This window comes from Microtus oregoni, unplaced genomic scaffold (genome assembly GCF_018167655.1).
Source record: "Microtus oregoni isolate MIOR12 unplaced genomic scaffold, Mior012 000001F_ref0000356, whole genome shotgun sequence".
Lineage (NCBI taxonomy): Eukaryota > Metazoa > Chordata > Mammalia > Rodentia > Cricetidae > Microtus > Microtus oregoni.
In genome coordinates this window covers 13,996,300-14,199,391 of record NW_024543060.1, presented here as the reverse complement: position 1 = coordinate 14,199,391, position 203,092 = coordinate 13,996,300, and the positions used below count along the sequence as shown (strand labels likewise).

Genomic DNA, 203,092 nt, shown 5'->3' with positions numbered 1-203,092 from the left:
CTCGTTCATAGCTACCCTTGGCCTCTCATAGCTATGTGTAGCCTATGGATAGCAGGAGAAGGCCTGGAAAGTTCTGTGGCAGGACGAGGTCTGAAGATTTACAACCATGAAGATTGACGGAGGGACATTTGTTTGAAAAAAAACCTTTGGAACAGGGTCACGCTGGGTTTCCACATCCCCAAATAAAGGAGCATAAATGTAAGTGATGAATACAAACAAGAGCAAATAAATAACAGACACAGTAGAGAGGAGGGGGAACGAGCCCAAGTAACTATCCCTCATTGAAAACAGATGTTTTTCATACATCACTTTCTGATCATGGTTTCCCTCATCTCCTTCCAGATCTTTCCTACCTCCCCATTGTGGTGATTTCTTGTTTGTACCAATAAAGTTTGCCTGAAGATCAGAGGGTAGAGCTAGCTACTAGCTAACCATAAAGGTCTAGAGGTCTGTTAAAAAAAAAAAAAAGACTGAGGTCCTGTCTCCTGCCACCTTATACTTCCTCTCTCTGCCCAGCCATATCATTTCCTGTCTGTCTGGACAGACCTCCAGACCTCTACAGCGAGTTAGTGACTAGCTCCGCCCTCTGATCTTCAGGCAAGCTTTATTTGTACAAACAAGATTATCGCCACACCCCTCCCTTCCAGCTCCATGCTTTCTTCCCCTCTCTCTCTCACTTTAGAAAACAAACAGGCAAACAAACAAATTACCAAAACCAGAATAAAATAAAACAAAGAAAAAGCACAAAAATACACACACACAAAAAAACATAAAAACACAAAACCAGAAACCATGATATATGAGCATAAAACAGTAATGGGGAAAAATGCCCAAATAGCAGGGCAGTGGTAACACACACCTTTAACCCCAGCACTCAGGAGGTAGAGACTGAGGCAGGTGGATCTCTGTGAGGCCAGCCTGGTCTACAAGAGTGAGTTACAGGACAGCCAGGGCTGCACAGAGAAACTCTCTTCAAAAAACAAAAACAAAAATACCATTGAGTTAATTTTGAGTTGGCCATCTACTGCTGGGCATAGGCCTGCCCTTAAGAGTGGTTTGTATACCCAGTGAGACTCTATTGGAGAAAACTAATGTTTCGTTTTTGAGCAGTTATCAATTGGAGATGGGTTTTTGTCTAGGTATGGGAGTTTGTGTCCACTTTGCTGTCCCAGCACTGGGAATCCATCTGGTCCAAGCAATACAGGGCCTGTGCATGCTGCCACAGTCTCTGAAAATACATTTGTGCTGGTTTTTAATGCTTATATATGTATGTGTGTTCGTGTGTGTACACATGAATGTACATGCACATGTGGGCATAAGTTTTTCTTTTTTTAGCCCAAAAGTAACTAGTCAAGAGTTAAGATACTCTGACAAAAATAATAAATTTCATGCTATCTATTTCTTTCTGTGTTTCCTAGAGAAAGTATGAAAATCAATATCTTACTTGTGTTGAAGTATGGACATTTCTTTTAGCAACAAATCTACAGGGTGACATGATCTTTTATGTTTTTTTGTGTCTGACTGTATTAGATAGGGTTCCTACTGCTATAATGAAGCATCATGGCCAAAAGCACCCTGCAGAGGAAAGGGTTGACTTGGCTTATATAGACTAAATCACAGGACATCAAGGAATGCCAAGGTAGGGACTCAAACGGCAGGATCCTGGAGGCAGAAGCTGATGCAGAGGCCATGAAGTACCGCTCCTTGTGGCTTGCCCGGCCTGCTTTCTAAAGAACCACCAGCCCAGGGGTGGCACCACCCACAATGCATACTGGGTCCTCCCCATTGTCTCATGAAGACAATGTTATAAGTTTACCTGTAACCTGATCTCACAGAGGCATCTTCTCAGTTGAGGTTTCCTCCTCTCAGATGACTCTAGTTTGTGTCAAGTTAACATGAAACCATCCGGAACGCTGACCTTAACTCCCTGCTTCCCTTAGTCCCGAACACTAGTCTAGTTGCACATAGCACGCATGACATAGGTTTCCTGTCCCGTGACATTTCTTGCTGCGTTGGGACTCTGCTGACAGGGTCATTGCTGCTCCTGGACAGGCTAGCAGTCCTGAAGGCCATCTTCTTGATGCTTCTCAGGCCTGTCCCTCTGGTCTAGATGTGGTTTTACTTTTTATTATCTTTTGATTTGAGGATTTAGGTGTTTCCTTCTCTAGCCATCCCATCTTTGCTGGTCCTAGGCTGGGGCTTCCACTGGAGTCTGGTACTCTCTCCTTCATGTCCTAGATCTGTCCTTTCACCATTAGAAAATCACGACATTGGTTCCTTTAAGTTTCATCCTGGGTGCGTTTCTCTGTACCACCTTCAGATTCACTATCTTAGCAGTGGTCACACAGTCCCTAGAGAACTATCTCGGCAACTATAAACCCGCATAGGGCGTTTATATGTTTACCCATTTTGTTTTTATAGCAGTATTTTTAAAGTACTATGTTAAGCTACTTTATTGTTCAATCTTTTACAGTAAGATTGCTTAAGGCCCCTCCCTTCCTCCATGCCCCTTTCCCCCCTCTCCTCACCCGCGCCCCCCCTCCTCTCTTCTCTCCTTCTCTTTCTGGCCAGCCAGGCTCGCTTGCAGATCCCAAGAGCACTCAGAATATTTCTTTAAAGTCAGTGTCACACTGCTCTGCCAGGTCAATTACGTTCAGAGCAAATCTGTGCTGATTTTGTTTCTGCCCTCATTAGCTTTGTGTTTTCAGAGACAGAGTCCTAATTTGCAGGCTCATTTTGAGCAGGGTGTCTTTCGCGAAAAAAAGTTTCTGTTTCTCTCTTTCTACGCTCTCTTCTCATTGTTCTGTACTCTCCAATACCAGCCCCAAGTAAGTCCCCCCCCCCCCCCACACACACACAGAGTTTCTCTGTGTACCCCTGGCTGTCCTGGTACTCAGAGATCCACCTGCCTCTGCAAGTAACTCCTTAACGTTTGGCCCAAGTCCTGACTTCTGCCAGATTTTGGATTTCCTATAACAGAATAATGTTAATGGCTTTCAAAATGCAGGCACCCAGCGAGGGCAAAGGGACACCTTTATTGATTGATTTTTCTCTTTTATTGCCTGCAAACCAGCACCTATTTGTAAACCACTCTGGGCAGCAGTGAGCAACCCTCTGAGATTCTTTTGGTTGTGGCGTGCACAGAAAAACGCACAGATCTGTGAAGTTGGGTTCGCCTTACAAGATGCATGTACATACTGGAGTACTGTGCACCCCATCAAGGTACAGCCCTGTCACCCTGTCTGCCCCAGCCAGATTCTCCTACTGCAGCAGCCTCTGGCTATGATCCTATCTCTGCAGTGTGGCTTCCCTGGCTTGAGAACATCAAGTGAGCATACAGGGAGCTGTACTTTGTGTCATGCTTTGTCTGCTGGTGTACGCTAAAGAATCTCCCACGTCATTCGGTGCACTAGAAATTGGTTCTTTCTTGCTGCTGCGTGGCATTTAGATACAACTGTAGCACTGTTTACTCAATTCTTCCAGGAAAGGACATCTGGGGTACGCTATTATTATGCATACAGCTGCTATGCATATTCAGCTACCAGGCTTCTTGCATGAGTGCCATTGTTAGGGAACAAGCATGTGTAGATGTTAAAGTCCTAACCGCTCTGTTTTCTTCTCATTATTTGTTGTGGTCAGTCTTGTCACTGGGAAGCTATTCTAGCAAGTGTGTGGTGCTTCTTGGTGGGGTTTTAATTTATATTTCCACGATGAAATGTTGGGAAACATTTTTCCGTTCCTGCTGACAGTGTATGTGTGTGTGTGTGTGTGTACACACACACACACATATACATGTAATGATAGCATATATCTGATACATTGTATATTTAGTGTGCATATGAATTTATGTAGGCATAGGCAGGGAAAAGTGCTGATTCCAGTCACGTGTCTGATTTTGTTGGGATTTCGTATGGGTAGTACATAGGCTACTGTTCAGATGTGGAGGTCGGTGTGCAAGGACTGCTGTTGTTTCTCTGTTTCCATCATGTTGGTTTTAGGGATCAAATTCAAGTCATCAGGTTTAGCAGCCAGTACCTTGCTTGGTCTGCTGATCCATCTTGCTGGCCCCTAAATCTTATTTTTAATCAGATGTTTGCCTTATTACTAATGAGTAGGAATTATCACTTCTGGAACTCAGTGCTTTGAGACATAGATTATATGCACGCACACACACACACACACACACACACACACACACACACACACATATCTTTTGGTCTCTTAGAAGTGCACCTTCTGAGCCAGGTGGTGGTGGCACACACCTTTAATCCCAGCACTCGGGAGGCAGAAGCAGGTGGATCTCTGTGAGTTCAAGGTCAGCCTGGTCTACAAGAGCTAGTTCCAGGACAGGCTCCAAAGCTACAGAGAAACCCTGTCTTGAAAAACCACAAAAAAGAAGAAGGAAGAGGAGGAGAGGAGGAGGAGGAAGAGGATAAGAAGAACAAGAAGAAAGAAAGAAAGAAAGAAAGAAAGAGAGAGAGAGAAAGAAAGAAAGAAAGAAGTGCATCTTCTGAAGACAGACTTTTAGCACAGCTCATTCATATTAAATTGGTAAGCAGGAAAGTGTGAGGATAGGCCAGTGCATGCTCCACTCAGAACCTCATCACGACCCCAGAACACCTAGTCCTCTTGCTGTGCTATTTTAGGTGGTAAACTACCATGCACAGAAATAGCCTAGCAGATACAGCGAATTGGCTCATGGCCCCTCTGGAGGACCAGTTTCATTCAGAGATTGGCTCTCTAGCTAATTTGGAGTATTAGGTGACAAAAATAGCCTAATAGGGATTTCTAGAAGTCTTACAACCCTCTGTCTTTATTAAGGCAGAAGCTTCAGCAGCGATTGCTGCTTTGGGGTTTCTCCCGGCTTCAAGCAGAATAAGAACCAGGGCCAGGGCCACGGTGGCTCATTTCAGACATGCCCTTCAGTCTCGTTGCTAGGGAAGTGCTGAGAGCCAATTAATTGGATGCCTTTTTTTTTTTAAAAAAAAATATGAATTCAGGTGCAGCTCACTTTCCAAGGTTTCCTTTCAAAATTACCCAGCCATTAAAGCTGCATAATCTTGGGAGGCTTTGAAAAACATAATTGATAGATCTTTCTTACGCTTCACACATTTTCTCTCATGTTTATTCATAGGAAATGAGTCTGTGTGTTATAATTTACACCAAGTTGTAGAGTATTTGGCTTCCTCTGTTTCTAAAGGGGAGGAAAGAAGACACACATTAAAAGACATTTAAAAAGCTGAAAGCAGACAATTGATTCCTGAGTTCCAATATCCTTGCTTTGGTGAGCAAAAGCAAAGAAGTGGAAAAGGAGCCTGAGATCTGGAGGACCAAAAAGGTTGCCTGGCACCCACCCAGCTGAATAGCTGGTTAGAGGCAAGGAAAGAGTAAGGTTTATCATTGGGACATTTCTATGAATTCATACTCACTTTGATGCTCTGCTCGCCAGCTGAGTTGCTCCACCCAGATGCTGCAGCCAGGCCTGCCCTTCGGGTCAGTTCTCCAGATATAAAGCCATCATTCTCAAATGTCCCTGTACATTCAGTCCGTTGGGGATGTTTTCAATATCCATGTTTAAACCAACTGTATCTACATGCTGAGGCAATAGTCATAGTCACAAACTTTCCCAAAGTTTCCTATGGTGATTCCAAGAAGGAGCCGGGGTGCTGGGCAGCTCATCTGAGCCAGCCAAGCCCCCTCCAAGTGTACGGCATGAACCACAAGCTGTAGAATGTCATGGGGCAAATTACTGGCCTCATCAGCCCAGGTGGGAGTGAGTTTCAGAGTAGGATACAGGGCATTTGTAGCGTTGAGCTCCAGCTGGTTCCTACATACTTTAAAGTGTGAAAATCTCTCCTAAGTTTTGCTCTTGTCCACCTGTTTCCCCAGACAGAACAGCTTCCAGTCATAGTCATGCTGGTCATATACCTATATATGTATATACATACATACATACATACATACATACATACATTCACACATACACATATATACAGGTGCTACAGGATATTCCTTTATAAGAGTTGAATGGCCAACAGCTAGACAAGAAGAGGTTAGGTAGGACTTCTCAAGACAGAGAGGGTTTAGGGAAGAAGAAAGCTGGAACAGCCAGCCAGACATAGAGGAAGCAGGACATGCAGAAGAAGTAAAAACCATGAGCCATGTGGCAGCGTGCAGGTTAATAAAAATGGGTTAATTTAAGTTGTGAGAGCTACTTAGAAAGAAGTTTAAGCCAAGGCTGAGCTTTCATAATTAATTATAAGTCTCAGGATCATTTTTTTTTTTTTGTGAGATGGCGACCCAAAGAAAAATCAGTCGACATACAGGTGTGCATATGTGTGTGCGAATACACAAGGAGGTCAGAAGTCAACCTCGTCCAATGTCCTTTCTCTGGTGTCATTCCTCAGGCTGCTTCCCCTTTATTTAATATGATCTCTCATTGGCTCAGGATTCTTCCAAGCAGTCTAGGTTGGCTGGTCAGTGAGCCCCAAGGATCTGCCAGTCTCAGCCTTCCCACTGCTGGGGTGACAATTCCACACCACTACACTGACTTCTGGCTTTTTACATAGGTTCTAGAGATCAAACTTATTGCCCACACTTTACCGAATGAGTTGTCCTCCCAGCACCGTACTGGTCTTTTAGTTCCTCAGAGATATTAAACGCCAAGTAGTCTTGTATCTTTTGTACAAGACTACTTGGTAAACACATCTCCTCCCTCCCTGCTTTCAGTGATTTGGCAGAGGTTAAAACAATGAAGTTATAACTCCCAATGACTTCTTAGTCATTGGAAACTGCACATTTGGGGAAAAGAAGAGTAATTATGGAGGCTTCTGGACAGTTTGTTTACCAAATTACCTAGCTGTTCACTGGGCATTGTAGATAGGCCATCCCAGAGATGGTTGAAGAGAAGCATCCAGGTGTGAGGTGAACTATAGAGAGACAGAGGGAAGATTTGTGGGATTAGGCACAAACTAGGTCAGATCCCTTAATGAGGCAGCCACCAGGAGACGCTAGTACCCGGCTACTGGAAGATAGTAGTGTTTAGCTACCAGGAGAAGGTAGTGCCCAGCCACCAGGAGACGGTAGTGCCCAGCCACCAGGAGACGGTAGTGCCCAGCCACCAGGAGAAGGTAGTGCCCAGCTACTGGAAGACAGTCATGTTTAGCTACTGGGAGAAGGTAGTGCCCAGCCACCAGAAGAAGGTAGTGCCCAGCTACTGGGAGAAGGTAGTGCCCAGCTACTAGGTGAAGGTAGTACCAAAAGACACTCTTGATGAATCCAGGAGGCCAAGAAGACACAGTTCCTTGGACCTGTGCTGAAGAGAGGATGCTGTAAGGGAGGGATTATGGGGAAGGAGAGAGCTGAAAGCCTGCGCAGGGTTGTAGAGGATGTGGAAATGGAGGGAAGAGGTACTCTGGCTGTCTTAAACAGTTCTGATGGTGGGAATGGCACTGGACATTCTACTGATGTGGCTTCTACTGATGTGGATGAAGAAGAAAGGTTGAGGCAGAAGATGCAGTAACTGGAGGGAGGTGGCCCCCAGGACTGTCCCAGGGATAATGGAGGCACATGGACGTGCATGTTACTCACTCCCTAAGCATTAGTGTGGCATAGACTAGTCTAGGTTGCTACAAGTCACAACATTATACAGTAATTGCTCAGTTCATGGTTTTAAACAGTATATATAACTGGAAACATTTGTAACAGGGGATGGAAAAAGAGAAAAATTTAAAAAAAAAAACATGGGCAGATGTATCCCATTGTGAGTAGATTTCTTACCCCTTAGATTTCTAATCCCCTTTTATCTTATTGTGGTGTCTTTAATTGGACCCTAGAAGCTGGACTTTTAGGGACTCCATTACTAGGTGACCATCTATGAAAGAGGCTGATGGTGTGCCCTGGGACAGCCTTGATGAGCATGTGCATGTGGTATATGCATGTCTAAGTGGATACAGCTGATAGGTTGGCTGGGATTTTGCAAGTCACCTAATCTAACCATTGCATCATGTACGCTTCAGAGTCCTAATTTCCAGGCAGACAACAGTACACTCTATGCCAAGACTTTCCAGGTAGGTCCATTTCATAACTTTCCTTGTAATCACGTCTGTCTGTTCAATGTTTCCCAGTCAGTAAACATTGCTTGTAACTAGTATAAATCACATTCAAAATAGTTTCCTCGCTCTTACTAAAGACTGGGGAATGTGTATGGCTTCATAGAGAGCACCTAAACATGTCAGTCACGGATCCTAAACATGTAAGTCATGGATCCTGCTTGCTTCTCATTCATCAGACCTGAATTCCCGCATAAATGTTTGAAGAGTCTTCCTTCAGAATTGAGTTCTGAGTTCCCATAGGACTACACCTTTATTGAAGTCTACACTTCATTTTAGCCTTGCGTACACACGCACGGGTGTGTGTTATCTCTTTGCTGAACTAACATCTTTCTCTAGATATAAAAATGAGAAGTTGGAATTGGTTGTCTCGGGGTTCTATGTAACATAGTTTGAGAAAATGTAAAAGTATCTCTGATGTTCTTCCCCAGCATGTAGTGAATTGGATAGGTCAGAAATTGATAGGTACCTGTTCAGTGAAAATTAAGTCTATGCTCAAGAAGTGGGGATACTATTATTCACTTTGGTCTTATTTGCTAGACTGAGACAATGTCAACATCTATAAACTACAAACCAAACCCAGCTTGGACACTGAACAAGGCAAGGTACCTACTGAAGAGACTGAGCTGGGTCTCTAGGTAAAGATAATGACTCCATCTCCAGGGCAGGGTGTTAAGTGGAAAAGAGTAAGATAAGGAACACGGCATCTTAGGATGTAGGCGTGACAATGTGCATGGATGTTCCTGGGGTGAGAACAAGTGGTGACAGTAGGTAGTAACTGGGCAGGAAGCTGAGGGATTGAGACAGAGGCCATAGATGGTGGGTGCAGTAGCACTTTAAGGATCGCAAGCACTACGGGTAGAACTTGAAAATTCCTATATCATAAATATCCCCTGTGCTGACTTTAAGCCCCCACTGTTTTAATAACAGTTGGACAAAATCCAGTCGCCTCCAGTGAACCAATACACGATCGCTTCAAAGAACGACTCTAGCATGGGGTCAGGAAGGAGTGGCTGCTGTCTACTACAGATATTCATTTGGGTGCAGTTTAGGCAGGGAAGAGAGTGGCTTCTGTCTACTGCACGTTTTGGGGTACACTTTTGCCTTACTTGGTTTCCCCAAGTGAAATCTGACCATAAGAAGCTAAATTTAGAATCTTGTATCCCTTAGGCTACGGAATACTTGTCTGTCATTCCTGGTGGTTCTCCTTTCTTGGTAGAGCTTGTATGTTATCCTGTTCTTGTTCTGTGTGCTTGTGTGTAAGGCCTATAGCTATAGTCTAGTCCCAACCAATAGTACCAGTAGCTTCTTTGTGTGTAATAAACACAGATACTGTGCCCACACAGGAGCCGAAAATACATCCAGTCTAGGAAAGAGCCATTTTTACATTAGCCACCTGCAAGGCTGGGCACACATTTAGATGCAAACAATAGGTTTCCTAGCCGCTGTATAGCAGTGTGACATTTTTGTGGGTCATGGTAGAGCCATGCCACATTGGTGGCAAATTTCTGTTGTCTCAGCAGTATAGCCTAGAAGGAGCTAGCTTCTGCAGACTCTCTTTACATTCCCCGAGGACACACGCTCTGCCACAGTGCCAGAGGGAGAGGAGGCCCCAGATGTGACTGACACAAAGCACATTTTCTCATTTCCCCCTAGATGTCAGTTCCCCAATCTCTAAGCCTGATCTTCGTGACTGGATCCAAAGCGTTTCGAATAATTCTTGTTTCAACTTCCTTCATGTAAATAATGGCAATGCATCCCTCTATCTTCAGCTGAGACACTTTTCCTCATTACACAATTTAAAACACATCCAGAGTTGTGTGTATATGTGTGTGTAGGTGTGTGTATGCATGTGTGTGTGTGCGTGTGTGTAGGTATGTGTGTAGGTATGTGCGTGTGCATGTGCGCGTGCATGTGTGTGTGCATGTGCATGTGTGTGTGCATGCGTGTGTATGTGTGTGCATGTGTGTATGTGTGTGTGCATGTGTGTATGCATGTGTGTGCATGCGTGTGCATGCATGATTGTATGTGTGTGTGCATGTGTGTATGTGTGTGTGCATGTGTGTATGTGTGTGCATGCGTGTGCGTGCATGTGTGTGTGCATGTGTGTATGTGTGTGTGCGCGTGTGTGCATGTGTGTGTGCATGTGTGTATGTGTGTGTGCATGTGTATGTGTGTGCATGTGCGTGTAGGTATGTGTGCATGTGTGTGTGCATGTGTGTATGTGTCTGTTTTTGTCAGTTACTTGAGTGCAATGACTATCTCTTGTATGGATACCTTCCTTAGCCCTTAAACATTTCCCACAGACATTAACAGCGCTCTGGACTTGTGGGGACAAGCAACCTTGAACAGATCCAGACAAAGCCAGAATTGGGAACATTTTATTTGGAAAGACTGCTAACATGATTTGTCTTCATTTTCCATTAAGGCAATAACACCCTTGCTTCATGGAGGCGGACGGGGAGACAGCATCTGAGGCATCGCGGAGTTCAGGCTAAGGTCACAGCCACATACTTTGCACTCAGACGCAGCAGGGATACTGGCAGGGAGCTGGAAAGAGTCATCTCTTGGCTTCCTGAGCCTACTGCCAAAGAAAGAAGTCAAGACCCTGCATTTTCACTGCTTCGGAAGATGCTGAAGTTCCATTACATCCTGCTATCCCCAAGGAAGATACCTTGGGAATAAGTCTTTCACTGACGCAGAGGGAGTTTAGCACTGGTTCACAACGTTCTGTGGCATTTTTAGCTTTTGCTAAGTTTTCGTGGAAATCGCTTATCTAGGGGAGCTATTCAAATTCATACTGTCCTTTTTGGTTTGCTTTGGAAACCCAGGCAGTTCCTAGTAAGCGAGTCTACTCTTGACATCCAGCTACATATGTGTATGTGCCTGCGCAAGCATTTGGGTGAGGCGGGGACATATATTATTGGCACATATTAACCCCCTCAGGAACTTGAGGGCGGGGGGGGGGGAGCTTTTGCAGTACCAACAAAGTGAGAATTGGTAATACAGCCTGGCGGCAATCAAATATTCTGATGTCTCAGAGCAAATGAAACAGAGCAGGATTGTTTCTGAATGTCATCAGACATGATGCCAACACTGCAGTGACCAGATAGCTAACGAGGAGGGATAACTGTGTGGAGATGCAGCAGCCAGCAGAGTAGATGCTCCGTGATTCCCCCCGCAGCTGCCCTTAGTGGTTTCATTCCTTATTACATTTTCCTTGAGCCCCGCTCCCCAATTTTACAGGCTTCCAGAGACTTTTGGGATGCCAAGAGCTTGACTGGCTGGTCAGAGGCACCAGTGGCTCAGAGAGACAAAGATGGCAAGAAAGGAGACCACAGAGCAGATGAGGTTCTGAGGGGCTGGAGCAAACTCAGAAGGTGAGAGAAGGGAATGCAAGGAGAAGCTGCGACCATCCAGGGTTGGCCTCCAGCAACAGGCTTTATTTAAGGCAAGGTAGATGATCTCCTCCAGGTCCTCACACCACACAAGGAAAAAAGCAGCTAGATAAAACTGGTTTGAAAAATCAAGTGACAGAAACACTGTAGTTTTACCCTTGATTACCAGTGAAATCAGGGAAGGCATCTGGAAATAACTTCTCTTTCGCTTTTTTTTTTTTTTCTGGTAGAATTTCAAAGAATAAAAAAAAAATCTATAGGAGAGTGAATCTTCTGAAAAACAAAAACAAACCAAAAGAGAGAAGCATGTATTGCTAAGGACAGTAGAAGCTACTTGGCCAAACAAATACGCACTTTCTGGAATCTCATATAATGTCTCTAAGGTTCAGGACTTTGGAATGGCTTGAACAGTCCTCTGTATCCTGGGAGCACCCTGCGCTGACCTTCAGGGATGACTGGGTCACCTTCTGGCTTGCTCCCCTGAGCCTTACACCCTCTTCATCCCTTTCCCCATGAGGCAGGCAAACACCGTCATGACCATTTTGGGGTTCACTTCAACCAGGTCTTCTGGAAGGGCATACACTCTTGCTCCAATTTTTCGGGCCATGGAGATGGCATACCTGAAAGGGAGAACAAACGCAGATCCTGAGCAGCTGTGGGTGAGGAGGACCCTTGAGGGACAAAGGTGCAGGGTCTTCAGTCAGGGCAGTGGTGGGTCACCCCATCTGCCCACAAGTGCAGACAAACCTTGGCTCAAGAGGTTCCCCCAGAAGCCTCAGTCCTGCTCTCTAGACACACGATGACTATGAAACATACACTGCACCCTTTAAGGCCTTCTCAACTTTTACCTTTTCTATGTATATATGCATTTGTGTTCATGTGTGTGAAGGTCAGAGGTCAATATCGAGTGTCTTTCTCAATCATGCTTGGCTTTATTTTTCGAAGAAGGATCTTTCACTGAGCCCCAGCGAGCTCACTAATTTGGCTGGGCTGGCTGCTCCGCAATCTCCAGGGAGTCACCCGCCTCCACCCCCAGCACCGGCACCATAGCTGTGCAGGACCAGAAATGGATTTCAGCATGCCTGCAGGGCATGCCCACACAGATTCTGTGTTTGGATGACAGACACTTTCCCAAATGAGCCCTCTCTCCAGCTTCCCCCTGCCACTTTTAAGACCCACATGCAGAATATTCTCTTGAGGTACAAAGTGTGGCAGAAAAAGTCCAAGAATGAAGTAAGAATTGCATGGAATGAACACTCTATGGATGGCATTTCAACTACAGCACCATAAGGGGAAAACTGCATGTATAATATATCTTGTCACACATAATACCCAAGTGTATCATTTCCTGTTCTGTGTACAGATGTTTTTATTTATAGTGTGCTGCTATTAGACCAGTCAGTGTTTTGTGCTCTGTTTTCCAATGAAATCATCTCAGCTACGCCAGTACTTCAGTGCGCTGATATATTACATCATCTCTGCTAGCTGTGGCCTATTCTCACGCGCCCACACTGTTGCCTGGCAGCTCTCTTGTCCCCTCAAGTTAGTGCACCCTCTTGCTGGAGCTACTCCTCAGGTTCTCCCCCACCCACTCAGGGCCCCACCACTTCCTCCTGCTCTCCGAAAGAACTTCCTCTTACTTAGTGACTAAATGAATTTGAGAGCAGCACTGTTCTTCCTCCTCGTCCTCCTCTAAGTAACTTCCTCCATGTTAATTATTTAAGAGGCAAAATGAATGTTTTCAACATAAAATACATAGGGAAAGCTGCATGTAAATCTGGGTGTTAAAGAAACAAAGAAACCCAACTCAAACCAAAGCCACTGAAACAATCTTGTCTCAAAAACAACCATTCTTTGCATTTTGTGGACTTTTCCCTTTCATTTCATGGTGTGTGTGTATGTCATATGTGTGTATGCTTGCATATGTATATGAGTGATATGTGTATGAGTGTGTGTGTGTCTATGGGAACAAGAGAAAAACTTTACCTGTTGTTCCTCAGGTTCTGTTCACATTATCTTATATTATTTTATTACTTATTTTAGTTTTTTGAAAAGTGTCTCTCACTGCCCTGGAACTCACCATGTTGACTAGAGGAGCGACTAGCCAAAGAGCTCCACCGATCCGTCTGTCTTTGCCTACCTGGCAGGGCGATTACAGCCCAGGCTACCATGCCCAGATCTGCCAGTAAGGCAGGCAGACACTCTACTCCCCAACTTCGTAAACTCATTTCTATAAAGAGAGGCTAGTTTGTTTTTATTTTGTTTCTCCATGCTAGAGCAACCCAAGGCTTCTTGTATATTCGGGAAGGTTCTACTGCCGTCTCTGTCGCCAGAGCCTGGTCTCTGAAGTCGACTGGGGTGCTCACCTGGGCAGCTTAAAACTGTGTGACCTTAGCAAGTCCCTTGAACTGAACCACAGTGCCCAGGACTGGTTTGTTTCAAGTCTTTGTGGGGTTTTTGTTTGTTTGTTTTGTTTTCTTTCTGTTGTCATGGTGTTTTTCTATCTAGAATTTTTACCTCTTCCCTCTGCTTCCTGCTGCTGGCTTACCTGTCCTTGCAGATGAGCTCAGTCTAGGAGTCATTTACTTTAAAGAGCTGCAGCCCCTTCCTGCCCCCTCCCTGACCTTGTACTTCCATTTGTATACCCATCACACTCTATGGAACCGCAGTTTAACTAACTTCTCTCCAGCAGACTGTACGGAGCATCATCATATGGGAAATGCAGGGCCCATTTCCAAAGCTGACCACAGGGAGAAAAGGGCACTGCTGGGGTTTAAAGCAGGGTACTACGAATTCTAGATCTGTGAGGGACTCAGTTGTGTCCCTTATCCCAGAGAGATATGGTGAATACCTAGAATAATCTCCGGCTGAGACCTTATTTGGAAATACAGCTGCTCTAGGTATCACAAGACAAGGTCATGCTGCAATGAGTCTAATATGGCCTGTGTCCTCATAAGGGAGAAGACACATGAAGTCACACATATAGAGTGAGTGGACATAGAGATGACTATTATGCTTTACGAGCCAATGAATTCAAAGGATTGCTGGCTATTATAGCAGCCAGGAGAGAGCATGGGAGTCTGTCTCAGAGCTCTCGGGATCGGCCAGCTTTGATGTCAGCTTGATTTCTGGTTTCCACGATTATGAAAGGATACATTTCTGTTGCCTGAAACCAGCTAGTTAGTGTGGTGCTTTACCATGGCACTGCTGGGGAGTTAATATGAATTCATCAAAGTACGGTACCTCTGAACAGCAGCAGTTAGTACACCTTTTCTAAGAGGCCACACAGAGCCACATCCTGACTTTTTAGATCAAATGAAGCCCAGACAGCAACTGCTTTAGCTTTTGCAGAATCTGCTGTAACTTCTGAACTGTGCTGTTGGAGCAGAGAAGCTCCTATGTAAATGAATGAACTGTGATCCAATAAATCTTTATTTAAAGATGCATACCACAGGCCAGATTTGGAGACTGTAGTCCCCTGGTGCCCATCACAGAGGGTTCATTTGGTAGGACAGGCAAAGCACAGTGGCTCTGTTGGTGACATTCTCGACACATCTGTGGATATTCGTGAGCGAAGTGCTCATATCTGGACTTTCCACACCAAACTTTAGTTTTGAAATCTATAGGTTAGGATTAAGAGACCAGTTTTATAAAATGGTAGTCTTGCTTATTATTTATGAGAATAGTCTAGATTTTGTTTTGCTCCATTCTAACACAAGCAATCTTAAACTGCTACTGTACCATGCCTAAACTGATGATGAGGCCTCAATAAATCACGAGAAGAAAAATCAGGAATAGTAGGGATAAAGTATGTGCAGAAAGCGTCAACGTCAGATTCCACAACCACCCTGCTGGCAGCTGTGGCCCTCTCTCCCATCCCCAAGTTTATTTACATACTTTGCATTGTTGAGCTTTTCTTCATCGTCCAGGTTTTCTGTCTTTAGAAGGTCATAGTTTATGGAGCCTGGTTGAATGGCATCAATGAGATCCAGAACAGGAAGGCTGCTACTGATTTTGGGGTCCTGAGTAGAGAGAAAGGAAGGGTTATCAACACATCCTAGAGGTACTTCTGTCGGCCTCAAGGGAAGTGGGTAGGTCTTTTTTTTTTTCTTACATATAGAATAGACATAGAAAGAAGAAAACAAAGGTGTCTTAAAAGCCCTTCTTTGTGTAACAGGAGCTCTGCATGTGTGCCTTCTTTAGCCATGTCCTGGGCAAGAGGAGCATGCCCACATCACCGTCTAAGCATGCAGAGTCCAAGCAGCGCATGCTCAGAAGGCATGAGTCAGAATAAATTCCAAGGCTTGTAAGAGATACCAGTCCTCTTGCCCAATTTTCCTCTGCAGGTAAAACAATCCTTTGTCATAACAGAATGTAGTCTATTTTAATATTTCCTCTTGGTTGATAAAAAGAATTGATGCGGCCAAAAACAAGGATGGATTTGCACTCTCGTTTCCTCCATTAGCATCCATGGCTACCTCCACAGGATACTTTGGTGAAAAAGCATCACTGAAGTGAAATGGAGAGATCCAATCCCCACCTCCCTCCCTGCATCCTGCCCTGGGTGTGGCGTTGAAGCAGGTGAGGGATGGTGGGCATCTAGGAAGTGACAAGGGAATGGGCTCGTTTCCAAAGTGGTTAATCAGGAGTGGGCTGCATCCATAGCTTTCGAGTCTCACTGGAAAGGGACTTGGCTACTCTGACCTTTCCTTTTGCATCACCACAGGGCCCTTTCTAATCAGCTGTAACAATTTAGCGAGGAGGCAGAGAAAATTAGACCAGAACGACTCGTGGAATAAGAATCAAGCACTCCTAAGAGTGAGTATCAGCCTGGCTTACCAAACCTCAGCCCCACAAGGACACCCAGGACACCAGTATGGAATTAGTGCCTGGGGCAGCAACTGCTTTCCAAGGAGAAGCACCTGCAACTGGTCAGCTCACAGCTATGCTAAGTGACCCATGGCCACACTCCCCCAGGGGAAGGTATTTTCCTCTCACTTAGAGAACAGTGCCTGCAAACCAAACGTTTCCTAAGCTTTAGTTTCCTTACCTACAGGATGAAGTCAGAGACAAGAGCCCCTGGGACTCAGAAGGCAGCAGTAGCCGCGATGCCTACGACGCTTCCCCACGGCCCTTCCAAACCTCTCTCAGGAATGAATGATCTGCTCACTTCAGTCACTAGCCAGAGCAGAAGGCTTGGAGGGGGCCGGAACTCACCCAGGATGGGCTCACAACAGATAGGGTTCTTGCCACTGCCCTACCCGGCTCTGTCCCGGCAAGAAGAGACTATGATTTCTCTTCTCCTTCCTGCGGGGTGTGAGGGGTCCCTCCCCACAAATCCTGACCTTTAAATTAGAACACTGAAGTTACGATGCACAGACATTATTGCAATATGGATCAAAAGTCCTGGACCTTGAAAAAGACTCTATCTATCAGACAGTCAAGTTAATAAATTGCATAATATATAATGATATTATTAATAAAAATAGGATTGAGATGGAATACACCCCCCCCCAAATAGCTCATGAGAGATTTTTTTTGGCATTTCACACTTCACCATTATAATGTAAAAAACTCTGATTTGGGGAAGTGTGAACATTTTAAGAAACATATTACTGTGTTTTATATCACTTCAAAAAACAGGGCCTAAAATGAGGTGCTTAAAAAAATAGGTTTTTAAAATTAACCATTAAATAAAAAGGGATGAGAAATTTGTCACTGAAATGGCCATGAGCATTAGGACAAAAATGGATCATTTAAGAAAAACTGAAGGGATCATCAAACCTCTAGCGCCGAAGGCCACGTAATGTACACCGAAAACAAAGGGGGAGATCAGGAGACAAAAACCTCACCTTGAAGCTAGTGATGGACGAGCTTTTCTGTGCCTCCTTCAGCGTTTCATTCACCCAGTTGACAATAATGTCATCGTTGACCTTCTGGCCATCCCCGATGTCTTCCAGCATATTCAGTGTGTACCTGAATGAAATCGAGAATGATTTTTATGGAAACGCAGCTAAGATAGTCTTTTCTTTCTAGGCACACCATGGAAGGGAGTCTGAACGCTATTACGTGGGAGAGGAAAGAGAGTATTGAATAACACTGGCCCCTTCTGCTCATCCTGTGTTCATGGCCACTCTGTTCACAGCAGCTGGGAAATGTAAACAGCCTAGAAGCCCATCAGCTGATACATTTATAACACAATGAAATGTCGCTTGGATCCAACGACCTCTTCTGCCCCCACGGATACCTACACTCAGGTCTATACACTCCACACAAGCGCGCACGCGCACACACACACACACACACACACACACACACACACACACACTTTTCTTTAATAAAACCAATTAAAGGTCCGTGCCCACCTAGATTTTCCCCTTAGGAGGTCATTACCCTTTAATAGCACACAAGTGACTGTGTTTTTCGCTGGACCATTGCTGACAAGATCTCAATACTTGCAAAGCACACTGGACTGAAAAGCCTTTTGCCCAAATGAAGCAGCAACATGAGCTCCAGGTCCAGCCAGTGCCTCACTCAACAAGAGGATAGATTGTGTGTGGCGGGGGGCGGATCTGAGAGGCCAGGGAAGATGGAATATCCCTGGCTTGCTCTCTCTCCTGCCTTCCCATGCTCAACGCTCATCTATTCAGCATGTGATAAGAGGGACAAGCGTGGTGTTTTGTTGGGTGAGGACCTGGTCCAACATCACCCTCCACAGCCTGTTTGACTATATTCTGTCTCGCCTGCCTTTGCGTCTGTTCTCCTGCCTTGCTCTGCCATTGCCACCTGCTGGCAGTTTCCTTGTTTTTAGCTTCTGTCTCCTGGTGTATGCCTTATTTGCCAGCTGTCTCCAATCTTAGAATGATCTCCACGCTCCTGAAGGGGGAAAGGGAGGCCGAAGCGTACAACCCTCATTTGTTCTTGGAGGGGAAAAAAAAGTGACATGTCATTTATTGTCCTGATAAATGGCCAAATTAGCGAATCTGTGCAATCCAAGTGAAATAAATTCTCCTTAGAACTGGATGCAAATTGAATAGATCTGTTAACTCTGTGGCAGGCTGAGGAAGGGAAACAAAGCAAAAACAAATCCCTCCTGGTACTGTTTACACAATCACCAGCCATTTTTCCTCCTTCAGCAGTAATGTGTTTCTCTGTCCACTTCTGTGTATGCAGGAGTCTTGGGTAATAAACATTTGTGAGAACTGTCACTGGTCATCTGGGTGAAGTCAGCTGCAGCAGCGGAAAGGCCTGACCTCATCTACAAACCAGCCCCGTAGAAAGGCCACATATGATTGAAACTTCTAAAGCAGGTAAGCATGGGGAATAATTTAGCAACCTGGAGCACCGCTTGGTTTGGGCTATGAACACGGCCCCCTCCTAAGAATGCACTTGGCAGTCTGAGACCCTTACCAGTGCATACCACACACACACACACACACACACACACACACACACACACACACTCACACACACACACATACACACATACACACATGCACACACATACACACACATATACACACACATACACACACACATACACACACATACACACACACATACACACATACACACACACATACACATACACGCACACACACCTCACCCCCCACACACATACACACACACACACACATACACACACACGCACGCACACACACCTCACCCACCCACACACACACATACACACACACACACACGCACACACCTCACCCACACAAGGCAGCTAGCAATCTGTTAGTGATCTAGGACCCCACCTGTACCGGGCTGAGTGCTCATCCATCCCTGAACAATGGATAAGTTTCCCCTTCCTTTGACAGTGAAAAACAGATAAACCCTTTCACTCAAAGGCCATTATGTCTGGGTAAGACAACGTGGTTTAGATTGGGTCTGGGCATAGCTGCAATAAGACACACTGTGTCCTCAAGTCAACATCTAGGGAGGCTCTTCTAGTTGTCTTTTAGGCCTATGCATAACTGGGTACGCATAGGATTAAAATAAGATGCAGATGGGAAGGGGCATAGCACGTGCAGTAAAAAACAAACAAGCACAAACCTTACATAACTTAAATCTGCCAATCAAAATAGAGACCTACTCAAATTAGGCCCCTAGTAACTAAACTCTTACTCCTGTGTCCCCCAAGGAAGACCCAAATAATAATCAGGCCCTTTGAGTGCTCTCAGTCATGTGACCTCTGTAACTCTCAGCATAGAATTCTCATAATTCTTTCTGGTCTATACTATTGTTCATTTTTAAAATAAGTTTTCTTGCTACTATGGCAATCTGTGTGGGCCTTTCTGTCAATTCCGTACGTAAGAAGTCAAGAGCTTGGAAGCATCCAGCCCAGTCCTGACCATAAATAACACTGCCAGGACAAATAGCACAATACAGGGTGGGTTTTTAGATAGTATAAAATTCACAATAGAATAGGGGTCGATTAAGTTTTCTTATCATTAAATTAAAACATATAAATATTATCCTATATTGCAGCCCATGAGAAAATGTAGTTATAACACTAAAAGGGACTTTTGCTTTCAAACCATCAGCACCTCCCCCAAATATATGAAAGACAACGAATGTCATTTAGAAATAGTTCTTGAAACTATATATTAGTGAGACTGGCCCTCGGGAACTTTCAGTCAAGTGTGTCCCACCTATGGCCTTTGGGCCCCATGTGACTGAGGACAGCCAACACAAAATCCACAAACCCACTTCAAACATGCACTCAGGGTTTCTCCAACGGGTTGGAGTGAACACAGAACAAATAATTAAGGAAATTAAAAACTAAAAGTTTGATGCAAAGTTAGACCAGGACCGTCCAAGAATTCAAGGACCTTAAAATATAAGAAACAACTTTGCACAACATACATAATCAAATTATTTCAAACTGGTCAGAAAGAGAAATCTTACAAGAGCCCCATGGAAAAATCTATCATATCACATACAGAGGAGCAAAGATGAGGCTCACAAAAGGTTTTCCGCTTTCAGTGAACGTTAATTTCTAAGTAGTAGAAGAAAAATACACTAATATACAATTCTACATTCAGAGAAAATATATTTCAAGAATAAAAAAAGCAACTAAGGCTGTTTTGGTATATAGAAACTTAATTCATGATCAATAGACCTGTATTATTAGAAAGATTACAGATATAAGAGAAAGCTCTAAGGTGGAGATTGAAGCCTATAGGAAAGGAATTCACTGTTACTGACACAAAATCAGTTGAAGGTAAAAGAACGGGAGAAGATGTGCCAGCCACATCTGTTATTAATATAGTGGTGACTATATTAATAACAGGCAGAAAAAGCTCAATATGACCAAGCACACAGAAGGTCACTCTGTAATAAGATAAAAGTATGATTTATTCAGGTGAAACAATAACCTAAAATACGAATGAACCTAACAATAGGTTTTCATAAGAACGCAAACAAAAAGCAAAATCGGGAAGAAAAAAATGTAGCAGAAAAACAAAAGGCACTTCCTTAGTTACTAAACTTGGGTTATAGCTTTACCGAATTCAATCGCTTCCCTGAAATTTCTATGTTTCCAGATGAAAGCCCATTCACGAAGATCTCACTCATCCCTGTGGATGGTATTACCTTCTCATGAGCTGCCACACCAACGCCAACGTGAGAGTGTGGTTCCCTTCGTTGAGATCTTGTCCTGCGATGCCAACGAGGGAGAACTTAGCCTGATTCTTCCCCAGTTCCACGGCGTAATTACAGTTCTCAAGCTGGTAGTGAGGCAGAGAGAAAACAACTTAACAACTACGGCATCATCTTGGTGATCATAAGCCTCAGGAAAATGGTAAAAAATAAAGATACAAAGTCAATAACATCAAACCTGTGTAATCACAAATATCAACTGGATTCTGCACTACCACTATCTACATTAACTAAAGAGATTTCCGTCCATAAATATAACTCCTCAGTGCCACCAAAAGTACCCAAGTGAGAAACGAGAAGAAATTTACTGTCTTGAGCATTTTCATGAGCATTCACAGCACACAGAGAGCTGTCCTCAGTTATCTGTCTGGGATATTTCTAAAACAGCTGGACTTTTGGAGATAAATGGGGAGGAAAAATGTATACTCTCCGTCTTACGGACACATGGTGGATAGACGTGGAAGACAGATAGATATTCCAGCGGCTACTCGTGGATCGTGAAGGACCACAGACGGCAAGTCGGATGGCTCAGAGGGTAAATGAATTTGCTGGGTTCGATCCTCGGAACCCACATGGTAGGAGGAGAGAACCGATTATCCTAAAAGTTGTCCTCTCGCATCCATGTGCGCGCACGCGTGCTGTAGCACATGTGTGTATGTGTGTGCACCCCACATACAGGCACATGCGCGCGCGCGCACACACACACACACAATAAATAAATACAGAAAGAGTCACAGAGAGGAGGGGTGGTGGGAAGTGACTGTGTCAATCCTATCCTTACAAAACAATGTTCCCACCATGTTGACAGCAGATAAACTGTACCAGCCAAGCTGTGAGCACAAAGCTCCAATTCTTTAGAAAAGTAGAATGAAGATCTTGCAAGGTGGTGGAGAGACCCCGTGGCTTTGCTTTCTCTGACTACCTTAACTGGAGAATGTTCATGATAATACGCAGCGATGTCCAACATGAATCATAAAGAGCAATCAGCTGCAATGGCAGGTTTATTGTGATGGAAGCATTCATAGGACCTCTGGTGGCTGTGCTATTATTTAGTCCCCGCTAAACACTCGAAGAAGCTTGGCCACCTGGTAGAGTGTTCACAAAGGGCTTTTGCAGGCTAACACCTCCCCCCTCCTCCCCCCCCCCCCGCCTGTCTCCTGGCCCAGCGGAAAACTCATTGTTTACCTTTTTCATATTGCCCCCCAGCTTGGGGTACGGAGGCTTGTTTACTCTGTTCCAGTCAACAGGGACTTTGATCTTTTCATAGAGCTGGAAGATGACCAGGGCATCCGATAAGTCACTGAACACAAACAAACACAAAGAATTGTCAGAGACCCAGCATTTTGCTGGGGATTACAATATTTGAGTCACTTAGTTCCGGCAACATTCCCAGGGACCCTGGAAGCGTGGTAGGAGTAGCTCCACCTCTAAAGATGCAGAAACTGCGATTCAGAGACCTAGGTTTACTCTCCCCACGCCCCTTCCATGGACACAAACTGCCTGAGGCCGGAAAAGAAACATGACTTTAGACATGCACAGGGGATACTTAACTGTGAACTTAACACTCTGCTTAGCCTGCTCCTGAGAAGATGATGGGCTTATGACACACATCAAGATAGTTGTTTTGCTGAGGTATAATTTTTGTATTAAATTCAATGAAAACTGATCCGTGGGTGTGAGTTTCTCAGTGGAGGAGGTCACAGCGCCACTCTTGTATCCCATCAAGGTACACATCTGGGAAAAAGCCACACACCACAGTAGTACGGTGTGTGGGATTCTGTACTCCTTCAGGGTCTCTGTGTTACAGGTCAAGGATGAGTCCCCCAGCTCCTCCTACCTGTACAAATGATTGACTCGAGGGTTGACTCCCAATGAGTTCATCCAGTTCCTGAACGTCCGCTCTTCCCTCGTCTCACCTAGGTGAGTGAAGGCTGGTTAATATATATATGCCCTAGGACATAAGCTCTTGCTTATGATCTAAGTTTATCTACAGCGGATAGAATATAGATAGAAGGTACAGAAGAAAACAGACACTACTAGAGGAGGGCTGATACTCTAATTTTCCCCCATTTAATTTCTCCAAGCATTTCTATAGCATCTAACAAGATTGAGCATCACCGAGCAGGGTCCATAGAGTCAGCTGGATGTACAGAGGGAGGAGGAAGATATGTTTGCTATTCTAGGTGAGACAGGGGAAAGGACCACATAGTTCAGATTTGGAAGCATGGAGCTGAAACTTAACTGCCTGGGAATGAGGGGGAGAGGAGAGCGTTTGAAAGACAGGAAGAGGTAAGAGTAAGAAGGGTGTAACCCTGAGCACAGAGGGAGCAATAGGCAAGCTCTCTGCTCAGAACACTGGGAAGTGAAGTGTCAGGGATCTATGCACTGTAGCTACAGAGCTAAGACGGTCTAGAGGCTGCAGCCGGGACTGGGAATCTGTGCAGGCAGAGTAGCAGGCTTACGCTGATATATTATACAGTGCCAGTCATTGTGGGTTCTTCTGTTGGATGGCTGTAATAAATTCTCGGGCAAGGGAGATATAATGAAAGCTATACCAGATGTGTCTGCCAGTGGTGCGCAGGATGACTGAAGGGTGATACGCATTTACATTAGACATGCAGAAGGGATCGCGTTTGGGGTTGGTGTGTGGGGCACATTTAACTGTTTGATGAGTGGAGGAACCGGCCCCTAAGATCGACTAAGATAACTGGTGTGTGAGACAATGAGTCCAGATGAACAGAAAGAGAAAATGTTTCCTAGAAGGCATTTCAAATAAAGAAGTATTGGTAGCTATTTACGTACTAGATTAAGAGGGAAGGGCAGAAAGGTATCTTAGCAAAACTCAAGACCATTAGTTTTGGTGACCAAAATAGAAACAAACAAAAACGGGATTGCTGAACCGAAATGAGAATCTCTAGCGGGGAGTAGATCAGACAGGACGTGGGGAAGGCAATGGAGATGAGAAGCGGTCAGTTCTGCCCTGGATGTGCTTTATTGGGGAACCCCAACCTGTGGAGCCGAAGTGGCAGCCATAAATGCACAGCTAGTCAGTCTGATGCACGGAGTTAAGATCAGGACAAATGCACCAAGCCACGGCTTCTCCAAAGTGGCAGGGTTGGATAGGGACGCTACCGTATCAGTAACGAGACGGAAGCACACTGGAAAGGCCTTAGACAAAAACAGCCTGGATTTCCTTGAGTTAATGACATTCATTCCATACTAATTTTTACAATTCAGAGATTAGCTTATGTTTTTTAAAAGATCAGTAAATATCTCTGGAATCATTGGCTGGTAGACGCTGGGCTAACTGAAACGGCCTGCCATTTTATATCAGGGCTTTCATCTGTAAAATGTGACGGTCAGGATTCTGCTTCAAAAGACTCTTCTGTGTCCTAAGGACCTCATAACAAACAAAGTAGAAGTGAAAACGTAAGGAGCCACATCCTAGTGCAAGTTACATATCACTTCAGATGGCAAGTGGTGGCCATTTCTTGCCTCAGGAATTAACCCAGTCCATGAAGTACATACATTATGGTTCTGGAGCTTACAATTTATCTCATTCAATAACTATATATATTGTCTTCCCTAAAACAGTTAATTCTGATAACGAATGATGCCTGTGTATAATGGCAGTGATAGAATTGTATTTGATTATTGCTGCTTGGCTATAATTGACCTGATTAATTCATCCTCTTTGCTGTACATTGGAGAATTGATGGCCTGCTTGTGTATGTGCTGGGTTCGCCTTTGCTTCAGGGCTGGTTTTGAGTTGCCGTTTAACCAGAACTGTGAGCCTTTTTTTTTTCTTGAACACCTTAAGCAGCTAACATTATAGTTACCTTCCAGAGCCCCCCAGTCGATGTCCTGGTTCTCTGGTTTGTGCAAGGCAGGGTATTTGTTAAAGAGGTTGGCAATGAAAGCCAGGTTCAACTTGGGGTTCCCTCGGACAACATCGGTGGCTGTGACAAACTGCCGGCAGCCCAGCCTTTCCGCCTGCTGCAGCATGCACTCTGCCCTCTGGATGTCATCCTTCTCCTGCAATGAAAAGGATGTCAAGAGGCTGGGTCAAGGATCCATACACATCCGGGCGTGCATAACATGAAGAAGTAGTAGGGTCTCATTAATGCGCCAAGTGCTAACACGGGCAGGTCCCTATTACATATACCACACGCACGCAAGTCACGAAGTCACAGGGTCCATAACTGAGACCAAGGGCCCCTCATCGTTTAACAAGTTCAGATGAACAGCTGGTTGAATTTTAAAGGGAACTGCAGGAAAATCTGACATCCTTTACACGGCCCTAAACTATTCTCAGTTGCTAGGCTTCCTTTTGTTGTAGCTTTTTGCACAGACTTTATGAAAATTTGCGCTGTTGAAAGTTTATTAGGTAATAATTTATGTTCCTGTTTCTACTTCAGAGAAGACATTTGCAGCCATAAATTAAGAACGTCTGATGCATACAATTACTTTTCCCACACTAGGTTGGTTAAAACCCAAAGTAAGGGTCAGCCTCCACACCACCATTGGTAAATAACTTGGCTTTGGCGAGTTCCCAGCTTAGGACTGCAGCCCATGAACAGGTGAGGGAGGACAATTCCCATCATTTGTAATCAGACTCTTAAAACGATGTCTTAAGACATCGTCAACCATCTAGACGATGAGCCACTCTTTGTGAAGTCCATGGCACCGCCTCCTTTCACAGAGCAAAGCCTCACATCAGAATTATTCCCTAGGCTGCTGCTTTAGTAGGTGACAAGTTCAACTCATGACCATCAGTCCTTGTTTGCGGTCACTTCATCTCTCCTTCAGAGATCCAATACTAACTCATTGGCTTTAGTCCCAGTGATGTTAGAGGAGGCATGTTAACAAACAAGGCAATGCACGAGAATCAGAGTTCTAGCTAAAACCAAAGGGCGTGAGCTACGAGTCAGTGGTGGAGAGCTTGCTCATGCGCGTAAAGCCCAGAGCTCTCTCCCAAGCACTGCGAAACACAAACGAAAACAACACAACGAAAACCACTGACAGCAACAAAATCCCTTGAAGAACTGTCTTTTGATTGGATTATCACCCAATGCGTCTGTCCCGATCAGCTTTCTTTCTGTTAGCTTGACTCAAGCTAATGTCACCTGAGAAGAGGAATCTCAACTGAGAAAACGCTGCCATCGGATTACCCTGTAGGCAAGTCTGCAGAGCATTTTCTAGCTTTGATTGACGTGGCACTTCCCCTAGTTGGGTAGCCCAGTCATGACAGAGAGTGCCACCCCTGGGCAGGAGGTTCTGATAGCTTGTCTAAGAAGACAGGCGGAGCAAGGCAGTAAGCAGCGTTCCTCCATGCCTTCTGCTTCAGCTCCTACCCTGACTTTCCTCAGTGATGACTGTGATCGGGAAGTGTGAGCCAAATAAACCCTCCCCCCCCCCAGTTTCTTCTTGTCAGAATGTTCTATCATACCAACAGGAACCTAAGACAGCATATATTGCCATAGCCCATAAATTAATGGTTATTATTCATCGATTGAGAATAAAAATACAAAATAAAAAGAACACCTTACTATTTAGACCCAGGTTGGTGTTGTTGTGCCTTTGGAATGATGGGCATATAAAACGTTCTGTGTGGCACATGTCACTGCATTAGTAACTATTCTTACCCTGGCGATTCATGCCCCGGTTCAGTTTTCCATAATATTATCAAAAATTACTAACAGTGTTCAATAGTTTAACAGGCACTTAAGCAGAGCAGGGGCCAAGGTGACCCACAGGAGCAGTCAACACCGAGAGTATGGTATCCTTTGAAGACAGTGGCACAGCCTTACCCTCAGCCCAGACATGTCAATCACGACAGCGGGGATTCCTTCTTCGTCTCCTTTGGGAGCCACCTGCTCAAGCAGGTGGTAATACGCCTTTGAGTCCTGAGAAAAGGTTAAGAAATTACAATGTAAAAAAATGAAGTTAACTGCACACTTAACACAACAACCATCTCCTAAAAACAAACATTGTATTTCTTATTCCTGTCATTCAGGAATGTAGCAATTAACTGACCTAGAAATATTAACTCTCTAGAATGTCCACGCTGTTTAGTTGCATATTATATTTCTTTCTCTTTAAAGGAGTCTAGCAATAAAGAAAATACAGGGCCAACATAAAAGGCAACACAAAGGTTCTGTTGTCCTCAGGGGGGAGAAACAGTTTATTTACATGAATTAAATTATATACAGGAAAATACGTATATACCTTTATACTGTTGTAGAAGTCAGTCAGCTAAGGGTTAATTAAAAAAAGCGACAGAGAAAAGGAAGCAGAAGTTTAAAGCAGAGTTTAAAATACATTCAAAGGGACAATCAGCAAACAAGAAAATTCAAAGACAGATGATTAACACATTAGCAAGCTGTCTTGTGTTGTTGCTTTTTCAAATTACGATTTATTTACATGTGCATGTGGAGGGACACATGTGTGCTGAGGTCAGAGGACAGCTTCCGGTCTGTTCTCTCCTCCCACCGTGTGGGTCCTGAGGACTCTACTCCAGTTCTCAGCCTTAACAGAATACGTTTATCTGTTGAGCCATTTTGATCGCTTTTTTTATGTTATTTTATGAGACAGAGTTTCATCATGCATTTTGAGCTGGCTGGCCTTGAACTTGTGGTTCTCCTCCTGCAGCTTCCTAAGTGTTGGGGTCACAGGCAATAAATAGTTTCTGAGTAGAAGGAAAGATATCTCCAGGGTAAGAGCATCTCATGTCTTTCTATAAGCTATAAACTACAGGTAATCTGGGTTATAAGGAATTGGGCTGGGCGTGAATTCTTAATATGATTATTGACAAATAAAATTATCAGGGTCATGATCTTAAAAATACAGATTTATGCTCAGTCAATGGAAGCATATAGAATTTCACTCCATCTGTTCAGATAATTTGAAAGCCTTTTGATTTAGCTTAAACACTGAAAACTCAGGAGTTGCACCACTGCTTTTAACTGGGGTACACACCTCAGACACATGTATTATAGCAGCTCCCCTACACGCATACATTTACAAGCCCTGTGTAAATGCCCTATTGACTTTCCCAAAGTCCAAAATGGTTAGTTAAGAACATAGCCTTTCGGTGAGTGTAAATCAGGCCCATTTATGACTGAGATCATAACTTAGGGTACATAGTTCTCCAACATAACAGGGCAGAACTATTGAGCACGGATAGGAAGTGTTGTCTGGCTCCTGTGAGCCCCACTTTGGCTAGTGCTGCCTGAAGATGGTTCACCAGTGTGCCTAGCTGAGTGCCTGGGGGTGGGGGAGGGGCTGCTCCGCTATACGCTTTACTCTGATTGGCCCTGTTTCTGACAAATGCCAAGTTCTGAACACGCCAGGTCAGCCCACGTGGTGCAGTAGTCAGAAGCTGCTGGTACTCAATTATTAGCCTGGCGGGTTCTTGGCGGGTCATGTGACCTTTCCTCTGGCTCTTCACGTTTGAGAGAGTAGACACAGGAATCTTGCCTAACGTTGGTAGCCCATGTCTCGCTGTTGCTCTGGGGACTCTAATCCTCCTTAGCTGTTCCTTAGGTGCTTGTCACCCTAGTCCATCTGTCTCCAGTTACAACTATTTCCTCTCACCTTAATATTACAATTTTTCATAAAGTTGAAGACCACATGTCGGCCTTTCTGGCCGTTCTTTTATGGATCTCTTATTTCTTTGTTTCCATATTTGTGAAATTCTTACCTTAGGGCTTGTGGTAAGGATTCAGTGAGTCAACCACAAAAGCACCTAGCAACGCCTGGCATGCAGCAAACACTGTACTTGCTTACGATTACTTAGTACTATTATTAGTGATCAGAAAAACATCTTCACTTAACTCTGTGAAAGGAACCCCTTTAGGATGGCACCACGTATAAAGCGAGAGACATCAAACTCTTACATACACTTTCTTTTCTATGATTTATTTATTTGCATGTGTTCAGACATGTGCATGCATATGTATCTGCACAAGGGAATGCTCATGTGTGTGCAGGTGTGCAGTCCTCCTGCCTGTTCAAACACCGAGGTCAAAAGTAGGCATTGGCTTTCTTGTAGCTGGAGTTACAAAGGCTTACGGGATATCAGGCTTGTCACGTGAGTGCTCGATCTACACTCTGGTCCTCACGATGAGAGCCATCTCTCCAGTCCCCACACATACCCTCTTCACTTTAAAGTGGTATTGCCCGTGCAGCACCCTGCACTCCTGATGATCTCCTTCCTGACACTGAAATTCACAGTGAGACTCATCTCCCTTTGAAGCTGCACAAGGGCTCAGGGCAGATATGTGTGTGTGACCCGGAACTAGAGCTGCAGATTGGCTCTGGGGGATGGTGAGTGGCTGCAAACAGAACCACACTAACCCAGGCTGCTAAGACACAAGGCCCAGCATCTGTCCTTTCTCTGCGAACTCCACACCTCCCCTCCATTGCAGTAGGCACGTTCAGCAGAGTGCCCCTACCTTGATGTCAGTGCTGAAGTTGGCGATTTTGGTGCAACCTGCGTTTTCCAGGTGGTAGTTAGCCCACCGCAGCAGCAGGTCTTCGGGAGACAGCTTCATCAAGTCCTCTAGGCTCTCTCCTTCTCTCAGAAGGGCGATCAGAGCTGGAGACACACACATAATAATAAAATAAACACAAGGATGTTTGGGGGCATTTGTTGTGCCTGACGTGGAGCCCTCTTGGAAGAGCAAAGGGCAGCATCGTCCTTTGGGTGCAATGTCTTACAGCCCTGCCCATGAAGGAAACAACTCACTTATACTTCCTAAAAGGGGTGCATTAATGCAAGCTAACTTGTTATCCCCATTTTTTAGTTAGGAAAGATAAGGACCAAGGAATCTCAAGCCTTTGCCTATGAGCACGAGTTATAGCACAAAGGTAAGCTAGGTGACGTGCCGGAAGTGCTCTGTTGGGTCTGCTGGACCACACTTCATATCACAATGACACTTCTGCTTTTAAGAGGTCGATTTTGCAATCATGACAATGTTCTCTTTTCTATTCCCATCGGCGTTTTATAGTCCAAATGCTTACCTGTATAATTATAGCAATGCAACAACGCAACCAACTTTCCTCTGCGTTTCCCCAAAAGAATAAATATTTTCTGCCTGGTTGTGTTTAAATTTAGTTGATTCGATTCTGCAAATCAATATTCTTTCTCTTGAGTTCTACGATTCCTATTTGCTATATATATATATTTTTTTGCTTTTTAAATATAATGCTTAGTATTTGGGTTTTAAAGTGATATCTTAACATTTTTACTGCTTGTTATAATTTGATTTAAAATATATGCATAGTTGGGGCTGAAGAGATGGCTCAGCAGTTAAGAACCTGGCTGCTCTTCCACAGGATCCAGGTTCAATTCCCAGCATCCACATGATGACTCACAACCATCTATAACTTCAGTCCCAGGGGACCCAACATCCTCTTCTGTTCTCCAGAGGCACCAGGCATGCATGTAGTATACATACATACAAAATACTGACATGCTTAAAGATAATTAATTAATTAATTTGAAAAATTGAATATATATAACTGAAGATTATAATTTAGCTATAGATTTCAGAATGGTGGGAACAGTACCCGAAATTTTTGAAACATGAGTTTTGTGTAGCACTTATCAAGGTCCACGCCTGAGAACTCAACTGGGCTATCATTGCTTATGTACCTTGTTCAAAATTTCCCCCTTTCCTTTCTTTTTCCCCAGCGCTGGGGGTTGAACCTACAGCCCTGAGCAAATAACCAGGGTCTCATTTAGTCACCCTTAAATTCACTCTAAAAATCTAGGCAGGCGCTAAGCTTGTCATCTTCCTGCCTCTGCCTCCCAAGTAGCTGGGACTGTAGTCAGTGCCATTAGGCCTGGCTTTAGTTCGGAATTTCAAAGCTCTAATGTGGTTTTCTGAAGATGTATTGTGTATATTTAAGGTACATAATATGGTGTTTTCATGTACTGATCACACTAGACGCAGCGATGTGATTACTCTAATCAGGCAAACGAGTCCCCCATCAATTTATATTGCTACTTGGTTCTCTCTGGGCGGCAGTAACAGTATCCAAAGCCTCTTTGGGCAAGTTAGCAACATGTGCTACAGTATGACAGACTTTGCCCTCCTGTTTACCTGAGGGCTCTAGGCTCATCCACCCTGTATAAACACAACCTACAGCTTCCTTGGTAGTCAATAAGAAATAGACCAATCTCACCCAATCTGGTGCATTTGCTAAAGTATTTGAATGTGATTAGTCTTTACAAAATATGTATCAAAACTCAGTCTGTTTACTGTGAAGCCCCGGTAGACCATTCGAGCGGTAAAGCAGCCTCTGGGGTGAGGGTTCCAACCAGGCCAAGCTCTATATTCTAAACAAAGCGCTATTGCCAGTCTGTGGTCTCTAAAAGCCTTTGCACTGACATTATAAAAGCCTGGTTTGCATGGATAGAAGAGTCTGTTACTTTAATTCCGTGGACTCAGTATTACTGAGTGGTTTTCTCAGCTGGAGAATGCCTGATGTCTTCCCCCAATCACCAACACAGGCAATGTTAGAAAGCCATGCCAGAAAATCTTAGCACATGAGACTTTGTCTTACCTTCATTTCTGCTGAGTTCGATGTCAGCAAACAACCCAATCTTAATGACTTGCCACAAAAGTCCCAGGACCAAATAAGGCTTCCCCTCCTTCAGGTCCTCGGCTCCTATATTAACCACATGGCACCCAATGGCTGAAGCAGAGTTCAGAGCCAAGTTCAAGTTTTCCTGAGGAAGAAAAAAATATGTAAGCTTGGTTCCTTCACTTTGACAATGCCCAGAGATTATTGATTATCAACAGCTAGTGCTGTCCTTCCGCAATGTTCTCAGACCCAGAGGCAAGGTCTTCACTAGTCTTAACACAGAGAAAAAGCAGTGGAATAATAATGAGGAAGGACCTAATAGCCCACACACTGAGCTTATACAGGGGCCTACTCAATCAAACCAGTACCCAGTGTGGAGGACCCATTCTGGCAGGAGATTAAGGAGACCTGTGCTGGTCTGTTTTGCACTTTGATGAAGCCTATACATTCAGAGCCTCCATTAACTGGAGAAAGTCATTGTCCTATCATTGCCTATGGCTAAGAAGATAATTGTTGATGTAAATTAGGGTCATAAAAAAGAACAACAGAATGGTCTTTTGACTTGCAAATTTACTGTCATGGAAAGAAAATTATATAAATCAAATTCCTGGAAAAGACTGATGGGTTTGTTCGGTTGTTTGTTTTCTTCAAAAAACAAGCTACTGAGTATCCATGACAACTAGCAAACTTGCATATGCACCTATGTATGCAAGTTCCAGCCTGCTATACCAACCATGCATGCATCTACGGTAACTCATACACAGCTGGGATAGTCGGAGTGTTCCATCTCTCATGTTCTGTTTCTGGACAGTGTCAGAGAGCAGAAAGGCTTTTGCGGTGTGTATGGCAAATTGAGAAACTCCCCCAGAAGTCCTTCCCAACCATTCTGAACAGTGAATAAAGACAGTTCCTACTATAGCCAAGATTATGAATAAATCTAACATTACGTGCATTCTCATATGCTCAACTCTTGTTACTAACTTGGTTAGACATCTTAAAAGTACACAGGACTGCTTACGTCCAGACAGGAGATAACCTGTTTATTCATGATTTAAGGTATCAGACATCGTTCCTGAGCTAGAGAATTACAATAGCACTAAAATATTGGAATACAAGAAAGAAACCCAGCTTATCTTCCGCTGGCGACTAGTTTGGCTAATCAAGAAGCAGAAGGGTGAAAACAAGTTCTATTTATTCCACTCTTGGCTGTGTCCACAGCACAGGGGAGTCCTCCAGAGCATAGCCCGTTTTTCCATCCCTTCCCTGCTCAGAAAGGCTTGTCTTTTCCGCTCATGCGGTCTCTTCAGTATCAATTCAAAGGCTACTTGGTAAGGCAAGCTTGAGTTACAATTACAGCCATCATGAAGCATATTCTTATGTGGCCTAAACAAACCCAGCTGCTAACACACCCCAGCTCCACCCTTGACTGCTCCACCAATAAACACAAGCCAGAAATGCGTCCTTCTACCCACTGGCTGTGAGAACCATCAGCCAAGGCCTAAGTGCAGGGAAGGAAGCCTGAGCGCTTGGGTAAAGCTGACTCAGCAGTGATGGTGGGCGCTCACACAAAGCTGGAACCCCGTGTTTGCATAGCAGTAGAGAGACAAACCTGAATGGTGAAGGGTGTGAGCTTCTTTTTGTTGATTGTTCTCTCATCGATCGTGTCTGGCACTGACAGGTTGATCATTTTACTGCAAGAGAAACAATGGAATTAAAGAAGGCAACCCTCTGAGTAGCCGATGGGATGAGAGTGAAGGTCTATCAGGACCTTAACTGGATATCAGCAACACTCTATTTCCCCACAGCTTGCACGAGCTGCGCCGTAGTGATTGGATCTGGACTCTGCGGGGGACCGGCAGTGTTCATGAACCTATCACAACGCAGTGAGCTAGGAAGCAAAGGCCGGCTTCTTTCACTCACCTAAGCTATCAGAGTGCCCTGGTTCCCATAGAACAGTGGTTTCTCCACCTTCCGGATGCTGCGACCCTTATAGGGTCCTCGTATTGTGCTGACCCCAACCATTAAATTCTTCATAACTGTAATTTTGCTACTGTTATGAACCGTATTGTAAACATCTGATATGCAACCCTCAAAGGAGTTGTGACCCACAGGTTGAGAACCACTGCCTCAGCTCATCATTGAATTCAAGATAGGTAGTTAAAGCAACCCACCTTCCTCCCACCCCTGTGAGTTTCTTAGCCTTGTAAATTGTCCCCACCATGCAAGAGATTGCCGATCTACTTCTGGGTTTACATTATGTAAATATTTCTATCAGATATCTAATCAATACACTTAACTAAACAAGCAATGGCTTGTCCTATCATTCTGTAGTCATTTGATCAATGTGTGATAAATTTTCCTCACTTAAGTATCCAATACATTGATGAAAAATCCAAGCAAGTGACGGTTGTTTATGAAAACCTGATTTTGCTCAAGTTATTGTTTGCTTAATCTTCAACAGGGCGGAGAAAATAAATGACATTAGTGGCTTCTGTTTTATTTAAAGAAAGGAAACGAGAATCCAATCCCCAAACGGAAGCCAGACTTGGTGGTGCAGGCCCGTAATCTCAGTTACTCAGGAGGCTATCTTTTATAGTTACTTTGAAACATGTATGTTCCTAAATTTGTCATATGTGTACACATGCTAATGTATCTCTATGTGCACACTCGGGTATTTAAAATAAACTTCCGCTGCTCTGCTTCCTTCCCCAGTCCATCCGGGGCAGGCCATGCTCAGGTGAAGCAGAGTGGCACACACCCCCAAAAGCCACTGCTCTGGGCCGGCATCACCGTGTCTTGGCTTATGCATAAGTTCATGTTTATACATGGTGTCCCTTCTCTTCATGGAGACAACAGCAGTTTGACAGACTGCACTACAAGTCGTTTCTGAAGTTAGTTAGCTCCCCTGTACCCCTGTCAAATACAGTCCATAAAAGTACATCATATATGCAAGCATCAAAAAAAAATGGCTTACAATAAAAACATTCAGCTGCTGATATGTCAATAAAGGGGGGGGGGGGACACCTTTGGAAATTAAGAAGGAACTTGCATTTACCAAAGAACTATGCCGTCCCCTACAGCGTTGAAGAGATCATTGGTGTTGGGGTTCATGGGGATGACATGCCGGCAGTCGGGGTCATTCTCCAGGGCTTTGTTTATCCAGTTGACGAAGGCATACTTTTCTTCCTCTGCAAATAAAGTGCTGAAGTGACTTACGTGCAATGTGAAAGCCAGAGGAAGGCACTGCACACATGGACCTCACGTTCTTGTGCCCAAGAGTAATACTGCAAGGCTACCAGGCCATCCTCCCACCATCTTGGATTTACTAGTTTTATAAATCAGAACTCCCTTAAGAAACAAGCACTGAATCAGGTAATAAAGATACAATTAAAGATTTAGAACAAAGTTTTAAATGCATGTTATATCTGGATAATTATAAATAATAAAATATTTTGTGTGGGTGTAATTTAAATAATGTGGTTTGATATTTATAGGATAAAACTCAGGATCCTGCTTGTGTAACTCCCCCCACCCCCAATTTAAATGTTGTATGTCATGGTCAATCACTGCAATATCGTTGGCCTTTTCTATGATTATAATGAAACAGGAAATGAAATCACCTGTGATAGACTTCTTCCTTCCTATAAGCAAAGCTACAATGAGTTGATCTTAAGTCTTAGTAAAACCTGGGCTGGAGCAATGGCTCAGCAGTTAAGAACACTGTCTGCTCTTCCAAAGGTCCTGTGTTCAATTCCCAGCAACCAGATGGTGGCTCACAACCATCTGGTGCCCTCTTGAGGAAGAGAAGGAAGAGACCTGGTCCGTCATTCTCATCAGCTTAGGCCATAAAACCCAATATGGACAAGTTCAACAGAACTGCCATATATGGGCTTCCCATGCATGCTTCAGCAATGCCAGGGCATAAATTTCAAAATTTCAAATTTCTTAATAAACCCTGAGTCTCTGCCTTCTCCCCTAGTACCATGTTTCACAATAGCATGTAAATTGTTGAAACTGGTAAAGACGGGAAAGTGAATTGCTATCCTCAGATTCCTGATGCACTTTGACACAGCAAAGTCTTGAAAAAAATCCCTACAAGGCTAGACAAGATTGAGTACATTCAGAACCCTGTAAGCTACAACATAGGCCTGATACGATAGGCCCACTAGTGCAAAGGTGGTACAAATGTTAGAGGAGTAACCAACTACTTTAAAAAATTGCATCTAAGACCCATTTCATGAGATGGAACCCATACCTGACACTGTTAAAGGGGCCAAGCACCTGTGGCTGATTAAGCCACAGGCTCTAGGAGTGAACACATTATTATTCTGCTAAATGGACACAGTATGAAACTGATTCTTATGACATATTGCTACACCCATAGGTTAGAGCTTCGCTCAATCCTCATAAAAGAAGCTTCGGTAGATAACTATTAACAGAGATTCCTAACCAAGCTCTGAGACTGTGGAGTATTCAGCTCTAAATGGGACATACATATCACATCCCTAACCCTCAAGGCTCTGGATCTTCTCAGAAGAGGGGCTGGAGAGACTCCAAGAGTCAGAGGTGGTTGGTGACATCAAGGAAACAGTGTTTACCAGACACAACTGGGCAGTTGCACATATGAACACGCAGTGATTGTGAGAGTTGCACAGATGAACACACAGTGATTGTGACAGCATGCATAAGACCTGAGCAAGCTGCAGCCAGACAAGATCCCAGCATGGGGGGGGGGGGGCATGAAATCCCACCATTGTCCGAGGAGAGGGAGAGTCCACTTTCTATGATGATATGACAACCACACAGCAGGGCAGGGCCCACTCCCAAGACTAACTGGGCAACACAAACTGGACTCAATGGAGAAAGAAACAAGGAAGAAATCTCAATATAAAGTGGGAAAGGGTGGGACAGTAGAGAGGATGGTTATGGGAGGAGTTGGGGAGGGACGTGCATATTCAAAATACATCCTAAACATTCCCAAAGAATTAATAGTATATTTTTACAAAAAAAAAAAGCTAAACCTTTTCTCATCAACTGCAAGCAATGCATATCAATAAACTTATCTTTAACACTGAATCATCTCTTAGAAACTACAGTTTGGGAAATCCTGAGTGACTACACCATTTGGGATCTTAGAAGCTTCCATTAAGGCTGCTTTGTGTCAGCATTTGGGATAAACATAAAACTTCTCTTCCCCATCAATATTTTGTGACCACTCAGCAGGCGTTAAGAATAATCATTATTCTGAAGACAGCGACTCAAATGGCCAATTTTGTCCAGGAGATGTTTAAAGGAATTTTGAGCAGTTTTAAAAGCCCACTTGAAATGCAAATGAGATCACTCAGTACTGGAAGGTCCCTGGGGCTCCAGGGCTCCTGCCACCTGCGCCTGGGCACTGATCCACTTCCACAGGGGGAGACAGGTTTCCACCCGCACAGGTGGGCTTGCTTCTTCACTTTTAACCCTTTGGCTTGTATACCAAATTTTGATCCTGTAACCCCAGAAAGCCTGGGCCCTCTCTCCTCTGTTTATCCTCCTCTAGTCGTCCACTCTGGCAACTCTCGCCTGCCCCTCTGCTCCTCACCCAGCAGCACAGCTTACCCGAGTAGGAGTGCTGGGTGCCAACGCTGGACTGCTCGGAGGTGCCGCCAATCGCACAGATCCCTTCCTTTTTGTTGATAGCTTTCCGGAAGGTCTTGGCAACCTCGGTGCTTTTCAGGCCATGGAAGACCTATAAAAATGCAATATTTTTGCCTCATTTGGTTTTAATTTTTTTAAAAAAAACTGGATCTTGTTATGCAGTTTAGGCTGGCTGGTACTATGTAGCCCAGGCTATCCTTGAACTCAAAGCAAATCCTCCTGCCTTAGGCTCCCAAGTGCAGGGATTACAGAGGTGGGCTACCACACCCAGCTAGATTAAGGCATTTCTAGTGACCCAAACTGCAGTCGAGAAAACCGCAAAGGTAAGACTGTAACAATGAACCAGGGAGGGAAGGATTGCTACTCTGGATATTTGTTGACGCTGCGTTCAAGTTCCAAATGCATCACCTTGAGTTCAGAATCATGCTCACCTTGATAAACTCATCAAAGCTGATCTTTCCATCTTGGTCTAGGTCGCCCGTGGCCATCAGGTTTTCTGTGATCTCTCTCACGCGATACCCAGGCAGAGGCAGGCAGGCGGCCTTGAACAAGTCATTCAGCTCATTGCAACTGATGTATCCATTGCCGTCGGTGTCTGTAATGAGACAGTGGAGCTTCGGGTGACTCCGGCGCAGTCTTTAGAAAGGGCAGAGAATACTAAATGACGCGGGGGGGGGGGGGGGGGGGCGGGGGTTGGAGGGAGATGACCAGTCCTGGGTTTCAGCCTGACCCAGATAGAGGCAAAAATCTGCCAGGTGGCCCATTGCTATTGGATCTGGACCATCACATCACTTCCAAAATCCATGGTAAAAGACTCGTAATTTCAAAGCAGAGGTTTCAGTAACACTATATCTAGGAACGCATGCATGCATGCATACATATACATAAAATAGCATGTGTGCAAGTTCATGTATGTGTGTGAGTGCACACATACGTATGGAGGTCAAAGGACAACCTAAGGTGTTATTCCTCAGGAGCCATCTTTTTTTCAAGACAGAGTTCTCCCACTGAAGGTAGAACTCACCAGTTGGCTAGAGGAGCTGGCCAGTGAGCCCCAGAGAGTCGCCCGGCTCTGCCTTCCCAGAGCTGGGATTACAAGCACCTGCCACTGTGCCCGGCATTTCATGTGGGAGCTGGGGACCCAACTCAGGCCCTCATGCTTGAGTGGCCAACACTTTACTGACTGAGCCATCTCTCTAGCCCCTCCTACGATCCTTAGGATTTCTTAGAGAAACTAAAGAGTAAACCACAAACTTAGGATAAGGAGTAAAGCAATACTAAAAACAAACAAAAATTGGAACCCAAATGAAAGCAGGAAAGATAGAAACCCTGAAGGAAAGGTAAGAGTCCAGGCCCCCCGTTTTAAGTAGGAAAGAAGGCTTTTTCTCGAGCACATCTTTCAGAAATCAACTCTCCTGGGTCGTCAGCCTTCCCAATGCTGCGACCCTTTAATACAGTTCCTCATGCTGTGGTGACCCCCTAACCATAAAATTATTTTCATTGCTACTTCATAATAGTAATTTTTTCTATTGTTATTATTAAGTATAATATTATATTTGCTATTATTATGTATAATAATCCTTTTCCGATGGTCTTGGACCACAGCTGTGAGGTTGAGAACCTCTGCTTTAAGCAGTCCGTGAGGCGGATCAGCAGAGAGCGGCACACAGCGGCTCCAGGCCCACTCACCGACTTTGGCAAAGGCCTCTCTGAGCTCCATCATCTCCTCATCAGACACTGATCCTCTGGCCATTCTGACTGCTTAGGTGACGGACCTAGGGGAAAGAGAACGCAGGGGTGAGCGCTGTGCATCTTCATCCTTACAGCAGCACCTTCAGAACAAATCCCGTTTATCAGAGGAAGACGCGTTCCTCCCCACTCCATGACTTGTAGCCATCATCCAAACTGTCCCAGCTTCCCACGTGGCGTCATCAAAGAGAGCTGTCTACAATCTCTCCCCTCCCCGCACGGAGACGGCTTATTTCCGCCTCTTTTTCTTGGAAGTGTTCATTCTTGGGATACTCATCCTTCGTCGAATCCTCCTGTTCTCATAAGGAAGCCTGTGAAGAAGAGCTATATAATACCAGCCCCTCATGAGCTCCCAGCTCCAGGGTTTCCCCGGCATCCGCCCGAGGGAGCCACTGCGGACCTTCTGGCCCATTTGAACTCTGAGCCAACATTATAGGGAACACAGAAAGAGGTAGTAAGGTTACTATATTTAGGTGTAATTTATCTCATAGAGATATACAATCAAAACATTTAACTTTTACCTAAGTGTCTTTGCAAACATCATCACGTTCTTAATGCTTGACCAAGCCGATAGATACACTTCATAAATTCAAAGAGTTTTATGTATACGTTTGACCATACACAGTCAAGGATGGAGAAAGGAGGTGGCTTTCTAAGAATTCATGTATGAAAATCTGAAGCACATTCTAGGGGTTTTTTCAGAAAAGCTTGCTGAGCAATCGGCTAGCCTTGTGCATCACTACTGCCCTCTAGTGGGCAGAACGAGAAGGCCCTGGCTAACCTAGGAATTACAGACGTCAATTGTGGGGGAGAGTCATGGAAGTCAGCTGGATTTCCTGTTGGGCAGGGTTGTGATGGTGTGAGAAGACAGCAGGTGAGATGTTTCTAACTAATTTCATTTTGACTATCGTAACAAAATTATCTCTTTTAAAATGTCTTAGATGTGTGGGGAGGATAGTTTAAACCAACTTTCTTTTTCTTATTAAATATTTTCACATCACTTTATGGTGCCGTATTTGTTCTCGGTGACAACTGACATCCACGCAAAGAGGCAAATGTTTTAATATTAAAACCTCCAGGTCAAACTATATCACACTCAGCTTTGAAAACTCTGCATCCATAATTTACCAACATGAGTGGAACTTTCCTGCCACGTGCCGTGACCGTGGCTTCAAACCTTCGTTACCCTAGGTAACTTTTTGTTAACAGAATTCTTATATAAACAAATATCCAAGACCATAAGAAGTAAACAAAAACAACAACGCTGAGAATGTCATCTGAGATTAGACTGTGCCCTGCCCCACATGCTCTGATCTCCTTGACACCATAGGCATCTATAGAACATACTGGAGATCTGGCTGCCATCTCCCTTCTGGTCCCTCTCCGTCTCCATCCCTTCTCTCACAATCTTCTTTTTTCAAAACTCATTTGAATGAAGTTACAAAGGTATCTCCAAGTCAAAGGGGAGTAGACACAGACGCAGTAAGAGGACGGAGGGACGACGCACCGACTAGACGCACGACGTGACGCAGGACGCAGCGAGGAGCTTCAGCACTTGGTGGATGCCTAAAACCTGTCTAGCTTTGCTAGAAGTGACTCAAAATCAAACCCTAGTTTGCTAAAAAGCTACCACCAAAAGAACTCGGCTGGTAGCAAAATCCTTATCTGGCATTAAGAAGAGGGCATTTGCGGGGTGCAGTCAATACCATATTTGATTGTCCCTTAATGACTCTCAAGGCATAAATTACCATGAGGATTTCCATTCTATAGAGGACACAAGCTAGTCCCGGCAACATTCCAACTCTCAATTCTCTCCCTCCTCCAGCTGTCTGCTCAGGCTCCACACCCTCACACTCCTGGCAAACACTCATTCTCCCCACCCGCTCATTGCTCAGCAAGCACTCACTAGTGCGGGAGATTTGAACTTCAACCCTGCGGGTCTGCCTGGGAATTGCAGAAGAAGCTTGCGCTTCTTTGTGTTATGCAATCGAGGCTTCTGTTACAGGAACATTGCTGCAACTTTACAAAACGATTGTGACTACGATGGCACCTGCACGTTCATAGCAGGGTCTCCCCGTCACACTGTAGCAATCCCTGGATGTCACAGCCGGTCTGGTTCTACAGCTGGCAGGCCACACTTGTTAGACGTCTTACACTTGGTTCACGGGTGTCCATCGACACACATTTTACAAATGCTTACATGAGTCAGGCCCTGCTCTTTCTTTCAAGTGAAGTGTGGCCCAGTTAGTTACTGGAAGGCATGGCACAAACACTAAGTGTGTGGCGAGCAAACGGGTGGTGGAATCCAAAACTGGCCGTATGTTTGCAAAGAAGAGTATTCGTTTATGGAACACAGTAAGAGACCGTGAGAAGTTTAAGTAAAAACAGGAATGAGATTGCATTGTGTCAAAACAGAACTGAGAGAAATGGAGAGATAGCTTAGCAGTTAAGAGCATGTGCTACTCTTGCAGAGGACCTGGATTCGGGTCCCAGCACCCACATCAGGTAGCTCACCAACACCTGTAACTCCAGCTCCAGGACACCCAATGTCCTCCGGCCTCACCTGCCCAAATGTGGTGCACACCAACTCATGCAGGAACATGCATATGCATAAATAAAAATTTAAGTAATTTTTAAAGAACACCGAAGAATCATAGCATTGGGTTAAAGTGGAAAATCTAAAAAACCTCCAAAGATGATGGTATAGCAGAGTAAAAATATTTTAGCATAAATACCGCATGTCTCCACAGACTGTATCACTCATCCAAACTAAGACCTTAAAAGGAAATATTGGTTATCTTAAAACACGGTATGTTGGTCAGGAACGAACACCTCCTATAACACCTAATAACATTCTCTCAGAAGGCTTAGAAGTGGGAGGATCAACTTGAAGATGCAAGCAGTGAGAACAGCTTCATGTTGAAAAACCCTCAAGGCTTCAGTGGCTCAAGGGCTTCAGAAAGAGAGGAGTGGGTTTATGCAGTGCGAAAAGTGGACTGAGAAGGGAGGGTAAGGCTGACAGCTGAAGTCGCTGGGACCACTATGGGCTGTTGCAGGGCCCGGCTTTGAACAGATTGCCTTGTCTCTTGTACCCTCACACAGAGCAGTAGGACCTAGAAGCACAGCCCCACTTTTGGAGACGGGGGGGGGGCACTTCAGGGGATGATTACAGTGTTCTAAGGTACACACGAGGAAACTGACATATAACCATGCAAAACGCGTTGTCTGTGCAGATCTCAGAGGCCGTGTCTGGCTGGTGCTCCCAGTGCAGGAGAGAGAAGGTGAAGCCATCTCTAAAAGGAACAATAAAGTCCTTGACTTGAACTAACTGAACTGTGTAGGGTGTGCAATAGACACCGCTTCGGCACAGTGGGGTGGGACATGATTAATGGAAGACCCTGCACCAGCCACATCTAAGAAGGTCATGGCTAGTCTAATTTTAGAGGCTTTGCAGAGCTTGTGTGTTTGTCTGAGGGGACTGTGCCCAATTCCATCCATGCACATTTGAAGGTGTGGGCTGCCTTATCACCCATTAGGCAGGTTCCCAGCTGTCATTTTGCAACACTAGCACCCTAAAGACAGCAGTAATGGTCACACTATGGCATCTGGAGCCCAAAAGGGAGACTGAAGAAGCAATGCATGTGTCTTCCAGGCCATGAATGAGTACTTTCAACTCAGTTTTACAGACCCTACCCTGAGCATGGTCCAAATTTCTAATATCTTTTTGCTGCTAGGGCCTAAATATGTCAGTCATGAGCTCTATCACTGAGCTGCCTCCCCGGCCTTCACCCCTGCCCTTCCTTTCAGTAAAACATTTAACTGCATTTTATTTAGCATGGCAAGGTGTACGTGTGTGGGCATAGGTGTGCCACACCGAACATGTTGGAGTCATAGGACGTCTTGAAGAGTCATTGCTCGAAGGATCAGACTCAGGTAGTGAGGCTGAGCCTTTAGTACGTTTACCTACTGGGTATCTTAGTAGCCCACAAATCCCTTTCTAACTGCTGCATCATCTAAAAGTGCCCTGCCAGAAACCATTTTAATCAACAGCCAGTTTGGGGACTGCATTTATGAATCACCACCCAAATCAGATCGAAGAAGACCAATCTCAAGTCGGTTATCTGGGTCACGTCTGGCTGCTAGTTTTCCTGTGAGCCCTTCTGTTCTATAGATCAGTCGCTGCAGAATCCCAAGACTTTTGGCTAAAGAGATCACTAGTAGCTTGTCTTTGGTTTTTTAAACGTTTAAGACTATCCTTTAGCTCAAGTGAACCCCTAAGCTGCAAAAGTCAGAGGCAGTTGCTGCCTTAAAGATGGCACGGTTTGTCTCTGCTTACAGAGAGCACGGTGTTCCCCAGATGGTCATGGCCAGTGATTCTGAGACAGTGATTTCCAAAATACTCAGCTGAAGTTCCCTGGAGGCTGAATATAGAAGTCATTTGTGGGAGTGTACCCCAGAACACAAGGCTGAGGGCCTCACAGAAGAGAACAGTTTCTCTGAGTGAATATGTACTGGCGAGCAGAAATTCCTGTTTCAGAACCGATCATGGAAACAGCAATAAGGGGGGTAAGTGGCCGGTCCTGGTGTCATCCTCACAGGCAGCTCTGGGCTCAGCTGTGTTGGGGTTAGGGACAGGTATCAACCTGCTGGAGTACAAGGGCATCTGTCACCCCATATCACATGACCAAGGAATTCTTCGGACTGTGTCCCACTTTCCCTGCAACTTGACTCTGCAGCTACAGGAAAACTGGAGACTTCTGACTCTTAGTCACGGCAGTGTCCCAGCAACCTCAGGACATCGGCGATGGAAGCTACAAAACACCCAGACACCTCAGCAAACTGCTCCTAGCCAGAAACACGCTGTATACGCAACACAACCAGTACCGGACTTAGTGTTAGCTTCAGATGGCTAAGAAAAGAAAATATCACAAGATTCTGTTGTGAAGTTTAAAATTGAAAACAGTGTTTGTTTCTGCTTGGTCCTGCCCTTTCTGGGCACTTTCAGGAGAGCTAACAAAAAACATACAGCAAGTTCCTCTACGTCCTTGGATGCCAATTCTGTATGCTTACCTTTCTTATAAACAATGACTTTGAAAATACAGTTTTAAAATGACTTTTTAAAAAAAAACAAAAAACTCAAATATAGGGATTGGAGAACTGTCTTAGTGGTTAAGAGCACTGGCTGGTCTTGATTTCCAGCACCCACAACTGTCTGGGGCCCCAGTTCCAGGGGCTGCAGCTCCCTCCTCTGACTTCCACCGGCAGCACACACACAATGTGTGCACAGACATACATGCAGACAAAACACCGAAACAAAATTTTTAAAAAAATAAATTCAATTACAAATGGCCCCAAATAAAAATGGGCACTTATAATCCCTTCTATCAAGTTAAACCTCAAATTTGACGGTTTTTTTGTTGGTTGGTTGGTTGGTTGGTTTGTTTTTCTCTTTGCAAATGCACAGGCTGCTCCAGGGCACAGTATCCTTTCTCTGAAGCCTATGACCTAAAGACCTCAGGGAAGAAGACAAAGGAGGCCTGTGACAGCAAGTCTGGGGCTGTGTAAACACTCCTGGGAAGCCAGCAGATCACAACAGAATCTGCTCCCCATGGTGATGTCTGAAAGCCTTCACAAGCTGGCCATTCAGTTGAGGGGCTTCTGAAGTGGAGGAACAGAATTAGGCACACAGATTCCAGCCCTACCTCTAATTCAAGAGACTGCATTGCCTCTCCTGCCCCTCCCAGAACATCCTTAATACCTCTGCTCTCTACCAAGGTACCCAAACCAAGTTCTGGAAGCAAGGGTGAGATGCCAGGCTGGAGTTTGAGGATACCTTAGTGCCTCAGCACCTGTCTCCTTCCCTAGGCATTGGAGCCTAGGAAAGATACCACCAGCCTCTTGGAAATCCACGCTACTTTTTGTCCTGCATTTTAACGCAGGGACTTTTAAAGGCCATGCTTCCCCCCACTGAAAGTTCAGGACATGCCAAATTCATTTGTTCAAAGAATTGCTATCTATCAATATACTGTTATTACCTGAATATCAAGCACCATTCCCTCACCTAGGTGTTTCCATACAAAGCTCTGCTCTGGTTGCTAGAAGATGCAGGGAGCAGTACAAGAATGGGGACCCAAAGACTAGGGCTTCACGAAGCTCACAGCTCAATGCCAAGTTTTGAATGAAACACATGGACATGGCTAATGGCCTGCAACGGGGCTAACACAATGAGACTTTGCTGGGGCTCGTGAGCAAATGAGTGAAAAGGCTAAACACAGATCACCGAGAAGGAAGAAAGGACTGGATAGAAGCAGTAAACACAGAAGCCTATTGAAAAAGAGCAGGCCAGGAAGCGTGACACAGACCTATAAGCACTTCGGACACCAAGGCAAGAAGATATCCATGAATTTGAGGCCAGCCTTTGTTACATGGTGAGTCCAGGCCAGCCAGGACAACCCCATCTTAAAATACAGAAATACAGAATTAAACAAAGAAATATATCAAGTGTCAAAATCAGCCCATACAATTCACTAAATGAGTAAGTTCACCAAAGTAACGGGCAGGGAGTGAGGGAAAGTTCTCTGTCGCTTCTCATGAGCAGATCCTGCTTTTTACTCCTGGCTGTGTAACATCAGCCTCCAGCTTATTCTCTGGACCTCGGTTTCTTCCTCCATGAATTGAGAGAGGAAGTCCCTTCCATGTTAAAACTCCAAGATCCCACTTAGTGGCTGACCGCTGAATATGTAGATTAGAGGCAAGCTTGCAGAGAATATAACACAGTTGGTACGGGCGCCCTCCGGAACAGGCTGTGCCCCAGATGTGTCTCTTAAGACATGAGCGAGTAAGGGAGGGGCCCTGGCTCCCAGGGGCAGTCATTGTCCCTGCTCTTACCTCATCAGCAAACAGAGCTGTCCCAGAAGCATCTCCTCATGGATCCCAGGCAGATGCCCCGGCTCAGCTGCCCAGTGGAGCAGTTCAGAGCAGAGGAGCTGTCAAAGTGGCTCGTGGGACTTCTTTTCTGGGATGGCATCACACTCGGTTAAAGACAAACTGATCCAGTTCATTCCTAGCTTCTAGGCAAGACAGTGCTCAGACTGTCCCAGAAAGAGAGCCACCTAGTATTTTCTTTAAAAAGACCCAAATAAGGAAACTCTATAACCTCTCTGGTATCTCATGTCCCTGCCTTGTAACCTAAATCCTTTCTGATACCATTACAGCTGCTCCTTTCTTAGGCTAATTTCAGAGGGAACTACAGGAGCTGTGATGTTTTTATTCTTTTTTAGATGTTGGTTTAGGAGTTTGTTTTTCAACCTTTAAATTAATTGGCTTTCCAGTCTCCCGAGTTTGTACTGACTTCCTTAACCAGGGACCATAAGAACACTAAAGCTGTAAAATAGCCATTATAAAGAGCAGGGAGATTGCTGAAGGGGTTAAAAACAGAACGGTCAGGTGGTCCAGCTGCCCCACTATTGGGCATTTACCAAAAGGACATGGACCCATTAGGTTAAGAGATTTGCACCCCTTTGTTACGGCAGCACTGTGCTTGATGGCCAAGAAATGCCAGGCATGGTGGCACACACTGTAATTTCAGCACCTGGGAGGCTGAGGCAGGAGGATGGTAAGTTGAAGGCCAGCCTGGGCTACATAGTAAAGGGCTGCCTTAAAGGAAAAAAAATGGACAAGAAATGGAAACAATCTAAATGTCCGTTAACTGAAGACTGGATAAAGACAATGTTGTATAAATGAGGTAAGTGGTATAAACTCAATGAAAATCTATACCTCTTAAAAAAAATAGGAAGAAATTCTGCCAGTGCCAGAATGAATATAGATGAACCTGCAGGCAGCCAGAGAAAGACACATACCACCTCATCTCAGGAATATGTAGACTAATTCTGAAAAGTTGATCTTATGTGGGTTGAGAGTTAAACGGTGACAACCAGAGGCTGGAGTGGTTGTTGCGGGGCCAACAAGTACACCGTGACAGTTGCATGGGCAGATAAGCTGGGGAGAGTGCCCTGCGGCACGGTGACTGTAGTCGATGACAGCATGCCATCGTCTTGAAAATGCTAAGGAAGTGGACAGAAAGGGTTGACTATACTAAAAAGTAACTATGAGAGAACATACTTACCAATTTCTATATAGTATATTTATTTCAAAACCAGTGTTGCACACGAGAAACACCTACTACTTCATAGGTCAACTAAAAATCAATTTGGAGGGAGGAAAGCATTTAGAAAACAAAAAGCAAAAAAAAAAAAGCACTTAGAAAACAACAGTATATTTATACATATATAATAGTATGTATAAACAAAATATAAAAGAAAGCACATCTATTTAGAGTCATGGAAACTAACTCTAAATGGGCATAGGGGAGTCCTTATATCTTTGCAATGTTTCTTTAACTCTAAAAGTAGCCAAGACAAACAGTTAAATGCAGAAAAATCATAGACTCATAGAAGGTAGTCAAGTAGCTTACTTGAATGTAATTTGCATATCATCAACTGGGCTATCAAACCCGTTCTCTAGCAATTCTACATGTGTCCCACTAAGCAAACTCATAAATCAGTTATCCCTCCCTTCCACTGACATATGCCAACATCTGCTGCCCCCAGGGCCTGGGTGAGATGCTGAGAGAAACAAAAGTAGGACATAGCTTGTCTAGTAAGGAAGGCAGTCACCACTCACTACAGAATCCAGAAGGACTCCTTAGAGTCACAGGAAGACTTTGTCCAGTCCCCCAGAGAGAAATAAAGACGGCCCTAGAGGACAACACCTATGCTGGGTTCAAATGTGCCCTCCAGAGTCCTGTGTTAGAAACTGAGCTGGAACGTAGAGGTGTTAGAGGGCGGGCCAACGACGGTGTTTAGCATGGAGTCTTCATTGGCCATGTAATGTCAATATGGCAGGAGTGTATTTCTGGGAGAAGCAAGTTGACCCCCTCTCACCCTTTCTTGCCTGTGCTTTCTTGTCTTCTGCCTGCTACCATGGGATAATGCAGAGGGACCCAATGTAGCCCTTCCACCTTGGACTTCACAGCCTCTAAAACCAAAAGGAACGGATCTCTCTGCTTTAATATACAGCCCAGCCTCAGGCGTTTGGTCACAGTAGCACAAAATGAACTAAGACGTGTAGACTCAAAGATGAGCAGGACAGTTCTTGAGGGTCAGTCAGTTCTTTTCCTCTCTTACGGGTGCTCTTTAACCCAGAGCCTCTAGAGAGGTCTAGTCATTTAGAGTCAGAGCAAACAGCAGCTAAAGGACAGCAGAGAGATGTGGATGATAACAACACAGCTCCTGCTTGCTGAATGTGTTATCTGCACCGTGATGCAGGTCTCGCCACTGAGCATTAATGAGGGGAATGAGGTTAAATGACTAGCTTAAGGTCAGGGAGCTGTGACCTGGGGAAGGTGCCTCATTTCCCAAGTGCCCTCTGTTCTCTGTCCTTCCTTGGGGTGACCCGGAAAGGAAACTCCCAAAGATCAAAGCTCTAGTATCAAGTTGAAAACACTCAGACAAACTGGGGGCTAGAACTCTCGGGGCAATTCTAGATGTCTCCTCTCTCAAGCTCCTCAACATCTTAAAGGAAGTGGTAAGATGAGCGAGCAAGGCCACCACCAGGGTTGGTCTTTTCTGCTTGTGTCCCAATGGCTCCCGTGGAGAAAGGGTCCTGTATTTGGGAGACCTGCATACTTTGGTTATCCACTATTGTGGAATGAAGCAGATGTCTTGTCTTGGATACTAAAAATAAAAACTGCCTTCAGGGACACAGAGAGCCAAGTGAAGGAAAGTCATCATGTCTGTGAAAGGCTACACTATCTGGAGTAGTGTAAAGATGACATCATCACGGTGCTGCAAGAACACAGAGAAGGAAGCCTGGGATTCTCCCTGGGAAGTGGGAAGAGGGGAGAGGACAGAGGATAGAGGAAGGGGATGGGAGGAGAAAAGATGGTGAGAGGGAAATGAGAGGGAAGAGCCAGGAGGGGCGGGGATAGGGAAGAGAGGCCCAGGAAGGTGGCTTTCCAGGGAAGACAATATCGAACTAAGTCCTAGGGACTCAATACGGAGTTTTCCATATAAAAAAGATGGAAATAGCTTTATAAAACAAAAGGCAAGCAAAGCATACAAACTTCTGATGCTGGTTTGGGGTGGCTGATGTTAGGGGCTCTGGATGCTGAACCCCACAGAAAGGAGCCGTGGGAGTGTGGTTCTCTTCTTTCTTGAAGGGAAACGTCAGTGGCCCAGGCTATACTGCCCTGCTACACACAGCAGGGCAGGCAATAAAATGCAGACAAAATGCTTCCACCTAGAACTGTTTCCTGGGCTTATATGCATTTGCTTCCTCCTCAGAACACAGTCTTTGCTTCCTCCTCAGAACAAGGTCCCTGAGAAACCACCGCAGTGAGAAGAAGGAACCAGAACTGGGGGAAACGAGGCCCTGCAGAGTAGAGAAGTGAGTCAGAAACTAGCCAGAAAGAGAGAAGTAGGATGTCCCAAATCTTAAGTTTGGTCCAGCCAAGTTGTGGGGAAGGACATCAATGAGAAGTTAAGAACCTAAGATTTGGGAAGGTGGGAAATCCCCAAATACTGAGATACACAGTTAATGAAACGGGGGACGAGGGGGAGGAAAGGGTAGATGTTGAAAGAGAACGCAAAGATCAGAACGTTGACAAACTTACCTTAGGGGGTGGAGTTTGTTTCTAATCTATATGTAAGAAGTATTATAGTCAATACCCGGAAGTCACACTGGATTGTTTACCCACCGTGTGTACTGTATGAGTGTAAATCTGCGTTCTACACCATGGTCTATCTCTAAAAGAGCTTAGCGGGCCTTGTTTTGGCTCCTATGCCAGTTCCCTGCTCACAGTCCTAGGAATCCCATGGTACCAGAAGCCGTCAGCACTGATATTAACTAACCTTATTTTAAGGGTTTCTGAGCTCTGACTTGTCCGCGATACTAACAGTGGAAAGTACCTTCTAGCAGTTGAGGAAGTGTAGCCAGACTTGGAAAATACACGGTAATGTTAAGAAAAGTCCGACCACAGCCACCATGACCCGTGAGAAGTGAGAATGCTTTGGGCATCTCAGATCAAGGCCCCTGGTGTTCTTCCCCTGGGATACCAAATGTAGAACAAGTTTTGTTGGCCTGCACTGTAGTTCCCCCCTGCTTGGTTACTCTGTCACTCTCCAGGAGCTTTCTATATCCTAGCTTGAGCTGAAAACCAGTGACCACATTTGTAGATTAACAGTAGCAACGCAAACTTCTAATTATTCTTAATAATTCAACCTCATCTCAATGGGCTCAATGGAGTTTGTTCCTTTAGAATCTCTGATGACAAGGTCAATTACACAGAGAGAGAGACAGAGTGAGACAGAGACAGGGCAGGGGGCATGCTACAGGCAGTTGGCAAGTATTTACTAGTGCCAATTTATGATGGGACATTACTTTCATTAGAATTTTAAGCGCCACAAGAGAGAAATCTCAGTGGCTACACAGTGTAGTCTAATATTTTCAGAACTGTTCGTCTTTATGTCATATCCTTCAAGCGCTTACCGGCTGGCTTCTCAAATATGTTTGTTAAACTAGCAGACCCAGCACAGAGCTGGGATCGCTTACTGACAGAAAACATGGCATGAGGAACAATCCTTAAATACTCGATTCCAGACAGGAACACTTAGGACTTACGATCAGGTGGCACCTAGGCCATGGCAGAGGATACAGGGTTTCAGTGTATAGACTAGTGTGGACTCTTGATTCTCCAACCGCAGGCTCTGGGGGTTGGGATGACAGGCATACACCCACCACTACACCTGACTACGATGTAGTTTATTTAAGATGTATTTGTTTTTATTTAATGTGTATGAGAATTTATGTCTGCATGTAGGTGTATACACCATGTGATGCTTGGTACCCGAGGAGGCCAGAGGAAGTCATCAGAGTTCCCGGAACGGGAGTTACAAAGGATTTTGAGCTGTCTTGTGGGTGCTGAGAACTGAATCCAGGGCCTTAGCAAGAGCAGTAGACACTCTTTTAACTTCTGCTTCATCTTTCCAGTCCTCAACAATGCAGTTTAAATAGACACAATTGGCCCTTTTCAGAAAGTGTGCCCTTAAAATGGAAGAGGCGACTGGAAATCTTGACTCTATCAGCGACTGCTACGACCTGTGGATAAATCACTATGAACCTCTCCCCCACACACACCCTGAAGTCTTATAAAATAAGGAGACAATAATACCAACTATACATAGCTATTTGGGGGAAATAAAATAGCAACTGTATTTCAAATGCTTGGACATTTGAAACGCCTATCAAATGTAGTGGTGCACACGGATCCAAGGACATCTCAGAAAACAGACCGTAGCCACTTCCATCTACAGGTAAGGAATTGGCCTCAGAGAGTTCAGAGATTGCTCAGTGTCTGATGTGGTCAGAGCCGAACAGGAATCCAAATCCATGTCCATTTCCTCCCTTCCTACACACTGGACACACTGGACCTGTCTTTTTCCATGAACAGGGACCACAAGCTCTGCGTTTAAAACCTGTAAAATATTCACAAGCTTCTAAAAAAACAGACATCTGTACAAAAATTGGAGGGAGAATCAAGGCCCTGGAAGCCCAGGCAAAACCAACTGATCATCAACAGGGAGCAGCGATGTCCCAACTGTCACACTCAGTGGTCAGAGGAAAAAAACACAACCACTGATATTTTGATTAAAAAAAAAATCTCTGCCGGAAAGACAGTGAGGCAGGGGAAATCTGAAAAGTTTCCAAGGCGCCCACTACCCTGCATCATTCCAAAGAGGAAATTTTAAAAAATATTTACAAGCTGTTACGGACAGCTCAATTCACAGTTTGAAGATGAAGGAGGGGGGTCCCCAATGGAAAACTACACACGCCTTTCCCTTCACCCCTTCCTTTCTCTTAGTACCCATTACCTCGTATTTCTCCATAGGGAATTTCTATCACCTTGTTCCCTTGGGTAAAAGTAATTGGTAGGATTTGAGTCTGAAACGTTTCCCACAGGCTCCAAGTGTTTGAGCAATTGGTCTCCAGATAACGATGCCGTTTCGGGAGGTGGACAAACTTTGAGTCTCTGGTCTGGCTAGATGAAGTCACTCTCCTGGGGTAACCCTTAAAGGTGATATTTGTCTTCGATGCTGGCTCCCAACCTATATCTAAATGTGAATAGCTCAGTCTGCCAGATGTGAATCAATTAACCTGCACATTCCCACTCCGCTGGTACAGTGGTTCCAGCCACCAAACTGTCCCAGCATAGACGGTGGTAACCCCTGACCTCTCCGCCCCTGAGTTGCTCTTGTCAGTCATTTAATCACAGCTATGACAGAAGCAACAGGAACACAGATTACATATATTTTCACAAACTCCTGGGACCAGGAATGTTCCAGACTTCAGAGTTTTGTAGATCTGAGGCTATTTTCATGGCGGCGCCTACCCAACCCCCTGAAATCTGAATAATTCCAGAATCTGAAACCTCCTGAGAATCCGATCAGCAGCCAGAAAGTTTTGACTTTCAGAGCTTTTGGATTTCAGATGTTTCCATCGGGCAGCTCAGCTGCCGTGAGCTCAGGCTGTCAGGAAGCTAAAAGGACCCAACTTTAACGAGAGGGTTCACCTGCAGTTGGCAGGGCAGTGAGGCATGCTCACCGAAACTCTCTGAGCAATGGTACCCAAGGCGATGAGCAGCTAACACACAAATACTTCCAGGTAGCTCTTCACCTCGGAGACACACCTTGGTGGATTTTAATGGTGACTGCCAGAATAAGGAACCAAAAGGCAGGTGATTAAACACCAGGTAGTCACTTCGTTAGACCACTTCCCTTTGAAAAGGGGAGGCAGAGAAAAAAAACGAAGACAAATTATCTGCGTGACCACAGTACGTGTGTATAACGAACCTGGAGGCTGAAACTGGAGTCTCAGCTTTCTCACGGTGGAGGTCCCACCTCTGGTTTCCATCCATGCTCAGAGACTAACGTGTATGTGTGTGAGAGAGAAAAGTGGGGGGCGGGGCTGTAAGTTGTGCTAAACTAAAATAAGAATCAAGGCTGCAACCACAGAGCCATGGCTTGGCTGGTTCCTCAATTTAGCATCTTAACTTTTCCTTCCTGGGGGTTGGGGCACTGACCATATCTGAGAAACCGCCTTAGTTTGGCTTGTAAGTGGGACTAACATCCTGGCTCTGAAGCTGAGGAAAAGGCCTTTTACCTCACTAAGTGGGTCACTTTCAACTTCAGTTCTTCCGCTCACAGTTGAAGCGATCTTTCATGGGTAGACAGTCTTTAGATCTCTTATATTTGGCAACTACTGTGTAACTCCGGGTTCATGCACTGGGGTGTAGAAATTAAATTAATTTACTCACAACTGTCAGTCACAACACTAGAAAATGTGAATGCCACTTGACTGAAGTTCTTAGCTTCTAAGACTAAGAACTTTCCAAGGACTTTAAAGGGGGAAATCGCGCTGTAGGCCTGGGCCTGGTAAACGCCAATGCCAGTCACACGCATGAGACTGTGCACATGGTGATGAGGCCAGGAGCACAGCTTCTTTAAAGCAGCCACACCACAGCTGCGCTTCTTCGGGGAACTTACAATCGTCTGCACTTGACTTCAGAGCTTCGGCATACATATGCACTATAGTTTGCTGTTTCTTCCTGGGACTGTCTCTGGAATCCAATAGTGGATACAGCACTCATCCAATTGCAGAAAATTAAAACACACAAATGAACAAGCCTGCTGTGTGAAGATGAGACCACGGCTCGCCTCATGGGACTGCGGGATGACTAAGGCTTTCTTATGGTCAAAGCCCTTGGAGAAACACCCAGTTCTCAGTGAGCAGGGTGCCATAGCTGCTCCATCAGGGTGATAATAGAGATTCCTCCTTGCTGCCCTCCCCTCTGGGGCTTGCAATCTCTTACAAGATGGAGCTATTATGCAACTGATGGGAAGGCAGATGCAATGATGGAAATTGGCAAACAGAGACAACAGGAAGAGTCGGTGGTGAAGACAGGAAGTTGAGTCAGAAGGAAGCTGAGGTAAACAACTGGGAGACGCCATCTGGGAACACCACGGCTTCAGCAGCTGGAGCAAGAGCCCCTAGGAGACGGATATCTCGTCAAGTGGCGGCTTCTTAGTGAGTCAGAAAGCCACCAGTTTTAATATCAAAAAGCTTTGTCGCAAAATTAAAACTCGCCGAATCTGCTGACAACTTAGTTATGATGCATTTGATGGGCTCTAACTTCAGGTGTTGTTTTCTTTCTTTCTTTTTTCTTTTTTCTTTTGCATTGTTTGGTACACAAACAGAATAATGTCATCTCATTGCATATCTGTTGCAACCATCCAACCCCCACCCCAAATCCTGGGGAGAAACTTATTCACCCAGACAATGTCATTCTACTGTGATGTCTGCCGTTAGTCATAAAGTCCAACGACTTTATCTTCTGACCTTAACTCTTCTCAAACAGGAGCTAAATGAAGAATTTCTTCATTTTATCTCATAGAGCCTTATTTTGAGATTTGATTGCTATCTCCCCTGTACGTGCCGAGCGGCCTGCCCTCTTTAGGTGAAAAAGGAAAGCTGACTTTGAGAATTTCCTAAGAACAATATGGAATGACTCAGTAAAGTCCCCAGTGTATATGTCCTTGTGTCTGTTGTCACAGACAAGGGCCTACCTCGGGAATATAGTTTGTGTAAGGATAGCAGGTAGTACGTCTGTGACCGTATTTAAAATAAAACGACGTATTGTGGTCGTTTATCTCTAAAGGCTAAGAGGTCACTGCACAATCTCTTGAAGTCAACGTCCACTTGGTACTGTGAGGCTGAAACCAAGAACAGGGCTTTAGAAAAGATGCGGAACAGCAGCCACGATGCGATGCAGTAATCGCTGCTGCATCGTCCTTCACTGCGGTCTCCACAAGGACTCAACGAGCCCTAAACTCAGACATTAAATTAGAAGTTTTCGTGTTATGAAACAGGTTCATAAAAACGCATGTGTGACAAATGCTCATTTCAGTCAGTATCAGTGGCAGCTCTGCCTGCCAGGAGAGGTAGAGAAGGGACTAGAGTCTGTGACTACCGCAGGACTCAAAAGAAAAGGAAAAAAAGATACAATCAATGCTATACTGACCCTAAAGCAAAGACTTAGGCAAACTTCAAGCCCAGCCATGCAGGAAGCAGCAGCCTGGGAAGCCTGTGGAAGACCTGTTTTTTCAGGTGATCCTTAAATACAGTCAGAAGATTTACAGAGATGGTCGTTAATGAAACTGAGTGAGATGGAGGGAACCGGCCTGCGGAACTTCCCGGTGACTTGCGGTCTGGGGCACCCAGAATGTGGGTGGGAGAGATGGCGAGAGGGGACTGCTCGAGTAGGAGGAAGTGGCATGAAATAAGGCTGCGGAAGTGGGCTGAGGCAAATTCGTGAAGGTACAAAAATTCTTGGTAAAACTATTAATGAGTCATCCCACCCCACCGTTACATGAAATCTGCCAACGGGTGTCTTGCCATTTTCTTTCTTTTTTTTTGTCTTGAATTCTTTCTTTCTCTCTCTCTCTCTCTCTCTCTCTCTCTCTCTCTCTCACACACACACACACACACACACACACACACACACACACACGTGTTAAGCTCCCTAATCTGCTGCTTCATGGCCCAGCAGGCTTCATGGCAGGTGGGCAGGCCCGCCACAGTCAACCCAGCTCTTGAAACCCAGACCACCCCCTGCCCCACCCTGACTCTTATGACCTTGGGCCAACAATTTCAATGACTAAAACCGCTCCTTGACAGCTCAAGGCACTTAAGAGGATTCCAAGTGCTCACACAGCTACAGAAACAGGACTTGCTGCACTAGACTCTCCAGATCTATACACTCCATAACCACAAACTCAACCAAGTTCAGACTGAAGCATCTTCTAAAACACTGGGGTTTGCACAGAACGCAGTATGATGTCTTCCTTGTTATCATCCCCTAGTCCGTGCAATACAAGATCTTACACTGTAGTACTTAGGCAGTCCTAAGGTATACAGGACTGGGCGTCTGCAGCTTCAAGACTCTGCAGAGGTCCTCCTTCAGTTCTAATTTAAATACACACATCGGAATGCTACGTTACTCACTGGCCACCCTTCTCCAAAAGGGTGCAAGCTAGAAGCATCAACCAAGTGAAAACACTGGAAGTTTTTCCAACACCACTGACCGTTGCAAGGCATAGCATACAATGGATATAAAATTTCAAATAGTCCTACCAGACACAGATTGCTCCTGAACCGGCTCCCTGAGCAGCCACTGCCAACCGCCTCAACGGTATCTTTGTCAGGGCTGAGACCCGGAAGAGCCCTCCCTCATGCTTCTGGCCTGAGTAAGAAACTGTGCATGGTGGCGTGGCAGGTGGATGCTTCAGCAATCCAAACTCGGTTGGCATTAACTCTGCCATATTCATTTTCACTCTTTCCCAAATGTAAGGGGAAAATATTGACATTCCTTCATGTCTTCATTTATTTCCTTCTCATTACTATCTCTGATGAAAATATTGGAAGTATTTTTTTTTCAGTATTTCTAGTCCCTTCCTCCAGAGATTCCCATTTCTTGTTTGTTTGTTTGTTTCCTATTTTTAAACTAGCCAGGTAAGCTCTACAGGTGAGGACTCATGATCAATGCAACTTCCAGAAATTCATATTTATAGAAAAATGGCGAATCCCATTTAAACTGCCGACACAGACATTGTTTTGTAAAAGTTCCTCTAACAGAAACCAATTCTGACAAATTCTTGGTCCATTTGACACCAAGGTGTGTGTTGTTGAACCATCACAAGCTTTGCTAATGAAGAAACCTGTTTCTACTCTCCTTTTGAAGTTGCCCCGCTGCCCTACTTCTGGGCCATAAGACACACGGAGCTTCAGCAGGCGTGCTGGACAGCTTCTGCAGGTCACCTGTCCTGGGCTCGGCCGGTTGGGAAAAGCAAACAAAAGCATAGACGCCTAGGTCCTTCGTGGCTCTATGCTGCAGCCGTGTGATAGGACTTCCTTTGCACACAGGAGGCCTTCCTCCAGAATTCAACAGAGCGTTCACCCACATGGCCTTTCAGCCTTAGCAAATAATCGAGACAGCACTACAAAAGTAGCACGAGCCACCCACACAGGCAGCTTTGGATTTTAGAGACTGGATGGAAGAGAGGAGACCTCTAATTCTATGTAGTTAGAAAACACAGGCATGAAAACCCCGCTGTCAAAAACCACTCACAGAACCAGCCCCACGTTTGGTAATATGACCTAAGATGTTAAAGGAGCCACTGAGTGGCTATAAGGAAGTTTGCTTTTTTTTTTCTAAAGAAAAACAACCACAGAAGCTAAAATTAAACCACCCCCATTAGTATAACGAGAAGCAAAGTCTAAATGATCAATATGCATTTTCCAGAAAACATTTTCAAGTTGACCAAATCAGAGTAAATAGCCTTCCTCAAATAGAGCAGTCAGCAGGTATCAAAGCATGGTTTGGCTTTCAAGATGGGGAGAAAATAAGTTTCTTTACAGGGTATGCTGATAACCTGATAAGTGCAGAGAACTGGGCAAGAACCAAGCCAGAGAACATCATCCCCATTTCCCGGCCACCCTAGGTGGCTGCAGGTCCTGATTCTTAGAGGGAGGCAGGGCACCCAGGCCTCCGAGGACAGGTGCCCAACCATTTCAAGGTAAACTTCACAGTCCCCAGCAGCAGAACCCCAGCTGTGCCCCCAAACACTCCCAACAAGCCAAGGGACAGGCAGCAACTTTACCTTGTAGAGAAACTGTTCTTGGTAGCGCTGCTGTGTGGTCAGGGACACCAGTCCTTCAGTTCTGCAGAGCAGCCCTGTCAAGCCCAAGCCGGGGTGTGTGGTCACAAGGCAGGAAGTAACTACGGTGACAAATCACCAGCCAGGAAAGAAATAGATTTTGTCTTTATAAGGACATTTTACTCAACTTTTTTTTCTCTCAAGTCTCCTCCCCCCCCAAATCACCTGACAACAGGTCACAGTGAAATCCAGAAGCCACCTTCCACTTCCTCTTCTCTCTGAGCATTTTGCTCTTTCCCTGGGTCTCTCTCAGCAGGCCCTGGGCTACTTAAACCCTTCAGATCTCAGATAGGGGAGCGAAGGTCAGCTCGCTGGCTGGCCCAACTCTTTTGTCTGACTCTAGTTGCTAAAAGCAAAACCCGGAAGCCTACCTACTTTCAGCAGGGATAAACAAATTCTTCATTTCTAATGGAAGCTCCGAGGGAAAGGTTGGTGTGTACCTGAGACACAATGAAAAGGATTCCCTATTCCCCCAACCCATTTAAACCCATTTAAACCCAACCCTTCCCAAATTCTTAATGATGAACTTATTGGTATAAACAAAACAAAAGGATCTCTTTAAGGGCAGGGCCTGGAGAGGAAGGCTTCTTCCTATATTATTTACTCATTCTTTTATTTATAGAAACGCCCATGTGCTACAGATCTCTTTAACCCAATTAGAGAGTTCAATTATTCAGATGTTCCCCGTAAAGAACGGTGGTGGATCATACAGGCAGCGATCGCTAACAGGCTAGCTTCATTCCTTCATACAGACCAAATCCCATCCTAGGATCAGATCTGAGCTCCACTGACTGAAAATTGAGCACACTCAGCTCTGCATTTCCCGGACTCAGTATGTTTCCAACAGTGACAGAGATGTTGTCATTTAGCCTTGGGGGATGTCTGCTGCGGTGAGGCCCCTGGGTAAGATGGCAAAGGTGACTTGTCATGCACCAGGTATCGGCATTTTCGGGGAGCCATGCCTGTTGTCAGGGCATAGCATCATCCCACGGACCGAGCTGCTCTGAAGACTTCCTTGGCTTTTCTGATTTCCTTACAAAATGTTCTTAGTTTTAACTCCCAAAGTTGAGATAAAGTTTGTCAGTTTATCTCCCCCATCAGCCTGGTGAGGCAATCTTGTACCTAAACCCTTAGGGCTCCTATTGGGCAAGAGGGTCTGCTCAGGAATGGGAAAACAGGGAGAAGGCTCAGTTTTCTCTGGATGTTGTCCAAAAGAACATTCTAGAAATGGTTCTGGTATGAACTGACAACTCTCTTTGGGTGTAGCAGGCAAGAGTGAGGTGGTGAGTAGGACCCCAATTAAGTGGCAAAGAGAGGTCAAGGGCACCTGACTTCTCAAAGAAATATGCAGACTTTGTAACATGATTAATAAGAACCCAGAGACAGATCTTCAACCTGAAGATCAGAAAAGCAAAACAGCCAGCCACTGGCTCTTACCTCTACCTCAGCCTGAAATGGCGATCCTGCCTCCAGGAATCTCAGAATGAGACTGTGTGTGAGAGCTGTCTCCTCTCATTTTATAATCCTCTCTAGGAGCTGGGATTAAAGGCGTGCACCACTGGGGTTAGGCGTGCACCACTACCCGGTTTCTATGGCAGCTAGTGTGACTAATGGCATTAGAAGGCATATGTTACCATTATCTGGTCTGTAATGCTGACCAGTGGGGTTGTTTTACTCTCTGATCTTCAGGCAAACTTTATTTATTAAAATACCAATGAAATGCCACTAAAAGACATTGTCCATCTTGGACCGACCACATGACCCAGCAGTAAAAGGCTGGTGGTTTCCACCCCTGGGAACAGTCTTCACTCAGGGTCGTGCAGAAGGGCTCCACAGATGGTCTTAAGGGGGTGTGTACTGACGGTGCATCTGCCTGTATGCATCTACATACTTGTGGTTTCAGAACGGAGTAAAGGCCAATAGCCATGCTTCATGAAAAGGAACCAATCCACATTTTGTTTACCTGGGAGACAGAAAACAGGAACATTCTGTGTGTGCTTTTGCCTGATCCCAGGAGATGGGAGGAATCTAGAAAAGAAAAAGAGGAAAAACATACGTAGGCCTCGGTTCCTCTAGTGTATGAGTGTCTGCCAAGGCTGGTGATTGAGACAGAAAGAAAACAGAGCCATTGCTCTCGGGGAGGAAGAACAAAGCCTTGTGCAGAGGAACGTGTAAGTTGATGCTCAAGAGAGGGCAGAGGAAACCAGCGTATTGTAGTGTGATGTAGAACAGGCCCAGATTTTCAGCCCGAATCTGGTTCTGGTCACAAAGACTTGGAGCCCCACTGGGCCTGCACTGAGCTGAAAGCCGCCTGAGCAGGACATTGCTTATAGCCACCCAATCAACACAGCCCCTTCTCCCTGAGCATTAGCTCACCCTGCTCCTCCTCAGCCACCTGTCACTGCCCCCAGCCACTTCCTGGATTTCACCATTCAAGCCCCTCCCTTGTAATCTTGCCACCTGCCTCTCTCCTGATGAAAATCTACCCAGGGGAAGCCAGTGTAGGGCAAGGCTTTTTTTTTTTCTCTCTCTCTCTCTTCCTGTCAGTGTTTAAAATTGCATATTGCCTTTATTATGTTTAGGGATGCGCCTTGTATATCTAATCTCTCCAAGACCTTTATCATGAAGTTGGCCTTACCCTTTCTGAGGAGTGGATGGGGGTTTGGGTGGGAAAAAGGTGGGGGGGGGGAGTAAGAGGAGGGGAGGGAGGGGAAGCTGTGGTTGATATGTAAAATGAAAAGGAAAAAAACTTTAAGTAAAAATTAAATAAAAATTGCTTGTGGTGGTTACACAGGACAATAACTTTGGGTTTTGTTGTGTTTTTGTTTCTCTGCAGACAGTATTCCCTTCTGCCCTGCACCCGGATACATCTCCCACCTTTGCTCCATCTGCTCTGTGTCTCTGCTGACCCCCTCCTCCGCTGAGCCCCACCTTTCCTTCCCTTGCCTCTCTCTACGCCTCTTGCCCGCCCTGAATCCAACTGACACCAGGTCTACTCTCATCATGACCTCAATCTCCAAGGCCAGATCACCTGCACAGGGGAGTGGCTGAGTAAAAGTTCTGGCTCAGGTAACTGGGGTCAGAGGCCAACTTTACTGATGAACTGGTTGTATGACTTTAGACAGAGGACTGAATTTCACTGGCCTCCAGATCTTCATCCAGAAGATGGGAGAAGAGCAATGTCTGTTCAGTGCATTTGTTGAGAGGATTAAGTGCACGGAGAAGTAGCGATCTGGGAAAACTGCCTGTCACAAAGTAAGTGTTGTGTAAGCGCCAGCTGCTTCTTTAATGTTTCTACCAGGCTGGGGACTAACCCCTTCACATATATCGTCTCATTTATTCCTCACCCATAACACATACATTGAATATTCTTTTCTTCAGCTCAGCAGTATCTTTATTGACATAGAATTCACATGGTCTAACACTCACTCCTTCAGAATAGGTTTATCATATGATCTGATCTGTACACACATTATGCCATACAATTCAAGAGTATTTTTATCAACCCCCCAAAGAAACCCAGTACCAATTAGCAGCTACTCCCCGCTTATCCGCATCTCCCACATCCTCAGCCATCCACCATGCCCTGTTTCTGTCTCTATGGATTTGCCTGTTCTCAACATAACACACAAATGGAACCATGGCTTCTTGTAGCCTTTCGATCTGGTTAAGGCCATGTTTTGCTAGGTGGGCCTTGAACCCTCGACCCTCTTGTCTCAGCCTTCTGAGCGTGACTGAGATTACAGGTTTGTTCCTTGATGACCAAGCATCTCAGGTCTTTTGGGGTGTATTTGGTTGGTTTTCTCACTTAGCACGTTTTCAAGGTCCACTCATGCGGTATCATGTGTCACTACTTCATTTTTAATTACATTCTATTTTATCGACTTTGGGGGTTGCACAAACCATGGCACATAAGTTGGGGGGGGGGGTCAGATGGTAACATTTGGGAGCCAGTTCTCCTCCTTCACCATCTGGGCACCAGGAGCCAAACTCAAGTCAAGATTGGCGCCAAACGCCTTTACCTGCTGGGCATCTCACTAGCCCTTTGTTCCCCTAAAAGAATGATGCCCCATGTTTGAGATTGCACCACATGTTACAGCCCCTTGGTTGGCTAACGGCCATTTGGATGGCTCTATTGCTTTGGCACTGTGAGTCCCGCTGCTATGAATGTTTGTCCACATATTTTGTGTGGCTCTGCTTTTTGATCAAATGAATGTATGCATCACTTTAGAAGCTGCATATCACCCCAAGGCTGATGATAAAGCACCACTCTTGACAACTCTCCTGATTTCTCTTCCCTAGAGACAACCATTTTCAACAGACACCGTCCTTTCCTCCACTATTAGCTCCAAGCTATCTCATGCTGTACTTACGCTATATCTTGACTGCTTGGATTCATGTGCATAGACACGAATATATACACTTATCTCTCCTTCCTATTTGGAAGTGAATTTGTTTCTCACCTACCCATTATCTGAAACAAGTTATAACAATGTTTTCATTAAATCAATATTTTGTTTTTAAAACGACCATCAAGACAGTCATAACTGGGCTGGGGAAATGGTTCAGTGGGTAAAGTACTTGCCGTGCAGTGTGGTGAATTGATTTCAAATCCCCACACCCATGGAAAGCCAGGCAGGATCATATAGGTCTCTAATCCCAGCACTCCATACAGGGAGACCAAAGGTATCGATGGGACAATTCCAGGAATATTGAGGGCCTGGCTTATAGAATGAGAAATAATAAAAAGAGCTTGTCTCAATAAAGGTGGAAAGGAAGAGATGACATTTGAGTTTCTCCTCTGACCACCTGCATGCACCCAGAGGCACACCCGTGTCCACTCACACACATAAATACACACATAACTTACACACACACACACACAACAACAACAACAGACAAAACATATAATGAAAAACACTCCCGAGCAATTGTATGCACTTTGCTAGGTTCTTACATACTTATGAATACCACACAGAACTCACTAACAGAGCTAAAATAAGACAAAACCCAACAAAACCGTACAGAGTCCCCTTGCAGTTGACAGGACAGTGAGGCATGCTCACCGAAACTCTCTCTGTACACAGGGCGGTGAGCAGCTGTCACACAAATGCTCTTCACCTCGCTGATTCGGAGACACACCTTGCATGGATTTTAATGGTGACTGCCAGAATAAGGAACCAAAAGGCAGGTGATTAAACACCAGGTAGTCACTTCGTTAGACCACTTCCCTCTGAAAAGGGTAAGCAGAGAAAAAAATGAAGACAAATTATCTGTGTGACTGCAGTTCATGTGCTTAACTAACCTGGAGGCTGAAACTAGAGTCTCCGCTTTCTCACGGTGGAGGACCCAACCTCCACACATCCTCATCCATCCCTTTCCCGAGCACTTGGAGAGGATCCTCTGAAGTCCTCATCCTCCGTCTGCTCTGTGCCCCACTGCATGAGAAGGTCATCTGTCTTAGCCTCATCCTGGAAGCTCTTTCTTCTGCTGTGGACTGGAAGCCATGTACCTTCCCGTCTCTGAGGCTACTTCCTTGTTTAAGTGAGGGCACATCCTCTACCAGATTCCACAGAACATACGGGGCAAAATTTTCGTGAGACATTCAACAGCTGAAAACACATATGGCCTCCTTGCATTCTCAGGAATTCACTCTGGAAAACTTTTTTTTTTTTCCAAAACTGTGAAGGGCTCTTCAGTATGTTCCAGATTACAGCGTTGCTGTCTTTCTGATTTAATGGTCCCTTCTATATGGTTTCTGATTTTCTTATCCTGAAATGTCAGGATTTCTCCTTTACACTCAGTGTCCTGAAATGTTTGTACAATATTTCTCAGTGTGTGTCTGTGTGCACCTACTGTGTGAGGTTCTCATGATAGTTCTCAGTGTGTGTCTGTGTGCACCTACTGTGTGAGGTTCTCGTGATAGATCTCAGTGTGTCTGTGTGCACCTACTGTGTGAGGTTCTCATGATAGTTCTAGTGTGTGTGCACCCACTGTGTGAGGTTCTCATGATAGTTCTAGTGTGTGTGCACCTACTGTGTGAGGTTCTCATGATAGTTCTCAGTGTATGTCTGTGTGCACCTACTGTGTGAGGTTCTCATGATAGTTCTAGTGTGTGTGCACCTACTGTGTGAGGTTCTCATGATAGTTCTCAGTGTATGTCTGTGTGCACCTACTGTGTGAGGTTCTCATGATAGTTCTAGTGTGTGTCTCTGTGCACCTACTGTGTGAGGTTCTCATGATAGTTCTCAGTGTATGTCTGTGTGCACCTACTGTGTGAGGTTCTCATGATAGTTCTAGTGTGTGTCTCTGTGCACCTACTGTGTGAGGTTCTCATGATAGTTCTAGTGTGTGTCTCTGTGCACCTACTGTGTGAGGTTCTCATGATAGTTCTCAGTGTATGTCTGTGTGCACCTACTGTGTGAGGTTCTCATGATAGTTCTAGTGTGTGTCTGTGTGCACCTACAGTGTGAGGTTCTCATGATAGTTCTAGTGTGTGTGCACCTACTGTGTGAGGTTCTCATGATAGTTCTCAGTGTATGTCTGTGTGCACCTACTGTGTGAGGTTCTCATGATAGTTCTAGTGTGTGTCTCTGTGCACCTACTGTGTGAGGTTCTCATGATAGTTCTAGTGTGTGTCTCTGTGCACCTACTGTGTGAGGTTCTCATGATAGTTCTCAGTGTATGTCTGTGTGCACCTACAGTGTGAGGTTCTCATGATAGTTCTCAGTGTGTGTCTCTGTGCACCTACTGTGTGAGGTTCTCATGATAGTTCTAGTGTGTGTCTCTGTGCACCTACTGTGTGAGGTTCTCATGATAGTTCTCAGTGTATGTCTGTGTGCACCTACTGTGTGAGGTTCTCATGATAGTTCTAGTGTGTGTCTGTGTGAACCCACTGTATAAGGTTCTCCCATTCCCTTCATTCTGGAAATCCGAGTCTCCATTCTGAGACAGTCTCTTTCTCTCACTGTATGCTTTCTTTTCTTCCCCACTTCCCTCCCCTGGTCATCTTTCCAGGTTCCTTTCCCTGGCGTAGCACTTACTGCATGTTGTATGTCTCGGGTTGCTGTCCTAACATACTGCTCCCCCTCCTATTCTCTGCCTCTTGGTCCTCATGCCCTGCTGTCGGAATCCCCCCAGCCCAAATCTTGCATAGTTGCTATTTTTGTTAGTGCTGCTTATATTTATGTCCCGGTCTATTTTGTGAGGTTATCACACAATTCCACAGACTGTACAATTTAGAAGAACAGAAACATTTGCTCCCAGTTTGGAGATCTGGAGTCCAGTCTAAGGCATGGCTTGGCAGGATCTTCTTACTTCTCCATCACATGGTGGAGGGCAAAGGGTAAAAACGGAAGGGAGCTGAACTCCCCTTCTATAACGGCACTAGGCCATTATAAATGGTACCAGGCTTTTGTGGGGACCACCAACCTGCTCCTAACTCATGACACAGAGACTTATTATTAGCGTTGAATGCCCAGCCTACTTTAGGCATGTTTCTGGCTAGCTCTTTAAACTTAAATTATATTTCTCTTCATCTACCTTTTGCCTCAGGACTTATTACCGTTTTCGCTTCTGTATATCTTGCTTTCACTGTCTCTCTGTGCCTGGCTGGCTGCTGTTTCCCTGGCTTCTTGCCCCAGGCATGGCCCTTGTTCTCTCCCTCTTCTCTCCTTCATTCTTCCCTTCTTTTCTCTGAGCCTAGAGTTCTATTTATTCTCTCTGCCTGCCAGTTCAGACTATCCTTTCTCCCACCTAGCTGCAGTCCATTCTGCTCTTTATTAGACCAATCAGGTGCCTTAGGCAAGCAGGATGAAACAAACGCAACACATTTTTACATAATTAAACAAAGACAACAGAAACAAAAGTAGCACAGCTTTACACCGTTAAGGTGATAGTCTGCAGCATAAACAAATGCAGCACATCTTTCCATAATTAAACAAACGCAGCAGAAACAAAAGCAAAATAGTTACTGAAAATAACATTTCACAGTACCCATCCCTAGGGACTTCGTTAACGTCTCCCCTCCTTACACTGTCTCAATGGTAGGTGCACTGTCACAGGAACCTATACAGGAGCAAAGACTCAACCTATAGCAACAGCTAAGAAACTTTTCTTTCCCCCCGGATTCTTTTGTTATAGCAAAGGGGAACACAGGATGGGTGGAGATCGCATCTGCCCCATGTGCAAACTACAAAGCTTCCTGTGTTTAGACGGAGGCTCCATCTTGCCTCGCTGCCTTCAGAAGCATCCTGTAGCCCAGAGTCCCGAGTTCTGCTGAGTACCTATGGTGTGATATGTGTTTTCTCACACCACAGACTTGGAGTTCAGCTAAAGCACACCCCACAGTCTGTGCAGCTCACGGCTTCGAACTTTCTGCCGGACGCTAGCATTTTGTTGTCTCCTTTGCTAACTGGTCTTCAACAAGATACGAAGTTCTAGGAGGCCGATGATCGAGTTGGCTTTGTTAGCTTCTAAACACGGCACCAGGCATTTCGTAGATACCAGTTTAACAAAATTAATCAAGAAGCTGGGTTTGAAGGATGGGATTGAAAGCCCAGGGAACATACATGAGAAAGACTAGTGCTGAGAGAAAGCAAGGTACATAGACCAAAGCTGAGTTGTGTGACCATCAAGAATGCAGAACACTGTGTGTGTGTGTGTGTGTGTGTGTGTGTGTGTGTGTGTGTGTGTGTGTGATGAAAACAGGGGCTTTCAATGCCACAAAGCGAGTGTGAAGAAGACAGGTTGGGGCCTGGACAGAGCTCAGCTCATGGTAGATATTCAATATGGGTTACAGATCTTAAATTTACCCTGAGTCTTGGGGTTTTCCAGAGAGGTAGACTAGTATATATAGGTCTATGCTTATGTATATATAGTGTATTATGTGAATATATATACATACACACACACACATACACACATATCCAAAGAGATTTATAAGACTTTGCATGTGTGATTACAAATGCTGACAAATTTCCAGACCTTCAGGAGAGTACCTGATATAATCTAGTCTGAACTCTAGTAGGCTTGAGATCCAGAGAAAACCAGGGTTTCAATTTAGGTGCAAAGGGAAAAAGAAGTCAGTGTCCCAGTTAAGGCAAGAGCTAAGGGAAGTGTCTCCTCCACAGACAGCATCTCATGTGAGCAATTCACATCAGCTTGGGCAGATGAGAGACCTACCTTTTCCTGCATCCAGACCTTTGGTGGCCACAGAAGCTAAAGATAAAGGCCACCAATATTAGGGAGAACCACCTGCTTTACAATCAAAACTCACCCAAAGGGATTGTCGCCGAACCCTAGAATAGTGTTTGACTGAGTACCTGGGCATGCTACAGGCTGGCCAAGTTGATCACAGCATTCATGATCACCCTCTGTAAGCAATGGAGAGATATTTTAGGGTTTGTATTAGTTTCCCAGGGCCGCGACAACAATGACCACAAACTAAACACTCTAAAGTAACAGAAACATATTATCTCTAAGTTCTAGAAACGACAAGTTTAAAAGTAAAGATGTCGGCAGATCCGCTCCTTCTGAGAGCTGTGTGTCATCTTGCTCCTACTTCCTGTCGTCTGTCCTAGTTCCTGATGGCTTCCAGGCATCCTCTTGTCATCCTTGCTTATAATGACATCACTCTGGTTTCTGCCTGAACCCACACTTCTGTGCCCCCATTTCCCCCTTTCAGAGAAAAACAGTAATATTGGATCACGTTCCATCCTAATGCTCTCATCTTCATCATCCCCCAAACACCATTTCCAAATAAGGCCGCACTTGTAGGCACTTGGGTGCAGGACCTCAACTTCTCCACTGGGACACAATTCACTAGGGAGGCATAAATGAGAAGTGACAAAGTCATGCCTGTGTCTTAGAAAAACCACAAGGGCTAGAGCAGCGGAATATAAAGATGAAACCACCTGGAGCGGAGAGCTGGTCCTCAGGGGGGCCCAAGGTGAAGATGGCGGCCACGGGACAAAGAGCTAGGTGGGCCTTAGGGAGAGACAATGGAGGGGGTCAAGGGTGACCCCTATTTCTGGATTGGGGAGCTGGGTAGTTGATAGCTGCACCATTCAGTGAGGCCAGGAGCACAGGGGGAGCAGAGTGAGGTGATTGTCAGTTTGGTGAAAGTCTGCCTTACTCAACAGTTCCCACAGTCCTCAAGGGACCGTTTTAATCCATCTTCGGAAACTAGACTCCCCTCAAGGGCGCTTGATATTCCAATGCTCCTAACTAGGCCGATCCCTTCCACATGCTCCTCTCAATACCATTACTGATGTTTAAATTCAAACTGTATGATTGCATTCTGAAGCCTCCAAACATCCCAAGTGTCTGACAGAGAACTCGTCACTTCTCTGGGCGCACGGTATTCTTCAAGTCCTCCTTTTGCCCTCATTGCCCACGTGTGGTTAACATAGCTTTCTTTACCATTTCCCATACAGTCTTTCCCAACTCACGACCACATTATGGTCAGCGCCTTGAGTTTGCTACCTCCTGTTTCGCCTATGCTCAGACCCTCTTACCCATCACTACCGTACTGCCATTCAGAAATTCAGAAAGCTATACTCTTCTCCCGCCGCTCTGCTACTGTGTATCTGAAACGGCTCAATACCACCAGGATCATTTCTGAATTCTGCCTTCATTCATTTTCCCAGGCTCATACAAACCGCACGATCCCTCTCATCTTCATTACTTTTCTGCTATACCTGACATATGTTCCGTTGGCCGATGAGACTCCACTCCTTCCTGCCTCTGCCACCTCCCTTCCCACTGTATCCTAGAACATTAAGTTCCTAACTGCCTTCAGATCCTTCATTTCCACCCTGGCTGAAATGCCTCCGTTCATCTTTTTCTTTCTTTTCCTTTTAGGTCCTAAAGCACTTGTCCAAGAGCCGTTGCTGGTGTTTCTAGCACACCTTACCTTTCTTTGTCAACTAATCTTCATCACTGCATGTCTATGTGTGTTTAGACATCTTAAGGAGATGTGGGGAGTGGATGCATGACGCCCTGAGCGAATGTGTATGGTTGACAAGAATGTGGCCACATCAAGGACCCCAATGCCGCAGTCTCACAGGAATGGCAAGAGCTATCCCAGGTTAGGCTATGGGAATGATAAGGCCTTCCCCTGGTCCAAGTATGGATGTTGATGAATGATTGATCTTTACCTAAAGCCAGTATGTGTAGAAACAGCAACCATGTCTTCCTCCTCCTATATATTCCACTGTCTACTTTCATATTTTATATATATGTGTGTGTGTGTGTGTGTGTGTGTGTGTGTGTATGAGAAAGTAAATGTTATTTGTCTTTTAAATTTTGGCTTATTTTACTTAATACGATAATATCCATTTTCGTGCATTTTCCTAAAAACAGCAGAATTTATTTCTTCTAATGATTGCAGCCTGAGACTATTCCCTTACAAAGACCTCCTGCCAAGACAAGCTCACCTGCTTCCTCTTTTGTCCTGTGTTTCTGAGCTGCTACCGCTGTGTCTCCCCACCTGAGTACACAGCCTATCTGACCCCAGCTTTTCTACTGGTGTCTGTCATTTTCCCTTTCTCCACCACCCCAGTCAGGTCAAGTCCAAAACTGTTCAGGTATGGCATTTATTTTGTTATACCCAGATCTGCGAAGTCCCCCAATACCAACAAGGAGATGGAATCCTGTGTGTAAGGCAAAAAGCCTTTATTCTTATACAAGTTTGTGAACTCGGACTCTCCATGTGCCCAACATATTGGTGCAACCAGAGAGCCCTGAGCACAGTTGGGGTGGGGTTTTTATAATAGCAGAGGGATTTCTAAGGATCAGGACCCCTGATTGGCTGACATTTGTCTCGGGGTGTCCTGGTGAGAAGTGATGGGTGTGTGCCTATAGGTGATCCTATCTATAATGGTTGGATCATTAGGAATTTTCTTTGGATGGTCTGTTTCTGGGTGAAGCATGGGTGGTCTGAGTTTGTGGCCTTTGTTGGAGCCCTGTATTATCTTAGGGTAAACTGAGACTCAGGCCTACCTTCCTGTTGGTCTATAGGGTCTGTCTTGGCAGGTGTGTACCGAGCTGCCCTGGGTCCTACAATTCAATCATCGGACTTTCACTTCAAACATACTCTATTCCAGTGACTGCATAAACAGTACTAAAAGATGGATTCCTGAATCCAAAGGCAAACTGGAGGTTGCCACACACACTTGTAGTAATATGAGCGGCGGGGCTGCGTGCCCAGCACCCCGGCCACCTGGCTAGCTTATGCCCCGAAATAATTACACGGACACTGTATTCTTTTAATCACTGCTTGGCCCATTTCTATCTAGCCTCTTCTAGGCTAATTCTCACATATTAATTTAGCCCATTTCTAATCATCTGTGTGTAGCACCCCAAGGTGCGCTTACCGGGAAGATTATAGCCTATGTCCATCCTGAGTCGGAGCTTCATCGTGTGTGTCTGCCCAGGAGCCGGGAGCATGGCGTCTCTGTCTGAGGCGTCTTACCTCACTTCCTCTTCCTCCCAGCATTCTGTTCTGTTTACTCCACCCACCTATGTTCTAAGCTATGAGCCCAAGCAGTTTGTTTATTACTTAACCAATGAAATCAACAGATTGATATATGACACTCCCACATCACACACTGAAGTTCTAATACCTCATGCTAAGCACTGTGGTAGAGATATATGCAGAACACTAAAAGGACATGCGTGGTGGGGACCAAGCGGTATGGCATGTTTGAAGACATGCAACTGAAACTACACCAAGCTGTCATCACACAGCTGTTAGCATGACCATTATAAAAGTATCAAAACATGGTGAGGGCTGGGGAGGACGTGGAGAAAGGGGACCACCTGCACACCACTGGTGGGAATGCAAATTAGTTTGGCCATTATGGGAAACAGTATAGAAATTCCTTTAAAAAGTTAAAAACAGATCTACCATATGACCCAGAATCATCGTTCTGGGTAGATGTCCAAAGGAATCAAAACCAGAGTTTGGGAGTGAAATCTGCACTTCCATGCATACTGAAACACTGTTGATAAGAACGAGGTTGTGTTTTCAACCTAAATGCTCATCAATAGACAAATTACACACACACACACACACACACACACACACACACACACACACACATTGGAATACTATACATCCTGCAAAGGAATGGAAATTTGCCAGTGAAAACAATATGGATAACATGTTAAGTGAAAGAAGTCAGGCATACACGGAAAGACACATACTGCATGGTGCCAGTCGCTCATGTGCAGAATCTTAAAAAGTTGAACTAACAGAAGCAAAGAGCAATCGGGAACTGTGGCTGGGGGGCAATGGCAGTGACGCCAGCCAAATGATATAAAATTTAGATGCAGGAAAAAAAAAAATTTAGATGCAGGAATCAATTCTAGAGGTCTGTGGTACAGCATTGTGGCTATACTTAATGGATCATATACTTGAAACATGCGTTTCAATGTTGTCATTCTAAAGAACGGTAAGTCTGCGAGATGAGGTATATATACCATTTACTTTCCATGTAGGGGGAACTTGTCCCACAGGCCAGACTGGTCAAGCCTCTAGAATCCTAGCTCCATCTACCCAGCTTTGGGGTGACAGGCGTGTATGTACCACCACACCTGGCTTTTTTTATATGTGTACTGGGGATTGAACTTGGGTCTTCATGATTGTGCAGCAAGAAATTTACCCACTCAATCTGCTCCCCAGATGAACATTTTGCCAATTAAGGAAGAAGAAAGGACCAGGGAGATGGTTCGGCGGGTAAAGCACTTGTGAAACACAAGGGCATGAGTTCAGATTCCCTAGCATTCACACGACACCAGGAGATTGCTGCAGACTGCCTAGAACCCCAGTGGTCTTCCTGCAGAGACAAGGGATCATGGGAGCGAGCCAGACAGCTAGACTCGCTGAACCGGTGAGCTCTAAGTTCAAGGGAGACCCCCCTGCCTTGGTGTGCACAGTAGAGCGTGGTTGAGGAAGGTACCTGATGTCAGCCTCTGGCCTCCATGTGTACCCCGACAGGTGCACCCCAACACGTGCAGATGTAGTTGTTGGGTTTTTACTCTTTTCTCTTTGCTCTTTTGGGGGCCCGCCACCGAGCTCCCAAATAAATCACACACAGAGAGGCTTATTATTACTTTTAAATGCCCAGCCTTAGCTAGGCTTGTTTCTAGCCAGCTTTTCTTATCTTAAATTATCCTGTCCACCTTTTGTCTCTGGGCTTTCTCCTTTTCTTACTTCTGTAGATCTTACTTTCACTCTGACTCTGTGACTGGCCAGGTGGCCGGGTGGCCGGGTGGCTGGCCCCTAGTATCCACCTCTCTTTGTTTTCTCTTGCTCCTTCTCCTCCCAGATTATTTATTCTGTCTGCCAGCCCCTTTGAGATGAAGTATATACACAATTTGTCAGGTGTGTGTGTGTGTGTGTGTGTGTGTGTGTGTTTAGAGTAGAAGTTAAATTCAATGCCATCTTCCTTTACTTTCCTACTTATTTGTGTGGAACAAGGCAGGTCACTGAACGTGGAACTTGTCCAATAGGCCAGACTGGCCAAGCCTATAGAATCCTACCTTTCCTACCTCACTATTGACCATTCAGCGCTTTATTAGACCATCAGGTGTTTTAGACAGGCCCAGTATCACAGCTTCACAGAGTTAAACAAATGCAACATAAATGCAACACGTCCTTGCTTCATTAAACAAACGTTCCACAGCATAAACAAATGTTACACATCTAAAATAATATTCTACAACATGCAGGCATGCACATACACATGCATGCACCACCACACACACATTTTTAAAAGAGAACAGAAGCTGGGCATGGTGGTGCACACCTTTAATCCCAGCACTTGGGAGGCAAAGGCAGGTGGATCACTGTGAGTTCAAGGCCAGTTTGGTCTATAGAACCGGGTTCCTGGACAGCCAGAGCTACATGTAGAGAGGCTCTGTCTCAAAAAATAAAGAAATAAAATAAAATAAATTAATTTTAAAAATTAAAAATTAAGAGAACAGACGAGTAGGATGATATGTGACTGTGCTTGTTAAATGTTTAGCTGCTGACCAGAAAAATAAGAGGAGAAAGAGCGGACATCATTCTAGACAGAAGGGGCAGCAGACACAAACACTGCTGCAAACATTTCCCAGGGGAAATTTGGCTTCGGAAGCACACGAACCACACCCCCCACCCCAGCACCTAATGTGTGTTTCATAGAGACAAACCCGTCCCCTATTGTGATTAGCTGAGAAGGCAAACTGATTCTATAAACAACATGACATTCACAAGCTAAACCAAAGAGCTCACATAATTAGATGTTTCAAATATCAATCTAAAATTCTCCCTTGAAGTGTGATAGGCCTCTTGGAGAATTTATATAGGCAGTTACCGCAAAAAGGTTAACTTTACAACCCTCTAATGCTAATTTTACCATCCTTAACTGATAAGGGATGGTAGTAAAAGCAATTACAGGTGTTGTTGTCAAGTAGATCACTAAGGGAAAGGGCTGTTTGCAGCTGCGAACTGAATTTTCATAAAATGTCAAGCCCGTAAAGTCGTTATCTCTGCAGTATTCCTAAGGATTCAGAAATAAAATTCAGCAAATGATGCATGTTGCAGCTGTTTCAAAAGCCTACAGATCGCATACCTGTGACTTAGGACAAGTCCCCCAGACACCCGCTGACATTTTCGGACCCAATGTCACTGACAGAAGCCTGGGAACAGATGCAGCTGAACCGAATGCTGCCACCCTTCTGCAGGTCCCACCCTGGGAATGCAAGACTTCACCTCCTCTTCTGTAAGCAGATCTGGTACCGGGGAGGTGTTTGTGACTTTCCCAGCCACCAACCAAGCATTTAAAGGTTTGAAAATAAACCTACCGAAAATCAAAGTGTGACTCAAACATTTTAGGGGAAGAGTAAACATGTAAAATCATGCTCCCTTTTAACAATATAAACCTAAAACATAAATAAATAGAAATAAAATAACTGATAAAAGTATTTAGAAACGTAGACAAAGATCCGGAATTAGAAGATAGTAAGAGACCAAACTGATTCTACTGTGTACTAGACCTGGGCAAGACAGAGTCCTTTTGTTACTAAGCTTGAATGCATTTTGGAGAGAGGAAAAAACCCCACATCTATTACAGGGTTACTTGTTGGAATACAAACCGGTTACCATGTTTTACACGCAATCCTAATTTCTGTTCAATTTTAGCTACATCTGGGTTTTGTAGATTTACATTACAACTTCAATATTTCGTTCTGTCATGAAGTTCAGCCAGCCTTTTCTTCTTAGGACATAATGAGGGAGCTTTAGAGACAGCTGAGTCAGTCAAGTGCTTGCTTTGCAAACACAAGGATCTGAGCTCAAGCCCCAGAACCCCACAGAAACAAAAGGCACAGTGGCATGTACTTACAAGGCCTGCACTGGGGCAGGGAGACAGGTGGATGAGCTTGCTGGCCAGCCAGACTACTTAGTGAGCTGCAAGTGAGAGAACGTACCTCAATAAATAAAAGGGTGATAGCCCAAGGTTGTCCTCTGGCGTCCACAGGCATGGTCATGTGTGCATGAGGCATGCACACAGACACACACACGCACACAGACTCACACACGCACACAGACACACACACACAGACACACACACACACACCGCATACTCTTGAATCTCAAGTGGGATTTGCTTTGCATCTATTAAATAGATACCTTAACAGATAACATTGAGCAGTCTCAGTATTTTCTCTTGTAAGGTAAGGAAACTGAGTCTCAGATGGGAAAAGCTTATCTTCATTTTCCATGGTTCTCTGTAGCTATGCTTTGAGGACATCTCTGGTCATGTTCTCCATTCTTTAAATAGAGATATGGATCAGCCACGATCCCTCCCCATACTAGGTCAAAGGACATTGGTGCAGTTTCAAGTTGGTTCATATGACCCCGTTTCCTTATTTCAGTCCATATCTTGCTTACTCAGTAAGAAAGTAGTCACTGTGTATAATGAAGTACTTGAAAACCCCACAAAGTGGGGGCTGGAGAGATGGCTCAGAAGTTAAGAACACTGGCTGCTCTTTCAGAGGTCCTGAGTTCAATTCCCAGCAACCACATGGTGGCTCACAACCACCTATCATGAGATCTAGTGCCCTCTTCTTGTCTGCAGTGCAGGCATACATGCAGGCAGAATGCTGTATATATAATAAATAGATCTTCTTTAAAAACCATACAAAGTAAGTAGGTAAGAAAGGCCAGACCACAGGGGTGCTTGGGAGAAGGCTTGGTGATGAAAAGCTCCTGATGCTCTTGCAGGGGACCTGCGTTTGGCTCCCAACACCGTGGCTTACCACTGCCTGCAATTTCAGATCCAGTGGATCCAATACCCTATTCCGACCTCCATGGACACCAAGCACACCTGTGTCAATACATACACGAAGACAAAACACCTATACACATGATGTTCAAGAAATCTAATATAAAATCTGAATGGAAGAAGCACAGGGAGTTTAAATAGAACAAAAAATAAAAAACTGGCCATTTTAGATTAGCCTAATGACACACCAGGAGATGGAGCAGAAGTGGCCAGAAGCAGTAAGGGTGGGAAACTATGCCTGAGGATAAGATGTATGGGGTCAACTGCAAGGCTGGGCTGGGACTATAGCAATGGGCAATAGGAACAAAAAGTAAACAAAAGGGACCCATGAAAACTGTCTTATGTGGATAAAGGAGGAGGGTGAGTCTGGGGTAAGACTGAGGATCACCATCTAAGGAATTCAGGAGATGGCGATCCTCTGGATTGGACTGAGGCATTGGAGCAAGATGAAGACAAAGTCTACTAGACCACAGGAGGTTAACGTGACACTGAAGGGCCATGCCAAGGATCTAACCGTATCACAGAGCCAGGTCGGAGCTGAAAATACACATCTGAGACTCATCTCTAGACAGGGAATTAAAACTTGGAGGCGATAGTATCAACCCTGCAGGAGCACACACTTAGATGCAAATCAGCAGAAGCTCACAGATCAGCACCTGAAACCAAGATGAACTAGGGGCAAGCCAAGATGCCCATGCGGTCAAGCTAGGGATGCGCTGAGACACTGGCGGCATTTCAGTTACAAAGGACTGCAATTTTGCTGTGCCCCTCTGTGCTCAGTGAAGCCAGAATCAAGAAAGACAGAGGCAGACACACTTTCGATTTTGTTCATTCCAAGAATCACTATGTTCAGGAGGAGAAAATTGTGGCTAAACATTAAGTCTCATAAGTCAGGCTGGGATGAAAAATGGGGAAGATGGGGCCATTTTCTTCAGTGGTAAGTGCTCCAGGCAATAAGGGGAATAAGCCCACACCCTTGTTCCTTCAAATAGCCCTAACTAAGCTCAATGGAGCGCTCTCTCTCTCTCTCTCTCTCTCTCTCTCTCTCTCCCTCTTCCTCTACCCCCTCTACACATGCACACACATGCACACACACGTACTATGAACAGAAGAGAGAGGCTTTTGAGAGAGGAAGGAATTCAGGGGAAATGGGAGGTGGACAGAGTAATGGGGGGTTGATGTGATCAAATACATTATGAAATTATCAAAGAACATAACATATTTTTAAATAAGTATGAAATATTAATGGCCCATTTGATAGTGATCCTCTTCCATGGATATCCTGGAAATGCCCAGAGACTGTTACAAGCTTGTTTGTGACTGGAATGGCATCTGAATTCACGGTCTCCCATCCTTGTTCATTTCATCTTCTGCAAGCTGTTCAGTTATTGAGAACACAGCAGCTAATGGGATGGAGTTACTCTCTGTTTTGGAGCCCCCCATTTTTTTTTTCACTTCCAATCCTCTTAAGACTGAAGCTCTGTGCAATTAAATGCATTTCTCTTTCCTGCTGTCTTGGCTACGCAGGTTTTATACAGACCGGTGGAAAGATGCCCTCTTCTAAGAGAATTCTATAGTAACTGTAAAAGGTGGGAGCTTCATGAGCAGGGGTCACAGATTTAACCCCAGTGAGTTACTAGTTCCTGTGATCACGCAGGAGGGTTTCATGTGGAGTCTGCAGAGCCAAGGGCTCAGCCTCAAGATGATTGGTGATCTCTTAGCTCTTTATGAACTCCAGGCAAAGCTATGAGGTCACAGCGAGGATAAACATACTTCTCACCCCATTAATAGCTCATCACTTTTTCTTAACTAACAACGAGAAATGCGGGGGGGGGGGGGGGGTGGAGGATGCCCTACAACCCAGACAGGCCTTAAGTTTGTGAACTTCCTGTCTTACTTTCTCAAGTGTTGGGTCACAGTCATGTGCCACCATAGTACCTCTTCAAACTATGATTTTTTTTAAATTGTAAAGAGCATCAAAGCAATGAAACATGGATTCCCCAAAATTACTCTTGGTGGATTTAGAGAACCCACTGGACTTACAGACTTGCAGGTTTAAATACCCAGAGGAAGAATACGGTTTAGAGTATGCGTGATGATGACTCTGTCTGCTTCAGTCAGTGCCACCAGTATCTTTGCCCTATGTCATGCTCCCTACTTGTGATCTGAGTCAGTCCTAAATATCCACAAATACCAATAACATTGTTAAAGTGAGGGAGATGGGCCCAGTGTGAATGTCAGGGGCTGTCGTAGCCTGGAAAACGTACTTTACCTGAAGGCCGCAGCAGAATGAATGCACACTTGGCAAAGACAACCTGGAGGCTTTTGTAAAAATAATCTGATTTTTTAAATATTGGAAAGAATTTTCAAAACTTTGCAGATGTTCTGGTTAATCCATAAATGGTTGATCCAGAAGCCACTAACCCACCAACACTGGCCTATAGAAACTGTGCTGTGTGTGCAGAAAACTGGAAGTCATTGCAGGTCACAAGCAGTGCCGTCCTTAGCGTGAACACTGGGTGTAAATGATGCAAAGATATCGAAAGAGCATAAAAAAAAGAAGAAGCATAAAGTAATGGAAGTGAAAAGAGAGCGAATTTAAACCCAAAGAGGATAGAAGCCAACATACCAAGCAAGTAGAAGCCAAAACCAAACCAGGATAGTTACTTTTTACCTGCTAAATAGATTTCAAGTCAACATTAGACAAGATAAAGAAGGTGACTACATATTATCATAAGGAATGATCCAGTAAGTAGATATACCAATTCTCTTATCTATCTATCTATCTATCTATCTATCTATCTATCTATCTATTGCAGCTTTCAATGTCACAAAGCAAACATTAATTGATATGAAAGGACAGAGGGCTACTAATATAAGGTGGATGACTTCAGTACCCAGTTCTCATCAGCAAACAGAACTTCCAGACTGAAACCCAACAAAGATGCTTCAGAGTGAAACCACAACATAGATTAAATGGTCTTAACACGCATCTACACAACATTCCACCAAAAGACACAAAGTGCAGATTCTTCTCAGAAGTTCGAAAACTTTGCTATATGATGAAATATACTTTAGGCCAGAAAGCAAGTCTTAACAAATACAGAAGAATCAAAATAATTTCCCATATCTTACCATATTATACAAAAAATAAACAAGAAGGCAAGAGGGAAAAAAAACAAAGAATGTATTCAAATACATAAAGACTGAACAATACACTTTTTAATAAAGAAACTTGTTCTATTTATAATTATACACAGCCATGTGTGTCTGTGTACACGGGTATGGTGCCTACAAAAACCAAAGACATTGGGTCTCCTCAGAGCTCAAATTAAAGGTGGTTGTTGGTGAGGTGGTCAACATGGGTTCTGGGAATCAAGCTCAGGTTCCCTGAAAGAGAAGTACATGTTTTTAACCATGGAGCTGTCTCTTTAGCCCTGAACAGCAACACTCTTTAATCACCAGTGAGCTGTTGAAGAAATCAGGAAGAGAATTACAGTTTCTCAAGCGAAGGCAGTTCTAAAAGGAGCTTGTAGCTATGAGCGTGCACCTTAAGAGTCAGAGTGATCTCAAATAAGTAATTTAATGATGTGCCTCCAGGTCGCAGAAAAACAAGAACAGACAAATGCAAAGCCAGGAAGAGACAAGAAAGATTTGGGCAGATGTCAATTAAATGGAGACCAAAGAGGATCAATAAAACAAAGAGCTTGCTTTTTAACAGAATAAACAAACTCTACAAATTCTTAGGCAAACCAGCCAAAAGAAGCAGAGAGAAAATTCAAAACCAAAGATGAACAAAAGGACCTTCATAAAAGATATCAACAAGCTTCCAAAGATCGTTATAAAAGACTGAAAACATATTCCTAAAACACTGAAAAATCTAGAAGAAATGGTTCAATTCCTACGTACATGCATATAGCTCACAAAAATTAATTTAAGAGAATGGGAATTACTTAAATGGTGCTATAATAAACAATAAGATCGAAAGAGTAATAAGGAGTCTAAGAAAAGGCCAGGATCCTCACGGGGACTCACTGTCGAAGGTCACCAGACTTTTAAAGAAGGGCTTGCCCCAGTGCGCTTTAAACTGTCTTATAAGATAGAAAGGGAAGGATGATTACCAAACTTAGTATATGAAACAAAAGCCAGATAAGAGCACAATAACAAAAAGAACACTATAGCCCAATTTTGTTGGTGAATATGGGACAGTGCTATTATACACACACACACACACACACACACACACACACACACACACACATATATATATTATGCTCAAGGCAAGCCTGGTCTACAAATCAAGTTCCAGGACAGGCTCCAAAGCTGCAGAGAATCCTGTCTTGAAAAACCAAAGGAAAAAAATACATGCAAATTAAATTCAATAACATGTTACAAAGGTCCCTATTGTTTCATAGGGATATTCAAGAAAGATAGGACAGAAAAAACACTATTACCTCAATAGATGTAGAAAAGCGATTTTACAAATTAAATATCCCTTCATAATAAAAACCCTGAAGAAACTAGTAATAAAAAGAACAATATGTCAACACAATAAAGGCTATATATAACAATTCAATCACTGACATTATACGAAGTACAAAAAAACTGAAAGAATTTCTCTTGAAATCAAAAACAAGGCAAGGACATCTACTCTCTATATCGTCATTAAATATAGCACCTGAAGTTCCATCTAGATCAATAAGACAAGATGCATATAACAATTCTGTTCCTCTAGAGAACCCTGACTAATATAGTTATCAAAGGCAGTCTACAGATTGAGTGCAATCCCATCAAAACCCCAAAGGCATTCTTTACAGTGCTAGGAGAAACCCACATGGAAGCACTGAAACCCACATGGAAGCACAAAAGACCCTGAATAGTCAAATCAACCCTAAGCAGAAAGAACAATACTGTTCTCTCACAATACTCGATTTCCAATCATACCATAGGGCATATTAACAAAAACAGCAAAGGTAATGACAGAAAACAAAAACAAAACAGTCCTGGAATAGAATAAAGGAGTCAGAAATAACACACACAGCTACATCCATATAACTGTTGACAACACTGTCAAAACCACACCCTGGAAAACAAACTCTTTAATAAATGGGGTGCTGGGGAAACTGGGTATCCATATTCAAAAGAATGAAACAAGACCCCCTTCTCTCACTGTGTACAAAAATAAGTCAGTTTGAAGGGGATCAGAGACTATAATGTAAAACCCCAAACTCCAAACAACCGGAGGAAAGCATTTCAAAACATGGACCTAGGTAAGAACACTTTGCAAGGACTCCCCTGGCTCAGACAGTAATGGCAACAGTTGGCAAATGGGATTGCCTGAAATTAAAACAAACTTCAGCAGAGCAAAGGAAACTGCCAGCAAAGTGAAGAGACTGCATATAGAACAAAAGGAAAAATTTGTCAACTCTACTTTTGATAGGGGATTAATATTTAAAAAGAACCCAAGAGAATGAAATTCCAGAAAAACAAACCATTCAGCCAATAAATGGGCAAATGAACCGAATAGAATTTCTCAAAAGAAGCACAAATGGCCAATTAAGATATGAAAACAGGTTTGGCCTCCTCGGCCATGGCAGAAATGCAAATGAAAGCTATGCTGACATTTCATCTCAGCCCAGGTGAAATGGCTGCCATCAAGAAAACAGATCACAGTAATACCAGTGAGGATAGAAGAAAAGAGAAGCCTGTATTCCTTATTGCCAAGAATGTAAACAGTGCAGTCACTATGGAAATAAGTGAGGATGTCTCTCAAAAACAACCAGTCATAGCCCTAATATGACTGAGCTATGCCACTCCTGGGTACATACTCAGAGAAATATGCATCACCACGTGACAGAGATATTTGCACACCCATGCTTGGTGCAACACTCTTCACAGCAGCCAAGATAAGAACCAGCTTAAAGGCCCATCAATATATGACCAGGAAAAGAAATACATATAAGATGGAGTTTGATTTAACTGAAAACTGCATCATTTTTAGAAAAATGATATTAGTATATGAAGTATAAAATAAGCTAGATTAAAAAGAAAAATATACCTAATCTGGATCTTTTGGGTAAGAAAACAAGCCTTTAATCTAGATCTGTAATTTAATCCAGATATAATCTGGGTCACACCTTCTCCTGGAAGCCTACATATACAAGAACATGGAAGTGGGAAACTTTCTCTTTGCCTGTTTGTTCTCTTCTTCCTAGCAAGCCCATTCCTTCACTGGCACTGGAGCCTACTTCTTCAGTATTCTAGTTTATCCTGAAGACCAGCTGAGACATCAGCTTCATGGACCAAACAACGTGTGTGTGCGCGTGTGTGTGTTTGAAAAAAAAAAATGGTCCCCAAAGGGAGTGGCACTATTGAGAGGCATGACTTTGTTGGAGGAAGTGTCACTGTGGAGGTGGGATTTGAGGTCTCATATGCTCAAGCTTTGCTCAGTGTGATAGTCAGTCTACTTCCTATTGCCTTCTGATCAAGGTGTAGCTAGTATCACACCTGTCTGTATAGCATTATGCTTCCCACCACAATGATAATGGACTGAATCTCTGAAACTGTAAGCAAGCCACCTCAATGAAATATTTTCTGTTATAAAAGTTAAAATGATCATGGTGTCTCTTCACAGCAATGTATATCTATATCTATATAACATATACATACATATAATCAGAGAGTGAGAAAGAGAAAAATTCATTCTATAAGTTCTTATAAGTTCTATAAGTTCTCTAGAGAACTTTGACTAATATATATTATTATACATTATATATATAATGTGTAAGTAGACATAAAAATATATAGGAGGAGGAAGGGCTATAAAGGGAAATAGTAAGAGGGCAGAACAAGGAAAAGAGAAAGGCAAATAATATGTTCTCTCTCATACATGAAAACTAGTGTGTATGTATGTATATATATATGTATGTGTATATATATATATATATATATATATATATATATACACAGAGAGAGATGCATTATACATTATGAAATCAGGAGACCTATTTGGGGGGGAACCATCAGGAAAAGGGCTGGGGAAAATGGCAGATGCCAGGGTGCTTATAAGAGGAGTACAATCATATACTTGCATAAAAATGTCATAGAGAAACCTGCTGCGTGCTTACTAAAAACAATATTGAAAAGAAACAAAAGAAGAAGAAAACACTTAAGAAGGGGATAAAAATAATGACATTAGTGCTACTTTTGAGAAAGGCAGGTGCCCCGTTACGGTAACACAGAGAGGCCAGTACCAATTCAGGCAAAATGTTACAGTGGGTTACCCTGTGTCAGAAGCATCGCCGTCATCACCTAGGAACTAGGGGAAACCTTCCGCCTAGCAAATTTTGGGTGCTTAATGTTAGTTCAGCATGACGGGACTTTGTGCAATCAAGATGTCACGCTGAATTATTGCTGGAAGTGCACAGGGTATGGACAATTCCCTTGGTTCGAAGTCTGTTTCTCCCAAGTTTGTCTTAGGTTCTGCTGCAGGGTCACGTACCCACTCACTTGCTCACCAGGTATCTACTGGGCACTCAGGTTCAGATCCTGTCAGAGGTCCTAGAGACACAACGGGGTGCGGATGAGAGATAGGTTTCTGACCAGAAGGAATCCCACGTTCTAGCTTGGAGAAAGACATCGCATGTAAGGTAACCGAGTGACAAACCCTATGGAGAAAACAATCAAGCAGGGAAGAGAAACAGGAGCTTGTAAGCACGCTATGTGTATATGAAGTCGAGAGCATGGGGGGGAACCGTGCTGTGAAACTGACGTTCTGAACGGGATTACCAGGAAAGGCCTTTCCGAGAAAGCCACATTTGAGCAGAAACTTGAGGGAGGAAGGGCTGACCAAGTGAGCCACAGGGCTAGCTTGCAGATACCCGGGGTAGGTAAATTCCAGGCAAATGGCAGGATTGCAAACAGCCTGAAGAAAAGGGTGTTGTTCATCGTCAAGGCTGGTGTGGTGTGGTCACAGTGAAGGGCGGAGTCGAAGTGGATAATAGCAAAAGGTTCACAGGGGATGGCTGAAGTCTATTCCACACAGATCTCAAAGAGGGGAAGAAATCAGTCAGCCTCCCGTGAGCTGCTGCCTGGTCACGCAAAGAGAGCAGAGAGCTCACTAGCCACTGGCAGTACGGTCTCAGAGGCTAGCTTTTACAGCCTCACTTTTTCTCTTTAAATTCTAACTTTGAAATCATTTTGAAATTATCCAAAGGGTGTAAAAGTAGCTAAAAGAATTCCTATATACACTTTGCTTGGCTTCACCAAACATTAATCTCTTAGTTCACCAGTATCAAAAAAATCTAGAGGGGGTGTCAGATGGATTGCATATGCCTTCAAATGGAGGAAAGCAGACATTTTGAAGGGTCACAGAACTGACTCAGAACCCTCCTTAGCCGACACACTTCTGAGTGCCCACTTTAGTCACTGAGGGTCAATAAATGGACAGATAGCCTTGGGAACACTCCTGGAGTCAGACCTGTATGAACAAGCAAAACAGAGTTTCAGATTTCCACTCACCCAACAATTACTTATTAGACCACTGTCTGGTCCCCAACCCGAGCACCCGGTGTGTGACAAGTGATACAGAACATAGAAGGGCACCAAATATCTAATGAAGACATCCCAGGGACCCTATAATAAAGTATGGTTTTCACAAATCAAAGCGGAAATGATGAAACATTCTTAACTTTCCCATAAGAGATGTATACACCTAGTTAATTTTTTGAATGAGATTTTTAACATGTTCTTCAGTTGCATACTTCCAAGGAAATGAAAGAGAAGCAAGGCTTGGGCACGACAAGTCAAGACAGCCTCAATCTACACTGGTAAATCGCAGCAGCGTGTTCAGCCAAGGCAAGCTGGTCTAGGAAACGGATGCCCTGGAGAGACAAGGACCTGTGGTCACACCCCATCCCTGAGTTGATTTTTTTCCTTCTAGTGACTTAGGGAAAAGTCCACCCAACCCCCTTTTGCTTTGGGCATGTTTAAAGCTGCTCTCAACTTAGCAACCCTCCTGCATCCGTTTCCAGCATGCTGGAGATCTAGGCATCATCTGCCATTGCGGCTGCATGGGCTTCTTAAGGCTTCTCAGGCCCAGTTTCCTTATCAACAAAAGAGGAAGCGTGAGTAGAGCGAGAGTCACAGCGCAGCTGCAGAGGTCAATGCGGAACCACAGGAATGTCCTTAGTGCAATGACTGTTCTACAGCAGGTGGTCCAAAAGTGCTGGTAACCCTCCCTCAGACTATCCGAACACCTCCATCAGCACTGTTCTTGGAAGATCTTGGAGGCGGGGTTCAAGATACTGAGGTGGACCTTTAAGGGTAAGGAGCTCACTAGAGGAATCACTGACATTATAGACAGACAGACAGGGACAGAGAGCATGGTGGGGGCTCTGAAGAGAGATGGGGCCCATGTGACAGAAGAGGGTCTCCTCTTACTCCTTTCTCAGCATGTGGTGGTTTCTCAGCAGAGTCTGCACCCAGACTCTGATTCCTGGGCAGGAGGCAGGGAGTAGGGAGCCGGGCCTATGGCTGCCAGTACCCCTTTGATGTAAGCTCACTTCCTTGGGTGAAAACCCCTGATCCCTGGTCACCTAGTAGCTGGAGAGTCACTGTCTCAGTAGGGGGCCTGTGGGTATGATATAAGATAGCTTCTGAGGCCAGTAGCTGAAATTTCTCTGGTTGGCTGGTACACACCTCTGATGTTCCCACCACTGTATCTGGAAAATGTCTTGACTTATGGCTTTGTTCTGTTACTATAAAAACCTCATGAACTGACTTCCACATAGGAAGAGCTGTGTTCCTGGGTCATGATTACACTTATTTGGCTCCGGAATGAGCCATCCCTAGGCCCTTTGAGTTGAGCATTGTGTTTTCTCATCAACGGTTATAGTCTCCAATGTGGGGCTCTTCAGAATAATTCATTTGCCACAGGAGGAGTCACCTGGACGGAAGTGAGATACTGTCATAGAGCCACTGAGTCCAAGCCATCTGCCATTACGTGCTCAGCTGGACAGTGACGACTTCCTTCAGGGCTCTATCAGCTGTCCTTTGGTTTGGTCAAGGGACCCTTGGTTTATTCTGAGTTAGCTATTTAAGGATCCTATTTGGTAGATACGTCTCTGTTTTGTTTTGTCTCAAAGCATTTGGTTTAAGGTATCTATTGTGTTTGCTTCGGAAGCATTTTGGCCTGGACCTCTGTTTTGGCTTTTTGTTTGTTTGCCTTCAGATCTCCAGAGGCTTCTGACTCTTGTTTTCAGCTTTTGTTCCCCTTTGAAGGCATTCTGATTTCTGCTTTCCCTTGTCTTGGTTTTCTTTGCTTTGGAGCATTTTGTCTTCTTTTCATTCGTTTGTGTCCCAACACTCCTCAGACACCAAATTCTCCATTTTTCTATGTATTCTCTTGCTCGCAACTTTTTGCTAAGTCTTTGGCTTAGGAATTTTATGAGTGCCTGATCATAAAGTCCCTGACAATAAATGGCACTTATGCCCCACAACCCAACACTGTGGAGCTGTGTGCAAGCACCCAACAGACATACTCCACTCCTAAATTAGAAATAACTCGATCGGTTCATCTGGAAAGACACATATAAGGGTTGGATCTCCCAATATTTTGAGTATACTCGCGCTTCTCTGGACATGGAGGATCATGCTGAGACCCAGAGGGAGGGGCCGGTATCTGAGTGACTCTGAGAAAGCCCATTGCAGAACAGCGCAAAAACCTGATTCAAACTGGGATCCCTAGTAGACATACGGATGCTTAGAAATTTTCAGGAGAAAGGAAAGAGAGAGAGAGAGAGAGAGAGAGAAACAAGGTTTCAAAACAGTAGGAAGTTTTTGGAGATAAACCCTCATCCATTGGTGCTCCAGATGTTTTTGTGATAATTATAGACTAGCAATTTGCAAGTATGGGAAAAATGGGGAAATCGAACCAAAGATAATGCTGCCTTATCTTCCCTCAACAGGGAACGTAGATGTCCCAAAACTGGTATTTTGTGCTCAAAAACTAAAAGTCTTAGGCAATAAAACAAAAGACAATGAATGGGCAGTCTGCTTTAAAAAGAATGTAAAAATAATATTTAAAGATGAGGTTGATTATAAAATTGGTAATTTACAAAAGTTAATAAGAGCTCTAAAAACCATGGTTTAAATTATTATTATTATTTATTATTATTTTGGTTTTTTGAGACAGAACTTTTCTGTAGCTTTGGAGCCTATCCTGGAACTAGCTCTTGTAGACCAGGTTGGCCTCGAGCTCACAGAGATCCACCTACCTCTGCCTCCCGAATGCTAGGATTAAAGGTGTGTGCCACCACCGCCGAGCCAAAAATATTAAGTTTTAAAAATATTTTCAATATTAGAATGAAATATTGAAAATAAATAATTTTTTAAAAATTTAGAGGTTATATCAGAGCTAGAGATGAATTCTGAGAATAACCCCTACGAGCGACTTTTTTTGACCCTGTCACTGAAGTCTTTATCTCCCAGCAGGACAAAACTCTATCAAAGGAAAAGATTATGACCTGTTTTAAGATAAAAAATGAGAGGGGGAGGGAGGGAGGAAGGTAGGGAGAGAAGGCGAGAGAGAGAAGAAATCCCATGCTACATTAAATAATTCCCACTTGCAAAGGCCGCTTCCCCTCGGGGAGCTGCACTTACACTTGGAGCTGTCATGTTTTTCCCTGAAGTGCTTCCATTCTTTCACATGACAATATCTTTATTATATTGTCCTGAAATTCCTTTCAACACTGAAGCCACAATTAGACCACAGGTAGACCTGACTTGAGGGCCCTAAAGCTTGAAAGAATTCCTCAGGCTGCTAAGCATGATGGGAAGCTGTCTCCAATCCCTAAGCCAATAGCTCCCCACCTTCCTAATGCAGCAACCCTTGGATACAGTTCCTCATGCTGTGGTGACCCCAACCCTGAAATCATTCTCCCCACTTCCTCTCCCTGCGATATGCTGAAGATTGGCCTGACCTCTAAAACTTTTAAGGTCAAAATAGATAAATTTAGCTCTGTATGTTCTCTTTTTTGTGAGAGGTTTACAAAAGGTGGCCACCTGAGCATTAGTCATGACCAAAATGTTGGGGGAACAGCTATATGGAGCAGGACTGGATGGCCCAATCCAAGAGGCAGGCAGGCCAGCACCATCAGCTCTAGGAAGGGAACTATGCTACACACTGACACTGGGCCAGAAGGGAATGCCTGCTCAAAATACAACACAACAACAATAACACACAAAGCAAAGTACACTTCTTCTTTTCCCTTTTCCTTCATGCATACAGGGGAAACGTGATTTAGTTTCAATATAAATCAGAGGAGTGGAGAAAAAAGAGAGAGAGAAAGAAAGAAAGAAAGAAAGAAAGAAGGAAGGAGAAGGAAGGAAGGAAGGAAGGAAAGAAGGAAGGAAGGAAGGAAAGAAAGAAAGAAAGAAAGAAAGAAAGAAAGAAAACCACCACTTTTGGCCTAAAATAATGTTGAGGAAACCATTTTCATCAGTACAGGTCTCCCCTCCTCAGCTGTTTAGCTCTTAAAAGAGGTAAATTGCCACAAGTCCACATGACAAACTCTGCCTTTTGATCTTTTCTGCTTCTCGGGCTTTCTCACATCTTAAAGAGACAGGGCTACAAATTTTCTACTTAAAAAAGCAAAAACAAAATAACATCAACAACGAAACAAACAAAAAAAAAATCAAAAAACCTGGATGCACCTAGATTTCATGCAATTGTGTCATACAAATCGATGGTAATTGCTTTTATATGTTGTTTATATAAAAATTTATACAACTGTGGCCACTTCGGTTTCTTATTCATTTTTACTGTGTGCTAGAGTTATTATTTAAAATATTTTGGGGATGCCTCATTATAGAGTACACATGCAGATTTACAAATGTAAATATTTCGTCATTTATTAAAAGACCTAACAAAGGGCTGGGGAGATGGCTCAGAAGTTAAGAGCACTGGCTGATCTTCCAGAGGTCCTGAGTTCAATTCCCAGCAACCACATGGTGGCTCAAAACCATCTATAATGAGATCTGGTGCCCTCTTCTGGCCTGCAGGCATACAAGGAGGCTGAACACTGTATACACAATAAATAAATAAATCTTAAAAAAAAAAAAAAGACCTAACAAAGCCAGGCAAGCACGCCTTTAATCCCAGCACTGGGGAGGCAGAGGCAGGCAGATCTCTGTGAGTTTGAGACCAGCCTGGTCTACAGAGTGAGTTCCAGGACAGCCAGGGTTCTGTTACACAGAGAAACCCTGTCTCAAAAAACCCAAAATGACCTAATAAATACGACTGTGTCCCTGGGTACTCTGAACATCTTAAAACCGATTAAAATGATACCTTTGGATCTATTGTTTCATAAAATCTTAAAGCACTGACCATTTATATAAAATATTCGTTAGATCATAAAATAAAGGCTTCATTCAGCTATACAATTTAACGTTCTATACATAGCTTTTGATAAGAATTTCCTCCCAAAACAGGTTCTAAACAAACATAAATTCATTACAAATTCATTTCATTTGTATAATGGTCATAAGAAACAAAAATCGAGTAACTTCTTTTTCAAAACATCAACAAAAAACCTATTCAATGTTTTTGCTAAGGCTGGATTACACGAGAAATAATGGATACATACGTTTACTAAAGGTCTTTGTGTCAGGGTTTCTTTCTACAGTAAGGATCACAGGAGACATAATCCTAATACACAATAATATCCAAAATCTTGCTTTTTGAAAGCCTATCTTCTGTGTTACTATAGATAACTACATGAGCTTCACTTTCCATGTCTCTCCTTACCAAACTGGTTCATCAGTGTTCGTGTGGACTGAAGCTGTTAAGCTAGCTCAGCTTCCTTTTGGCTCACAGCAAAACCAAGATTTTAAAGGTAAACATGCCAACAATCAGGGGTTGACCACATTCCCAACCCACAAACAAAAGGGACAAAATAATAGCAAAAGACCGAGAGAGTGTATTTAATCAGCACGGCCACTTAAAAGAAATCAGGAGAGATGAATAGTGACCTTAGATCTTTTCTTTCTTTAAGGCAATTTACATGTGTTTTAAATTTTTTTTAAGGTCTTGTTTTTAAACAGCAAGATAAACATAAGTATACAGTTTGGGCCAAGATGGTATCTCCTTGATATTTATCTTAGTTCTGGTTTGACAGCATGTCCCCTACTGCTTGAGGATGAAATCGATTCTAAGAGACAATTCCTCCAGCGTCAGGTGCAGTTTTTCCTATCAGATCACTGCTGGACTGCCAAACTCTGCATTTCGAAGATTAAAAGGATGAGGTATTCTCTGCATTTAGATATGCTTTGTATGGATGTGTATATGTATATAAATACAAGTAAAAAAATCACACTACATCAAAGATTCTGTGCTGACTGGGAAAGACTGTATCCGGGTGCTTCTAACCCTGGCCTGTAGACAGTGAGCCTCACCTCAGACATGCCAGCTGCATCTGGAGCACACTCCGGTGGATTTCACAAATGCCAGGCGATACTCATCTGTGACGCCATTGATCAGTGAGAGCCACAAGTAACCGAATGTTTCCCTCATTCTTTTATGTGTGTTTCTTAAATCCTTTTATAACTAGATGTTTTAAAATTTGCTTATGATATTTAATATTTTACTTGATATATCCTTAAATGATAAAATAATGATAATCTTGGTTTTGATGAAGTTATAAAATTAGGATATTATTTTATTTCATTAATTATGGTTTATTATGAGTGCTTGTGACCCAGAACCCTCACTTTACTCAAAACTAGTTCTCAAGTTTGAAAGTTTCAAGTATTTTCACTGTCTTATAAAAAGATTTTTGACTCATTACTTAATTTGGATTAATAAAGCTAGCTTTTAAATTGAGAAAAACTTATTTTAAGTCTTCCAAATGAAACCCCATTTTGGGTTATCTGTATTTTAAATCCAAATTCTTACAGCTAAAACAAATAAATTTCCCATATATACATTTGTATGGAATCATACATATTTTTATTGTGTTAAAAATGTTAGAACAAAGCAATCTCGGTCCTGTCAAGCATTCTATAACACACACACATCCTTACTAAAGCATCTTTACCGCCACCTGCTTTAGCTAGACAGAAGAAAATACAGAAGGCATCGGTCTCTGATTAAACAACATTCATGGTGTTTATACCTTAAATACTAATGTTTATTGATTCATATTAAGGTGCCATAGAGTACAGTTTGCCAGGATTTTAAAATTGATTAAATATTAATTGTATTTAACTAATATGAAGGAAACAGATAATACCATGCATCTTAGGATTTTTTGTGGCTTTGATAAAACATCGATACCAAAATCATCTGGGGAGGAAGGGGTTAATTCCAGCTTACAACACTCAAGTCACAGGGCATAGCTGAGAGAAATCCAAACAGGAGCTCACCCAGGGCAGTAACCTGGAGGCAGGAGCTGATGCAGAGCCATGAAGGAGTTTCGCATAAAGGCTTGTTCCCCATGGCTTCCTCAACCACATTTCTTATACCATCCAGGGCCACCAGTCCAGGGGTGGCCCTGCCTACAGTGGTCTGGACCCCCCACACACACATCAATCATCAATCAAGAACACGTCCTAAACACTTAAAGAAATGTTTAACATCCTTAGCGATCAAGGAAACGCAAATCAAAACTACTTTGATATTCCATCTTATAGTTGTCAGAATGGCTAAGATCAGTAACACAAGCGACAGCTTATGCTGGCGAGCATGTGAGGTAAGGGGAACACTCATCTACTGTGGGTAGGAGTGCAAACTTGTAGAGCCACTATGGTAATCAATATGGGGGTTCCTCAGAAAGATGGGAATTGCTCTACCACAAGATACAGCAATCTCACTCTTGGGCATTGCTCAACCGTGTTCATTGCTGCTCTCTTCATAATAGCCAGAACCTGGAAACAACCTAGATGTCTCTCAACAGAAGAATGGATAAAGAAAGTGTGCACACTGACACAATGGAGTATTATTAAGCTGTTTTTTTTTTATTTTATCGATGTTTATTGAGCTCTAAATTTTTCTCTGCTCCTCTCCCTGCCTCTCCCCTTCCCTTCAACCCTCTCCCAAGGTCCCCATGCTCCCAATTTACTCAGGAGATCTTGTCCTTTTCTACTTCCCATGTAGAGAAGATCTATGTATGTCTCTCTTAGGGTCCTCATTGTTGTCTAGGTTCTCTGGGATTGTGGTTTGTAGGCTGGTTTTCTTTGCTTTACGTTTAAAATCCACTAATGAGTGAGTACATGTGATAATTGTCTTTCTGGGTCTGGGTTACCTCACTCAAAATGATGTTTTCTAGCTCCATCCATTTGCCTGCAAAATTCAAGTGGTCGTTATTTTTTTCTGCTTGCTATTTATTTATTTATTTATTTATTTATTTATTTATTTATTATGTATACAATATTCTGTGTGTATGCCTGATGGCCAGAAGAGGGCACCAGACCCCATCACAGATGGTTGTGAGCCACCACGTGGTTGCTGGGAATTGAACTCAGGACCTTTGGAAGAGCAGGCAATGCTCTTAACCTCTGAGCCATCTCTCCAGCCCTTTTTTCTGCTTTTTTTAAAAAAAAATAACATCATGAAATGTGAAGGCAAATGGCTGGAACTAGAATAAAATTGTCCTGAGTGATGTAATCCAGACTCAGAAAGATAAATATGATATATATTTTCTTATAGGTGGATATCAGACATTAAATAAATGATACTCAAGCTACAATCCAAAGACCCAGAGAGGTTACACATAGAGAAAGGGGGTGAGGGAGGCACACAGATCTCCCCGGGAGGGAGAAATAGAACAGATTTTATGGGTAGGCTGTGAGTGGGAGGATGTGAATGGCAGGATCAGGGGTAATGGGGAAGGGAGATAGTGTTGAAGGAGGGAATGCAGGGAGAAACAGCTAGAATTGAGGACATGTGAGAGGCGGTATGGAAAGGCGGTGCAGAGGAAACTTCCTAAAATACACAAAGGCTATCTTAACGGAATCTCAAAATAATGGAGAAGACGGAGTCCCAGTTAGCCATCTCTTGTCACCAAGCGAAGCTTCTCTTACCAGGACTTGGTTACATCCAAATTGAGTCATTGGCCAAAGGGACCCCGTGGAAATCCCCAAACAATCCAGGCTGCTGCCAAAAGAATAAGTTGCTCTCCACACACTGACAGCAAGGCCCCATTGCTGGAGACAACACCCCCAAAGATCACTGGTCACAGAGTCGTCAAGATGGTGCCTATATACAACCTTCACCCCTGTGTTCCAGTGTCTTCAGTACAGGAAGGCACTTTGCAGGCTACCAAAAGAGAAATGTAAACACCAACCAACCACAAAACCTTAGACCTACAATCTGTCCTACCTGCAAAATATACGAGGGCAATGGTGGCACAAAGCTTGTGGGAGCAACCAACCAATGTCTGATTTGACTTAAAGCCCACTCCACAAGATATTCTGGACCTCATACCCAACACTACCTGGGTAACCAAACACCAGAGACTAAAGTGAAACCAAATACTACTGGTCTAGAAAAAAAAAAAAGGAACAATAAAATGACCCCTGATGACCTTCTGCTATACCCATAGATCAGCACCTTAATCAGCAATCATCAGAGAAGCCTCTTTCTGCAGCAGATGGGAACAAATACAGAGACCCACAGCCAGACAGTGTGCAGAGAGACCTTGGAAAGCACAGCTCTAAATGGGATGTCTCTATCAAGGCCCACCTCTCAGAGCTCAGGGAACCCGAGGAAGAGGAGGCAGGAAGACTGTAAGAGCCAGAGGAGATGGAGGACACCAGGAGAACCAATTCCAAAGGTCATGTGAACGCACAGAGACTAAAGCAGCAAGCACAGAGACTAAAGCAGCAAGCACAGAGCCAGCACTGTCTGTACCAGGTCCTCTCATACATGTTATAGCTTTCAGTTTAATATTTTTATGGGACTCCTGAGTGGGCGAACAAGTTGGTCTCTGATTCTAGTGCCTTCTCTTGGGCTCTTTTCCTTTTGTTGATCTGCCTTGTCTAACTTTGACATGAGGGGTCCTTAGTTTCTTATATTTTATTTTTTTATGTTTGGTTGCTACCTCTTAGAAGCCTATTTCTTTTTTCTAATGAGAGACAGAAAGGGAGTGGACCCAGATGGGAGGGGAAGTACTCTGAGCAACTGAGCACAGTAGAAGGAGGGGAAACTGGAATCAGGATATACTCTATGAGAAAAGAATCTATTTTTAATAAAAGGGGAAAAGGTCCTATAGACTTGCCCACAGACTAATCCAGTGAGGCACTTTCTCAGCTGAGGATCCTCCTTCCAAAATGACCCTAGCTTGAGTCAAGTTGACATAGAACTAACCAGCACACTTTATAGGCCGCAAGTAAAAGTTACGCCAGACACAGAGGACAAAAGAAAAGAAAAAAAATCAGATCTGGATCATGATGGCTAAGAGTTTGTACCAGCTATTTCTCCCCCTCTCCCCCCGAAGACTTCTGTCCTGCTTACTGCTTGCTCAGCCTCATGTACATCAGGTACTAGGAATGAGCCTTCCTAGCTGTGCCGGCCATGATATAATAATTAGCAAGTAGTGCATGACTGGTCTACACATGCACGGAATGTGAACCTTGTTTAACAGGGGGGACTATGAGTGAGAATTCTGGAAGAAAGCAGCTGTGTCTGCAAAGGCTGGTGGACTGATAAGAACTTCAGTGACATGGAGAGGCTGGTATGCTGTGGGCCCAGAGCTTACCTGCAGGTTAGCTCTGACTGTCTTTAGACCCCGAAGTAGCCGTTCCTTACCTGCTTCTGTGGTGGACCTAACATCCTGTGATTGACAGATAAAATCGTACCTAACATCCTGTGGGGAGCAGATAAAACCCCTTTTGGAATGTATTAACTTCATGAAATTCTAGATTCCACACATCAAAGGGCTAAGAATACTATCAGATAACATCAGGGGCCCATGGCTGAGATTTCTCTGCTTGGCTGTAACCCACCTCTGATGTTTCCACCAAATGTATCTGAAAAGTGTCTTGATTCACTGCCTTCTTTGTTCTGCTGCTATAAAACTTCAAGACATCGTTTGCACACTGGAAAATATAATTTGGGGAAACTTAAATCAGAGCTCCTGGTGGGCTGTGGTCAGACATTTTGGATACAAAATAAACTTTCTCGTATCCCTCTTGAGAGTCGAGCTTTTGCATGGACACAGCTCACAGAGCCTCCCTGCTTGCTACTCAGGACACAGATGGTCAAGTTCCTTCCACATTTTCACTTCCGGCTTCCTCTCCCCAGACTCTTCCCCAGGAAATCTGGGTACTTGGTGAGTGTCCTTTGCCATTCGCAGAGATTAACTCTGCGGCCAAGTACTTCTCCAGCTTGGTAAATATTTCATGTTTATTGAAGAGGATGTGTGGTCACTATTTAGTGGACACAAGTATAAACATATACCTCTTAAATCAAGCTCATTAGCTGAGTTATTAAAAATCGCATTGCCCCAGTAATTGCATGGTCCTTTGATCTTTTGTTTTCTGAGACACGTTTAACAGCAGCAGCAACAACAGTCCTCCTTTAGAGATGAACTTAGCAATGTTTCTTGTGATTTTGTCAGGTTTTGCTGTATTTGGAAGTCATGCCGTTAGCTGCTGATGGTCTCATGTGGGCATCTCACCCATGGGAGTCTACCTTGTTTGCACAGCTTTGTGGGAAGCTTTCTTTGAAACTATTTGATCAATGCTGAGCATCGTCTTGTCCCCGTTTTAGAATAAGGGGCTTCAATTTGAAGACCCTCAGCTTCCTGTGGGCGTTTCTTTTTCAGTTCTCTGACTGTGGCAGACCACGGAGTTCATCTCCACTGTCTATGGAGATAGGACAATGTTAGTCCCACCTCCTGAGAGTCCACATCCAAGTCAGACTCCCTGTGGACTGCCATGATTTCACCTCCAGTTAACGTGCCAATTTGAGGTGATGTAGCAACTAGGTCATCTGTTTGTAATAATCATCACGACAAATGCGGCACTTCCTTTTAAATATCTGAGGGGAAAAAAAGAATTGACATTTACTGAGTATTTTCATTCTTATTTCATCTTAGGTTTTTTTTACTGTGCATGCACACCTCATGTGGGGTGTGTGTGTGTGTGTGTGTGTGTGTGTTAGGCTTATGTGGTTAGTTGCACACGGAGCTGCCCATGCATGGGTATTCAGAGGCAAGAGGTTGACTTCTGCTGTCTTCCTCTGTCAATCTGATCTTAGTTTTTGAGACAGGATGTTTCACTGCACTGGGAGCTTCCTGAGTTAGTTATGTTAGTGGTCCAGCAAGCCCCCAGGGTCTGCTAGTCTTGACCCTCCAAACACTGAAGCAGTAGATACACACCCCAACACCCCCACAGCAAGGTGCTCCTCACTTCCGGCACAGTAGGCACTCTATGCCCTGAGCCAGCTCTTCAGCCCCTGATGAGCGTTTTCAATGCTCAGACACTGCAGCAATTTGTTCTGTTAAAAATCTCACTGACTTTTCCCAGCTTCCTAGAGAAAAACTCCACTGTATCACAGTTTTATGGACGTGAAAGATAAGGTTTACAGTGCTGAATAACTTAAACCAAGTAATAGACAGTGGTGTCAGCTCTCCAGACTTCGGGACCCCCAGAGCTCATCTTAAACCACACAGGAATTTTGTTAAGGAGGAAAACTAGGAATTTCAGGTGTCCATAATGTGTAATATCTCTGACAATCTCTAGGGAATATAATATATATCACACTGTACGAGTGGGCTGTGTAATATCTCTGACAATCTCTAGGGAATACAATACATATCACAGTGTACGCGTGGGCAAGGCACTAGGATAAGCCATTCTTACAAAACACACTCAGTAATGGGCACAACAAAGGAAGTTCAGGTCCGTTATCAATAGAGTACCATGTTAACTAAAATAAGGTGCTGCTGACAGTCTACCCCAAGCCAACGCTCACACAAGCTTCTTGCCACACAGTAAACACAGTGTTAATAAGCACTAAGAAAAGTGTGCTTACGAAACACAGCATGTTGATGCTGGGTATGAGATGGGCCTCACACTAAGATCGCTCCTGGGGTTGAAGAAGAGAGAACATTCTCAGGCTTCTCAGTTTCTCCCTATTCAAGGCGTCAGTAAGCTTCTTACAAACGGTGAACACTGTTACTATGCATTCTGTGTGCTTGTGAAGCAGAGTGTGGGTGCTGGGCAGGTATCACACACAAAAGCTGTGTCACACAGTGGTTTTCTCATGGTGTGAAAGAAGAAAATGTATCCTCTGCTCCCATTTGCACCTTGATTTTTCCAAAGGCTCAAATAAGTGAATCCAGAACTGAGAAGCACTAACAGATGTATGTTGCAAAATATTTAGGATGTGCTACATTTGTTTGTGCTGTGGAGTTAAATGATGCAAAGATGTGTTGCATTCTTTTATGTTGTTTATGTTTAACTCTGTAAGGCCATGTTACCTTGCCTGCCTAAAACACCTGCTTGGTCTAATAAAGAGCTGAACAGCCAATAGCTAGGCAGGAGTGTGATAGGCAGGGCTGAAGACAGAGTAAATGGAAGAAAAAGAAAAGAAGGGAGGAGCGAGGGAAGGAGGAGGAGAAGATGATGCCAGGGGTCAGCCACCCAGTCACAAAGCCAGCTACAGAGGAAGAAGAAAAAAAAAGATGTATAGAATAGAGAAAGGTAAAAAGCCTAGCAACCAAAGGAAGATGGGATAATTTAAGAAAAGCTGGCTAGAAATAAGCTAAGCTAAGGCCTGCCATTCATAAGTAAGAATAAGTCTCTGTATTTATTTGGGAGCTGGGTGATTGTAGTGACACTTCATTTGTATTTTAATAAATAAAGCTTGCCTGAAGTTCAGAGAGTAAAACAGCCCTGCTGATAAGCCTTATAGACCAGGCAGTGATGACACACACCTTAAATCCTAGCAGCCACACTAGTTTGCCATAGAAACCAGGCAGTAGAGGTGCAGGCCTTTTAATCCCAGCTATAGGGAGGAATATAAGACAGAAGGAGACAGCTCCCACATGTAGTCTCACTTTGAGATTCCTAGAGAGAGGATCGCCATTTTTGAACAGAGGTAGAGGTAAGAGCCAGTGGCTGGTTGTTTTGCTTTTCAGACCTTCAGGTTGAACCTCAATTTCTGTCTCTGGGATTTTATTAATTGTGCTACAGGTGGTGGACCCCAAAAAGTTTTTTTAAAAAAACCCTACAGATGCATGCTCATAGAACAGAACGTACGGCTGAGTGGAGTGCTGCCCATGGCTAAGTCCTCTCTCGGAAGATGGAGGCTCATTCTTAGGCGTCTGACATTCTCTGTTACATCAGAGTACTGAAAATCAAATTTTGGTTAAGCCCCAGCATTGGTTAGAATAAAGGAAAATCAGCGCTTACTCCTACTCACAGCCAATAAGAACTTAAACAGAAACTTTGGGGAAACACAAATGTGGGATATTTTATCAAGAAGGTTTTAAAATATTTATGCTACTTGGAAGAACACAGGCAATAAGACAAAATGGCAGCCTACAGAATGGGAAGAGATCTTCACCAACCCCACATCGAACAGAGGGCTGATCTCCAAAACATACAAAGTACTCAAGAAACTAGACATCATAATATCAAATAATTCAATTAAAAATGGAGTAAAGATCTAAACAGAAAATTCTTAACATAAGAATCTCAAATGGCCAAAAGACACTTAAGGAAATGTTCAACATTCTTAGACATCAGGGAAATGCATATGACTCTGAGATACCATTTTACACCTGTCAGAACGGCTAATATGAAAACCACTGATAACACTTATGTTGGAGAGAATGTGGAGTAAGGGGAACACTCCTTCACTGCTGGTAGAGTGTAAGCTTATACAGCCACTTTGGAAATCAGTATGGCAGCTTCTCAGAAAACTGGGAATCAATCTACCTAAAGACCCAGCAATATCACTCCTGGGCATATACCCAAAGAATGCACACTCATACCACAAGGACACTTGCTCAACTGTGTTCAAAGTAGCATTATTTGTAATAGCCAAAACCTGGAAACAACCTAGATGCCTCTCAACAGAAGAATGGATAAAGAAGATGTGGTACATTTACACACTAGAATACTACTCAGCGGTAAAAATCAATGACATCTTGAAATTTGCAGGCAAATGGATGAAACTAGAAAAAAAAAATGCCCTGAGTGAGGTAACTCAGATCCAGAAAGTCAAACACAATATGTACTTACTTATAAGTAGATATTAGATATAAAGCAAAGGATAACCAGAGAGGAAGAGCAATGAAAAAGTCATCTTGATAGAGGTAGCCCTTAAGGGGTTAGGGAGAAAACAGGAGCTGGGGAAACTCCCAGGAATCCATAAGGATGACCTAGCAATAGTGGAGAGGATGTTTGAACTGGCCTTTTCCTATCATCAAATTAGTGACTACCCTAATTATCATCATAGAACCTACATCCGGTAACTGATGGAAGAGATGCAGTGATCCACAGCCAAGCACTGGGCTGAGATCCTGGAGCTTAAAGAGAGGGAGGAGGGATCATATGAGCAAGCGGGGCGTCAAGATCATGATTGGGAAAATCAAAGACAGCTGACCCAAGCTTGTGGGAACTCAAGGACTCTGGAGTAACAGCTGAGGATCCTGCATGGGACCCAACTAAGCCCTCTGAATATGGGTGACAGTTATGTGGCTTGATCTGTTGGGGGCTGGCAGTGGAACCAAGACTTATCCTGGGTTCATGAACTGACTTTTTGGAGCCCATTCCCTATGGTCGGATACCTTGTTCAGCTCAGGAGGGAGGGACTTGGTCCTGCCTCAATTTGGTATAGCAGACTTTGTTGACTCCCCAAGGGAGGCCTTATCCCCTCTGAAGAGTGGATGGGGAGGTGGGATATGGGAAAGTGGGGGACAGGAGAAGGGGAGGTAGGGAGTTAGTACTAGTTTGTACAACTTAAAAAAATTTAAATAAAAATAAACAAAAAGATTTAAAAAAATACTAAGAATATGAAAGATAGTCTTATAGTAAAAAAGTGCTGAAAGACACAAATTACTAAATTATAATACTTACCGTAAAATTATAATATTGAGATAATATTAAAATAAACAAACTAATGGAAATTAATAAAATTAATAAAATTGTTACTTGGGAAAAAATCCTAATTTTTGGAGGAATTACAGGTTATAGAATTATAACAGTATATTAAAATGAAAATAGATGTGTACACATACTTAATATGAAATGCCTTTTTACATTGGATTTTTGTAATTGCCTTTTATTATAAATATATATTATTTGTGTGCATGTGTGTATATATTACTTGAAAATATCCACAGCTAGTTCTATATGAAAGGGTTATTTGAAGACATGATTTTTCTACAATAAACATGTATAAATTTCATAATCTTTAGTTCAGTGTTTCATTAATAATTCCTGGCCAGACTGAGAATCAAGGTTAGAGGCTCTCAAGCTTCCTAACTCTGCAACCTTATAATACGGTTCCTCATATCGTGGTGACCCCCACGTTTCTACTTCATAACTGTAATTTTGCTACAGTTATGAATCATAATGTAAAAATTGATAGGCAGGATGTCTACCATGAGACCCCTATTGGTGGGTTGAGACCAACAGGTTGAGATCTGCTGATCAAGGTGCTAAGCCTATAAAATCAAAGCTGTTATTGAGAGTTTAAGATGATTTGTACTTTACAATGCCTGAGAAAACATCAAGAGAAAACCTGGAACTGACAAAATAGTGATCTTAGCACATCAATTATATGATATAGATACACACATACATATATGTACACCTACATATACATGTGTCTCCTGGAATGTTCATACCAAATGTTGGGGATTGGGAAGAAGAACGAGGAGGAAGAGGAGGAGGAGAAGAAGGCAACTTTTACTTTTTTCACATTCAAGTTCTTTTTTCCCAACAAGCAAACTTAATTAGTAATTAAAAATCAAAAAAGCTGGAGAAGGGAGCTTATCAAAACCTACAAAATAAAACCCTGGCTTTACCACTAAAACATGTCAATGTCCAGTGTGAACGATTCCATCCACCAAAACTTGACAGATACTATTTAATACATAATATCACCCAGTATAACCCTTGAAAATTGAACGGAGATAAAGACATTTGTACTCCAACATCAGGAAATGTGAAAAATTTCAACAAATCCAACCATTACCATCTATACTGGGAGTAACTGATTAGGGATTGTTTGGGTAGAAATTCCTGATAGGATGATAGAAGGTGCATAGAGAAAAACCTCTTAGAGGCAAGGAAACAGGGTCAGGGAGGTTAAGCAACTGTAGCTGCTTGGAGCTTTCTTTCCCACACCTTTCTATGGAGACAGAAGGGAGCCCTATTCTGTCACTGATTTAGGAATACATCTCATGTAAATTTCAGGAGTGCACAAGTGAGAAACACACCCTCTGTTGAGAGGAAACCACAAACCCACTCCATTTTCCCCATTTCAGGAGGCCAGATCTTGGGCTTGTACCGGACTAAGTGGTCTCCCCAGAGACAGCCAACTTCCCTTGCTTCATCCGGTCCTCAACAAAAACGACCCTCCCCCAGTACCTCCTACATCAGAGACATAAACAAGATACCTGGAATCAAAGGGTCTGTCGATGTCTGCACCTTGGTTCCTGCACGGTGGGGGTCATTTGAGAGAATCTAGCATTTACACAGGATCCGGGCTCTGCAGTCCATTTCCTCTGGAGCCTTTGCAAGTTTCCTTATTCCTTTAGCCACAGCCTCATTTACAAACCCCAGCCTCCACAACAGGAAGCTCAGGAGGCTTTCAAAGCCCCATCAGGCTAATTCCTCTATGCATTACCCAAGACACCTCTCCTGAATAACTCTTCCCTATGGAAATAGGTATAAATAAGGGAAATGCTCTTTCCGAGAAGCACCCTGGGCCAAATCCTGTCCTTAGGAATGGCTTTAAGATCACAAGGGCTCACAGTACAAGATTAGCAAAACCGGTCCTTCTTGTCTCTAACTAAATAATTTCTACTAAGCTGGATATTAACCCCCTGGTTCTACTCTCCATTGCTGCAGTACATGGCTCTTGGTCCTTTCTAAATGCCCGGGTCATCAATGGCCCCGATAACGCTATATTTTTTTCTTCTTTATACATTTTAGTCTTCACCGAGCACATCAAGTGCCTCACAAGTCCACAGTGCAAACACCCGTACTGAGCAGGTGTGGAGGACAGGCCTTTCTTCTTGCCAGGAAGACCTGTGCAAAGCGATATGCCCCAGGACAAATGCCCTGGACGTGATCTCTGTAATAAGCCTAATCCAGATACAGAGTTGGAGCTCAGTAGAAAGAGACCTCTCCGTCCGTCTTTCTGCACTGGTCGAGGGCAGTAGTACCTCACAGCTATTCTGTTAGGATCTGATTCTGGGTGGGCTAAGAAGAAATGGTGGGGGTAGAGCTCTGGAACGAACAAGGAGGATGGACCCCTTCAGCAATGGCCAGGCAAGGTTTCCATGACGCCAGTGTAAACTAGGGGCAGAGACAATGCCGTCTGACGGGTTGTAAGGAAATCTCTACAGCCATAGTCTCCTCTTCAGGACAGAGCCTAATGTGTTAAACTCAGAAGAGTAAAGCTGCTTAGCTTGGAAGAGCAGGGAAGGGCTCCTGGATACCACATATCCCTAGATGTCCACTCAACCTCTGCCTGTTCCCACCATCGTCTCACCCTTTACATAACCTGCAGTCTTAATACACTTACAAATAAAGCATATGTCCAATCCAGACAGTGAAAATAGAGCAGAATGATGGATTCGAGAAGCCAAGAGGGCGAGCTGCTATTGACACTATAATGAAGTCATTACAACGTGTTTCCAAATGCCATAGGTACTTGCTCAGCAGAAGCAATGAAGTTCATGCACCTTACAGACATATGGATGTTTCGATTCTCAGACGCCCCCAGTTTTGCAGGTGAATAAATTGCAGGGGCTTGGAGACTCTGGACAATGGACCTGAAAACCAAGCTAACAAATGGTAGCAGGAGGAATCAAACCCAATAGAGCAGAACTACACTGCACTGCCTTCTATCGAATATGATGTATGTACTAGAATTCTCAATCAGGAGACATTTGCAGAGAAATAGAAAACATCAAACCGGCACAGCAGGGCCTTCCATGCAGTGAGCAACGAGTCTGGCTCACACTTAAAGACTCAGAACGTTCAGGAGAGGAACCTCAGTCAACACAAAAAAAAGAAAGAAGTTTTATTTCAATTTTTTTTTGGTGCAAAACATCTTCTGATATCATCTAGTTGCAGACTACGATGAAGAATGACCAATGCATCCAGGAAACACAAAATCTTCCTGAGTTTTGGGAAAGTCTCAGTAGCACTACCCTGTCCAAGCAACATACCACAAAACCAGAGGAAAAGAGAAAGAAAGACTGGTTCAAGTAGTTACATACAATGCTTTGGGAATAATCTAAAATTTCATTTATACGGTTGAAATTATAAAGCCTCAAAGTAATAATGAATTGATGAAGTTAAGGTTTAGTGCCTAGCAAGGTGACATGTGCCTCTGAGACATCTGAAGGATCACTGCAGAGCAAATGGCTAGATTCACAAGCACAATGTTAAGGACAGATAGGCATTGTCTTTCCATGCTCTTGAACTGTTTCTTAACTCTACGATGTAGATCCCATGACATTTCCTTATTGGCAATGTCTTTCTTTTGGTTTGAGTCCCAGGATCTATAACTCAAACAAAGGAAAGGAAGTCCCATCCATCTCGAGACAGAAAAGGAAACAACTGGTCCCCAAGAAGGAAAAGCAGAGGTGAAGCTCTGCTCTTTGAACTGAGATGAGCAGTAAGGAGAGCAACTGCTCCTTCTGAAGGGCTTTATCTGCATTTGAGAAAACATCTGCAATTTTTTCTAGCACAGCACGAGGACTTCTGACATAAATATAAGTCTTCAAAGCTACAGAGCGGTGACCAGCGGGAAGCAGCAGCCTTCTTGTTCAGCAAGGAAGACTATCACATGGAATATGCACAATGAATACCAACGGTGGCAAACTCAGGCCAAGAAAGGCATCTCTTTCTCAGAAGCATTTCAAGACTCAATAGTGAATCAATAAGCATTCAAAAATAACTATTCTTTCTCTAAAGGAACCTTTCAAAGTAACCCAAACAAAGGAACACAAGTCTCTCCAGTTGTTTCTAAGATGTTAGCTTAGATCTATACTGGCCAAACTGTTTAGCCAATGCCTGTCCTGTTTGAAAGGAAAATCAATCAATCCGTCACAAAAAGGTCTATGCAAAATAATGAAGATCCCTAGAACACATTTTATTCTGCACCATCCAACAGTGGCATCCTTTCACCAACGGCAAGCCCGAGGTTCTGTGTGCATGCTTTATCCTCAGAACAATCAATAGCATTATCTGTGGGGCGCTCAAGTCTCTGCCTTTGTGCAAGGCTTTTTAATCTCATCTTAGCAACATTTAAAACACGGTGCAGGGTGCTATAACCTCGGTGCTCGCCATGAATTTAGCCACCTTCACACAATCCACTTGCTGAGCAGAGGCACTGCAGTTTGTTCTGACAAGTAGAGGTTCTGCCAAATGGCAAAGCTAAAGGGACAAGTAAACTGGCCGACAGAACTGCACATCAGATGAAGTAGAGCCCTAAAACCAAAGAGGGAGCAGCCTCATTTCCAAGAGATAAAACAGTATTTTTTTTTTTTTAAAAAGTGAATAGGCAGGCGGATCTCTGTGAGTTCGAGACCAGCCTGGTTTACAGAGCTAGTTCCAGGACAGGCTCTAAAAACCACAGAGAAACCCTGTCTCGAAAAACCAAAAAAAAAAAAAAAAAAAAAAAAAAAAAAAAAAAAAAAAGTGAATAGGAAGAGTTAGGTAGCTGTACTTTCAAAAAACAACAGAAATACAAGAAGTGTTAAAGTAATCCAAACTGAATGAAATGTGGGCTTTCAGAAAATGTATCCTGTTATATATACCATTCCTGTGGAAAACCATGGAAGATGCGGTAGAGTAGCTGACATGGGCATAGAAGACGTATCAAACCAGGGATTTAAGCTTCATTCCCCTAAGTGATTGGAGCCCAGTGGCAGCAATAGCTACAGAACACAAAATCTTTATAACTGCGGAGGGTACGCATTAAACTGCCCATTAAACTGTTGTGGCTTGGCAGCCACCAGAAGAAACCTGCAAGGAATGACAGAGCATTATTTTTTATTAATTAACGAATGCACTTGCCTTGATTTGTGACAATGTGAAGCTAAGCATACATCTCAGAAGCGGGGCGTCAGCCAGTGAACCTGGATCCCAGCTGGTCTCAGCTTTTAAGAATACAGAACCAGCTTTGGAGATTAGCCCACACATCTTTGTCCTTAAGAACAGAAACCTTTCTGACGTTTACAAAATACGCACGATGTACGTGATTTGCGACAAACCTGGCCACCAGTTTTGCTTTTCTGTCTGCATCTTGTCCTTCTGGGGAACTAATCAATCTGATGCAGACACAGGCAAAAGTGGAATACATCCGTGGTTTGGGGAGGGCGCCTAATTTAGAGCAAAGTAATCTACGTGACAAAACCACATGCTAACACAGGACAACAACTTGTACAGTATTACCCAGACTCTTTTCTGGTTATTATCTGTTTCCATTGTTTCTAAGGAGAAATAGGAACACTCGGCTAGTAAACAGTAGTCTCTAATTTCTCAACGTGCCATTAAAATTCCCACACCTTACTTAAGAGGAAAGCATAGAAGTGAGACGCCTGGGAAGAAGTGCCCCTTACTTTAATTCTCATTAGAGTTCACCATCTCTGTCATAGGCTTTTTCTAGTTTTCGTTCTCGAGTCTCCAGAGATGCATGCACATACAGGCAAAGACGCACACTACCACTAAACACGCAGAATCACGGACACCACGACAAAGGCACAGAACAGACACAGTAGTCACAGCCAACCACTGTGACAGTGAGACCTGGTTTTCCTTTAAAGCCTAAAGCTCCCATTCCCACACAGTTCCAGTTCCACCAGGAACTTTAAAGGCTCAGAAAGACAGAACAGGTTGCACCCAAGAGACAAGAAGGAAAACAGAATGTGCGCTTGGGAGATGAGGGCTTTACGGTAAAATAAGCAGCGGTGGCCAGTTGCCCAGTAATGTAGCGTTATTAGAAAATGCCAGTCCAGATTCCAGACGCACGTCATGTCATGGAGAAAAGTAAGTAAATAATAGTGGTCACTGTTTTTAGGAATAAGAATAGTAATAACAATTGTCACCACAGCCTTCCGTACAGCAGCTTGCACGTGGAGCCGCTCCTCCTGCTCCACCGCCTCAGCCTCCAGGCATCCTGCCTTGCCCGCCTCAGAAATAGGGGGCACCGGCGGAACCTGCGGACTCAGTGGGTGGATCCGGTGGGTGTGACAGATGGGAGTGGCCACGTGGGCCCCGCCCCTCGTTCCTATCGCGCCCAGCCCTCGTGCGCCTGCGCTTCCCACTCGCCTATCGCAGGCTCTCGGTTGGTGGCGGCGCTATGCCCCTTGGACCGGGCTTTGGTGGCGCTTGGGCTGCTATTAACGGAGCAGCATCCTGCAGAAACCTGGAAACCTAACTAGAGACGTCGCTAGACGGTCACTGACAGCCAGGACTCGGGGCAAAGGAGATGGATGTGGGAAAGCTGGTGTGTCTGCTAGGAGGCAGGGTCGCGTAGGAGCCCGCCTCTTCGGGGCGGGGGCGGAGGGTCGCCTCACAAGCTACGGAAACTTGGGGCGAGCACGCGCTGCCAACCCGCAGACCTGGAGCGAGCGCTGGCCTGCAGTTACTTTTCGCGGGTAAACCGCTCCAGGTTTCCCGTGCCAGGCGGGCCGCGGGGTAGTCGGTGCCAGGCACTTTTTGAGGTTCCCCTGCAAACAAAGCCGCGTTGAGGGGTGTGAGGAGGTGTATCTTGTTTTGTTATTTTTAGTGTTAACTGGGATTCCCCCGCCTTTAAGGAACATCTCATTGTATTAAAGCCTATTTTATTTTTGACTTGCATAATTATGGGCAAATTATGTCGGCTGAAAGTTAAAACAAGTCATTGTCACACAAGAAAAGAGTTTGTGAGTGGTTAGATGTTGTGGGACTTCGGAGGCGTTTCCAGTAGAATCTTTCGCATCCTCTTTTGACCTTCTAAATCTCTACCGATGATATTTGGGAAGTAGCGAATGAATTACCATGTCTACATTTGGGGAGGAGGCTCTCCATTTACTGACCAAAAATTGCTTTGGCTGACTGAATTTTGTACTCACACGGGAAATGTTAGGGTGGTCCAGCTTAATATTAGTTTATGTTTTATCTATAAGAAACCCGTCTTCCCATATAGCCCAGGCTGTTCCTTCTCTGTCTTTCAAGTGTTGAGCTTACAAGTGTATTCCCCAACTTCTTGCTCATTTACCTGAAATTTTAAATAAGTTTGAGAGCAGGGAGTTTTGACTCAGTGGTAGAGACCTTGCCCAGCATGGCTGAGACCACAGCTTCAATATCCAGTACAGAAAAAAAGCATTGAACTTCCTGAGCGTGCCCCCGTCGCCTCTCTTAAGCCTCAGGGTTAAGCCTGTATTAAAATATATGTAATATTTTAAAAAAATCAACAATGCTTCAAAATATAAGTTTTGAATGATCATTTTCTTCCTCTCTTTTTCTTACTTGAACTCAGTATAGTGCCAGGCCAGGATGGTTTCTGTCAGGATATTTTCTGAGTGACAGACACCTGCCTTTCGTTCACAGCTCATCCTCAGACACCTCAGTTCTCACTTAACCGGCAGTCATGAACAGGACTGACTATCATTCTTTAGCAACACAGCTGCACCCCGTACTTCTCCGAAGACCCTTGCCTCCAAAGCTCCCTACGTTGCCTTTAATTAAGAAAAGAGTTCTCACAGGTATGTAGAAATGTGTGTATTAACTAACCTCGGTGTGTTTTTGCATAGACATCCCTTGCTTTCTATGATTCACAGTAAAGACAGTTATTCCTAACCATAATTTTAAATGTTTATGGTGAGGTGACAACAGCCAATGATCCGTTCTATAGGTGTGCTCATCGATGCATCCACATTTGTGGATTTGTTAAGTGTGAATTTGCTTCTTACTAAAATTTCTTTGAAATCTTCCAGTCAATAGCTGTTTTATGGATATTCGTGAGAACGTGCATGTAGGTAAATAAAAATACAAGTTCTCCAACGCGCATGCACCCAGCCAGAGGGAACACTGCCTCTGCCTTGTTTCAACTCCCGTAATATAAAAAAGTGCTCCTTTCCCAATCTGTTTGTTCCATGTTTCTTGAATTTTTGCGCTCCCACCCTGTTCCCATGATTTCTGTAAGTGTAGTGCTGAAGCTCCGTCTAAGCCGAAGAAGGTTGCAATGCGCTTAGCAGGGAACACGTGTCAGATGAACTTCCTGAATGTGTGAGTGTTCTTGGCTGTGAAGTCCATGCCATTATATAAGTGGAACATAAACAATGTGTCCCTAAAAGCAGAACATATAACCACAAGATTGTGTGTTGATTGGTTGATGAACATGCTGAGGGCAGAGGCTTGCAGGACCCTAGCCCGCGTTTTCCCTAGGATCTCAGTGCAGGGTAACTGAGCATGTGCTAAGAATTCACAACTAGTGAAGATTAAATATTGAGCATGGTGCTAGAAACTGGTGGTGGAACAGTTAGCAAAACCAGACCCAGCTCATCTCCTCCTGTCAGCTTCTATCAGGTAGGAGGGAGATAGAAGTCGTGAGCAAATGTCAGTTCAGCCTGTGATAAGTGACATAAAGATGAGCCAGTCTGGGGGCTTGAGAGTTGGTTTCGTGGCTCTTCCTAGAAGACCCTGGTTCTATTCCCAGCACCAGATGGTGGCTCACAGTTCCAGTGTGCTCTTCTGGCCTCTTCAGGCACTAGACATGCCCATCATGTAGGCAAAATCCTCATACGTTTTCAAAGACTTAAAGATAAGCCACTTTTATAATGTGACTTTATGTAATCCTATTACTCATGTATTTCTGTATATTTCTCTATTAAGTATTGTATTTTTATAGGCAATAATATTTCTTCGCCTTCCCCTCCTGAATCTCCCCTCTACCACTTGACTTTATTGGTTGTATTATTTTGATGCCAACGTTTATATTGTGAGATCTATTTATAATGTCACATTTATTATATTTTTGATCTATGTCAATGAAAGATGTGAAAAGCAGCAAATCCCACACAAGCATTGTTGTGTCGATCCTACGTCATCCTTTCTGTGTCTCTGTAATGTCTTGTGTTTCTTTCTTATTTACAACCTGTTCTATAAGTCGCACCCATGGTCACACAGATTGACAGCTCATTACCAGTTCCTGTGTTGGAATTTCTCTATTTGATTTCTCTATTAATCCTTTGGCTTAACACCATCGTCTAGTGTAGGGTTTCTCAACCGTGGCACTCCAAAGGTTTGCTTTTGGCGTCTTGGAGAGTCTATGACCTTGACTAATCTGAATCCAGAGTACTTTGTTTGTAATGGATAGTTGAGGTATTTGTTCAATGAATGAACAAGCACAGCGGCTCAAGTCTAGTTGATAAGCATACTGGTCATCATACAGAATTAATGACCTTGTTTCTGGTTTTCATCACCTTTCAATTAGCCACCAGTAATGAGCTTCCCTGCAAATGAAAAGGTGAAGCGGCCGGTCAAAGCAGCATTGGATGTGCTGTGTGTCTGGGGACAGACCGATGTAGTTAGCAGATGAGAAGGTCCTGGGGTAGGAGCCAGGCTGGAACCAGACCTGGACTTAAAGTGGTATAAAAGAGGAGACTATGTGGTTTTGGAGAGCAGAGGAAAGTACTGGGAAAGAAGGAACTTGATACTTTAGACAAACTGAGATCATAGTGAAATGGCCCAGTTAAGGATGCTGGTACATTTTTGTTCTCTATCAGCAGAGGAGGTTCTTATATGTTAGGGAGATCAGTTTCCCCTTCAGCAGACAGTTCTGGGAGTTCTCCACAAGCCCACAAGTCTCCCCGGTTAGTTTGAAATGGGAAATTTCATGCCCCTCTCCAGCCACCAAAAGGAGAGGGAGATTAAGGGAACAAGATTGCTTGCAATAGCACTAGCCACAGCCCCGTCTCTGAACCCAGATATGTTCACATAGAGAGTTGAGATATAGTAGTTGAGCCGCCAGATAGAGAACTTATGTACCTTCCTACTGAAGTTCTGCCATAACAAATCTCTTCCCTCCCCACTGGAATGTCATTTTCCTACCATTTATTGCATCAGTTAAGACGGCAGGAAAACGACACCTGACATTCGGTCCCGTAGGTATATATGATGGCGTGAGATACCCAAGAGTGCAGGATCCGTGGATTTCTGGACCTAAGAGAAAGCGTTCTTCATGGAGAGATGAACATGTGGCCTCCTCAGTCGATGTCAGCTTGTCCCTGTGTCTGAAAGACTGCTTTTCTATTTTCATTTGACATTAAAAAGAAATGCTGAGCCGGGCGGTGGTGGCGCACGCCTTTAATCCCAGCACTCGGGAGGCAGAGGCAGGCGGATCTCTGGGAGTTCGAGACCAGCCTGGTCTACAAGAGCTAGTTCCAGGACAGGCTCCAAAAACCACGGAGAAACCCTGTCTCAAAAAACCAAAAAAAAAAAAAAAAAAAAAAAAAAAAGAAATGCTGATCTGTATTTTAAAAAAGTACAGATGGGACAAGCTAATGATGAAAGAGCCATTTCGTCAAAAATCACTGTTCACTTTCCCCACTCATAGTACCAGAGTTTTAGTCACAACTGCCCCAGATCTCTATGTCTTGTACCTTTCTCCACGCCTTGGGTTCTTCCAAGAGCTGTTCTCCATCCTTTGTAAGTCATTTTTGCTGTTTTAGCTCACAGTGGTTTGTTCAAAATGTATCTCCCCAAATGTATCCCCATCAGCTTGACTGAAGTCTCCACAGCGAAACAGGGGTAGCTTTTCTTTCGTTTTTTAAGGTGAGTGAGCAGTTAAATGAGAAAATAAATGCTCGACCTTTAGCATCTTTGTTTGGACAGCTTGATACAGACAGACTAATTATATCCCTGTCCCCTCTTTCTCTTGTTCAGCCCCTCCTGATGGATCTGAGAAGACCCATGTAAAATTGCCCCACGATGAAAGCGCATCGGTAAAAAGCGACCATGGTGCTTCTCAGTCACAGAGACCTATCAGTATTCAAAGTATCTCTCTTGACCATGACCGTAAGGCCTGTGAGAGAGTGGTTAACATTTTACCACGTAAACGCGGCTCTCGCCCCTTCATACACTGGAAGATCCCACATAGTGCTGCTGGTTCCATATTTGTTCCAAGCTGTCTGTCGGCATCCTCTCGAGTTTTTAGGAAAAAACTACGCCAAATAAGGAGAGCCAGAAAGGCCAAGAAAAAGGAAGAAAAAAGAGATGCGATTTTCCCGGATAAGCCATTTAGAAACACTTTAATTCTCACCAATCAGTTTTCCAAGCCTTTACCCCCTTCTTACTCTAGGCATATAATCTCTAAACTTAAGGTACCACGTGCTGAGCCTCACCCTGTACCAAAGTTACCAAAGTCTCCAGACTATACTCAAGAAGTTACTCTTCCGAGATCTGAAAGCCAAACACTGCTCAGCCCTATACCCAGCTCCTCATCTTTAGTACCAGAACCACGGTGGTCCGAACGACCGCCACGCCCCTTCGCAAAAGTAAGTCAACTGGTACTGAACATCGCTACCCTTCCCGCAGCCCATACTCTGCCAACGCCTGTGTTACCGAGAAGACCTCCGAGACAGATGGTAATAGGTAAATAAAATTGAAACATGGTCGGCTGTAGTGGGGTTGATCAGAACAAAGGGAAGAGGAGAAATTCAAGATGGATGGCTCCCTTCCTTCTGGGTTTTCAGGGTGGAAAGAAGGACCCACCTTTTCAATTGGACAGTAATGCCCCAGCTTGGGAGCAGCAACAGACATCCTGACCTTATAGAGGTGCCGGTGCCAACCTGGCTACCGCATCCAGATAGTATTGATGAGAGCTGATCAGGAAGCTCAGAAAACGTAGAAAGGGGTGGGCAAGAAGGGGCCCGTGATGCATTAGGTGGGGCCTGGTGTCTAGTGAGAATAAGCAGCAATTTAGAGGGCGGCCTAGATGATCCTGAGTTCCTTAGGAAGACGGGACGTGTTGGTAGGTGCGTGCCAGTCCATTAACTGGTGAATAATTATAATGGAACCACCCTCAAAGGGGTCTAAAAGTTGTCCTTTGTTTTTCTTTCTATCTAGAAACTGTGGCAGACAGCGGAAAGGTAGAAGCCCCTAGACAGCCTGATGGTAAATGCCGGGTTCATACCATTCTTTTAGAAACTGTAAGATTCCTTTCTCTCGATATTTGTGTTTGTGTGTGCAAGGCACACACATCTGTCCTACCTCATTTCCGGTTCCTTGGGCCATTTGTTGCACCAGCAGTTACTTCTTACATCTCGATGATGTATCCCTGATGTACTGATGTTGCGAATGTGGAAGCTAAAGTGTTCTTAATTGAGACAGGGCTGATAGACATGGCGTTATGAGAGTCAACTCGTACCATATACCAGGCTCCATTCGAAGTGCCCAGACCTCGGTCTTCTAAGCAGAAACAAATGAAGCCCGTGTTAAGGAAAGATTACATTATTCTGCTGCCAGGGCTGGTGGCAGACGCCTGTCATCTCATCACTTACTTAGGTGGAGGCGGGAAGATTGGAGAGTTCCATGCCAGGCTAGGTAATAAGATACTATCTAAAATATTAATGCTATTTTGGACCTCATATTTATGTCTACCTACAATCTGATGGACATAGTATGTGACAAAATAATTTATCCTTGTGAAGCACGCGAAAACACAATTAATGAAGAGCAGCAGAAACAGTATTAGGGTTACCCGGCAGATGGCAGATGATTTGAAATAAGGAGTTTTGGTCCTGCCCATCATTACTGAGTAACCACTACAGTTCAATCCACCAAAAGGTGCGTAAAACAGCTGCCAGAGTCAATGGAGAGTAAGCGTGCAGGCAGGACGTAGACGGCCCCAATCCCCAAACCTAGAGAAGCTGCGGGTTAGCAGGGAGCAAGCCGCAGCCCCAGGGAGCAAGCAGCAGCCCTGTGCCTGAACTCTCTCTGTCCCTTCTCCAGTGACCAGGTTCCACCGCCTCCCGTTGCACACGTTTCTCGAGTTTTTGATTGGGTTTACCTTTGCTGGATTCAGAGCAAGCGCAGTCTGTTTTAAAAATTTGAAACTGAACATATGGGGTTGTGGTCCTTCTGAGAGGCTTCGTTCCTTCCTGAAGCAATTATAGACAACGAGTCTTATGTTTTGATTTGCTTCCTGTAGTGCTAATTAGAATCGCGAGAAGAGTGGACCCCGAGGCCCACGTGTTACAAGGGGAAGGCTTTAAGACTATCACGGCAACCCGCTACGAGACAGTAATGGCGATGAGCAGCCTGGCCATAATAAATTGCCAATTATATGGAAGAAATGCACTTAATCTTAAGGTATGCTAGGTCCCCTAACAGTGACGTCCTCTTGTGTTATCCGTTGTTTTCACCGTCAGTTTCCCCATATACATTGTTTCCATTCAGTTGAGGGAGCCTTGCCCATCACAGCAGAGATTTCCCAGCAACGCATGGCAATGCTGTCTCTAAACTGACCTGTCCAACTTTGTCTTCGGTTCACCAGTAAAGTTTGAAAGGACACTGAGGCTCAAAGAAAGTACTCCGTTTTTTTTTTTATTTTCTTCACCATTTAGCCTGATAAGTAGAATTGAAATTGTTCCCGTTTTTAAATTGCCAGGAACTTTATATCTTGAGTCAAGTCTAGCGTGAGGCTGGTTGGCACTCAACACTGGCGCTGCCCAGCAAATGAACCACAGGTTCATTTAGGTACTGTTCGGTCATTTATTAAGCGCACACTATGTTCTAAGCCGGGGCTTCTCCTGCAACTCCCATTCTGCAAAGTGGGCATTAGTGATAATCTCATTCCACAGATGCAAACATGGAGGTGGCAGGAAAACTTGCCCAAGACCTCACAGTAAGTCAACGGAGCTGTTTGCTTGTCTGACACACACACACACACACACACACACACACACACACACACACACACAAAATATCTATCACACATACACGCAAAGAACAATTTGATTTGAATTATGTAGAGTTGTAATTTTTCTCTTAAAAGATCAGAAAAGTTTTGGCAGTACATCCTGTAGTGTTACCAGTTAGAAAACTGAACTGTTCAACATAGAATTTACTGTTAATAATTAATATCTTATTTTGCGTTACTCCCCTAGGGATTCTTTCTTCTGCACTGTCCAGACTTAACACCGATTGCTTTTCAATTGGTATACCTTAATTTATCATTTAATGACCTCAGCAAGTTTCCTATGGAAGTGAGTACACCCTTTTCCTACCTATATTGCTATAATTTACTATTGTAAATAAAAGTAGACATCTTTATTGTTGTGATCCAGCTGCCCTCACTCCCCCTGACTGACAGCCGAACTTCCTTGTGGTCTGTAATTGACAAGGATGTTCGTGTTCTTTCTGGCTGGTGGGTCTCCACAGAAGGAGTAGAGGTATAAAAGGTTGCTGGGCAAAATAAAGGTTGCTGTTCTTCCACCTGAAAAGAAGCCTCCGTGTGTCAATCCCGGCACCCCCACCCCCACCAGTGTCTTCTCTCCAGGCTGCGCTGGCTGCAGCATTTATGATATCCTGAAGATATTATGAAACACATGCGTGTTGGGCTGCATCCTTCTTTATTAGAAGTGAAGAAAGCACAGCACGTTTTTCTTTGGAAAATCAGTGATGCAAACCTCAAACGCTCTATTGCACCAAGCTCTCAAATATGTTCTCATGGTTTATCTAGCGCATAAAAAAGAATTCATTCTTCTTTTAGTAACAATTAAAATGAATTTGTACGTGTGCCAGTCAGGAATTAAAAGACCAGGTTAGCCTGGGCGGACTGGGGTGAAACAATTTGGTCTGCCCGGAACAGGATCCTCTCGCTCAGGAACTCTCAGCCGCTGTAGTTGCCTGCCCAAGAGAGCTGGAGATCAAGCCAGGCAGTGGTCTGGTGTGAGTGGAGGAGGGGCTCCTAAGCCCCCACTCCTGTCTGACAGTTGATGACTGCTGGAGGGAGGGGCAAGTCTGTTTTCCTAAGTGTCTGGCCCCTGGCAGGTCAACCCATTCCACTGAATGGCCTTATAACCGTGACCGTATGGGAAGCACAAATTAGACTCAATAGTAGACTATTTAAAACTCACAAGAGAGTGTGATGTTGGGGGAAGGGATTTGGGATTTGGAGTTAGGAGGAGAAATGGGAGTGAACATGGTTAAGATACGTTTTCTATATTATTAAATTCTCCAAGAGTTAATAAAAATATTTTTAAAATGTTAGTGACCAGACCATATAAACACTGTAACAAGTTTTAGCTGTCAGCAGCTAAGATAGGGAAACCAGGCATAGGGTGACTTAATTTGATACCCCTTTTTTTAAAATAAATGAGGCTTTACAAGTTGTTTGGATAGGCTCTGTTTATACTGCCTTATCCAGCATTTTGCTGACCACTGGATAATAGATTGTTTTATGAAATGACTTTCAGTCTATTGGCTTTTTCTTAGTGAACGATTTTCAGCAAATGGACTTCTCTATTTCGCTCAGTGTTGAGAGCATGGTTTCCGACAGCTCAGCAACAGGCCTATTTCATGAATCTTATTCTCTTGGTGAGTGAGAGCATGCGCACACACGTGCACACCCTTGTGCATGCTACAGTCCATGCTGATGAAGACGTGTGCATGTGGACAGGACAGGTGCTGTGATGTGTCTTATTTCACGGGAGAGGACCACTTTTCTCTCTAGCACACGGCACTGGGTTTGTTAGGTTAGTGAAGCCATGCTAAGAAGCGTTTCTAACTACAGGAATCTCGGTTCTTCATGTTTATCTTTCTCCTGAGCAGACACAGATAAGGAGTGCTTGCCAAAAACAAAACCCCCCCAAAAAACAAAAACAAAACCTGTCCATCTGCTGGAAGACGGAGCGTACAAATACAAGGCTATAATTGTCACATAAGAATATGGTGCTAAATGCAAAGGTGTGATTGCCTTATTTCTGATTCTAGTGGAACTGCATTGAGTTTGTCTCAATTTAGGTTGATGTTGGCTGTGGCTTCTGGTGAAGGAATATTTTCTTGACTGTTTGTGTTTTTACGCTGGGGTCTAGGCATCTGGAGTTGTACTTGAGGTGTGTATTGGCTTGATATCTGGTCTTGTCTTTGTTGGGTGGGTGTTCAGTTCTTGGGTTATTGTTCCTATCTGTGGGTCGTAGGCAAGTGTGGTGGTTGTGGGTTCCCTGGTAGGGTAGAATATTCTTTTGTGGATCAGTGTGTCAGAAAAGAATAGTGATGGACTAAGAAGTAAGGCTGAGAAGAGCTGTAGGAAAGAGCTAGGGCGACCTTAACTTCTCACCAAGAAGCAGAGCCCCCCAGGGAATGGAGATGAAGGGAGGAGGGGTTCCCAGCAAGGCACCACAAGACTTACAGGAAGGCTGAATGTATCATAATGGAGGACAGACAGAGAGGGTAGCAAAAATTGCATTCCTGATTCCTAGTCCAGTTTGACCTTTGGGGGTCACTATTAGAAAGAGTTTCTGGGGATGGGCAATTAACACAAGGAATGACTATGGGTTAGAAGGGAAGGCTGACAGGGTCGGCTGGAAAGAGTTAAGTTGGGTTGCTGCCATGAGTCCCCAGAGAATCAAAGCAACTAATTCTTAATCAAGGAGTCAAGGAAGAATCGAAATAGAAATTAGAGAATTTTGAAGATGAATGGTAGTGAAAACAGGTGTCAATATTTATTTGGTGCATCTGAAACTGCTCAGGGGAAAATAGACAGCTGTAAATACCTATTTTAAGAAAGAAGTATCTTGCCTGGTGGTGGTGGTGGCACACACCTCTAATCCCAGCACTGGAGAGGCAGAGGCAGGCATGTTTCTGTGAGTTTGAGGCCAGCCTAGTCTACAGAGTGAGTTCCAGGACAGCTAGGATTGCACAGAGAAACCCTGTCTCAAACAAGAAACGAACAACAAAAAACTAAACAAACAAAAATAAAGAAGTATCTCATAGCAATAAAATAACCTTCCAACTTAAGGCATCAGAAAAAAAGTGAACTAAACCTTAAAGAGACTAGAAAAGGAATAATAAAAGTTAGTATAGGGATTTGAGAACAGGAAATCAATAGAGATAAGGCAAAAATGCAAGAGTTATTAATGTGGGATTCCCCTTTGTATGTTCTGAATGTTTTATTACCGTTAGTTAATAAAGAAGCTGCTTTGGCCTGTAGCAGGGCAGAACATAGCCAGGTGGGAAATCCGGACAGAGATATATAGAGAGAGTAGGTGGAGTCAGAGAGATGACTTGTAGCTACTGAAGAAGAAAGATGCTGGAACCTTACCAGTAGTAGGCCGCAGCCTCATGGTAATACACAGATTAATAGAAATGGGTTAATTTAAGATGTAAGAGCTAGCTAGAAATATGCCTGAGCCATTGGCCAAACACTGTTGTAATTAGCATAGTTTCTGTGTGATTATTCGGGTCTGAGCAGTCAGGAAATGAACATACAGTCTCTGCTTACAAGTTACTACTTTGAAAAGATCAACAAAATTGACAAGGATTACATAGAAAGACCAAGAAAAAAAATACAGAAGATTCAAGTTCCCAAAATCAAGGATGAAAGGTCACTGTTGACCTTACAGAAATACCAAGAAAGAGCTTAGACTTTTAAGTAACTATTCCAACCAATTTAATAACTTAGATGAAATGAATATATTTCTATAAACACTATAAGAGCAGACTAAAATATGAGTGATTTATTACAATAGCTTCAACAATAATTTTAAAACATTCCACAAAGAAATGTTTCAGTATAGATGATTTCATGAGTGAATACTTTCAAATTATCTAGGAAGAATTAAAACAATCTTTCACAAACTCAACAAAGAGAAGATGAAAGAACATTTTTCCATTTCAAACCATCAAGCCAATAATAGCAAACATCAGCCATAACAAGAAAAGTAAGTACAGAGTATCATCATGCCTGTATATGTCATGTCCTCAGCCATGTTTCATGTCCTCATGACATGTTTCCAGTCCAACATACAAAAGCAACTTCACGCCACAACCAAGTGAGATTTATCTCAGGAATACACAGATGGCTTAACATAGAAAGGCTGATATAAGATTAAAACATGAAAGGGGAAACACAATTATCCCAATAGATATCCTAGAACACAGCTGAGACTGTCAGCACCTTTTCAATACCCCGTCCACTCAACACGTAGGGATAGAGGAGACAACCCTTGCAAACCCTCACAGCTAGTGCACTTGATGACGGAAGACTGGAAGTTTGCCTCCTCAGGTCAGGAACAAGATGGAGATGGACATTCTGACTTCTTCTGTTCAACCTTGCACTGGACTATCTAACCAAAGCAATTGGCCAAGTGCTGATATCTATCCAGATCAGAAAGAAAAAATATGATGGACTATATCTACAGCTTGACAACCAATTATCCCATCAAGATGCATGAACATTTTATCTCAACTATATGAAACAGTTTTGAAGAAGAGAAGATATGAAAGCCGTGATCTGATATGCAGGTGATATGACCCTTCATACAGCTATAGTAAATCCAGTAAAATCCAGTTATAGTGTGTACTTCCTGAAAGGTTGCAGAGCATAAGGTTAATGCAGAAAAAAGTCAACTGTGTTTTAGTATGTCATCAGTATGCAGTCTTGATAAGAAAATTCCTAAAACAATTTCATTTAAAATCACATGAAAAAGAATAAAATATTTAGGAATAGGGTCAACCAAAGCTCCATACCTACCCTGTGAAATTTCAGTCGGAAAAAAAATTATATGAGACATGTATAAGTGAACAAACATCTCAGGTTCATTGGTCCAGAGGTTTGATATTTTTCTGATGATAATGATTCCAAATTTATTTACAGCTTAATTCAGTTTTACATTTCCATATGAAAAAATTGATGGGCATGAAAGAGTGTATCACCTGGCTATGGTGAATCCTGCTGGGGGGTATTTCCCTCATCTTTATCTGATGGTCTTATATGAAAATATGAGTCAATAAAAATTTAGGACTTTTCCCAGATTGAAATACTCTAACCTGCAGGGAAGCCCTTAAAACAGAAAAAAAAAAAAGACAAACAACCAAACAAACCCAACCAAACAACCAAACAAAGCAAACTCAAAATAGCTTCAGGAAGTCCCTGAAACTAACTAGATTCACTACCTCACTACCTGCCTCCCAAGGAATAAGTGGTAAAGACTGCTGAGAGTCACCATGGGAGGAACAAAGCTGAAAAGAAGATCCTGAGCTAGCATAAGTGCCGGGAAGAAACAGGCTGGCCAAGCTGCCAGAAGTGGTTTAGACCAGCTGAGTGTCTTGGAAGGGATACTCTCCAATCTGCTGAACTGCCTGCAGGTGGTGCAGTGTGTTTCAGGTTCCCATGAGCTGTCACCCGTGCTGGGGCGGGCTTTGGTGATGCACCTGTCATTTCCGCGCCTGTATGTAACCCCTCACTCATATTCCTGTAAGTGACCCCCGATAAAACTCATTGGACTTGGTCCGTATCCAGACTCGTCGTCTCCGTTGTGGACCCCCTCTCTGGGATGTGTATGTTGTGTCTGTTATACCCGTGTCACGGGACCCCCCCCCAAACGAGACCACCACAGAACCAGTATCTGATGCAAACACGCTGGGATTATTGATTCCAAGTTAGCTAACTCAGACTGTAATCCAACACACCGCCACGGTGGGTGGGGGAGAACGGCCCCGAGGCTTTAGGGTAGGAGGTTTTAAAGGGGAAAGCAGCAAGCAGGATGGCACAAGCCTTGGCATTTCGGGACTGGGTAAAAGAATACCACTCTTGAATCTGTTGGTGGAGGTATAGGGGAATTTCAAACCAGTGGTTAATCAGATACCTCAAGGACGTTTGAAGCAAGCAGATGTAAACAGGTGTTGCTTGGGTACCCTGGTGGGTCGCTTTGACCAGGGCAGGTACAGTTTCTTGGTAATGTTTTTGACTTTGCTGGGCTGCATTCATTCCCCTAGTTAGGTCCTGTCTAAAATAGAGTTCTTTCTCAAAATGGAGTTTGTTCTACTCCTTCAGTATCTTTCCAGGAAAAGTCTTGTCACACAATTGTGTGTGTGTGTGTGTGTGTGTGTGTGTGTATCTGACTGTGTCTGTGCGTGCATGTGCACATGCATGTGGGTATCCATGTAGGCCAGGAGAGGACTTTGGACCCCCTGCAGTTACAGGCAGTTGCCAGCTTGGGTAGAAGGTTGAGACCTCCAGTCCTCTTCAATGGTAGTGAGTGTCCTTACCCTCTGAGGCGTCACTCCAGCGCTCCGAGGATAATTCTTGAGTCAGGGACACATAAGCAAAGTAAGTTTTTCTGTCTCAACATATCATCATATTAACCCCAACCTTTGATTTTGAGGACTTTCTTCTCTTAATTCATTTTATTCCAATTAGTTCATAAATTAAAACACCACATAGCCTCTCACCCTGTGCATCGCAGTGAACGTCTGTCCAGTTACAAGGGCCATTCTGAAGCCAAGGAGCCCCCACTCAGGGGTCACTTTGACCACCGATTCCATTTTCATCAGCTTCTCCACCACACATCCACACGCTTCCGAAAGGAAAACCAGGCCCTATCGGCCATCCTGCCTACCAGGACAACATGGAATCTGAGCCAGGACTCTAGCTCTTGTCAGAGAAGTTTTCTTCTTGCAAAATACGTGGCCATTGACACAGAGACTGTCAACTGGTCAGGTGCCGAGGGTGAGAGACTCTGGGGTGCTCAGCCTGAAATGAGAGGCGCATATTGCAACCCCTGCTATACAGCTCGGGGTCTGTGTAGAAGTGGGCACTGGAAAGGTCGTAAGACCTGGAGGTGGTGGATGACTTCATGGGAACTGTTTTCCAGCAGGGCAGATGCACGGGTGAACTCACGGAAATTACCACAGCATGCACGAGGCCGGTGCAAACCCAAGCCAAACCCGCTTCCAGCATGGAGAGGGAGGTGGGCACAGCGTCCCACCCCTAGCTGAGGCCATCAGCATTTGATAATTGCTTGGTGAGGGAAAGGCAATTTTCACTAATGCTGTGTCCCACCAGTAGGTCAACCACACTCCACAGAGTCTTCAGTGGGTGGAGGTTGGTGGGGAGGGACAAGGCATGCTGATGAAGTTGCATGGGTCCGGAGGAGGGAGTGGGGTGGATCTGAGAGGAATGGGAGAAGAAGGGTGAATACGATCAAAACTCATTATATGGAAATCTCAAAGAATTAATAAAGTCATTATTTAAAAGGAAAAAAGTATGGCTGATGAAATTAGAGCTTTATAGCCTCCTTTGTGACTCAGACGTCCCCCCCTCCTCTTACTCATCACTCAGTGCTACCCTGCTTTGGTCTTTTTTTCTCAAAGTGTTTATTGAGCCACACGATATGAGTCATCATGGTTTTCTACACCAATCTTACTGTATTGGTTTAAAACATTTATAAAAGGCACACATGAGTTTGTAGACTTCTCATTCAATTAACATTTGTTTTTCTTTTCTATTCCCCAGATCCTTCAGCTTAAAAATCTACAAGTACTGAAACTGAGAAATAACCCTATCAGAGAAATTCCTTTTGAAATCCAGCAATTGAAGTACCTTAGGAATTTCTCCATTGCCTTTAATTTTATTAAAGAGCTTCCTTTTGGGTAATGTAAATTATTTGTATCTATTTTACTTAGTTGTAAATTATTTAGTAAAGTCTCCGTTTCCCTTTTGAAAGTGGCTAGAAGCATTTTGCCTACTTACAAATTCTCATTCTGGTACCATTAGCAGATTCGCTTCTTACTGTGCGAATAAAACCAACCCAGCCACACAGGGCAGTTAGGATGGCTCTGGTGAATACAGAGCCCTGTGCCTCCCGCTGACAATGCTTTTGCATATGGGAAACACCGCACTGGGCATTAGGAGCTTGCAATGTGTGCTTTATTACTGAGGATGACGGCCTGAGGTTCTGTAGAAGGCAGTCTGTGTGTTCTGGCCCTTGATTTTCCAGTCTGTAACAAGAAGACGGATCTATATGATGGTTGAGAACCTTTGCGTTCTAATAAGAATGCTGACCTTGAGTGTAGGAAGGTGGCGTTCTCTCTTAACGCTTGAGGGAAATTTTAAACTGAATCTTTAGCCAAATCACCAAAACCAGGTAGCTCTTTCAATTAAGAGTTTAACAAGCTGAATATAGTAAGTTAAGGGTGTGTGTGTGTATGTGTGTGTGCGTATGTCCATGCACATGTGTTTGTGCGTGTTATGTAGATGTAAATACACATAGCTATATCTGTATTATATATACATAACTATACATATTCATAGGCAATACAGCACCTAAATATGAATTCATAACATATAATCTGTAGTCATAATCACATACTTTAAATAGTCCTGTCACTGAAAATGTGACAGTCCCTATGGTAACTAAAATTTGGTTGTAATTCAAGAGTCAACCTTTGTCATTGTTACACACTGGCCAAATTGCATAAACTGTTGGTTACAATAAAATGTTTCAGGTACTTTAAACATATTAGTATTTCTAAAGCAAAGTGCTATTTTTACTAACTATAATTAGATGTGCATGTCTATCAAAGACAGATTGGCAGCATACTAAACTCAAAATGGAAAACAGTAGTACAGTCTTACCGATTGCAAAGAAAACACAGAGCAACCTCTGACATGACGGGAAATGCTTGTTCAGTGAAAACTCACCTAGAGGGATGACACCACAAAAGATGCCATTGCACCCCTATTTAAAACTGTCAGCCCTCTCGCTTGCTCAGCCAGGGAGACCTGATGGCACTGTGGCAGGATTTAGGAAGCATCACCTGAAACCAGGGAAACGCAGTGAACCGAGCAGGTCTAGCATCCTCGAGTCGGTTATGCCTCCAGACACATTTCACACTCTGGTCGTTACTGTCTGAAGTAGTCACATAGATGTGCAGTGGACATCCCACTTTAATTCTTGGGCTTCAGCACATGTTCTTATACACCTGCTATGCGCTGCCGGGGCTCCTGGTCCGTCGGGAAGACAGACAAGTCAATATAATTAACAACATAAAATTATGGAGCTGTGCCCTGTAAGCTCTGTGGACAGGAAAGGGTAACATGGAAGCCATGCTGTGGGTTCAGAGTCATTCCCTGAAAGAGAGGATGCCTAACCAAATGCAGCTTCTGAGTTGGCTCCATCTCAGGGGTCGAGCAAAGGATGGTCATTCCATGAATGGGATAGATGTTTCTTGAATGAACAGAGTTCCAAAGCATCATATATAATGTAGGTTAGAAAATAGCAACTTTTTGCTAAATTTTGCAACCTACAGGGCAGAGCCAACTGGAGTGATAAATGGGTCTTTGTGAGGTAAGGGGAGGAAGTATACTTTACAGAATGACTGGCCATCATGGGGCTTTCTATAGGGCAGTGGTGGAGCCAAATTCTCCTTTGGTGACACTTGTAGCAGTGTGAAGAATGGCTCTGTGAGAACAAACCAGAGTTCACAGTGACCACTGGGGACCATCAGAGTGGTTGAGGCAAGAGAGGAAGAGAAGGTGGACTCGGGCCATGGAGTGAGCACTGCAATATCTAATACTGGTTAAGACGTAGCAAGGAAAAGGAAAAGAAGCATCTGGGTTTAAAGGTCAGAGTAGGGGCTGGGGAAATGACACAGTTCTTATGAGCACACACGGCTCTTCCAGCGCCAAGCCCTGCTCCCAGCACCCATATTGCGTCGCTCACAACTGCCTGGAGCTCCAGCTCCAGGGGATCACATGCCCACTTCTGGCCTCTCCTGGTATCCACACGCATGTGCACAGACACACAAATAACATATCCAAAATAGTCATATTGTGCACTGATAGATAAGAGGTAGTTACAGAGACCAGGGTGAAGGGAACGCCCGGGCTATACAAAGGCAGCCTGATGCATCATGGAAGACGTGAGCGGATCCCTTCCTAGGAGGAGGATGGGAAGAGTTAAATAAAACAGAGAAGCCCAGTCAGACGAAAGCCAAATGGTCAGCGCAGAAGCCACAAAGGGAGTTTGTGGACAGCCTGAGCTACCCTGCCTCAAAAAACGAAGGAGATTGCCTTTTCCTATTATTACTTGCTTACATTTTTTACTTAGGATTTTTATGTACTGAAGCTGTTTTTCCTTTTCTCTGTCACTTGGGTGACTAAGTTTCTCTAAAAGTATGGTCTTTCTAGTCATATGACATCTGTGTGCCACAGGAGAGAGAGCCCTGCTCCCCAAGGCCAGCTCAGTACCGTAGATGCTGAACCTTGTGGGGAGCCACTCATGGCCTTGACGTCATTTTCTATTGGCAAGGCTAGGCTAAGTGCACTTCATCTCAAGAACACTACAAAAGTCAAGGGGAAATAGCTTTGTAAATTGTTTTGTAAATTCCTCCAGTTATTTCTAAATCCTTTTCTTTTCTCCTGAACCTACATTTCTACAATGAAATAAGACATCTAGATCATTGAAAGTTTCTTCCCCTTTTATGTAAAATAGATTTTTTTTCTCATGTAATATATTCTAATTATGGTTTCCCATCCCTCTGCTCCTCCCAGTCCCTCATCACCTCACCTCCCATCTGAATCCACTCCCTTTCTGTCTCTCATTTAGAAAACAAGCTTCTAAAGGATAATAATAAGATAAATAATAAGATAAAACAAGAGAAAGGAACACATTGGAATTAGACAAGACAAACAAAGAGAAGGAAAAGAGCCCAGAAGAAGGCACAAGGAACTTTGGGACCCACTCATTCACACACTCAGGAATCTCACAAAAACATTACATTGGAAGGAAGCCATAATAGATGCAAAAGACACACCTGTGCAGGAGACCGTGAGGTTTGCCCACGTTGATTAGAAGGCCTTGTTTCACTCACGTTCTCTAGTCCCTGTGGCGCTTATGTACTTCCTCCTTTCCTGCTGGGTTCCCTGAGCCCTGAGGGGAGGGATGTAATAAAGACTTCCTGTTTAGGGCTGAGTGTCCCAAGGTCTCTCACTGTGGGTCTCTGTATTTGTTCCCATCACTGGAGGAAGCTTCTGTGATGGAGGCCGAGCAAGACACTGATCTATGAGTCTAGCAGAGGTCATTGGGAGTCATTTTATTGCTGTGTTCTTTTAGTAGGATAGTAGTGTTTGTCTTTACCCTACATCCCTGGGCCATCTAGTCTCAGGTTCTTGGTACCCAAGTCGTGTTGGGTGTGGGTCCCATCTCCTGGAGTGGTCCTTAAGTCAAACCAGATTTCGGTTGGCTCCTCCTACAAGCTCTGTGCCTCCGTTGCACTAACATATCTTGCCGGCAGATATCATTGGGGCGTTGAGAGCAGTGATGTTGAGAGACATCAGTGAGCAGCGTTTGTTGATTGTTGAGTATGATTGACTCTTTGGGTTGGAGTTTTCCTTCTAGCCTCCCATGGGACATTATTTGTAGACAGATACTGCTTAAATTTGGTTTTATCATAAAATGTCTTATTTTCTCCATCTGTTGTGATTTGTGATTGACAGTTTTGCTGGGTATGGTAGTCTAGGTTGGCATCTGTGGTCTATTAGAGTCTGTAGCACATCTGTCCAAGCCCTTCTGGCCTTTAGAGTCTTCATTGAGAAGTCAGGTGTTATTTTAATAGGTCTGCTTTTACATATTACTTGGTCTTTTTCTCATTGTACCTTTTAATATTCTCTCTTTGTTCTATATAGTCAAATGTTTTGATTGTTAAGTGTCAAGGGGACTTTCTTTTCTGGTTCAGTATATTTAGTATCCTGTATGGTTCATATACTTTGATAGGCATCTTCTTTAGGTTAGGAAATTTTTCTTCTATGATTTTTTAAATATATTTTCTGGGTCTTTGCTCTAGGTTTCTTCTTCAGTTATTCTTAGATTTGGTCTTTTCATAATGTCCCAGATTTCCTGGATGTTTTGTGCCAGGAGTTCTTTTTTTTTCTTCCTTTTTATTTTTTAGATTTAACACTTTCTTTAACCTGTGTATTCATTTCATCTGTTATGTTTTCAATGCCTGGGAATCTATCTTCCATCTCTTCTATTCTGTTGGTGAGGCTTGCCTCTGAGTTCCTACGTTTTTCTTTTCCACATTCCCCTCAGTTTAGGTTTTCTTTATTGATTCTGTTTTTACATTCCCAGGATCTTGACCGATTTTTCCTCGTTTCCTTCCCCTGTTTGTGTTTTCGTAGATTCCTCGGAGATACTTGTTCATTCTCCTTTAAAGACCTCTATCATATTCATAAAGTCTATTTTAAGGTCTCTTTCTCATGCTTCAGTTGCAGTGCTCAGGCCCCGCTGTGGTAGGGTTGCTGAGCCTGGTGGGGACAGATTGTTGCTGATCGTGTTTTTACTCTGACATCTAGACGTTTGGGTTTGGAAAGATTGTAATTCTAGGTGCTGATACCTGATATTGTCTTTCCCCCCCCCCCTTGGTTTCTATTGACCTCTCTAGTTCTTAGGAGAGTGTGTTGGCCGTATGTTGTCCAGTAGGAAATTCTGCTGGGATCCTGACAGATGTGGCCACTGGGGTTTCCAGATAAATCTGTTTCTAGGAATAGGAATGGACTGGGGAGGTCCATAGAGGGGAGAAAAGTAGGATGAGCCACTGGGATCTGCTTAGTTCCCGGGAATGGAGCAGAGAGTGAGGAAAGGCCACAACAGGCGATCTTCTACAGAGCTGGGAATGAGACTGGGCAATTGGATTTGGAGGAGCAGAGGGAGAGTGAGGATCTGCTGTGGGTCTACCCTCCTCCCTGACTGGTCTAGCCTGTGGTTCCCAGAGAGTGCCTCCTCCCGGAGTTAGAGGCTGGGATGATGGGATAACCTAGGGGAAGGAAGTTGGAAGGGCAAGATCTCTGTGATGTGCTGAGGCAAAACAAACAAATAAACCATGATCTCGAGTTGAAAGCACAGAGTAGATAGTTCAGCATTTTCTTAACAGAGATGAAAAAGAAATTGGGGGTGACCACTGGACCACAAAGGGTTATCTTACACTTCCTAGTCAGTACCACCAGTTTCTCAGAGAAAAGGACTTTAGATCAGCTGGGCTTCATACATTTCTGATTTACTCGGCATGACACTGGATAGATAGAAGTAGAAGATGGAATTCCTGGTCTCTAGGACCTCATAGTTGTACGATGGCACAGGGGCCCAGAGAGGTGAACTCTCACACGGAAGTGTCGGCTCTTCTAGTTGAAAAGATCTGGAGAGGGTTCTGTGTAAAGAGGCAACATCTGGGTTAAGATTTCAAACACGAGAAGACAATGACCAGAGTTAAGTTTGGGGAGACGCTGCTTGAGGTTTGGAGATAAGTAGGAGCTGTTTGTTCAGATACCTGGAGCACATAAACGGTGGCTCACAGGAAGTATGGGATGGAGAGCCACAGGCAAGCTATGAAGTCATCAGGGCGGGATCCTGACGCTCTCCATCTGCCATGCTGAAACAGTAGGAAGCTGGTTAAATCCTGTACTCACACTGCCTTAGTAATGTTTCAGGTCATTTGTGCAGGAAGAGGCGGCCTTTGAGAACAGGCTACACAGTGTGGGGGTGGGTGGGCGTTACCAGGGATTGTGATCTATATCACACTTTGCTGTTCAATTCCAGTCTTCCAGAAACGATTTGTTTGCATCCCCCCAGGAGATAGACCCATGGTGCTGCTGTGGCCACTGGATCTAGGACTCACCCTTATTCAGAATGACCCCATCTAATTTGAAAATAATCATTACATATTATAATTACAAATATGGTCACATTCTGTGGTTTAAGCGGGCCCAAAGTAAGAGCTAAAGGATGCCATGGCTCCACACCACACAACTACAGCATCATGAGTCTGCCCAAATTCTGGGTAGCCAGAAACAGAAGCACCACAGCCTCCTTGGAAGAAGACCCTGTGAAGGCAGAGACAAACGCAGCTGCAAGCCAGGGAAGGCAAGGATTGCAGGCAACCCTGGGCAACTAGGAGAGATGTCGCCCCCAAGAAGGACATTGTTCTTCCCACAGCTGGATTCTGGAGCTCTGGTTCCTGAACCACATGTGGGAAGCTGCCGTGCTGCTGCTTCTGGCTACCCAGAATTTGGGCAGGAAACAAACATAGAAACCAAGAAAAAGCTTTGGCTGATAAAAGATTCTTAGCTGTCTTTTGCTAAGTAAGGCTTTTCCCATTCCGATTTCTTCAAGCAATCATCACGGACAGAAGAATCATTTTGGGAGGTATTTGTGGAATGTGAAAAGTAACTCTCAGTGTCTTAGGAAAATGTTTAATTTCTAGATGTTTTCATTCCCAGTGACAAGGACTAGTCATTACTAAAACTAACTGTTCTTTCTATTTAAGGTTATTTAACCTGGCTTATCTTGAGGAACTTGACGTTTCCTACAATGAAATTTATAATATTCCGAATGAAATCCAGAGACTCAGGTACCCGCAAAGCAGTAGTTACACAGAAAATGACCTGCCCCCCCCCCCCAAGGATGTTTTGGTAATGAGAGTGATGAAGGACTTAGTCTTTTCATTTGTTTCAGTCACAGAATTTAATACGTGAATCATGGACTTTATTTTAAAGTGTAATTTGAATATCTAGTGTATAGTGTCTGCAAGATGTATTTTCAATGATTTTTATAAAAGTAAAATGTGGTAGCCGGGCGGTGGTGACGCACGCCTTTAATCCCAGCACTCGGGAGGCAGAGGCAGGCGGATCTCTGTGAGTTCGAGGCCAACCTGGTCTACAAGAGCTAGTTCCAGGACAGGAACCAAAAGCTACGGAGAAACCCTGTCTTGAAAATCCAAAAAAAAAAAAAAAAAAGTAAAATGTGGTGACCTTTTAATACAATAACAAACTATTTTTGTCAAGTTTTTGGCATGAGTATATATAGCTCTTATACATTTCAATATATATAATATTCAAGTATGTATATTATATAATATATACAAATCACACATATTATATATCATGTACATATAATAAAATTCTTTTACGAATTAATAAAAGTCCTGAACTTAACTGTGTCCTATTTTTTTGTTTTTTGAGACAAGGACTCACTATGCAGCTCTGTCTGATCTGGAACTCACTATGTAGACCAGCCTGGCCTCCAGTTCATAGAGATCCACCTGCCTCTGTATCCCAAGTTCTGGGATTCACGGTGTGGGCCACCATGCCTGGCTCTGTGTCTTATTTTTATTATGAATTTACAATAATGACTAATATGGAAGATATTTTTCAGTAGTTATTTCACTAATTTGAAAGATTATTTGGGAGCTGGAGAGATGGCTCAGTGGTTAAGAGCACTGCCTACTCTTCCAAAGGTTCTGAGTTCAATTCCCAGCAACCACATGGTGGCTCACAACCATCTGGAATGAGGTCTGGTGCCCTCTTCTGGCCTGCAGACATACACACGGGCAGAATATTGTATACATAATAAATAAATATTAAAAATAAATAAATAAAAGAAAGAAAGATTATTTGTCATAATCCTTAAGCTTATGTTATGGAATTGCCTGTCCCTCCTTCAGCATCTACAAGCACAGACTTAACACATCAATTGCAGTTGTCTTGAGTTACAGAGAATTTTTGTTGGAAGTGTTTACTCTCTATTTTTAAACAAGTGGTAGGTGCTAGAGGTATGGCACAGTGGTTAAGAGCACTTGCTGTTCTCCCAAGTTCAGGTCAAGACACCAAAACTGGGTGGTTCACAACCCCTTCAAACTCCATCCAGAATTGGATGCCTTCTTCTGTCCTCCAAGGGCACTGGCCTCACACGTCACACACACACACACACACACACACACACCCCACATGCACTCACACACATAAACACACACATCACACACACATGTAAATATAAATGCTAAATCTAAATCTAAAACACTATGTACTCAATTTTTCAAACTTGTAAAATATTTTATTTTAAATTACATATCTGTGTGTGTGAGGTTGTGTCCGTGTGAGCACAGGTGCCTGGAGTGGCCAGAGGCACTGGATTCCCTGGAGCTGGAGTTACAGGCAGTTGTAAGCCATCTGCTGTGGGTGCTGGGAATGAAACTCGGTCCTTGGCCAGCGTAGATGCTCTTAGCCATGGAACTGTCTTTCAGCCTCTCAAATCTTACTTTATGTCCTTCATAAGAATGTGTGCCTCATTTCATAACTTTCATAATAACTGTCTCCAAGTATTTCAAAATGTGTTTCTATATATAATATTTCTCTTATTTTTAATATTAGCTGATTAAGGTAAATACAGAATAGAAAAGAGGTACTGTTTTAGCCTAAATTTTAACAAATCAAGCTGTGTAACCAAATTTCATTATTAGTTCTCACTGCCTGATTGGTTTTCTAGGAACACAGTTATATTTTCAGCAAAATAAGAAAATTCTTCCCCAGGTTTTCCAATGTTCCTGTCAATTTTTTTGTGTAGTAATCTTTATATTTTACCAGGAGAATGCAGCCTATTCGATGTTGTTATAATAGGTACAGCTATTTTTCTATGTACTTACTTGTCTTTGTCATGGTCTCTGTTGCTGTGAACAGACACCAGGACACAGCAACTCTTATAAAGGAAGACCTCTAACGGGGGCTGACTTACAGTTTTAGAGGTTTAATCCATTACCATCATGGTGGGAATCAAGGCAGCATTCAGGCAGACATGGTACTAGAGATGGAGCTGTGTGTTCTTACATCCTGAGTAACAGGCAGCAGGAAGTGGTCATTCTTTACAGAGCATGATTTGAGCATATATGAGACCACAAAGCCCACCTCCACAGTGACACTCTTCCTCCAACAAAACCTCACCTCCTAACAGTGCCACTCCCCTTGGGGGCCATTTCGTTTCAAACAATATTACTTTACCCTGTACCTTTCTTGCTGGTGATGTGTTTGGATACTGTTTTTTCCCCTCCCCCTGCTTTATTTTGGAGCTTACCAGACTTGCCTGATAGGCTATGGGCCACCTTGCCTTTTCCTGATGCCCCAGCTCTTAGAGGATGCCTTGGGCCATGGCTGTGTCTGGCATTGCAGCTTCCAGGCAGCCCAGACGTCAGGGTTCCTCAGCATGGAGGCAGCAACAGGGTTCCAACAGCCCTGGTCTGGGGTCTGAGACTTCTCTCTGGAATACTCTGGTGACCAGAGTCTGCAGTTTCTCTTCTGTGGTTCTTACAGCTCTTCTCTGGGCTCATCTCAGATCCCCACGCCCTCTTGCCCTCTCTCTCCACCCACTGGCCTCCTTCTTGCTCAGAGTTGCTATACTGCTGCTCCCACACTGCTGAAAATAGGAAAGATTCCCTCAAGGGAAACTTTATATTGTTAGGGAGTTTGTGACTTCTGGGAAAAGACCATAGACTCAATCCAATTATAACGAAGAGATTTATTATCTGCTTTCAGGATGAACAATCTCTGAACCAAATTTGAGATTGCACTGAAGGAGAGGTGTGGGGAAAGGTTTCTAAAGGGGAAGACTGTAGGAAGCCAAAAACTAGTCTGTTCTGCCAAGTTCAATGGTTAAAACAACTCAGAACAATCTTTGGGTGTCTACGTAAGCAAGTTACAGAAACAAAAGTTAGTCCTATCATAGTAAGTGAGTCACGGACAGCTGTACTGTTTGGGGTGGTGGTCACTGAGCCAGGGTTGTTGTGAGCTTCTCTTCCAGGAACTGGAGTCAGAGACACACTGCTAGCCGGTACCAAGGTGGATACCTAGCATAAGATGTGGTTTCTTTAGCCATCACAGTATCACACCTAATGGCCAAACATCACAGGAGGAAACACAGGTGGGTTTCTGTGGAGCGGACTCACTGAGCAAGCCCAGGCACCCTGTTTATACAGCCCAAGAAGGGACAGTAGGGAAAATCACACCTTTGCCTCTTGGCACCAGGCACAAGCAGCTGCTTTCTTTCCCTCTCTGGCATCAACATCACCGAGGCTTGAGATTAGTAAAATATCTAGCCCACACTGTTTGAAACAGTCCTGGCTGAGTCTGCACCAAAACTGTAGCCATCGCCTGAGATCATCATGTAGTTTCTCAGAGTGTGTAGAATGTCCAGCTGGCTGGTCGTGGCACAGGGGTGCATGGGTTACCTATTTGACTCCAGCCTTTTTGGTCCAGGCAGCCAGGACAGTAAGTGAGGGTTCAGCAGCTGCTAAGCAGTCGATCTTCCCCATTCCCAACCTCTTTCCTTAAAGGAACACCAAGATAGGAAGTGCTCACAATATACTCCTGAAGTGATGTCATTAACACTAGTACTGACTTTCAGTGTCTTAAGCTTGCTTAGTTTTTGCCCATGGCCCTAACGGTAGGCAGAGTACCCTTTCAACTGTCTCATTCTCACCTCACAGGCTGGAAGGGGAGAAGGGGTCCTTCCTTGACTTTGTTTATAAGGGTGTTTAACCCATTTGTGAGAACCTAGTCACTTCCTTGAGGCTCTGCTTCCAGGCATCTTGAGAGGAAGACATTCATTGTAAGACTGTAGAGGCATTCTTCGTGTGGTCGTGAGCTCTCTTCCCATCCCACCTCCATTCCCTGGTGCAGACACAGGGCTCTAACTGGCTCTTTCATTATGGTCTCTACAGACTTATTCTTAGTCCTGCTTCATCCTGCCTGCAGGAGCCCCACCTCCACTACCTCCATTCCCTGGGGACTCTGCATCTTGGAGCAGACCCAGGGTATCCTTGGCTCTCTCCTGCTTCCCCTCTCAACCTTTCCTCCTGACCCATCTCTATTCCTCGATGTCACACATTGACCCACAAAGATAGGCTCTACCAAGGACCCCGCAGCCACCACACTTGCTAAGGCTGCAGAGAGGGCAACAGGAACCGAGCAACAGAACATGACCAACAAAACATGACAGGATAGTTACACCAAGAAACACTTCAACTATCATAACTCTAAATGCCTGGATCCTGATGCAAAAACACAAAGATGGACATCTAAGTCAGTGGACCTCCTCCAGAAGCCAGCAACCCCACGCAGTATTCCCTGCAAAAAGAAATTCAGATGAAACACAAAACATGGACTTCAAAATAGCAATTATGACTATGTTAAAGGACCTTAAGGACCACATGAGTAAGTACCTTAATGAAGACCGTGGGAACAGAAAGAATAAGTTGAATGAAATAGCGAAAACAATTCAAGCCATTAAAGTAGAATTGGACAAAGAAGTAGAATCACTAGAGAGAGTCCAAATTAAAATAAACCTAGAAATGAAAAACTTAGATGTCAAACAAAAGCCTTAGAGGTAAAGCCGCACTGACACCAAAAGATTACAAGACATGGAAGAGAAAATGTCATGTGTTGAAAACATGGTAGAAGTGAATAGCTCAGTCAAAGAAAGTGTTAAATCTTTTTTTTAATATTTATTTATTATGTATACAATATTCTGTCTGTATGCCTGAAGGCCAGATGAGGGCGCCAGACATCTTTACAGATGGTTGTGAGCCACCATGTGGTTGCTGGGAATTGAACTCAGGACCTTTGGAAGAGCAGGCAATGCTCTTAACCACTGAGCCATCTCTCCAGCCCCGAAAGAGTTAAATCTTAAAAAAAAATTGAGGCATAAAATACCCTGGAAATATGGGAAACTATGAAAAGACCAAATCTATGAGTAATTGGTGTAGAGGAAGAAGAAGAAACCAGGTCAGAGGCACAGAAAATATTTTTAAGCAAATCATAGAAGAAAATTCCCAAAAAGCACACCTCACCTTGAAGAATAGATATCGCCTCAGGGTAAATGGATGAAAACGGGTATTCCAAGCAAATGGTACCAAAGAAGCCAGCAGGTGTAGCTATTTTAATACCTGACAAAATAGACACAAGATGAACTAATCAGAAGATATAGGGAAGGACACTACATAATCAATATAGGGAAAATCCACCAGAAGGAACAAAGAACCAGTAATACACACTGGAGAAAAGACAGCATCTTCAACAAATGTTGCTTGTTAAACTGGATGGCTGCATATTAAAGAATGAAAATAGATCCATATTTATTTTCTTGCCACAAAGCTCAACTCCAAATGGATCAAAGACTGCAACATAGGAACATGTAACCTGTGTTGGATAGTTTCATGTCAACTTGATGTAAGCTAGTATTATCTGAAAGAAGGGAGCCACAATTGATAAAATGCCTTCATAAGATCCAGCTCTAAGGCATTTTCTCAATTATTGAATGATGGAGGCAGGCCCAGGCCATTGTGAGTGGTGCCATCCCTGGATTGGTGGTCCTGGGTTCTATAAAAAAGCAGAGTGAGCAAGCCATGGGGACCAAGCCAGAAAGCAGTACCCTTCCATGGCCTCTGCATCAGCTCCTGACTCCAGGTTCCTGCCCTGTTTGAAGCTCTTGCCCTGACTTTCTTCAGGCAATTGAGTATTTTCTTCTTAAATTCTAAGAACAACATATTGGTGAACAGCAAAATGGAAGTGTAAGTGTTAGCCAAACAAACCCTTTCCTCCCCACCTTGATTTTTGGTTATGGTGTTGAATCAAAGCAACAGAAACTCTGACTAGGACCTAACCTGAACTTGACAGAGGAGAAAGGGGGGAATAGACTTGAACTCATCAGCACTGGAATGGGATTTCTGAACAACACACTGAGAGTACAGGCACCAAGACCAAATATTAATTAATTAAAACTTTATGAAGTCAAGTAACTTCTGTATGGAAAAGCATACCATCATTTGGACAAAGCAACAGCCTACAGAAGAGGAAAATGTCTTTACCAAGTATACATCTGATAGAGGGTTAGTGTCTAGAATATATGAAGTATTAATCAAAAAACCTGAACACCAAGAAAACAAACTAATTACAAAATGTGGTGTTTTTTTTTTAATAAACTAAACAGACTTTCCGAAAGATGAAACACAAATGATTGAGAAACTCTTAAATAATGTTCAACATCCTTAGCCATCAAGGAAATGCAAATTAAGACTACTTTGAGATTCCATCTTGCACCAGTCAGAAAGGCCAAGATCAATAACACAAATGATTGTGCCTGCTGGTGGGGAAAGTGAAATAGTTATTCTCAACTGGTGGGAGCGCAAACTGGTATACCCAGACCTCCTTTTCTACCAACTAAAATGTCTGGTGCCAAGAATGGATTACATCTTGTTGAGTTATTGGCAAAGGGTCACATGGAACCTCCCCAAATGTCATTGGTTATTGCCATGGTTGTTAGTTGCTTTCCACCACCTTATGGTAAGGGCCTATTGCTGAAGGCAATGCTTATTTATTTCATGGATCATGGGGAAATCAAGCTAGTGCCTAACTGGAAGTTTCATCCCTACTGACTGGGATTCATGGTGCTGGAAGGTACCCTGCAGGCTACCAGAGGACAAAGGTAGCCATCAGCCCAGCTACAGACACTGTGACCTACAACAGTGACCTGTCTGCATGATAATAGTTGCAGAAATGTCACGGGGGTAACCAATCACTCTCTGATTTGGATTTAAGGTTGCTCTATGATATGAAAGCCATACCAGATGCTGCTAAACTGACCAAGAAACAGATTAGAAAAGATATGGACCTAGGAAAAAACAAATACCACTATTCTGCTGAAGGAACATCACAATGAAATGACTCCTGATGACATTGTTGTCGTCATAGATAGGCCAATGCCTGGCTCAGCCATCAGCAGAGAAACATCTTGCGATAGATGAGAGCTAACACAGAAATTCAAAACTACACAGTGTGCAGTGGGAGACTTTGGAGCACCAAGGCCTAAATGGGATGTCTTCATGAAACCTTGCCCCTCAAAGCTCAGGGATCTGTGCAGAAGAGGAGGTGGGAAGATTGTAAGACCTGGAGATGCTTCATGACTCCAAGGATACAGTATCTTCAGACACAGCAGAACTGATGCACATATGAACTCACAGAAACTGGCTGCATGCAGAAGATCTGCACAGATAGGGTCCAGCACAAAGAGGGGGGATGTGGATGTGATGTAGGGTCTCATTCCTTACCAATAATTATTTGCAACCATTGCATGCTATCAAAGGGAAAATCAAGTTTTTACCAATGGGAAATCATTGCATATAGTAATCACACCCCAGGGCAGGCTCCGTGCTGGTCATTAGTTAGCCATCATCGGATGAACTCCATGGTTTGTTGTTGTTTTCTGATCTTTGTTTTGTGGTTGTAGTGGTGAACTTTTTGTTTTGGCATTTTTGCCTTATTTTGGCTTTTGGCTTTGTGATTTTTGTTTGTGTGTGTGTGTGTGTGTGTGTGTGTGTGTGCTTGTGTGTGTGTGTGTGTTTTAAAGAGAAAGAGATAAACAAAGATGAGTGGGTAGGCAAGTGGCAGGATCTGGAAAGAGTTATGGTAGGGGAAGGAACATGATCAAAACATATTTTATGATGATTTTAATAAACAGTGTATAAGAAGTGTGCAAATGTTCAAATCCTAACAGTACTCTGCTACTGACCCTTAGGTTTGTGTTGCCTGTAGAGGGACGTGATTGTGTCCATTCTGTCCTTTTGGACAAAATAAAAGCCTGGGGTTTGCCTCACATAGAGCTGCCCTCAGTATGTGGTTAAGAACGGTAGTCAAGCTGTATTTGAAGAGCCTCTTTGTTTGAAACTTTGATCATGTTTTACTTTGTCAGCAAGAGTTTCCATCAGAGAACCCAGTTTGGAACAAAGGGATATGAGACTAGATTGTCACGGAGCGTTCAGAAGCTCCCACCCGCTCAACCACCTGGAGGCCTGTTTACCTGTAGAGCATTTTGACAGTGATTTGATGTTTGTATGTCCCTTGTTTACAGAAACTTTTCTGTCCACCTTCAGCACTCCTTAGAAAAGAGACTTCAGGAAATACCACTGAGGCAGTGAGGAAAATCAGTCCCGTTCAGTCTCTTTGAATAAAGGGAAAGGATTGCTAGAAACGGTTGGCCCAGCGAAAAGCAAAGGACCAATTTGCTGAGGAGCCAGAGCATAACATAACAGTATATTTTGATGTCATATACTTCACTGTTTTTATTAGGCATTAATGAAAACATTTATTGGCGTTCCATTTGTCTTTGAAAATACTTTTTTTTTTCTGTATGTCACCACACTGTGTTTATGTGGTGTAACACTTTTTAGTCCTCTGCTTTTTCCGTGGCTATTTCTTTGTCCAGAGTGATGATGTTTGCAGAGACTCACCCAAGGGCATCATCCATCAGCTGTCCTGTTCACACAAATGTGCTTCTTTGCATAATGATATATTGGTTCAGTTTTTCTATAAGGAAATTCTCTTGAGTCCACGAAAATATTAAGATAGATGTTTTATTCCCACCTGTGTGGGTGCCAGGTTTCAAGAACACCAGTGCAGAAATTCACATGAGTACTATAAATTGCATGACTATCTTCTAAAATATGATGTCTCTTCTGTACAGATCACTTGAGAAGCTGATTGTCGATGGGAATTACATGACTTCTTTTCCACCTGGGATTTTAAGGCTGAACTTGACCAAACTCCAATTCAATAATACGTTCACTAGTTGCCATTTTTGGTCAGAGTATTGCTGTAACAACCCCCCACGACTAACTCATATTTGTGCTTTCTTCATTGTCAAAAATGATCTACATAAAGTTTATGATTTCATCCCAAAGAGAGCTCAAAGGTGTTTAAGAATGTAAGTACTTTCAAGCATGCTTTTTATCAAGACACACTTCTGAGTATTTCACTAGCCCACACACAAACAGTTCTTCCTTTACTCATTCTTGCTTTGCAGGTATACTAGTTTACTCTAAATCAGTCCCATTTTATAACATTCTCCAGTTATTTCTAAAGTTCGGTGATGGTGGGCAGTATCTATGCATCTATTAGTTAAACCTTGTCTGTGAATTACTAAGTACACAGAAGTGATTCCTTTCCAAGACTGTTAAGTCCCGAGGGACATGCTTTACTCGGTTCTGCCCTAAGCGATACCAGGAGTGGATCAGGCAATACAGATGCACGCGCACACACACACATCAAGAATCAATGAGCAATTGACACTTTGTTACCTAATCCCAAGACTAGGGTTCTTAGGGGGTCCACTGAAATGTTATAGAACCATTTTGACTATGTAAGTAAAGGAAATTACCATCATTATCACTGGGACTATGAATTGTACAAATAGTATGCCTAAGCAAAATGGTTTCCCAGGAATATTTTAAAAAGCAATATTGACTCAGTAAAGACATATGTAGCATAGCTTTGATCTTGATTGTCCCTCAAAGAACCATGTGCCAATGTCTTTATCCCCAAGGTGCTGCTCCTGGGAGATTAACAACCAGGAAGAGGTGGGACCTAGTGAAAGATTCCCAGGTTCAGGGAGAGCATATCCTTTAAGGCAGCTATGAGGTCTCAGTTCCTTTAGTTTTTTGGCCATAGATGTGTTAGTGGCTTTGTTCTGCTACTAACTTCCACCATGATATGAGAATATGGCTCCATAAGAGTGTGTGTGTGTGTGTGTGTGTGTGTGTGTGTGTGCGCGCGCGCGCGAGCGTGTGCATGTGTGTGTGTCTGGCATTGAGAAAGACTTGGATTTAATCCCCAGAACCCCAAAAGAAGCCCAGTCCCATCTCTCCAGGGACTAGAGAGATGGCTCCATGGTTAAGAACTCTGCCTGCTCTTCCTAAAGGTCCTGAGTTCAATTCCTAGCCACCACATGGTGGCTCACAACCATCTGTGATGAGGTCTGGCGCCCTCTTGAGGAAGAAACATGGTCAGTTGTCCTCTTCTACTTAGACCAGGAAACCCAATACGGGCAAGTTCAACAGAACCACCATATACGGGCTGCCCACGCATGCTTCAGTACTGCCAGAGCATAAATTTCATTTTCATTCACCTCAAAAGAAGAGGAGGCTCCCCACATTCACTTTCCAATTACAATGCACTGTGCACATATACGCTTACTTTAAAAAGCAGGTTCCTTGCACACATATTTAATCTGCTGTTCCCTGTATTAGGATTTAATTTTTGACTTAATAGTAGATGCCTTGTCTAGATGTCAAATCGATAAAAACCAAGCAGTAATTTTTACTTTAGCGGAAACTCAAAATATCCTCTTGATGTCTCTCTTCCTTTCAGCACATCCAGGTGTGACTGGTGTCATGGTCCCAAGTATGGTGAAGGTTTTCGCATCATCCGATCCTGTAATATGTTTGGATCAATCCAGATTCCTATCATGTTCTTTGTCTGCTCTTCTCCCTGCTATCTGGAGATCAGGGAGACCAGTTTTGTTTTAGAAGGTTTTCCTTGTAGAAGAATAGCTCTAAATATGGACTGGGTGAAAGAAGGGAGAGCTAGTGATGTATAATTTTATTTGTAAAGTCCACAAAGACTTATGTATGAGGAAGTCATCTCTTAGCACCTAGGTTCTGTGTGGAGACCTACAGGTCTTCTCCGCTGAGTTCTCTCTGTCTGATTGTTAGGGATCATTGTGGAACTGTGCCGCGGGAACTAGACGTGGCCTTTGGGGTTCAGTTAGGCTCTTGAGAATTTTCTGGAGCACATGCTTACAGTAAGAAAAAAAGATGTTCAAAAACATTTGCAGAAAGCGCTGCATCTTCCATCTTGTCTTTTCATGAACCCATATTCAGTGACGAGCCAGCCGCTTGAAACCATCACAGAGAACTCTGCCATCAAGGCCGCAAAGTTGTATGTCCAGGTATCCAATGTTAGTTTGTGTGTTTCTGTGAAAACCTGTCCATCGCTGACCATCTCAGTTGGTTTTCTTTTGAGAATAAAAGATTAAATTCCAACTCGATTTTTTTTTTTTGAATTGGTTTCCCTGCCTCTTAGAAAACTAATACAATCATAAAACCAATACAATCAGTGGTTACCTTGTCCTTTAGTCCACAAAGTTGAGACTAACTCTACGGGTCGGCACTGAATTTACTGTAGACTTTGATGAGAGCCAAACCAGAAAGCAGAATTCAGTGACACTACAAAGCAGTACCCACCTAAAATGGAACTTGGGTTTATTTCGAAAGCTGGAAAGATGGCTCAGCAATTAAGAGCATTTGTTGCCCTTGCAGAGGACCCTCGTTCCCAGTACCCGCATGGTGGCCCAGCGACACCCATAACTCCAATTCCAAGGGATCAGGTACCTTCTTCTGACCTCTGAGGGCACCAGGATGCATGCATGCAGGCAAAACATTCATACACATAAAATTAATTTTTAAAACACTGTCTAAGTGTTTATTTTGTTTAAAAGAAGGTATGGGGGTTTAAACAAGGATGGCCCCATAAAGTCGTATATTTGGATACTTGGTCCCCTGTTGGTGAACTGTTTGGGAAGGATTAGGAGGTGTGGTCTTATTGAAGAAGCTATGTCCCCGGGGGCTGGCTTTGAGGTTCCAAAAGCTATGTGCTGTGCCCAATAAGCTTTCTACCTCCTGCTTGGCATTGGAGATGTGAACTCTCAGCTGTTCCTTCAGCTGTGCGCTCACTCTATTATGGACTCTAACCCTCTGGAGCCATTAGCCCAATTAAACATTTTTTTATCAGTTGCCTTGGCTGTGCTGTTTTATCACAGCAATAGAAAAGTAACTGAAGCACCATCTTCCTTATTCTCTTCATCTGGCTTCTGAGACCCATTCTGTGGTCTCTCCATAGTCCAGCAAAGCTGGTTTTTTTTTGTTGTTGTTGTTTGTTTGTTTTTATCCAGGGGTTTTCCTGAGCAAAAGGTGAACACACATTTTGGTAAAACAATTTCAAATGGCACATGACTATTTCATGTATGGCATGTGATTTTTTTGTGTGCTGTTAATTTGATCTAAAATAGTGATAATTTAATGAAATAAACTGATTTATACTTCAGCTTTCAATCTTTGCTGTCATATAATTAGAGATTGTCATAATGCATAAACTATGTCAGATCTTTGTGTATCATTTTAAGAATATTTAAAGATAAAATAACAACACAAGAATATTGTAAGAGGTTTATTTGTAATTGTGTGTATTGTGTTATGGGGAATCTTTACTTACGGGTGTAGATGCTCACCAGATTAGACACATGGAATTTCCTTAGAAATGGGGTTACAGGTGGTTGTGAGCTATGCAACATGGGTTCTGGGAGGCAGCATGGGTTGCCTACAGGAGCAGCCCATGCTTTGAACAGCCTTCTAAAGAATAATAGTCCTCCTAAATAACTTTTCTGATTATGAAATTCAATAAACAGAGATATCAGAGTTTGCTGAGTTGTCTATACTGTGTTTTCTAGGAAAACAAACTATTTATTATAAGAGAAATAACTGCCTTCTCACACATAGAATCCAGAAAGGGATATTGACAACATGGTAACAATTTAGTCAGCATATGATATACCTATAATCAGAAAATAAGGTAAAAATAACAAGATTACGTCTTATTGGTGTATAATACTCATGATCATGGTTGCCCTGAAATATGTCCCTAGGGAAGAAGTGTGAGTTACTTGTTTTTAGAACTAAAAATTGACCCTAAGGCTTTGCCCATGCTAAGCAAGCTCTCTCTCCACAAGGTAAGTCCCTAGCCCTCTATTTACTTTGAATTTGAGACTGGGTCTTACTTAGTCACCCATGCTGGCCTTGAACTCACTCTGTTGCCCAGGCAACCTTGAGCCTGCTATCTTTCTGCTTAGCTTTTGGAGTGGCTGGGATTATAGGACTATGTGACAATAGTGACTATGCAGCTTTATCTTGAGGAGCTGGGTAGAAACTGAGATAGGCAGTAATGTTTTGAGGGAAACAGAAGAATTACAGAGACATTTTATAGAAGCACATACACCTAGACATGGGAACAATGGGAAATGTTCTTTGAGTTGTGCCTTATGTTCAGTGTGAACTGCCTTGCAAAGACCTTGCATAGAGCTGCAAGTCAAATCATAGTGTGTCAGGCATATTTATTATATAAATTTTAAAACATACGATTAAGCCTGAGAAGTAAACCTACCCTGTAGTGCCACATCCTTTGAGAGCCAAAGATAACCAACACGTGTATGTGCTTATGCACATTTATATAATAAATATATTGCATTACTGTGCTTGCAAATGGAATTACTTCCATCTTCAGATGCCTCACACCACACCACAATTCACACTCCAATTGTAGGCCTAACGTTCTAAAACTTCAGGAATAAAAGAAAGACACATGGACTTTAAGAACTTAGTTCAGTAACAGTATTTGCCGATCACACACGAGGCATCGTGCCCCGTCCCAAGGACATCAAAGAAAAAAAAATCTGTGAAGGTAAAACCACTCATCCTATACAAGGTTACAGGGCAAGCAACGCACGGGGAGTGTAACTCCTCTAGGCCTCTAGGAATCTTCACTGGAAATGACGGAAACACATTAGAAGCAACAAAGGGAAATCTATCGTTTCGTGCACGCATCCACCAGCAAGATGTTTCCGTAGCTCAAACTGTGTTACTCAGGTGCTATGTATTTACCTGTCTGCCCGCCATCTGTCTCTTCACACCACTTTTTAATTTGCCTTCTGCCCAAATGGTCTCCTCCCATTCCTGTTTCTGGGTAAATCTCTGACTCCAGCAGGCTGTGAGGCACGCAGCAATTAGGATGCCCACATGAGATCTCTCTTTCAAATATTCTTGGTTTATTCACACAAACATTCCTTATTCTACCATGCTAATATAAAAGTTAAATAAATAGACATCTCACCAAGTTAGGGGCGGGGGGGGGGGGGGAACAGTGTGTTGATCAGAATCCGCTGATGCGTGGCTCCATGGGAAATCTTCTCTGGTTAGAATACTCCAGGAGCTTCAGACTCAACCCACACCAGGAGGACGACGCTGGTAGAGGTCCAGAAGGTCCTTGAGCACATTGGCCAGTGGTTATCATTGGCAGGTGCATTAGCAGGTGCACATGTGTGAGCTCAGCACCAGTGCCATAGGTTAGAACATCTCCAAAGCCAGTCTCAAAGTCCTCTTGCCACTGGGTATCAGTAAAGTCGATAGCTGAACAGCCCTGCAATCCTAGGGGCCACCTTCAAAGTTCCTAGGTTTTCATTGCATTATCAGGGCTCTCAGCTTAGGGATGGTTCACTGACAAATCCGTGCTATCGTGGGGTTAGTTCATTAGCGTATCAAGGCCCATCTCGGGCTTGCCTGTATCTGAACCACCTGATCCGCAGGCTCTCATCTTACAGGCACTGCATTATTCCAGTTTACATAAAACGAGTTTCAAGTAACACAACGTGGTTTGCTCATTTTCCTAACACTGACCTAAAGTGATGTGGGGAGGAAGGGGTTTATTTGGCTTACATTTTCAAGTCCTAGTCCAACTTTGGGGTAGTTCAGGAAGTCTAGGTAAGAAGCAGAAGGCAGGCTTGCTTGCTGTTGATAGCGTATATTACCTCTAACCAGGGAACTCACAGCCAAGAAAGGACAGAACAAACCGTAGAGGAGTGTTGCTCGATGGCACACTCACTCAGGCCCCTGCTTAGCTAGCTTTCTTAGCAAGACAGGACTGCCCGTCCAGGGAATGGTGCCAGCCACAGTAAACTGGGCATCCTCTATCAATTAACAGGACAATCCCCCATACATGCCAATCCGATCTAAACAATTTCTCAGTTGAGGCTTTACTCTCAGATGGCTGTAGGCTTTACCCAAGGTGACTATTAGAACTAACTGGAACATTCGGAAAGCAATGATGGCTAATGACAATTCTAAGTTAATATACAAGAGCCCTAGGAACTCTAGAGAGACATCTGCCATTTATCCCAGCTGTGATACTGTGACACACATCGGGGGTGAGCTCCATTGATTCAGCTCGAGTCACCTGTCCACACGTGTCTTAGATAGGGTTACTACTGCCGTGGTGAAACACTGTGGGAGGAAAGTTCACTCACGGTTCCACATAACAGTTTATTGTCAAAAGTAGTGAGGGCAGCAACTCACGCCAAGTGGGAACCTGGAGGGCAGGAGCTGGCACAGAGGCCATGGAGGAGAGCTGCTTTCTGGCTTTCTCCCCTTGGCTGGCTCAACCTGCTTTCTCAAAGAACCACCAACCCAGGAATAGCCTCACCCACAATGGACTAGGCCCATTGATCACTAATTGAGAAAATGCCCACAGGCTTGCCTACAGCCTAATCTTAGGGCGGCATTTTCTCAACTGAGGCTCCCTCCTCGCTGATCACTCTTGCTGGTGTCAAGTTGACATAAAACTAGCCACTGCAACATATCACTCTCTGGATGCAGCCCTACAATTGGCTACACATGAGTCACAGGCCCATTTCTAGAATTGAGAAAGGCGGAATAAACCTCTTCCAAAGCACAGGAACTAAATTCTCCACAAGAGAATTGTTCTAGAACTGAAAACTAGAGGAGGGAAATTATTTTGGGGGAATAAAATCTCGAACTGTGGAAGGCCTTTGAACTTACTAATAGCCAATAAGATTTTACACGTGACAAGAAAGCAAAAAGAGGCACTAAATTTGTAAATAGCTCCTGCAGTCAAAATTACATTTAGTTTGATCATAATTATAAGAATTTTCTGGTTGAAATATTTGTACTCGTGTACAAACAAGCTACTTGTACTCTTCCAGGAGAGTTTATGCATATTAAGCTAATATATAGCTATATTTCTTCCTTATTATATAATATTAGCATTCCTTTCTACAGCTCTCCACTCTGCACTGTTACTGAGTTAGCTCCTCACAGTCCATGAGCCCGTACAGTGCCTCACCATCCCACTGGGAAACATATATGGTTTCTTTCACCAGACGATAGCTGTGGTGGTTTAATGACAATGGCCCCCATAGGCTCATCTGTTTGAATACTTGGTCTGAAGTTGTGGAACTGTTTGAGAAGGCTAAGGAAGTGATTGTTGGAAGAGGTATGTCGCAGGGAGAGGGGTCATCTCTGAGGATTCAAAAACCCAGGCCATCCTGGTTCACTTTCTCTTTCTGTCTCCTGCTCATGAATCAGATGTAAGCCCTCAGCTACTGCTCCAGGGCCATACCCGCCTGCGTGTTGTCATGCTCCCTGCCGCCAACCTGTGAGTGGCAATATCACACCTGTGTGCATGTTTTGTCACACTGGTCATTGATGCGGTTAGCAGATGTTACAGCTGGTCAGCACTGTGTAATTGCTTCCCTCCATTGGCTACTTATATCGTATTTTCTGGCACCATCGAAGCTAGACCACAGGAAAGGGGTTTTCAGGTCAGATCCATCTCAAGTCATCCAAGTCCTGTGTCCTAAGTGTGTGGTGTCTTCCACAATATGGGCCTCAATACCTGAGAGGAACTACAATGATAATCTCTATTGTTGGGGAAGTCCCTGGGACTACCCTGAACAACCTTTCGGAGAGATGTTCCCCTGCCTGCTACTGGGGCTTTTGTTAGTCTGTGGTTCTTGAGAGGGCATTGGCAGCCCGAGAGACTTAACACCCTTTAAGACACACACACACACATGCATGCACACACATACAGAGAGAGGGGGGAGTGTAATTTTACGTAAATATAAGATAGCATGAGTCACTTAGGCTTTATCCAACAGCCTTGGTCCTCCTCCTTCTCTATTGCTCTTTCTGTCTCCTCCCCAGTTGGAAGCCCCTCCCCACTATTGTGTTTCCCACTTCATATTACCTGTCTCATGCTATTTCCCTCCGAGATGTGCCTCCACGGCACCTTTATACCCTCCTGGTTTCTGTGGATAATCCATGTTGTATGCTCACCCTGAAGATCTGGAGCTGGGATCTTCCAATGAGAGAGAACATTCAGAGTTTGTCCTTCTGGGTCTGGGTCACCTCACTCAATCTACTCTTTCCTAGATCCATTCATTCACCTTTGAATTTCATAATTTCATTTTTTCTTTCCAGTTGACTGGCATTCCCTAGTGTACACGCGCCACACTGTCATTATCCATTCACCTGTGGAAGAATGTTTAGGTGTTTCCATCCCCTGGCTATTGTGAGGAGAGCAGCAATAAACACGGGTGAGCAAGCGTCTATGGAGCAGAATGGTTTTACACATATACATATGCCAAGGAGTGGGCTAGATCAGTCATATGGAAGACATAAATCTTCACCTAAATCCACACTCGTCTTTCTTTGATTTCAGGAGATGATTTTGACATTAAGATCTTCAGACATTGTACAAAACAAAAAATCGCTTTGTTTCCATATTAACTAATAATTATTGTAGCATTTAAAAATCTTTTTTCCTTGGTATTTTTTCTATTGCCATATTTATTGGTCTTAACACGGTGTGCATAGCATACACATGTACAAACATATACATGTGACACACACGTGGGACACATGTGGCAGAAGAGAGCCCAGCCTTCTGCCAAACACAGCAAACACGTGACTGATGGAAGTGGATCATATATCAATCTGTTGATTTCATTGGTTAAGCAATAAAGAAACTGGTTGGCCCTCATAGGTTAAAACATAGATAGGTGGAATAAACAGAACGGAATGCTGGGAGAAAGAAGCTGAGAGAGTGAGTCGCCATGATTCTCCTACTGGACACAGACGCAAGTTAAGATCTTCCCTGGTAAGACACCTCGTGGTGTTACAGGGATATTAGAAATGGGTTAGATCGATATGTAAGAGCTAGCCAATAAGAGGCCAGGCAGTGTTTAAAAGAATACAGTTTCCGTGTAATTATTTTGGGGCATAAAATAGCCATGCGGGCGGCCGGGTGCTGGGGATGGCAGCCCACCGCTCCTATTACAACACGTGTCCTTAGCTTGCAGCCTACTTTTTATTTGACTTGATATAAAGATTTTAAATGTTACGTTCTGAAATCTATCAAGCTGTTCCTTTTATGTCCTTTATTGATTAGTTTAGCAAGTCCTCCCTCGTTCCTTCAATTATTGACCTGCCATTTATTTCCTCTCCACTTGAATCAATGAGTCTCTCAGAATCTTAGCTTTGGGGAACCTAAGAAGTTGTGCCTCCAGTTGTCGTCTCCTTGATCTTCACCCCGGCTCGAAATCCACCTCCGTGGTCTGCAGCGGTCTTGCACGGCCAGCCATTTTGTTTCATTTCCTGTTCTGATCCTCTGACTTTTCCATTTAATGTCAGTGTTACACCGTTTTCAGTATTTCAACAGAAACCACATCTCGGTACATCTACATTACAAGTTCTAATTTCATTGCTGTTTTTACACAAAACTTTCCAGTCCCCATGCCCTGCACTGTTGGAGAGCATACCCTGGGCCTGAGCACACCAATTCACAACTCTACCGCTGAGCTACAGCCAGCCCCTGCTCGCATGCCTTTTTTTCCATAGTGATCACTGTCATCTTTGGAATTGTTTTATCTTGTTTTCTGCAGTAAGTATACCATTTTGGATTTTTGTTAGAAGTGCTCTAATTTGAAAAGAACCAACACTCACACACGATATAGCATCTCTCCATCCAGGTACACTGTGTTGGTTCATTTATGTGACCATGATGGCTTGGATTTAGTTAGCAGGATTCACATATGTTTCATCTATGCAACAGTAAGAATAGTATGTCTGTAGTCTGAGGTCTGAGTCTTCTCCGGACATTGTAACTATGAATGTTATTTCATATGCACTAACTTGAAAAGTATAATTTCCAAGCTCAGAGTTTTGCTCTGCATAGCTCAGTGGCATATTTTTAATGTTTAGTTCTGTAAATCTGTAAACTGAGTCTGTTTATGCTCTGTTTTTTAATTGAATATCATTTTTTCACGCAATATATTCTGATTACAGTGTCCCCTCCCCCAACTCCTCTCAGATCCTCCCTTCCTCCCCACCCACCCAAATCTATACCCTTTCTTTTTTTCTCTCTCTCTCTCTCATTAGAAAATAAACATCGGTATGGAAAATGGGCAGGAATTAATTCTGTCTCCTTTTAGAGACTAGACTTGGGTCCTTGTTGCAGATATAAAAAAAAGTTAAAGTGGAGTGATTTGCCCAAAGCTCTCAACTTGTTACTGAGCTGCCAAAAGACTTGGTGCTGGACTTGGAGACCAAGACTTAGGAAGGGTAGCTCTTCATTTTAGAAATAGAACTCCAACTCCTCCAGCCCAGCCCTAGCCTCCCTTTTGCACTATGACCACTGCCTTTATGCAAGCTACTGTTTGCTTGCTTGCTTGCTTGTTTAAAATAGATTGATAAGTCTATATTTCTTCAGTTTCTGCTACTTATAAAACACAGTGACCTTCCAAGTGATCGAATGTCCATGGCGTTCCTCTTGAGCTTTTCATTTGTTGTTTTCATTACATTTGGGGGTTGGGAGAGAAAGCAGAGAGTAATATAAAATTGATTCTTCCTTCTGATTTCTCTGAGTTGTGCTTAGTTGAGCACATCTAATATTTAAATAGGATTCCCTTGACTGCTGAGAAATGCTAATGTTCTGGGTGCAATTAATCTCAGAAATCCATGCATGCACAGAGCAAATATGCCAACTCATTCTGATTACCTCACTCTTTCCTGGCCGGGTAGGAGGCCCTGTGTCTCACAGTAAGTGCTGCAGCGTGTAGTTGTTGAGGGGGTGGAGAGATGGGTCAGCAGTTAAGAGCAATGGCTGCTTTTTCAGAGGACCCAGGTTCAATACTCAGCACCCATATATGGCAGGTCACAAGTGTCTGTAACTCCCGTCCCCTCTTCTGGCTTCTAGTTTCTGTGGGTATCAGACACACATGTGGTATACAAATATGCATACAGGCAAAATACCCATGCACATTAAATAAAAATAATACATAATTAAAATAGCTTAAAATGATTGCTTGGGGACATTTGTAGAGTGTAGTGAAGGATTTGTAGAGTGTAGTGAAGAATTTGCATTTTAACTAAATTGTCTCTTTCTTTGCTTTTTAAATGGAGGGTATAAGATTTTTCATCCTGGTGGTTCCTAGCACTACATTTTGTACATAGCAAATAAGTCATATATTTATTCAACTGAATAAATCCTCAAACCTATAGTGACCCCAATAATATGGTGTGAAGGACTTCACACATTCAATCACTTTGAATCTCTCCTTTAACTTAAGTGAGATGCATTTTCTCTGTGTTTTCATCTGTGGGTGCTAGAAACAAAACCCAGGTCCTCTGCAGGAGCAATAAGTGCTTTCAATTTCTGAGTCATCTTTCCAGTCCCAAGTCACACAGTTCTCATAACACAGAGAGGCAGAAAAGGTTTTGTTGTCACAGGGCCAAGGGAAACATCATCTCTGACTTCTCAAGGTTTGCTGGAATAAGCTGAGAGATCTAACAGATAGAAAACAAAAGCGCGAATGTGCAAAAGGACAAAAGTGACATGGGGGAAATCAAAGGAGTGTGACTATTCACTAGCCAAGAAGAACTTAGAAGCGTGTGTTCTCCCTCTTCTACAGAGAACAGGAGGATTGGAAATGCAGATTCACTTGTGGTGCATGAGAACAAGGGTATTTCTTTTCAACATCAATATCATAGAAAGAATTGCTTAATGGGGACTTTCCGATTTCATTCTCTTTGTTTGGTAATATGCCAAGAGAGAAACCCAGCATGACCCCTGGTCATTATGTATCATAACCAGCTTTTGGCAGGCCTCGGAGAAACCTTAAACATGCCTATATTTAGATTCTACCTGAATTATTGGTAGCTAATGGCTCTGGGGACAGTCTCTTTGGAATGTGAATCACCCCAACCCAGACAAACATTGTCCATGATGGACGTCTGTCCAGAGGTAGCTACAATTCCTCGGTACTTGAGGGCCAGGGGGTATGAAAGTTCTTGTTTCCCTTGGTTATCTGGCCTTGGTTCGTTAGGCAATCGAAGAGAGCCTTTCTTCTTACATCAAATTTCCATGTGCCATAAAACATTTCATGGGGGGGGGTCTTAGTTACCTGAGCCTCAGTTGGATCTTTTTGTGCACTGTGAAGATGTCTCACTCTGGTTAGCTTAGTAAAGAACTGAACAACCTATAGCTAGGCAGGATTTGCAGGCAGAGAAGATACTGGGAAGAAAAAGAAGGGGGAGAGTCTCCAGCCGGCATACAGAGAGAACAGACATGCAGGAGGAGAGGTAAAAGCAGCGAGTCACGTGTCAGCATGTAAATTAATAGAAATGGATTAATTTAAGTTATTAGAGCTAGTTAGAAACAAGTCTAAGCTATCGGCTGAGCTTTCATAATTAGTAAGAAGACTCCATGTTGTTTATTTGGGAGCTGGCTGGCGCGACAGAGAAAAGTGCAACTACAAGAGATTTCATTAAAAGACAGGGGGAGGAAACAGATAAAAACAAACATTCTTGGAAAAGGCATCAAAGGTAATGAGAGAAAGAACTTTATGCTGTCCCTCCCTAACTGCTATCATCCCTAATTGGACCAACCTGTTCAGAAAAGCAGCCATTGAAATAACTTGGCGAGACTGAGAAGGAAACACAGAACGTGCAACCACCGCGTAGGAGTGTGCATCCAGCTTTTAAAGGCTGCCTAGCGCATGCGCACAGGGGGATGGTGTGGTTACTTTATACGCAAATGACGGAGTTCACGCATGCGTGCAAGGACTCATGCAGCTGCGTCATACGTAGATGATGCAATCATACTGCACATGGGTCACACGGGGTCATTTAAGATTCCCAGGGCCATCAGGCACTTCTGCCTGAGGGCTTGTCTGCACACACATAGCCCTGGAACCCGGAAGTGTCAGCCATGTTGTGTGGCTGAATCATTACAGTCATGGCTTCTTCCATCTGTAGCTGCTTATGAACGTGGCCAGTGTGTGAGGCTGAGAGGGTCAAATGCCCTGTTCTGTTAGAGAGCTGCTTTCGTGAGGCCTGGAACACGAGGAGAGTCAGGATCAGCCCCACTGTTCAACGTGACACGGGGATCTCAGGATCTGACCGGCCTAAACGTTTCAGAAGCAAGCTGCTTGTCTGTTTGCCCTTGGGAAAATGAGAACCCGCTCAATATTGGCTATGTTTCAACAAGGAAAGTCGAGGCTAAAAACCAGAGTGGTCTCCAGAATAAATATGTGTATGGCCACATTCCTCTCCAGCTGATACAGTCACGAGTCACTTAGCCTGTTCCTGGGAGCTCGGACCAGCTGTGGGCCCTATTTTTGAAAGTTTAGTGAGAAGCATAAACTGTGTCAGATCGTAAAAATCATCCTCCCGTTTTCTTTTCTTTAGTCTCATCCCAATTTTACATACTGTGCACCACATCCCTTCTTTCTACTCAGGAAAGACGCAAGCTTGCTGACCTTTTCAACCCCGGATCCCTCCTGATTTTGTCACACACTTTTAATTTGAGGAGTGAGATATAAAACTGGCAGTGTTACCCAAGTCTTTTATAGTAATGCAAAATTTGGCTCCACCAGCAGATCAATAGTCCCCATCAGACAGATCCACTTAGGAAGAGCCATTATCTAATTGGAAAGATATGCCAAGACCCCAGATTCTCAACGACCTTAACAGAGCATTTCTCATCCCAGAAATCATGTTAATGGCCCCTTCGGACAAGGGTATTTCTCTCACAGAAATAATTGCCTAATGGGGGTTTTCCAATTTCATTTTCTCTTTCTGTTTGGCAATCTACCAAGGGAGGGACCCAATATGACCCCTGGTCACTGTGAGCCCTTATACATCCTTACATTACATGCCACCTGAATTCATGTGGATCTTGTGATAGAGGTGCCTGTTTTCATACCATGAGGTCTATTTATCTCTTCCCTAGTTTCCGGGGGGGGGGGGGCAAATGGAATCACAAAAAAATTGTAATAGTCAGTTGATGCAAGTCAACAGTATAATAAGTTAAAACAAGTTAAAAGTTTACTTCTTTTTAAAATTTAATTATTGATTTTATTTTTGTGTAAAAATGAGGATTTTGCCTGCATATACATCTGTACACCACATGCATGCCTGTGCCTTCGGAGGGTAGAAGAGATGGTCAGATCCCCTGGGATTGGCATCACAGACAACTGCAAGCAACCACGTGGGTGCTGAGAATCTAATCCAGGTCCTCTGGGAGAGCAGCCAATGCTCCTAACCACGAGCCCCATCTCCAGCCCCAGCAGTCTATCCTTGGGCTAAGATAAATATGTGTAAAAGAAGCAGAGAGAGAATATTACTTTAAAAGGCAATAGGATGCTAATTAAGCTATGTCTCGGCTTGATGATATACATTTTCTTCAGTCTGTCGAGACCCTGCCCCAACACCAGACCCTGAGATCCTCTGAGAACACTGAAGCTCCCCACTGAAGAATTCTCTGGGGGACTTTGTAAGAAATTGTCAGTTTGGGGTCTAGAGAAGTAAGCACCACGGCCCTTCTGAGACACACCTGGGCTGGTCACTCAGCTGCTGAGGTCAGGGGCAGGTGGGGACCACTAAGAAAAGGGGATTCCAGATTTCCATTCTCTGAAAAGCTGGTGGCTGGAGCTGAACACACTACTCAAGGAGGCTCCTGAGTACAGAAACTTAAGCGAGGTCTCCCCACTAGGCCCCAAGTTGGCGCTACACTGACGGTCATTCTGCGCTGAGACAATTACTTCCAGTCTCATCGCCAAACCACAGCTGTGTGCCCTTCCTCTCTGTTCTCTGTGGGTTCTTAGCACCAACATTTACAGCCTTTCCCATAGTCCCATAGTTGTGGCTTCCCTCATGCGGCAGAATGGATGGTCCATCGGTGGCAATCCATTTTGGCTCTCAACTTGAGACTGGACTGAGAAGGGCCTAGGAGAAGAGGAAAGCGCACCATACGAGATCAGATCATGGAGTGTTCTGACAAGGAATGAATGTATCGAACTCTTGATGGATTCACGACAAAATGGTGCCATTGGGAGTTGGCAAACAGCAGGAGGTGAGGCAGAGCTGAAGCCAGTGGAGCACAGTGGCCTTGGGGGTCGTGAACTTGCCCCAGGCATCTTCCTGCTCCTCTGCGTTGTTGCTTGCTTGGCTGCCTTGAATTGAACAGTTTTGCCCCCCACACCCTCCCACCGTGAGGGCTAAAATCCTGAGGAAGTGTGACTAAAACAAAGAACTCCTCCTTTGTGGCGGTTGTCTGAGGTTTTTAGGTCACAGCAGCACAGCGTCCGACTGGCACACTGTCTAAACCACAGCCTTCTCCTGACCAGCCGCAAGCAATCAGACGCCCTTTCATGGAGAAGTAGCAAGACCCATCTCCAAAGCCCTTTGCAAACCGAATGGACCCAGATCCTAGGCTCACCACCGTGCTCACAGGGGGGTTGATGAGCGCACACTGACACACAGTTCCAGGTACCTGAGCATTCTCTAGAGCGGTCCTGAAACACACTTCACATCTATAACCCCCAAATTGCATGTGTCATGCTCTTATCCAAAGAGGTTCTTAACTTTTTATGACAGTGTCTCCAAATTAAACCTTGACCTCTAATTTAAATAATTTTCAGACATCTCAAGAGATCTATTCAGTAATTGAATGGGAAGTGAGTGGGCGGAAGGCTCCGAGGTACAGTCCAAGCTCCCTGGCTATAATGGCTTTCAGGATCACTGCCAGACAGGGCCCCGGGCTTCTGAGCTAAGGCACTGTGACGATTCCAGCTAGAAAGACCTTTGATACGTTTTCATCAAAACTTATACCTAACAATTGGTGAGCGTAGGCTGAATGCTAGCTGTCCATCACCAGTTTCTCACGTCACTCGGTGAAGCGCTTCGAGTTAACATCTCTGTTTTACAGGTAACTGAAACGAAGAAAGGAACAGCAGGTCCTGAACAATAAGATAGCAAGGCAATGAATGTGAGCGTGTCTGAGCCTCTGCCTCTGCTATAGGAAGTTAGCTTGCTTTCTGCCAACTTCTTGACCCCTCTCAGCCATACCCTAGAAGGTGACACCACCCCCTTTCCACGCTACTGTAATCTCCAAACTGAGACTTCTCTTGAAAATATTGACTGACTCATTAGATAGGAAATAGTGTCTCACTGTGGCCATTTTAATTTTTCTTTCTTTTTTTCTTTTTCTTTTCTTTTTTCTTTCTTTTTTTTTTTTTTATTGAGACAGAGTTTCCCAGTAGCTTTGGAACCTGACCTGGAACTCACTCTGTAGACCAGGCTGACCTCAAACTCAGAGATCCACCTGCCTCTGCCTCCCGAGTGCTGGAATTATAGGCGTGCACCACCGTCTGACTCTTAATTTTTCTTATTTTCAATTCCATTTTCTGGTAGCTTACCTTTATAAGCTTTTTAAATTTTATGGGCCATACACCATAATTGCTACTACATTAAATCTTCTATTTGGGGCTGGCCTAACCTAAGTGTTTTGTTTTTTAAAACAGGAAAGAAGGAAAAAAGGAAAGAAAGAGGGAAAGGAAAAGAAGGATGGAGGGAGGGAAAGAGAGAGAGAAAGGAGAAAGAAAAGAAAGGAAGAAAAGAAGGAACGTTGGAAGCCTAGGCATACCAACCCTCCCCCTCCTGTGGCTTGTTGCAGAAAGGGGAACAGTTTCCAGGCTCTGAGAAACTGGACAGAGTGAGTGTGTCCTTACTGAGGAGCTGACCAGAACAGACACAGGTGACGGGAAGCATGTGGCTTTGCATGTGTCAAAACTAGCTTGAGCCTTGCAGGCTTGTGTGGTATGTTTTTGTGCTAGCCATGGTATTATGTCCCTGCCATGATGAGAATTGCACCTCCGTGAATACAGCACCGAAACCCAAGGCCCAAGCTCATTCCACAGGAAGTAGGTCCACGCTCAGGGCTAGAGCATTTGACGGCAGAAAGCTCTGTGGAGAGCCAAAGGCTCCCACGGCCCTTTCACACCGTTTCAGAGAGTTGCATAAAGCAAAGTGACTGCTAGGCGTTGCAAGCAGGGAGACCACAGTCTGCCAGCCACCACGGCCCCTCCCTGTGGCCTTCCCTCAACCCTTTCCTGGCAAATAATATCTACTATTTTGGGCACCACAAAAGAGCAAGGCTTTCTGGGAAATTGTGTCTCTAAAACCGGTGATCGGGCAAGAGAAGAAAAATCAAATTACCGGCTATTTTAGAGTACATTTGGATTGTGAGTGCAAGGATCCTCAAATGCAAGCTATCATCTTTTGCTCCACCCATAAACAAAACAGCTTGAAGGAAGAAACGGCAGGCAAGAACGACACCATCGAAGCAGCCTTCCTGCTTGGGTTAGCTTGTTTTCCAGAACCTTCCGCCAATGAATACCATGACAGGATGTGCTCTCCGGGATCTGAGTCTTAAAAGGGCAATGAAGCCCCTGCTCGGCGAAGGAAGTCGAACGTTCAAACAGCAGGTGGATCTGTTCCCACTGTTACTTTCAGCCACAAACCAGTGGCTTCAAATCACAGGGCTTTAGCAGCTCACAATTCTGGGGGGCCCGAACTTTGAAATGAGTGTCTTTGGGCTAAAGCTGATGGTAACTTCCTTATTGCATGGTCAGCTGATCAGCAACGTGAATTCAACCAGGAAACCCAGGTTCCTCACTGCAGGTGACAAGACCTCAGCACCAGCTCCAGGGATTTGGATGCAGGTGTGGGGTGAATTGTATGGGAGCCCTTTCTGCCTGCCAGAGGGAATCTGAGACACTTCAGCCTTAGCCCTCATTCTCCGCGTTCCACTCTAACCCCCCTTTAGCCACACCTTCCACACCCACACCCCGTCACCATTTACACCATTCTCACCCTCCACACCCCTTCACCCCCTCTATACCACCCTCACCCCACTCCCACTCTCCGCTCCACCCCCATCCTCTCCCACACTCTCTTCCTCCACACCACACTTCCCTTCCAGGGCAACCTGGCTCTTTTGGCTGCACCTTCACCGCAGAGAGAGCCTGTCGGTGACCTAGTGGGGCCCTCTGCTGAAATATGTCTTCTTCCAGGCATTTCAGGGATCGTGATGGGGATGACTGAGGGCACTTGACCTCTGCTCCATGAAGCATCATAGCCACTACTAATGATTCTTGTTTTTGTTTTTGTTTTTTTTTTTTTTTGGGGGGGGGTGTCCCTCAGCATGAGGAGCTATCAGTAACTCAAACTTCTGTGTCACCATATTGGATTTTGTTGTTGTTGTTGTTCTATGGAAATTATTGTTAATAGCTCTCCAGGCAGTTTGCCAAATGTTTCAAGTTTCTAGGGTTTTTAATCTGAGAAAGACAGATTTGGGTCCACATGACACCTGCAGTCAGCGACACAATTCTCAAATTGAGTGGGTGTATGAACGAAGCCACTGCGCACAGTGATGCCTCTCGAAGTCGGCTATGTTTGCCACCAGCAGTTGTCCCAGTGACACCTGCCCTGGCAGGAGGGGATCAGACAAATGGCCACCAAACTGGACCAGTGAGCACACCGCCCAGCACGGTGTCATTGTCTATTATAGCAAGACTCTCGCGACAAAGGAAGCAGTGTGCAGACTTCCTCCCAGACACAATCCTTAGCAGCAAGCAAACCTAACAAAGAGTTCCTGTGTCAGATTCTGAGTAGTGCTGGCGATAAAAAGAATAAATAAAAGAGCTCCCTAGTTCAGAGGGTTAGCAACAGAACAATTTTAGACAGTGACGGCTTTTGCAAAAAAAAAAAAATATTACGTATTTATATATTTTGATTTATAAAACTTATATATAATTATTTGTATGTGTATATTACATATCAATGCAAGAAATTACACTCAACAATTTGCAAGAATACAATAGCTTTTTGGCTATGTGGTAGCTTATAATAGTTCTTCCAGATTGCTTATATTTTCCTGGTAAAAGGCTTATTGCACCCACACCCATTGCCACGTGACTTACCACGCCCTCCTGCAGTTGTTTCTTCTGGTCATTAGCATAGGGTTGGCCCAGAACTCGCCTTTTTATGATTTGGAATGTAAGCAGATGGTGTCTGCTTTCTTATCTAATGCCCTCGGGGCTGTTGTTGTTGCATGGTTCAACTGTGGCTTTCTTTCTTTCTCTTATAAAAATATAGGACCTAAATGGTAAGAAATAAGCTTTCCTTGTGGTAAGACCCTGGGTCACCCATTGCTGCTGCAGCCTAGCCAAACCAAGAGCTAAGAAGAACGGCTTAGATAAGAAGTAAAGATCTTGTGGCATCTTGAGGACTAGAAAGGAATAACCCCGAGGTTTGGGCTCCCCCCCCCCCACCCAACATGCTTGGTAAAAGTGGAAAAGTATAGGGTGGATTGCTTCTGTGTTATTAGGACAAACTCTTTCCATGTAGCTCAAGCTGGCCTGGAATTCAGTATGTAACTATGGCTGGCCTCAAACTTGCAGAAATCCTTCTACTTTAGCCTCCCTAGTGATAGAATTCCAGGTATAAGCCACCATGCCCAGCATTTTTAAAATCACTTACTTTTCTTCTTCCCTCCTTCGTTCTTTCCTTCCTTCCTTCTTTTCAAGAATTAAATCATCAGTAGTAACATTTATAGAGGCTTTATGTAAGGAAAATACTAATTTTAGAAGATATTTTAAACAGAGTTGGAAGTTCTGTTCTGTGATACATATTTCTGTACAAAATACCTTTACTTCCATTCCCTCTAAAATAGAAATTCAGCTGAGAATTGAATTTTAGGCTGGTGGCCTTTCCATGTTAGCCCTTGGACATGGAGGCTTCGGAACTGTTTTAAATGGCATGCCCGCCCTCTGTATAGCAAATGTCCCTCTGTTGGCAACCTGTGTGTCTTCTCATTGCATCTCATGTCTCTCTGTCTTTGATGTTACAAGATACGTCTAGCGTGAACTTGGTTTTACTATGCTTGGGAATTTAGTATAAATCCTCAAATTGGAGCTCCAGACTGTTCCTTTCTAGGAAGTTCTCAGCCATTGGCTCTTGGTTTTCTGCTGTCATCTGTGGTCTCTCTCATCTTCCATTTCCTTCCCATCTTCATCTGTTTGTTTTGGTGTTCAGCACTTGTAAGCATTGCCGCTGGCCTGCTCCTTTATTTCTTCCCTCACACTAGATCTGGCTTCCAGCTCCCACCTTGCAACAAGCTTATGGATCCAACAATGGCAACTTAAAAGACAGGACATTTACACAGCGCGTTGTGGGGAAGACCAGGCAGAAACAAACTGGGCTTGGAGTGGAGGAAAAGAGAAAGCTTAAAAGTAGGGAAAGGGGAATCACTTTCCATTTCCCCTATCTCTTTCAGGATTTATAAAGGTCCTGAATAGTATTGGGATCTAAGGTGCTGCTACATGGCCATTTGGATCACTCCACACAGTCCCACTCCTGCCAAGGAGGAGAATCTGCTGTAGTTGAACTGGAGATGAGGGATAGGGCTCCACAATGGGGAGCACAGGCACCAGGAGAACCTATCCAAGTCACAGCACTAAATGCAAGCATTGCAGCTGGCTTACTCCTTTGCTTTTGCTGAACCAAATGTAAGCCTTGCATTTCAGGGAGTAAGCATGGCAGTCAGAGAGTCAAGAAATGCTACAAAGTCACTGCAAGTCTAGCTGCTTACAACCCTGCTCGGGGCAAAGGTTTCCTCAATTTAGCAGCTGTGTTGTAGCTGGGGATGCTTTCCCTAGCTCTGCTCAAGTTCCCCCAGAGTGTAACAACTCTGCTCCACTAGGGCAAGGTTTGTTTCCCTAGCAAAGGTGTTACAGTTCTGCTCTGCTCCCCTCCAACTCCCCTTCAGCTCCAGCAAAAAGCTGTTACAGCTGGGCTTCACTGCAGCGAAAATGTCACACCACACAACAAACCTCACTTGAGAGATTTACTGGGAGGGAAGAATCCAGGAGAGCGGCTGGCTCTGCCAGGGTGGAAAAAGGCAACTCCAACTGAACTGGTACAGAGCTTTTTAGGGGCAGAGCTTTTCCAGGGTGAAGATTTTCAGGTTGAGAATTGGTTGGATTTCAGTCCCTGAGCTTGGAAAAGCTCAGAGGTTGGCTAGATTTTGTGCTCAGGAATCTGTTGATTTCACACTCAGGGACTGGTTGTTTTTTTCTGCTCAGGGGTTGGTTGGTTTCTGTACTGAGTTGGTCAGGGGCAGAGTGTGTTTCTTTGGCCCTGGTTACAAGGTGTGCTTCCTTCACCGGCCCTTTTAGACCTTTTGGCTCTGGCTTCAGGGCCAGGGTGAGTTTCTTTCACTATCTCTGGCTTTAGGGCCCTGGTAAATTTCTTTCATTGGCCCTTTTAAACCTTTTGGCTCTGGTTTCAGGGCCAGGGTGTGTTTCTTTCATTGACCCTGTTTAACCTTTTGGCTCTGGTTTCAGGGCCAAAGTGTGTTTCTTTCACTAGCTCTGGTTTCAGGGCCAGGGTGTGTTTCTTTGGCTAACACTTTTACTCTTTAGCTCGCTAAAGGATTTCTCATGTTTATCTTCCTATTTTCCAGCTGATTCTAAAATGTCATTTATTTCATACGATCAATTTTATAGTGGCCCTTTTGATTCTGTTTGATTCTTGTTGACTTTGTTTCTCCACAGTGTCCATTCTTGTGTTATGATTTATAACCCTATTAAATTAGTCACTATAAATGTGCTCGTTGCAGAGCCTCTGTCATCTTGTTTTTCACATTCTCCTCATGCTAATCTTGTTTGTTGACTCCTTCTTGGGGTTGACTTCCTCTTTGTACTAGCACTTTTTTAAAGTTGTAGTTATTTTTGATAGACATTACTTTTTCCCAAGGTAATCAATCACAGGAGCCCTGGGTTCTGCAAACCTCCCATTTGCTCTGGAGTGAGAGCTGTATTGTTTTCAGTGGCTCTGGGTAAGGCCTTTGGTTTTAGTTCTTGGCTTGAGTTTCTCAATCTTTGTAAATAAGATACATTCAGACACCATGTACAAGGTCTGTGCTTGCATGGGTGATTTTTCCCATGTGTTGATAAATATGGTAATGTCTCTTACAACTTCCTCAAGCAAATGGACATTTTTAAAAATATGTGTCAAAACTCCCCTCCCTCAGAGTTTCTATCTCAATGTAAAATTCAGATAAAGCTCTGTGGTGCAAAATGCTGTTATTCCATGAGCTTCATCACCACCCTCCAGGCAATCCCATTTATTCTTCTAGAGTTTGATTAGAGCCAAAGACTTAAACTATAATTCCTCAACTTTAGGGCCTCAGAAATATCATGAGGCACAAGCTACTCCAATTAAATTCAGTCTGCCACCCACCAAAAGAAGACGTGGAAGTTGGACAAGGACTAGTATTCCTGAGGAGATTTTGAGTCAACATGGCTAACCTGGATCGAATTTTCGCCACTAGTTCTAGTCAGAATTAGTCTATAGGAGATGTTTACATGAAGACTGTTGGAGGTCAGACCCAGGTCAGACACTGTTATAGCTCGTGAATACTCTGGTGGATCTGCTGACCCACTTTGGTGAGTGAGCGGCCTCCAGCCCCACAGCCCCACCATCTTCTGTGGAACCTCTTTGCTTTGTCCTCCCACCTTCTACACTCAGTGCAGTCCACAGCAGGAGCACCCACAAGCCATCCTCAACAATTAGATTGCAAACTTGGAGGTAGAGACGTCGCCAGCACAGATGTTCTGTGTTTACAAAGGCGTGGGCTGGGTGAGGCTGAACTCGCCTGTGCTGAATTGGTAGCGTCCTCACCCTTCCATCTCCTGAAGAGATGAGGAAGATGCGGGGTTTCAGAACCAAGAAGGACAGAGTGGTAGGCAGAGCCGATGCTGTAACACACACTATGACCTTTGCCCAGCCTCCCAGGAAGATACAACAGACACCCACAACAATGACTCCTCTGTCCTTCCTCGCTCAAGTCTGTTTGGGAGGCTTCAATTGTCCAGACTCACTTGGAAGCCATAAGACCGGGGCGTTATTAACCTAGAGCATGGCAATTGTCATGGGGTGAACAATAGGAGGGGGGGGGGCGCACTGAACGGATCTGGAGGAACAAACAGAAGATAACCCACACGGACTCTAACCTCCACCACCTTCTCCAATCCTCAGCTCTGTGAATTCAGTCTCCATCCGAAAAGTCACCTCATAGAGCAGAATTTGGACGTAAGTCGATGAAAATAGGACCGTTTATTCCTAGGTTTCTAAGAGAATTTCAGTCACAGGCTGTCACAGCTTTCAGTTAAAGTGGTCTCTAAAGAGAAGGCCTTCTCCCAAGTGTGGGTGAACTGTAATGACGGCTGTGGATTCCTGAAGGAGGTGTTGTGGGGCAAGAGGGCTAAAGCCATCTCTTCAACGTGCGGAGTTCACCCAGTTCTCGTGTCCACCTTACATCCATCTCTCAAACTCTGCTTGACTGTGATCCTCCTGGTTTTTTTTAAGCTGATAGACTTCTAGAAAAACACACGTCCCCACCTTTAGCCCAGGACGCCTCACACTGTGTCTGGCCTTCCTGTAGGACCGGGGAGCAGCAGAGGCTTCTTCCCATGCAGCCCCTCAGACACCCGCCAGCATTCCCAGACTTCCATCAGGTGAGACTGTTGAATGAGTCTCACTTGATGCTCTTTTCTATACAATTTGCTTTGCTCTCTTAGGTTTCTGTATATACTTAGCCTCAGTAAGTTTCCAGGAAGAGTGGGAGAGCGGAGCGCGCAGTGTGTGAGCATCCACCCTTAAACTAAACGTGGACTCATCGTGAAGGTGGAGCTGCTGCTTTGCTGGAATTTTAGACACAGAGGCAACGCATTTGTGAAGACTCATCACACAGCACAACAGATCATAACCATGCCTGCGGCTGTGGCAACACGATTCCTTCCCACTTTTGTTTTGCAAACTTTTCGTCTTACACACACACACATCCATGCCCATTCGCAGCCGTGGAATATCAGCGTCGTGAAGGCTGATGGGGAGCCAGGAAAGGCTAAGCTGGAGCAGGCTCCAGACCTGGTGTCCTTTTGCTTTGATAAAGATAATCTCTAAGGAAAAGTAAGAACAAATGGAGTCTTACTTTTATTTTGTTTTTTAATTTTTCTTTTTCTTTTTTTCTTTCTTTCTTTCTTTCTTTCTTTTTTTTTTTTTTTTTGAGATGGGATCTCATTATGTAGCCCCATCCTGGGACACTCATCAATCCTTCTGCCTCCACATCCGGGGTTCTGAGATTACAGGCATGAGCTGTCACATTCAGTCTAAGGCTCTTTATTGAAGGAAATCAGGAAGGAATTGCTGAAGGTCACTTATGGTGAATGACTAGGACAACAGCCTGCTCCATAAGCACATGGTATAGTATTCTCTAAGCCTGATCTATCCTTTATAAATACAAGCTTGGTTAAGTAAAAGGTTCACCATTCATCAGTAACTATTAGTGATTATTAATTTATCAGTTTATTATTGATTTGTCGCTTTAAATCGCTTCACACACACACACACACACACACAGAGAGAGAGAGAGAGAGAGAGAGAGAGAGAGAACATTCCTGGCAGAGAAGATATAAAGGACAGAGGCAGAAACAAAAGGAACTAGATTCTTCCTGGGTGGGATGGGCAGGAAGCCAGTGTACTTAGCCCAGTGAGCTGGGGCAGAGGAAGAGGTTGGAGGTAGAGAATGTGGGGGACCGATGATGAAGAAGCATTGGAGCGTGGGCAGCAGAGCAAGTGGTCTGGAGGATGGGAGAGGAGGCCTCGGAGAGGATGCAATTAGGGGGATGATATCACAGGGATGGTTTAGAAGCGGCGTGAAGAGAAAGTACGGTCAGGAAACATAACAGCAGAGCGAGAGGGCAGAGAAAATGGAAAGTGGGGGTAGTGTTCCAGATGCAGGGCGTGGACAAGCGAGCTGCTTACCCGGCAGCCATATTGTCCAAGCACAGAGTTCCCGTCCACGGCTCCCCCACACCTCTGACCCCTGAGATCCAGCTCTGACCCCCGAGATCCAACTCTGACCCCCGAGATCCAACTCTGACCCCCGAGATCCAACTCTGACCCCCGAGATCCAACTCTGACCCCCGAGATCCAGCTCTGACCCCCGAGATCCAGCTCTGACCCCCGAGATCCAACTCTGACCCCCGAGATCCAACTCTGACCCCCGAGATCCAACTCTGACCCCCGAGATCCAGCTCTGACGCCCACTGTGGAGTTTAAAAACAAGGTAGGAACTGAGATAGAAGAGTCAGCCTAAGTAGCAACAAACAGAGTTTTGAGAGGCCACACTAGGCCAGGCCGCCGGCAGACTGGCCCCAGTATATGATATCTCCCATAGGTCCCCAAATCGGAGCTTCCTAAATTCAAAACTGGTGGCTCATCCCTATAATCCCAGTACTCAGGAAGCTGAACCAAAGAATCATAAAAATGAGGTCAGTCTGGGCTATGAGGGCAAGACCTGGTTTCCAAAAACCAAAGCAAGCAAACCAAAACAACTAACCAACCACCAGCAACCATGCAATCAACAAGCGCGAATGTTTCCAATGGTATAAGAGATGAACTTTATGCCTGTACTTTGGTATGAGGTTGAATCATGATGACACACGCAAGCTAGGAAACTTAGCAGTAGGAACCAGGGCCAGAAACTCTTAGAATTCATGAGAACCACTTGCCAAGTTATAGGCCTTGGAAATGAGAAACCTGTCTGCACAAACCAGGCCCAGGATGGACAGAAAGCTTCCAACAAATTGCCATACCCTGGCGTGCAGGGGCCCACAACCCCGGTATTTGGAGACTGAACCAGGAGGGTTGCATGCTGAAGGCCAGACTGAGCTTCACAATGAGACCACTGTCATAAAACACAAAACAAAACCAGACTCAGCCAGGTGTTGGGACACAGGCCTTTAACCCCAGTGCTTGGGAGGCAAAGTCAGGCAGATCTCTGTGAGCTCAAGGCCAGCCTGTTCTGCGTAGTGAGTTTCAGGGCCTCCAGAGCTAAATAGTGAAATCCTGCCTTGGAAAACAATAGCAACAACAAAATCAAAACAAGCCAAGCAAACGACCACACAGAACTTTCTTCTTTGGCAGTTTAATTGCTGGATGTTTGACATCCCACCCAGCCAGTTGCTCTATCCTGGGAAGTGAGTGTGGGCTGCCTCCCTAGCTTTTTCCTGGAGTAGGTGACTTTTGGTTATTGGCCTTCTTGCTTCTTGAGTGGGCTGATTCCTCTGCGGCCTGCTGAGCCGGTTTTTATGGGGCCACAAGTATCACCAACACGGTCCCTTCATTTCAGCTGTGGGCTGATATTAATACATTTGCTGGCTCTTTTCTCAGGAAGATGGCATTGCCATCCTATCCTCCCATCCCAAATGCTGCTTGTAGGGCTGTTTTTCCTGCAGCTGTGTTGTTCTAGGAACCACTTAGATCAGGTCCGTATCTGACCTCTCAAATGGACCACTCAAGATCCAGCTGAGGCATCATTATCAGAGTCTCTTCCCGCTCTAAAATTCTAGGATTTCAGCCGCTTACTGCAAAAGGCCACTTGCTAAGCCTTGCAAAGGACATTTAGGAACCGTCTAAATGACAAGGCTGTGTCACTAGTGCCCTCTGCTGGAGATAACTGGAGTTTACAGCAGGCACAAAGGGGAAATGACAGAGAAACCATACTTGGATGCGGACTAAAGTTCAATGGAGGATTATTCTAGGGGTGACTGGTGATCTCCAGACTTCAGACATTTGACCCTCAGAAGACCCCTTTGTGTAGATGGTGTTACTGCCACCAGCAAAACTCAGGCTACCGAGGGAACAGAGGTCTAAGTGACTTGCCCACCGTCACAGGTCTGAGGTCACCAAGTGAGCCTGAACTTGACCATGGAGTTTTAGAACATAGAACCAGTCTGCTGCTTTATCAAGGGAAATACTTTTTAAAAGATGCTTACAGTGAAATACGGTTTTAGTAAAACTGTATCACCCAAGATCACTGGCTGAGGGCGTCTCATGGACCCTGCTGTCTAGCACACTGATATTTCCAGCCAGGTCATTTGTTGTGGGAACATTTAACAGCATCCTTCTCCTCCTCTCTCCAGATGCCAGCAGCAGCGTCCACAGCTGACACCCCTTTTACACCATGGAACTCTGCTCTTCGTGAGCCAGATGACAGACAGATGTGTGTCGGGGGGACTGACAGCTGCAGATTGGCTGTGCCCTCCTCCTCTAGGTGAGGAAATCGCCCCACGAAAGGACTGTCCTGAGTGGTGCAAGCCATGTTTTCCAAATCAACTCTGGCCTTTTGACCTTTGCCTTTTGGCCCTGCCCTAACTTCTTTTGCAATGCTGAGGCTGGAGGGTGGATTCTTTATGCTCTTCTTTAGTCAGTGATGTTCTTCACAAATAGATGTCTTCTTGACACTTGGACACTCACGAAAGACACTGGCACACACGTGGAGCTCAGAGTACAGCCTGTGGGAGCTGACTCTCTCCTAGCACGTGGGCCTAGAGGTCCTACCGAGGTTGTCGGGATTGGTGCACTCTCTCTTTGGCCGTCAGGAGAGATGCAGACTGAGGCCAGGAGGAGGGGTCACCAAGGCAGGTGAGAAGGCAACTACTGTAGAGATGCTCTTCCTCAAGTGCTTACGCATCTAGGACACAACAGGCAACTTTTAAGACATGCTATTTCTCTCGGGTCTCCCTGTCAGTTAACTCTCCATCCCTGTAAGAAATTATCTCAGCTACGTCCATTTAAAAGAGAAAGGTTGCTTTGGATTCATAGCTTGAAACTGTAGTCCATAATTCCCTAGTCATTGGGGGGCTCGGAGAAAAGCACTACATCTAGTGACAGAAGCAGGGGGAAGAGAGAAGGGGGAAGGGAGAGAGAGGGAGGGAGGGAGGGAGGGAGGGAGATGGAGGGAGAGAGAGAGAGAGAAGGGGAGGGAGAAAGAGAGAGGGAGGGAAAGAGAGGGGGGAGAGAGAGACAGAGACAGAGAGAGAGGGAGAGACAGAGACACAGAGAGAGAGAGAGAGGTTGACTGCTTTCAAGGGAGGGCTCCTGATATAATTCCCTTTTACAGAGGCCTCCTGCCTAGCGACTCTACTACCTCTCAACAGCGCCATAGGCTGGCACCCAGCCTTCAGCACACAAGCTTTGGGGGACATTTAAGATCCAAATCCATGACACTCTCCGGAGGGCTTAGAATTGCCTTCAGGGAGGGCAGCTGATTACACAAAGACCACAATTAAACAATATTTGTACAATGTCAACTTTCTGTTGATAATGACCTTTCTTGGTGGGCCTTCAAATTTTAGAAAATAGAGGTTAAAGGTCATATTTGGGTGCTTTTCTCTGTACCTCGGATCTTTATAACATGCAGAGACTGATGACTCTGTGGTAGGAAAAAAGGGGAAGTTTCTGGCCCCGTTCTCCACACTGAAATACAATATCAAACATTTAACCCATGCAGAACGGGCCCCAACAAAGAAGAAAAGATGGCGCTAGCCACTGTTGCTAGGGTGTCAGAGGGGGGTAGGAGCTATTCACAGGCTGTATGGAAGTAACTCAGTGTGGTTACTGCCTGTTCTGTGCACAGAGACCAGCCTGAAAGGAACTTACCACTCAGAAAAGGTAGGTATCTGAGCCCCCACAACCATCCCATCCTTCCTCTCCGAGTCTGCTTGCTTCTCTCTTCAAAACTTAATCAGCTCTGGGGCAATCAGGAGTCTAGACTCAGCAAGTTCAAAATTTTCATATGCCTTTCTCAGCATTGTACTAAAAAAAATAAAATAAAATGCCAATGTTACTATTAGAGGCTCCCCGGCTCCATTGGCAGGAAATGGTGTTTTCTTCTGAGTAACCCATTGTCAATTTTGACGCAGTGGTAAAGTGCCTGCTGCATTAGCGTGAGGACCCGACTACAGACCCCAGCACACACATAGGAGGTGTGCACACGGGTGTGCACCTGCAATCCCGGCACTCGATTGGCCGGCCAGTCTACCTAATTAGCAAGCTCCAGGCTCCATGGCAGAGCCTGTCTCAAAACACAGGATAGAGTATAGGAAGATACCTGATGTCAACCTCTGGTCTGTACATGCAAACACATATGTACACACACACACACACACACACACACACACAATTGCCTACACAGGCATACATTACAAAGAGAGTTACACACAGGCATAAAGTACACACACACACACACACACACACACACACACACACACACACAAACTAATCTGTGAATTTGTATCCAGTAAGAGGAGACATGCGAGAAAGAGTGCAGTCCTACTGTGTGTCCTAGTATGACCAATGTCTGAGGCAGGAACCAGGGAACAACAGTAAGAGTTCAGCTCCAGTCACAGGCAGCTAGTGTCAAGCCCTTCCCCACGGGCGTCTCTAGGCGCCTAGCAATAGTGCTTGCTCCATAAACTTCATTCGTTTCTTCTTAACGTTAAAACGTACTTCAGGTGAATGGAACTGGGGACCAGAAAACGACAGCAGGGACAGGGTGGCAAAAGGGATGCTTTCCCTAATGAACAACTGGGAACTTCTCCGAGGTTTTGTCTAGGAATAGGGCAGGGAAGTTCCGTGGCGGAAGACAGTATTGTAGGGTCGGTGATTTAATGCATCATTTTTTTTTTAGCATCTCTGGGTCTCAGCTTCCTGTTCTGACTGAAGAGAACATTGTAGACTAGACATATCCACAGGCGTTTAGGATGTTAGTCCCTGCCCTTAGGTCTAAGCCTGTGTGTCTGCTTAACATCAACCAGCCAGACGCTGCCCATGAACTGCTTATCACCAGCCTTATTGAGGCCATTGCCAGAAGGGAGAAGGCAGAGAATCGCAGTTTCATTGTCAAACAAACATTTGAGGACCTGTGTTAAGAAGTAATTTCTCGACTGGTTTGAGAGGGGAACTCACGGTTCCCTTTTTCTGTTCCACCAGCAACTAACATGGTTCTTTTCTGAATGATGCTGTGGCAAGCAGACACAAACAGAAATTGGGAACTCAGCGTGCAGAGGAGACAGTGGTCCAGCATCCTCAAGTGTGTGTGTTGGGAGAGGCTGCTTGTTCGTTTCCTGGCCACTCAGACTCCTGAAGTAATCACACAGAAACTATATTATTTAAAATATTGCTTGGCCAATAGCTTAAGCATATTTCTAGCTAGCTCTTATATCCTAAACTAGCCCATCTCCATTAATCTGTGTAGCCACGTGGCTATAGCTTACCAGCAAGATTTTAGCACATCTGTCTCCTGTGAATGGCTACATGGCATCTCCCTGCCACCTAGCTGCAGCAGGGATACATCATAAAGCTTAAGTCATGATGCACCGGTCCCTACACTTTTTCAGGCCTCTGTATGTGCCTTTAGTCTCTCATCCCTAGGTGTTCTCATCCTACCTCATCTTACAGGTTTCCTGCTGCTATGGCCTGTCTGTCTGTCCTTGCTAGTCAGTGATCAGGCTTTTCCTGAGATCCAGGAAACTGAGGCCTTTGCTATGGCCTTTCTCCTGCTCACAGGAAAGAGACAAAGGCTATGAGGCCTTACTCACCCACAGCTCCATTCCTCTTTAGAATGGGGCTATGGGTACTGGGGAACCCAGAATTCCCTGGAACGTGGTTCCGAGTCTCCTTCTAAAGCTGCTCAGGACCTTGCCCTGGTTTAGTCTCCTGAAGGTAAGCTGTGCTGCCTCCACAGTCCCAAGGGGGGCTGTGAAATAGTCAGTGTGCAAGGAAAAGGGAGCTAGTGTCAGCGCAGGGCAAGCTGTGCCTGGGCCATGGTTCCCAAGCAAAGCAGGAGAGCCTGAGACTCAACGCTGCTCTCGCGGGTGCCGATGAAGTTATGCTCATCAAGTAGGAGAATACTTCAATTTTAGACATACAGTCTGTGGACATATGATTGTACTTCAAAAAAAAGATTTATGGCCGGGCGGTGGTGGCGCACACCTTTAATCCCAGCACTCGGGAGGCAGAGACAGGCGGATCTCTGTGAGTTCGAGGCCAGCCTGGTCTACAAGAGCTAGTTCCAGGACAGGAACCAAAAAGCAACGGAGAAACCCTGTCTCGAAAAAATAAAAAAAAAAAAAGATTTATATTTATGGGAGCTGGGTAGACGGCTCAGCACGTAAGAACACTGGCTGCTCTTGAAGAGCCTGGGTTCCCATCACCCACATGGTGCCTCACAACCATCCTTTAACTTCAGTTCCAGAGGATCTGAAGCATTGAACATGCACATGGTGCATACACATAGCTATGCAGGCAGGACAGCCTGCCTCCCCCTCCCCACTGGTAATGTTGTAAGGGCATATAAACAATTGAGCTCCCTCCCCAACCCCTAACAGCACTTTAAAAACACTATTGAACTGTGTTTTTAAACACTATTTTTAAAAACTGTGTTTTTAAAAAAAAACTATCGAAAACTTGTCTTTGTGCTGAGCTTTGGGGAGTGCCTTCAAATCTACACCAAGATGAGTGTAGAGTGTAGATGATCATTTACCTGGCCCTGGCTCTTCCTGCCTCTCCAAGGGTCCCCTCCTCTTCCTTTCTTGGCCCTGGTATATGTAGGCTTTTTTTTTTTTTTTTTTTAATCAGAGAGCCTCCATTCTGTCCTCAATCCACTCAATACCCAACCCCTTTTCTGTCTTCCTGGAGCAAAGGCTAAGCTGTGTCCCTCAGAGCCGTTCATACCATTGTGCTGTGCAGAGCACAGACCCCTCTCAGTCAGTGCACCACCTGCATGGACTCTTCTTCATGCCCCATTCCCCCCCTCCCACTAAACCTTTCCACTTTTCCCCTTCTTGGCAAAGGAAACTACTGTCCCCACCTCAATGCTGGGCTGTTGGTCCTCTTGTGGGGTCTCCTCTCTCCACACCTCTCCAATATGGTGTCTGATTAGTCCTCTAGCTACAAGTGGAAGCCCTCACTCCGGCAGCATTCTGATGGCACGTATGTGCTAGAGTGTTTGCAAACCTCTTGCCCCTATTTTCCTTCTGTCAGCTCACCAGGAAACCCCAAGTGCCCTATAGCAGAGCTGTGCTTTATTGTCATCCAGGGCTGAACTGCAGTGTTGTGCCCGCCCCAGCCTCTCCTGCCTCCAGCCCCACTAGCACCCCATAAACTTCAGGTTCACCCCACAGTCTCTGCCTCAATCTGTCCTCACAGAAAATTCTCTCTCTCCCTCCGTTTTCTGGATGTCCCAGTGATGCCTCAGTGCTGTGGGACAATGGCTTTATACCCTGCAAAGGTTTGTCAGTTATACTGGTTAATAAAATGCTGATTGGCCAGTAGCCAGGCAGGAAGTAGAGGTGGGGCAACAAGAACAGGAGAATTCTGGGAAGAGGAAAGAGCAGTTTGCAGTCGTCACCCAGATGCAGAGGAAGCAAGATGAGACTGCCTCACGGATAAAATGTGCCGAGGCTAACACAGACAAGAATTATGGACTAATTTAGAATGTAAGAGTTAATAAGAAGCCTGAGCTAATAGGCCAATCAGTTTATAATTAATGTAGGCTTCTTTGGGACTGAACGGCTGCCGGATGGGGTGGTACAAAAACCTCTGTCAACACCTCAGACTTGACTGAAAACAGAATTAACTTCTGGATTGGTTTATTTCCCAGGGCCACACAGAACAAACTCCTCATCTGAATCTCTGTCCTGCACCTGCAGACTGACCTGCTCAGTATTGCTGACAATGATGCCCAAGCATGGTATTCTGTGTGCTCTGTCTCTCTCTGTCTCTCTCTCTGTCTCTCTCTGTCTCCCTCTCACTCTGTCTCTGTCTCTCTGTCTCTCTGTCTCTCTGTCTCTCTCTCTCTCTCTGGTTTTTCAAGACAGGGTTTCTCTGTGTAGCTTCAAAACCTGTCCTGGAACTTGCTCTGTAGACCAGGCTGGCCTCAAACTCACAGAGGATCTGCCTGTCTGCCTCTATCTCCCAAAGAGTGCTGGGATTCTACCTTCTCTTCTGTTCCATCCCCTACCTTCCTTGTGAGGCTAGGGGGGGAAGTGTGGTTAGAGCTCTGGCCAGTCTCACAGACTGCACTGCAGAGTTCACTCTAAGGCAGCCTGGGGAAGTCCTGGGCTCCCAGTGTCCTCTCCAGAGCGCATGTGGAACTTTAGCTGCCATGTGCACGGTGCCGGGAGGAGGGAGCTCACAGAGGTATCTCTGTCACAAGGGCGCTACTTCATGAAGGGCCGTATGCTACTGAAGAACCAGCAGCTACACAGACTTCCTGTAGGCAGACAGGGAGAGGCCATGGCTAGGTGATAAAGGTGGCAAATTTCCAAGACAGCCAGCTCCACATACCAACTTTTGTCTCCTTTTGTCCAACTTTTGGCAGCTTTTGTCTCCCATCAGCAGCCTCCCCCCATGGCCTGGCTCAACAAGTTCAAGGCCTGATCAGGACGTGTCAATCACAGCTGTGGACCACCCAACCATCCTATCTATTTTCAAACCAACTAACCCTAAAGGAGGGGAGGAAGACCCTTCAGAGGCTTCAGAGCCCCTGGGCCTTGAGAGAAGACTGGGTTCTCTGCTTGAAGTTCCCTAGAGAGGTATTTATCCGTGTGTCTCTGTGTGTGTGTTTTCTTACCCCAACAAACGCCTTCCCATAATTGTTGATTCTGCTGGCTGCGCTTGAGATTTCTCTGCTGCTACCTGCGGCGTCTCAGGTTTCTCCTGCCTTTGCATTCTTCAACTGGCAGAGAAAAGGAACCCAAGCAAGACCCTTAGATTATATCATCTGTAGACAGTATCACGATTGTCACAGGAGTGGATTGCTTATCACACAGGTGCATTCCTAATAAAAGTTTAAATCTGACCTCGCTTCCCTGCCCACCGACATGCGTCCACTTGTCCTTCCAACATACTTGATGCTGCAGAAGTGTCTCGTCAGATGCTGCCCTTGGACTTCTGGTCTCAAGAACCACAAGCCAACTAAAGGTAATTTGTGTATAAAGTACCTAGCCACTGGTAGTCTCTCACAGTCGCAGAGAGCAAACAGGAAGAGGTGGCCTCACGGTCACACACCAGTCTGGCCTCAGCCCTGTGTAGACCACAAGAGACTTGCTTGAATGTTAGATTCAATTTCTCTTCCTTCTGAAAATGAATATGGACCCATAGATCTTCCATGTAAGGCAACACAGTTTCACCATGCTTCCAAACTCACGGCTGGCCCTGGCAGCTGGGGGGCAAGCGGCTGTCCTCGATGCTTAAGGACAGAGTAAGCGAAGTAGCGTCCACTCACTGCTCTGTGACCTGGGTCCTGTCTGTGGCTCGTGTGTGTCTTTGGCCATCTTCCAGAGTTGATTGCTGTGTCTTGACTGCTGCGTGTCCGGGGTACACCACCAGATAAGGCTTCTCACGTGCCTCAAACAGTGCCTATTTTTCCACAGGAGCTATTTGCTCATCCTTGAACCCTCATGACCACCTCAAACAGCAAAGGCCAGTGTTGCTGTGGCACATAACCACAAACTCGGTAGTTTAAACAGCAGGATGTTTTTCTCTCATAGCTCTGGATTCCGTAATTTGCAAAGTAGAGGCTTCATCCCATGTCTCGTTCAGCTTCTGGTTACTGTTCACAACCCTTGGCTTGCAGGCACATCATTCCAACCCCGGCTCTGCCCTGGTCTTTTGTGGCTACAGTTTTGTCCATGTTTCTTTCCTCTTCTAAGGATATCAGCCATTGGGTCAAAGTTCATCCTGACCCTGCTCTAACTTGATGGATTACATTCTCAAAGACCCAAGTTCTGAATCCGTCACCAGTGCCTAGAGTCTGGATTACTTCATGTTTGGGGGACACAAATCAACCCACAACTGTAGGTATCGCTCCAACCCTTCTCCTGTAAATTGTAAACTGAGATTCAGGGTAACTTAGCCAGAGATTATTAAAATACATGGTACCCAAGTATCTGCTTACACCTAATAATCACTTATTGTACCTTGACTGTGGTAGGTGCCCTGCTGGGTTCCTACCTAGGTCATTCAGCCAGAAGAAGCAGGTGTGGGATTCGATGTAAAGTCCTGGCCAGGTCAATTTAGCAGAATGTCTCTGGGAAGGCCTACTCTCCCTCATCACCCAACATCTGTTGCCTCAAGGTGGCACCATTCTCTGCCTGAATGTGAGGGCCATGACTGTAAATGACTGGGATTGTCCACATGCACACAACTGGATGCCTCGCTGTGTGTGGGTGATGGTCTGATAGGAGAGTGTTTTTCTTCCGCCAGCAAGTAAAACTGAGGAAGAACCACCCAGTGAGTAAACTCCATTAAACACCAATGTCACAATTCACGACCTCCCTGTAGGGGGCGCCAGGGGGCTAGGATCACTTCTCTATCCTAATTGCTGCCTCACTGGGAAGGACCCTCAGCAAGCAGGCTGGGGAGGAACCAAGAGCCTGGAATGGCTACAGGAGTGAAATGATCTCATTCTTAAAATGATCTCATTCTGCCTCAATGTGAAAATGAAAAAACAGTGTTTCCTGGTAGCAATTGGTCATCGGCAATCCCAACTGTGATAACGCAGCCCAGGGCAAAGGCTCAGACAGTAAGTCTCCTCTTGCGGCTCTTCCTGGACACCAACCAAGATAACACAGCAGGAGGGGCGGGGGAGTGGCTCAGACGGTAAGTCACTCCCCTTGCCAGCACAGGGGCCCTGAAGTCCATCCCCACAGGAAAACACCAGATTAGTTGTAAACAATTGTAATTCCAGCGCTGGGGAGGCAATGAAGAGAAGATCCCTGGGGCTCGCTTCCCAGCCAATGAGAAACCCCGTCTCCAATGAGGCAGCCAGCACTTGTGGGATTACAAAGGATAATCCATTATAATGGATAAATCTCTCTGGCTTCCACGCGCACTGTCCCATGCAGGCACACACATCTGCATGAACGCATGCATACCTACACTCAAACACAGACAAGCTAAAAACAAAACAACAACCAAACCAAACACCTTAAGGTTCTTGGTGACAATTCTGAGGACCTGAGGTTGATCCCCGGGATCCATTCGGTAGGAGGAGAGAATTGACTCCTGCAGGCTAGCCACAAACACACCCTTGTGCTCACATACACATGAACACACATGTAAATAAATGTCATTTAAAATTTTAAAGCTTACCTCACTCAGGATAGCGTTTTCTATTTCCGTCCATTTGCATGCAAAATTCAAGAAGTCCTTGTTTTTTACTGCTGAGTAGTACTCTAATATGTATATATTCCATACTTTCTTCATCCATTCTTCCATTGAAGGGCATCTAGATTGTTTCCAGGTTCTGGCTATTACAAACAATGCTGCTATGAACATAGTTGAGCATATACTTTTGTTGTATGATAGGGCATCTCTTGGGTATATTCCCAAGAGTGGTATTGCTGGGTCCAGGGGTAGGTTGATCCCGAATTTCCTGACAGGCAGGGAACCCTGATTGCTCTTTGGGCTGACGAGGGAGGGGGGACTTGATTGGGGGAGGGGAGGGAAATGGGAGGCGGTGGCGGGGAAGAGACAGAAATCTTTAATAAATAAATAATAATTAATTTAAAAAAGAAAAGATATTTAAAAAAATAAAATAAAATTTTAAAGCTACATAAATACACACACATTCCAGTCTTATGAACATAGTGGCTCTGACCCAGAACCTTCATGCAATAACTGAGGCCCAGTAGGTCCCTCAGCTCAACAAGGGGAGGGGGTAATAATGAAAAAAGCAATTATTTATCCCGTGCCACAAATGACACCCACTCCCTGTGAGAATCCAGGCAAGCTATTTCTCTTCTAGGAGCCTCAGTTTCCTTCCCTGTAAAATGGGGGTGCCAGCATTCACCCTAGAATACTGTTGAGTGAGGAACCACACATGCTCTCTCATCCTTGCTTCTGAGGAGAGACTGTGAGGGACAGACAAGAGGGAAGCAGTGTCTGAGGTTTAATCTTATGTCCCCTATGCACCCATATTTCTACTTAAGACCTTGCCTAAATACAAGCATGGGAGAGCCCTCGGCAGAATGTCCAGACAAGGGACGACACTGCATACTTCAGTCTGCTCGGTATTATCTCGCTGAAACTCATTCTCCTTCCCCTCACTCAGCAGCACGGTGGTGACACTGGTAGGCGGGGCTGGGGACACCTGCAGCCCTTCGCTGCCTGCCTTTGCAGTTTGAGAAGTTCAGCCTGGGGCACATAGTGCTAGGCGATTTGATGCTGTGATGAGTACTGTTGAGAGCCAGTCAGCCTGAGGCTATTCTAGGAAGGGACTTGGTCCTAAGTCCCCTCAAGCAGGACAAGGTATGCAGGAGAAAGGAGGGAAAAAGCAGGCTTACCCATTCCAGGAAAGTGTAACTAAGAGGAGCGGTAGGAAAAGAATTTCACCAGTTTCGCGATCCTCAGAACTTGGTCCTTAGTATTTACATGCAAAGCGTCCTCACCCTCAGCCCAGGTTCCTGTGGCGTTTGAACAGTTAGTTGGTCCTCACCTCAGAGGTTTGGAGCCCTTGGGGCCATTGTGGTTGGCAGAAGTGTGTCACTGGGGTGGGCCGCAGAGGTCTGGCCTAGCTTTGGTTCGAGGCTAGCTCTCTGCTTCCTGCCTGCTTTCTGTGACGGAGTCTGTACCCTGTGTTCCTCTGCGATGTCTGTTTCTTCCCTGCTCTCACATACCTACGCCACGAGGTTATAATGGTTCCCACAAGTGTGAGAAACATCACTCCTATGCATCGTAATGGAAGTCACGATTCTAAGGTTATGATTGAGAGCGCATGTTTGTCAAGAATTTAAGAGTACTTTGGTTGTTAGTGACATATACCTCTAGTCCCAGTACTCAGGACAAGACAGGAGGGAGACGGGACAAGACTCAAGGAGATGGGAGGCAAGTTGGTCTGCCAGGGCTTCATAGGAAGAACTTGTCTTTTACGCCTTTACTCCCGGCACTCAGAAGGCAGGAGGATCTTTGTGAGTGCAAGGCCAGCTTGGACAGGCTCCAAAGCTACAGAGAAACCCTGTCTCGAAAAACAAACAAACAAACAAACAAAAAAAAAAAGAAGAAGAAGAACTGTCGCACAAAACAAAAACCAAACAAATGAAAAGGAATATTTTATCCAAATTTATTTGTTTTTAAAATTCAATTCTCTTTAAGATTTTATTTTATTAAAAAAAAAGATACAGGTTTTATATGACCTGGGCTGGCCTTGGATTTTCTGTTAATCTAGAACGTCCTAATCTCTGCCTCTGTTTTCCCCACCTCTACTTCCTGAATGCTGGGATTACAGGCACAGGCCTTCATGCTCCACTTTCAGAGTCTCTGTGTTCCGTTCTTTTTATACCCATGAAGTTTCACCATGAAGAGGTAGAATGGACTTCTCCCTCTGGCTCCCTTGGCTTAGCACAGACCATCAAGGCTAGCATGGGACAGAGCCGGCAAAGGGGTTGAATGTATTGCACTTGAAACAGCGCCACCTATAGGCACCTGCGCCAAATGACATCTCACCGGGACCTGGGTGGGTGGCTGAAACAGTCATCTAAAAAGGAACCTAAGAGCAGAGTTGCCTTGTATTCCTTGAACATCTTGGGATAAATAAAACAGGAGACTGACACAGTCACGAGATAACATTCAATAGGAGTCTTTTTCTTGAAGAAACAAAAGCTTGGCCAAACAAGAATCCTTGTTGTCCTGTGTTCCCTTACAGGGCCAATCCATTTCACAAGCAACTTTGAAGGAAGCGGAACCAAGTATTTCACCTTGTCAGTTATAGTTCATAAAAAAAAATATGTTCTGTATTTAGCTTAAAACAGCTATCCCTCTACAACTTAAGTACAAAAAGAATTTTTTTACAAACAGCCAATAGCAGCAAAAAAAAGTCAAACATTTGTAAACAAAACCTTAGCCACAACCTTACGCCTAGTAACAAAACTTCCACAGTCCTTGAAAGCATTAAATATCTACAAGAGGAGAATTATTTTCATCTTTCCCTTACTATAAAGTACTTAGTATCTGAAACAATGTTACCAGAAACAGACACAATTTGGTATGGTCATAAATCGCTTTGAACAAACACTTCAGGGCCGTCATGTGCCCGCCACAGAGGACAAGCTCTCCAGATGCTGTCTCCGAGCCGTGATCCTGGCACAGCGGGGGCATCTCGAAGACTGGAAACACTGTTTGTGAAAGCAAGCCCTGCACCCTGCAAGCAAGGGGGCCAGTGGTCAGAAATGTGCTCCTTAATTTCCCACATACAGATGGATACTTGTTCCCATGGAGGTGTGGGGTGGGTATGGGTCTGGGACCCTGAGTCCAGAACACAGGGTCTTATAGGAAAAATATCAACCCCGCCAAAACTCTCAGGGCTATCAATGACTCAACTGTTCTTGACTATGAACAGGGCTCAGGAGCCGGGTGGATGTGGTTGATGCCACCTACTTCCAGATCAGCCCAAGCACTAGGGACAGTTCCCCTTGTCTTAACTTGGTGGCTAATGGTTCTTGCTAGGAGGCATCCATGCTCCTGAAATGTCTCTAAACGGACAGAGCTGCCTCGTCTGAAGTCATGTTCTTTTCTCAGCACTAGCCTGAATCCAGTGACTAGTTGCTGTAAAATTTGAAGATCCAGCTATCTCTGTAAGCTGGGTCAATGCTGAAATGCTACCCCCACTACCACCCAGAGCTCTGTAAGATGGCCCCGGGCTTCTTGTAGCCTACCACTATTCAATAGTGCCCCCTGTCCAGGTCTGCTATTTTCACATCCCCACGGGACTGGAAATCCCAGGCTGAAGTCTCTTTTCTGGGGAACTTGTCTGCAAGACTAGAATATCCTGAGAAGAGGCCGTGTTGACATAAAATATGAAGAAAGGGTTCCCCATGAAAATCCCTCCCACGCACACAACAGAATTTAGAGAGCATGGGATTCCCACAACAGCCCCATCTGTAAAGAGACAAATAATTAGGACTAGGAGATAGCTCAGTTGGTAAACTACTTGCCACGTAAATATGAGGACCTGGGTTCAATCGCCCAGAGCCCACATACAAAGTTGGGTGTGGCGGCACATGTCTGTAACTCAGTGTTGAGAGGACAGAGACAGGAGGATTGCAGGGACTATGGACCAACCTAGCATATTCTAGGTAAGTTCTAGGCCAGTGGGAGACCCTATCTCAAAAACAAAGATGGATTGTGCCTGAGAGACGACACCCAAGGGTGGCTTCTGGCCTCCACACACATGGACACGCACTGGCCCACACATATGAATATATGCACACACATGCATATAAGAGCCAGTATCAAATGTTTGAGACTTTGAGAGCCATTTTGTTTCTGTGATGGTTTGAATAAGTATGGACCCCCCCATAAACTCATGTGTTTGAATGCTTGGACCACAGGGAGTGGCATTATTAGGAGATACGGCCTGGTTGGAGGACGTGCGTCACTGTGGGAGTGGGCTTTGAGGTCTTCTATGCTCAAACTACACCCAGTGTGGAAGACAGTCTTCTCCTGCCTGTAGATCAAATTATAGAACTCTAAGCTCCTTCTCCAGCACCAAGCTTGTGCTTGTACACTGCCCTGCTTCCTACCATAATGACAATAGACTAAACCTCTGAACCGGTAAGCCAACCGTAGTTAAATGTCTTCCTTTGTAAGAGTTGCTGTGGTCACTGTGTCTCTTCACAGCAATAGAAACCCTAACTAAGATAGTCTCTGTAACCACAGGTTCACTCCACCACTACGCTTTAAAAACAGAGATGACCCTTCAGAGTTGGGTGGAACTGTAATCTAGTGAAAACTGGTGGTGGCAATGGGTCAAACTGGGACTATCCTCTCCATCCAACACCCCAAGAAATATCATTCTTTATCCCTCTCTGCAAAATACGCCTTGCTGTGGGCCCCAAAATTTACTGCCTCCAATCCACCCTTGAGCGCACATTGCCCGGAGCCCTGTACGGAGATAAGGGGCTGAGGCATCATTCCATTGAAGTTAGTATTGGGATTTAGCTACTTGGCAATTAAGTGATTATGAAGCTGATGTTATTAAATTATTAAAGTACCTGGGCATCTTATGCAAGTCATGGTCTGGAACGGGAAGATGACGGTCGTACTCTGACAAAACTCACAGATGAAGCCCTTCCCCTGGCACAGCTGCAAAAGAAGGCACCTAAGGTCACATGTTGACACGGCTGCTTGTGCTGGCCAAACTGAGCTACCATTTACACAGAACCATAGAAGCACTGACTTGTTAATGTCTATAAGTTTAGCCTTTAGGAGAATAGATCAGAATAACAACAACAACAAGAGGAAAAACCACATTCCATAATGCTGCTCAGGGCAGAGTGGTCTCTAACAGAGTGTGGGCATTCAAACTAAGAAACTACAGGGTCCTATCTTGCATCCCAGCAGAGAGCCTTTGGTTAGCTAATACAAGATTCTGTTTGATTCAATGCTCTCCCTGCTCAGGGTGGGGAAAGTTAGATGTGATCAAAAGTCAAATGAGAAGCATCTCCCTCCCTAGATCCTGGCACTAGGAAAGGAACCTGTCCCAGGTCATCCCTCACCTCACAGCTGGCCACGTGGGCAAGAGAAGACTTCAGGATGTCCTTAAGCAAGGGTGCCAGCAGTCCTTTCTTGGTCCTGAGGAGGTCCTCCATGGAGAACAGATGGCACTCATCAGTCAGATGACTGGGAACCTGCTCAAACTCCTTCAGCACACTGCCAGAGAGGAGACAGTTCCCTGAGTCACCTACACTTTTTTCCTAATTAAAAAGCTCTCTTGGGGCTTGGGCAATGGCTCAGTCACTATAATGCTTGCTTTGTAAGCATAATAAGGGGGAGATCTGTTGATAAGACACCCACCATTAACCTTTGGCCTTCACCTGCACATAAACACACATAAAATCTCTATCCATAAATTCATGTCTCAACCTTTACTAACTTTTTGCTTTTGAAAATGTGTCTGTGATGTAAATTTAACTATCCTCCTCTTACTGAACACCTAGTAGGTTTCTATGTTATTTCTTATTTTAAATGTATATTTTAACTAGATTTCTTCCCATCTCTGTAAGGATAGCCCTAGGGTAAGCACTGAGAAGTAGTTTCGGGAAGCCATGATCTCACTCAGTGAGACACGCATCCTGCCTCTACGTGAGGGGCATTTAGTTGGCCCTGGAAACCCTCACACCGCTACTCACAAGAGACAGACAGCAGCTTATCCCTTAGTGAGCGGGTTTAAAAAAATCTATATGCACACATAGCCGAAGGCTACTCGGTCTTCAAAAGGGCTGGAGTCCTCACACACGGGGCTATGTGGATGGACCTTGAAGACACGGAGGTGAAATAATCCAGTGATAAGAGGACTTTTATTCTATGATCCACATCCGTAAAGTACTTAGAAAGGTCAAATTCATCGAGAAAGAATGTGGGTTGCAGGGGCCGGGATGCAAGAGAGAAGGGGACGGTGGAATGGCTACAGAGCTGGGGTTTTGCAAGAGGCAGGGATTCTGCAGATGGACCGTGGTGGCGGTGACACAATTGGAAACACCCTCAATGCCCATGAACTGTGCACTGAAAGTGGGAGGGACAATACAGCTCCGTTGCAGGGGTCCAGCGCCATCTATTGCATATATTCATATTCTATGTATACTCCAGCCACAAGGTATTTACTTTTACCCTTTTCCTGTCCTTTTTTTTTTTTTTGTATTAAAATGACTCATTTTTGTTTGTTTCCTTCAGTGCTGGGGGTCAAGAATAAAAGGTCCCAGGGAGTCGGAGGAACCGTGGCAGCCAGGCAAGGAAGCACACCTGAGGTGGGAGTGGGGAGAGCGTTCCTGCTGGGAATCCTACCTGTCAGCGAACCTGCAAGTCCTCAACAGCTTCTTGACATGAAACAGTTGCTCCCGGATGTCCTAAGGCAAGAAGTCAACCCCTGAGAATGAGATGAGTGGCCACTGGCAAGGTACATGACAAACCTTATTAAAACTTATTAACTTATTAAAAAGTTATTTGAAATACTATGGGGGCAAGAAAAATCAACTTTCAAGGAAACATAACTGAATCCTGGGATCCAGCATCCTGAATGGACACAGGTTCTGTGGAGCCTTGGAAAAGGCCCACACAGGTGAGAGACCATTCACTCTACAGCCTATCTGCCTTGTGTGAGACCATTCACTCTACAGCCTATCTGCCTTGTTGAGGGGCGGAGACTCTCTGAAACCAGAGTGACAGGCATCTCCTCCTATGAGGGGAACCCTCTTCCTATCCTTGCTTCCTCCTCCATGGAGACGTCCACTGACCTTCACCCTATCCAGTTCCTTGGCTTTTGTGTAGAGGCTGTGGTGCCCGCCTTGCAGGTTGAAGACAGGCTGGTGCCATATGCCGTCCAGTAGCCATTTCGAGAAATTGCTGACTGGGTACTTCCTGAAGTCCCACATGGTCAGGATCCTCGCAGGGATCCAGGACTCTGCAGATGAGTGGCAGCTGTCACAGAAGTACTTGCCCAGATACTCACAGTACCGGAGCCTCTTCACAAACTCTGTAGAGAGCAGGAGGGTGAGACCCTGTTCATGATGCTAAGAATCTGCCCTTCGCCACCTCCCCACTCCTACGTCAGACTCAGACCACTGCACACAGTGGCGAGGCCAGGTTCAACTGCCAGACAGCACAGCTGGGACACGGGCATGGGGATTTCCCTACGGCCACTCGTTACTTTGCTGGGATAAGACAGAGGCCAGAGAAATGGACTTGGAAAACGGGCTCTGTGAACTGCAATGCAGTGAGAACCTTTTTGCATGGGGTCTGGGAATCTGGTGGAGTGTGCAGGCGCCACCTGCTACTGACAGGAACTCCAAAGACAGCTCAGAATCTCTTAGGCTAATAAACTGAGATCCAGAGACTTCGGGGAGAGCCCACATATGAAGATCACAGTCTAAAGCGGGGTACTCATGGTGTTAGGATATATATATTGCAGGACTGGCAAGAGAGTACCTAAACTATATAAATCAGGGAGGAGGGCACAGAGAGAGTACCTAGACCTTCCCCCAGAAAGCTAACGATGCGCATCTCTATCCCATGGGGAAAACTACTTATGTCTTGCACTTTTGAATCTGTTAAAACAAACACATGGTGCTTCTGAAATCTCTAATAAAATGTTTTGATGCACAAAAGATGTAGGGATGGCGGTGACAATATGGTGCCCTCACAACCTGGGCTCAGAAGGAGAACAACGCAGCCGAACTCTCCGGTGCAGCCGTCCCTCAGCATTAACACCTGACATGAGCCAACTCTTGGCGTTTGCCATTCCTGCTTTGATGTGTGCCTCTCTGTGGTCGAGATAACACAAGGTGTAATTCTAGTTCTTATGTCTGTTAGCTCCGTGGTGAGAAAGAACAACATATTGGATGGGAAGGCAGTGACTAACGCCCTAGCACACTGTATAGCACTGTAGACACCGATGACCATGTCCCTAATAATGCCTCCAAGAATGGCAGGAACGAGTCTCCTCTGGGCACTTAACCTGTTCCCCAAGCTGGTTATAGGTTAATATATGTCACTCTATGCTTATAATTCCGTGACTTAGGAGCTTATGTTCTCTCTTTAGGGAAAACACAGGACGGCGAAGACAAGTGTCACCGAAGGGACACACAGGCAGTGAACAGGAAGCTCAGTTGACATCCAGTGTATAGCCAGGGTGTCCTGCTCCTCCCTGGGTTCAGGTGCTGAAGGAGAAGAGGAAGAGCTGATGTCTCTGCACTTACTGAATTATCCTTTGGGGAGAGGTTTGCTAAACAGTGAAATCTTCAGCAAAACCAATTACAAAAGCACAGTACACCGCATGCCACCTGAAGGACAGGTGTAGTGTGCTATACCATACAAACGTACAGCACTCTGCATACCACCTGAAGGCAGACTCTGCCCTGGTAACCTGCATCCCTGAGCAGACTTGGAATGATGGGAAGAGACAGAAGGATACAAGGGACTAGTAAGTTCCTCCTGATATAACCCGGCTCTCCCCAACAGAGGTATGAAGGTGAAATGGCCTGTATGCAAGATTGGAGGGGACTCAGGAAGAATGTCAAAAGAACGTGGAATTTTGGACTGAACTCTGAAATGGATAAAGACTATGGCCACCGTCTTCTGAAATCTGGTAAAGTCTGAAGTTAACCTGAGGGGATTGAGCCAACCTTAACATCTCAGATGTGATGATTGCCCTGTGATTGGCATTGACAGAAGCCAGGGAAGATGGCCTGGGAGCCCTTCGCACTGTTTCTGAAATTCTTCTGTAAGTCTAAATGATCTCAGAACTCAAGGTGGAAACAACCAGAATCAGACAAAGTTTTCAGGAGAAGCGCTAGATCACTTCGGGAGATGACATCACCAACTTACGCTGCACCTCCTCTGCTGGGTTTCCCTCCCCTCAGTCAGCTTCCCAATGGCCACAGGCCCTTTGCATGTGCTGAGTACCCCACGTCCTGGAGATAATCACCTGCTTATGAAACCTCTCATTCCCCTCTCCACCTCCACCTCAGATTAAGTTTGTCCACTGTGAATTCCACAGCAGTCTTGCCTTCCCCTTTCCTTATCTTGCCCTCCAAACTGGGAAGCAGATGCTGTGAGGGCGGGGTCTGCAGGATTCCCCACTGTACTGACAGGATTTCAGTGAATTTAGGAAGGTATTAAACGATCGATGGAGTCGGTTGCGTTTACGTAGTTTTTGAGTCATGTATTTGACATTTTGTATGGCGTTAGGATGTACAGATTAACTAATAGACCTGCTTCTTGGTAGACTAGCTAGAAAACTGAGTCATTTGAGGAAGACTCTCTGTGACTGTGGTACATTCATGAGCTAGAAGAAGCCAGGGTGGTTCTGCTTTCAGTTCTAATCTCTTGAAATAGACCAAGCAATGTCCCGTCTCAGCTAAAAATCTTGCACGGGGAAGATGAGTTTGCAGAATTTTGACCAGCCCAGGAATGAGTCACCATGTCCTCTCTTAGAGAAGTCTTGCCAAGAGCCATTTGTTTACTCTGTGGGTGTGTCTGGGGGGAATCATCTATGAGCCAGCATGGCCCTGAGGCTGGAGATGAACAATGAACAAAACCAACAATGTCTCTGCCTTCTTGGAGCTTAGTGGTGATGGAGACAGATAAGAATCTGTACATGAAGCTAAGAGTATTCTAGGGATGGATGCCATGTTGGGAGTAAACAGTCTGGAGGCTGATTGAATGAAGTACACAAACTACTGAATGTGGCCAGGTAGGCACGTCCCATGGGGTAGCCAGGGAAAACTCGGAGTAAAGAGGAGGAGGAGGAAGTGAAGAAGAGGGGGAGAGGAAGAAGAGGAGCTAGTGGGATGAAAAAGAGGGTAAAGGTGTGATGGAAGCCAAGAGCCATAGCAGAGTCTCCAGGGAGGGCATTCTGCAGAGAGGAAGCAATAGGTTCAAACGCCTAAATCAGGAGTGGGTTGGGTTCTCCAAGTGCCTAGCGGAGAAAGCAGCCAGGATGCTGGTCCTCCTGGCTCCTGTCTAGTCACGCAGCTTAGTGGATCATGGTGGCCTTCTAGTAAAAGACAGCATCACTTCCACAAATCCACCACAACATTCTCACACTGAAAAGGCTCCTGTCCCACACCAAAGCAACGCACAGTCCAGCTCTGCCTTTCGGCACTGTTACCATGCAACAGGCAAGCGGCACAGAACCCACACTTACTGGGCTGTATCGGAGTCCCGCATCCGGCACAGAAGAAATTCTGGGCCACCACCGCTATGTCCCTCCTGAGGACAGAAAGTGGCAGCTGTTAACATTCCAGAGCTGATCAGGGCAGCATTTTTTTCATTGATAACAAAGCAGTCAGCGTCATGGTGTGCTCCTTGGCATAGGGTGCTTAATTTTGTCATTTTTTTTTTCATTTTGAGAGAATTTTATACTGATCCAATATGGTTGTCTAGTTAAACATGGGACTCTTTAATTTAAAAGTCAAATTAAAAGTCGTCAAATTAGAAGTCAGTATCACAAAGAACTCTTCTATTGTAGAGTCCTTGGGGCTTCCCATTGCCCGTGAACAGAAGCCAGAGGTACACTAAAGACAGCCGAGGATACACAACACAATCTGACGTGCTCAGAAAGGTCACACATGAATAAATGCAATATACATTAGAAGAAGAGAGGACGCAAGGCCAGGTTATCAAATGCTCCTTCCTGCGAAGAGTGTTCTGGGAACAGCGGTGCCCTAATTTCAATGGTGACCTAGAATTATGGGCACAGTGGTAAACTTAAACTTTTGTTGCAGTCCAAGGTCAACAAAAATTGCCAAGGTTAAAAAGAATGCATTAAATCTCCATCCGTACGTCTTATAGAGGATTCTGGGAAATTTGAGAGAAAAGCTATCCTGTGCAAAGAAAGTGAACTGTCCCAGTGCCCCGAGGGCAAGCTCTGTCCAGGCACAGTGGTCTTCCTGGGTTCCACCAAGTCTGAGAGCAAAGGCAGTAGGCAAAGATAAGGCACATGAACCACCTCCCTGGAGCTCAGGAAATGTTGCTCCATAGCCCTGAAGTTCACATGAGGGAACACGAGAACAGAAAAATTGCACGTGGCTCAAATATGTTGCCTGTCACCTTTGTCTGCAATCTATTACCTATTCTCAGGACAAATCACAATTGAACTACTATGTACACACAATGCGTCCGGCCACATATGCACACACAATATAAGTTTACTCCCTTCTTGTTCAATTTTAGCTGTCTCAGAGCCTGTGATGTTATGGAATAAAGATTTTACTCATGTCCCGCTACATTTCTCAATTATGGACAATCTCCTCGAGATTAAATTCTTCTCTCAAAACTCGCATGCATTCATTGTTGTTTTCATTGCATGCTAGCTAGTCTGGGAAAGAGAATGGTCTCATCATTTGAAACCGTTGCTTTTGGTTTTGGTTTCAGTATCAGCCACTTAAAATCCTCTTTGGGTCGATTTGATCTAGAGGTGCTAGGAAACGTTCAGAACTGGGGAGGGGAGTCACACTTTTAACGTATGGGACCGCCTCTGTGCCTCCATCGACCCCCAAAGCTCACAACAGAGAGCCAAAGGCAGAAACATCTCCTTTGTCTCTCAGTACATTGGTTTCGCTTCATCTGCTTCCATAGGAATCAGGTGGGCCCCATCACGTGTTCCAAGTAGAACCCGGATTCCGGGCAGCATCCACACTTACTTGACTGGTGTGTGAACAGTAAGTATGATTTGAAATCGAGGGGGGACCCAGTCTTCAGCCCCTGGGACCCTAGACTTAGGCATGAGTTCCTGTGTTGTGTCCACACTGGAGTCCAAGTCTTGCCCAGTACGCTCTTCATTCTCCACCTGCATGACACGTGAGAGGATTCAGGGGTGACCTCAGAAAGCATTTCAGGAGCTTAACTAAAAAGAACTCTTCAGTGTGTTTCCCATAACAATTTACCACCAGAACTTGGAACTGGTTTTAGCTGATCTAAAGGATTTGACACTGGTTCTTTAATTTCCAGCTGAGTGCCCCCCCCCCTTTTTTTTAATGATTCTGTGTGTTTGTGTACATGGTGCCTGTACAGGCCAGAAGAGGGTGTCAGAACCCCTGGGACTGGAGAGTTCCTCCTCCTTGTGAGCCGCCCTGGGAGCTCACAGGGCAAGAACAACCGCGCTCTTATAGCTCATTTGTTCCCAGACTTCCCATGTGGTGAGGAGGGCTCTGTGACCAGGGCCACTCCATGACAGAAGCGGCCTCTAGTGACAAAAGCAGCAGCCAATCAGAGAGTTTTGCCACGGCCTTGCTGCAGAAAACCCTGGCTTACAAAGCTCAACAGCTTACTGTAAAATCATACATTTTCCGGTTGTCGTTTAGAATCCAGACTCCTCCAAATCAGAAACCTCCGCAATTTGGCCATTCTCATTCAAACCTGTTCCCGTGGATCCCAGCCCCCCACCCCGACACACTCACACACGTACACTCTCCACCACACCTGAGTCTGCTCATGGGACTTCAGACCTCTCCATGTGTGTTCCAAGGGCCCTTGTTAAGAATACTCACCCACTAGCCAGGGTCTAGCTGCCCCGGCTCCACCTGGCTAACACCTGGGTCACCATCTAAGCTCTCCAGAGGCTTAATTCCTCTGATAGAATTAGATGCCTGCCCACCCTGGCCCTTCCAGGGAGGTGGTTTTTGTTTGTTTGTTTGTTTCTTGTTTTTTCAACACTTCTTTTAGCATTTACTACCACCAGGGCGCTTCATGTTCTTGAGGTATATCCTGCACGTAAAGTTGTGCATATTTTCACGTCTGTCAGCTAGCAATGACACCTGCTTCACCACTGACCCTCCTGCCCACAGCTCTGCTCAGGTCTGCCCAGCACTTTAAAATAAGAGTAATAAGCCGGGCGGTGGTGGCGCACGCCTTTAATCCCAGCACTCGGGAGGCAGAGGCAGGCGGATCTCTGTGAGTTCGAGACCAGCCTGGTCTACAGAGCTAGTTCCAGGACAGGCTCCAAAACCACAGAGAAACCCTGTCTCGAAAAACCAAAAAAAAAAAAAAAAGAGTAATAAGAGGGGGGAAAATGAGAGCAACACCTCAGCATACTTGGGGAGGGTCACAACATCTTAGCAGGCCTGTAATCCCAGCACTAGGGAGTCTGGAGTAAAAGGATTCTGTAATTCGAGACTGGCCTGGGCTACACAGTAAGACCGTTTTTTTTCTCAAAAACAATAACACCTTAGTGCGAAGTGTTAAGTACATTCCCTGATGTTTAATGGGTGCTCACAATCATTTTGAGACCTTTGGGATGCCTACCAACCATCCTAGGAAACAGAAACCTTTGAGTCAAGCAGGCCAAGTGAGAAACTAAAAACGTTTCATTCCACCATCAACTGGCTTCCATACTTACTCCTGAGCTGGCCGCTGTCAGGGAGCCTGGCAGCCGAGAATTGACTTCCGACAGCACCTGGCACTTCCAGAACCCTCGGAACAACTCTCTGGCTAACAGCCCAGCAGAACTGAAGTCTGACTCACAAGTTGCACTGAAACACAAGAGAGAGAAAAGCTGGACGACTGCATATAGGGTATATAGCTGGGATCTTTGGGAGTTCAACCGTGGGTTGAGAAAACCATCGTGCGAGATAGTTATTAGCTGAGCATCTAAAGCAACACAGTTCATCCACAATCAGCAGAGTCTCTCATTTGTTAAGACCACTGAGACCTGGGGTAGAGTGAAAAGAGCACTGGATTTCTGATACCTTTCTTCTCCTTTACGAGATGTGAGATAAAGACACAGTGTCCACCCCAAAATCCTCCTAATTCTCGGTTGAGAACACAAGTAGACACAGATTCTGATTGCCAGTTGCTGTCAAATTTATATTAGAAAAGTGACAGATGTAAAAATGTTACCAGGGAACTCGGTGGTTGGTACAAGAAGAAAAAGTCACAGTTATTTTCACCCACATCACTTTGTAACTAGAGGGTTTGTGCATCAGTGGTAGGTCTGATATTTGTTGTTTCTTTTTCCTTTTCACAGTAAATTTGTAGTGGTCAGATGCTACACTAGCAAGAATTTCCACATTTTTCTAATTCAAAAGGTTTTCTTATATTACTGGGGAAAGTATTTATTTTAATATATAAAATCACTCTTGAAAATCACTTTTGTAAAAAAAATGGTGTGCATGTAAATTTTTTTATCAAGGAAAAAATAAAAACAGGTGAGTGTGGGTCATGTTTTTATTTCTCTCAAAAAAAAAAAAAGAGCACTGGATTTAAAGTCAGAAAACCAGAAAAACCCCTCACTGTCAATGACACTATTTTGTCTTTGAGTTTACAAAGACAAACAACCTTTTCTCTCTGTAAGTTAGTTGTCTCGGGTATTTTATCATTGCAAACAATACTTCTGTTATGGAGGTGACTGACTAACTTCTAGACGATCGTCTTGGATTAGTTTCTTCTCCTGGTGCTGTGATAAAAGGGCAAAACACCTATGCATATAAAAATAAAATACATATGCCTAAGAAAATACTAATTTAAAGGAGAAAGGATTTATTTTACTTTTTACAATTTTAAATCTTTTTCTTTGTTGTTGTTTTTTGTTTGTTTGTTTTTTGTTTTTGTTTTTTGAGACAGGGTTTCTCTGTGTAGCCTTGGCTGTTCTGGAACTCACTCTGTGGGCTATGCTGGCTTCAAACTCAGAGAGCCGCCTGCCTCTGCCTCCCTAATTCTGGAATTAAAGGCATGCACCACCATAGCCTGGCTAAAATTTCTGATAGTATAATTATAACTTCTCCCTTCCCTTCCCTCTCTCCACTACTAACTTGCTAAACCCCATAATCTGGTTTAGCAATCTATAGACCTTTGTTGTTAAAAGTGTAGTCATGGCCTCTCCTCAGGAAAACTCTTTGCAACAGAGACTACAGAAAGCTACAACCAATCAGAATGCAGAGTCGTGGAGTCCAATCTCAATAAACACATCTTCAGACACTCCTACACCTAAGGCTCGGGGGAACACTGCAGAAGAGGAGGTTGAAAATTTTTAGAGCCAGGGGCGTGGAGTGTTTGCTGTCAGGCTGTCTCCAGGAATGTCAGAAAGGATTTATTTTAGCTTGTCCTTCAAGGGGCAGTCCACTATGGTAGAGAAGTCAAGGCATTGGGAAGCGGCTCACCACACTGCACAGCAGTCAAAAGAGAACAGGGAATGCATGCAAGCTCGCACTCAGCACTTTCTCCACCCGTAGAGTGCAGCTCACCTTGTCCGGAGGATAGTCCACCATTAACATGGGTCTTCCCACATCAGATAATATAGTCAAGATGATCCCTACTCTTGGGTGATTCTGGACTCTGTCAACCTGACAATTAACGCTAGCCATCTGCGAACCCTGTTTGTGGCTAACCTCGTCACAATATCCAGTATGGGTGACATAGTGGACATGGTGGCTCCAAAGAATCCCCTGGGGGGGGGGGGAGGTTGGAGAGATGGCTCAGCGGTTAAGAGCACTGACTGCTCTTCCAGAGGTCCTGAGTTCAATTCCCAGCGGCCAGATGGTGGCTTACAACCACCTATATTGAGCTCTGGTGCCCTCTTCTGGCCTGCAGGCAGGATACTGTATAAATAAATAAATCTTTAAAAAAAGAAAAAAGAAAAGAAAAAAAAAGAAACCCCCAGCGGTCCATGTGTGTAAGCACAAGAAGACATGTACCTTTTTAAAGAATTGCAGGGGCGTCTGCCGCCTTCTGTGATGTCATTACATTCCCCAAGTTCTGCAAGAAAATGAAAGAAAGGGTAACAGGGTCTTTTAGCCTGTCTCACTTGGTTAATTTTATAAGAATACAAAAATAGGAGCCTGCATCCAGGAAACCTGTTGTGGCTAACCACCTACAGAGGACAGGGTGAGACTCCAGGTAACCACCAGAGATGGGATTTTTATATAAACTTCATCAAAACCACACAGCAGATCTAATGAATATCGGCATTTTTTTGTTTGTTTGTTTAGCTCTTACAAGTAAGATGAACAATTATCAAGATGCCAGACACAAGGAAACAGCTTCTTCTTCGCCGCATCCTGGGACATCCCTAACATGGCCTCGTATGTGATGTTGGCTGGTAGTTGTGCGGTATGTGAGGGAGTTGGAAGCAAGGAGATTCTAAACCTCACCTAACATAACGAACTCATCCGAGTCATGTCTGCGGGCCTCTCTCACCACAGGAGAGGCAGAAAGTGTCTCAGTCACTGGGCTGACCTGGAGCACTGCACAACCTGGAAAGAAGAAAGAGGGACGATGTCATCAGGAAGTGAGACTGGAGCTGGAGAGATGGGTCAGTCGGTGAAGCGTTCGCTGTGCGAGGACCCAAGTGCAACTCCCAGAAGTGACAGAAAAGCTGACCATGGTAACTTGAGCTTGTAATTCCAACCCTGGGAAGTGTGGGGGCGGGAGCAGGTAGATCTTGGGAGCTCGCTAGAGTCAGTGAGCAAATCACAGAGTTCTAGGCCAATCAATGGTAGAGCTTGTCTTAAAAAAAATAAAATAAAAAAGACAGAGACCTGCATCAGAGCAATGGACTGAGCTCCCAAAGTTCAGTTTAAGAGTGGGAGGAATGAGAATATGAGTAAAGAGGTCAAGACCATGATGGATACACCCATTGCATTCACTGAAACAGTCAACTTGAGCTAATGGGAGCTCACCAACTCCAGCTGGACAGGGAAGGAACAAGCATGGACCAAACTAGTCCCTCTGAATGTGGGTGACAGTTGCATGGCTGGGGCAGACTGAGGGGCCACTGGGCAGTGGCATCAAGATTTATCCCTACTGCATGTACTGGCTTTTGGGGAACCTATTCTCTTTGGATGGATACCTTGATCAGACTAGATATAGTAGGGAGGGTCTCGGACCTTCCCCCAAGCAATGTACCTTACCCTCTCTGAGGATTGGATGGGGATGAAGTAGGAGAGTATGTGGAGGGAATAGGAGGAGGGGAGGAAATGGGAACTTGGATTGGTATGTATAATTAAAAAAAAGATAGTTTGTTTTCTTTTTAAAAAATATATAAAAAGAAAGGAAAGAAGAAAGAGTACAAAGGAAGGAGAGAAAGGAAGGGAGGGAGGGAGGGAGGGAGGGAGGAAGGAAGGAAGGAAAGAGACAGCTCCTGATACCAAAATTTTCCTCTGACCTGCACACACACACACACGCACACACACACACACACACACACACACACAGTACCATCATCATCAACATCATCACACACATGTTTAAACACATATGCATGAATGCCATAATAAGCAAACAACTCAATAGTAGAACACCTGCAGTATGGTGGTGATGCATGCCTTTAATCCCAGGCAGAGGCAGGTGAAGTTCTGAGTTTAAGGCCAACCTGTTCTACAGAGGGAGTTCCAGGATTCCCAGGGAGATGCAAAGAAACGTTATCTTGAGAGGTAAAGGCTGGAGAATTGCACATTCAAACCAGTCTGGTATACAGTAAGACATTTTTGAAAGAAGAAGAGGAGGAAGGTGAGGAAGAGGAAGGAGGAGAGAAGAAGGAAGAGGAAGAAGAGGAGGAAGGGAGAAAGAACAGCGTAGCTCCCAACTGACAGAACTTAGATCGGTAGCAGGGATAAAGCTGCAGAGCTTCAAGGATTAAAAGCAGCAGGAAGCTAGTTTAGGATCTCTTATTCACTATAATTGGGTGAAACAGGCTGTTACAATCTGTCTGCTTTTCGATATGTTTGAAAATTTCCCAGTATAACACAAAGTTTAAAATAAAACTAACAGAGGCAAAATAAAAATAAAAAAAGCCAAACTGGCCATGAAATACATAGCGCAGGGCACGTACTTATGCTGGGTTGAATTATGGCCGTCCGAAGTTCGTGTCCACCTAGAACGCGTGAATGTGATCCTATTTGGCAACACAATCTACACAGACAGAAGAGAGAGTCAAGACATAGCCTCCCACCCCCCAGAAAAGGGTTTTAGATGAATAGTGTAGCCATGTTAAATTAGAGCTTACCTCTGCCCACCTTGAAGCTAGACATATGATTGTACTAAGGGAAACAGAGAACGTGGAAAATGTCCTGTCACCACTGAATACCATCACCAAGTACATGGCAGGTTCATTGTTGGCTAAAAAACATGGAAGGAAAGGTAGGGGGATGCTATGTGATGGAAAACAAAGGAAGACAGGAGACAACAGCCACCATGGAAAGGCAGAATGAAATCCAAGGAAAAACAAAACAAGTAATGCAGTATTGGCCAAAAGATGGATCATGAGCACCAATCACAAGGCAAGACAGCAGCCTAGGAGATCATCCACATGTGCAAAGTGGCATTATCAGCAACAAAGTACATACACCACCAAAGGCCCTCAAAATTGAGTCACTGAAAATAACATATCACACACACACACACACACACACACACACACACACACCTCAAAATGTTCTAAGTTAGTTTCAGATTTTGAATTGCCACATCCATGGCTAACCTAGGATGTATGTTCCCAACGGGCCATGGGTTGGCCACATTTTCAAAGGACTGAAATATGTCTCTCCTTCTGGACTGGACAGAGGACAGACAGTGTGTGCAGAGATCACAACCCTCAGATTCAAGCGTTTGCCCAACTTGCCTTCATAGCCACTGTCTGAGGAAGTGGAGGACCCTGGCTCCGGCCTTGCAGGGGTGTAAAAGGCCACTTCAGCCTCGGTCTGATTGTCCCCATGAGACCCGCTGGCCTCCTCTGTGCCCCAGATCTCCGGCAGCTGTTGACTCATGAGGTGGCATTTCATAGTCTCCAATGCGGAGATAATCATGTCTGCCGCATAGAAGTGGACATTTTCCTACAGGAAAAAACCATAGTCAGTTCAAACAGGAGCACGATCAACTTTGCTTCTGAGTATGGATCAGATTTCAAAATTGGAGAAGTGTCACTTAAGTGACCTGAGTGCAGATACATATAGCTGTTGATTTAACTAAATTCTGACATAACCCACATTCAGAGACACAGATATACCAAATTGAATTAATTCCTTTTCAGGACTGGAGATTGAACTTAACATCACATATGCTAGGCAAGCACTCTCCTACTGAGCCCCAACCCCAGCCACCAAGTTGACTTTCTTATGATAGGACACTCTCAGGAAGTGGGGCGCAGCACCTGGCATAGTGCATCAGTCACGGACAACTGAGCACACGGTGCCTGGAAACTTCTCCTGGCAGCCTCCATCAAACACTGAGCAGAGCCATTTGGCTGTGCCTCTCCAGGGTGGTTTCCACACTCACATCTGAGAGACGCTACCAAAGAACTCAGGCTCTCAGTGGTTGAGAAGATCCACTCACCTTGTCCACATCAGTGGGCAGCACAAATGTCTCCAGCGGGAAGAAATTCCAAGAATGGCTTCTTCTGCTGCTCCGAGCAGCACCTGCCAATACATCTAGGCATTAAAAGGGTGTGCATCATCCTGAATGGGCATACAAAAGGCACAGCCAAAAGGCACCGCTGGTGTAGCTCAGCCGTTAAGAGCACTGGCTGCTCTTCCAGAGGTCCTGAGTTCAATTCCCAGCAACCACATGGTGGTTCACAACCATCTGTAATGAGATCTGGTGCCCTCTTCCAGCCTGCAGGTGTACATGCAGACAGAACACTGTATACATAATAAATAAATAAATCTTTAAAAAGAACTATAAAAAATAATAATAAAATGGAGAAAGGGGGCCTGGGGACATGGCTTGGTCAAGAAAGTGCTTGCTATACAAGCTCTAGGACCTGAGTTTAGGACCCAAGTTCAGTCTCCTGTTGTATCTCAGTGCTGGAGAAGCGGGGACAGAAGTCTCCTTGGGCTTAGTAGTTTAGACAAATTAGTGAGCTGCCGGCTCAGTGAGAGACTCTGTCTCCAAAAGAAGGGTGGATGGAGAATGATAGCAGTCACCTGACATTGACCTCTGGCCTCCATGTGTGCATGCATGCAGGTGAACACACAACACAAAAGAAAACACACACATATACACACGCACGCACACACGCATGCATGCATACAGAGACAGAGAAAAAATGGGGAGAACAAATTCAAAGATTATCTAAACAAACAAAACCAATTGTAGGTGCAAGTCTTCAGCACCATCAAGGGGTAGGGGAAAGGTACAGTTCTAGAAAGATGTGGGGGACGGAAGAGGAAAGAGACTTCTGATGACAAGGCCTGTAGACACAGCCTTGCTGTCAATCATTTCTAATGGAGTGACTGAGAGGTATCATGGGAAACCACCAGAACAGAGGGAACAGTGGAGCAAAGATGGTGGGAAGATGAGCAGGTCACGGGAAATACCCACAAGAGATGGGAAGGTGGCCTTAAGAATTACAGGATCTCTTCCCCAGCTCGTGGAAATTGGCCCCAGACTTCCTGTTACATACACAAGTCATCTGAAAACAAAGAGTCCCCCAGTCAAGCCCAATGCCTATGACACTGTGTCATCCATTCTTGCTCCTCCCCCCCACTCCTTCCTGGCAATGGTCACCGTGGAGAGGGCTTCCTATCACAGAGCTGCTAACTGCAGCCTTGGAAGGAAGTGAAATTTCATGACAGCCGGAGAAGCTGAGGTTTCCTGACCTGCTAAATTAAAATAAGATCCTGCCAACGTTCTGGGGGCTGTGGGTTCTCTACTGCCAGGCAAATGCTGCCAGTATCACCCTGATGCCTCATGTTGACTAAAGTGGGTTGGACATGGAAGACGAAGGATTTCTTGGCTGTGGTTGGTAAACATTTTGGGGGTAGGATGTGAAGGCCATTCACCATCTCTGCCACTGTAACCAGAATACCACTATTGATGAAAGAAACTAAATTGCTGGTTTGCCTTTTTTTTTTTAAACAAAAACAGGAAGCTGACAGGTTTGAGCCCCTTCGTCATAGGCGCAAACCTGAGAGTAGAGGAGAAAACAAGATCCTGCAGAATGGTGCCCAGCCCTGTTATACCTCAGTCATAGATTCTCTCATGTCTTGAGCTGGGATTATTACCAGTTACACATAAGGAGATAGAGAAGGCAAAGGTATTTTGTAAACAATGTAGATCCTGTTTAACCAATAGTATGCAGGAGGATTGCTTCTACAGCCTCAGGAAATGCTCCCCTCAGCTGCCGTTAGAGGCGTGGGGGGCCAAGGAAAGCCTGTGTCTTGATGGACAATGTTCCTTCTTTGTGCTGCTCCATACTAAAGGAAGAGAAAACCCAGTCACTTCTGGGCTTCTGTTTCTTAATGGCACAGAAGGAATCTCTTCGCCAAGCTCAAGACAGTCTTGTCAGACATGATGACTCATGCCTGTCATCTTAGCCCTCAGGAAGCAGAAGTGAGAGGACTGCTATGAGTCTAAGACTAGCCTGGACTACAGAGGGAGAGCTCATCTCTGAAACAAAACAAATAGAACACCTCAAAATACTGAATCGGTACTGATAGGATTGCTGGGAAACCCTGCCTTTGGACAACAGGGGCCGCAGTACTTGTCTTTGCTTTGGGGTTCATTTTGTCCCATTGTTTTATCCAGGAGAAAGACAAAGACACAAAAGTAGTGCTAAGTTGAAGAATGACTTGTACAAGGCTATAACAAGTGGGTTTGGGCCTCAGAGGCCATCGTCAGTCAGTGGCTGCTTTAACTTGTCACCATGATGGTTTATGTGGGGAAAGACTTCCTCCAGGAGGCAATCTAACAGCAAAGTCGTCTCTCACTTAGCAACCTCTAAATCCGCAAGCAAACTGCTCTTTATCCTGAGAAGTAACCACCTGGGTGGATGAAAGAAAGAAAGAGAGAAAGAGAAAGAAAGAAAGAAAGAAAGAAAGAAAAAGAGACCTGTTTTGAGAGACATTTCGCTCAAATGTGGTTGCCTCAGCATTAGCCTCTGAAAGACAGTAAGATAAATACACACACAGGCTGAGAACAGGCAGGTGACAGCTTTGAAAATGATTTGCAACAAACAACAACGACAACAGAATGCGTCCCACACTATTTGAAGCAGGGCTCTAAACTCACAGTGTGAATATAAAGTAATGAATCCTTCGACATAAAATAAAGACAACTAGTTGGACCTTGCCTGGGGCTTTGGTTGGACCAATTCATTCAGCTTTCTATTTTGAGAATCTGTGCACTGCTTCACATCAAGGGAGCCCTTGTTTTCACACCAAAAGGCTTTAGGTGGCCTTTCCGGGGAGTATTGTGGCTACTGTTTTCAAACCTGCTATTTTCGCAGCTGTCTGTGCTGGAACTAGCGCAGGTGAGGCACATCCGTCATCCGCCTTCCCCACCCACAGCGGGTTGAGTGTTTCTAATGTTCTCCCTGCAAACAAAGCCTTGAGTGTTTTCACATCTGCCAGCTAGGAATGATAACCTCTTCACCGCTGACCCTCCCTTCTAAGGTCCCGGCCCAGCACTTGAACTATACTGAGCTAAAACGATGACCTTTCTCTCAGTGGAAGGAGGAGATGATATCTGATCCACCTGTTGTGACCATCACAGAATATGGGCTGTGGTGACATTAAAGGAGCTCACGCATTGGCTTCTGGTCAAAGTAGAAGGCCATGAACGTCATTTCTCACGGCAAGACAACAGGCAGACTTTTGAGCCAAGCCCAGACAAACACGTGGCTGGAGAAGAATAAAGGAAGTCACCAGGTAGAGTTACCGTCATCTGTAGAAGCTGTCAAAGGAGGAGACTCAAAACGGGCACTGTCTTCCTTAGGGCATGAGGAAGTGGCCACAGTCTTAGGGTTTCTGAGCAGAGATTTGTGCTGCGGATGAACCTCTTGCTCTTCTGTAGGCAGGGAAAAGTCACCATTCTTTCCCCCAGGGCCATTGACAGTATTCTCAGACAGGGATGTCTCAGCTAGGGAGTCCCGGTGGGACAACAGTGGAAGGCCCACAGGAGAGGGAGTGCCCACCCCCAAGTGTTTCCCACTGCTCTGCACTGTTGCTCTCTGGGTGAATAAGTCTTGCAGCGGCTGCTCCACACATGGCTGGTTGATCCAGCAGGCTTTATGCCGCAGGAGCCTCACATCTAACTGGCAAAGAGGGTAGTCAGTGTCCAGGAGCGGGGGTGAACTGTCAGCATCCTCACAGGCACCACTGATCCCTTCCCAGGGGTCCACAGGACAATCTTGCCGGTCTGTGGACTGGGACACCATCCTTCCTGGTGTGGAGGGAGCGTGCTCGAAACATAGCTCTCCAGTGGTTGCTGTACCACCAGGCATGGTCCTTGAATTCATCACATGGCCAGCTGGAGGTCTGAAGAATTTATCTGCAATGAGCAAGAATCATCCTAGATAAATAAAAGTCCAGTCATATTTTTGTTATATATTATTGTTCTATATTATATGTTATTATATATTATATTATATATATTATTGTTAATAAGCAAAAAAACAAACAAGCAAACAAAAGCAAATAATTCCTTTATACCTCACATTAACTTCTTGTATTTTCAAGTCAAAGATAAATGACTAAATCAGAGAAACAAAACAAACAAACAAACAAAAATAGCAGTAAATCTTGAGATTTTGATATAGAGATAAGAAACATTTTTGCCAGTGTGAGCTTAACTGAAGAAGCCACAAAGCTCAACTAATAATGCAAAACAACAACATACCAAAGGTATTATGATAAAAAATTCCCTGTCAAATCAAAAATGGGAGTGCCGTGTAAAAGTCAAGACACTTTTCTAGCAAATTCTTTGGAGTTCATTCTAGCCTTAGAGCAAAGTCAGGAAGACAACCACTAAGACCCTGGTGCCAAGTGGTTTGCATCAGCTTGAATATTCGCCACATCTATAGGAATTCAATATGAGTTTCTAATATTTTTAAATGACGCTGTGGCTCTAGAATCCATCTTTAAAATGGTTCTGTCTGCTTTGGCCGTAGGGAGGGTGATGATGGCTAAAACGTTGATCTGCACAGTGAGAAGAAACACTCCGGCGATTTCAGCAAACATTTCTTTTTCCTGTCCGTCTTTGGGAGCAAGGTGGTCCAACCAAACCAGCCTTCACAAGACCCAGTCCATCTGAGCAAGTTCAGTCCAAATGAAGAATGCCACCACACATGAGATTGGCTTTATGTCTTTGTGTCCAAACACCAGAGAGAAAAGCATCTTAAGGACTGATTGGGCCTCATGTTTTTATTGGGTTCAGTCCTTGGTCACATAACCTTTGTTACTGGGTGTAGTGACCCAGTGTGTCACGGCTGTGAGAGTGTGTGGCAAAGTCAGAAGCAAGAAGGGGCCTGAATAAGACATGCCCTTCTCAGCACGCCTTCGATGTCTTGCTTCTTCCAACCAGCCCACCTTCCCATAGCCTATTCAAATTTTTAATCCCTCGGTGGGTTAGTCCACAGATTAGGTCAGAACCCTTATGGTTGAATCCTCTCTGAAGACTATCACAGACAGGCCGGAGGTTTATTCTACTCGATCCAGTCAACAGGCAAGAGTATCACATCTAAGTATAATTGAATATAAAGATTTAGAGTCGACTCCAGAGTGTTGTCATCACACTGTGTGAAGCTGATTTGCACGTGCGCATTTCTATCTGACTTCCCCTCCGCTCCAGGCAAGTTATCATATTAACTTGACCTTTTCCCACTGACCCTCAACTTAATACACCTAAATCAGACTCTAAAGCCCCCTCTTCCAAACCTGCTCCTCTCCTTTCCCCATCCCAGGAAGTAAATTTCTCAGTCCCCTGAGTCTACGATTTAGGAGCCATGTGTGACCCCATGCATTCCCAGCTCTCCATATTTAACCCCTGAACAAGTTTAGAGCTGGCATGTCCATCTAAGCCACTGTCTTCTCCCACTTGGACACCCACCTAGAACTTCACAGTGGAAAGCAGCTTCCCTCCTTCTGCCCTTCCCCAACCACAACCTCAGGCATTCAGAGAAACCCTTTATAAACCCAAACTTCATCTCATTCTCCCAATCAAACCCCAAAGGATTCCCATCAAATCACGAATGAAATCCACAGTTCTTACCTTGTCTTTAAGGCTTGTCATGACCCTGAAGACCTCTCATTTATCTTTCTCATCCTTTGCCAGCCCCAACAACACAACAAGCTCTCAGGCCCTCAATTCTCACCACCCCAAGGGTACAGTTCACTTTCTGCTTGAAGTGCTCTTCCCTCAAGTGAGCACAGCCTGGTCCTCCCTTGTCATGCATGCCTTAGTTTTGAATTACTTCCTCAAGGAAATATTTCCTAATTAAAGGTAGTTCCCTGGTCACCTCCTACTCTGTCACTCTGTTCAAATGTCGTCACAGAAACATAATTTCCTGATTCTTTTCCCGCTCCTTCCCTCTGAGTCTTCCTCTGCCCCCAACTGTAAGCTCCATGACAACAAGGGTTTTATCTGTTCTCTGCCACATCATATCCCCCATGTCTTCAGTTGCATGTAAGAGCTTAATAAATGCTTATGGAATAGATGAACATAACCAACAATTTGGAAATAAAGTCAAGAGATAAATGCCTTCTTAGGTAGATGTGGTTGTTCAATTATTGGGATGTAATCATTTTTAGCAAGAATAGAAATGAACACAAGCCTCCTAAAGATATAGAATTTTTCTCACTCCACGTGGACATTGACATGATAAAACTTCAAACACACCAAAAGAAACTACATATAAAAATTGTTCTTAAAAGTCTTTAGATTTCCTTGATTTGAAGGCCCTGTATTCTAGGTTACATGTTTTGGAGTAATGCAGATGAAGGATATACTCTTTGTGTATGTGTGTATGATGTGTTGCAAAGGGCGTGGAAGGGATGGAATAGTTACTTTGGATTTTATTTACAAAAAAAAAAAAATAGGTTTCTATAAAGGCCCCAAACACAGAGCCCTAGAACAAGAAGTGAAGAGTTCCTGTCACTCAACGCTCCAAAAACCCTTCTTCAGTCCCACAGATAACTACTGGCTATTCCATCCCTCCCACGCTCTTTGCAAGGAATGATCCACCTACGTCAGACCCAAAGATTTGTTTTGTCTTCTTGTTCAAGCACACTCATCGGATCTTCTTAGTTACTGTTCCATTGCTGTGAAGAGACACCATGACCAAGGCAACTCTTATCAAAGAGAGCATTTAACTGGGGTCTTTTTTATAGTTCCAGAGAGTTAGTTCATGGTCACCATGGCAGGAAGCAGGCAGACATGGTGCTGGAGCCATAGCTGAGGGCTCTACATCCTGATTCGAAAGACAGTAGCAGGGGGTGGGGGCTGATATTGGGCCTAGTGTGGGGGGTTTTAAAACTCAAAGTCCACGCCCAGTGATACATATCCTCCAATAAGGCCACACCTTCTAGTCTTTCCCAAACAGTTCACCAACTGGGGACCAAGCATTCAAAGGTATGAGCCTATGGGGGAAGTTCTCATTTAAAGCTTCACAGTTTCACAGTGGACACGTTCTGTAATTTATATTATTCTTTTCAACAATGCAACATAAAGGTTATTCACACACTTTTTAACTTCTTTTTTTAATTTTGTATCTTTATTTTTTATCATATGAATGCTTTGTCTCCATGTATATATGTTCACTATGTGTGTGCCTGGTCCCTATGGAGGTCAGGAGAGGGCATCAGATTCCCTGGAACAGGATTACAAGCAGCTGAGATCCACTATATGAGAGCTGGGACTGATTCCCTGCCTTCTGCTGGAGCAGCTATCTCTCCAGCCCCTGTCTTAACTTCCTACCACTTTCCCTGGTGTACATGTGCTACGGTTTACATAGCCAGACCCGACATTCATATTTATTTCCAGCTTCTCATTACTATGAAATATACATCAGTGAGCAACTTTGTTCATAGTATTTTTGCTGGCCCCCTCTGCTTGTCTGTTTTTCTTACTAGCTCCAATCTTACTTTGAGTCACACTTCAAAATGGCCCCATGATTCCCTAGGGCTCTAGCCCCCAGTTTGTTTTCTACCTCTGTGACAAACGTCATGAATAAAAGCAACTTGGGGGGTGTAATGGCTAACCTTGGTTGTCAACTTGACAACATCGGGAATTGACTAAACCCAAGTATACCCGTGATGGATTTTCCTGATTGGATCATTTAAGATAGGTTGACTAGCATTCTGTTGTGCGTATACACTGCATTTTAAAAAAAATTTAAATTTATTCATCTGCTGATGGACATTTAAGTTGCTTACATTGCATATGTTGGCTATAGTGAACAGTCATGGTGAACACAGGATGGCGGATATCTCTGGCATGATGAGTTCACTTCTTTTAGACATTTATCCAGAAGTGAAACTCTTACACCATTTGGTAGTTCCATTTACAGCATTGGTTGGCCCTCCGTAGCGTTCCCATAATGGCAATGCTGTTACCACCAATAGCACACCAGGCCCCCTTTCTCCACATCCCCACAAAGAAATTCATTACAACACATTTCCTGGTGTGTTACTAAAAACACCCAGTAGTAAGCAAATGTGGCCAAAAATGAGTAATTCTTCAACCATAGCATGTGATCAAATTCATGAATATTTCCCTATACCCTCTTCAGTCTCTCTCCAGGCCTACTTCCCTTCAGACACTGACTTCAAACAAAGATTCACATCCCCAAGTAAGCTCAGACTCTGAATCTATCATGTCAAACTGAAAACATTAATATGCCCAGCAACACAGCTCCAAGCTTCTAGACAGCAACTAGCATCAGAGCAAACAAAGATTTTTTTTTAAAGGTCAAAGCTTTACTGTAACTGGTGAACATTATCTTATAGCAAGGTCAGCAGGAAGGACACAGTATCTTATTGCAGTGGCTGCTGGGTGACATCACAGACACTGCTTCCTCTCCGGTCCTCTCGTTAGTAAAAAGAGATTTGCCAGTAGCTCTATAGGCTTGCTGTCAGAGGCACAAGGAAGAAGGACAGAGAGCCATTAAAAGTAATATGTGTGGTGGCACGGATGAGGGGGCAGCCCTAAGGCAAGGATGGGAGAACACCGGATGTTCACCTGAAGAAACACAGAGTTGCCTCAGATTCACAAGTGACCAACTTCCTACGGCCGTTGCGTGGTTCCCACTTCCCACTCTTAGCTTTCTCGGTGAACACTCACATGAGCTCAGGTGCTAATGTATCAGTTTGAGAAATGAGATGGAACCATGAGGGGACTTGCCCCAAGCTTTACTTTGGCAGTCAGCAGAAGTAGAACAAAATGGAAGAGTGATGCCTAAGCCAGAAGTCCTTTCGTGAGGAGTCATATGGCACCCACCAGCTAACATCAGCAAGAAACCACCAGTTTCCTTGGCAATGTGATCTTGAAGACATTCCTATCAGATTTATTTTCAAGGGCAGAATTAAGAAGCTGGGAGTGGGGGCTCGTGCCTAGGATTTCAGCACTTGGGAGGCTAAGGCACGAGGATCTTGAATTACAGGATCAGCTGAGCTACTAAAGAAGTTCAAGGCCAGTGTGGCCTCCACAGTGAGATGCTGTCTCAAACAGCAGCAAGAAAAGGAAGATTAAGAACTGGAGGACTAGGTGGTAGATGCTTTTAATCCCAGCTACTCAAGAGGCTGGTGATTCTAAACTGATGGACAGATTGGGCAACGTGTCAAGATTCTGTCTCAAAATAAAAGTTAAAGGGTCTGTGGGTATGGCTCGGTGGGTATAGCACTTGCCTAGCAAACATACCAGGACATGGTTCTTTTTACTTCTTCCCCTGAAAAAGAAGAGAGTTTCATTTATATGTCCCATACATTCTCTACTTTAATATTCTGTATAATTATAAAGCACATGTAAAAACAACATTATTTTTGTTTTCCAATGAACCTTCTTGTACCCTAAAAATACCCCGCACTTGAGAGATCATTGCTCGAGTAATAGTCCATTTGTAATGTTACAGATGGAAAACAATAGTAAACCACCTGTAAATCCAACATTCAAGAGGCAGAGGCAGGAGGAGCAAGATTCTGTCTCAAAAAACAAAGCAAGCAAGCAAACAAACCAAAAAACCAACAAACCAATAAATGTGAAACCAGAAATATATGTGAACATAATTAAAGACTAACTGAAACACTGAAAAATACCTGTCAACGCAGAAACAACATTTGAGTTGGTACTTGTCCTTGAAAGAGGCCTAGATTTCCACACATGAGCAAAATAAAATGAGTTGCCATGGGGGAAAATGTCTGGTACATCCCCAGGGTTAACACAAACCGACCATCTCATCTAGGAACTCGTCTACAGACTCACAAAAAAAAAAAAAATGGAAAAGGATGTTCAACAAGCCTCATACTTGAATGTGAGAGCAGCACTTGCTCACCACAGACAGAAAAGAGGAAACACCCCAAATGTCCACCAACCAATACTACATGAACAAAGGGTCCGGCAAGCATGCTGCGAAATAGTGCTTAGTTATGATTAAAAAGAATGCTACCGGGAGTGAGCCAAGTAAGCGAAGTCAGACACAAAAGACATTTCCCTTTCCTAAGTATTTATGTCAGACGACCAGAACAGGTGAGTCTGCACAGACGGGGTAGATTGGCGGCTCTTAGAATGGAGGAGAGGGAGAGCGGTTGGCTAAAGAGAAGCAGGCTTACTTCTGAGGTAGGGAAAGGGTTCTGAAAGCAACC

At 44.3% G+C, this 203,092-nt stretch overlaps 3 protein-coding genes across 3 annotated transcripts; 1 reads left to right on the top strand and 2 right to left on the bottom strand.

The window, feature by feature from the left end:
* Positions 1-10,476: 10,476 nt before the first annotated feature.
* Positions 10,477-105,690, bottom strand: Lcp1 (lymphocyte cytosolic protein 1). Its single transcript, XM_041674121.1, has 18 exons — positions 105,635-105,690; positions 59,948-60,012; positions 57,928-58,046; positions 39,095-39,180; positions 37,837-38,000; positions 37,367-37,496; positions 34,821-34,953; positions 33,375-33,456; positions 31,745-31,910; positions 29,629-29,771; positions 26,983-27,078; positions 25,012-25,207; positions 23,010-23,088; positions 22,358-22,472; positions 21,107-21,240; positions 17,362-17,485; positions 15,407-15,531; positions 10,477-12,129 (listed from the first exon to the last, which is right to left on the bottom strand). Exons 4-18 carry the CDS (start codon positions 39,156-39,158, stop codon positions 11,997-11,999), a joined length of 1,884 nt encoding a protein of 627 aa, XP_041530055.1. The 5' UTR covers positions 39,159-39,180; positions 57,928-58,046; positions 59,948-60,012; positions 105,635-105,690; the 3' UTR covers positions 10,477-11,996.
* A 1,455-nt stretch (positions 105,691-107,145) lies between these two features.
* Lrrc63 (leucine rich repeat containing 63) lies at positions 107,146-138,751 on the top strand. The gene is made up of 9 exons (XM_041667817.1): positions 107,146-107,260; positions 110,442-111,149; positions 111,624-111,671; positions 112,708-112,868; positions 113,666-113,764; positions 121,018-121,154; positions 127,824-127,907; positions 136,841-137,080; positions 138,523-138,751. The coding sequence occupies exons 1-9, from the start codon at positions 107,146-107,148 to the stop codon at positions 138,749-138,751; spliced, it is 1,821 nt and encodes a 606-aa protein (XP_041523751.1).
* A 37,301-nt stretch (positions 138,752-176,052) lies between these two features.
* Positions 176,053-196,755, bottom strand: Rubcnl (rubicon like autophagy enhancer). The gene is made up of 13 exons (XM_041673671.1): positions 196,176-196,755; positions 192,852-192,934; positions 192,142-192,352; positions 189,674-189,775; positions 189,218-189,278; positions 186,925-187,057; positions 185,231-185,376; positions 183,733-183,797; positions 180,323-180,561; positions 179,874-179,935; positions 178,589-178,742; positions 178,085-178,175; positions 176,053-176,232 (listed from the first exon to the last, which is right to left on the bottom strand). Exons 1-13 carry the CDS (start codon positions 196,753-196,755, stop codon positions 176,117-176,119), a joined length of 2,043 nt encoding a protein of 680 aa, XP_041529605.1. The 3' UTR covers positions 176,053-176,116.
* Between the last annotated feature and the right edge of the window lie 6,337 nt (positions 196,756-203,092).

What these genes read in the sequence shown, in the direction of transcription:
- Rubcnl (XM_041673671.1), bottom strand. Translation starts at nt 196,755, where the DNA reads ATGAATTCAAGGACCATGCCTGGTGGTACAGCAACCACTGGAGAGCTA. An exon ending in TGCCCACTGATGTGGACAAG is followed by an intron (nt 192,353 to 192,851) that starts GTGAGTGGATCT and finishes TTTTTCCTGTAG; the next exon opens with GAAAATGTCCACTTCTATGC. An exon ending in GGATGAGTTCGTTATGTTAG is followed by an intron (nt 189,279 to 189,673) that starts GTGAGGTTTAGA and finishes ATTTTCTTGCAG; the next exon opens with AACTTGGGGAATGTAATGAC.
- Lrrc63 (XM_041667817.1), top strand. Translation starts at nt 107,146, where the DNA reads ATGAACAGGACTGACTATCATTCTTTAGCAACACAGCTGCACCCCGTA. An exon ending in AGCCCCTAGACAGCCTGATG is followed by an intron (nt 111,672 to 112,707) that starts GTAAATGCCGGG and finishes TGCTTCCTGTAG; the next exon opens with TGCTAATTAGAATCGCGAGA. An exon ending in GAAATGCACTTAATCTTAAG is followed by an intron (nt 112,869 to 113,665) that starts GTATGCTAGGTC and finishes TTACTCCCCTAG; the next exon opens with GGATTCTTTCTTCTGCACTG.
- Lcp1 (XM_041674121.1), bottom strand. Translation starts at nt 39,158, where the DNA reads ATGGCCAGAGGATCAGTGTCTGATGAGGAGATGATGGAGCTCAGAGAG. An exon ending in TGGGGGGCAATATGAAAAAG is followed by an intron (nt 21,241 to 22,357) that starts GTAAACAATGAG and finishes CCTCACTACCAG; the next exon opens with CTTGAGAACTGTAATTACGC. An exon ending in GTGTGGCAGCTCATGAGAAG is followed by an intron (nt 17,486 to 21,106) that starts GTAATACCATCC and finishes GATTTCATTCAG; the next exon opens with GTACACACTGAATATGCTGG.